This window comes from Leucopleurus acutus (genome assembly GCF_964270905.1).
Source record: "Leucopleurus acutus genome assembly, chromosome: X".
NCBI lineage: Eukaryota > Metazoa > Chordata > Mammalia > Artiodactyla > Delphinidae > Leucopleurus > Leucopleurus acutus.
The window spans coordinates 33651127-33939484 of NC_139148.1; the positions used below are offsets into that span (position 1 = coordinate 33651127).

Genomic DNA, 288358 nt, shown 5'->3' on the forward strand with positions numbered 1-288358 from the left:
CCTGACTTTTGTTTCATTTTGGATGTCCTATATTGACGGCTTGACCCTGGCTGAAGGCCTTCGATGATATACCCACTCACCATTCTGATGCTCCGTGGGCAGCCTCAGCATGTGTCACCTCCACCCTTGACTCCACTCTACCTTGCCTCACCCCTGTGACGGACCTAGGGCCAGGTCCAGAACCCTTCCCTTCTGCCCTTCCCTGTCAAATCTCAAAAGAAAAATCATTCTTAGAGGCAGAAGCAACAAAATTCAGGCAGCATGACTTGTCTTTGACAACCGGCCTTGCAGTTCTTTGGGGTTGCCATTACCTGGTATAATCACTCAGATAAGCCACAGCCCAGATTTGCCTGGGTGTGGTGGCCACTTTCATGCACTGTCCAGTTCCTCCTTCAAAGAAATCCTTGTTGTCCTAGCTGCTAGGGGTCCTGATGGTGACAACCCTCAGCTCTCAGCCTCTTCAGGGACTGCCTCAGCTGCAGAGAGCCAACTTGACCCAAAGGTGGTTTCCCTGGTACTTTCTGAGGTTGTCCATATCCAATGCTCAAGGCGGAAATATAAACTCCCAGCCATTTTGGCCCAACTGAGGACAACTCTGAAGGACCATTCTAGCTCCCGAGCTCCTTGTGGGTCTGCCGAAGCTATTGTTGGGCCTGCCTCACAGCTCGGCTTCTCCTTCTGCTCATTCCTTCTTCCTTCCCCTCCTTTCCCCAAGAAGGGGATCTCAAGGGTACACCCTAATAAGCATCCTACCCTCTATGCTCTATCTCAGAGTCAGCGTCCCAGAAAGCCCAGCCTACAATACAAGGTCTAGCCCAATTCACCCACGCTCACTGTCACGATCTCTGGATTCCTCCAGAAACTATTAAACCCAAGAGACAAAATGGCCTTCCAGAATTACAGCTCCCCGGACAATTTCCCAACTCATCCCCAATCCGTTTTTACTTTTTCTCAGAGGCACGACTAGTGTAGCTTACCTGCTTACACAAGCACATAAATGAAGTCAGAAAAATGATCTTTCCTGATGCCTATTAATCAATTTCTTGCCTACTATACATTGCCTCAGCTCCGAGCTTCTCTTTCCTCAAGGAAGTCAGACAGATGATCACGGGTTGCCACACAACACTGGTTCTTTACTTTGACCTACTGAGTCCTAGGAGGATTTATCAGCAAACAAGAAGCTAGTCTGACTATACATCAGAAGCAGACAAAGAGTCAGTCATTAAAGGAATATAAACAACTAGGTGCTTCATCCGTTTTCTAAAGCTGATATATTTATAAACATGCCCTTGGGCAAGGGTCAGCCTCAACGATACCTCCTTTGGGAATAACAGATCCCAAACTACTTATTTGTTATGACCATACATGACATTTTGATCTGAGTAATCATTAAAATATCTGTACTTTTAATGGTCCATAAAAATCTTAACGTGCTTCCTTACATGTCAGATTTTCTAAACTACAACTGGATAAACCTTCCATTTGGTCTTCAAGAATAGAAAAAGTAACTCCCCTATTTAAGGGTGTAGTACTGTGTGTCTGATAAGCTAATAAAATCATAAAGGATGAAAGTGCAGTAGAGTATCACTGCTTATTTTTTAAGATTTTCTGTGGGAAGATACTTTACCTTATTAAGCAGATCTTCCTAAGTAAATCCTTTGCTCTCATGGTGTGCGGCCTAATTCTTACAAAGGAATTAAAGGACTACTTGATAGTCTATTGGTTTCTCATATTAGCTTTTATTTTATTATGTCCCTTTGGAAATACTGTTTCATTTTGGATCTGAGAGTCTGTCTAGCTATCTAAAATGGAGCTGATATTGTTAGGCAGGCTTAGGTACTGATCAATATTCTGTCCTTTGTGTGAAAAATGCTATGATTGATGCTGACCCGAATCTATAGGGACAATTACAACTGTAAAAACAGATGCTCCTCTCCCAGGCCCACCCCAGCCATATGTTTTTGATTCCTGGTGCTGGGCACTTGGCAGAGACGGGCATTTTGTGTCATTCAGCCTCTGATACTCCTGGACTGTCTGAAGATTAATTTTTAAAGTCATGGTTCACCACTGATGAGGCTACTTGCCTTTATTGCCTTCGAGGATTCTGTAACTCCTACGGCTCATGCTCTGACATTTTGTTTTTGTGCCCCAGATACTTATAACCACTTTAGTTCAGGCTCCCATAAAGTGGTTACTTGGATCACTGGAACAGTGAGTGGAAAGGACTTTGAAAAAACATTCAGTATTAAAAAAAATATACGGTTGGTTGTGAACATCACTATAGGAAAAACGACTGAAGTTTAACATCTGCCCTTAGAAGCTTCAGATTTACTGGGGGAGACAAAATTAAGACAGAGTGATGTTTGCCATCATTGAAATAGGTTGGGTTGTACGATCACTCACATGATCTCAAGGTGAGTCACGGAGTTCCTCGGTAAAATGTAGTTCTTGCAGACCTACTGAATACAAATCGCAGCACTGGTGCTGGAAGCTGCATCTTTAACGAGCTCCCCAAGTGATTCTGATGCACACTAACTGTTGACACCCACTGCCCTGGAGGCTGATTATTTCAGCCTGAGCACGGTTCCTCAACGCCACCACTAGTTAGGGGTCCTCGGTGTCCTGGAAGGAAATGGGGCATTTAGCGACTATCACCACTGAAACGTAAGATTAATCACTGTAATGATGGTGCTGACGCCCCACCCAGAGCTCCTTTACCACTCTAGTGCACCCGCCCCCCAGCTCCTGACTCCACCTCACCCAGAACCAAGATCGGCTCTGTTTATTTTATATTTAGCAGCTGTGACTGTTGGCTGCTAACAGCTCACAGCTGTACTCTTCTCTGGAGAAGCGTTCTCTGCTGACAGAACCCACCTCACTCAGAGACGCCTAAGAGGTCATATACCCCTCAACATAGCCAATGACTGACTGGTATTAAGGAGCAAAAGACCAGCCCCTTTGCCTCAAGGGAGACAACTGTGTGGTACCATCTTTGCCCTAGAGTTCTCTGTGGAATCAAGGCTGATGGCTAGACCTCTGCTGAAACCACTTCTTTGCTTAGCTGCTTCTCCTGCTTCTTTCCTTTCCTTCCTTAGAGTTTTCTCCCAAGAACACTCCCTCAGTAAGAAGCCCTGTCTCCTTCTCTGCTTCTACATTACCTACGGCAAAATTGTTATTCAGCAGTTGAGGAGGATTTTCCAAAGAGAAAAAGTTGTAAAAATTACAAGAGAGATTCTGTGAATAAATAGAGACATATTTGTAGCAAGATATTAAAGAAAGAGGAGGTCCGATTTCAAGTAAAATGGGGTAACTATATCCTGTTTATCTCACTCAATGCAGCTATAAAACATGGATAGAGGGCTTCCCTGGTGGCGCACTGGTTGAGAGTCCGCCTGCCGATGCGGGGCACACGGGTTCGTGTCCCGGTCCGGGAAGATCCCACATGCCGCGGAGCGGCTGGGCCCGTGAGCCATGGCCGCTGAGCCTGCGCGTCCGGAGCCTGTGCTCCGCAACGGGAGAGGCCACAGCAGTGAGAGGCCCGCGTACCGCAAAAAACAAACAACCAAAAAAAAAAAAAAAACAAACAAACCTGGACAGAATGCATAGGGCAGCTATTTGAGGATTCTGAAAAGTAAACAACATGCAGATTGGGAAAGAAGACATACCTGAATCCAAAGTACGACCAAACTGGTGGTGAGTTTATCATTTACTTTTCCTCTGCTATCCCTGGCCTAGAATCAAGGCAGCCCCAAACCTAGAAGTAGATACTGGGCAGGGACAGAGAGAGAGCTCCAAGGGAAGCCCTCTAGTTCTGTCTGGAAGGGCAGGAAAGAGATCTCCTGATGCTCAAAGAGAATAGGGGAAATCGCCAGGGTTTTCCCCCCTTTTCTGTTTTCTTGCACTCCAGGAAATCCTGCAGTAGCAGCAGAGACAGCAAGCAGCAACAGGGGCCTATGGGTGCCTAGAACCGAAGAAGGGGAACCGTTATGTTTTGATCAGAAGAGCTGTGTCCCAAGAGGATGTGGTGAACCCCCATAGCTATTTTTCTCTCTCTTCCCTCCTGCTGCTTGGTCCCAGACATGGGTACAGCTGTGGGAAGTACACAGCACAGCACAATAGCTAAAGCCCCATCTTTCTGAGGTCAGAGACTAAAAGGTGAGCCCCAGGAAAGAACTGGTAATGGGGAAATTTGGGGAGAGAGTATAGCTTGGGAAAACCACCCCATAAGATTGTCTCTGAACTCCTTGGCTCACTCCCTAGCTGTACATATGTGGATCTGACCCTAAATAATATACCAAAGATTCCGAGAACTGAATTATGGGACAGAACGCTGTCCAGGTCCCAGACTGGCCACTGAGCGGCACACACATGAGACAGATCTGAATAGCACTGCAGGGGCTTTAAAACTGAACTGAGCCCGGAGCCAAAACCCACAGAAGGCTGGCTGCAATGTGCAGCCTGAACCCAAACAAGTTGATGGCCCGTTAAAAATAGCTACGTTCCCCACAGACTTTAAACAAGACCCAGAATCTCATAACTCGGAGTCTCCCAAAACATCCAAGATAGAATCTAAAATTAATCAGCATACAGAGAACCAGGAAAAACCTTCAACTCACATCGGAAAAGACAACCAACAGACACCAATGCCATGATGACAGGTGCTGGGATTATCGAAGACTTTAAAGTAACTATTATTAAAATGTTCCAAGAAGTAAAGAACACTTTGGAAATGAAGGGAAAGATAGAAAGTCTCTGCAGAGAAACAGAATATATAAAGAGGAATCAAGTTGGAAATTTTGAACGGAAAAATGCAATAACCAAAGTAAAAAACACACAAGATGGGCTCAAAAGGAAAATGAAAATAATAAATAGTGAATTTATTGGTAGATCAATAGAAATTATTCAATCCAAACAAAAGGGTGAAAAAATATTGAAAAATTAATGAACACGGTCCTGGAAGCTGTAGGAAAATACTAAAGGTTTAACATTTGTGTCATTGGAGGCCCAGAAGGAGATGAGAAAGGGTATGCTGTAGAAAAGATATTTGAGGACATAATGGCAAAAACCATCACAAATTTGGCGAAAGACATAAACTTACAGGTTTAAGAAGCTCAATGGACCTCAAATAGTATAGTATAAACCCAAAGAAATCCATGCCTAGACACATCACAATCAAACTGCTAAAAACTAAATACAAAGAAAAAATCTTGCGAGTAGCCAGAGAAAATATCACATTACTTATAGGAGAATTACAATTTGAATGTCAGCAAATTCTCCTCAGAAACTGTGGAAGCTCCTATGTTATCTTCTAGGCCAGTTACAGTTTTGTGTTTTACATGTAGGTCTGTGATCGACTGATTTCTGTGACAAGTGTAATATCTGTGTCTAGATTATTATCATTATTTTTGCAGGTGGATGTCCAGTTTTCCAGTACCATTTGTTAAATAGACTATCTTTGCTCCATTGTACTGCCTCTGTTCCTTTGTCAAAGATCAGTCGACTATATTTATGGGGTTCTATTTCTGAACTCCCTATTCTCTTCCATCGATCTATTTGCCTATTCTTTCACCAATACCACACTGTCTTGATTACTGTAGCTCTATAGCAAGTCTTGAAGTCAGATACCATGAGTCCTCCAACTTTGCTCTCCTTTAATATTATGTTGGCTATTCTGGGTCTTTTGCCTCTTCATATAAACTTTAGATTCATATTGTCAATATCCATGGAATATACTTGCTGGGATTTTGATTGGCATTGCATTGAATCTAGAGATCAAATTGGGAAGAACTGATATAGTGACAATTTTGTGTTTTCCTATCCATGAAGATGGACTAGCTGTCCATTTATTTAGTTTTCTTTGATTTTTGTTCATCAGAGTTTTGTAGTTTTCCTCATATAGATCTTATACATATTTTGTTAGATTTATACATACTTCATTTTGGGGATACTAATGTAAATGGTATTGTGTTTTTAATTTCAAATTCTACTTGTTCATTGCTGGTATATAGGAAAGTGACTGACTTTTTAAAATTAACCTTGTATCCTGCAACCTTGCTATGATTGCTTATTAGTTACAGGAGTTCTTTGGCTGATTCTTTTGGATTTTCTATATAGACAATCATGTCTTCTGTGAACAAAGACAGTTTTTTCTTTCTCAATCTGTATACCTTTTATTTCACTTTTTATTGCATTAGCTCAAACTTCCAGTATGATGTTGAAAACAAATGGTACAGTAGGGAGACATCCTTGCCTGGTACCTGATCTTAGTTGGAAAGCTTCAAGTTTCTCACCATTAAGTTTGATGTTAGCTGTAGAATTTTTTGTATATGGTCAATTACAATGCAGGTTTCTCTACCCTAGCACTGGTTTCCTGCAGTGGTTTCTGCTACTGAGTCTCTGCTCTGGTAAGCTACAAATCCCTTTATTTGCCTTTCTGTCTCTCCAGTATTGGGGGCAGTGGTTTGCCCTATGTTTTCTCTGTTATGGATCCAGGAAAAGTTGTTGATTTTTCAGTCTGCTCAGATTTTTACTTGTTAGGATGGAGTGGCAGCTTCCAGGCTCCTTATATGCAGAACTTGAAACTGAAAGTCCCTCACCAGCAAACCTTTTCTGAAAGAATCCTTAAAAGAAGTGCTTCAAATAAAAGGGAAATGTTACCAGAAAGAAACCTGGAACATTAGGAACGTAAGAAGAGCAAAAAAATGGTAAACATCTGGGTAAATAGAACAACCTCTCTTGTTGAGTTCTTTAAAATATGTTTGATGATTAAAAGTAAAATTTATCACATTTTCTGATGAAGCTTTTGATGTATGTAGATAGACTATATAAAAAGCAACTACAATATAAAGGAGGGAGGGTAAAGGGAACTATATGGTGGTAATATTTTTCCACTTAAAGTAGTAAAATATTGATTCTGAGTGGACTGTGAAAAACTGAATATGTATATTATAATCCCTAGAACCAACACTAAAAATACTATATAAAGAGACAGTAAAAAACACAAGAGAAAAATTTAAATGTAATATTAAAACATGTCTAAATAGTCCAAAAAGAGGCAGAAAAAGGGAAACAGAGAAATGAAAAATAGAAGGAACAACTAATAAAACAAATAATGAAATAGTAGGCTTAAATAAAAATATCAATAATTAAATGTAAAAGTCAGAGACTGTCAGAATAAATTAAAAAGAAATAAGACCCAACTATATGTTCTTCACAAGAGACTCACTTCAAATATAATGATATAGGTATATTAAAAGTAAAAAGATATATCTTTAGGCAACTACTATCAATAATAAAAGGAGGACTTCCCTGGTGGCGTAGTGGTTAAGAATCTGCCTGCCCATGCAGGGGACACGGGTTTGAGCCCTGGTCCGGGAAGATCCCACATGCCACGGAGCAACTAAGCCCGTGCGCCACAACTACTGAGCCTGTGTTCTAGAGCCTGCGAACCACAACTACTGAGCCCGCGTGCCACAACTACTGAACCCCATGTGCCTGAGCCCGTGCTCCGCAACAAGAGAAGCCACCACGGTGAGAAGCCTGCACACCGCAACAAAGAGTAGCCCCCGCTCGCCACAACTCGAGGAAGCCTGTGTGCAGCCAATGAAGACCCAATGCAGCCAAAAATTTAAAAATAAATAAAAATTTATGAAAAAATTAAAGAATAAAAGGAAAGCTGGAGTGACTATAGTTTAAAAAAAGAGAAGAAGACACTATGGCAAAGTGGCACAATGCTGAATCTAAGCTACTTGTCACCATTAATTCCTTAATAAACTATTTACATTCTTAGGAAAGTTTTACTGTCTTACCTTTCACGCATCCAGATACTAAAAAGCTGCTAGCACTAGCTGGACAGCTTTTGTGAATGTTCACGGGTTTGGAATTAGAACCTTACAGACCGCTGCACTCTAATGATTTACCGTAAGAACACAGGACATAACACCTTTATCCCTAACTTTCCCAGTTATTTTCATTTTACCCCTCCATAGTACAAAGCCTTATGCTTCAAAACTCCAAGAAAACAAGGTGGCCATATAACTAACATCACTTGCCTTGAGTCTCATTTGTCTGTTAAGAAAGTTATGTGTAGCCACCACAAGTAAGGGGATACTACTCTGAACACCTTCTTTATAAGAATAGTTCTTTAAGTACAGAAGTCCCTTAAAAAACTAAAAATAGAACTACCACATGAACCAGCGATCCTACTCCTGGGCATATATCCAGAGAAAACTACAATTTGAAAAGACACATGCACCCCAATGTTCATTGCAGCACTATTTACAATAGCCAGGACATGGAAGCAACCTAAATGTCCACTGAAATAGGAGTGGATAAAGAAGATGTGGTATATATATATACAATGGAATACTACTCAGCCACTAAAAAGAATGAACTAATGCCATCTGCAGCAACATGGATGGACCTAGAGATTATCATACTGAGTGAAGTAAGTCAGACAAAGAGAAATATTGTATGATATCCCTTATATGCAGCATCTAAAAAGAAACGATACAAGTGAACTTATTTATAAAACAGAAGTAGACCCACAGACTTAGAGAACGAACTTATGGTTACCAGGGGGAAGGATGGGGGGAAGGGATAGTCAGGGAGTTTGGGATCGACATGTACATACTGCTATATTTAAAATGGATAACCAACAAGGATCTACTGTATAACACAGGGAACTCTGCTCAATGTTGTGTGGTAGCCTGGATGGGAGGGGAGTTTGGGGGAGAACGGATACATGTATATGTATGGCTGAGTTCCTTTGCTGTAACCTGAAACTATTACAACATTGTTAATCGGCTATACTCCAATACAAAAAAAAAAGTTAAAGAAGTTTAAAGTAAAAGCGAACATTATATACAGGGGTTTCCTCACACATAAAAAATATCAGTACAAAGCTACGTATTCTAACTTCCCATGGGAATGATAGGCAGAGAAATGATAGGGATTTGGGACCTGGTTTCCTAAATTTTGGAAAGTTACAGATCCTTTATGACTTCAGTTTTCCATTATATAATGGAGATAATGACACCTATGTGATATGGTTGTTGTGAATATTAAGATACCTTATGAAGATGGAAACTAGTATATATAGGATGGATAAAAAACAAGGTCCTACTGTATAGCACAGGGAACTATATTCAATATCCTGTGACAAACCATAATGGAAAAGAATATGAAAAAGAATATATACGTACAACGGAGTCACTTTGCTGTACAACAGAAATTAACACAACATTGTAAATCAACTACACTTCTATTAAATTTTTAAAAAAGATACTTTATGAGATGTCTTAGCATAATGCCTGGCACACAGTGGGTACTCAATGAACATAGTTTGCTTCTTCTTCGTTTTCATTCCCTAGCGTTATTTTTGCTAAAGAAATGGAAAGTAAGGAGATATCATGTCAGCTTTGAAGTTCCAGAGTAGGCTTTATGGAGGGTATGTAATGATCTTGGCTTTGAGGGAAAGCTGAGATTTGATGGACAGTGAAAAAGAAGAAAGGCCTCCCAGGGCCTGGTAATAAGATGGGAAGAAGATAATCTTTGAAATCTCAGGCAGCCAAAGGTAGGATTAATGAATAAAGAACACTGGATAAGTAGGAGAGATATTGACTTGGAACCTAGCCTTAAGTAAACACAATGAGAAAGTCTTGCGTGGGTGTGAGAGTTGACTTAAGGTTAGCCCATGACTACATGGTGAAGTAGGCAGAATTTTCCTTTGGTGCTTTTCCAACATGACTTTTCTGCCTTTCCTTCCCTTTCAGCATCACTTCTTCCAAAGACTCCATTATACTACTTATGCTCAACTATCACCTATTTGGGAAGAAAGTGGGCTAAAAAAATATCCAATTCATACTAAAGGGGTTTTGACCTAATGGGTTAATCCTCCTAGGTCATCGGTATTTTAAAAGAGAATCTTGGATTGTCTTATGATTAATCAAGAGAAAAGCTCTCCAGTGACTGAATTTCCACCACTTCTCCTGAGTAGGGAAGACAGTTTTGATTATAGAGGCTACCCACTCAAATCATACCACAAAGATAACGTCCCACTCCATCTATGGGTGATAAGGACCTTAATTAATAGACCTGGGCAGGCACAGTCTAGACATAATCATGCTTTAATGTCAACATTCTAAACGAGGCTCTAGAAGAATTTGTCTGAATTACCCCTATGTGAATGTCAGGGTTGAATAATATATTATTATATATAGCCCTGGGGACAAAGAAATAGCCCTGGGGACAAAGAAATGGAGGAGAAAGCAAGGGAAAAAAGCCAAGCCTCAAAGTAACAGTATTAAATCCAAAGGGCCAGATGTATGATTGCCAATTATCCTCCAAGCTTTGGGAGTTAGGGAGGTGGGGTGCAAAACGGGAACTGGTCAGGAACAAACGTTAACTCCAAGGGGATTGTGGTGATCAGTCCATCCATAACATCCATGGCTCATGTTTCTTATTCAGTGGCTGCCAGCTGTGACTGCCCACTGGATTAGCTTAAAAGCTTCAAGGCAGGGTGAGTATAGAAGATGCAGCAACGGACTTGTGCGGAAATTTTAAATCAATATGAGAGAAGAATTGGTAGTTATTAAAATACAGAAGCTAAGAAGCTATCAGAATACAGAAGTTACGGCACACGCGTCCAGAGGAGGCAGTAAAATCACTATTTAAAGACTCATTAGACACCCATTTATTTTTAAGACAGGATTTAAGAAAAATAATGAGATCTATCTTCTGGTAGTGCTGAGATATGAGCTAAATGACCCACAAGAGGTCTCTTCAAACCCAAGAGATTCTGTTTAAGCGTTAGAATCCATCTGCCGGAATGGAAATTAACTCTGATAAGCATCCTTCTCGGAAAAACGTTGCTCTAGATGAGCAATGCTCTATTTGCTCTTCTCTTTCTTTCTTTTCATCCCTTCCAAATTAAAAACTGGCTCAAACCTATCTCAAAAGTAATTTTCTTGACATTAACCCCAAAGAACAGGATTCATAACTTAATATACCAAGAATGGCAAACAGACTTCACCTTGATAGAAGTTTCCTGAACTTTGTGTTGAGAAATATTCTGATGCTGCATTCAGAGGGCTATGTCTGATGAGCAATGCCTGCCCCGTGCAGGAAGCAGGGATTAGAGCATGCTCACCGGGTGTTTGCTACTCCTGCTATATAACAACCCAAGGAATATTTATAATTAAAAGCAATAAAAAGGTACTCTAATATTTTAATATTCTGAGGCATATATGATCTCACAGGTATCAATGAGATTTGGTGCATGACATAATGGACTCCTTCCAAGTATATGGAAATAAGGGGCTAGTTACTGTTCAAAAGAAAAAGATCCGGCAGAAGAGGAAAAGACATAATACTGGTGCACTAAGAATAGGTAGGTTTTTTTTCCCCAAATCCACTGGCCTAAAGTTAGAACCCTAAGGAAAATATTTAGGTGTTATTTAAAGGAGAGAGGAAACAGAACTGATACTGTTAGGACCATATACCACGTGGATTGGCCTAATGAAGGCACAGATAACATTCTTCTAATATTGATTACAAAACCGATTTTACAAGCAGAGAGCTGAACTGCAACTGTCATCCACTTCCAGAGCCCTCTTGTTAACCACAAAGCTATACTGCCTAAATCTTAGCTGGAACTCTGATCCCTCGCTGTGCTTAGTAACTTTTATTTCTTTCGATAGCCAAACTACTCAGCTGCCTAACAGCCTTTAGGGTCCAGCTCTTTCAAGGGATTCAACCCAGAATTTCACGAGCCTTGGAGTCAATCCCCCCTCTACCATCTAAAGTCGTGGCGATCTGTCACATGGTCTGGTTGCTGGGGTGATGTCGAAGACCCTAGCACAGTGCATACATTCCTCCAGCCCCTATCAGCTTTCCCTGAGATGAGCCAAAGGGGTACATGGGTGGTAGTTGGGGGTGATGTGGCAGGGGGATTTGAGGGGATATTGCCTGATATACTTTTGGAACTCAAAGATTTAACAAATGAATAAATAGTTCAACGAATGTGTGGAATTCTGGGGACTACCTTAAACAGTGGGAGGAAAAGTATCTTCTGGCCTTGGAAAAACAAATATAGCAAGCCATAAATATAGAAGCAGGCCACTGTATATAAGGCCGTTGCTTTCCTATCCTGCTATCACCAAACATCCTCCTCCTAAGACAGGAAAGCTAGGATAGCTTTGCACAGAAGGCTTGTCTGTCAGTGGGAGAATCCCAAGACAGGAGGTTAAACTTCCAGTTAGCAGGGGGAAGTTTATGTAGGCATGTTGACATCTGGCAGCACTTCATCTGGGAGTTCTCTAGCATGTACGGTATGAAGTAAAAGGGTCATGCACAGGATCATTAAAGTGTACGGTTTGTTCTAATTTCAAATCTGGGCATGAACAAATAGACTTTTTCCTCTTTAACAATATACTGGTATGTTGGGAGATAAACAACGTCTACAACTCTGCAGACTTTAAAAACTTTAATGGAGGAAACAGCTATGCTTAGTTTTAGTAACCAGAGATGAACTTGAAATAGTTTCTGAATAAAAAACTGATTTTTGTTTTCAATTTAATCTTTTCTGAATTGTTCATTTTGGATGTCAAGTTGTGCTGCTATCGTCACTTTTAAAGAGGGAGAGTTTCGTGATGTTTGATCATCAAAGAAAATTAGTGCATAAGGCTGTATGAAATTGGCTATGTTTGGACTTCATTTTAAAAGCACCTTTGCAGAGGATATACAGTCTTGGGAAACAGTGGTACCTAGAATCCAGTAGCAGAACAAGTTTTGCCTTGGCAAGAGCAAATTTTGCTTTACAGTAAATTACTTGGACAATGCTTCTGCCTTTTATGTTTCATCAATTTCAGTTATTTTATAAGCAAAATATTATTAATTATGGAATGAAATATGTAACTTAATCTCCATTTAGGTTTGGATATCATTCTAACTAAAATAACTATCTACTTGGTGAAGGTGTACAGAAGAAAACCACATTCTCAGCTCCAACTTACCCATTATCATGGATTGCTGTCGACGGAGAAAACTACTTCATACCACCAGCTCTGCTCCACAGAGGCAACATATTTTGAACGTAATGCTCGTCTATATAATTTCAACTATATAGATTGCTTAATTCAATTCATTATTGGAACATAGGTAGAAACATTTAATTTATCCTGTGCTCTTGGGCTCAAAATAGAACTGAGTTTTCTCAGGAATATAGAAAACTAGGAATTTATAAAATTAGGGAAGTATGAAATTATGGCATTTGGAGTTGAGAATGAACTTTCACAGAATTCAGAATACCTAGATATTCTGCAGGGCAGGCTATAAGTGCTGGGAAATGAAAGCCCTCCAGGACCAGCCCTTGCACACTGATAGCTGGGACTTGGTGGATAAGGATGCCAGGTCTCAAGCCTCTTGGATGGGATACCTCTGAGGTGCCCGTCTACATCATGGATAGCAAACCATTTCTGTAAAGGGCCGGAGAGTAAAGTTTTAGACTTTGACACCACATGGTTTCTACTGCAACTATTCAACTCTGCTGTTGTAGAGTGAAAGCAGCCATAAACAATTCGTAAATGAATGAGCATGGCTATGTTCCACTAAAACTGTATTTATGGACACAGAAATTTGAATTTCACATCATTTTTATGTGTCACGAAATATTCGTCTTCTTTTGATGCTTGTAACCATTAAAAAAACCCTGTAAAAACCATTCGTAGCTCATGGGCTATATAAAACCAGGCTGGATTTGGCCCACATAGGCTGTGTGTGCTAATCTGTGTTCTAACATTATCTCTTGAAGTTTCCCTTGGGGATTCCACAGTGGTATCTTACTGGAAAATTCACCCTTTATCGCTTTCCTCATCTTCCCTGTCTCATTTCCCCATTCACTTAACAGTGTTCCCAGGAATCACCTCCAAATAAGCTACTTGCACTTGGATACTGGTCTTGAGGTCTGCTTCTGGGGGGGAAGCAAAACTGAGACAACCAGCTTGGCTGATTAATCACTGAATTGAACATTCGTTGCTTTGACATCATGAAGATCCTGTTGAAAGACTCCTGGGATCCTAAGAGTAGATTCAATAAAAGGCTCTTTTCATTATATTCTCAGACTGACAGTGCAGTAGGTTAAATGTGTAAACTTTACCATTCCAGTCTTTTGATTTGCACCCAAGGTAAAACTGAGAGTGTTAACACCGGCAATGAGCCCAAGGCAGCCACTCTGTCTCAGATCCATCGCTCTCAAACCCTCATGCTGGTTGTATCCGCAGTGAGGACGTCAAGATGCTTTGCAGCAGTATGTGTGTGAGTCAGAGTCAACCGAGCCATATAACAGCCCACAGGAACCCAGAGGCACTGGGTGTGATGATAACCACTGCAGCAATCTCTGTAGCCATGTGGATTTATGAAATGGGTTTCCTTCCCAAAGCTGCCTGACAATAACCAAAGGACTGAACGATTTCTAGATCAAGAAGAGTCGGTGGGTAGATGGGGCGTTCATTTTTTCGGTCCCATCTTGTTCATTTTATGTAGTAATTTCTTTCTTTGCACATTGAAAAAGCTTTCCTCACCCTGTTCTATGCTGTTCCAGATGGCTGTACCCTCTCAACCTGGCAGGTGCCTGCCTATTGGCAGTAAGGCTGTGAACTTATTAAGTACAGCAATTTCTGATCTTAAGACACAAATGAAGCACAGTAGATTCTTTTATTAATGACAGGCTTTTCTAAAAAAAGGATAGGCCATGGCATGTGGACTACAAGGAAATTATGTAGCCGTATCTGGTTCTGAAGTGCTAGGGACTTGTGCATTGTCTAAAAGTTGATTAACAGACACTGGTTTCCCCTAGTCCTACTTGGTATGCAACATACAACAAAAATATAATTATAAACTTAAAAGGAAAAGAAGCTGACATTCCAGAACTAGCTCTGGAGTGTTTACAAGTTCTAACAAAATCCTTCAAAAAATGTGTTTTAATTTGGTTCCTATTAGCAAGTCTAATCCATTGGGACTCCCTAATTACTAAGGTAAGTCTTAACTCACTTTCATCATTATTTTCTCTCTTTCAGTCCAAAATAGAAAGGAAGAAGTTCTCTTTATTAACATGTGAATTTTAAACTGAACTTGAGTCCAGCAATGTTAGCTATCACTGGTTCTTTCTGAGCCTAACCCTCTGGAGGGCTTCATTTTAAAATTCAAATACAGGGGGATTATTTATCACTGTGGTTTTGGCAGTGACATAATTGCCCCTTGAAGAAAACAAATTGGCAGGCTTGCAAAAGAGGAAGTGATTTTTATTTATTTATTTATTTTGTATGGGAATTAAGTTCTGCAAACAAATACCTCTGACTACTGGGGCTTTAAAACATGCTGTATGGTGTTCAAATGAAAAAGCAACATGAAGCCAGTAAATGCCGATGGTCATAGGGTGTGGGAAGTGTAGCCATACTAATAATAACCAAAGTGCCGGGGAGTAGTAAACCAATGCCTTGGACCTATAAGCCGGCTGAAATTTCTACCCTAGGCTCCACATTCCTGCTTGAAAAACACCTTCTTCTTTTTTAAAAATCTTATCTCAAGTTTTAGGATTACATTAAAAGGACTCAAGTAATTATTCAGATATTTGAATATATCCAGACTTAGAAATATCCAAGAAGAATTAGCAGCATTTTTTCTGATATTCCTTCCCGTGTAAACATGTCCCGAGAGGTTACCTTTACAGTAAATTAATGAAACAAATTAAAGGAGCGCAGATATTCAAGGCATTACAATTTTAAATGGTGGTAGTAGCTAGATTTTAATGATTACTTTAAAGGTCCCCCATCAGAAATCTATCCTAAAAGATTTCAATTAAAATAAATTAATGTATCTAAAACACTGAGCATCACACCTTCTTGATGGGACACACATGAAGGCCTGTGTTTCTGTGGTGTAGCAGGATGCAGCCAGGGTAGAGTAGAGAGAGAATTGGCTTCTTCCTGCCCATAGCAGCCTCTGGGTACATATGCTGCAGGCTGAGGCGGAGGACAGAAAGGAGCTATTTCTTACCATCAACCAGCTTCCCAGCTCTGGCATTTTTTTCATCAATTTGCATAACCAGGAACAGCAGGTGTATTTCAGACACATATGGACCACTGTCCCACTTCCCCATCACACACATACCTTCTCCTAGGTCTCCCTCCAGGCCCACTCTATCATATACATTGCCATCTGTTTTTTAATGCTGAAAAGTTCACATCTAGGGATCTATTCCTTGGATGTAAGGCCTGGTTTCTTAGTAATATGCACATAATCCTGGGACGTATAACACGTTTATCCCTTAGCTTTTGAATTTAAACAAACCCACAATGTTCAGTGAAATTAATTACTTTAAAATAATCACAAAATTTAAATGAATAAGGTCTATTACTCACTTACATGTTACTGAATACAGGTAGGGGGAGGATTAGGCAAAGAAGGATACAAAAAGGGGAGACTGTGTGATCTCCATAATGATCAGGTCAATGGAAATGAAAACTGCCATTATTCTATTCAACACAACCTCTCACTGCCATAAGGAAAGAAGATTCTACACAGGTGTTCATTTTTTATACTTTCTAAGGTATACCCTTTTCTATGAATGAAATATCAATATATAATAAAATACATTTAAAAAAATAGATTCAGCTTAAATACCCTGTTTGGGACCTAGAAATGAAATTCATCAGAAAACTCTTCATGATTTTATCCCATTTGGCCAGTAGAGATATCATTATATGGCATTTCTCCAAGTCCCCAAGCTTATTTATATCTCCAAGCTTATTTATATATTTTGCTATCTTCATAACATCTGTGCTCTTAGGAGAGTAGGAATATACTTCATTGAATACTTTTCTATGTAGCCAGGAGAAGAAGCAATAAAAATGCGGAAACCTAAGAACTGTCATATTAATCAACTATGTTTCAATTAAAAAAATTAAATTAAAAAAAGAACTGTCGGGACTTCCCTGGTGGCGCAGTGGTTAAGAATACGCCTGCCAATGCAGGGGACACGGGTTCGAGCCCTGGCCCGGGAAGATCCCACATGCCGCGGAGCAACTAAGCCTGTGCGCCACAACTACTGAGCCTGCGCTCTAGAGCCCACGCACTGCTACTGAGTCCACACGCTGCAACTACTGAAGCCCACACGCCTAGAGCCCGTGCTCTGCAACAAGAGAAGCCACTGCAATGAGAGGCCCATGCACCACAACAAAGAGTAGCCCCCGCTCGCCGCAAGTAGAGAAAGCCCGCGCACAGCAAAGAAGACCCAACGCAACCAAAAAAAAAAAAAAAACAGAACTGTCATATTGTGATCATGTAGGGAATGTGGAACGCTCATAAACAGTTGGTTAGAGCATAACCTGAAGGACAAATTTGACCATTCTGTCAAACTATCATGTGATATAAAGTAGTGGTATTTTTTCCAGAAAGTTATTGTATAGAAGCACCCTAACAAACAAGTGAACCAAGGTATAAAATATATGTGAGAATAAAAAATATTCATTGTAACATTGTAAATGGGGCAAATGCTGGAAACATCCTAAATTTTGTTAGTAGGTTAAATAAACTATGGCTTATTCACACAATGGAATATTATGCAGCCACTAAAAAATTAAGTTTATATGTACTGATCGAGAAAGGTACCCAAGATATTTTATTAAGGAAACTGTATGTATACTATCACTTTATATATATATATACACACACATATATATATACACACACATATATATACATATATATGTGTGTGTGTGTGTGTGTGTGTATATATATATATATATATATATATATATATTACAAGGAGAAATGGACAGGCTTCCCTCTGAGGAGAAGGATGTTGGCAGGAGAAATTTTTACTTTACATTTCATAGTCTTCCGAACTGTTTGAATTTCCTTTTTGGAAGTGCCCATTCATTACTTCTCTAAAATAATAACAATAAAATAATGAAAAATAAAAAAGGGAAAAGTGAATTATCCTTCTGGAAGCATACCTAGGTGTCATTTGGGCCTACAGTCTCTCTTTGACAGTGGCTGTAGTACTGGGTTAGAAGAGGTCAGAAATGCCTTCCCGGATGTGGCCTGAGTATTAGTGTTCCTGCATAGGTTACAGATTTGTCACCGTGAAATAATATCTATCATATCTGAATCAGTATAAATTGCTCAGCACTGCTTGGGGGTAACAAGTTTCATAAACTCATCACTCCCACTTCATATTCCTATCAGGGATGCAGAGGGGAGAGCCTCTAAATTTAGTTCTTTCAATCTTCAAGAGCTGCTTATAAGGTTTGATGAATAATTCGGTGTTCATTGCTCCATGTCTTTCAGAAGTGTATAGTTTTTGACTCTATCTCCCACTCAAACTTGCCTTTCCAGGCAGAAGAATAAGAAATCTTTTCATCTGCCTTCAAATAGAGAGACCTCCTGTTTTCCCAGTCATTTTAGCTGCCCTTTTCTGGGTCCTTTCCAGCTCCAATATGAATTTTTGAGAGGTTTCAGAATCAGAATTGCAAATGGTTTCCTCAGCATGGCTGTGCAGGGATTCTATCCAGTGTTCCCTGTATTGTTCCCACTGCTTGGCCAGCCTTTTGGAACAAGCTATCCAACTCCCTTTAGCCATTCTTCTCCCTCTGCAAGACACCAGACCTCTAAGATGAAAATGGAAAACATTCAGATGTTTCTAAACCATGGAATCCCAGAGTAGAACTGAAACGGTCATTAGCTATAGTCTTGTCCAAACCTCCCATTCCATAAATGGGGGAAACTGAGGCCCAGAGAGGTTAAGCAAGGACTCCAACTTAAATCTCCCAACTTCCATGCCAGCCCCCTCTCCATTCCATCTGTGTGCAGGAGAAACATTAAAAAGATTTAATAGCTGTAAATACCTCAGGCACCAGACTGAAAACCCACCCAAGTGTTGGGGTACAGTCCTGAAGGCACCCTGCTGTGGTGGATGATAACTCTTTATTTGCTGGGTCAAGGAGTGGTGTGTGGGGTTCCAGGGGGTGGACAGAGGTGACAGGGGTGGCAGGCAGGGGGAGCTTGTGGAGCTCAGAGCGGCATCTCTTCAACCAATATGGCAGTGTTTTAACATGTTAACAACTGGGACAGTCATCCAAGTGTGTTCCACTTGTGTAGCACTGGCGTTTATATAGTTCTTTGGTCTAATTTAGATAAAACGTACGTATAGTTTCTTTCTTTATTGGAATGCTTTGATGTGTGAAGACTCAGAGTCGCTGGCAAAGTGATATGCTTTAAATCCTTTAAAATTTAGACATCATGAAATGACTTCCAGGTATTCTGAACATTACACATAATTAACCAAATTCTAGAGGTCTCACACCTCCAGTGGCATTACAGTACTGCAGCCTTTTCGTATCAGTCATAAAAATGAAATATTTAAATTGCAAAATAGATATATCTACACAGAAATGTGAGCTCTCTAAAAATGCATGAGCTGATGCTTGTCTGTCTTCAAGCAAAATGAGTCACAGTAATGTTTCCCTCTGTGCAACAGATTTTAAATTGTGATTTATGCAGTTTAAAAGCAGCTAAGTATACCTTGTCAGTAACACTCTCACGAGATTGTTTGATGGAGACCACTTTGTACAAATTACCTAATCAACTCAATTCCCCTTCCTCAGAGCAGAAGAGTAAGGAATACTCAACCCCAGAAATGGGTGGGGTCTGTGTGTGTGTGTGAAGAGGCTCTTCTCTTATTCTGGTTTTCTCCCTCCAGCTCCTCAGGAGGTACTGCATGAGACACAGCATACGTGAAAACTAAACAATACGATGTACAGAAATGTTCCTCCCCCACCCCCTAACACCAAAACATCTCTCCCACAGCTTGAAATCCCAACATTCCATTTTGTCTTTCAGAGTCCCCAAGTAAACAAAATTATTCCTGATGAGCCATAAATACTTCTATCTCCGGTAACCTTTTCCCTCACAAACAAATGGGATCTGGGTTCTCACAAGAATTTATTTTCTCATCTATTTATTTAACAGGTCTTTCCAAAATGTCAAAAGTTAAATTACACTTATGCATACTGTTAAAGAAATAATCTTTGTTGAATAGAAAAAGATGAGATGAATAGAGATATAGAAGAGGCTCAACAGAATATCTGTTGAATGTTGGATGAGTGAAAATTTAACCAATATGTTTGTCAATTACACCTCAATATACTGTTTAAAAGATCAATTCATAGGAACTTGCATATCTGAACTGGGAACTTCTGATGTCAAATCTGTATCACATAGGGTCCAACCAGAGAAGCAAAACCACTACACACATAAAAGGGATTTCTTACAGGGATCTGACCTTACACAATTGTGGAAGCTAGTTAAGCAGTCTCTGTAAGGTTGTTGTCTTTGCTTCTAATGCTGAAGTTTAAAGTCTGCAGAGCAGGCAGCGGGGGGGGGGGGGGGGGGGGCGGGGCGGGGGCGGTGACGGAAGGGAAGATGGATATGAAATGAGGAAAAGCAAGAATGAGCTGGAACCCAGAAGCACCAGCTGAAGACCACAAGGACACTGAAACCCGTGTCAGTTCCTGTTGCCTCTGACCTTAGTAGAATGGTTGTCCTGTAGAAGCTGGGGACCCTTCCTCCCAGAGCTAAACCCACACATCTAGCCCAGGAGTAGAAGCAGCTGAAGGGGGAGCCGGGGGAAGGTGGGGCTGTGGAAAACCCAGCTGCTGTCTCACTCCCACGAGGTACGTGAGCAGATCAGTGACGATGTGTGTGAGCTACAAAATGGCTGCTATTCTCTTCTCCCTCCAAATCTGAAATAAGAATCTCTCTTGTGGCCCACCATAATCAGAGACATATAGGAAAGGGATTCCTGGAATATGTAGCTCAGCCTAGTCAAGTTGACACATTGCAAAGCCACCATACTAGTCACTATACTCAGGGAGAAATGAGAAGTGTTAACAGATTTCTGAGAACAGATTTCTGAGTGTAAAAAAAATCGGACTGAAGGTCTTTGCCTAGTAGGGCAGAGAAGAGGGCAAGGATGCTGCAAGGAGAGATAAGAAGGTATATATTTGGTTAGTTGCCCTCCTTCATTTCATTCATTAAAAACATGTGTTGAGCATTTACCGTGTGTCAGGCCCTGTGTTCAATTTTATTTTTCAAAGATGGCCACGCCAATATAACCCTTCCAGTATGTTCATCTTACACCGTGATCTTGAAACTCCTATATCAAGAGATGTGGTCTATGTTCACTCACTTTAATTCTGGGCAGGACTGTGACTATGGCTGAAGTGACACTGCACGACTTCTGAGGCTAGGTCACAAAGGTTATTGAATTTCTGGAGACGCTCATCACTGACTTAGTCCCCATGTTACAAAGAAGCTCAGCCCTCATGGAGAGGTCATGTGTAGGTGTTCCAGTCGACATTTCCAGCTAAGATCTCAGCATCAGCCAGCTAGCATCAATCACTAAATATGTGAATGAGTTTTCCAATGATTCCTGCCCCCAGTCTTCAAGTATCACTCCCCCCAAATTGATGCCAAAATGGAGCAGAGACATGAGTCTCACTCAAATTACAGATTTGAGAGCAAAATAAATGCTGTCATTATTTCAAGTCACCCAAGTCAGGGGGTAATTTGTTACACAGCCATAGTAACTGAAATAGGCTCTGTGCCAGACTGATAGGGGATATAATGATTGTTATATGTTGTTATATCCTAAATCCTTCTGCTATTAATATTAGATCCATTGGCTTGAAGCTAAGTTTTAAATCAGTACTTTTGTATAAATAATGGTATGTTTTATAGTTTTTGTCCTGAAGTAACTGTAGATTTGCATGCAATTTAAAGAAATAATACAGAGAGATCACATATACTTTTCATCTAGTTTCTCCCCATGGTGTTAACTCTTGCCTAACTAGAGTACAATATCATAACCAGGAAAATGAGATTGATGCAACTGACTGATTTTATTCAGGTTTCACCAGTTATACGTAATCATTTGTGTGTGTATATATATTTAGTTCTGTGCAATATTATCACGTGTAGTTTCATGTGACAATGATTAGAGTCAAGATACAGAACAACTCCATCACAAGGATCTCTTATGCACCCTTTATAGCAACAGCCACCTCCCTCCCAATACCACCCCCCCCAATCCCTGGCAACCTTTAATCTGTTCTCCATTTCTATGATTTTGTCGTTTCAAGAATGTTATATAAATGAAATCATAGAGTATGTAAACTTTTGGGATTATCTTTTTTCACTCAGCATAATTCCCTGGAAATCCATCCAACTTGTTATGCATATCATTAGCTTGTTCCTTTTTGTAGCCGAATTGTATTTCATGGTATGGATGTCACATAGTTCTTTAAGCATTCACTCATTAAAGAACAACTGGGTTGTTTCCTGTTTGGGGATATCATGCATAAAGCTCTATGAACATTCGCATACAGTTTTTTTGTGTGAACATAAATTTTCATTTCTCTGGTATGAACGTACAAGAGTGAAACTGGTGGGTTGTATGGTAAGCATATGTTTAGTTTTGTAAGAGACTGTCATACTCTTTTCTAGAGTGGCTCTACCATACATTCCCATCGGCAATGTATGAGTGATCCAGTCTTTTGCATCCTCTCTAGAATTTGGTGTTATCACTATTTTGCATTTTAGCCATTCTGATAGGTGTGATATAGTGATATAATAACATATTTTGTAATATGACCCGGCCACATGTCCACGAACCCTTGTCCTTTCTTGTTTACACCCATGTTGGATGGTGGGGGGAGGCTCTTTTTTTTTTTTCACTACCACTTCTTCCCTCTTGATCAACCTCTTTGAAATGGAGAATACAATTAGCTACTTGGGGTCTGTAGCTAATGGCTGGTTTCATTTTCTTCGAAATCATCCCTAATACATATGCAGAGGCAGAATTCATTGCTTTATTCCCCAAAAAAGATTTAAATAAATTTTCTACAACAAAACATTTTAAGTAAATGAGCAGTTAAAGAAAGATAACCTTGGGAAAAGATTAAATCTGGAATAAGGTTAAATATATAAAGTGCATAAGGCCTCTTGCAATTGAGTCACAGATTTGTCTGTGCGTTTGTAGAGTTAAGAGGGAGATATAGGAAGTTATCTAGTTCATAACACTCATAAAGAACTAATAAACTGGTAACTCAGAAAAGGCCAGCCTGAGTCTGAGACCAGAATGAAAATGCCCCCATGTTTATAGAGGCCATGTAGGTAATGTAAATGAGTGAAACAAACTGGGACTAACATGACAAGGGAGGATGGTGCTAGGTCTGTGCTAAACTGAAAAGCACAGGCACAGTCTAGGAGGGCAGCCACTACTCAGTTTTAGCTGATATTGCCAAGAGGGTAAAGTAGGCCCAATGTATCCAGCTTTTCCAGTTTCTTAAGAGAGGCTATAAAGTCAGATTTGCAGGGGTTATCTTCTGATAATATATTAACAACTATATCTGTTAAAATACTAGCTGAACAAACACTTCTGCGGCCTACCACTGCCAGTTGAAAACCTCTGGCCTTGATAAGTAGGCAGGAACGTCTAATGCAAGACAATCCTTATAAATATGACCTTTCTCTTTATCAAAGCTCAGCTTTGGGTAAATCGTGAATGTCACTGAGTCGGTGGTTATGCTCTCTGACATGCAGACAGAAAGCAGATTGTCTGTGTGGTTGGTCAAGTATGGTGTCATAGATTTTCACAGTCAGCCAACGACAACAAAGTGAACAAAAGACTTGAATAGGCACTTCACAAAAGGTATCCAAATTGCCAACAAGCATATGAAAAGGTGCTCGACATCATTAATCACTGGGGAAATACGAACCAAAACCACAATGAGATAAAACTATACACCCACCAGAATGGGAAATATCAAATATACCAAGTGTGGGTGAAGATGTGGAACAACTGGAACTCTCAAACATTACTGACAGAATGTACAATTGTACGCCCTTGTTTCTAATAAAATTTAATATATTCCTTCCTCATGACCCAGCCATTCCACTTCCAAATATATATTAAACATAAGAAAGGAATGCGTACAAAGTCCATAGAAAGACTTGTACAAGAATGTTCAGAGCAGCTTCATTCAGACTAGCCTTTAACGAAGCATCCCAACAGGAAAATGAATAAGCAAAAAACTTTGTGGTACATTCATACAATTAATGAGCAATAAAAGAACTAATTAGGATGGATCCAATAACATGGATTAATCTCAAAGACATTAGGTTGAGTGAAAGGAGCCTTAAACAAATAGCATAGATTCAAATTCTGGCTCCCCCAGATACTACCTCGGTGACCTTAAATTCTTTTACTGTTCTAAGCCTTTCATTTCACATCTATAAAAGGGGCATAATAACACCTTCTTGGAGGTGTTGTCATGGGGATTGTTTATAAGGGGCTTACCTAGCACAATGACACATACATAGCGAAGTATTCAATAAACGGTAGCATTTCACTCTATAGACTTATGGAAACCAAATGCCTGAACATCTACCCTTCAAGGCTTGTCTACTGCCTTCTCCCTAAAGATCCTTTCACCATTCTAAGACGACCAGGAGGAGTAACACACTAAGTCCTTAACACCTTAGTGCAAATTACCTTTAGCAAGAAATGTCTTCCTCAGAGACAAGCAGGATGGGCAGGTTATAGAGTAATTTACTTGGGGTAGATACAAGGAAAAGCACTGCTAAAGGAGGATGTGTCAGTTAGGGTCCTCTGCTGACAAGTAACCCAAACAAGCTCTGCTTAACTGAAGACAGAAGGTTGGAAAGTCAGGTTTGAGAGTCTGTAGAAACCAGGGTCACTCTACAGACCTAGGCCACCCATTCCCTAGCCACCAACTCAAAGCAAAAAGTGACTAATTAGTGCATGACCTCCAATTGTTTTTGTGCATCATTTGCTCAAGATTCAGTCTTAAGAGACAGCATCATATTAGCCAAGCTCAGGTCAACTTCTCCATCCTGGCTCTTAAGGTAGGCAAGGCAAGAAAGGACCGAATGCCTTTGGCTTCCAAAGGGTGAGGCAGGAACCCAAAATTACGTTACACCAAGACCACCTTAATTAGGGAGAGATATTCTCCAAAAGAAAACTGGGGAACTCTTGGGAACTGGCAGTGGATGCTGGGCAGTTGAAAACAGCAAATGTCTACCAGAGAGAGTTCACAGGGCAGAGTAGCAGAGGGCCAGAAGAGGCCCCGTTTTCCATTCTTGGCAGGTTCTTAATTGACTGTATTTGGAGCTTAATGACCTTTTCAGCGATCCTGTTGTTAAATTCATCTTAACAACAGCTCTGAGCAGCAGAAAAGGACCATTAATTTATCTTCTTATTAGTGACCTGTTCAGTATCTCACTGTATTTCTTAAGAGTCCAAGTGCTTTCTGTGGAGGTTAGCAAGAAGCCTAGAACAAAGGTTGAAGACTGTCATTTTGTGGTACATATCTTACACATGTGAAAGTTAAAAAATTAGGGTGACTTCTTGCACAAATCATAGGCAAGCAATTGTACTAGTAAGATACACATTGTAGTCATCAGGAGACAGAAATACAGAGAAATTTAATTTTCAGTTCATGTACATGTCGCCAGAATGAATATTTTACTTTCACAGAAATATCACTTTGGTGTTGCCCACTATGGCCTTCTAGGGAAGGAGGTCAAAATATAAATTTGAAAACTGTAATATATCTAAAGTTTATTTTAATTCAAAAAAAATTCCCCAGCTTTCCTATACGAATTTTCCTCAGCTTGAGAGAAACCATGTACTGCCATGCTAAAATAATTTTGGTATCCAATATGAACTTGATTCCAATAGTTTTTTAGTTAAGTTAATGTGTGCCTGTATAAAGTCTTTGTGAATTTTGACAACTGACTTTTAAATATTGATTGTTATAATATCACAGCTTTTTAGACTCAATTTTGTATCATTTGTGCATGTCAACCAATTCCAAGTATACTTCTGCTCCCTAGGCATCTTCATTTTGTAAAAACCTTTTTATCATGACACTGAGCTTCACATAGTATTGTTTTCATATTGTATCACAAAAGAGAACTGTATCTTCAATGCTGAACTTTTTAACTGAATTTTCAATTGAATTAGTAATAATGCCATACTTTTCCCTTTGACAGAATGAATTTCTAAAAACTTCACTTTGATTCCATGAATTGGGTAAAAATAAAATTAAACCATCATCGAGATTAACAGATTTTCCATTTGAAACTTCCAATACTACTGATATTAAACTGACCTTACTTAATTCTTTTTTGCAGTTCTTCGAGTTAACACAATAGCATCTATCACTTCATTTTTAATATGTGCACATGAAAACTTGGAATAAGAATGAATGACATTAATTTAGTAAAGCGATTGTTTGATGTAAATGAAAAGTCCTGCTTTACAGCGTGATATATAAATACACCTTCTGACGATGCACATGTTAAACTGTTGATCTCAGGCTCAGGCTTCTTAAATAAATTTCCAAATTTCAAAATAGATGTTTATGTATTCCTCACAGATTTATGTCCCAGGATCTTATACAGTCAATTATATTATTTTGGCTCCCAGGATGGATGGTAAATGTCTCCAAAAATTTTGTGCAATTTACATGCCATGATCAACTTTCTTGAGAAGTGGAAATTCAGTGGTTCATTTGTCATTAATAATCACATACTTCATTTTCTTAGCTCATCGGAAATGAAAGGGTTTATTGCAAAATAAAAAGCATTGCTAAACAATAAAATAGTTGTTGATCAGCATCATAAAATAAATGACAGAACAACTGTAGTAATAATGTTCAAGCTATTCCTCTATATCTGTGGACCAAATCCAGCCCATGACCTGTTTGTGAAATAAAGCTGTATTGGAACACAGACTTTCTTTTTCATTTATGAATATTGTCTATGGTTGAAACAGAGATTTTGTGGTCCACAAAGCCTAAAATATTTACTACCTGGCCCATTAAAGAAAATGTTTGCCAATCTCTGCTCCATATGCAACACAGCAGGGCTGGTCAGTCTCTACTTCCTGTACATATTTTATGTATACCTAACCCAGAGTTTCTCAACCTTGGGACTATTGCTATTTGTGGCTGGATAATTCTTTGTTGGGGAAGTGGGGGTTGTCCTGTGCATTGTGGGATATTTAGCAGCATCCCTGATCTTTACTCCCTGGATGCCAGTAGCACCCTCCCATTTGCAGCAACCCAAAATGTCTACAGACATTGCCAAATATCCCCTAGTGGGCAAAATCACCTCCAAGTGAGAATCACTGACCTCGCCTATAATTTCCCACTGATCCCACTGATTGGGACCTGCCAGTTTCACGCATCTTGCAGGGTGCGGCTTAATACATTACCACAACTGGCTGGTACTCCAAGCGGCCAGTGGGGGCAAAGCAGTGTCAGATACTTTTCCCACCACCTTCCAAGACCAGTGGGCAATAGCCGTCTAGTCACTGATGAAGCACACTTCTTCAGAGTGCCCTGCAGTCTGTTCTTGGAAAGGGTGTGCTAGTTACTTTGTGTCTGGAAAGGGTCAGAAAATGAGCGCTGGGTTATTGCTAATCATTTTTCAGATTTAACTGAATGTGAAACTGAGAATATGGTTCACTTCCTATGTATCTCACACACTACTAGAGGAGAATATGGCAGAAGTTCTAAGTATAAAGTACCAAACCATGTGAGCTGAATGAGTGAATAGGTAATATACAATGAATCCACTACAAAATTTCTACCTTCCTGTCTTTGGATTCCTTCATCTGTGTCATACTTAGAAACTTTTAGCATCTCAACTTCCTTTACTCTGGGCCCCCTTATTGAGTCCAACTGAACAAACCACTGGATTACCTTCCAGCATCTTAAGCTGGCACAATGAAATCGGAATTTCCTCATAAGTGCTTCCTAAATAATGAATTCAGTTTTATCTAGTGTTTTGTTCTGCTTTCCTTGGTATAGCACTCAGTGACGCTATTCTGATTTTTGCCAATACACATTAGTAAATTCGCAATTTGCCAACTGGAGCCTGCCATGACTTCATTCTAGTTTAGGTGTGGCAATAGTTAGAAGTGGTGGGCTAAGAAGTCAGAAGAAATTTTCTCTCCTTTTCAAGGTAACACTCTCAGCAAGGTTGTTACAGAGTCTTCAAGGAATGAACAGCCTCATCAGCCAGGAGAGGAAGGAACGCTCTATGGGGTTTTGGGTACTAAGCCACCTGAGTCCTACATGTTTCCATTCCAATTCTTGGGATCCCATTCTCTCCCAATCCAAATATAACTTTTGTGTAGAATACCTGGGAAACCAATGTTTTTATACAACAGCCTAAGAATCAAAATTTGAGTTTTGTTTTAGCTATCTCAGCCCAGTGGCTGCAAGTGATAAGAGATTCTTTGAATAAAATCATAGAAATTCTATAAACTTCTGCTTTTGCTTTGATACAAGCGCTCATCTTTTTTTAAACTGTTAACTTCAGCTGGAAGCAACTAGCTTAAACAGCAAAAATTACATTTCTTAAGCTTTTCATATTATTCTATTAAAACCGCCCCTACATACCTTAGAACCTTTCCCAAAATGAGTATGTTATTCCTAGTGAGCACAGGTAATAATTAAATTAGCTATTCGATTGATGCATGTCTTAGACTGATTCAGTGCCAGTCAGGTTTTCAGACACATCAGCAACAATTAAAAGAGATAATCAACCTGAGATTTCGCCCCACTTTCCTGAGGATCCATTGCCTGCAACCATTTCTGGTACCATTTTCTTGATCAAGTTGATTATTAAGCAGAAAAGTCACTCATTCATAGTTCTCACAACTGCTCAGAGGACTGCAGAACTGGGCTGGAAACTAAACTTCCAGGAACAGAACTTGAAATCACACCTCAAAACAGACTTGATAAACCACTGCCATTGATCACTAGAAGAAGCCCTCATTGCTGCTATCCTGATGCCAGATGTGGGACAGGAACTCAATTTTGCAACTACCGAGAAACTACTGGCATTGCCACTGCTAGAGAATAGACACATCTCCAGAAGAAATGGAAGCATCACCGACTGCTCATTTCTAAACTGGTGTCTCACATGGGTGCATCTGATTGACAGGGTCTGGGTCCCATCTCTATACACTAGATGCAAAAAGGGCTGTAAATTTGAGTGTTTTGTTTTTAACGTTTTTACTGGAGTATAACTGCTTTACAAGGGTGTGTTAGTTTCTGCTTTATAACAAAGTGAATCAGTTATACATATACATATATCCCCATCTCTCTTCCCTCTTGCGTCTCCCACCCTCCCACCCTCCCTACCCCACCTCTCTAGGTGGTCACAAAGCACGGAGCTGATCTCCCTGTGCTCTGCGGCTGCTTCCCACTAGCTATCTATTTTACATTTGGTACTGTATATATGTCCATATATACACTACAACTCTCTCACTTTGTCCCAGCTAACCCTTCCCGCTCCCCATGTCCTCAAGTCCATTCTCTAGTGGTCTGTGTCTTTATTCCCGTCTTGCCCCTAGGTTCTTCATGACCTTTTTTTTTTTTAGATTCCATATATATGTGTTAGCATACGGCATTTGTTTTTCTCTTTCTGACTTACTTCATTCTGTATGACAGACTCCAGGTCCATCCACCTCACTACAAATAACTCAATTTCGTTTCTTTTCATGGCTGAGTAATATTCCATTGTATATATGTGCCACATCTTCTTTATCCATTCACCTGTCAATGGACATCTAGGTTGCTTCCATGTCCTAGCTATTGTAAACAGAGCTGCAATGAACATTGTGGTACATGACTCTTTTTGAATTATGGTTTTCTCAGGGTATATGTCCAGTAGTGGGATTGCTGGGTCGTATGGTAGTTCTATTTTTAGTTTTTTAAGGAACCTCCAAACTGTTTTCCATAGTGCCTGTATAAATTTCCATTCCCACCAACAGTGTAAGAGGGTTCCCTTTACTCCACACCCTCTCCAGCATTTATTGTTTCTAGATTTTTTGATGATGGCCGTTCTGAATGGTGTGAGGTGGTACCTCATTGTAGTTTTGATTTGCATTTCTCTAATGATTAATGATGTTGAGCATTCTTTCATGTGTTTTTCGGCAATCTGTATATCTGCTTTGGAGAAATGTCTATTTAGGTCTTCTGCCCATTTTTGGATTGGGTTGGTTGTTTATTTGATATTGCGCTGCATGAGCTGCTTGTATATTTTGGAGATTAATCCTTTGTCAGTTGCTTCATTTGCAAATATTTTCTCCCATTCTGAGGGTTGTCTTTTGGTATTGTTTATGTTTTCCTTTGCTGTGCAAAAGCTTTTAAGTTTCATTAGGTCCCATTTTCTTTTGTTTGTTTTTATTTCCATTTCTCTAGGAGGTAAGTCAAAAAGGATCTTGCTGTGATTTATGTCAGAGTGTTCTTCCTATGTTTTCCTCTAAGAGTTTTATAGTGTCTGGCCTTACATTTAGGTCTTTAATCCATCTTGAGCTTATTTTTGTGTATGGTGTTAGGGAGGGTTCTAATTTCATTCTTTTACATGTAGCTGTCCAGTTTTCCCAGCACCACTTATTAAAGAGGCTATATTTTCTCCATTGTATATTCTTGCCTCCTTTATCAAAGATAAGGTGACCATATGTGCGTGGGTTTACCTCTGGGCTTTGTATCCTGTTCCATTGATCTATATTTCTGTTTTTGTGCCAGTACCTTACTGTCTTGATTACTGTAGCTTTGTAGTACAGTCTGAAGTCAGGGTGCCTGATTCTTCCAGCTCCGTTTTTCTTTCTCAAGATAGCTTTGGCTATTTGGAGTCTTTTGTGTTTCCATACAAATTGTGAAATTTTTTGTTTTAGTTCTGTGAAAAATGCCAGTGGTAGTTTGATAGGGATTGCACTGAATCTGTAGATTGCTTTGGGTAGTATAGTCATTCTCACAACGTTGATCCTTCCAATCCAAGAACATGGTATATCTCTCCATCTATTTGTATCATCTTTAATTTCTTTCATCAGTGTCTTATAATTTCCTGCATACAGGTCTTTTGTCTGCTTAGGTAGGTTTATTCCTAGATATTTTATTCTTTTTGTTGCATGGTAAATGGGAGTATTTTCTTGATTTCACTTTCAGATTTTTCATTAGTGTATAGGAATGCCAGAGATTTCTGTGCATTCATTTTGTATCCTGCTACTTTACCAAATTCAATGATTAGCTCTAGTAGTTTTCTGGTAGCATCTTTAGGATTATCTATGTATAGTATCATGTCATCTGCAAACACTGACAGCTTTACTTCTTCATTTCCAATTTGGATTCTTTTTATTTCTTTTTCTTCTCTGAATGCTGTGGCTAAAACTTCCAGAACTATGTTGAATAATAGTGGTGAGAGTGGACATCCTTGTCTTGTTCCTGATCTTAGTGGAAATGGTTTCAGTTTTTCACCACTGAGGACGATGTTGGCTGTGGGTTTGTCATATATGCCCTTTATTATACTGAGGTAAGTTCCCTCTATGTCTACTTTCTGCAGGGTTTTTATCATAAATGGGTGTTGAATTTGTTCGAAAGATTTCTCTGCATCTATTGAGATGAACATATGGTTTTTCTCCTTCAATTTGTTAATATGGTGTATCACATTGATTGATTTGCGTATAGTGAAGAATCCTTGCATTCCTGGAATAAACCCCACTTGATCATGGTGTACGATCCTTTTAATGTGCTGTTGGATTCTGTTTGCTAGTATTTTGTTGAGCATTTTTGCATCTATGTTCATCAGTGATACTGGTCTGTAGTTTTCTTTTTTTGTGACATCTTTGTCTGATTTTGGTATCAGGGTGATGGTGGCCTCGTAGAATGAGTTTGGGAGTGTTCCTCCCTCTGCTATATTTTGGAAGAGTTTGAGAAGGATAGGTGTTAGCTCTTCTCTAAATGTTTGATAGAATTCGCCTGTGAAGCCATCTGGTCCTGGGCTTTTGTTTGTTGGAAGATTTTTAATCACAGTTTCAATTTCAGTGCTTGTGATTGGTCCGTTCATATTTTCTATTTCTTCCTGATTCAGTTTTGGCAGGTTCTGCATTTCTAAGAATTTGTCCATTTCTTCCAGGTTGTCCATTTTATTGGCATAGAGTTGCTTGTAGTAATCTCTCATGATCTTTTGTATTTCTGCAGTGTCCGTTGTTACCTCTTCTTTTTCATTTCTAATTCTATTGATTTGAGTCTTCTCCCTTTTCTTCTTGATGAGTCTGGCTAATGGTTTATCAATTTTGCTTAACTTCTCAAAGAACCAGCTTTTAGTTTTATTGGTCTTTGCTATCGTTTCCTTCATTTCTTTTTTATTTATTTCTGATCTGATCTTTATGATTTCTTTCCTTCTGCTAACTTTGGGTTTTTTTGTTCTTCTCTCCCTAATTGCTTTAGGTGTAAGCTTAGGTTGTTTATTTGAGATGTTTCTTGTTTCTTAAGGTAGGATTCTATTGCTATAAACTTGCCTCTTAGAAGTGCTTTTGCTGCATCGCATAGGTTTTGGGTCATCATGTTTTCATTGTCATTTGTTTCTCGGTATTTTTTGATTTCCTCTTTGATTTCTCCGGGGATCTCTCAGTTATTAAGTAGTATATTGTTTAGCCTCCATGTGTTTGATTTTTTTACAGATTTTCACCTGTAATTGATATCTAGTCTCATAGCGTTGTGGTCACAAAATGTACTTGATATGATTTTAATTCTCTTACATTTACCAAGGCTTGACTTGTGACCCAAGATATGATCTATCCTGGAGAATGTTCCATGAGCACTTGAGAAGAAAGTGTATTCTGTTGCTTTTGGATGGAATGTCCTATAAATTTCAATTAAGTCCATCTTGTTTAATGTATCATTTAAAGCTTGTGTTTGCTAATTTATTTTCATTTTGGATGATCTGTCCACTGGTGAAAGTGGGGTGTTAAAGTCCCCTACTGTGATTGTGTTACTGTCACTTTCCCCTTTTATGGCTGTTAGTATTTGCCTTATGTATTGAGGTGCTCCTACGTTGGGTGCATAAATATTTACAATTGTTATATCTTCTTCTTGGATTGATCCCTTGATCATTATGTAGTGTCCTTCTTTGTCTCTTGTAATAGTCTTTATTTTAAAGTCTATTTTGTCTGATATGAGAATTGCTACTCCAGCTTTCTTTTGATTTCCATTTGCATGGAATATCTTTTTCCATCCCCTCACTTTCAGTCTGTATGTGTCCCTAGGTCTGAAGTGGGTCTCTTGTAGACAGCATATATACGGGTCTTGTTTTGGGATCCATTCAGCCAGTCTATGTCTTTTGGTGGGAGCATTTAATCCATTTACATTTAAGGTAATTATTGATATGTATGTTCCTATTCCCATTTTCTCAATTGTTTTGGGTTTGTTATTGTAGGCCTTTTCCTTCTCTTGTGTTTCCTGTCTAGAGAAGTTCCTTTAGCATTTGTTGTAAAGCTGGTTTGGTTGTGCTGAATTCTCTGAGCTTTTGCTTGACTGTAAAGGTTTTAATTTCACCATCAAATCTGAATGAGATCCTTGCTGGATGGAGTAATCTTGGTTGTAGGTTTTTCCCTTTCATCACTTTATATATGTCCTGCCACTCCCTTCTGGCTTGCAGAGCTTGTGCTGAAAGATCAACTGTTAACCTTACGGGGATTCCCTTGTATGTTATTTGTTGTTTTTCCCTTGCTGCTTTTAATATTTGTTCCTTGTATTTAATTTTTGATAGTTTGATTAAAGGACTCACCTATAAATTTCACCTATAAATTTTCAGATGGGTTTTAAAACCATCACATTCTCCGACTACAGAAAGACTATCCAACATGCACCCCCATGTTCACAGCACCACTATTTACAATAGCCAAGACATGGAAACAACCTAAATGTCCACTGACAGATGAATGGCTAAAGAAGATATGGTACATATATACAATGGAATACTACTCAGCCATAAAAAGAACAAAATATGGCTTCCCTGGTGGCGCAGTGGTTAAGAATTTGCCTGCCAATGCAGGGGACATGGTTTTGAGCCCTGGTCCGGTAAGATCCCACATGCCCCGGAGCAACTAAGCCTGTGCACCACAACTACTGAGCCCGCACTCTACAGCCCGAGAGCCACAACTACTGAGCCTGCGTGCCACAGCTACTGAAGTCTGCGCACCTAGAGCCCGTGCTCCACAACATGAGAAGCCATGCCCACGCACCGCAACCAACACCCAACACAGCCAAAAAACCCATATAAATAAACACATTTATTTGAAAAAAAAGAATGAAATAATGCCAGTTGCAGCAACATGGACTGACCTAGAGATTATCATACTAAGTGAAGTCAGAAAGAGAAAGACAAATACCATATGATATCACTTATACATGGAATCCAAAATATGACACAAAAGAACTCATCTATGACAGAAACAGACCCACAGACATAGAAAACAAACTTTTGGTTACCAAAGGGTAAGGGGGTGTGGGAGAGGGATGGAGTGGGAGTTTGGGGTTAGTAGATGCAAACTCTTAAATATAGAATGGATAAACAACAAGGTCCTACTGTATAGCACAGGGAACTATATTCAATATCCTCTGATAAACCATAATGGAAGATAATATGAAAAAGAATGTATATGTGTGTATATATGCATATATATATGTATATGTATATATATATATATATATATATAACTAAATCACTTTGCCGTATAGCAGAAATTAACACATTGTAAATCAACTATATGTCAATTAAAAAAAAGAAAGACTATCCAAAAACTAATGGGCAATCATGAATAGGAGGACTATGATGGATGCCCTCTACAAACGGTATACACCCAAATATTGACAGTGTTTAGGTTAAGGTGTAGAATTATAGAAGGGTTTTTCTTGTATATAGTTTCTGAATTTTCTTCAATGAACACATATTCCTTAATTAAAAATAGATATGCAAACACATCCTCACATCTAAGTTTGATAATTAAGTAAGAAAAAAAATTCAGGATAAAATGTCAAACAGAATACCTTGTAAACCAAATTAAAAAAAAACTTTTAACAGTTTTATTGAGATGGAATTTTATATCATAAAATTTAATTGTTTTAACTGTACAATTAAATACTTTTTAGTAACTTTATAGTTTGTAACCATCACCAAAATCCACTTTTAGGACATTTCTATCACCCCAAAAAGATTCCTCCTACCCACTTTTAGTCAATCTCGATTCTCACTTCCAGCTCCAGGCAACCACTATCTAATTTCCATGTTTATAGATTTGCTAGTTCTCATACAACATGTAGTCTGTGTCTGTTTTCTTTCCCTTAGCAAAGAGTTCTTGAGGTTCATCCATGGTGTAGTATGTATCAGTCCTTTGTTCCTTTTTATTGCTGAATAAAATTCCATTGTATAGATATGCCACAATTTGTTTATTTACTCTTAAGTTGATGGGTATTTGGATTGTTTCAGTTTTTGACTACTATAAATAATGCTGCTATAAACATCCACATATAAGTCCTTTAGTGAACACTGCTTTCATTTTTCTTGGCTACATACCCAGGAGTAGAATTGCTGGGTCATGTGGTAAATGCATGTTTGCCTTTTCAAGAGACTGCCAAACTTTTTCCAAAGTTGCTGTACCATTTTACGTATCTGCCCGTTCCCATTTCTCCATATCTTCCCTAACACTTTGCAGTGTCTGTCTTTCTTTCTTTCTTTCTTTTTTTTTTTGCGGTACGTGGGCCTCTCACTGCTGTGGCCTCTCCCGCTGCGGAGCACAGGCTCCGGACGCGCAGGCTCAGCGGCCATGGCTCACGGGCCCAGCCGCTCCGCTGCACGTGGGATCTTCATGGACCGGGGCACGAACCCATGTCCCCTGCATCGGCAGACGGACTCCCAACCACTGCGCCACCAGGGAAGCCCGGGTGTCTGTCTTTCTGATTGTAGCCATTGCTGTGGATGTAAGGTGGCATTTCATTTTATTTTTTATTTGCATTTCCCTAATGACTAATGATATTGAGCATCTTTTCATGTACATCTTTGCCAGTTTTATGTCTTCTTTGGTGAAACATTTATTAAAATCTTTTCCTTGATTTTAAGTTTATTATTTGCCTGGCTATTGAGCTGTAAGACTTCTTTATATATTCTGTATATAAGACTTCTATCAGATATATAATTTGCAAATATTTTTTCTAGTCTATAACCTTTCTCCCAGTCTGGAATCTAGATTTTATGCATTCAATAGTATAATTATCACCAATTGTATGATTTTGTCCATGGAATGCACCAAATTTGAAGCAAACTGAATTAATGAGAAGGTGTGCTTTGGTAGAGCTCTGTTTCTAAGGTTTGAAATTGAAAAGGCAATTACAGTTGTCCAAGAGCTGGCAATAATTTAGTTACTTTAGAAACCCTGTAAATTAATCTTGACCACCAACTTGGACCAGGAGAAAAATTAAAGAAACAATATACAAGAGGACTAAATATATCCTGAAAAAACAAATCAGTACATTTAATACATGTCTCTACCACTGGTTTAAATTCCAGAAGCATTGAAAATCGTTTTGCCTCAATTATCTAGGGATTGGAAATCAAAGTATAAAACCATATTTTCCAAAATGATAAACTAAGGGTTTTCTGAGATAAGCATTTCTTATTTCAAAAGGAAAGCCACAGTTCTGGAGTTTAATTTCACAACTGAAATGTAAGTCATTTTATCTGCATCTGGATGATTTTATCAATGTAAAATAAAGCAGGTGGCTCAATTCAGCAAATATTTACTGAGCATCTATTAAATGAGACCCTGTGCTAGGTGAGGCAGGGAATATTAGGACAAGAATAACTGTTCAATTGTGGTTTACTAAACAAGGTAACAGATAACCTAAGTGGTGAGATGTGCAGAATAATTTTATGAGCTGCTACTGATAAGCTCAATTCTGTATTCTGCTAGTGAAGAGTAAAACTGTATAAGAGGATATAAAAATGAAACTCTTTCTGCCTCAGTTTTGTCTGAGTCCCCAAAGGAGGAGAAAAACCAGTACATTACAAATACATTCATGTGCCTGAAGACTTGCAAAAGTAATGTTTTTCAATCTTCAGCACATCATCTTTTTTGAAGACATATAAATGGTTTCAAGGGGCCCACTCAGCTTCACACCTGCCTCTGGGTTTGGGAGACTGATGCCTGACCCTCTCAGAGACAAGTTCAAATGCTGAGAACAATTTTTTTCAATTATTAGTACATTTTCTTATGCAGAGGGAAGGACTGAACATGTGCATTTTATTATTTTATCTCTACTTTTGAGAAAGTGGGTATTTTGTTTGCTTATCCAGTGTTTGAACATAAATATTAATATTTCCTCCCTTTTTACATAAAAGTTAGCATATGCACTGTATTACATCTTGACATTTTTACTTAATATATTTTAGAGTTTGTAGCACATCAGCACAGAAAAAGCAGCCTCAATCTTTTCATAATTGCATAGCATTTTATTGTGTGGATGTATCATAATTTCTTAAACCAATCCTAAGTTGATGGACATTGGGTGGCCTCCAAATTTTTATCTATTATCAAAGTTTTAAAAAAAACTACAATAAACAACCTCGCATATAAATTTTCTTATATATGTGTGTGTACACATTTGGTAGATAAATGTTCATTTTGATGCCTGTAAAAGTTTTCCAAGTCTCCTTAGGTCTTCTTAGAGACCCTGTATTATCTATATAATCTATTCAGCTACAAAAGAAACACTTGACAGAATAAGTGACATGTACGTGCACACATGTACATGTCCAGAAGAATTCCCGGGTCCAAACTGCATGTGTAATTTTGATGAATACTGCCAAATTGCCTTTCATAAGAGATATATTTACTATTTTCCACCAGAAATGTACACGGGTGCTTGTTTCTTTACAGAGAAGGCCGTAGTTTTCAATGAACTCAGTTGTTTTTTAACTAGAAAACAACAAACAAACAAAATTCCCAAAACCAAAAACTAGTTTTACAGACCCTCAGCCGGAATCAGGCTTTATTTTTTCCCTGTGTAGGCAAATTCATTCTTCTAATTTGCAGACAGGCAAACCCAAGTGCAAATAGGTTCTTTTCTAAATATAGGCCTCAAGTTATTACATTTTAAAACATCTTTTCTTCTGGTTTCTGCTAAAATTTCTGTTTATATGATCCATTTAACTGTTTCTCCTTAAAAGTTTGAAATATTTGATCCATCAGGACAGAGTTGTGGTAGCTCCAAATGGAGATATAAGCTCATGTTAATACACACTGTTAAATCACTCCACTTCTTTAGTCAAAGAAGAAGTGTCCCTGGAAGCTAAATATTATCAAATTCTCCCTTACTGTCAGAAATATTACCAGAGATACAAAGAATTAAAACACCTCACATATTTACAATTTATCTTTCGTATGCTTTTCCACATAACTAAAAATTACTTAAAATACAAAATCACTCATTTAGAAAAAGATTTTTCCGATAATTTTCCCATAAAGAAAAATTGATTTTTTTCCAGAGGAAAACAAGCTTGGTGATACTATTAACATAGTTTGTTTTAAAATAATGACATGAGGTTGATCAAAAATTTATAATGCTTTGATATATAACCCTATAAGAATAAGCAGAATTTGGGGTCCTATTAATGTGTAGTGTTATAACAATAACCATAGTGACTCACATATTTACGGTGCTTTACAGTTTACAAAGCACTTCCATGTACGTGATAATAATTGCAGCTGCCGTTGGTTATAAAAACCAGGTATTTTGATAAACTGTACACTATAAACTATTAGTCTCTTTTCATCCAAGATGAGGGGAATGAAAACGCATTGTTTGCTTAAGGACAAAAAGCCAGTGAGTGGTAAATCATAGAGACGGGAAGTAGAATGGTGGTTCCCAGGGGCTAGGGCGAGGGGGGATGGGGAATTATTGTTTAATGGGTATAGTTTTTAGTTTTGCAAGATGAAGAGTTATGTAGATGGATGGTGGTGATAGTTGCACAACAATATGAATGTGCCTAATACCACTGAATTGTACTTAAATGGTTAAGGTGGTACATTTTCTGTTATGTGTATTTTATCACAATAAAAAAAACTGGGGGGGGGGGCGGGGAAAGCCAGTGAGTGGTGAAGACTGAATTTGATTTCATTTTGATCCAACCTTTTCCTTCTACTCAGAGCAGTTATTATCCTCATGTTACAGATCAGGGGACTAAAGCCCAGAAGGACTGAATTGACTTTAGTCACACAATTATCAAGTGGCAGAGTTGAAGTTCAATCCAATGGAAGTGATTTTATAAGCAGAGGCTAAGCACAGGAAGTCAAAATAAAACCAAGGACTCATCAAACCACTAACGGTTGGGTAATAGTGCGTTAATCACTTTACCTGCCTGGGCTGCAGTTTACTAAGTTGTAAAATGAAGGAATGGATATAGATTAAACTATTTTTTTAAAAAATTCAACATTTTTAACCATGACTTACGATAAGAAATGTTTTATATTGACCCAGTACACACACATACACACCGCCTTGCCCTAGGTTGGGTTTCCCAGAAGCAGACCTTGAGGTAAGGATTTGACTGCAAATGATTTATCAAGGATGTTTTCGGGAGAAAGTGGTATGGGAATAGAGGTGGCAGAGCAGGAAAGGTGCAGAAATCAACCAGGGATCAAATTTCAGGTGAAGTCTCAGCCTCAACCTGATCCCGTGGGAAGCTCTGGAACATAAGATACACCAGAGACTGACTCGCTTTGAGACAAGAAAGCTGGGCTTTCATATTTCATCCCTAGTCAATCAATCACTGGTTACAGGCCACCCCAGCAGGATGTAACCTCCCAGGCATTTAAGTTCATGGTACCTGTGGTAGCCAGTCCCCAAAGGTGGCCTCCAATGATCCCGGCCTTGTAGGATTCACACCTTCCTGCCTACGCTGTTCCATGGTGGTTGGTCACTCTAACCAATGAAATACAGCAGAAGTAATGGTATGTCACTTCTGAGATTAAGATATGAAAGACTGTGGCTTCCATCTTGGATTCTCTCTTTCTTCACTGCCTCTGTGGGAAGCAAGGTCTCATTTTGTGAGCAGTCCTATGAAGAGGTCCATGACATGCACTCTCATAACAAGGACCTGAGGCCCCCAGCCAACAGCCAGCAAGGAACTGAGGCCCGCCAACAACTACAGGAGTGAGTCTGAAGGCAGATCCTCCAGCCCCAGTCAAACCTTGAGATGACTGCAGCCCCAGCTATTAGCTTTACTGAAATCTCGTGATACTCTCTAAGCTAGAACCACCCAGTTAAGTTACTTCTGGATTCCTGACCCTCAGAAATTGTGTAAGATAATAAATGTTGTCATTTTAAGTCACTAGGTTGTTGAAAAATTTATTATGCGACAACAGATAAATAATACAAATACATTGGGCTACCATGTCTCCAGTAGCTGAAAGGAAGTTTTCTGAAAAACTACAGAGAAGATTCTTTAGGAAAGAAGCACAAAGACACTGAGGGATGGGCAGAACCAGCAAAAGAGACCTGAGGTGATGTGAGCAGAGCATCAATCATGTCTGCTATCTCTCCAAAACAAATGTTTCATGAAACAACACTTACCCTTATTACATGCAATGCACTTTGATAATTCCTATTTGATTATACTCTTATTTGGTTTATTAAGTGCTGGGAGTGAGCCCTTAAATTGATTTCACCGTTCACTAACAAGTTGTGACCTGCAGTTGAAAAACAGTGAACTTAATCGTCTTTGAGGCTCCTTTTAGGTCTAAGCTTTTGTAATTAGGAGTTGGCACAGTGCTATTACATTAACGACTAATATTTATTGAACACCCACTATGCCATAACTATTCCAAGCACTTCACATATATTGCTTCATGTGAAGACAATAAGGTAGTAACTACTGATATCCCCATGTTACAGATGTGAAGACTGGTAAGTGGCAGAGGCCAGGAGGAAACCCAGTCAGTCTGCCTTCAAAACCCATTGTCAAGAGTGCAGGCACCTACATGTGACTGTTTGGGTTCAAATCCTGATGCAAACAGTCGATCAATAAATGTTTCTAATTATGATCATGATATAACCCAATTATTGGCAGTCATCAGCTCATTGACGGGAATAGTTCTAACAAAAGGAAGTTTAGGATCAGGGTCATGCATATGGACTGAATTTAGAGGTTAACTCATTGATAATCACCTCAATGTTCCACTCTGCTTCAGCATGCTGGCCCAGTCTTCACCTTAAATTTAGCCACTTATACATTTAAATAAGGGCTCTGGTCTCGGTTATTTAACATCTGCATGGTTGAATATCTAAAGTACATTTCACTGTAAATAGAAGGAATTTCAACATACTCATTTTTATGTATTGTTTTATTAAAGTACAAAGATACTTCTCTAATAAATGAATCTAACTAAAATACATTAGTCACTATTATGTAGAGAATATTCCTACTGAAGTCAGAGAACACTAATCAATCTTTGGGTTTGAAAAATAGGGTCAATAAACATTACGATATAAATGACTAAAATGGTTAAAAAACGGACTTCCCTGGTGGCACAGTGGTTAAGAACCCACCTGCCAATGCAGGGGACACGGGTTCGAGCCCTGGTCCGGGAAGATCCCACATGCTGCGGAGCAACTAAACCCGTGTGCCACAACTACTGAGCCTGTGCTCTAGAGCCCATGAGCCACAACTACTGAGCTCGAGTGCCCTAGAGCCCGTGCTCCACAACAAGAGAAGCCACTGCAATGAGAAGCCAGCACACCACAACGCGTAGCCCCTGCTCGCCACAACTAGAGAAAGCCCGTGCACAGCAAGGAAGACCCAACGCAGCCCCAAATAAACAAATTAATTAACTAATTAAAAAAAACTGCACAGAACCTGTATATCTGGAACTATTACCTTTTGGCTGAATGCTTCTGAGTCATGTTTCCATCAATTATATCTTTTATGTCACAGGATAAATACAGCATTTACACAGATAGTGAAGTCAGTATAAAAGCATAACATCCTTTTAATAGAAGATTATGAGTAATCAAAGATCTATACACCTGCTGAGTGAATTATCTAGAGTTGGACACATGTAGGGGATACATGTCAGGAAGATATTTCAGCAGCTTTGTTGTCAGGTGACTTGAAGGATTTAGAAAGTAGAAAGAAAAATATGGTTTATGTCCCACTTCATATGCTACTGTGTGATCATGGATTACAGGGCAACAAGGGTGACTGCAACCTAGCTTGGGACACTGTTAGCAGATATAAGACACTGTTCCCCTGTCACCTATTTTTTTAAAAAAAACACAAAATACAAAACCCACTCGTTTTGTATACATTGCTAAAGAGGGAGTTACAGAAAGCATCATGGCTCCCCCAAACCAAATATCAATCTAGATATCCTGAAAAATTAACAATTTAAAATAAAATTTTTTTCTGGGCAGAAGACCTAAATAGATATGTTTCCAAAGAAGACATACAGATGGCCAACAGGCACATGAAAAGATGCTCAACATTGCTAATTATTAGAGAAATGCAAATCAAAACTACAATGAGGTAGCACCTCACACCAGTCAGAATGGCCATCATTTAAAAAAATCTACAAATAACAAGTGCTGGAGAGGGTATGGAGAAAAGAGAACCCTCCTACACTGTTGGTGGGAATGTAAATTGGTGCAGACACTGTGGAAAACAGTATGGAGGTTCCTCAGAAAACTAAAAGTAGAGTTGCCATATGATCCAGCAATCCCACTCCTGGGCATATATCCAGACAAAACTATAATTCAAAAAGATATATGCACCCTTATGTTCATAGCAGCACTATTCACAATAGTCAAGACATGGAAACAACCTAAATATACATTGACAGATGAATGGATAAAGATGTGGTACATATATACAATGGAATACTACTCAGCCATAAAAAAGAATGAAATAATGCCATTTGCAGCAACATGGACTGACCTAGAGATTATCATACTAAATGAAGTGAAGTAAGTCAGAAAGAGAAGGACAAATACCATATGACATCACTTATATGTGGAATCTAAAACATGACACAAATGAACTTATCTACAAAACAGAAACAGACTCAGAGACATAGAGAACAGACTTGTGGTTGCCAAGGGGGAGGGGGGGTGGAGGAGGGATGGACTGGGATTTTGGGGTTAGCAGATGCAAACTATTATATACAGAGTGGATAAACAACAAGGGCCTACTGTACAGCACAGGTAACTATATTCAATATCCTGTGATGAACCATAATGGAAAAGAATATGAAAAAGAATGTGTGCATGTGTGTATATATATATATATATTTAACTGAATCGCTCTTCTGTACAGCAGAAATTAACACAACATTGTAAATCAACTATACTTCAATAAAATAAATTAAAATAAAATAAATAAAATTTTTTCTAATGATAAAGGAAATACATGCTTTCACAAAGCATTTAGTAAATGTAGAAAATGTAAAGAGTAAAGGAAAAAAATCACAAAGTGATCAGATATCAGATCATGAGGTAATAATTATCACTATTTATGTGTGTGTGTATATATATATCCAAATTGGCATCATACTACATGTACTTTTTATAATTTCATTTTTTCACTTAAAAACATACTATGGGAATTTCCCTATGTCAAAGTATTCTACTTGAACATTAATCTGATAGAATCCCATTCTATGGACATAGCATTTGTAACAGTCAGTATCCAGCAGGCAAACAGAAACCACTCTATACATTTAATGCAGGAACAGACTTAATGCTAGTAACTTGCTACAAAGTTATAAAACATGCTAAAAATAAAAGAGAGAAAGGTATATATTAGTTAGCTATCACTACGTAACAAACCACTTCAAACTGACTCGTGTAAAACCAGAATTTACTTAAGAAAACATTCTGTGGTTAACAATTTAGGCTGGATTCATCTAGGTATTTCTCTGGTCTCAGTTGAGGGCCCTCATGCATCTACAGTTGGTTGTGGGTTGGCTTTGCTGATCTTGGCTGGGCTCCTTTACATGTTTGGGGACCTCAGCTGGGACAAGAGGACTGGCTAGACTCAGACCCACATGGTTTCTCACTCTCTAGCAGGCCAGTGTGGGCTTATTCCATGGCAGTCACGTGGCTCCAAGAGAATGAGCAGAAGCCCGAGAGTCCTCTTGGGACCTAGGCTTGGGTCTGTCACAGTGCCATTTTGTCTACCTTCTATTGTTCAAAGTAAGGAAAAAGGTCAGCCCAGATTCCAAGAGGAGAGAAACAGATTCCACTTTTTATGTGAAAAACTGCAAAGTCACATTGCAAAGGGGCGTTGAAACAGGGAGAGAAAGAATTCTGGCCAGTTCTGCAAACAATTGATCACAGTGTGTCTTACCTAGAAACCTGAAAGCTGCCACCACTCCTGGGGCTGGAGCCCATATGTGGGCCATTGCACTTGTGACACTCGATACTGACCTGTGAGAGGTACTACTGCTGCCTCTACTACCACTGAGTAGAAACCCAGGAGTCCATAGCCTTACTAAGCTGTTAAAACTGCCACAGATGTTTTGGGAACAAATAGTTGCCTGTAGTCATTGCTGCTGCCTCTATTGCTATTGGAAGGACCCCTAGAGACAGACAAAAAGGCTACTCTCTTTTCCACCTTATAGTCTCCCCACCAGTGCCTCCCAGTAGCAAACATCATGTGATGCAAGCTGAAAGGGAATATGGAAAATGTAGTTTACTGGTTTCTAACCACCTGTGATACAGAGAAGAGCATCGAAAGTATAGCTGAGAGTCAATTGAAAAGTGACTGCACAATAACATCATTTATTTAACTAATCCCCTGATGCTGGATATTTAGATTATTTCCCTGGAAATACAACATAAATGTAGAAAGCAAAGCCATCAATGGGACACTTTCTGAACCCAATGGACAATGTTATTTAATTGCTAAGAAAGGCATTTAAAAAGGGATGCGTCCTTGAGCTCAGCAGTAAACAAATGATATGTAAAACAGAACAGCTCTAAATAGCTCTGCTCTGTCCCTCCAAAAGTAGATGTGTGTCATCATGACGGGAACAACACTGTTATATCCACGTGGAGCTTTAATGACATAGTTTACCTCAAAAATTATTTTCTTCACATTGCATTCCCACTTGGTTGAGGTCAAAAGGAATTATTCTGAAGTCATAATTATAATTTTTGTACCCCCATATATACAAAAGTTTTACCTGAATTTCCCTATGCTCAACAGCCACAGGATAAATATAAAATCCCAATAACAATTTTTCAAAAAGCATTTCTAGGGTTTAGCCTCTATAGTGTTTCTTTTTAATAACTTATTTTTACTATAAATGTAATAATACTGCTTGTAAAAAAAATCAAATGAGCATTTTCAGAGGTGAAATTCCATCATTCAAAGCTTGTCATGTATCTTTCATCCTGATGTTTTCCTAAGAATGATCTAATACATTTATTATTACACTCTCAGAAGAATATTATAATTCTCTTCTGTAACTTGTTTTTATAAGTAAAAATTATATATTATATACATATGTGTATATATATATATATATCTTGATAGACCTTTTGTGTTAATTCAGTATAAATATACCTAACATATACATAACATATAAATATACCTAACATATAACATATACCTACATCATAGCATTCTATAGTATGGATATGCTAAAATTTATTTTATTGTTTGTCTTCCCCAGAAGAGTGCAAGCTCCCTGAGGATAGGGACCTGGTTTGGTTTGGTCACAGCTGTATCTCCAATGCTTAGACAAGCACCTGGCAAACAGCAGGTGTTCAAAAATTTTGTAGAATGAATGACTAAATGGCAAGACACTTTTGATGAATATTTGTATTGTTTCCATCTTTCACTATTCCAATAATGAATTTTGCAATTAGTTATCTTATAAATACATGCTGTACATTTATTTATTTTTGTAAGGAAAAGTCATAGAGGAGGAATTGCCGGGTCAAAAAAAAAAAAAACCACCAAAATTGAAGAACTTGAATCCCTCTCAAATTCCTCCCAACATGTTCAGAAAGTCCCCAGTGGGAAGGGAGGTAGCACTTGTATTTATAAATCTGGTCGTCCTAGCTATCACTTAGACCTGCCACTATAGTCTCACAAGTGTAGTCCTGTTACAGAGTGGCATTGGCCTTTGCCTTCCTTTTAAGTTGTGCTGTCTGGGGAAGCTATCTGAGACGCTTATGTTACCGCTCCATGTTCTGAGACATTCAGCTGTCATTCTGTTGAAATGAGAACAGTATCCTTTGTCCCTGAAATTTTTTGTTAAGCAGGCTATATTGGCTGTAAAACTTTATGCTCCCAATATCTCTATGAAATTTTTTTTCTAATCTAGCTTTTTTTTTAAACATCAGCTTTCCCCCAAGGCTCAGGGATAAATCCCTAATGAGGAAACACTGCATCATTCATTCCATGTATAATATATATCAAGCTGTCCTCAGAACAACCCTAATTCTCTGATACTTACACCAAGCCTCCTTAGACCAAATCTGCAAACCTTAGTTCTCTCGTTTCTTTGGTTGAGTGCTTTCCTGAGTGGCTTTTGCAAACATACCTTTAGCGGGTCCGGTCTCAGTCCTGTAGACATTTCTGAATCCCAGGGTAAAAGTCACTTGCAGTGTTCAGGTAGGGATCCCTGGAAACACACAGATATATTAATAAATACAGAAATTTAGATGAATGGACATATGCTCAAAGTTCACTTAAGCAAATTCTCAAAACAGTTCAAGATTTTCCCCCCTTAAGCCCTAAAAACTTTAATATTTTAATCTTTTGTGTAGAGGGCTTCCTTTATAAAATATCCTCTTTTATTATAAATGTTATATATGATCATTTAGAAATTTGGGAAAATAGAGTATATATAAAAAACGGGAAATAAAATCACCTATAACCCCACCCCCACCCCTGAGCTACCAGTGTGAACATTTTATACACATTTTCTTCCAATTTCTTTTCTATATGTTCTTACATAGTTCAGGTCCTAGTGCATATAAAATTTTCTATTGTTTTATTTTTCCTTAATATTATAACAAAAATGTCCTTTTGTGACTAAAAAAGTTCTTCATATACATACCCGCTAATAACCGTAAACTAGTCCCTTGTTTAGATGTACCATATATTGAGATTATGCATTTTAAAAGCTGTCCTCCAAGTTTACTCAGACTAGAAGTAAGTCATATTCAATTCCTCCTTTGCCTTCATTACCCAAATCCACTTAGTCCTGAAGGCTGTCTATTCTATCTCTGAACAGTTTCTTTTATCTGCCCCAGGGATTTCAATCCCAGCTAGAGCATATAGGGAGCTTTTAAAAATACTGATTGCTGGGGGCCCACCAGAGACCGAGTTAACCGGAATCTCTGGGGGATGGAGCCCAGGCATGCACGAGTCTAAATGCTCCCCAGTAGATTTTAATGCAGCCAGAGTTGACATGCACTGCCTCGGCCCCTCCTCCAGCCCCACTTCCACTTCCCAAGGCCCAGCCCTCATCAACTCCCAATTAGGTTATTGCAGTTACCTCCTAACTCTTTTCCTGTTTCTAGTCTCTCTCTTCTGCAACATCTAATCCCGCATACTGCTTCCCAAATTACTTTGGTAAAAACATGGGTCAGATCACATCACTCCCCTACTAAACAAGAGAGTCAAACTTGGCCTGAGTAAGGCCCTCCTCCAACCTACATTTCTGCATCCTTTCCTACTCTGGGTCTTCTAGTGCACCTCACCACTCATCTGAGTTAGCTTCCTGCCTTTGTTCATGCTGTTCCGTAGCCCATAATGATCTCCTTCTCCATTGCTCAAAGACCGCCATTATCTTATACATATTTCAAAGTCTATTTCAAATACCACATCCTTCTTCAATCAGGCAACAATCATCTACTGAATGACTACTACGTACCATCCATCTGTTCAACATTTTAAAAAATTCATTTATTTATTTTATATTTATTTTTGGCTGTGTTGGGTCTTCGTTTCTGTGCGAGGGCTTTCTCCAGCTGCAGCGAGCGGGGGCCACTCTTCATCACGGTGCGCGGGCCTCTCACTGTTGCGGCCTCTCCCGCTGCGGAGCACAGGCTCCAGACGCGCAGGCTCAGTAGTTGTGGCTCACGGGCCTAGCCGCTCCGCGGCATGCGGGATCCTCCCGGACCAGGGCACGAACCCATGCCCCCTGCATCGGCAGGCGGACTCCCAACCACTGCGCCACCAGGGAAGCCCTGTTCAACATTTTTTGAGTTGCTATTGTATCTAGGTACTGGGGATACAACAGTGAACAAGACAGACAAAACTACCTGCCTGTTTGGAGAGGAGGACAACAAAACAAGCACACAAATAAGAAAATGTTAGATAAGTGTGATGCAGAGAATTAGAATATATAGTGACTGGGTGGCTATTTTCATCTGAAATGGCCTTTCCGAGGAGGTGACATCTATACTGAGATCTAAATGACAGGAAGTGAGGGACCAGCCATTCAGAGTTTAAGGGGCAAAGCATTCTAAAGATAGGACCAGCTAATATGAAGGCTTTCAGGCAAAATGAAGTCTGATTGAAGAGCTGAAAGAAGGCCAGAGCAGCGGAAGCACAGGGGTACAGGGGGAGTCATGGGAGAGGAAGCTGGAGTCAGCTCATGTATGCTTTCTAAGTCGGGGAAAGAGTCGAAATCTGATTCTTTGGGCAATGATGGGATGCCACTGGAGGGGTTTAAGTGAGAGGGTGACATGATATGGTTTGTGTTTGAACAAGATCACTCTGGTTGCTGTGGGAACAACAGATTGAGGGGGTGACAGGAGGAGCAGGGACCACGTAGGTGCTCTGGTGGCAGTCTGGTTCTCCTCCCAGTACTTGCTCCATTTAAGACAAATAAAAATCAAAAGCTCCTCGTTTATAAGCAAAATATTAAAATTCTTATCATCATCTAACAGCACCTGGATGGGCTGACCTCTCTCTGGCCTCCTGGACACCACCTTTGCTCCTGCCGTTGAGCCTTGCTGACCTTTTGTCAGCTCCTCAAATATATCATTCCTTCAGGCCACAGGGCCTTTGGACTTGCTGTGGTTATATGTTATTTGTGTATGTGATAAAATATACATAACATAAAATTTACTATTTTTAACCATTTAAAAGTGTACAATTCAGAGGCATTAAGTGCATTCACAATGTTGTACAACCATCATCACTCTCTAGCTGCAGAACTTTTTCATCAGCTCAATAGGAAACACTGGACCTATTAAGCAGTCACTTCCCATTCCCTCCTCCCCCAGCCCCAGGTGACCATTAATCTGCTTTCTGTCTCTGGATTTGCCTGTTCTGGATAGTTCACAAAAATGGAATAATACAATATGTGGTATTTGTATGGCTTCTTTCACTCAGTATAAAGTTTCCAAGATTCATCCATATGGCTTCCCCAGTGGCGCAGTGGTTAAGAATCCGCCTGCCAATGCGGGGAACACGGGTTTGAGCCCTGTTCTGGAAAGATCCCACATGCTGTGGAGCAACTAAGCCTGTGTGCCACAACTACTGAGCCTGCGCTCCAGAGCCTGGGAGCCACAACTCCTGAAGCCCGGGCACCTAGAGCCCATGCTCTGCAACAAGAGAAGCCACCGCAATGAGAAGCCTGCGCACTACAACAAAGAGTAGCCCCCACTCACCGCGACTGGAGAAAGCCCACGCACAGCAACAAAGACCCAACGCAGCCAAAAATAAATTTAAAAAAAGAAAAAAAAGATTCATCCATATGGTAGCATGTGTTAGTACTTCATTCCTTTTTATGCCTGAATAATATTCCATTGTATGGATTTATCATAGTTTGTTTACCCATTCCTTAGTTGATAGACATTTGTTTAAGTTGTTTCCACCCTTCAGCTGTTGTGATTAGTGCTACTGTGAACACTCATATACACGTTTTTGTTAGAACACCTGCTTTCAATTTTGTCACACCTAACAGTGCTAGGTGATATGGTAGCTGTGGTCATATTTTGAGGAACTGGAGATCAGTGAATCTTAGACATGTATTAGTTTCCTGTGGCTGCGGTAACAAAATACCCCCGAATGGGTGGCTTAAAATAACTTAAAAAATTTATTTTCTCGCAGTTCTGAAGGCCAGAAGTCTGAAATCAAATTGTCAGTAGGGCCATGCTTCCTCTGAGACTAAGTAGAATTCTTGCCTCTTCCTAACTTCTAGTGGTAACAGTCAATCCTTGGCGCTTTTGGTTTGCAGCTGCATCATTTCAATCAGTCACACAGCATTTACCCTGTTTGTCTTTGTGTCTTCACACGGCCCTCTTCCTGGGTCTCTTCTTCTTTCAAGGATACCAGCTATATTGGATTAAGGGCTTACCCTATTCCAGGATGACCTCCTCTTAATTTAAATAATTACACCTGCAACAACACTATTTCCAAATAAGGTCACATTCTGAGGCAATGGGGTTAGGACTTCAACATCTCATTTTGGAGGACACAATTCAATCCATGACCAACTGACAGACATTACTGTGCATCTGAATCCCCTGGGGACCTTGTTAACATGGGCTTGCGGTGAGGCCTGAGGTTCTGCATTTTCAGTAAACTCTCCCAGCTGATATCAGTGCTGCTAGTTCACTGATAGGGTGGCTGACTGGTTTTGCTTTTAGCAATAAAAATCCAGAGTTAAAGGAAACCCCTCAGTCCTGGGAAAACTGGCATGGTTTGTCACCCTATTATATCACAGACCACAATTTGAAGAGCAAGGATTCAGCTATGAACTATGGTAATTTACCCATTAATTACATTGCTGACTATTCATACTTATCTTTACATTTAAATAACTTATTTTTGCTAGAACAGTCCAAGTTTTCAAGAATCTGGACCCAAAAAGCTCCAAACTGTGAAATGGTGAGTTACTTGAGCTGATGGGCACCATCTGTGAATATCATATATTAACTCATGAAATTATCTATGATGCTCAGCAGTGCCCCTGTTGGGTTGAAAATGGAGATTTCTGACCCCTTTACAGAGTAATTATGCATGGGCAAGAACTTTTTTTTGGCTAAGAGTACTCACTGGGTTTGAAATCTTCAGTATCCTTCTTTTGCTGCTGCCCAGGGACTGTAAAAATGAAGGAGAAAGCTCCTTTCTGAAGTTGGGTCTGAGCTCACTGCAGTAGGGACAGCGTCCCTCCACTCTTGATTCCTATTAGGACCACCTGAAGAACTTTAAAAACTGCTGAGCCCTCACTCCGGACCAAATGACTCAGGCTACCTGGGATTGGGCACAGGCAGTCAGAGCTTTGTTCTTGTTGTTGTCGTTGTTTTAAGTTCTCCAGGTGATGCAAATGAGCAACCAGAGTAGAGAATCATTGTGCAAGGTCTTCCTTTATAAGAGAAACCTTGCCAATCAGTTCCCTAATCCTTTTTTCACCTGCACCCATATTCTTCTCTACTCCTCTCTATGTCCACATACTTCTTTGTTATGGTTGATCATTACCTTAAGCAAGTTCTCCTCTTCCTCATATTTGTGTCCTGTTTATACAATGACCTCACTGACCTGGGACCATGTACAACCCATTGGCGGTAATAATTACTCCTGCAACCGACCTTGGCAGGCTTTCCTCAAGTTTTATTGACTGTTTTTCACTCTTTCACAAAAGGTATCCTTAACATCATCCACAACTGAGTTAGCCTGTGACAGTGCTGCTGTTTTGACTGCAGACTCTCTCAGGAATCAAGTGAAATCTCCCACAGAATCTGTACTGTGTGTTCCTCCACAAACCATCCACAGGAAATCTGGGTGGAGAGTACATTACTTTTTTATTGGGATATAATTCACATGCCATAAAATTCACCCTTTTAAAGTGTCCAATTCAGTGGTTTTTAGTATATTCACAAAATTGTGCAACCGTCACCACAGTCTAATTCTAGAACACTTTTGTCACTCCCCAAAGAACCCCCCTACTCACTAACAGTCACTCATTCCTGCTGCCCCCTGCAACCACTAATCTATTTCTGTCTCTATGGATCTGTCCTGGACGTTGCCTATAAATGGACAGTTCAACATGTGGTCTTTTGTGTCTGGCTTCTTTCATTTAGTGTATTTTCAAAGTTCATACATGTTAAAGCATGTACCAGTACTGCATTCCTTTTTGCGGCCAAATAATTTTCCATTGTATGGATGTACTATATTATGTTCATCCATTCATAATTGATGGTCATTGGGGTTGTTTCTGGCTATGGTAAATGGTGCTATGAACATTCATGGACAGGCTTTTGTGTGGACAAGTTGTCATTGCTTTTGGTTCTATACCTAGGAGTGGAATCGCTGGGTTATATGGTAACTTTATGTTTAGTTTTTTGAGCAACTTCTGAATTGTTTCTGAACTGTATTTTTTGACCCTGAAACAGTTCTCTTTTAGTGTGAGGTGGTCTGTACTTGTTAGGGTGGGAAAAATGAGTCTCAGGGACTTTAAACATTTTTTTTCTGTTATCTGTTATACATTTTATGTGCAGGAACAATGGTACCTTCATACAGAAACTTCTTGTCATTCGGCTTCATCATTTCAAAATGTGAGGAAATCTAAAACATGGAGCTCCCGCGTTGGCAAGGACTGGGGGTGTCTGTCTGAGTTCCCGGGTTCCTGACTACCCCTCCAGCTGTATCTCCGGCCACCTGCCACAGTCTGTTACTGGCAGAGACAAGGCCTGCTTGTTGCAAGGACATGACTACTGGGCCACTTCCATCTGAGAAGGCCTGGTGGGGCGTCCAAATGCAGAAACCTGACTGCTTTCCGGGGATAGCAATAAACCAGATGCAGACAACCCTGCAAATGTAAAGCCCCATTGTGTACAAAGCAGAAACTCACGTACCACGGCGGCCACGAAAAGGCCCTGACCTTCGACCCGGCCTCCACCCAGGCTCTCCTACTCCCTCCTGGCTGCCCTGCCCCGCTCGTCGGCTCGGGGTCTGAGCCTGCGCGGGCTCGCGGAGGCGGACGGCCTTCTCCGCATGCGCAGTCTCTGCCGGCCTGTTCCTTCAGCTGGGGCTCTGCCGAGTGCGCGCTCACGCACACGCAACGTCTCGTCTGCGCGCTCACGGGGCCTCTCTCGGCACGCGCCTCCGCCCCGCCCGGCCCCGCCCCGCCTCCTTCCCCCTCCCGCGCGCCGGCCCGCCGCACGCCGCTGCCGCCGCCGCCGCCGCCGCCGCCGCCGCCGCCGCCGCCGCCGCCGCCGCTGCCGCCGGAGCTCTGTAGTATGGCATCGAGGAGAATGGAGACCAAACCTGTGATAACCTGTCTCAAAACCCTCCTCATCATCTACTCCTTCGTCTTCTGGGTGAGTGGCTACGCCTGACCGGCGGCTGGGCCGCCGTCCATCGGTCAGTGTAGTGATGCTCCGGGAAGGGAAGGGGGAGGAAAAAACCCAAAGCAAATATCAAATCTCGGTCCCCTCCTTCAGGAGACAGACGCAGGGCTGGGGCTGCAGGATGGCGGGGTGCAGGCTTGGGGCTGCTCAGACCCTGGACCCCGCCCGGTGCAGGGTGTAAGGGGCTGCGTGGTGGCGGTGACTGCAGGTTGCCGACCTTTCCAAAATATTTTAATGCATTGACTTATTTTTTTAACTCGCGGGTTAGGGTCAGCCTTTGGGGAAAGTTGTGGGTTTATTCGTCTGTTTTCCACTCTGGACACCCCTCCCCACCCTCCCTTAGCAGCCCGTTCGCGGTGTCTCTTGGAGCTAACCTGTGGCCGGCTGGGAGCAGGCGCGAGAGCGCAGGGTTTGATCCCAGATTCCCGGTTATTCCCGACCCCGCGGGGCTGCGAGAGGCAGGCGCTGGGAGCCCTGAGCTGCCTGGCTGGGCAAGGGCGACCAAAGGCCTCCAAACGCAGTGATGGGGGGCGGGCGCCGTTGCCGCGCGGAGACGCACAGAGGGGAAAGGGTCTTACATAACCCAGGGGCATCTTTGCGCTTTCTCGGCGACCCAGGAGATGGGTCTTAGGACCCTTTTCCCACGCCCTTGCACCCTTACACTTATCTTTCTGTCATTGCGTAAACCCAATCCGCAGAGCCCTGGGGAAGGACCCCAGCCACTTGGTGACAGCAGTAGCGCCTCAACTCTGCTCCCCATCTAACTGGTGCTGCTACCGGTCCTTGAAGCTCATTGCAGAAGGATGACGTCAGCCCCTCAGCCGAAGCCTTGGGGGGCTGCGTGGTGCACTTCGCGGAGCTCTGCGCGCTTTTGCGCGCAGAAGGAGGAGGAGCGGGGCGGGCGGTGGGGTGCGGGGGGTGCTCCAGGCTTGTGCCTTACCTCATCCTGTTTGGCAATTCGTGGAGTCAGTGCCGGGCTGACACTGCAGTGATTCATTTGAAGTAGGTGGTACCTAAAGATCATTCCCCATTATTTCTCTTTCCATGTTGACGACTCCCTTCTCCCCAAGTTCTCCTTTCCTACACCAAGCCACAGGCCACCCTGCAGGAGAATGAATGTCTGTCATCACCCCCCCAACACACACACACACACACACACACACACACACACACACACACACACAAATGATCTGGGTCATTTCAGCGTTCAAGGCAGTCATTTTGAAACCTGAGGCTCTGCAGAAAAAGCCAGTCCTGCCTTTGGTTGTTTTTCTCTTTGCCAGTTAGCCCTAATTGGTCCTAATTTTGGTTTGAAACTGGGGCACAGTGCTTTATGAGGTACCCAGACTCGGCTTGATGGTGAAACAAGCTGTTTGTAATGACCAAGACAGGAACTGAGATTTATTAAGGATTTTTAAAAAAATCCCTAATGTGCCCCCACCCCCGCGGACATTCCTTGTCACTGGCATTGGTGATTCTTCAGGTCGGGGAATTGTGGACTCTGGAGACCAGGCATACCAAGAACTCTGCAGTGAGATAAGATAGAATACCAGGTGTATCACACAAGGCAACCACAGAAATGGACTTTATTTGGACTGAAAACAACACAGGTTGAAAAATTTCAGCAGTGGAATTGTGAGCTCTGCACAGATCCTATATTATGTTCTTCTTGGAAAAAGCAATAATGCATGCTGGTTGCTGAAACTTCCCAGTAGCCATTCCTCGGAACTGGCTTAGCTATTTTTGTTTGTTTGTTTCATTAAATCTCTTTGTGTTTGGTCCTTTAGTATTTACTTGACTTCCTATTTGTTACTGGAGTAAATCATATGGGTGATTATTTTTAGCTTCCTGAAAAATCTTTCAGCATCCCTGCAGGCTGGTAAAGAAGGGAGTCTTCTAGACGAAGCCTTTTCATATGAGCTCTTTAACTCTTCTTGGCTTACCTTCCCCCCACCTCATGAATCTAATTACTTAATGCACCCTGATACATCTTAAGCACAGAATTTTATGTCCTCTGAAGTTCCTTGATGCCTGCATTTTAATGTTTTCCTACTTCCAAGATTTCCATAGTCTTAAAGTGTTTACCTAAAGCATTTTCAGTAGTTTAAATAGCCTTCAATAATCATTTCATACTTCACAACCAAAGAATGAGATCTCTCCAGATGCAAGGGTATTTTAAGCAAGACATTTTCATTAATAAACCATGGTCCAAATGCTGTGTTCTCCATTGTACCTTAAATGCTGTTTTTCTTTTTAAACAGCTTTATTGAGAAGTAATTCACATAACATATAATTCTCCCTTTTTAAAGTGTACAATTCAGTGGGTTTAGTATATTCACAGATTTGTGCAACCATCACCCCAGTCAATTTTAGAACATTTTATTACCTGAAAAAGAAACCCCATGCCCTTTAGCTGTCATTCCCCTTGTCCTCCCAATAAGCCCCACCACCCCAAGCAATCACTAATCTTTCTTCTTTTAAAAATATAAATGCATTTATTTATTTATTTTTGGCTGAGTTGGGTCTTTGTTGCTGCACGTGGGCATTCTCTAGTTGCGGCGAGCGGGGTCTACTCTTCGTTGCGGTGCGCGGGCTTCTCGTTGCGGAGCACCGGCTCTAGGCGTGCGGGCTTAAGTAGTTGTGGCTCGCGGGCTCTAGAGCGCAGGCTCAGTAGTTGTGGCGCACGGGCTTGGTTGCTCCATGGCATGTGGGATCTTCCCGGACCAGGGCTCGAACCCGTGTCCCATACATTGGCAGGCGGATTCTTAACCACTGCGCCACCAGGGAAGCCCTAATCTACTTTCTGTATCTATAGATTTCCCTTTTTTGGACATTTCATCTAAATGAAATCATATATTATGTGGTCTTTTGTGAATGGCTACTTTTGCTTAGCGTAACGTTCTCAAAATTCATCCATGTTTATTCCTTTTTATGGCCAAATAATACTCCACTGTATGCCTGTATCACATTTTGTTCATTCATTTGTCCACTGCTAGACATTTGGGTTGTTTCTGTCTTTTGACTATTATGAGTAACAGTGCTACAAACATTTATGCACAAGTTTTTGTGTGAACCTGTCTTCATTCCTCTTGAGTATATACCTAGGTGTGGAATTGCTGGGTCATATGGTAACTGTGATGAATCATTTGAAGAACTGCCAGACTGTTTTCCAAAGTGACTACCATTTTACATTCCTGCCAGCAGTGTATGAGTATGTTGATTTCTCCACATCCTTGCCAACATTTGTTATTATCTGACTTTTAAAATTCTAGCTATCCTAATGGGTATCTCATTGTGGTTTGGATTTGAATTTCCTTGATGAGTAATGATGTTGAGCATCTTTGTATGTGCTTATTGGTCATTTGTATATCTTCCTTGAAGAAATGTCTCTTCGTATCCTTTGATCAATTTTTATTTTGTTATTTTTTAATTATTGAGTTGTATATGTTCTTTATGTATTCTTGACTCAAGTCTCTTATCAGGTATATCATATGGAAATATTTTCTCCTATTCTGTGTGTTGGTTATTCACTTTCTTGGTGGTGTCCTTTGAAATACAAATGTTTTTTATTTTGATAAAGTCCAGTCTACCTATTTTTCTTTTGTTGCTTGTGCTTTTGGTGTCATATTTAAGAATCCTTCACCAAATGCAAGACTGTGAAGAAAACACTGTCTATAAGAGTGACAACAATTCAGTAAATGCAGTTGATAACTTTATCTTTCTCTGGCACCTAGAACTGTCTGGCACATAGTAGGTACTCAAATATTTGTCAAAACTTCTGGAGTTATGTTAGGTAATTAACAAAGAGGATGATCTTGGTATTCTTTTAAGTGAAAGATGGAGGAAAGATTAGGCAGAATTTTTTTCCTTCCTGTTCTCGGTGAATCATTTTAATGGGACTGCTTCTCTTCCCTTAGCTCAGTTTAGATTTAGGACTAGAAGACATTTGAGCTTAAAATGGTGGTAGACGAGTAGCATCAAGAGATTGATGTACCTACAGTTATGAAAGAGAGATCTTTGTTTTATCTGGCCTCCTCTTCTATCTATAATCACTCTCCCTCTCTGAGATGTTCCTCTAAAGCAGTGGTTCTCAACAGGGGACAATTTTGCCTCCCCCCCCCAATAGTTGGCAATGTCTGGAGACATTTTTTAGTTACTGCTGGGAGTGGGGTGCTATTGGCATCTAGTTGGTAGAGGCCACAGGTGCGGCTAAGCATACTACAAGGTACGGGACAGCCCCTCACAAGAAAGAGTTTTATGGCTCAAAATGTCAACAGTGCCTACAACCTCTGCACTAGTGAACTTTACATAGTATACTAGTAAGTCCTATGTAGAAAAAGAGAGTCTTATGCAAAACTCCCAATGTATACTGTTGTTTGGAACCACCATACCCGAGCATTCTCAACACAATCGCAAGTAAGAAGAAAAACATTCTCCATGGCGTACCATAGTTCTTTATTTGAAGACAAAGGTAGGTAGTTCTTTATATAATAGTGTTGAAATGGATGGGACGATCTGTCCTCCGGTTAGATAGCATCACCTGAATGTTAGGTAAATGGCTCCTTTATTCTCTTTGGTTTGTACGTTTCATTTTCAGGTTAATAGAAGAGGAGGAAAAAAAACACACCTAGGAGTAAGTTATCCTGTGCTTTAAGACTAGCAAACAGTGCCTGACACATAACAGGTTTACTCTGGAAGTATTTACTTAATGAATGAATGAATAAATGAAATTTTATTGACTACTCTTGGGCTCATGTATTTATTTCAACTCATCTCAATTGGGAGGCTTTTTAAAATGATATTTCCTGTCTACCTGTGGTGGTTTAAATGTGTTCCTGACAGTGATGTGTGGAAAGGTGGAGTAGAGGACTGTATAAGACTTACTTATCCTAATGTTAGTTCAATTATTATATTTTTATGATCAGCCAGTTTGCCGGACATTTTAGTTACCTAAAATTTTAATTGGAATTGAATTTGCTATGTTTGAATTACAAAGATAGCTATCTTACACTAATACAAAAGTATCTCTCCATGGCAAATACAGTTTTTTTCAACAACAAACAGGAAAACTATCAATATGATGCTTACAAGGTAAATTCCATTTCAAAAAAATTTTTTGTTGGAGTATAGTTGCTTTACAATGTTGTGTTAGTTTCAGGTGTACAGCAAAGTGAATCAGTTATACGTATACATATATTCACTCTTTTTTAGATTTTATTCCCACATAGGCCATTATAGAGTATTGAGTAGAGTTCCCTGTGCTATACAGTAGATAAGGTAAATTCTGTTTTGATTTAGAAATTTTTTAATGTATTTTAAACACTCATCTGTGTTCTGAGCTTAGATTTAAATCCACTACAGCTACATCCACTAAATAATACTGTGACGAGAAATATCCTTGCTTCATTCCAGTGTGTATTGGATTTGGTTTCTTTGATTATCCAGGGAGGCAGTTAACTTTATCAGTAGTGCTATCAGATTCTCTTATAGTGAAATATTAGTGATTTTTTTAAAATTTGGGAAGCATCACTAATCTTTCTTGGGGGAAGATTGAAAGAAATAATAGTCAAAATGTTTCTTCTCTTTTGTCATCCAAAAAGTTTAGGTACCTGGGTTAAATAGAGGGGGAAAAGTCTTAAAGAACAGCCCCTAATGTTTTACAGTGTTTGAATTTGGGCACATACCAAAGTTTATACGTATTCCTTTGCATATCAGTGAAATTCAACAAACATTCATTGAATGTCTTACATGCCAGGTATTTCAGTAGAATGTTTACCAACTTTTCCTAGCTGCTCCTCTTAGCATGTTACCTTCATTTCTAAGTAATGTAGTTAATCTGCTGGACTTTTCAGTATTAGATGTTATATATTGTCTTCCTACTATGGAAGATCAAGATCTAGCTCTCCTACCACCTTCTCCCTCACTCCCATCTTTCCTAAATTGGGTAGACCCCAATATATCTTTTATCAGTTTATCATTATCATATATCATCTTGGTTAGAGCAGTAGTCAGTGATCACGTTAATGCAATTAGGAAGCCTATTCACAGCTGAACCATGTAGTGTGTCTATTATGATTGCTTGCCCATCTTTTTGTTTTCCCTTCAGTTAAAAATTGCCTTGTTTTATCCTTCGCTTGTTAATTTTCTTTATTTATCACTAAATTATCCCCGTATTCTCCCCAAGAACTGCACATCTTCACTTAGTGTATTGAAACACTTTGTGTATCCTATCAGTTTCCTATTCTTAGAGACATTTGTCCCAGAGCATTCTGACCTTCGATCTGGGCTAGTGTTCTCCGGGCCTTTGAAGCAGCTGACATCATTATAATCTCTGTTTACCATAATCCTGGGGAATCCTGTCTCCTTTTATGTTGTATCCTTGGTTTTCTAGAGGTCCAGTCTTCCTCTTTCTTGGTCGTTCATCCATTTCGGTGGAGCAAATCTCCTAGTAACTTTCTGGAAAAGAGTGCATGGGAGGTTAATTTTTTGAGACCTTGCAGTTGTGCAGATCTTACCGTGCTCTTGCATTTAATTTGATAGTTTGGCTGAGTATAGAATTCTAGTTTGTAAATCATTTACCCTCAGAACTTTGCTGCCACTTCCTCTTTTCCCCAGGTCTCTTGGTATTGTTACTGTTGAGAAATCAAATGTTATTTTGATTCTTCTTAAATTCTGCTGTTCTTTGAAAGCTTCTGGAATCTCTGTCTTGTTCCTAGTGCTCTGAAATTTCACAATACTACCCCTTGGCGTATGTTTATTTTTATCTCTTTCCTCTGCACCCTTTCAATCTGCAAACTCATGTCCTTCCGTTTGGGGAAATTTTCTTGAATTGTTTTTTTGTTTTGTTTTATTTTAAATTTCCCTTCATTTTCTCTGTTCTCTCTGTTTCGATGCTGGACCTCTTAGATCCTCTGGCTCCCCTTCTGTTTTCTAATTCTCTTTGTCTTTTTGTTCTACTTTCTGGGAGATCCCTCCCAGCTTACCTTGCCTGTTATTGCATTTTTCATTTGTTTTATATGTTGATATCTAGGAGCTCTCTGTTGAGGCCTAAGCGTTTCTTTTTCTAGCATCCTGCTCTTGTTTCATAAATGTAATATTTTAAAATCCTTCTGACAATATTAATGATTTTTTTTAAAGTTTGCTTTTCTTTGCTGTTTCCTCCAAGCTTCTCTGTTATCTGGCATACTACAGACTTACCTCAAATTTCTGGTACCCATTTTCTCTTTGTTGTTTAAGAGTGGAGCACTAAAAATGCTGATTGGAAGCTCTTAGTGGGAGTTGTTGATTATAAGTTGGGTGATTTGGCTGGGCAGTTGAGTTTTGGAACCAAGGTCAATCTCTTTAGGTCTTCTCCTTTGATCTAATCAGATTTCCTGTAGAAGAATCTTCCAATCTTCTCTCTGGATGAAGAAGGTTAGGGATATGGATGTCTCCACATGCAATATAAATGCACCTTTGTTTAAGCTCCTGTTTCACGTGTAGAAGCCAATGTTCACCATGCTTTGGTTCCCCAGTTCACTTCACTCTCCCTGGAAAATAAATCTCTGAACCCATGCTGGAATGGGGGAGAAGGCAGAGACTGGAAGTTGGGGGGATCTAAGTGCTTTTCAAAAAGCTTTTCCCAGATTCTCCTTATTTTAGCCCCCTTTCATCCCTACTTCCAAGAGTGCATGGAGCTGCCTTCTGGGGGTGCTTGTGTGCAAATACTTTATTCTTGACTTTTCTCACAGCTGCTGTAGGATTTGGCTTTTTCTGAGCTCGCAAAATGTCATTGCGGTTGTCTCTCCTTCCATTCTCATTGTTACAGTGGGTTAAAAAAATCCTTTTAGTGTCATTTCAGTGGAGTTTTGGGAGATAGCCAAGGTAAATGGATGGGTTCAATTCATCATCTCTAACTGGAAGTCCTTTATATCTGTATCTCTACATTGCATGGTACTAATTAAATACGTAGTTGATTGCGAGTGATTAAATAGACTGTCTGAGATGGCAACAGGTGGGCTATTCTAATAGATATTGGTATCTACTTTACAGTTTTTAAAAAGCTTTTGGATGTCAAGGGGAATGTTCTAGGTTGGAACAGGCTTATGAAAGCACATCCTATTTAAGGTCATCTGGTCATCAGGGACTGGAGTTGGACAAATGGGAATGAAGCTCTGAAAGTTGCTGCTGTTTTTTTCTGCTCATCGAATTTCTTCCCACCAGGTGGAGGCCCATGTGTCTTCTGCCCTAATTCAGATCTTGGTGGATTAATTTAATGTGGAAGCAGCAGAGTTCAAAGTATGGTGGGGAGTGGGGTGCTTGATGTTAGACGAGTCATTGCTCTGCTATTTTTCTGTTACTACAATGATAACCCTTTGTGTTTATTACAGACTTGTGCATTGTAATTTGACAAGTTTTTTTTCCTTATTTAAGCAACTTCCTGCATGCAACATGCAGTTAGGATATGGGTACTACCTTTTACAGCATTTGTGGAACATTGTTGCTTAGAAACTAGCTGACTTTTTATCCAGATAGATTGAAATACTTTTCTCAATTTTAATTATAGCTAAAGTTCTTGATTTGACCCTATCGTGAGCTACATTACTTATGATTCATTGACTGTTCAGCATTATGTCCTGTTTTAAGTAAGCACTTCAGAAGGTGCTTTGAATGGAAAGTCATCTGTGACTGTGTTTCTCTGTTTAAGCATGTTAAACCTTTGACATAGGTGACTAATGCAGCACTAAACCAATTTGAAGTGCACTTTACAAATATATTCTTATGTCTTTTTCTCCTTTGGACCCATTACAGCAGCTTCCAGTTTGGGTTATCTCTTCATGACAGGCAGATTGTTGGATTACTGCTCTTAAATTTCCTTTTTTTTTGGCTGTTATCCCACTTGCCTTGACTGAATGCTTTTCATTCTTGGGTGAACATTTTTGTCCCCTTTTATATAGAGCCCCAATATTCATCAAGGAAAGGACATAGAGGGCGAAAGATAGGAGAGGGCTTTTCTTGCTTTCCCTTTGGCTATTTGATCACTTGAACATGTAAGCATGTGAAATAGTTTGGTGATAGAATTAAGGATCACAATTCTACCGTGGAAGGTTCTCGTTGTGCTTTCTGTAAGGCATGACAGGCTTTTTCATCATCATCTGTTTTAGGAGAAATTGCAGTTGCCTTGTACTGAAAGATGGGCTGGGTCAGGTGCAGGTACTAGGTGAGCAATCTAGATCTGTGGTTCTCAACCCTGTTTGCTCATCAGGATTGCCTAAGGAGCCCTAAAATACTATATGCTTAGACCTCACCCTAAGAGATTCTGATTCAATTGGCCTGGAGGAGGGTGCCAGCTTTCATAATTTTAAAATGATCTTCCAGGTGATTCAGCTGTGCAAGTAGGACTGAGAACCATTGATTCAGAGAGAACTCTGTATAATAGCAGGCCTGGTTCGTCTTGAGTCTCTTGGATCTGGAGATAGCTAGGGAATATCTAGCTATTGAATATCTAGCATGGGCCTGATTTGGTCTGCTTTGCCCAAAAGTCTTAGGCTAGGTCTCCAGTCTCTCTTAGTAAACCAAAATGGCCTTGTCACTCTTAGGAGACCTTGCTAGTCATTCCTAACTAGAGGAGTGCTCATCAGAATCATTAAGAGGCTTTTAAAAATCACAGCTGTTTGGTCCTATCTCATGAAGTTTCCACTTTAATTGATTTGGAGAGGGGCCTAGGTATGTATTTTTTTAAAAAAACATTCCCAAGGTGATTCTGATTCCTGGGATGTTACTCTGGTCTGTGATGCAGTTTGTCGTAAATAAATTCGTACCGTATGAATGCTTTCCTGTGATGATCTGTAGTACCGTAAAGCTAGTTTGAGGAGAAGCAAGATGTAGCCAATCTAGTATTTTTCTCACCCACCGAACTGGTCTCTGGCAAGTGTTTGCAATTGAACTCTTGGAGTTTGGAGTAGTTTCCGTTCCTTAGGGGGAATGTATTTGTTTACAGTTGCACTGAGAAGTTAGGAAGAGACTTGGTTTTCCCTCTTTCAAAATATTAGACTGTCATCCAATGTGTAAAACAAAAACCTGAATTCATCTCTTACTAAAGTAAGAGAGAGCAGTACTAGTCAAGCACCGTTTATGAGTGAAACAGCTTGCTGGTCTTTTTGGGAAGTGTGGTGGTGTTTGATGGTTGCTTTGGGTACAGAAGCAGATTGGTTGACCTTGGCCTTAGAACCATGGCTATTTGGGTGAGACTGTTGTTGATCGCCTCTGAGAAGCATAGTCACTGCAGTGCATCTGCTGCTGATTGGTTGCTCTTGAACTGTGTGAGGCTGTCACTGTAATTAGCTTCTAGAAGTATGTTCCCTGAAAGAAGTTGAGGTTTTTTTTGTGTGTGTGTGTGGTATGCGGGCCTCTCACTGCTGTGGCCTCTCCCGTTGCGGAGCACAGGCTCCGGACGCGCAGGCTCAGCGGCCATGGCTCACGGGCCCAGCCGCTCTGCGGCATGTGGGATCCTCCCGGACCGGGGCACGAACCCACGTCCCCTGCATCGGCAGGCGGACTCTCAACCACTGCGCCACCAGGGAAGCCCCAGAAGTTGAGTTTTTATTGATAATTAGGCTAAGGTGAGTTGCCACTGCTCAAATAGGTTTAGAAGTGGGTGCTGGTAGTTACTAGTTACCATGCCTACTGAATAATCAATCTTCTTCCCCCCAGGAGTATAGAGACTTTTATTCTTGCCTCAGATTACCAATTCTCATTTCTCAGTGAAATGAGTTTGTCTCGGCACCTCAATTCCCATTCTCCAAACATCATCATGGTGATGTATAGAATTCTTTGGTGAGTTCATTATTCTAATCATTCCACAAACAGTCATTAGGAGTTTATGATTTCCAGGGAGTATACTAGGACTTCTCTAGGGTAGACCCCTTTGGGTTGAAAAGGAACCCAGATCTTGATCATGAAGCTGGGTGGTAAATGTTCCTAAACATCCCTTCCACATCCACATCTCTATTTGTGTTCAATTTCTATTTCTGATGAAGCTTTTCAGGATTTTTCACCTCTTCCAATTTCTGTTTCATACTAAACTGTATCACTCTCTTGCTATTCTTTTAGCTATTGCCTTCTATTGCAGGGGATTTGAGATTAGTCCTATGTGAAGCCTTGGCTGAGACACTTGCTGTGTGACCTTAGGCAATTCACATGCTCTCTCTGAGCCTCGGTTTCCTCTTCAGAATTGAACATATCTGCCTCAGTCAAGTGGTGAAGGTTAAATAACATTCAAGTGCTTTGTAAAGTGTAACAGGTATGTTTTTGGCAACATTATTTCTTATGGTGTAGAGTGTTGCTTTTTTCTTAATTTCTTGCACATGGGAGGTACTATGTCAATATTTGTTAAATGAATAAATTGATCAGAACACTCCCTACCCTGGAAGTTAGGGATGATTAACTTTTCAGGCTTTATAGTTTGCTACCAAAGAGAGCTGGTATTCCAGGAGGGTTTGAATGGAAACCAAAAACATAGTGAGTTTAGGTCGCTGAGTTTAGCCCCATCATTGGGATAAGGGTATTCCTATTTAGGATAAATAAATATAAACCTGCCATTTAAAATGTATAAAATAAATAAGCTACAAGGGTATATTGTACAACACAGGGAATATAGCCAATATTTTATAATAACTATAAACGGAGTATAACCTTTAAAAATTGTGAATCACTATGCTGTACAGCTGTAACATATAACGTTAAGTATAACTAAATAAATCAAATGAGAAATTGATGGCTTATTCTTTTTTAAAATAAACTTTTTTTTTTTTTTTTTTTTTTTGCGGTACGCGGGCCTCTCACCATTGTGGCCTCTGCCGCCGCGGAGCACAGGCTCCAGACGTGCAGGCTCAGCGGCCATGGCTCACGGGCCCAGTCGCTCTGCGGCACGTGGGATCTTCCCGGACTGGGGCACGAACCCGTGTCCCCTGCATCGGCAGGGAGACTCTCAACCACTGCGCCACCAGGGAAGCCCTAAACTTTTAATTTTAGAACAGAAAAATTGTGGAGCTAGTACATAGAGTTCCCACATACCACACAACCAGTTTTTCCTGTTACTAACATCCTACTTTAGTATGGTACATTAGTATGTTACAGTTAATGAACCAAGATTGATGCATTATTAACTAAAGTCCATACTTAGTTCAGAATTTTTGGGTTTTTACCTAATATCTCATTAAGGCTACCACATTACATTTAGTAGTCATGTCTCCTTAGACTTCATTGGACTGTGACAGTTTCTCAGACTTTCCTTGTTTTTGATGACTTTGACAGTTTTGAAGAGTTCAGGTCATGTACTTTGTACAATGTCCCTCAATTGGGATTTGTCTGATGTTTTTCTCATGATTACACTAGAGTTATGTGTTTTGGGGAGGAAGATCTAAGAGGTTAAGTGCCGTTTTCATCACATCATATGAAGAGCACATACTGTCAATATGACTTATCACTGTTGATACTGACCTTGATTACCTGGCTGAGATACTTTGTCAGATTTCTCATTATAAAGTTACTCTTTTTCCCCCTTTCCATACTCTACCGTTTGGAAGAAAGTCACTGTGCCTAGCTCACACTTAACGAGTGGGGAGTTTTGCTCTACCTCATTGAGGGTGGAGTATCTACCATTATTTCTTTTATTAGCAGAGATGATTTCCAGTCAACAGTTGTTAAAACCAACTGTAGGGGTTTACCTGGTGGCACAGTGGTTAAGAATCCACTTGCCAATGCGGGGGACACGGGTTCAAGCCCTGGTCTGGGAAGATCCCACGTGCTACAGAGCAACTAAGCCCATGCGCCACAACTACTGAGCCTGTGCTCTAGAGCCCGTGAGTCACAACTACTGAAGCCCATGCGCCTAGAGCCTGTGCTCTGCAACAAGAGAAACCACCGCAATGAGAAGCCTGCACACTGCAACAAAGAGTTGCAGCAAAGCCCGCTCACCACAACTAGAGAAAGCCCCTGCGCAGCAACGAAGACCCAATGCAGCCAAAAATAAATAAATTTATTTTAAAAAAACTGTAAGTATTTTTCAAATAGTAAAATGCTAAAAACATTTGATTCAGTTGGGAACTAGACAGATTCTTGGTTACCAATATTATTTATGATTTTGGCTTATCTACAAATATAAAAAGACAAAGAATAACTCAATGTTGGAAAAAGTAGAGATAAAATTATCTCTTCACAGATGCAATTGTTGTATCCTGAGAAACCTAGTAGAGTCTAGTTTAAAGATAAACTAATACGAGAATTTGGTAAAGTGGTTAGATACGAGATAAAAATACAAAAATTAATTGCTTTTCATTATTTTAGCATAAGCCTTAGAAAAGGAGAGGGAGGAAAAAATTTCACTCTCAGTAGCAACAGAAATCATAACTATTTCAGAATAGTTAAGAACATGAAGGAAACTAAAATCTTACTGAGGGTCATAAGATCTGAAGAAATTAAAGGACATTGTGTTCTTGAGTGGGGAGATTTAATATTATAAAAGTCTATTTAAAAAATGTGCTTAATGTAATTCCAAATAAACCCCCAATAGGATTTTTTGAGGGGGATGGCACTCGATAAAATAATAATGTTTATATAGAAGAATAAATGCCTGAGAAGGCAGGAGAAAGATGAGAAATATGGGGCGGGGGGAAAGAAGTATGTGCCTTAACAGTGTTATCAGAATATACTATTGTATATAAGATGGCCACCATGATCCCCATTTCTGGTATCATGTTCTTGTGTAATCTCCTTCACTCGGGTTCAGGCAGGACCTCTGACTTGTTTCTAACTAATAGAATACAACAAAGGTGTTTCGATGTGTGTGAATACATGTACATGATCATATTAGGTAAGATTGTAATGTCTGTCTTCCTGAGAGACTCTGTCCCTGGCTGGCTTTGAAGAAGCCAGCTTCTATGTTGTGATCTACCCTATGGAGAGGACCACATGGCAAGGAACTGAGGGCAGTCTCCCACTGACAGTCAGAAACTGAGGCCCTCAGTTTGGTAGCCTGCAAGCAACAAAATGATGCCAACAATCAAGTGATCTTGGAAGCAGATCCTTCCCCATTTAGGCCTCAGATGAGACTGCAACCACCTGACACCTTGATTGAAGCTTTAGGAGATCCTGAAACAGAAGACAGAGTTAAGTTGTACCCAGACTCCTGACCCCACAGAAACTCTCAGATAATAACTGTGCTGTTTTAAGTCTCTACATTTATGGTAATATTGTTATGTAGCAATGCATAACTACTACAACGATAAAGTCACTAATTGATTCAATATGATGTTGACTTATAAAGAGATAAATAGGTCAGTGGAATAATAGAGAATCCAGAAATAAATTCTAGTATATATGAGTTAATATATGAAAAGGAACATTCGTTTTAGAGAAAGCTAGGTTTAAATGATTCTTGTACTACTGCATGTATGGAAAAACTAAAATTGGAGGCCTTACTTGAATTTTATTAAAACTTCTAGTTGTTTTAAATGCTTAGACATAAACACAAAACAAAATTCTGTAAAAGTATAGTGATCATATGAACAATACAGGAATGAGAGAAACTTCTTTATCCAAGCTGGAGACTCAGAAGCAATTAAATTAAAAAATCAATATATTTGCCTATAAAATTTTTAAAAATTATGTGGCATAACTACAATAAAGTCAGGTAAACAGTTATGCTGAGATTCAGAGCCAGTACCAGATTGTTAACTAATATACTGCTTTCTTAATTAAGAAAATCTTGTTACAAAAAAAAAATCTATTTACATTCTGATGGAAGCTCCTTCTTATTTTAGACTGATAATGGTTTGCTCACCAGCACTGGCCTACTGACCACACTTAGTGTATTACTGCTTTGGGAAAGGAGTCAGCAAACTGTTTCTGCAAAGGGCCAGATAGTGAATATTTTAGGCTTTGTGGGCCACATGGTCTCTGTTGCATCTACTCAACTCTGCCATTGTCCTGTGAAAGCAACACAGACAAATGAAAAATGAGTAAGCAAGGCTATATTAAAATAAAACTTTATTTACAAAAAAGAGGTGGCCAGCCAGATTTGACCCTTGGGCTGTAGTTTTTGCTCTAGGGGATACCAATATAAGGAAGGTATAATACTTAGCCTCAAAAACTAAAGTTTAGAAGACATCTAGATGGCCAACAGGCACATGAAAAGGTGCTCAACATCTCTAATTATTAGAGGAATGCAAATCAAAACTACGTTGAGGTATCACCTCGCACCAATCAGAATGGTCATCATCAAAAAATCTACAAGTAATAAATGCTGGAGAAGGTGTGGTGAAAAGGGAACCCTCCTGCACTGTTGGTGGGAATGTGAGTTGGTGCAGCCACTGTGGAGAACAGCATAGAAGTTCCTTAACTAAAATATTGCTACCATATGATCCAGCAATCCCACTCCTGGGCATATATCCAGAAAAGATGAAAACTTTAATTTGAAAAGATACATGCACTCCAACGTTCATAACAGCACTATTTACGATAGCCAAGACATGGAAGCAACCCTAAGTTTCCATCTACAGATGAATGGATAAAGATGTGGTGTGTGTTTATATATATATATATATATATATATATACACACACATACATGCACAATGGAGTACTACTCAGCCATAAAAAAGAATGAAATAATGCCATTTGCAGCAACATGGATGACCTAGAGATTATCATACTAAATGAAGTAAGTCAGACAGAGAAAGACAAATATGATATCACTTATGTGTGGAATCTAAAAAAATGATACAAATGAACTTATTTACAAAACAGAAACACACTCATAGACCTAGAAAACAAACTTATGGTTACCAAAGGGGAAAGAGGAGGAGGGATAAATTAGAAGCTTGGGATTAAAAAAAAATTAAAATTTAAAGTTTTACATGGGCTTATAGGAGAGGGAATGAAGGAAGCCTTACCATTTTTAGCTTGAAAGAGTTGGTCATGCACTATCCAATAAGGCAGCCACTTGGGCCTTCAAATATGGAGTATACAAATTGAGATGTGTTCTAAGAGTAAAATGCATATCAGATTTTAAAGATTTAATATGCAAAAATGTAAAGTATCTCAATTTTTATACTGATTGCATTACTACATGAAATGGTAGTATTTTCGACATGAAGAGTTCAATAAAACATTATTAAAATGAATTTCACCTGTTTCTTTCCAATTTGAATATGGCTTCTAGGAAATTTAGATATGTAGCTTGTCAATATATCTCTGTTGGACAGCACTGAACTAGAAGTGCTAGATGTTTAAATTAAGTGCTATGGGACCAAGGGAGAGAACTCATGTAGCTGGGGAGTTTGGAAAGGTCATGCAGACAGAACTGACCTTGGAGAATGACAGGATTTTGGCAAGTGGTGCCCTGGGAGGATAATGAAGTCTATCAGACGGAGGAAGTGGCATTAACAGAGGTTTGGAGACAACAGAATGGTTTCTGTGTTGGGACAGGAGTGAGTTTAGCTGTAATAAGGGACAAAGCACGTGGTGAGTCTAGGCAAGCAGGTATAGGCCTTATTGTGGGTTGTGTGCATGGGTTAGGGTTTGGACCTATTCTGGCTGGGAGTGGGGGAGGGGGGATAACTAGGCCATAGCTTTGAGCAGGGAGTGGTAACTTTGAAAGCTGTTTATACGTCTAATCTAGGAAAGAATAAGTTGATTGGGTTGGAATAAGAAAGGCAATAAACGGTGAAACCAGGTTAACTAGGAAAGACCAAAGGTCTAATATAGGGTGACAATGGGAATGGAGAATAGAAGACAGTGGAAAGCCACTTTATATTGTGGCAAGGGTATGTGTGAACGAGTGAGAACCCCAGTGTCGTGTGCGTGCCGAACCTGGATAATGGTGGAAATGCAGACCTTAGAAGTTGGTTTGAGACTAATATGATGTGTTTAGTTTTAGACACCAGTAGATTTAAAAGACAGGCCAGCTCTCAGAAGCTTGCTCACTTTAGTCTTTTGCTGGCAGAAGTGGCCCTGGGCAGTTCTTTACTTTTGGTTGTCTCTGTACTTCCTGACCCTGCCCACCAGCCACCATGGTCACAGTTAATTGATCAGCGGAAAGGATCTGACCCTTGGATATTTGCTTGTTGTGGTCAGTGGAACTTGATGATCAGGCTTGTAAGATCTGAATTGAGCAGTTCGTTTTTAGGCATTTGAACTTGATATACAAGAGAGAGAGCTGGCATAGGGACAGGAGAAAGAAACTCAGGGAGAAATCTCAGGGAAAGGGGAAAGCTAAGTCAGTGGGAGTGGTGGAGAGGTGAGTGGGACCAGTGAACTCCTGGCCACTAGACTATGTAGGTTCCTGGACAGATCTACAGCGGCCCGTGCTTTTCCCTTCTGGCTTGAAAGAGTGGCTTTTCTTGGTTCTGGTGAGGCATGATCAAGTGGCCATGATTCCTTTCCTCCTTATTCCGTCCTTTTTCCTAACAGTAAAGCCCCATGGCTAACCATGAAGGGTGACTAGGTGGATGTTCGAAGTTGTAAGAAAGGTAGGTTTGGAATTTAAAGAGGAAGTTGGTGTGGAGATGAAAAGTTGAGAAAAGCCCAATTTGTTCCTGCAAGAGGCATGAGATTGTAAACAGTATTCTTTCCAGCTGCCCGGGAAGCCCAGCGTTCTAAATGCAGTTGATGCTAAATCGCTTGCTGATAATAGGTGTAATAGGTGTAGCAAAGCATTCAGCCGGCAGCACCTAATGGAAGCCTGAGTTTCCAGTAAGACTTGTTTATAGGATGAAGGTTCTGCTATAGGGTAGGAGCAAGTTATTCAAGCAAGTTACTTATTAATCTCCTTAACAGCAGCTCCTCTGTTTGTGAAGTAAGGTTGGCAGTTGTTTTAGTTTATATCCTTCAGGGATGTTTTAAGGACAAACAAGTAACAGCTTTGTATGTTGTAGTTTTCATTAGATAGTCCTGGTCTACAGAGGTGGTAGCTAGCCTGACAATTTTTATAAACAGCTTAGAACAGGCAGCTCTGAGTGGTGACTCAGTGAGGGCTTTGGGGGAGCTTCGATTTGGTCTCAATGCCACTTTGGTGGCAACTCGGATCAAAGTCTTTTAAGCTAAGATGTCAGGAGTGAACTCTGTGTATATAGCATGCAGATTATTTTGAGATAAAAATAAAGGAAAAGGGAGGTGCATAAATGAGTATTCAAATAAAAAAGCTGTTTAAATAAGCTGTCTACAAAACAATATGTACATGTGGTATACCATTTTTGTAAGCTAAAAAATGCACGTAACAAATCCTATAGAGTGACCCACATCAGAATGTTAATAGTTATGGTTGGGTGATAGGATAATTCATGGGTTACATTTTTATTTTTGTTTGTCTTTATTTTCCAAGGTTTTTCTTCTCTCCTTACACATAGCCATGAATTACTTTGTAATTAAGAAAACAGTGAATGCTGTTTTAAAAACAATTTTCTCTAGGCATTTTATAATACATAGTTTTCTTTTGTTTCTCAAAGATCGAGTGCCTGTTTTTACCACCTTGTCTCATTTATAATATAGCAGTTCTTTAGCCCAGTCTATTTTAGCTACTAGATTAAATGAAAACATATTTAACTTGATTTTTAAGCCTTGTCTCCTCAAAATAAAGGGAAACGCATGTTTCTATTGAATACTTAAAAAGAAAATTTTGAGATGTGTTTCAAATATAATACTAAGACAGGGAATAATGTGCTAATTATCTGTGTATCTACCACCCAGCTTTATTAGATCTTGGCATTATGCCTTATTTGCTTTGGGTTTGGATATTTGGATTTTAAAGAAATGTAAAAAAATTACAGTTGATTCTCCTGCATCTGCTGTCTGTCATGAATTCAGAGTTTATCACTTGAGCCTATTTTTATACACTTACTAATATGTACATATCCACAATTATTATACAGTATTGCCTTCAGATTTTTAAACTTTGTGTTAATGAGGCATGCCGTGCATATTGGTTTTGAAACTTGCATTTTTGGCTCAACATTGCTTGACATGTTTCCACGTTGGTGGATGTGGATCAAGTTCAGGGGTTAACAGACTATGGCCTGTGGGCCAAATCTAGCCAGCCACCTCTTTTTGTAAATAAACTTTATGTATTTTCGATGGCCACTTTCACACCAGATAGCAGAGTTGAGTAGCTGTGACAGAGACTGTAGGGCCTGGAAAGCCTAAAATATTTACCATCTGCCTCTTTACAGAAAAAGTTTGCTGACCTCTGATCTAGTCCATTCTTTGTATGGATATATCATTATTTATCCATTTTCCTGTCCGTGGACACTTATTTCCTGATTACTTGTAAGAAATGGTGTTTTGGTGATCATTGGTATATATATCTCCTTAGCAGAATTGAGAGGGTTTCTAGTGTAGCAAATGGATCATGAAACAACAAAGCTTTTAATATATTTTGGTGTGTTTTTCATACTTAGCAAAAAAAAAAAAAAAAAATCTAAGGCAGACTTGGGCCCTGTTAGCTGATAGGTGTGTTATTTAGTAGTTTGAGATAGAGAAGATAGTTTTATTCTTGATTTAAATAGTTTTTCTCAAAGTGAATTTTTATTGCTGGAAGAGAGAAAAGCGCTGAGTGGTCCACATGGAGCAAAGCAAGAGTTACATATGGTCCTTCCAGCCATCACAGTAGCGTTGACCCGCTCCCATTTCACCCTCCCACCACCTCTCTTCCCCTCTGGTTTTCACTCATATGTGGAGTGTTAAAAAAATAAAACAAAATAAACAAACCAAACCAAACAAAATATACTGTTTTTAAAAGTGGTTGTAAGTTGGTGAGAAGAGGCAGCTGAGATGCAGAGCTTAGCCCAAGGTCATGTTTAAGTGAGGCTTCAGTTTGGACCTCTCCACCTGCTCTGGCCTGATATTCAATGTCCAGGAGCACAGTTCTAGGTGGTAGACCTTGGTAGATGGGTTAGAGCGTACTTTTTGAGACTCCTCACTGCCGTGAAGCAGAGTCCTCATTGGTTCCAGCCTTGGCTCCTATAAGCTGGTCACGGCTTCATACACAAAGGTTTTCCAGAAAGGTCAAAGTTTACAACTTCAGTGGGAGTAATTACCCCACATGGCACTTTTGTAGAAAACAGAAACCAGGGCCATCTTTTCACATTTTTTCCTGTCCTCCCACCTTAGAACTCCAGTTTCCCAAGCAAGAGTTATACTGCTTCAAAGACAGTGGTTGCTCAAGACTGTCTAAGAGATCCTAATGTCAGGCTCAGAGTTGGTCCTGAACGCCTGGGCAGCTGCCCATTCACTTCCAAAGGTTTGAATCTGTAAATGTCTTTTCTCCTTTTCAGTTTGTGGCTCGTGTGGGCAAGACATAAGAAATCCTGAGAGTCTTTCCACTCTCATTTAAAAAAATCATATGCCTGAAAGTCTCCAAATTACTGGCTCAAACTGCATGGGTATTATTTCTCCTGAAGCTGTTTAATGTGGTAAGGACATGAACTTGTCTCTTACAGCTATAAGCTCCCAACCACTTTGAACAAGATAGAAGCCAGGGCACTAAAAACTGTTGGAGACAAATGGGACCTAATGAAACTTAAAAGCTTTTGCACAGCAAAGGAAACCATAAACAAGACGAAAAGACAACCCTCAGAATGGGAGAAAATATCTGCAAATGAAGCAACTGACAAAGGATTAATCTCCAAGATTTACAAGCAGCTCATGCAGCTCAATAACAAAAAAACAAACAACCCAATCCAAAAATGGGCAGAAGACCTAAACAGACATTTCTCCAAAGAAGATATACAGACGGCCAACAAACACATGAAAAGATGCTCAACATCACTAATCATTAGAGAAATGCAAATCAAAACTACAATGAGATATCACCTCACACCAGTCAGAATGGCCGTCATCAAAAAATCTACAAACAATAAATGCTGGAGAGGGTGTGGAGAAAAGGGAGCCCTCTTGCACTCTTGGTGGGAATGTAAATTGGTACAGCCACTCTGGAGAACAGTATGGAGGTTCCTTAAAAAACTAAAAATAGAACTACCATACGACCCAGCAATCCCACTACTGGGCATATACCCTGAGAAAACCATAATTCAAAAAGAGTCATGTACCACAATGTTCATTGCAGCTCTATTTATAATAGCCAGGACATGGAAGCAATCTAAGTGTCCATCGACAGATGAATGGATAAAGAAGATGTGGCACATATATACAATGGAATATTACTCAGCCATAAAAAGAAAAGAAATTGAGTTACTTGTAGTGAGGTGGATGGACCTAGAGTCTGTCACACAGAGTGAAGTAAGTCAGAAAGAGAAAAACAAATACCATACGCTAACACGTATATATGGAATCTAAAAAAAAAAAATGGTTCTGATGAACCTAAGGGTAGGACAGGAATAAAGACACAGACATAGAGAATGGGCTTGAGGGGGAAGGGTAAGCTGAGATGAAGTAAGAGAGTAGCATTGACATATATACACTACCAGATGTAAAATAGATAGCTAGTGGGAAGCAGCCGCATGGCACAGGGAGATCAGCTTGGTGCTTTGTGACCCCCTAGAAGGGTGGGATAGGGAGGGTGGGAGGCAGATGCAAGAGGGAGGGGATATGGGGACATACGTATGCTTATAGCTGATTCACTTTGTTATACAGCAGAAACTAACACAACACTGTAAAGCAATTATACTCCAATAAAGATGTTAAAAAAAAAAAAACTGTTGGAGATGCAGTTTTTTCTTTGCTTTAAAGACACAAAGCTGAAAGCAGCGGGAATCATCAAGCATTTTCCTATGGAGCTGACACTAGCTTAAATACAGTTATCTAATCCACAAGTGGACACACAGATAAAGCTCACTGGCACAATTGCCAAGTAAAAGTTTGTCAGCTAGAGTGATCTTGCTTCCTCCCTGAACTTGCTTTCAGACAATAATCTGACCAGTCATTTATATTCCCTATGGATGGCAGAAGGAATTCTTGTCTATATCAGGGTAATTAGCTATCTTAGCTCTGATGAAAAGAATTTTTTTATAGATTTTTTCATTTTTATTTATTTATTTGTTTGTTTTTGGCTTTTTCTGTTGTGTCTATTTGTGTCTATTTTGGCTATTTGTCTATTTGTGTCTATTTGTGTCTATTTTGGCTATTTGTTTGTTGTGTCTTCGTTGCTGCGCGCGGGCTTTCTCTGGTTGCGGTGCGCGGGCTTCTCATTGCAGTGGCTTCTCTTGTTGCAGAGCGTGGGCTCTAGGCACGCGGGCTTCCTTAATTGTGGCCCATGGGCTCAGTAGTTGTGGCTCGCGGCTCTAGAGCTCAGGCTCAGTAGTTTTGGTGCATGGGCCTAGTAGCTCCGCGGCATGTGGGGTCTTTCCAGACCAGGTATCGAATCCGTGTCCCCTGCATTGGTAGGCGGATTCTTAACCACTGCACCACCAGGGAAGTCCCTGATGAAAAGAATTTAAGACGCTGGAGTGCATTGGAAAAGGTCTAGTTTTAAAATTGAAGTCCCTTCCAGGCTGCTAAAATCACATCCAATAGATGGGCCTCCTTTTCTTCTTGTACGATCAACCATACACAAACAATAATGATAATCATCATACGTTACAAAGATCATTAACATAAATTATTCCTTAAACTATATTAGTTAATGCCCATGTTTCCTACTTCTACCATCATCCAAACTGGGATACTGTTCTCCTGTCCCAGATCAATCAGGTGGCAGAAGGAAGTGATTTGAACCTTGCGGCCTGTTGACTTGGGGCATAGCTTCAAGGGACCTGTCTTAAATCTAGTGTTCCTGTGTATCCATGGCAACATTTTGTAACCCTGCTCTGGGGCCTCTGACTTCCCTCCACATCAGGTCCCTATAATTGTAAAGTTCATGAAAGATTTTAGAGAATTTTTAAAAATCTATTTGTAGATGAGGCCATTGGTCAGAGAGACAGAAAAAGTTGCATTCAGGTCGAGTCCAGGTTGAGCAGAATCTGCAAAGTTATGTTGTCTTTTGTATGTGAGCCTCCAGCACCCCCCTGCCCCAGCAATGAATTAATGGAGTTAGTCTCTTTTTTTCCCCATTCATTCCTGCTGCCCCCCACATCTCCTTTCCTCATATATGGATTTGTTATATCCAGTTTCCTAAGTTATAAATGCTGGAGTTTTGCTTGGCCTCACCTTCCCTCTTGTCCCATGAATCACCACGCTCTGTTGATTCTAATTCTCAGATAGCTTACACGTCACTTTCCTTTTCTCCGTTTCACTGCCACTGTCTTTTCTCTCACTTCTCTCACCATTACAGCATTTTCCTAACAGTTTTTCCTACCTCCTCATTTCATCCCATCTATTCCGTTGAAGCAATTGTTCTGAAACAAAGCAATCTGATAAAAACTGGTGGTTCTTTCATGTTACCTACAAAGCTAAGTTAGATTTGTGTCTGTGTGCTGATAGTACTCGTATGGTAATCATTTACCTGCTTACCTGTCAGCCTGCCCTATTTATTCGTTGCATTTGCTCAAGGAATTTTCTAGGAATACGAGTGCCTGTTCTATGTCAGTTTCTGGGATTTAACAGTGAAGAGAATGAACAAGATGCTCTGTTAGGAAGGGGGGAAAGCAGACAGTAAAAAGAAAACAAATATGACACTTTCAGTGATAAGTTCTGTGAAGAACAGAGTTCCTGGAACAGTGGCATGGGGCTTACCTGGTACAGTGATCGCAGAAAGCCTCCCTGAGCAGGTGACATTTGAGCTGAGACCCGAAGAAAAAGGAGAACCCAGGAGTTTGAATTTGAATGATGCAGAATTCAGTGTGCTATTTGCTGTTTGCTGACTATTGTTAACCTGATCATTCCAGTTATCTGTGCTGAAGTAGGTAACTTAGAAGCCAGTGGACAGCAGCACCAGATTTGCCTTCCTAATTATTCTTTTAGCATGAAAAAACACAAACCTGATTTTTAAAATTTATTTTTTAAGGGAGGTATATAAACCGTGGAGTAGAAATGGAAAAGGACTGTCTTGGTTAATTTGCCTAGGGGTGATTAAGAGATGGCCATGATATAAAGCACTCTGGCGTTAAATATAATTGTGACTGGAATGAGCAAATGAAATTAGGGTGGGCCATTCTGCCATTTCCTGAAACTTGCCTGATCCTTTCTTTCTCTCTCATTTTCCTTACATCTAACCTTGAAAATTTCTCCACTCATTTCCTTTATCCAAGCTGATGTGGCTTCATGGCTTATTCACACATATAATCACTCTCTTTACTTTTATGATTATATCACCACTAATTAAAAAAATACAGCACCCTGCTTTGTAGTGACAATAAAATTTTTTTTGCCATGAAATATAATTGTCAACCAAAAAATTTCCATTGTAGAATATCAGTTGTAGAATCAGCCAACATCTAGACTTGGGTACACAGTCCACCTTGTATGTTTGCCTTCTGAAAATGCCTCTTAAACGTCAATTCAGAGACTTGTGGTTATTCTAAACCCATTGTCAATTGGACCTCTTTTTGCATATTGATTTTTTTTGACACCACCAGCTCTAGATTTAATCTGTTGTGTGACATCAGTCAAATAGGTTTGAAATTATGAACCCAAGCACTCCTACCAGAAAAGCCCCAATGAGCATGACTTTATCTCATCACTTCCAACTAGCCTGTGGTCTTTGTTGTATCTTTATATCTATGCCAACGGTCCCCAACCTTTTTGGCACTGGGGACCAGTTTCATGGAAGACAGTTTTTCCACGGACGGTGGCGGGAGGATGATGGCTCAAGCGGTAATGTGAGCAATGGGGAGCAGCAGATGAAGCTTCGATGCTCACCCACCACTCACCTCCTGCTGTGCGGCCCGGGGCGGGGGGGGGGCTAGGGGGTGTGGGGGACCCCTGATCTATGCAATTGTAATCATCTTAAACACACTGAGTCCACTTTTTCCAGTTAATGTTATTCAGATGTGGACTTGCATATGTCAAAATTGTTGTGTGTATTGCTTTGTGTTTGAAAACTAAAGCCTTTACATTGTGAGAGAAACATAAAGGACTATGAAAATACTTACGTACAGTTTAGAGTCATTAAAAAGCAGATACTCATTGTAGTTAACCTCCCAGGTTAAGAAATAGAACATTGTCAGTATCCCCAGAAGCCTCTTGAGGGACCCTCTTTATTATTGATATGTCTTCCTCTGCCCCCCTCACCTCTGTAGGGAAACTCTATACAGACGTATTTACCACCACCTTGCTTTTCTTTCTTCCTTCCTTCCTCCCTCCCTCCCTCCCTCCCTCCCTCCCTCCCTTCCTTCCTCCCTTCCTTCTTCTCTCTCTCTCTCTCTCTGTCTGTGCCAGGTCTTAGTTGCGGCATGCAGGATCTTAGTTGCTGCGTGCGGGCTCTTAGTTGTGGCATGAGGGATCTAGTTCACTGAGCAGGGATTGAACCCAGGCCCCCTGCATTGGGAGTGCAGAGTCTTAACCACTGGACCACCAGGGAAGTCCCCTCTTGCTTTTCTCAATAGCTTTACCACCTGTCTTCTCTTTCTTTTGTTTTTGCCTGTCTTTAAACATTATGTAAATTGAATAATACCCTATATTCTGTGACTTCTTTCACTTAATGTTGTATGAGATCCATCCATGTTGCTGCTTTGGGGTTACGTTTGTTCTTTTTCATTGCTGTATAGTATTTCACTGTGTGACTATACCATATATACCACTGTATGACATTTGGGTGGTCCCCACTTTGCTTTTATGAATAATGCTGCTATGAATACTCTGTTTCCTGTTAAACATTTGTGAAGATGTAGGTGCATCTTTAGCTTAAAAGATACTGCTAACTTTAAAAAAAATTGAAGTAACATTGGTTTATAATATTTTATATAATTTTATGTGTATAAATTTGTATTTCAACTTTGGTATATACTTCAGTGTACTCACCACTAAAAGCTTAGCTTCCAGCCATCACAGTAGAGTTGACCCGCTCCCATTTCACCCTCCCGCCGCCCCTCTTCCCCTCTGGTTTTCACTCATATGTGGAGTGTAAAAAAATAAAATAAACCAAACCAAACAAAATAAACTGTTTTTAAAAGTGGTTGTAAGTTGGTGAGAATTCGAAGTATTTCGCCTCTTCTCCAGCACTTGATCTTATTAAACTTCTCAAAATTTTTCCAATCTGCTGGATATTTAATAATATCATGGTGCTTTAATTTGTGTTCCCTTGGTTAATAATGAGAAAGTGTATAGTTCAGTATGTTTGTTGCACATCCTTATATCAATTCTGGGGCCGTATTTCATTTCCCCATAAAAAGGCATCTTATTTTTTTCCCTAACTTCTGTGATCTGAAAGATTTTTTGACTAACAAATTATACTTTTAAGAATGTTTTTATAAGTGTAATTGCTCGCATTTATATACAATGTTTGTATATAGTATTTGCATACAAATAATAATTTGTATGCAATACAAAAATATGTAATGGTTAACCAGGTCATTTCTTCATCTGACTGTGCTTGTTTCTTTGTTTTTCTGAGCGTTGCAGCTTAGCAGCACTACCTGGAGCCTTGGCCTAGGCACTTTTTAAAAAAAGTTCTGAAAATGCCCAGTGAGCCCTCTTTACTACCTTCAGAGGACTCCCCTCAGTGCTTTGGAGAGCAGGCATTGGACTAGAAACTCAGGTTTCTTTCAACCATCATCTATGTGTCTGATAAAGCATTATGTCTATTTCTTTGCCTTAGTTTGCAGCATTGGGAGTTGTGCAATAACTGATATCAGCAATGCTTTGAATACTTGTGATCTAACTTCTTTTGGGAGTTATTTCCTTCCAATATATTTCCAAATGTGGAATTATTAAACAGTTTATTTCTTTTAAGCTGTTATCTCATGTGTTAGGAGGTGAACAGATCAAACTAGCTATTTACTCACAGTCTGTCTCACATATGGCCATTTAATATGCATATGTGACTAAGTGTTGAATTTAAGGACTTGAGTTTTAAAACGTCAATTTATTAAAAGTCTGGGGCTTATTTGCATTCTGTCCTCAGAGTGTATAATCAGTTCTTTTAATTCCTTCATGTTCCACTAGAACAAATGACCAATTTATGAAGTTATTGAGAGAGCTGGTCTATGGTGATGATTTATGGCTATGAAACCTAACATGTAAGTTTAACAACAACTCCTGGAAAAATGTACTTGAGATGTTTCCAGATTTACCTGAGTTCATTAGCTGTGGAGGAAGGCATTGATTGTATTGATTTCCTGTATTTGAAAGTGTCCTGTGTAACTCCTAAATCATCAACATTCTCCATTTTTTTTCTTTCTCTGGGATTGTTACTTTTCACCACTGGCTTTAGCTGAATTTACATAATAGATCTTGTTATAAGGACCTAATGCAGAGGTTCTCAACCAGGGGGTGGTTTTGCTCCTGGGGACATTTGGCAATGTCTGGAAACGTTTTCGGTTGTCACAATCAAAGGGGGAAGATGCAACTGGCATCCATTGGGTGGAGGCCAGTAATGATGTTAAACATCCTACAAAATGCCCAGGATTACTCCCCCATAACAAAGAAGCATCTGGCCCAAAATGTCAGTAGTGGTGAGGCTGAGAAATCCTGCTGTAGTATAAATAAGTTTTTTTCTTTCCCTCTGTTTCTTCCCCAGTCACTGTCATTTCCATGTTTTAGGAGTGAATTATCAGTTCACATTCATGTTCCATGGAGCTCTAATATGATTGATATTGCGATATTGTTGGAAAGATTATATATATATATGCAATAAAATTCGCCCATTTTAAGTGTAAGACTTGGTGAATTTTGACTAATGTGTACAGTTGTACAGTTGTGATTAATGTGTATAGTTGCAACTACCACTATAATCATGTTTAATATGTTTAAATTTTAATTCTGTAGCTTCAAATATACACTTATCAAATGATATTATGCTCCAGGGCAGAAGGAGACAAAGTAATTCAAGTACTAATGGGTAGCTTGTGACTGATAGGTAGAATGTATATGGTAATTCATGAAGGATAATGCCCGTGGGCTGAGTTCTGAATTTCACTCTATTTAATATGAATCTAGTGGATGCTTTATTTTTACTGGTGGCAGGGTGGGGGGGCGGGTCACTTTTAGACATCTGAAAGACTGGCTTAGAGGATAGTTGCTGCATCATAAAACAGAAAACCTGTGTTAGCCTCTAGCGTAAAGTACCGAGTTTTATTGTCTACAAATTTCTGGATTCCCTTTGCACTTTCTAGGGCATTTCTTTTGGTTCATGCAGGTTAAAATAAAACTGGGTATTTGAAAGCAGACCCAGAATATGTTCTTCTCTCCTGGAGGATAATTTCCAGGATGTTGGTTACTTTGGTGGTTGAATTTAACCTCGGTAAGCAGTAGCAGTTTTCTGTGGTCAAGTGAATGGAAAACCCTTGCTTATTTTGCTGAACCACATCCTTAGAGGGGGAGCTTTGCCTTGACCACTAATTGCTGTAATTGGAATTTGGGAAATGATTTGAGATGCGACTTGGAGTGATAAATGAGTGGGTGTGCTTGACTGGTGTTTTCTCTTTTCCCCTTTAGTTCCCTTTCTAGTAAAGGTGGTATTCATATTCCAGGTTTCATGGGGGAGTTTATCAATGTGTCTCAAAGAGAAACACGGAAAGTTAGGTGGAAAGGTGGTATGAGCAGTTACTCTTGATTTATGTTCCTATTTTTGTGCTATAATGAGAATGTAACAATTCTTGTATAATAACAAAAAATGAGGTAAGGATTGGAGCGTTGCAACATTTAACTATATTTAACTATATTTTAATACTATAGGCTATGGCTCAGAATGACCATGGGAATCTTGCTGGTTTTATGTGTGGGTTTGTTTTAGGCAAACTATCAACAGTACTGAAATGATACTCTGTGAAAAGGAAAAAAAATGTACCCACAAATTTAAAATGCTGTGTTTGCTGGTTTTCCTTTCTTGGTCTTATGCGCCAATCAAGAATTGCTGGAGAAAGAAGTCATGTTGAATAATTCTGCCAATTCCACCATGTAATCTTGGGATCATTTGTATCATCTCTTATGGTAACCTTAGTATTTCAGAACGCTAGGGATGAAAACAGTCTTCCAACTTGAGAAAATCAGGACTCTTTGGGAACAACATTTCAAATGCTAAGAAAAGAAGCTTTTTCTGTGGGGACGTTTGTCCTCAGTCCCTTCTTCCTTGGCCTCTTAGCCCAAGGTGCCATCTTACCCACTGGTAATTGAGTTCCAAGAGTGAGTGTCTTGTCCAAAAGAAGTGATATTTTGGAATGACCTTATCTTTGTTTGAAAGAAGGCATTAATAGAATGTTCCCAGATTATTCTTCTTTTTTTCCTTTTTAAAATAAATTTATTTATTTATTTGTTTTATTTTTGGCTGCGTTGGGTCTTCGTTGCTGCACGCGGGCTTTCTTTTAGTTGTGGCAAGCTGGGGCTGCCCTTCATTGCAGTGCATGGGCTTCTCATTGCGGTGGCTTCTCTTGCTGCGGAGCACGGGCTCTAGGCGCGCGGGCTTCAGTAGTTGTGGCTCGTGGGCTTAGTTACTGTGTGGCATTTGGGATCTTCCCGGACCAGGGATCAAACCTGTGTCCCCTGCATTGGCAGGCGGATTCTTAATCACTGCGCCACCAGGGAAGTCCCCCAGATTATTCTTTTGTTGTTGTTGTTGTTGTTGTTTTCTTTGCGGTACGCGGGCCTCTCCCTACTGTGGCCTCTCCCGCCATGGAGCACAGGCTCCGGATGCGCAGGCTTATCGGTGATGGCTCACGGGATCCTCCCGGAACGGGGCACGAACCCGCGTCCCCTGCATCGGCAGGCGGACCCTCAACCACTGCGCCACCAGGGAAGCCCACCCCCACCCCGAGATTCTTTTTTTTCTTTTTTTTTTTTTTTCCCTGTACGCGGGCCTCTCACTGTTGTGGCCTCTCCCGTTGCGGAGCCCAGGCTCCGGACGCGCAGGCCCAGCGGCCATGGCTCACGAGCCCAGCCGCTCCACGGCATGTGGGATCTTCCCGGGCCGGGGCACGAACCCGTGTCCCCTGCATTGTCAGGCGGACTCTCAACCACTGCGCCCCCCAGGTTATTCCTGATAATGGACTAGAGTATGGACAAAAATCTTGAGCATTTGAATTCCCCATTTGCCCCTACTTTTCTTCACTGCTTATTTACTCTTCTCTACCCTCAACGGATTTGTGGTTATTTAACCCCCAGGCTGACTCCAGGTTAGCATTAGAAGGATGGATTGGATTTTCTGAGTTCAGAAGTTTCGTTTGATGGTGCTCAGGCCTTTAGTTGGTTAGCCATATGATGGGCAATGAGCCACTAAGAGATCACAATTTGGTGAAAATACTTAAAGAGCAGTGCCAAACTTTCAAAATCTGGAGGCGTGAGACAGATTTGGAGTCATGCTGTTCTAAACAGATTTGTGTCCTAATATTTTTCGTTCAATCAGAATTTTCCCATGTTTTAAAAACTCCTTTAAAAATAGCTTTAAATGGCCATGAATTTTTCCATCCTGAGGTTCATTTATTTAGCAGTTCCCTGCTGTTGCATTTATAGGTTGTTTCTAGTTTTTCACTAATAGAAGATTGTGATTAGTAGCTTTGCATTTACATCCTTTGCTTTACATTTCATTACTTGCTTAAGCTAATTTACTTATGGTAGAATTAAGTATGAATGTTTTTAAATATTGAAAACTTTTGCTAGAAGAGCTTTCAGAAAGGGTGTTTGCCAATATCCCCCTGCTAATTGTATAAGAAAATGTCAATTACAGCACACTATTGCCATTGACAGAGATTTTTAAAAAGTTGGAATTCATAGATTTAAAAAATGGTAAATTATATATAGATTTAATTATAAGGTGGCACTTTAAAGATCTATTTGTATTTCATGAATTGTCCTTTTATCTGGCCTTTTTTCTGTTAGTGGTGTTTTATTGTTTTATAAGAGTGTTTATAGAGTAAAGCTATCCATCCATTTTGTTATTGTTGTTGCAGATTACCTAATTTGTCATTCCTTTCTAATTTATGAGGTAGGAGCCATATAAATTATGAATTTGATCAAATAAAAAGTAAATTCATATATGGCTATAATGCTATAGAGTATGTTGGCATAAATGTCCGTTTACTTCTCTGTGCCCCAACTGGTCATAGTCCTAAGGCATTATGGCTGAGAACTTCTGGTCTGGTCTGGATTCTCCTTTTCTCCAGCACTTTCATGACCCCCTCACCCATTTTTTCCTAATTGTCTCACACCTCCTGAGCTGGGTTAAAATGTTACTTTATTGTATTAAGGGCATCACTGTTAATTGCATAAAGTTGTTAGTCTTTGCTACTTGAGTCATTGATCAAAGTTTCCTAATAAATACTGTCTTTTAATTTCAAAGGAAATTTCTCCTTAGTTTTACAATGTCATGGGCATTGGGAATGGTTCGTGTCTGTTAGCCTGGACATGAATGTCTGACATACTCATTGCTCTTAAAGGAGTTTATATTCCATTGGTGGGTGGCATGACATAAACATGGAAATAAAAAGTAGGATTTTGTTTGCTTGATTGTTTTTAACAGTTTTATTGAGATATAATTGACATATAGTAAACTGAACAGATTTAAAGAGTACAATTTAAATATTGGCATATGCATAAAAAGGAACGAAAGTGGGTCATTTGTAGTGACGTGGATGGACCTAGAGACTGTCATACAGAGTGAAGTAAGACAGAAAGAGAAAAACAAGTATCCTATATTAACACGTATATGCGGAATCTAGAAAAATGGTACAGATGAACCTGTTTGCAAAGCAGGAATAGAGACACAGACGTAGAGAACAAACGTATGGACACCAAGGGGGGTTGGGGGGTGGGATGAATTGGGAGATAGGGATTGACATATATACACCAATATGTATAAAATAGGTAACTAATGAGAACCTGCTATATAGCACAGGGAACTCTACTCAGTGCTCTGTGGTGACCTAAATAGGAAGGCAATCCAAAAAAGAGGGGATATATGTATACATATAGCTGATTCACTTGTCTGTACAGTAGAAGCTAACACAGCATTGTGAAACAACTATACCCCAATTAAAAATATATAAAAATAAACAGATTTTGGCATAAGTATATACCTGGGAAACTATAACTGCAATTAAGAAAGTGAGCATGTTTATCATGCCACTTCCCATTCCCTATTCCCAGGCAACTACTGATCTGTTTTCCATTACTATAATTTGCATTTTCCAGAATTTTATATTCTTGGAACATACAGTATATACTTTTTTTGTCTGGCTTTTTTCACTCAGCAAAATTATTTTGAGATTTATCTATATTGTAATGTGCATTTATTTCCTTTCATTTCATTTCATATTTCATTTCAAATTTATTCATTTTTATTCCTGAGTAGTTTTTCGTTAAAAGGTTGTATCCCAGTTTGTTTACTCATTTGTTTGTTGATGGACAGATATTTGTGTTTTTTCCAATTTCTGGCAGTTAGCAGTAAAGCTGCTATGTATATTTATGTACAAGTGTTTCTGTGGACATATGCTTTCATTTCTCTCGGGTAAATACCTAGGAGTGGAATTGCTGGATCATATGGTAGGTATCTGTTTAACTTTTCTAGAAACTGCCAAACTGGTCTCCAAATTGGTTGTAGTGTTATACATTCACACCTATAGTTCCAGTTTCTCCATATCCTCACCAACACTTGGCATGGTAAGTTTTAAAATTTGTGTATATTTTAATAGATGTGTAGTGGTATCTCATTGCAGTTTTAATTTGTATTTCCCCAGTGATTAGTAATGTTGAGCATTTTTTCATGTGCTTATTTGCATCTACATATATTCTTTGGTGACGTGTCTATTCAAATATTTTCCCCATTATTTTTTGAAGCGTTATTTTCTTAAAATTGAATGTTGCGAGCTCTTTATATTTTTTGGATACAAGTCCTTTATTAGATAATGTGAATTACAAGTATTTTCTCCCAGTCTGTGGCTTATTTTTCATTCTCTTAACAGTGTCTTTGAAAGAGCTTAAGTTTTTGATCTTGATGAAGTCCTATTTATCAGTTTATTCCTCTAAGGATCATGTGTTTGGTTTCATATCTAAGAAATCTTTGCCTAACCCAAGGTCACAAAAGTTTTCTCCTGTGTTTTCTTCCAGATGATTTATACTTTCATGTTCTATATTCAGGTCTATAATCAACTTTGATTTTTTTGTATAATACAAAGTGTGGATCCAAGTTCATTTATATATATTTTTGCATATGGATATCCAACTGTTCCAACATCATTTATTGAAAAGACTCCTTTTTCTACTAAACTGACTTTGCACCCTTGTTGAAGATCAATTCTCTATATATGTATGGGTCTATGTCTATACTCTCTATTGTGATCCATCTGTTGGTCTATACTTACTCCAGCTGAAGCTTTATAATAATTCTTGAAATCACATGGTATTAGTCCTCCTAGTTGTTCTTCCTTTTATTCCATTTTCTGTAAGTGATTGTACAGAATTGGTATTAATTCCTCCTTAAATATTTGATAGATTTCACCAGTGAGGCCATCTGGGCCTGGAGTTTTCTTTATGGGAAGGTTTTAAACTATAAATTCGATTTCTTTAAAAGATATAAATCTATTCAGGTTATGTAGTTTTTCTTGAGTGAGCTGTGACGGTTTGTATCTTTCAAGGAATTAGTCCATTTCATCTCGGTTATCTGATTTATTAGCATAAAGCTTTTAATAATATTCCCTGATTATGCTTTCAATATTTGTAGAATATGTAGTGATGTTTCCTTTTCCAGTCTTCATGTTGTAATTTGTATCTACTCTCTCTTTTTCCAGATCAGTCTGCTAGAGGTTTATCAACTTTATTGATCTTCTCAAGGGCAAGTTTTTTGTTTTATAGATTTTTCTCTGTTGCGTTTTAAATTTTTCTTATTTTATTGATTTTGGCTCTGATCTTATTTCTTGTCTTCTACTGGCTTTGGGTTCAATTTTTTCCCAGTTTCTTAAGGTAGAAGATGAAGTCATGGATTTGAGGTCTTTCTTCCTTTCTAATATGGGCATTGAATGCTATAACTTTTCCCCTAAATACTGTTTTAGCTGCATTCCCAAAGTTTTAATATGTTCTTTTCATCTTCATTCAGTTCAAAATTCTTTCTAACTTCTCTTTTGATTTTTTTCTTTAACCCATGGGTGATTTAGAAGTGTGTTATTTTGTTTCCAAATAGTTGGAATTTTTCCAGAGATCTTTCTCTTATTGATTTCTAAATTAATTTCTTTGTGGGAAGAACATACTTGATATGACTTGAATCCATTTTAAATTTATTGAGAGTTGTTTATTATCCCAGAATGTGGTCTTGGCAAATGTTCCATGTGTGCTAGAAAATAATATGTATTTTTCTCTTGTGGGGAATGTTCTATGTACGTCAACATTGATAATGGTCAAATTTATCCTTAACTAGTTTGCTCAGTACTTGTTCTATCAATTGAAATATTCTTCTCGAAATCTCAATTCTGGATTTGTCTAATTCTTCTTGAAGGTCTATCAGTTTTGCTTCATGTATTTTGATGCTCTGTTCTTAAGTGTCCTCGTGATAAATTGAGCCCTTTTTCATTATGAGATGGACATTTTTTATCCCTAGTATTAGTCTTTGCTCTGAAATGTACTTTGTCTGATATTAATATAGCTACTCCAGTTCTCTCTTGACTAGTGTTTGTATGATATATATATTTCTATTCTTTTACTTTTAACCTATTTGTGCCTTTATATGTAAAGTGTGTATCTTGTATTCAGCATGTAGTTGGGTCTTGCTTTTTTATCCAAATGGACAATCTCTCCCTTTTTATTGGGGTGTTTAGACTACTTACATTTAGTATGATTATTCATATGATTAGGTTTAAATCTATTATATTGCAGCGTTTCCTATTTGTCCCACCTCTTCTTTGTTCCCCCATTTTGCCTTACTTTTGATTATTTCTTATGATTCTGTCCTATCTCATCTGTTGGCTTATTAGCTATAGTTCTTTGTTTTGTGATTTTATTGGCTGCTTTAGGGCTCATAGTATACATCTTTAACTTATCATGGTAGACCTTCAAGTGATAGTTTACCACGTCACTTATAAGAACTTTGCAGTAGTATACAGTACTTCCATTTCTCCATTTCTAGCCTTTCTTCCATTATTTTATACATTTTATTTTATGTATGTTTTAAACACCACACTACATTATTTTTGTTTAAACAATCATGTTTTAAAGAAATTTAAATAAGAAGAGAAATCTTATATTTACCCAAGCGTTTATTTCTGTTATGTTTCATTCCTTAATGTAGATCCATATTTCCTTCTGGTATCAGTTTCTTTCTTCCTGAAGTACTTATTCCAGCATTTTTCATGGTACAGATTTGCCGGTGATGAATTCTTCCAGCTTTTGTATGTCTGAAAAATTACTTATTTAACCTTTGTTTTTTGTTGTTGTTGTTGTTGTTGTTGTTTTTTGTTTTTGCGGTATGCGGGCCTCTCACCATTGCGGCCTCTCCCGCTGCGGAGCACAGGCTCCGGACGCTCAGGCCCAGCGGCCATGGCTCACGGGCCCAGCCGCTCCGCGGCATGTGGGATCTTCGCGGACCGGGGCACGAACCCGCGTCCCCTACATCGGCAGGTGGACTCTCAGCCACTGCGCCACCAGGGAAGCCCTAACCTTTGTTTTTGAAAGGTATCTTCACTGGTATAGAATTCTATGTTAATAGCTTTAAAATTTCTGTATTTTAAAGATGTTGCTCATCTGTTGTCCTGCTTGTATTATTTCTAATAAGAAATATGTCATTCTTATCTTTGTTCCTTTATATGTAATATTTCTGTTTTCTCTGGCAGTTTTTAAGATTTTTTTCTTTATTGTTAGTTTTGAGCAATTTGAGTTGGTGTACTTTTCTTCATGTTTTGCTTGGGGTTTGTTGAGCGTCTTGAATATGCAGGCATATTGTTTGCACAACACTTGGAAAGTTCTGGCCAATATTTCTGTAAATCTTTTTTCTGTCCCCACCCTTTCTTGTTTCCTTTTATTGCAGAATGGTATTTAGAAGTTAGGGCCTGGGTCCTAGGTGTACTCCTATGGTACTGGAATGTTATTGCTTCTAAGCCCTGCCAGGGGTTAGGACATATATGTAAATATACTAACCATGCAAACACATGTGTCTATGTCTGTCTCCTTTCATTCTTTTGTCTGTCTGTTCTCTCTCTCTCTCTCTCTATCTATTATCAAATCATGAGCTCATACTCATACCTCTGATTCTAATCCATGGTTCATTCTAGCCTTCTTTCTCTGATGATGAGAAACCTGGCTCTCATTATCTATAATATATGTAAATATATTTACTGACTTCCTTAATCCTAGTATAAACAAAAGTAGTTTGAGAATTTCTAACCCAAACCCTTGTGGGAAACACATTTACTAGCTAGAGTATAATTCTAGGTACCGTTCTTTTTTGTCTTAATTTACAGTTTCAAGTGAAGATACTCTTTTCCAGTTACTAAGGCTAATTATTTTTTTCCTCTTCCTCTTCAGTGTGGTTACATTATTCACTTGTGATATAATTGGGTTCTATTGTTAGTGTTTGTATTCCATTTTGCTCTCTTCCCCTAAAACACACACATTCTGCTTGATTTTAATTATCTATTTATATTTTTGGTATGTTAAACATTACCATGGTTCTCAAAATCGGGGCTACACAAAAGGGTGAACTCACAAGTGTTAGTCCGTCCTCATCCCTTCTCTCCCCTCCCATTGCCCCCTTTTCCATCCCTTCCCTTCCACCCCATTAGATAACCAATTTCTTTAATTTCTGGTTTACCCTTACTGCATTTCTTTTGCACAAATGAGAAGCTACACGAGTGTTTTCTTATATCCCTTTTTCTTACATGAAGGGTAGCATACCATAGATACATTTTTTTTTGCATTTTTGCTTAATAGTTTATCCTGAAAACCATTCCATATCAGTTCATAGAGATCTCCCTGGTTCTTTTCTATGGTAGCATAGTACTCTGCTGCATGGCTGTATCATAGTTTATTTAACTCCTCACCAGTATATTGATATTTAGGTTGTTTCCAATATGTTATAATTGCAGCAATTTGCAGTGAGTAATCCTGTGCATAATTATTTTTGTATTGGAGATGTCTCCTTAGTGTAGATTCCTAGAAGTGGGATTCATGGGACAAATAGACCTTTTTGTCCCTCTGTTTGCTTGAAGAATTTCTGGTTAATATCAGAAAATAGTAGCCTTTCCTTGCATTTCCTTCCTACCATGGTTTTGAGTGAAGCAAAAATAAATTTGTATGGGAATATAGATGAGGACTTTTTCTAACATGTCTGGTATTTCAAATACACTCCTCGTAATATCTACATCCCTCGCGCATTAGATTCCTATAGTCATTCCCCCCCCTTTCTTTCTTTTATTTTATTTTTGCGGGACGCGGGCCTCTCACTGTCGCGGCCTCTCCCGTTGCGGAGCACAGGCTCCGGACGCGCAGGCTCAGCGGTCATGGCTCACGGGCCCAGCTGCTCCGCGGCATGTGGGATCTTCCCGGACTGGGGCACGAACCCGTGTCCCCTGCATCAGCAGGTGGAATCTCAACCACTGCGCCACCAGGGAAGCCCCCCCCCCTTTCTTTAAATATCAACTTTCATAGAACTCTCTTATGTATGTTCTGAAATGTCCTTAATTCATAGCTTGAGCTGAGATTTGCTCATTGAAGTATAATTATCTGCATTTTGTCTTTGTCTTGTCAAGTTTAAAAATACAGCAAAACCGGGCTTCCCTGGTGGCGCAGTGGTTGAGAGTCCGCCTGCCGATGTAGGGGACGCGGGTTCGTGGCCCGGTCCGGGAAGATCCTACATGCCGCGGAGCGGCTGGGCCCGTGAGCCATGGCCGCTGAGCCTGCGCGTCCGGAGCCTGTGCTCCGCAACGGGAGAGGCCACAACAGTGAGAGGCCCCCGTACCGGAAAAAAAAAAACAAACAGCAAAACCGGTGTTATATTAGTGATACATAGTCAATTGAAGGCAGTAATTTTTTCTTCTTAGCTGCAAGTGTTGCCATGTGTGCTGAAAGAAACTTGTTTAAAGAAAAAAGACGACTGGATAGTTTTCAAGTGACATGGAAAATCAGACTTGCTTAATGGTGGAGAACCCTATGCTTGGTCTCAAATGGAACTTTGAATTTTTAACTTGTTAAACACAAACTATCAAGCCGGAATCAGTAGCCTGGAAGGATCAGTCTTGAGCCTCCCAAAGGCATTTCGTTTTTTTTGTTTTGTTTTGTTCTTTTTGGTACGCGGGCCTCTCACTGCTGTGGCCTCTCCCGTTGCGGAGCACAGGCTCCGGACGCGCAGGCTCAGCGGCCATGGCTCACGGGCCCAGCCGCTCCACGGCATGTGGGATCCTCCCGGACCGGGGCACAAGCCCGTGTCCCCTGCATCGGCAGGCGGACTCTCAACCACTGAGCCACCAGGGAAGCCCCCCAAAGGCATTTCTTGCTCTCTGCCTTCCACAAATGTCTGCCCCTCTGAAGCACCAGTGAACACACTCTTCTTTTTATCTGCTTTGTTGTTATTTTTGCAGCTCTGCAAATCTTTGTGGGAGACAAATGTTCCTCTGAATTCTATCTTGGAAGCCAAATTTCCACTGGGGTTTTTGCATCAAACTGCTCTCCTCACAGGCTCTTTGGTGCCAGATTTCCTTCCAGGATGACAGGTCACCGGATATGCACTTCTACTGCCCTTTATTTCACAAAGTCATCTTTGATTGATAGTGTGTATCTGGGGGTAAGAGCTCAAAGGCAAGGAGAAGCAAATGCCTTTATCTGCAGATAACAGCTTCCTAATAATCCTAGCCCTTATCTGCCTGTTAAAATGGTCGAGTGGTGCTTTGCCCACTTATGTCAGCTGACAGCAGATGAAGAATTCTGTACCTTTCAGATGATTGTTCCTTTACTTCCTTAATGCTGCTAATGGTCCATTGGAAGAAGAGAAAAATACTCCCAGATCTGAAGTCTTATTTGGAAAGCAATATTGAGATCGTAACATACTCTGTTTTAATTTCTCTACAACACTGATAGACTTAGGTAGGAAATTGAATGGCATTGTTTAGACCATTTTACATGTGGAACTGTTTATATTCTGAAAGCTTAGTTACTTTTTAGTATCTAATACATAATAAACTGAAGTGCTTGTTTCTTCTTTTTAATCTAAGTAATAATCATCTATTGGAGGTAGGTCCATGTTGGGGCTGATGAATCTGAGTAGAAAGGAATTTTGCTGCTCAAAGTATGTGCAGCCTTGGCATAGTCTGGGAGTTGTTAGAAATGAAGAATTCAGACCTCCTGAATCAAATTTTACATTAGCCACAAGAGTCCCAGGGGATTCATAAGCACAGTAAAGTTCAAGAAGCACTAACGTAGAAGACGAACAATTTGTTGAGGAATCAGGGCATCTAGAACTTATTCCTGGTTCTTCTCATTTTTCTTTTTCTGAAACAAGAACATCTTTCTTAATTCTCCAAAGCTTTGATTTTTTTCACATTTAAAAACTGATTTATGGGCTTCCCTGGTGGCGCAGTGGTTAAGAATCCGCCTGCCAATGCAGGGGACACGGGTTCAAGCCCTGGTCTGGGAAGATCCCACCTGCTGCGGAGCAGCTAAGCCCGTGCGCCACAACTACTGAGCCTGTGCTCTAGAGCCCGTGTGCCACAGCTACTGAAGCCCATGTGCCTAGAGTCCGTGCTCCGCAACAAGAGAAGCCATCGCAATGAGAAGCCCGTGCACTGCAACGAAGAGTAGCCCCCGCTCACCGCAACTAGAGAAAGCCCGTGCACAGCAACAAAAGACCCAACACAGCCTAAATAAATAAATAAATAATAAAATAAATAAATTTATTTTTAAAAAAACTGATTTATAACTGGGGTTTTCCAGGCTCACAGGAGATGAACAAAGGGGTCCTTTTGATATGATGTCTAAAGAGACACTTTTGAACTCACTGGGGGAAAGCACATAACTAAAGATTTGGCATTGTTACTGACTCCTTCTGCCTGCCTACTAAAGTACCTGTTGATGCCTTAAGGCAGAGAATGATCTCTTGGAGATACAGTCAACCCTCATTTTTCATGGATTCTGTATTTTCGAATCTTTGCTAAAATCCATTTGTAACCCCCAAATCAGTACTCGCAGTGCCTTTACAGTCATTCACAGACATGCAGAGTTGCAAAAAGTTTGAGTCACCAGACACACATATTCCCATTGGAGGCTGAAGGAACCAAAGCTCTGCCTTGTTTCAGCTCTCATAGTATAAACAAGTGTCCTGTCCACAGTCTACTAAGTGCCACTTTGTTCTCATTTTTGTGCTTTTTGTTGGTGACTTTACTGTTTAAAAGTGGCCCCCAAGTGTAGTGCTGAAGTGCTGACTAGAGTTGCCGAAGTGTAAAAAGGCTGTGATGTGCCTTGCAGAGAAAATATGTGTGTTAGATAAGCTTCCTTCAGGCATGAGCTGTAGTGATTTTGGCGATGAGTTAATGTTAGTGTACCAACAGTATATATTAAATAAGTGTCTTTGAATAGAAATACACATAAAACGAGGTTATGTGTTGATTGGTTATTAAAATTGTTATGACCCAAAGTTCTCAGGAACTGAACTCTGTATTTCCACTAGGAGCAGTAGGTCAGTATTTGTTAAATTCAGTGTTTGTGGAGACTTAACAGAACATAACTGCTGAAAATAACGAGCATCAACTGTATGTTGAAAAATCAGGCTAGGCTTCCAACTGGGCATCATTTTCTCTTTCATGGATGGTGGCAAGACTTACGTGTTATAAGAAATTTTCAGTTGTGTTCTGTGAGCATAACTTCAAATAAAGATACCTGGTAATTTACAAAAACCCACTTCACCAATATTTGGAGGCTTTCTTGGGACTGAAGCAATATGATAAGGAGGTTTTTAATGTCTTCCTGTGAGTGTGGTTGCATTCTTTTAGGCATGGCATGTGAAACAGTTGTACTACAGTTGCTTTTGGACCAGTAATTTGTATGTTAAGCTCATTTTCTTTTGTGTCTGTGTTTTTGTTTTTCTTTTCAAAATCCATGTCTTCCCTTCCTGCATCCATGATCTATGTGGCTGCCTCAGTCCAGATCCACATCATTTATTGCCTGGATCCTAGACTAATTTCCAAATGCGTTTACCTACAGCCCAGTCTCCAATGCAGCCTCCTTTCTGCTATAGTAAATCTGATCCTCTCCCTCCTCTGCGTGAAATCTCTCAGTGGCTCCCAGTTACCTTGGGATAAGGCTCAAGATTCTCTGAGATTTCACCTCTGACTTCCTTGCCACTGTGCTTAAAGGTCCCTGATCACGTGATACTCTCCCACCTCTGTGCCTTTGCGTGATCTGTCCCTCTACTTCCCTTTCTTCTTCATCTACCAGGAAGTCGCCTCTGGGTCTAAGATTCTGAAAAGTACTTCTTGTATTGGGATTGTAGAATTAAAAGAAAATTTCCCCCCCTCTGTTAGAGCCTTGATGGAAAGGAATGTTCAGCTTGGTGTCACTCTTCCTTTTATAGGAGTATCTGGCCATGAGGTCTCTCGAAGTATTGAATAAATGAGAATTTAGGAGTGAGTCTGATCTGATTAGTATCATAATAGACTAGTTTTGTATCAACAGCCCTGATCTGAACCAGTTCTCATATCACTAATCTTCAAGGAAACCCAGTGTAGAATAAATACACCATGAGCGTTCAATCCTGGAAGTTACACAAAAAAAAGAAAAAGAAAAAGCAACGAGGGTGAAGAGATTAGCTATGAAGCACAATTAAAACAGTAGCAACTTGTTCTATATGGTCAGTTGTTTTAAAACATCTGATGCTTAGAGTAGCATTTGTTCAAGGAGTAGAGAACATAGAGTAAATTAATGCAACAGAGCATTGATACTCTAGATTTAATTCCTTCTCTCCCTGATTCACACAATGAGTAACATATAGCAGTCAAAATGAATGAACTACTGCAATATAGAACACTGTGGATGAATCTTATAAATATAATAAATGAAAGTAAGTCCCTGAAGATTACATGATAGAAATATATCAACGTTCAACATGAGATTGCAGATAGTGGTTACCTTGTGGGGAGGGAGGCGCGGGGAGGGGGCAGGGATGGCCACGTAGAAAGATATGTTATTGTCCATGTTCTAGTTTCCGTGTTAAGTAGTGGGTTTGTGTGCGTGTGTGTGTGTGCACGCGCGCACGTGCATGTTAATATAATAAATACAAATAAACAAGAAGGCCATGATGAGTGGTCAGGAACCGAGGATTTTGATTAATGACTTATCCAATTCTCTTTACCTGAGCTCTACGCTGAAAAACAATCCCTGTTTGGAAATGTTAGGGGAGCCTCCACCTTTTTACCCTCTCTTGGAGGTGAATCAAGCACATATATAAGAATTCTAAGTATTCCATATGGGGAAGAAGGTGAATAAAGTGACCACATATAAAATGGAATATTAATGGTGAATTCAGAGACAGTAAGCATTATGAAAATGAGTAAGTAATGGGAACAAGGCACAGATAGCCTGTCTCGTTTGAGTCAATCAAGTACTGGAGATGTGGAGATGAATTGCAATCAGCTTTAATGGTGTCCCTCATTTTGTGGTGCTCGTTATTAGCTTGTCCTACATTTTCTTGGAAGCAGGAAGCAAGCAAAGGGCACTCTTCAAAGAAAAGCAACTGCGTGCGGCTTGTAAGAAAAACATGCATCGTATCTTTTCCACGTTGCATACCACAGAAAAAGAGCTTTGTCTTCCAATTTTCTGAGAAATGCCCTTCATTTGAAAATGATTTGGTTTTACATTTCTGCCACCAGCACTCGCTCTCATGCTCCATGTCTCATCAGTCCTACATTCCCTTTTCTGCTAGAATCCTTGAAATCTCTTTCTAGTAGCAGTTGGTGCAAGACAATGTGCATTTATTGTGGTGGCAGCCTTCTCTAGTTTTCATGCCAGAATGTCTGCCTTCACAACGAGCTCGTTTTAAGGCACTTTAGATTTCAGCTGATTCCCAGTATCAGATGCGAACAGGCAAATTTCTCTCTGAATTCTCTCTCTCTTTAGGCAAGAGCTTTCATTACCCTCTTGGCAGGGTCCAGAGAGAGGAACTGAGCGTTGCTTGGATTCCAAAATCATTTTAAAAACTATATCATGAGTGTCTTCCTGTCTCCTTGGTGACATGTGACCATTTTCCTCCTGGAAGAGCTATTCCATGCATTTTTAGTAACAGCAGGAGAGGATAGATATTTGGGTGAGCTGTGTACCCAGCTGGGAAGCCTAAGCGGACAAAGGGTCTTAAGTTTCCCTTGATCTTGTTTTTCTCCCCAACCCCCTACCTTCTCTTTTTGCAAAGCACAGAAATGGAAGGCCCACTTGTGAAAAGCACCTCACTTAAGGCTTACGGGCTTCCCTTCTCTTCTTTGGCCCTTTGTTCTGTTTCTTCCCTCTTGTAAGGGAAGCTCTTAAGGTCTGCCAGCTGTTTGTCACTTCCAGAGATATTATGCTCTTTCTGTCATGTCTGTCCAGCCCGGCTAAGAGTGGAGTCTTACTTTTTGCCGACCTGTAAATAGGAAGCTCAAGAAAGTATAATTTAGCGATGTTTTTGTGTTTTCCAAGCCTCATTTCTCTTGCCTGTGCAGCCAGCGTCATAGATTTATTGCCTGATTGAATTTGGCTAATTTCTAACTAAAAGGGATGTTCTTTTTTTCTAATTAGCACGAAAGCTGCTGTGTTCTTTCTAATAACAATAGGCCTTATCTCCATATTCTCTCCCATCCTCCAGGAGGTCAGCCCAAGCTTTTTCATATCTTAAGCCGTAGAGTTCCCAGCAATAACGCACCTGCACTCTTCACACCTCCATCTACATAACGTTTGCCAGAGTCGCACTAACCACAGCAAATCACATCGCCAAGCCCAGAGGCATTGTGGGAGGAGGGGACCCTACACAAGGGAGGTGTGACTTGTTGGGGGTATGAATGTAATCGTCTCCCACAGTAGAGTTTTGAAAGCATTTTGAGCCGAATGCTTTCAGTGAAATGAAAGCAGATCTTCTGGTTGCTGGGATGAAGGATGAGAGCTGAGGAGAGAGGAAAACCAAGTTTCTTGAGTGGTTGGTGTGATGAACATGCTTCCTGAATGAGAAATGATAGGAGGGTCTGGCAAAGGGATTTATATGAAAAGTAGCTGCAATATAAAACCTAATCACTTTTGCTTATTCTTGAGAAATAAGGCACCAAAAGCAATGAATAAATGGAAAGACTAGTAGACTGCCTACATAAAAATGAAGAACTCTTATATGGCAAACGCTGTGAACAAATAAGGAAAATACAGCTGGGAAAATTATAGACAGTAGACAAAGGGGTAATATTCCTAAAAATGAACAAGAAAGACAAATCTGTCCATAGAAAAATCAGCAAAAGTCATGAAGAGGATGTTTACAAAAGAAGAAATATAAATATACATATGGCTGGCAATAAACGTTTACGAAAACATTCGTGTTAACCAGTAATCAAAGAAAGGCAAACAAATACAAGGTTCTGACAAACAAATATCAATTCCTGATATATTTTCATAGCACTTATATAAAGGAGGGGTAAGGAAATAGAGAGGTAGGTGGGGGAGTGGCAATTTGGGGAAGGCCTCTCTGAGGTGGTCCCATTGGAGCAGAGGACTGAATGAAGTGAGGGCCCAGGCCATGTGTTCTAGAAGCATTTCAGGCTGAGGTGAGAGCATGGTAAGGTCCTGAGTTGAGACCAAGCAATGGGAAAGCCGGCTGCACTACTTGAGCTGGGGAGTAGTAGAGAATACAATGATATATGTATCTAATGATGCAATCAGACACAGTGTGATAAGTCAAAAAGCAGGTTGTCATAGCCCACGGAATGGGAGAAATTTTTGCAAATCATATATCTGAAAAGGGACTTGTACCAAGTATATATGAATAACTCTTACAAGTTAATAACAAAAAAGGCAAATAATACAATTTAAAAATGGGCAAGGCTCCCAAGCAGATATCGAAAAGGCCAATAAGTACATGAAAAGGGCTTGAGATCACTAATCATTAGGAAAATTCAAATCAAAATTACACTAAGATACCACTTCACACCCGCTAGAATGTCTGTAATTAAAAAAACAGAAATACGAAGTGTTGGCAAGTATGTGGAAAAATTGGAACCCTCATACATTGCTGGTGGGAATGTAAAATGGTGCAGTCGCTTTGGAAACCAGTCTGGCAGTTCCTTAAACACTAAACATAGAGTTACCGTGTGATCAGGCAATTCCACTCATATACATATACCCAGGAGAAAGGAAAACGTACTTCCACACAAAAGCTTGTACACAGGAGTTCATAGCAGCATTATTCATAATAGCCAAATAGTAGAGACAACCTAAATGTCCATCAACTGATGAACGGATAAATAAAATATTACACACACACACACACGGGAATATTATTTGGCAGTTAAAAGGAATCCAGTACCGATTCAAGCTACAACATGGACAAACCTTGAAAACATTATGCTAAGTGAAAGAAAAGCCAGTAATCAAAGACCATGCATTGTATTATTCTATAAAATGTCCAGAATAGGCAAATCTATAAAGACAGAAAGTAGATTCGTATTTGCTTAGAGTTGAGGGGGAACTTGGGGACTGGGGAGCAACAGCTAAGGGGTATGGGGTTTTGATAATGTTACTTAAAAATATCAGTATCTTATTATGTGTTTAAACTTTTTAAAAAGGAACTATAGGAATGTTTTAGAAAAATCAGTAATAAATGGAGAATTAATTACAAAGAAGCAGCACCTAGCCCAACTGAGGAGCAGAAGGGGTAGCAGGAAAATGGGCAAGATAAAGCATCATTTGACTTTGCTCCTGGTACCTACAAGAGCCAGAGCTACAACCTTCTTCAAGGTATTAATTCAAAGTTTTCAAGTGTAGTAGCTGATGTGTTAAAGTGAGGTCTTTGGGCCCTGGGATTCTGAATCAGAAGGTCATAATATTGGCAGTCTGCAACCTGGAAGTGATGAATGCAACAAAAGATATCTGCCCCCAACCTTTGTGCCACACCAGAAGCTACTGCTGTGACTCCACACTCAGGGGAGCCACTGTCACTAGAGAAGCTCCCTTTGTGAAGATGCACCTAAATTGGAGCTTGAAACTTTTTTTTTTTTTTTTGCTTTGTGGAAGCATTTTTAAATGATTAGGGTTTTTATAGTATCATTTTTATTGTAAATCTATTGTACTTAGACATCTAAGACCATTTATAACATTGTTTGTATGAGGAAATGTGTCCAGGTTTCAAATGACTTAGAAATGATCTTTTGGGAACCCAGCTTTTTTCGTGAGATAGAACCGCCTACCGTTCAGAACCCCTCTCTGAGTCTTGGTGTGGATACAGAGTAGGACAGCCTGAGAAAATAAGATAAGGAGATGCAGTTCTTCTCATAGATTTATGCACAGTCAAATTCCTATTCTACTGTTTGCTGCTCCGATGTTCTGGGAGCTAATGTAGAAGTCGGCTCTCTAGCTTGTTAAATGTGATTTGCATGCAGTCGACATCCCTGAACTCCTGCGTATGATGAATTTCATTAATGCAGTGATTTGTAAAAAGGGTTTGAATTAAATGCTTCTTCATGCTCCAGAGACTGCATTGGGCTGCTCTGTCTTGGTTGCTGCAGTTTCTCGAAGTATAGTGATGGAAAAAGGAAAAGATCGCTAGGAGTGAAAGATAATCCAGAGACCTGTGGGTACAATATTTGTAGATCTTGAAACGGGAAAATAATGTAGCTTTATTTGGACGTCTCACTTAGAACAACTGCCTTTCCCCCTCTAGTTTTGCGAAGAGAAACAATTATACCCTCACTGTGCTTCGGTTTCTTACTCTGTAATAATAGTTTTCCCCTAGGTTAGCCTTAAGAACATGGAGAGCTTGTAAGCGTGCAAATGCCCGGACTCCCACCCCAAAGCTTCTGGTTCAGAAGGTCCATAGTGGGGCCCAAGAATTTGTACCCAAGCAATGCTGCTGAGGTATCACACTTTCAGTAACATTTACCCGTAAAACTGAGAAGGCCACATTCAACTCTCCAATTCTGTAAGTTCATGTTGCGACACATGAGGCATGAACACTGATCATTGAACTGCTCAACAGTCTTTAGGGTTCGCTTGCTGACCCTGCAGAAGCCAAACCATGACCATGCTTAGTGTCTACAGACAGACTGGTTTCCGGTCTAATTTTAGCCTTGAGAGAAAAAGAGAAAGAGGAGAAGGAAAATCTGAATTGGAATTAAGATTACCATGTGTCCCTTGAATGGCTTCAAAGCTCTATCTTTTTGCTTCCCCGGCACCCCAAATTCTGGCATTACCTAAATCTTCCCTGACTTAGCCTCCTGGTCCCTGGTGAGGAAGGATCCCAGCCTGTAGGAAAATATGGGAGAACTGGAGAAATAAAGCAAAGGGGAAGAAGATGGAGAGGACAGAGAGTTGTAAGAAATAAGTCAAAGTGCGGGGGGGACAAATTGGGAGATTGGGACTGACATATACACGCTACTATGTATATAAAATAGATAACTAATAAGAACCTACCGAATAGCACAGGGAACTCTACTCAGTACTCTGTAATGGCCTATATGGGAAAAGAATCTAAAAAAGAGTGGATACGTGTATATGTGTAACTGAATCACTTTGCTGTACACCTGAATCTAACACAACACTGTAAATCAACTAGGCTCCAATAAAAATGAAAAAAAAAAAGAAATATGTCAAAGTAAGTTGAGGACACTAAGCTTTTAGTTCCTTTAAACATATGTTTCTTCTTTTACATCTTTATTGGAGTATAATTGCTTTACAGTGGTGTGTTAGTTTCTGCTTTATAACAAAGTGATCAGTTATACATACACATATGTTCCCATATCTCTTCCCTCTTGCATCTCCCTCCCTCCCACCCTCCCTATCCCCCGCCAGGAGAGTTCTTGAGATGCCATTTAAAGAGAACAAAGCGAGGGTAACTGAATTGTTAGCATTTATCACAGTTAGGGTCTTGAGAACCTAACATTCCAGAAAAACTTGACTGCTGAGCACCCCAACAGCAGAATCCAGTGTGAGGGCCCAGGCCATGTGTTCTAGAAGCATTTCAGGCTGAGGTGAGAGCATGGTAAGGTCCTGAGTTGAGACCAAGCAGTGGGAAAGCCAGCTGCACTTCTTGAGCTGGGGAGTAGTAGAGAATACAATGATATATGTATCTAATGATGCAATCAGACACAGTGTGATAAGTCAAAAAGCAGGTTGTCATAGCCCACGGAATGGGAGAAATTTTTGCAAATCATACATCTGAAAAGGGACTTGTTTCAAGTATATAATGTTAGAAGATAGCATTTGGTTTGAAATGTTCAGTCCAGCTGCCTTTCTTTTCTGGCCATTTCGTAGTGGATAAGAGCCATGTGATATTTTCCTTTCCTAGGTATTTTTCCTCAGGCTTGTCATATAGAGCTCTTGTGAAATGCGGGAAAAGTGGCCTGCTCTCTTCTCTATTATATGTATTTTATTTAATATGTCTTTATTACATTTTATTTTTATTTCTTCATAATCTATTCATTTATTTAATTGTAAAGCCATACCTAATGAAATGATTAGAAATTACTCCCCCAAAGAAAAATTCCCACAATCCCATTAATCAGAGATAACTTCCTTCAACATTTTGGTGTGCAGCCTTTCATACTGTTTTTTTTGAACTTGCAGAGAATTTCTTTTTTTTTTAATTTTACTGAAGTATAGTTGATTTACAATGTTGTATTAATTTCTGCTGTACAGCAAAGGGATTCAGTTGTTATACATATATATATTCTTTTTCATATTCTTTTCCATTATGGTTTATCCCAGGATATTGAATATAGTTCCCTGTGCTGTACAGTGGGACCTTGTTGTTTATCCATCCTGTATATGCTAGTTTGCATCTGCTAACCCCAAACTCCCAATCCTTCCCTCCCCCACCCACCTTAACCCTTGGCAACCGCAAGTCTGTTCTCTATGTGTGTGAGTCTGTTTCTATTTCATAGGTAAGTTCATTTGTGTCATATCTTAGATTCCACATATAAGTGATATCATATGGTATTTGTCTTTCTTTCTGACTTACTTCGCTTAGTATGATAATCTCTAGGCACATCCATGTTTTTTCCTATGATTTGTTTATTTTCTACAAAAATGCAGTCCTGCTACTCAAATAATTTAACCACCTCCTTTTGCTAACTTTATTGCAGATATTTTTCCGTTTAGCTCAATACATTTCTGTGCCCCAAGACTCCATTGTATGAGTAAACCATTCTGTAGATAACCAGTGCTCTATGATACTTTTGCACGCTTTCTTGCTATTGAACAATGTGATAACCTTCCTTGCAAGCGCATTTTTACATGTGTGTCCAGTTAATTCCCAAGGATAAATCCTTAGAAGCTGAATCCTGGGTCAGAGGATATACAGTCTGTCAATGCTTTTGATTCCCAGTGCCAAATTGCCCTGTAGAAATGTTGGTCCTGTTTACACACACTCTCAGCAGTGTCTCGTTAATAATCTGCATGTTTCAAAATGAGTTTTTATTATTTTTAAGAAGCTACTTCATGGCATTAGAGAATTTAAGTATTGGTTCTTGAATGAAAGCATTAGCGAATGTGTTTGAAGTGTTGCTGGTGAATGTTATTTGGAGCTTTATCTTCACACAACCTTTCTGCAGCATTTTGCACTGCCTCGATGAACCAGTTTTATTATTAGTGGAAGACAGTGGGCGAGACTCAAATGTTTACCATCGGGCTTCCTCTGTATTTAGGAGCTGCATGTATGAAAATATCTTTCCTCAAATACTATTTCGTATTTATTTGTGTAGTTGAAAAGCTGGTGCAGCCCAGTATCTGTTCACACATACATTTCAAGACTGTATTCAGTCTTAATCTCCTGTTTTAAATATCTTTTAGAAGTAATGGATTTCTATTCATGGTACTTGGCATACAGCTTTAAAAAAAATTAAAGTTAGTGGAATTCAGGGACCTCTGTTTCCTACAACAGTGCAGAGGACCCTTTGAAAAAATACTCCGTTATCTTCTGAGCGAGGCAGGGACGTATTCCTTTTGAAAAGAAAAACTTGGAATTCTAAAGCCGTTCTTGCCAGTTCCTGCAAATACAGTGCTCAGATTTCACACCAGTTTATTAACAAAGACATGGATGTCTGAAATGATGAAGAGAAGGGTGGACACGGCAAGAAAGAATGTTGCCATGTTATGTGAAAGTTCCCTCTCGGACCTCAAAAATGCCCCTTTTGCCAGAGCTGCATAAAGTTCCATTATAAAAAAGTAAGAGGTAGTACAGAAAACTTGAGGAATTTTTGTCCCCTAAATGTGCAGTTGGCATCCCGAGGAAAGTTTTATCTGATTCCAAATTATTTCAGTTAACAGACAGTTTCTTTTTTAGTTTCTCTTGGGGCCTTTTTTTTTAATTTTAAAATTTTTATTTATTTTTTTATACAGCAGGTTCTTATTAGTTATCCATTTTATACATATTAGTGTATATATGTCAGTCCCAATCTCCCAATTCATCACACCACCACCCCTACCCCACCACTTTCCCCCCTTGGCGTCCATACGTTTGTTCTCTACATCTGTGTCTCTGTTTCTGTCCTGCAAACTGGTTCATCTGTACCATTTTTCTAGGTTCCACATATGTGCATTAATATACGATATTTGTTTTTCTCTTTCTGACTTACTTCACTCTCTTGGGGCCTTGACAGAAACTGGCTGGATGTTTTATTTAACCAACATTTCTAAGGCATGTTCTGCGTCACAACTAGCATTGTAAGCATTCTGTAAACATCAACTAATTTAATACCCACCATCATGTGAGGTCTGGGTACTAATATCAGCCCATTTCACAAATGAGGAAACTGAGGCACAGGGCAGTTATATAAATTGCCCAAGAATACTCAGCCAGTAAGTGACACAGCCAGTAGTCAAACCCAGGTAGCCTGACGCCCGGTCCCTTAGCTGTGCTTCCTGGCAGGTAAAAGCATCCACACTTTGTTACAGCAGTGATGGGTTTTAGGAAATGTTAGCTTCTGTTTTTGACGGGAAGAAATTGGTCGCCGTTATATTCTCTAACAGACCCGTAGTTCTCACCCTTGACTGCACGTTACAATCACCTGTGGAGCTTTTCGACCGCAAGGCGCCCAGGCCACACCCCTGACCCGGTACATCAGTGGGACTCCAGGCCCAGTAGTTTTAAAGTTCCAGGTGATTCCAATGTGCAGCCACGGTTGGGAAGCTGGGTCTAGGAGAAGACACATTACTGATGGCCGTGACTTTATCTGAAACAGCTGATGAAAAGGAACACTGCTGGCCACATCTCGATTCACTCTGGAGGTGAGCTGATTCACAAAGGAGCAATCTTGTTTCAAGCGGAGGCGGTTTGAGCGTGGGAAAGGATGATTCCTTCTGAAGATTCTGGTTCTGACAATCTTTGAGACAAGTCGGAGGTGTGAATCCGTTTGTGGTCGTATAATTTAGCCAGCTGTTTCGCTTTATTACCTGGGAGAGTGGAATCGATGCCCTTACTTGAATCAGAGCCCGGTTGGTTTTGATCTTCTCCATCTGTACCTCCAGGTGAATCTCACAAGAAGGAACAAAATCAGTGGCAGTCGGGAAGGAAGGCCATGTCTCAGACAGATGGCTGAACAGCGAGAGGCTTGGGCTGCGGCCTCTTTTGTCCTCTGTGAAAGCTGGAGTACTCTGTTTCTTTCTTTGACTGGACAGAGAAGGGAAGGTGAGAATTTGGAAAGAGTTTTTCTGTTGGAGTAGCACTGTGAAATTGAATAGCCAAATGCCTTTCTAGAATAATGACTTCTAGTCATGGCGGGGTGAGCAGGGCATCTGTAGCGTTTAAGGAAATCTACCAAACCTGGGTCAGTAGCTAATGGTAAACCTCCCGGCCGTTTCATCTGAATCATGCTGGGAAAGTGAACCTGTTGGTGGGGGCATTTATTTTGGAATTGGCAGCCTGTTCAAACAAGACTGAAACGTGTCGGGGAAACGGGGAGCACAGTCGCTTCTGTTAGGCACTTGAGTTTGTCTCAGAAGCCCGTCGGGCGCGCGGGGATCCCACTGGTGTAGGAGCACTAGGGCATTTCTCATTATGGCTGTACATGAAAGCTAATTACAGAGGGTCCTGTTTCTGTTTGTTCCTGTTGGCAGAGTGTCTTCTAGAATTGCATTTCTGTGACTGCTGTCTCGGGGCACATGAAAGGGATGGTGATGACTGGAATAGACTCTGTCTACCGCTGTTTAGGGGGACAGCAGAGACAAATGGTACAGATTCAGTGGGATTTGTAATATAATCTGTGACCCAAATCATTTTTTAAATGGCAAGATGTATGCTAAATACAGAAGAAGGTTTAGTAGCTGGAATAGAGTACAGAGAAGAATAACCGCCCACATGCCCAGCCCCCAGTTTAAGAAATGGGACAATAGCAGCTCCGTAGGGACCTCTCCCCTCCGCCCTCCCCCAGCTGCCTGGTACTCCTTCCCTCTAGAGGTAACCACCGCCCTGCCTGTGTTGCTCGTTTTCCTACTTTTTGTTTGGTTTTGAAAACCAAGCGGCAAGCACAAAGTGGGCTGACGGCAGCCCTGCTCTGCCGCCTACATCAGCAGAGGACTCATTTCACTCCCCGGCAGCATTCTGCTTTGACCTATTCCTGCGCACTGGGGACAGGCCCCAGTGAGCTGAAAAGAAGGAAATGCAGAGGTGCCTGTGCCCCCCCCCCCAACTTTCCCGCTGGGCACCTAGTACGTGGCTGTACACCACAGCACCATCAGAGGTCCCGAGGGGGAGGACCCCCATTTCTCCTTGGATTCACTCGTGGCCTTGCCCATCAGCTTCCCCAGAAAAACCTCATGGAACCTAAAGCCAGACTTCTCCTGGAGACGTGGCTCAACTTACCTTCCCTCGGGACGTTCATTGACTAGAAGTGCTGTCTCCCTTTCGTTACACAGCTACGTTTGTGCTTCCTACTTGGTTTTCAAAACCAAACAATACAGTGTATAGGGACACATACATACATGAGGATACTAAAAAGTAGGAAAACAAGCAACACAAGGCAGGGCGGTGGTTATCTCGAGAGGGAAGGAGTACCACGCAGCTGGGGGAGGGTGGAAGGGAGAGGTCTCTACAGAGCCGTCAGCCCGTGGTCAGGAAAAGCAACACAGGAAGAATCTGGGCCCTGCTGACCCAGTCACTCTGTCCTCAGGTTTAATGGCAGCAAGTGTCTAGTGATGACAGCCCTCAGTGTGCCCCTCTCCGGAGTCACCTTGCTCCCGTCTGGACTGCTTGCCCTCTTCTTTCGGTGCCCAGCTATCCTCCTGGACTCATCCTTCACTCTCATCCCGGGTTCCCTTGACCTCCTCTGGGTTAGAGTTGCTTTTCCTTCCCTCTTGTCTTCCTCTTATTTTGGTGATGCACATCCTCCAGTAACTTTGTGAGGAAAGGTACGTGGGAAGTAAATCTTTTGGAAGCCTGGCTTGCCTAAAAATGTCTATTCTACCATCACACTTGATTGGCAGTTTGGGAATAGCATTCCAAGTTAGAAACCCAAGTTCCGAAGGGAAATGAACACATTGTTCCTTTGTCTTCTTTTTCTACCGTTGCCCTTACGAAGTGGGAAGCCATTCTGATTCCTGATAGGCTACTGGTGACCTGATTTTTTTTCCTCTGGAAGCTTATAATGTCCTTTTGTCCCCAAGGATCTGAAATGTCACACTAGTGGGCCAAGGCATGGGTTTCTTTTCATCCACTGTGCTAGATGGGCTGTGACATACTGTGTGCCATTTCATTCGGACACCTCAGTTCCTTCAGTTTTGGAAATTTTTCTTGAATATTCTTTTTTTTTTTAATTGAAGTATAGTTGATTTACAATGCTGTGTTGAATATTCTTTTTGTTCTCCATTTTTCTCTTCTCATCCTGCAGGTAAGCCTCCAGGGGCTGGACTCTCTGTAGCTGTTATTTGATTTTTCATTTTCTCCTACTTTTTTTTGTATTCGAATTTTTGGAAGATATCGTCTAACACTTCTATTTTTAAATTTCTCATAATATTTTTAAATTCTGAGAAGCTCTTCACTTCTTAATTATCTGCGTTTTGTTGTTTATCATCTTTTCATTTCATGGATACACGATCTTATCTCTCCAAGGATATCATTGATATACATTTGCTGCAAGCTCAGTCGTCTCTGTTCCCTCCAGCTTGCTCTGTTCCGTTTGCTTGTTTTGATCTCTGTCATCTTTGTAGGGGCTTTTCACAGGTGTCTGGTGATCCTTGGTTGCTTGGGACTAGAAAGCTCTTGTGGAGTTCTGCTCAGGTGGGTGGACCTTGTCAAATTTGTCTCCCCATAGGGTGATCCAGGGGTAATTGATGGAAAACCCCAATGTTGGTATCTTTAGGTCTTTCCCTTTGGGTTACATAGATGTCCTAGAGAAGCCTTCCAGTCTCCCACTGGGAGGGGTCGATCTGGAGTTCAGCCTGGCAGCTCCTGGGGGAAGAGGCCTGGGGTGGGGGCTGTCTCTGTATTCAGGGTTCAGTGTGCCATCTGTCTGGTCACTTAACGCCCCTGTTTTCACCAGAGTACCCATGGCCCAGTGATGCCTCCCAGGCCAGATGCCCTGTATTTTATCCTCTTCAGGAAATAAACATCTCTGGATGTTTGCCTGGGTGGGGAAGGGGCAGTCACTCAGTGGAATGGAACAAGAAGCTAGAAATAACAGCTTCTAAAACAGCTTTTTCTCCAGCCTTTTGCACTTTTGCTATCCTTTGTATCCCCAGTTCCGAAGGAGCCTGGCGCCCATTTTCAGCTTTTCTCCCTGATGGCTTGAGCTCATTTTCTCCCCTCGCCTCCTGAATTGGTTGCCCCTCATCTCTGCTTTTCACATTCCAAAACTTTTTTGCTGTTTACCCCTCTTTTCTCCTAGGCTTGTATTTTAAAAAACCAGTTCCTTTATGTGGTCTTAATGGGGTTACAAGAGAGTGAAATTAGATGTGTGTGTTTACCAACTTAACCTGGAGGCTGGAACTTCTTGTCTTTGTTTTTACATCATTGGATCTAGTACACATCTTACTATCTGAAGCCAAACGCCAAGTCCATTAACAAGGTTTCTGACCATTCATCCCACACCTTTGTGTCAGGTGCTGTCCAGCCCTTGGCATGTGTAGACATGCAAGTAGGAATGGATGTCATCCTTAGTTTACAAAAGACAAAATTGATACTCAGCTTCAGCCGTGCATCCAAGATCACTGCTAAAAAGTGGCAGTGTTGGGATCTGAATCCAGTCCAAGATCTGCGTTTTGAAACCCTGTGAAAGTTTTTAACAAGCCCAGTGCTTTCCTTATCCCAGGAGCTGATTTGAACGGATGCCTGTGAATTCTATGAGGATCTCTGAGTTAATTGGACTTTGAAGGAGCAAAAGATTCTGACATGTATGGGGTTGAGTAAGCTTGCCTGGGCTTTTGAAAAGTGAATGGGGTACCCACAAAGCGTGAGAAGCACCTGCCTTCCACAGCTGCAGCGCCCCGCGCCTCCCGGCTAGCTTGGTGTGTGACTGAAGGTCATTCGTCGGCACTGTTGTGCCGTCTGTCTGTAGAACAAAGCACGCATGGTTTTCTGGCCCACCCAGTAGAATGTGTGTCCTACTGGTGAGACTGTGCTGTGATGAAGGGCTTATTTGCTGTCTGGCCACAAGGCTGGGTAACTCATTGCCCATTCACTGTCCTGAGCACCAGCATCTCATTTCCCTATTGACAGTTTTGCTTCTGCTCTGCAACAGTTTGAAGGCATTGATTTGCAAAAGAAATGCAGCCAGAAATGGGAGCTTTAGAGTCTTTACAGATTTAATTATTTATTATGGTTTTTTGCAAACCTTTTTGCAACCAAAATTTTCAGACCAAATTATGTGTCCCCAAAAAGTGTATTTCAGAGCTAAAATGTTACCTTAGCTTTAAGGAGAGACTAGATAGGTTTGAATATTAGAGTATTAGAAATATTGGTAAACACCGAGACCTTTCTTTCCAAATGTTGAGAACGTTATTGTTCTTATAACAGGTTTCAGCTTCCGTGAGCTTTCTAAACATGGCTGCTTGCTTGTTAAGAATAAGATTCTGTTTGTATTCTTTCCCGTAACTATAGCTAGTCCTTTGCCTAGAAGAATGTAATATAAAACACTTAGAATAGTTGGAAATAGGTTTTCGAAAAAATACAAAGTACTATTAACCTGCCTCTGCCTATGAACCCTTGAAATTAGCCGGGGTTCCATTTGAATACAGCATTTCAAGCCAAATTATTTTTAGTCTCTGTGGAGAGAACCCTTTTCATTTAAAGGGATTAAAAGAGTGCTGGACCAATTTCAGCTGCTTTAAAATGCACATTTGGGGCCTTTTTATGTTCCCGCAAGTTCTAAAGAAAAGAACATTTAGGACACTCTGTAAACTGCTTCACAGTATTGGCTTTCAAATTTAAGTAGATCTTTACCTAGGAGAGAAATGATAGATAACATAGGCCTTGAGTATTTTCTTTGGGAGTAATAAAGTGTTTTACCTTTATATTTTAACTTATTTTTTAACATTTTTCATCATGAGGATATCATCTCCTCTGTTCTTATTACCCAAAGGAAAATATCTAGGTGTCTCATATCAGAAAAATCTGCTATACCAAAGCCAAATTTTGAATCAGAAGAGAAATGTAGAAGACCTTGTCAACACAGACCTGCAATCCTGAGGTCACTGTCCCTTTAGACCTTGCATGAGGGGACTTATACTGGAAAAAGCCTGGACTTTGGAATTGGATGTAGGTTTCAGTTCTGCCCACACCTTGCATTCTGGGAAATGTCATCTGACCTCTCTGGGCTTGTTTCTGCAGCAGTAAAGTACTTCGCAACTTTCATGGTTATTGTACGGTTTAGAGAGAATGCACGTGGGGGGTCCACTTATAGCAGCTGGTGTGTAATTGGGGGCTCTAATTATAACAGCACTAATTGACAGCGTTTACTGCCTATTAGCCTCTGTTCTAAGGGTTTTATGTGTAACTCACTGAAGCCTCCTGAGACTTTACAGTAGGTACTATATTAATATCCCCATTTTACAGATGAGAAAACCAAGGCACAGAGAGTTTAGTGTGCTCTGGGTTATACAGCTAGTAAGTGGTAGAGCCAGACTTTAAACCCAGTCAGTCTGACTCCAGAGATTTCATCTTAACCCCTATATGTCTTAACTGCTCCACAGTAGTGGCTGATGATGCCGTGTTGGGTTGTGGTCATCTGTAGGGCAGAGTTCCTGCTTTTCGCCTGCACAGCACATAGTGCATGCTGTTCCCAGTAGTAGGTGCTCCACAAGTGCTTGCTGAATGAGTATGTGAAGGAATTTCCATAACTTACCGAGATGGGAAGTTTTTGTGGAGGCCCACTCTTCCTCCACAAAATGTGTTTTTCTTCAGAGCCCCCCTAACTCAATTTCCCTGAGCCCCTATGCACCTCCTTTCACCTTAGAGCGCTGGTGCCAGACCCCGCGTCAGTACTTCTACTGAGCTTTGTGTAGCATGGCTGATCCCCGTAGCTGACCTGGCTCTAATTGCATCAAAGGGACTCTGAAAGAGTCGCCTGGTAAATACGATCTTTGAAAGCTATTCCCCTAGAGCGGGAGTTGGCACAGCATTTCTATAAAGGGCCAGACAGTAAAGATTTTAAACTTTGCAGACGATAGGGTCTCTGTCACAACTTCCCTATTGTAGCTTGAAAGCAGCCATAGACAATAAATAGATGGATGGGCGCGGATGTGTTCCAAGAAGACTTTATTTACAGAAAGACGCTGGCTGGCCATGTTTGGCGGGAGAGCTGTCTTTTGTCAACCCTGCCACACAGCGCTGCTTTTCCCACTTTGCAGTGCTGAAGAATCGCCTAGGGCATACCTTCTTACATAGAGGTGCCTGGGTGCTACCCCTGTTAAAGACTGATGTTCAGAAAAAGTAAGATTATTTCTTTCACGCAGATATAAAAATGAGCACGGGTTAACGATTCTATTTTACTCGGATTAGGGAACCTAGCGGATGCTATAAGCAGTTCAAAGGGAAAAAGTCAAAAAGCATACATTTATATTGAGTGAAGGGGTTGAATTGCATATGGCGGCACAACTAATTTTTTGCCTGCAGAGGGGGCGGGAGGTCAATCACAACTGAACAATGGCCATTGTAATGTCTACCAGTCACCTATAATTTAAAGAGTTGCAGAAGAGCTCAAGGGCAGTGAAAGCTTGGAACCTGATGACCTGGAGGGATGTGCCGTATGTAGACAATGCAGAACTTTCCTTTGAAACACGTATTTCATACACCCCCGAGGGACTGGTTCTGTAGGTCTGATGTTATGCTCAGAAATCTGCATTTGGAACAGATCTCCAAAGCTTTGGTCCAGCGGGAAGGCTTCATACCACGCTTTGAGGAACATCATATGAAGGTTAATTATTTGTCTGCCCTTCTTTTTCCTCCTTTCTGCTCCGCGCTCCTCTCCCCTGATTTAGGGAAATCAACCCCATCTTGTGAGGTTCACGCGTACATTTGACCAGACAGGTCACACATAGTTTCTTCGTTGTCGGGGGCAGTGGGGACAGGGGAAGTTTGGATATTGGGCAACAGTCGTCCTCATCTTCTCTCTTTACTATTTGTTTGCTCATGTCAGGGAGAAGGACCAAAAGGATGGAGGGGAGACTTAACCCGAATTAATGATAAAAATAGTTTAGAGGAACTAAGGAAAGGATGCTTGCAACAGAGGATGCGTGAACCTTGAAAGCTCTCGGTGCAGTTGTAGGAAGGTGGAGGGAGACTGGGAGAATTAGGCCAGTGCTGGGAGGGGCTGTAGGGTGGGCACAGACCGGGACAGCAGGAAGCATGAATTTTAATCAGGAGTACAAAGACTTCAATAAACACAATAGGGAACTCAGAACTCATTAAGTTGGCAATCCATTATACATTTACCTTCCTGCACATCTTTAACTGCCAGCCCGTGTCCTGGTCCATCAGACGCTGTTCCTCTTTGGACAGAACAGCAAACCTGTCTTGTGCGTTTCCAGAGGATGGGGAAGTTCAGAAAAACCCCAGACTGTCAGCAAGCTGACTTCCTTTTTGCTAAGTTTTCTCTCTGTCTGAAAAAGCAAAGGGATGGATGGGTGGGTGTCCTTGATACAGAGTATCTGGAAATTATCTTCAAGTCAGGGTGGCTGAGATGGAATTTCCCTCTGATTTGCTTTCCAGTGGGAGCAGTCCTTTGTATCTGAGACTGAGGGTGGGAGAGTGAAGAGAGTTCATTCCTCCATAAGTCTTTCATCCAAATAGTTCCAGCTTCTCAGACTGGACCCCTACTCGCAGAGCTACCTTGAAAATGGTACCATTTCATGCTAGCGGGAGAGCCTTCATGTGAATTCCCTAGCGCAGTGAGTTCAGCATTTAAAGGGCAGACGTGTTTCCATCACCTAATTCTCTGAAAGATGCTATGCAGGGGCTTTCAGGGAAAATGGATGCAGGGACACCAGGGGAAACAAGGGAAAATGACTGTGTGGAAATGGGAGTGGGTGGTGGGAGGTGGGAGGTATGCCTGATGGCAGAGACTGTGGACAAGAAATTGGTGATACTGAAAGCTGGATGGCTTTGCTTCCTGGCAGCGAAATGTTGGCTTTGAGCACCTTGTGCTCCTTGGACACCTGCATCTTACTAAGGATTCCATCCTTATCTTGTCTTTTCCTTGAGAGTATATCTCAGAACCTGCCTGTTTTGCTGCCAATGTCAAGTTACCACTCATTCTGAAGTCTTAGGCAGAAATGCTAGTGTCAAGAGCCTAAGTGATGAGAATGCCCCGGCAGTAGGCACTGCTGCCCCTGGGCTATCCCAGGCCTCCTGCTTGAGCAGGAGGCAGAGGTGGCAGCAGCCACGGCAGCCGTTTGGGCCCCACTTTCACTAGAAATGTAGCGCCAGTGCCTGCCCTGCTGGGATCGGGGATGCCCATGTGTGCACCTCAGGCTGCTGCCCAGCCCCTGCTGTGTTCACTCTGCTCAGAGTATTTGGTGCCTCCTGAAAGAACCCAGCAAGTGTGCTGTTCTCTTTTTGCAGGAGGTATTCTTCCTACCCTCACCTTGTTTATACTCCAGAGGGCCCCTGGGATGGGGAAGGTGATCAGTGTTAATCAGCTAAGTAAGGCATGCCCTCAGCCTTGAGTCCCTCTCGGGAAGCTACCCAAAAGGTCTTTGGGTTGTTTCTGAAATGATCCTTTGCTGCTTAATTTTAGAGTTAACCACAAAAGCCTTGAGGGGGCTGATAGCTGTGTGAAAGGCAGGAGCCTGTTTCCAGGCAGGACAGGTTGTCCTTTGAGACTCATAACCCTTAGTTCCCAGTTTGGACTGGAAATCCGAGCAGCTCTGTAACTTCTGCCATGTTGACCTTGTCTGTTTTGTATTCAGGGATTGCCAGCTCAGCGTACTGACACTCAACTGCAAAGTGTATACGGTTGAAGAATGGAGTTTTAGGATTGTTTGGGGTTCTCCTGCATTATATACGTCATCTTTTTATTGCAGCGTTGTAGATATCAATAGATACAGAGGCTTGAAAAAACCTACAGTGGGAGACGTAACGAAAAAGAAAAATAACTAGAGCAGTGAGCCACCCAACCCCAAAATGAAGCTAGTCAGATTTTCCTAATTTAAAGATAGTGTATCTTCCCGTCCTTTCCTCTAAGACGGTGGTATCTTCTGTGTGAGGGAAATGAGTGTGATGTATTTATTGTTATGCAGATCCACTTGGAGGTTTCTGGGGGACGTGGTAAGGGTAGGCGCACTTGTCTGCCTGCGTGCAAAGCAGAGGCTGTGTTTTAGGACAGAAATGATGAGACGTGGAGGAGAAGCAGGTAGGGGAGCCGTGAGAGGGGTAGGCTCACTTCTGCAAAAACACAATTCTGACATTCTCCTTGCCGTTCAGTTGCAGCTGTAACCCATCAGTGATGACAGGCCACCCGAAAATCCCCTTCCTGGGTTTCAGTACCCTGACCACCACCAAGTAAAGAATTCCCCTTCTTATGGAAGCAGATGGGACGGCAGACCTAACTCCTGTCTCTTGTTGTCAAGCAAGGCCCTGCCTTGGCCTTTGCCTCCTTTCCTGGGCGACAGGCCCTGAATCTGCCACACAGGAGAACACTTGGCATTTGAAAGCCCCTCTCTTAGAGTCCTTGGTTTGGAAATCGCTTGCCTTTTCTGTTTGCGATCGACAGCCAGATTTTTAAAAATTCTGTGTCCCAGTTGAAGCAAGGACATTGTCACCATGGACCTACAGTGTCTGTCTAGAGAAAAGTTATGAAAGCAGTCAGAGGCCTCCCTGCCCAGCTCTGGCAGTGGCCTGGCCTGTGGGGACTTGGCTGTGAGGTGCAGACAGTTCCTCTTGCTGTTCACCGTCAGCCTTCCCGGGGACAACCCCAGCTCGGAAATCCACAATCTCTCAGGGCAGTGAAGAGACCTACCATCAGGCAGAGCGCTGGACCTAGGGCAGGTGTGGGCTGAGTATGTCTTGGCATGCCATTTGGTAAGGAATAAAGAGTGTGGGAAAACTTGTGACTGGCCTCTGCCCCTCGGTGTCCTGAAATTGCTGACTCATGGAGGGGGACAAGATCTAGGTTTTTATTGCTCTATTCCTGACATTTAGCAGGATGCCTGGCACCCGGAAGCCCAGTCGATGTGTACTCAGAGCCTGCCGTTATGAGGGATGCTTTCCCTTCTGGATAGATTGGGACAGCCTATGGGATCCGGGAGGCATGACATGGACAACTAAGGGTGTTGAACTCTGTGGCAGTGAAGTACCCAAAAGTTACTGCCTATATTCCAAGAAACAGGTCTGATGTGAGAAGGGTTAAGATTAGGAGGACTGGATATCAGCAAGGATAGCGTCGGTTGAGAAAGACATTTAGACATTTTAATTTACCCTTAGAACAGACTACTTTGCTGGTTTTAAAGCAAGATCAGCCCATCATATAGAATTTTATTTTTTTTTCAAGACAATAATTTTTTTAACCTTCATTTCTGTCATTAGTAGTCTTTTTAACTTTTAGGAAATAATCCTAGTAAACCACACCAGAGCCTCTGAATAGGATATTGTCTGCCATTGTAGCTATAGGAGAGGAGTTGGTAGGACCTAGCTTTTCACGGTGTTTTTTTGAAGAGCTTTTATCTCTTAAATGAACAACACAACAAGACCCCAGCCAGCCAAAGGACAAAGGCTAAAGTAATAAGGTCTAAACTATAAGGAGAAGAGTGGGAGATCAGAGGAATTTTCATCAAGATATTTTATACAGGGCTTCCCTGGTGGCGCAGTGGTTGAGAGTCCGCCTGCCGATGCAGGGGACGCGGGTTCGTGCCCCGGTCTGGGAGGATCCCACATGCCGCGGAGCGGCTGGGCCCGTGGGCCATGGCTGCTGGGTCTGCGCGTTCGGAGCCTGCGCTCCGCGGCGGGAGAGGCCACAACAGTGAGAGGCCCATGTACCGCAAAAAAAAAAGATATTTTATACAGTCCCCTGAACACACAACTGGTGGCTGGCTCCAGGAAAGGGAACTGGGAGGTTAGGGTTTCTGGGTGGAAGGCAGATTCTCTTCACCATCCAATTCCTTTGTGTCTTTTAAATTTTGTATTACATTCATTTATGGTCTTTCAGAAATTAATTAGTTAAAAACGAAACCACAGCTTCCTGATGGGACAGAGGGAATAATTGTTTTGTCACTCATCTCTCAGGCACGTAGCATCCAAACTCTGATGGTGATTGTTTTGACCCATACTGCTTGGTTTTGCTGATGTAATTTCCAACAAGGCTTATTTCACAAACAAATGCGGATGCAGAATTTTAATGCAGGGTATGCTGTATAGATAAGTAACTTCTGCATTTACAATCAACCACTTGGCTTTTTATAGCCAATAGTCCATAAACATCTCATCTTTATAAAGCCAAAAAGAACCGATTTAATGTAGTACTCTGCTTCTGGATCCCTGAAGCAAGTCCAAAACTTTTCAGGCTGCCAGACCTTGGCCAGACCACAGTATATTGATTATCGGTCTTGAAATTAGTTCTTTAAAAAGAATTTGAACTTTTTCATGCTTAGTTCTAGGATCTAAGCTTTCTTTGATTTGCCTGGGATTGAAAGGCTCCAAGTAACTGAATTTCCTTGGCACTAAATAAAAAGCTATAACTTCGGTTCAGACTCTGACTGGTACGTGCTATCTTGCATTAGATCAGGATTAAGTTCTACTTGGAAATACAGAGGAATTGATTAATCATGTTGGCAGTTCACCTTCAGTAGAGTGTAATGGAAGACGGTGGTGAGGCAAAGAAAAAGATGCCTATTTCTTACGCCTGTGTTTAATTTTGGCTTCAATAACTCATTTAGTTCAAACTTGGTTCTTTTCTTTCTTTCCCTTGTGATGAGCATGTGATAGCATGATATTAGTTGTGCACTTATTTCTCTGTGTTTGGGAGAGCCTTGCCAACTGAGGATTAGAAGAAGCTCGTTTTTTCCTCATTTACATAACAAGCAATATGGTGTCAGAGACAGAATCAAAGATCTGAGGTCAGAAGAGCCAAATTCTCATCTAGCTTTTCTACAACCTTAGATGGCTGGCTTTGAACGAGTCTCAGCTGAGCTGAAATTTTTTTTTTAAATTTCAATCTGCACATTTGGGGACCACCCCTCCTCATGTCACAGGGAGGTTGTAGAGTTCTATGGAGAGCCCTGTGAGGCAATGCTTTTGTGAACACTGAAGTGTGATCGTGGTCAGTTTTGTTTTGGTTTGGTTTTTTGACTTTACTTCTTGAAATTAATTTTCAATTGCAGTATGGTACAAGTTTCAGGTGTCCAACACAGTGTTTCACAATCTCTAAAGGTTACATTCCATTTATCATCATTATAAAATATTGGCTGAATTCCCTGTGTTGTACAAACTCATGGTCATTTTTATTTATTCCCCTTCATAAGTGTGACTGGCAGAGCCTATGATTTCTGAGAAGCTTGGCTTTCGTTGGAATGACGAGATAAGCTACTGAAGCTAAGGCCATGTGGTAAGATCAAAGGGCTCCCGGGAGCTCAGCTTCCATTCCTCCAATTAAGCAAGAAGAGGATTGAACTTGAATCGCTGAGAATTTTAAAGCTCACCATACATTCTAAGAATTTCTCTCGACTTGGCTTCCAAAGCACCCCGTTCTCTTGGTTTTCCTGATAACTCACTGGTTTGCTCTGCTTCCTGTACTAGGTCTTCTCCTCAATCTCTTAATATAGGCGGGCCCCAGGTCTCAGTCTGTGCCTCTTTTCTCCAAAGTACCTCGCTCGATGACCTCATTCCATCTCACGACCTTTTAAATACCAACTAAATCCTGAAAACTCCCAGACTTTCTCCTGAAATCCAAACTCATATCCCGCTGCCTTCTCTACTTTGATATCTCCAACTGAACGTGTCCCCAGTCTGAATTGATCCTCTCCTTAAAAAAAAAAAAAAAATCGGGCTTCCCTGGTGGCGCAGTGGTTGAGAGTCCGCCTACCGATGCAGGGGACACGGGTTCGTGCCCCGGTCCGGGAAGATCCCACATGCCGCAGAGCGGCTGGGCCCGTGAGCCGTGGCCGCTGAGCCTGCGCTTCCGGAGCCTGTGGTCTGCAATGGGAGAGGCCACAGCAGTGAGAGGCCCGTGTACCGCAAAAAAAAAAAAAAAAAAAAAAAAAATCCCACCAAGAAACAGTTCCACCTGAAGCTGTACCCTTCCTTAAGCTCCCACTTCTTTCTCTCCCAAATTATGTTCTAGGTATTTCTCCAGGCTCTTGCCCCTCCTCACCAAGTGCCCATGGTAGGGTCCCATGAAGGAGAAATAAGTATCCCAGTGTTAGGACTGAAACACGTTGTCATCCACTTATTTGAAGGCTGAGGCCACAGGTCCACGGCCTCCCAGCCAGGTGTCATGGATTCTCGTTTTCTTGGCAAACAGCTGTGTGAACTTTCGGGTGGTACTTTTCAGAGCCATCCCGGTGGAATCATTTATAAAGTCGGAATAGCCCAGGCTGGCTCCAGGCAAGAGGTACAAACAAATCATATATTAGCCATACTTTTCCATTCAGCGTTTCCATTTTCTACCCAGCCAGCCACAATCCTCAGCCCTCAAGAGTGCTGTTATTTCAACCTGGGAATCATAAAGCTGTATCAAGCCTACCAGCTAGAGGAAATGTTGCTGCCGGATTGTTTCTGACTGCGCACATCTCTTGAGACCCTTAAAACCAGATGCATGATGAAAGGTGCTTTGGAAATGCAAATTATTGTATTTATTTTCAGGCTATTAAATTATTTATGTATGCTAGCCGTGGAGGAACTTCTCTGCCTTTCGACTAACAAATATTGACTGCTGTTCGTAGGGTCTTAAATAGGGCTGAGTCAGCTCACAGGCCCTTAGAAATAGGTTTCAGTATTAATGGCCTCTAAACTAAGAAACATCACCTAGAAATATTTTCTAGAGCCTAAAAGATTAAGGCGGGAAGAAACAAACGATCAAGGCAGAATCTGGCCTGATTATAAGTGGTATATTTAATCTTTCTATAGCTTGCTCACTGGAATTTAAAAGTAAAAAAAGGGCTTCCCTGGTGGCGCAGTGATTGAGAGTCCGCCTGCCGATGCAGGGGACATGGGTTCGTGCCCCGGTCCGGGAAGATCCCACGTGCCGCGGAGCGGCTGGGCCCGTGAGCCATGGCCGCTGAGCCTGCGCGTCCGGAGCCTGTGCTCCGCAACGGGAGAGGCCACAACAGTTAGAGGCCCATGTACCGCAAAATAAAAAACAAAAAAAAAAGTAAAAAAAAATATAATATTGAGCATCCGGTCATCGAAGGTGCTGGTTCTCAACCTTGGCTGCACACTGGCGTCACCTGGGTGCCTAAGGAACCCTGCTGCCTAGGTTCCACCCCACAGAGTCTGATTTACTTGGTTTTAGGTGGGGCCCGGGCGTCAGGAATTTTGAAAGCTCCCCCATGTGATTCTAATGTGCAACAAAGGGTTGAGGATTCTCATAACAGGGACTTGAAAATACTTCGCGGGCTTCTGTCCTAATTTTTTGTTTTCTGGAAGAGACCTTGGAATTTTCCATATCTTTTACTTATTTGTGGGAGATATGAAAATGAAAACCAGTTCCCCTTCGCCTTTAAACATTATACTTTTGTAGAATCCGGAGCACTAGGCTACATGTACACAGCCAGTTCCCAGGGAACGGAGCAGATACACTTCACGCCCTGTTCAATGTAGGAGATTCTTATTAGCGTCTCCCTTAAAGCGTGTAAGCCCCGAGACTAGCTCAACATCGCGTAGCCAGTAAGTTGCAGGACTGACATTTGAACCCGGATCCCAGATCATCTTCCATTCTTTTCCCATCCGCTGGCTACAAGGGAGGACCGTCTTTGGATGACTACCTGCCAAATACCCACAGTGTAATTCTACAAGAACGAGAAAAATAATGTTAAAGGGAGTTTTGGGGGAGTGGGTTAACTGAGCAGCTAGGCCTACGTGAAGATAACTGCTGTGCGTGAATGACTCAGTGGAGGGTGAAAGGCTGAAGATTAAGTGGAGAGGGGGAAAGAATGGAGTAGAGATCCTGGGACCGGGGGGGGGGGGGTGGATCCAGAGCACAGGTGGAAGTGTTAGTCTTGAACAGGTGGAAGGACACATCTTTGATTGGGAGGGAGGACGGAGCAGTGTGGATACAGGTACATTTGGAGGTCTGGCAGGAAGTTAAGGTGAGCTTTTTTCCCGATGGCTTTTCTTTGAGATGTATTAAGAAATAAGTCTTAATTTTCTTTGTGATGTATTAAGAAATAAGTCATCTGTGGGAACTTCATGAGGCAGGGTAGGTGGTCTGAGGGGATAATGTTTGAAAAAGCCCTTGTGGAGAGTGGGAAAGAGATACCAGGGAGATAATAGCACTCAGTGTCAAGAATTCATGAAGGATGGGAATCATGTGAATTTGTCACTGCAAAGACTATGTTTCTTGTTCGTTGCCATTTTTTTTTTCAGTGCTCAGCATTGTGCCTGAGACACGGCAGGTTTTGAATAAATGGTTGACTTATCGAAGAATAAATATAGTAACACTAAGGAAGTGAGCGCTGGAAAAATGGAAGGGGATGGGCACAGAGTGGGATATATATATATTTTTTGGCGGAGCCATGCGGCTTGCAAGATCGTAGTTCCCCAACCAGGGATTGAACCGGGCGCTGGCAGTGAAGGCGCCGAGTCCTAACCACTGGACTGCCAGGGAATTCTCCACAAAGTGGGATTTTAATTTACTATTCTGGAGGTAGAGTGTTAGGTGCTGACAAATTTTGGGTTGTGGCCCCGGGAGTAGATGGCAGCAGTGGAATGGAGGTGAAGACCATTGCCATTGGGGAATACCTCAGGACTGTGATGCTAAAGGCAAGAGGTCACCATGGATGATAGAACATGGAGTAGAGGATAAAACTATCAACCACCTGTCAATCTTTAAAAACATAAATGGATTGGTACTTTAGTAGGAAGAAGTAGAGTGTGGTATATGCTATAGCCAGATGGTCTGAACATCAGGGGAGAAGGGATAGCTGTTTAAGAGTGGAAGGACAATGACCTGGAAGTGGCATTGGATCATAAGAAAAATTCTAGCATGCTTCGTGGCCCTGAGTGTGTTGAGCATAGGAGAAAAGGCCACAGAAGACATGGTATCCTCAGAGGAGAGCTGGGTTCTGCAGAGGGCCAGGAGTTGAAAGGGACATTCCAAGGAGAGGAGCTTATTCCTCAACAAAGGAACTGAGTTTCAATGGGAAGACTTTGGAGGGAGTTTGCAGTGTGTTTCAGTTATCTCTGCCATATTAATGCTGCTTAACAATCAACCACAAAACCTCAGGGGGCATACAACGGTAAGTATTTATTGCACATGTTTCTAGACTCAGATGGGAATCACCTCGGTGGCTGTCATGATCTTGGTTGGGTTTATGTCTGGGGGTTAGCTAGCTGTCAGCTGATCTAGACTGGGGTAACTTGGCTCTGTTCCGTGTATCTCTCATCTTCCTCCTGGGACCAGTAGATTAGCCTGGGCATAGCCTTATCATAGTGATAACAGTGGCTAAGAACGCAAGCAAGCACAATTGCTCACGTGCTTTCCAAGTCTCTGCTTGGGTCATATTTGCTAACATCCTATTGGTCCAAGCAAGTCACATAGCTAAGCTCAGAATAAGTCATAAAAGCGTATGGCAAGGGGTATGGATGTAAGGAGGGATTAAAAACTGGAGCCAGTTTTGTAATCTGCCACACTTTGGGAAAATGGATAAGGAGAGGGATTGAAGAGGCTGTGACTGGAAGGGTGTACATCTAGGGGTGAGCAAGGATGACTTGTAGGTAAAGCACATATGGTGTGTGACTGGTAGAAGCATTAGAAGTAGAAGTAGAAGAAGTTCCAGCAGACCTCTGATGGATTGGGGGTGGGCAATCTGAGCCCTCTCAGGAAAAGTATGACCCACTTACCCTCTTGGCCTTAGTTTCCCCAACTATAAATGTGAATATTAACATTTTTCAGATTGTTAAAATCACAATGAGGTAATACGGTTGAAGACAATCTTGTGAATGATGAACTTACGACGTGGGGATAGGGACACGTAGGTCAGCTGACAGCCAGCTAACCCCTTGCATGTGAGTAAACCCAGCCAAGATCATCAGAGCCTTATCGAGGAATGTCAGGGCCAGACTATCATGTAAAGCCTGTACAGACATCTCAAACCCCTACCAGTGCTTCAGTGACTCCAACTGCAGGTCTCCTGGGGAAAAAAAGTATTCTTCCTTTGTCATTAGGAGAATATCAAACTGAGTAACTTTTGCCCCTGGTGGATGGCATGGATGACTCTCCAATATCAGATAGCACAGAGGAATACAGACCCTGAATCAGGAATAATGCATGGCTCCTCTAGAGGGCAGTGTCCTCTACCCGGGCCCTGCTAAGTCCTCTGGTGGCCGCAGTAGGACTTCACAGCTCTTAGACAGAACCTGCTCAGAGTCCTCCGCACTGGAATCCGGGAAACAAACTTGCTTGACTCCAAGAGTGGCTTCCTCTGACCTCCCCTTGGCTAAAGGTTAACTTCCCTACTGGTTAGGGGAGGCTTCTCAGATGCAGGGGTCTAGACCCTGTTGCCCCCTCCTGGGCTGTGTCCAGAAAGAGGGGTCTGTTGGCATTAATCCCAAGGACTCTTCCCATGCCCTGCCTCAGTGCCCACCATGGGGCAAGGGGGCCTGTATTGGTAAATGGACTCTCAAGAGTGACCTGTGGGTCCCAAGCCAGGTATGCAAATGACTCCTGGAGTGATTCTGATCACATCTATGAGGACCCGTTTGTGACTCTGAGCATGGCTTCAGAGGGATCGCACCAAACATGGCCTTTTCATCCTGGGGGCACGTGCAGTGGAAATTCTGTTTTGTTTGTTTGTTTCTAATCTGCAGTCCTCTTTTACTGAACAAGGGAACAGCCCTTATCTGTATGTGGTGTGGCCGGGTGCATAGTGCCTGTCCGTGGAGGCTTCCAAAGATGGACGTCACGAATCTTAAGTTGCACAGGAAAAATCTCTGCGTGCAACGTTTCATAATCGGTCTTATTCCTCTTTGCTTTATCTCAAGTCAGCGTTAGAGCTGAATGTCAAAGCTTCTTGTTTTATATTCAGCTGTCAGCTAACTGTTCTCATCGTTTGTAACACCTCTGCTCTCTTGACCATTCCTTGGTGAATTTGGAAAGCTGGGCTCTTCTAAGCACTTACATTTATCCATTTATTGACTTGATTCTCATCTCACATGTAATGAATATTTGTTTTTTGTTTTGTTTCTGTATTTGATGGCATCATCATCAAAAGTGACTCCTTCACAAGGGTATATTTAGGTTCGTTTTCTAAAACCGACACAGGGGATATGTCTAAAAACTGAGATCGGTATTGAGAAATTACTGCCCATTTATTTTAGGAATCATTGATGGAGCCTTGGATTGGCCCAGCATTGACAACGTGGATTCCTACCATGAGGTTTTAAATCTTGCCCGGAGGCCAACTTGTTTACAAATTTACTTGAACACAGATATATTACAGAAACTTGGCACACAGTTGCAGAAGCTCAAAAATTATAACCAGCTTGTTCTCTGCCCACTTAAGGAAAATGCCTCTGCCGCCAAGCACTGGCGCCTGGTGCAGGATTTATCAGAATCCAGGCGAGGACTGTCATTTTAGCGCTCTGAGGGGTTGCGAACAATGATCACAGCTCTGGGGAGACACTGAAACCTTGTCCCCGGCTCCTCTGGTTGGGGCTTTTATAGCTCAGAATAGGGAGTCAGTCCTCTTGTCTCCTGCCACCATCCTCTGCTGAGATTGATAACTCTGACCTAGCTTGACTTGGACCCAGGGTGGTTTCTTCTCCTAAATTGTGCACCCCATCGCTTGCCCCTGCCTGCTTTTCTAGACCACCTGCCTAAGGGGCTTTCTTGGGAGGCAGGGCTTGCAGCAGGGAGAGGGGAGTTATAATAGTCATAAAGAGAGAGATCCAGAGCACCTGTTGCATGTTGCCTGATAAAAATGAGAACCTCTGATGTTTTGCATTTTTATAGCTATTTTTAATGGCCATTACGTTTTAGGAATTAGATACTCTTTGGCTCGGGCTAAGTAGCACAAATATAGACAAGAACTATCCCGTGTATTTCAAATGCTTTTTCTCCTTTAATATTCTTGTCTTATTAAAGTTTACAACAGTTTTGTTCAATAGAAATATAACGTGAAAATAGATAACCAACAAGGGCCTACTGTATAGCCCATGGAACTATACTCAATATTTTCTAATAACCTATAAGGGAAAAGGATCTGGAAAAGATATAGATAGATAGATACAGATATATCTGAATCACTGTGCTGTATACCTGAAACTAACACAACATTGTAAATCAACTATACTTCAATTTTAAAGAAGTCAAAAAAAAAAAAAAAGGAATATAGCGTGAGCCTCACATGTAAGTTAAAATTTTCTGGTGCCCACATTGAAAAGTAAAAAGAAAGAGGTAAAATGCATGAAATATTTTTCATTCTTATTTTGCAGGCTAAGTCTTTGAAACTCAGTGTGTAGCTTACACTTGTGGCACATCTCAGTTTGCACTAGCTACGTTTCAATGGCCACTGTGGCTGGTGGTTCCTATGATGGATAGCACAGACCTGACAGCATTAAGAGGCTTGGTGTGATGTGGTGTGGAGAACTTTTCGCCACAATTCTCACATTTTGTTGTTGTTAGCTGCATCATTTTGATTAAATTTGGGGCGATACATTTGCAGGGTCTAAATTGCATCCATAATCATCACACTGTTCACTTGATTATCCTTCAGCACCTTGTTGCTTTTTGAATAGGCCTGGAGGAGACCTTGTGGAGAGCCACTGCTGTTTCTGAGAGAGCCTGGGGATTGGCAAAGCTAAGCAGAAATAATTCAGCCTGACTGTGATGTAAGACCCAGTTCATGTGGGCACGTATACATGATTAAAGACTCAAGGCTGGGCTTCCCTGGTGGCGCAGTGGTTGAGAGTCCGCCTGCCGATGCAGGGGACGCGGGTTCGTGCCCCGGTCTGGGAGGATCCCACATGCCGCAGAGCGGCTGGGCCCGTGAGCCATGGCCGCTGAGCCTGCGCGTCCGGAGCCTGTGCTCCGCAACGGGAGAGGCCACAACAGTGAGAGGCCCGCATACCGCAAAAAAAAAAAAAAAAAGACTCAAGGCTACAGTCACTCCTCTTAGGAAACTGGATGGGAGGTGTGATACTCAGCATGAAAATATCTAAGAGCGTTAGAGCTTGTTGCAGCTTAATGCCGCTCTGACCTGAGGGCCTGCAATGCCCTGAAGCTAGCACTACATGTGCAGGTAGGACTTTCAGAAATCTGGCCCTTCTCATGATCATTTTTTCCCCAGACTTGTTTCATCCTTTGGTCTCTGCTCAATTTAGTATTTGTTGTTCTACAGTGATAGAGTGCCTTTATAGCTGGAAACCAGGTCATTCTCATCTAAATGGCATTGGCGGGGAATAAATTAGGAGTTTGGGATTAACATATACACACTATTACATATAAAATAAACAACAGAGACCTGTTGGATAGCACAGGGAACTATAAACAAAAAATAAATGGCATGGGCTTTTTTCTTTTGCACAGGAAGCGGGGGCAGAGGGACTGAAGAATTGGCCTAATCATATAGTTATGGCCAAATGAGTCTGGCTTCCAGCTTTTACAATATTGTACTGTGGTAGGTTTAGGATTCTTGTGGTGGTGCTTGAGAAGGAGAATGCGGCATTTTCAAACTTTGGAATGTTACAAAGGAGAAAAGAACAAAACATCATTTTAATTTAGTTATTTTATGCTTAGTTACAATCCAAAGTGTCCAAGTCAATTTAGAAAATGGTCGTCCTTCATGTAGTTTCAGAAGTGTTGCCATGCCTTGTTACATTTATGATTTTGATTTATTGCCAAACGCGTACTTGTTTCTACGAGAAAATAGGTAACGGATATACCTCTCTGGTCTACAGCTGTCTTTATATTAATGATTTTTGAAAATCAATAAGCCTTGGGTTTAAAGGGTGGTAAATACACAGGCCTCCCCTAACAAATATTATAATAAATGGGTTTGGATCTTTTAATTTTTTTAGTTTATGTTTCCATTTCCCACAGTGGGACTGGATTTGCTCTCATTTAGACTCAAAGTTGGGCCCAATGATGAGAATTATGCCACAGTGGTATGCCCACGTACAGACTGTTTCTGAATATAGCAATATCCTTAATAGAACATGATTTAAAATCCAAACATGTCTACAAATGGTGGCCCAATATCTGTAGGGCAGTTTTTGTGCATAGCTCCACTATTCTGATTTAATGATTATCTTATGTTTATCATATACCTTTAGACCATTTAGGGGGCCAGCATTTCTTCCTTAATTGATTCATTCATCCCCTTTATTTTTTCTTCTACTTTTACAGCTTTCTTTTTGGTGTTGTCTAGGATAGATGCAGATGATCTCTTTTCATTCCCGAGTCATCTGGAGAAGACCCCTACGGTACAGCACCACAGTCGTGCAGAAATGCCCCATCTGTGACAAGTGAGCACTGCTCCTGTCCACATCTGCACAGTGCAAGAGCAGGAGAACCGAGAACTGGATACATCTTTAATACTAGCCTTTTAGTCTGTGCTGCGGCCCATTTACACGTTTCTTCGGGGCAAAGTAAGATGGGTAGATCCCCCCCTTTTTTTTGCTTCTGAATTTTAAGATTTTTTTCCATTTAAATTAGACGATAAGTGATCAGTTTGCTGGAATTCTTCATTATTCATAGGTGTAAGAACTTTTTGAACATGAACTGCTTTAAATTGTCTTATTTTTTAATCTACCGACCTTGAAAGTAACTATCTTCCATCGGAATCTTTAAACATTATTTATGAGTTTATTTTTTATTCTGGCCTCCTAATGGTGGTAGTCTCAGTGCATTTTATGGCAGGAGGTTTGGGGACAGCTTAAAGGAGAACTGGTGAGGATCAGCAGGGATGTGTCTTTGTCAGTCCTTTTGGGAATTTCAGTTCCCCACCTATTTGCATAGAGACCGTTTGAATACACATTGTCTCACTCTTTGTATTGAAGCTTCTCCAGAATCCCAAGTTTGAAATGGAGAAATTGCTATAGTTTCAAGATATCTCCTCTATTGCTCCCCTAACTTGGGAGGTGTGGATTGAAGAAAGAACAGTTACTTCTTGGCTGTGTGATCTACTATACCTTAGTGTAAAGTTGAATGTACTTACCTAAGCTCTCAGCTTTCAATGGTGTTGTGTGACATTACTTCTCCAGGACAAGGCTTTCAACAAGTGTTAAGCTTCCACAGGTTTATTCAGCTCTGGTAAATCTTTGCTATACCTTAAGCAATGATATCTGTAGGTCTTAGGACTGTAGAGAAGACACATCATTTAGAGAAGATTCTCTAGTAAATGGGTTCTAAGATTACACCTGCCTTAATTGGAGTAAACTGCTTGCCTTCTAATTGTGCTAATGCCGTTAAGGTTTCAACAGTCTGGCATTGTGAAGTCACCCCAGACAATTGATCTTCATTTTGTACCTGTAGCAATGATGATGCTAATTGGTAGAATTCCACTGCACAGAGTTGTAGGATTCCAGGTTAGTATTTCTTTGGTCGGTTTGTGTAAAACTTTCCTTTTGCACCCAACTGCTCCCAAATCAGTGGCTATTAACCCTTTTTAGATCATTTTATTTCTGAGCAACCCCGTTATAAGATAATCTAAAGAGTAGAATCATTAAAATATTAAGTTTGAGATGGGGGCAAAGGAAATTGTGTTAACGAGCAGAGCCAAAGTTAATTTCAGCTACTAATTCTGTTGAGCTACTGTAGTTTGAAGAGTTCACTTCCATTTGCCCGCTGGCAGCCAGAAGGAAGGTTTGAAATGGTTGGCCTTCTGGCATGTAACTAATCTTGGAAAAGGTTGAAGTCTAGTTTGATTTCATGACTTAATGCCATAATATTCATTGCCTGTCATTTGTCAGCATTACACCGTCAGGAAGGTATCTCTACCAAGTGTGACACGTGAATATCTACAAAATGGTTCTTATCAGAGAGGGAACACTTTAAAAACGTGAATATTGAGTGATGATTTCATTATTGTTATCACTAGTAATAAGAAAACAATTTGCTCTACTATTCAAGAATATAAACCAGATCACTAACTGATAAAGAGGAAGAAAGATAATCTGTAGGAGGGCAAACCTTAGGGGGATATGCAGCCTCGTAGGGAAAGAAGACTAGAGGTCACTGGGTCTAGATTTTCTTTTAACTGCAGAAGTCTCTTCCGCTGTTTCCTGGATCAAAGAACATCCAGCCTCCAGAGATCGGGCACATACAACCCCACCAAACAGTCTAAGGCAATGTGGTTTATGTACATATGGTTTATGTACAAAAACATTTTCTTTTTTTTTAATTTTATTGAAGTATATAGTTGATTTACAGTGTTGTGTTAATTTCTGCTGTGTGGCAAAGTGATTCAGTTATACACATATATATTCTTTTTTTAATTTTTTAACTTTTTAAAATTAATTTATTTATTTATTGGGCTGCGTTGGGTTTTCGTTGTGCACAGGCTTTCTCTAGTTGTGGTGGCGAGCAGGGGCTACTCTTTGTTGCGGTGCGCAGGCTTCTTATTGCGGTGGCTTCTCTTGTTGCAGAGCATGGGCTCTAGGCATGCGGGCTTCCAGTACTTATGGCATGTGGGCTCAGTAGTTGTGGCCATGGGCTCAGTAGTTGTGGCTCATAGGCTCTAGAGTGCAGGCTCAGTAGTTGTGGTGCACGGGCTTAGTTGCTCCACGGCATGTGGGGTCTTCCCGGACCAGGGCTCGAACCCATGTCCCCTGCATTGGCAGGCGGATTCTTAACCACTGTGCCACCAGGGAAGTCCTATATATTCTTTTTCATATTCTTTTCCATTATGGATTATCATAGGATATTGTATGTAGTTCCCTGTGCTATACAGTAGGACCTTGTTGTTTATCCATCCTATATATAATAGCATGCATCTGCTAATCCCAAACTCCCAATCCTTCCTCCCCCATCTCCTTGGCAACCACAAGTCTGTTCTCTGTATCTGTGAGTCTGTTTCTGTTTCATAGATATGTTCATTTGTGTCGTATTTTAGATTCTACATATAAGTGATATCATATGGTATCTGTCTTTCTCTTTCTGACTTAGTATAATAATCTGTAGGTCCATCCATGTTGTTGCAAATGGCATCATTTCATTCTTCTTTATGGCTGAGTAATATTCCATTGTATATATGTATCACATCTTCTATATCCATTCCTCTGTTGATGGACATTTAGGTTGTTTCCATGTCTTGGCTATTGTAAATAGTGCTGCTATGAACATAGGGGTGCGTGTATCTTTTCGAATTAGAGTTTTGCAAAGACTTTTTAAAAATATGCCTTTTTTTTTTTTTTTTTTTTTTTTTTGCGGTACGCGGGCCTCTCACTGTTGTGGCCTCTCCCGTTGCGGAGCACAGGCTCCGGACGTGCAGGCTCAGTGGCCATGGCTCACGGGCCCAGCCGCTCCGCGGCATGTGGGCTCTTCCCGGACCGGGGCAGGAACCCACGTCCCCTGCATCGGCAGGCGGACTGTCAACCACTGCGCCACCAGGGAAGCCCTAAATATGCCTTCTTGAAACATTTATCCTTTTGGTCTTGGTTTTGCTTTGGGGAGCAAAGCAGAATAAGTCCACTTGTACTTGCAGGTGATAAACCTTAAAATTTAAAAATAGATCCTTAATGCTTTCCTGATGCTAAAGCCAACTCAGTTTAAACTGTTTGTCAGGGAGAAGATTTACTTTAGTTTTTCTAAGAAGCCAGTCATCCTCATTCATTCAACCATCAGATCGTTATTGAGTACATACTTTGTAGGCCTTACTACGAAGTTAGGTAATGCCTGAATTTGGCCTTAAGGGCAGTAGTGCAATAATAGAAGCTGTGTGTGCAAATGATAGTTACAAAGTTGAGCAGCACTACTTATAGATGGTAATAAATTTAAATTTTAAACGTACTTCTAATTTTTTTCAGCAAAATAATTGTTACATCAGAAAACTTTTTTTTGTTAACTGGTTAGTATAGAATTTACAGTGTTGGCTGAGGTAGAGATATAGCTACTTCTCCAGGTAAATCTAGCTGGTCAATTTCATCATGAGAAATTTCTTCAACATATGCATTCACGAAGAAAGTACTTTCTCTGACTTTTAAAAAAATTTTTCTCTTTTTATCCATTTGTTATGGGATTTGAAGTTTTGATATTTTGTTCATGTCGGTGTGAACTAATTATTGGGTCATATAGCTAATTGAGCATTTCTTATTTATGGGTTAGTGCCATTTGGTTTCTTAGTTTTTAATTTCCTTTTACATTTCCAGATCCTTTCTCAATTTGCATAAAGTAGACCCTAGAAAGCCTAATATTTGTAATACCTATAGATTGTATTGCTGTTTTGTTTTTAAAATGCTTATCATTTTAATGATCTTTTATACTGGGTTTTTAGATGATATCCACCACTTTGCTAATTTACTTTTCTTTAAAATTTTGTTACCTAACTCCTGCCCTCAAATTTTGTTTTATTTGAGATGACTTCTAGATGCCTATGTCAGAACTAGTTCATTCATATTAGGAAAAGATTGATGTCAGAGAGAACTATTATCCTAGTTCATGGTGGTTAATACTTGAAAGTATGCAAATCAAAATGTTTAGAAGCAGTCATTCTCACTTTTAATTAAAATTGATTTGCATATTAAATATGTATGCAGATGTTCTTCATGCAAAGAAGTAACTGGCAGAAAGGTCCTTGAATTGAGTAGCTGATAGCAAAGGCTACTGGGGTATCCGAAGATTTGGGAGCGAGGAAAAGGCAAATTGGCACACACTCTTAGCACCTAAAAGCTCAGCGAGACCTGTGTAAGCCTTTATAAAATAAACACCATCCAGCACTCCTCTGTCATTCCACAACTCGTGTCCGTATGTGAATAATTGTAGGATCTGGTAAAAGGTTTGTCCATATCATTTTAAAGATGATTTAAAACAGAACCAGTGTTTCTGGGACTTGGTGTTTGCCTTGTTCCGACGTTTGGGCTGTGACTCTCCTAGTCTGTGTTTTACCCGGCAAGTTTCCATCCAGTGGATCTGATCTAGCCCCTGGCTCTATCCCATCTCTCTCTCAGATTGGCTGTGTTATAGAAGTGGGCAGGAGAGAGTCGCCATGGTAGCAGCATCCCTGATTCCTCCGTCTACTTAGGGACTTTATTCTCAGCATCCAGACTTTTTTCCTTCTTGCCCCCTTCCCTTCGTGGGAGGACTCACATATATTGACACAGCTCTTGGCCGCACCCAGAGGGTCCTCGTAAAATTTCTTTCCAGGCTCTTGGTGTCTTGTGAAATAGGCCAGGGACATGACAAAATTGAGACCCAGAGCTTTAAGAACTAGCGCTTGAACCTCAGCTGCCTGATACCGCTAAACCTCGGCTGCCTGTGTGCACAGGCTGATAAGAAGCCATGGTCAGGAGGGGTCTGGGAAGTTAGCCCTTCCGCCGTGAACAAATGCGAGGACACTTATCTAGGACAAAGGCCCCAAGAGAAGCAGGATGTGGTCCAACAGGCAGGGCTATAGCCCTGGTTCTGACTCCACCGTGAACTTCCAGGCAGTGAACCCTGCCGGGTCCTGGAACTTCGCTATCTGCTGACTAGATTCCATGCAGACTTTAGTACTGCCCTCTCAGATTCTCCTTGTTTGATGGCAGCCTTCCACAGACGTCTATTTGGGGTACTTCTATGATTTATGACTTCCACCGCAAAAATAAATGACAAAATCTTTACCCTGAACTCTGAAGGTTGGAATAGAAAAGAGCTAATTAGTCGAGTCAATGAAATCACTTAAATTAATTTTAAAGGAAACGTGCCCCAAGACCTAGTTTGAATTTTGCACTTTACCTTGGGTGGGGTTTTCTAGCAGAGGCTGAGATGCCTTTGAAGGAAGAAAACTGTTATGGAATGTCTCTTCTGTTACCTTTTGGCAAAACTTTTGGGGGCAGAGGCAATGTCATAAAAGGATCTTGCTTCTGAACTATTTCCGTTTCCTGAGGAAGATGGTGTAGGTCTCTGGTTAAATCACTTATGAAATAGACACTATTTCCCATCCTTTGTTGACGAGGATTAATGATATTTCACTTTTAGAAATGTCCTTGCCAGAAAGAGAAGAAAAATAAAGCAAGCTTTGGAAAAATCAAAAAAAGTGATGCTGATACTTAATGTTTGTTGAACACTTACTATATACTCCACACTGTGTTACCTCATTTAGTCCTTAGTAAAACCTTGCGTTGTATTGCCTTTTTAGATAGTAATATTGTCTTCATTTAACAGATAAGGAAACTGAGGGAGAGAGTAAGTAACTTGCCCAAAGTCCCACAGCAGTAAATTGTAGAGTGAGACTCTAACCTATTTTCCAAAACACTGTTAACACTACCTGTGTGATCCCTTCCAGGTGAGTGGGGCTGTGGGTCTGTGTGGCTACCCCACTGCAAACTCCAGACGAGGGCCATGCAGGCCTTAGATGGTGACTAGTACCCCACAAAGTTCACAGCAAGCTTCCTATTTCTGGCAAAGGATTCAATTACTCATTTCCAGACAAAACTTTTAAAATTCCTTACTGGCAGCCCCACTAATTTATATCTACTTGCTAATTAGGGAGGTTCTTTTGCAAAACTTACATGGGTTGTATTCCAGCCTCAGACCACATTTGAGCCAAATAGTGCAAAAACGCCTCTTGCTGTTGATGATTAGAATAGCTAAGAATATCTGCCGTCTCCACTCTTGAATAAGTCAAACCACTTAGCCGTAAGACAGAAGCTCTTGTCTTTTATTATTTTCTTTTCCTCTTGCTCAAATCGTTTCATAACCATTACTCTGACTTTGAGTGAATAACTATTATTCACCCTTTCCTCCTAGAGAAATGTTTAAAATTGCAGATTACACTCTGTTCCAAAGAGTTGTCGCCGTTCACAATCAAATGTCTTAACGCTCAGGATCAGTGAGGCCACCAAGCAAATCTCCAAGGTAATTCTTGGATGAGAATTAACACAAAGAGTAGAACATCATGGAAAAGTTGGAACTCTAGCCCCAAGGCCATTGTGTCGAGCAGAAGTGAAAGATGACACCAACAGTAAATACGGCGCTGAGGCACCTGCTGGGATGGGCCAGGCTGGGGAACCGTACGTAGGCCTGTGCTCCTTGTGACTTACAGGATGAGGGCCAGGCAGGGGCTTTTTCCCCCCGTGCCTTCTCTCGTAAGACTACTGTCTTATTGAAGAAACATCACAGGGCAAATTGCCAAGCTGTCACAAAGCATGTTGCTGTAAGAAATTACCCCTTTATAATTCAGGTTCGTTGTTGCCTCCTGACTTTCCGAGAGGTTTTTCCTTAGCTGGCCACACTGGAAGTTCCTGTGTCCTGGTTAGGATCTCAGCTTACTGCTGCTTTTGGTATCTGGCAAATTGGCCTTTGGGTATTCTAACGGGCAGAATTCCTTCCTGTCAAATTCCAAAAGTGCTTATAAGTCTATTATGCTTCAACTAAAAACAAATATCAAAAGTGCAGTTTTCAATTCCTATGACCCATGAGTTCCCATGAAAACTGTTCTTCTGATGTTGCTTTAACCTTGTACACTACGGCACATATTTGCTTCCTCTAAGACTTCCCCAGTTGGCTTCCGTTTTACATGCTCAAGGCCATGTCTGTATCTAAGAGATATGTAACCTTGCGTCCTTGGTCCTAGACTTAGAAGTGTCATGGCGGTCATTGCTTTGGTTCCCTACCGGGTCCCTAGGGTGGCCCAGTTCAGTAGAGCTTGTTTTCCTTCCCGCACTGCTTAGTTATGGTTGGGGAGGCTGAACTCAGTTTTTCCTTCCCGGTTGACTCTTGAAACACAGCCATCTTTCCCCGCAGGAGAGCAAGCCCCTGCTGACAGGAAATCTCTCCGTGTGCACAGGGCAGTTTGCCAGCATGGATGGCTGCCAATGGTTTGCTCTAGTTGCAAGGAGTTGATTTTCCATGGACGGCGGCACAGTAGGTTCTTCGTTGATAGACGCTTCTTTGTGGAGAAGCGCCTCTGGTGTGCTTGGGGTTCCCACAGATATTTGTGACAGTTGCGTGATGAAAAAAAAAAGTTTTCACATTGCTATGATTTGGGGCTTATTGAGAGGCAGAGGACATGTCAAGATTAGGGTATGCTGCAGGCCCCTCAAGAGGTAATGGGTTGCCCCAGCCCCAGGTGGGCCAGCTGGCTGTTACGTCAGACCTGGAGCCCCTCAGGAAACCCCCTCACTCTCTGTTGGCCTGTTGAAGGAAAGTATTAAGGATTCCCCACTATGTGACCCGACTTGGTAGGACATGGCATGGGGCCCTGGCTAATAACTTTGTGAAGAAAGGCCAGCTCCCTGGAGCTGCACCTTCGCGAGATGGACCTCCCTCCCATCTAACTCCCCAATTCTGGCAAAATGCTGCAGCCTCTGATCTTCTGTTTTTTAAATTGAAATCGTATTGACTTATCGCCTTAACTCTATGTGGCACTTTCTCCAAAAACACAGGGCAGGAGGCCCTCTAGGGTACAATCTGAGGGCTACCTATAAAAAGGTTTTTCAGTAGGGTAGAAAACACTAGAATGCATGCTCGGAGTGAGGGTAAGTATTGCTTCAAGAAACCCTCATTTAAATTGTGTATACGAGGCTTCAGTATAAATCTTATTTCTTACGTAGATTGATGGTGGTCAAGTCTGAAGCCCTTGACTTTGAGGCTAGTCTCAAATTGTGTCCCACTCCCATCAACATGCTTTTCCAATTGGCCCAGCTTCTGCCCTGCAAAGGCTCCGTTGTGCGGAACCATCCTTAAGTATATGGACCTGAGGCACTGCTAGGTCTTAAATCATCAAAGACAGATTAAATTATGGCCACACTGCACTCTCTGAGGCAAAGGATATACTCATGGACTTAAGATTTTTTTTATGAGTTAAAACAAATCGCTTTTCTATTAATTCTCAGTTAATAAGAAAACTCACTGAGCCCCAGCACGACACTGTAAGCACTTTGGTTAATTGGCGCTTCTCCCTTGAATCCAGGAGGAGGGTAAAGCGGACAGCAGGCAGGGACCTTTTCTGGGGAAAGAGCAGGCTTTGGTGCCTTTTTTTTTTTTTTAACATCTTTATTGGAGTATAATTGCTTTACAATGGTGTGTTAGTTTCTGCTTTATAACAAAGTGAATCAGTTACACATATACATATGTTCCCACGTCTCTTCCCTCTTGCGTCTCCCTCCCTCCCACCCTCCCTATCCCACCCCTCTAGGTGGTCCCAAAGCACCGAGCTGATCTCCCTGTGCCATGTGGCTGCTTCCCACTAGCTATCTATTTTATGTTTAGTAGTGTATATATGTCCATGCCACTCTCTCACTTTGTCACAGCTTACCCTTCCCCCTCCCCATATACTCAAGTCCATTCTGTAGTAGGTCTGTGTCTTTATTCCTGTCTCACCCCTAGGTTCTTCATGACATTTTTTTTTTCTTAGATTCCATGTATATGTGTGAGCATACAGTATTTGCTTTTCTCTTTCTGACTTACTTCACTCTGTGTGACAGACTCTAGGTCTATCCACCTCATTACAAAGAGCTCAATTTCGTTTCTTTTTATGGCTGAGTAATATTCCATTGTATATATGTGCCACATCTTCTTTATCCATTCATCTGATGATGGACACTTAGGTTGTTTCCATCTCCGGGCTATTGTAAATAGAGCTGCAATGAACATTTTGGTACATGAATCTTATTGAATTATGGTTTTCTCAGGGTATATGCCCAGGTGCCTTTGTTTTTCATGCTGTAATAGGTGGGCCTGACTAGTGGGTGTGGAGAATGCATTTAGCTATCTGTACAATACACTTGGCCTCTGACCCACAGCATGGGTAAGGAATTGTTCTAGCAAGCTCCTCCGAGCCATGCCTAGAAAGTATCCTCTAAGATGTATTTATTTAGTCTTTAGAAGGAGAATGAAATGAGAACAGTGGCAGCTTGGGCATTGATTGTTAGGCATGGGCCTAAGTGATTTAGTTTACATCATCTTATCTGATCCGCTTAACAATCCTCCCAGGTGGCTATCATCATCCCCATTTGAGGAAGAAGAAAACTGGGTCTTATGGAAATTAAGTAATTTATCCAAGGTTGCCCGTCTGAGTGGCAGAGAAGGGATACCTGTGAGCCCAGCACTCACATGCCATGGGGGGTGGGGGGTGGCCTCTTTACACTGATTGTCTAGTCCCTCCTGCCTGGAATGTTCTCTCCTGCCCATCCCCAGCCATCAGAATCTATTACATTTGGCAGGGCCCTAGTCTGAATGTTAATGTTAGTCTGATTTCCTGTTCTCTGTACCCACATGGCACGTGGTGTCCCTCTTGTGGCATGTCACATTCTGCTGTGTATTGGCTTATAGTTGTCAGATGTGAGTATTACCTGCTCTTAGGGTGCAGTTCTCAGTGGATGGTTCTATTGCTTCTTCTTTGGTTTCAATAAGGAAGTACCCACTGTCTTCATCAGTGGGGTCTGCTTTGGCAGTTTCAAGTTCAGGCTCCACCTTTCCTTCTTCTGTGCACAGTGATTCTTGTTCTTGAGGGATGAGAATATTTCCCTTCACAGGAATCACTATGAAGTAATTTTACATGACAGTCATTGATTTTCTGATTGTGACTGTATTTGTCAGAGCGATTCTTTTAGGAACTTCAGCCGTAATGGGATAGGCTTTTTGAAAATATATACACAAGCAAAAATGGACAGCTTTTATTCTACAACAGATCTGTTCCATTTTTTGCTGTTACACACCTTCATGAGTCCTGAAAGGGGATGGGGAGGAAGCCAGGAAAAACAGAAGTAGGTTTAAAATATGCCAGCATCTTCAAAAGCTGGAGAAAACCAAAATTTCCATTAACAGATGAATGGATGAACAAATTGTGGTATATCCATACAATGGAGTTCTATTCAGCAGTAAATAATAACAAACTAAAATAAAATATGCTAGTATCAAAATTGGATTTTCTTTGCATTTCGAAAGTCTGAAGGTAATTGAAACTCCGTTTATGAGGATTGGATGTCTAGAGAGCTTTCCTTGTAGGGGAAGGAAAGCTATCATTTCTTGAGCCCCTGCTCTGTGCTGGGCTCCACATTCAATGTGTTTCTGCTCCCCCTGGCTTCCTCCCTGCTCCCTTTGAAAACTCGTAAGTAGCATAACAGCACAATATGGGAACAAATGGGCAATTCCCTAGATTGCTTCTTATCACTGTCTTTTTTTTAGAGATGGAAGCAGGCCCAGTGGGGTGGTGCTCAAGGATACAACAGTCCTGATCTGATAAAGCCGGAATTGACCCCAGGCCCAGCTTACCCCAAAGCTTTTTGTCCACAGCATTTACTGTTCAAGGAGAAGCCCTGGAATTTCTGCCGTGCCATAAGAGAGAGACTCTTTCAGTGAGTGTCTCCTGAACGAGTTCTCCCCACCCCCTTGCCAAGGCCGACTTGATCAAATCACTTACACTTTGAGATGAATTGCTATTTTATTGCCTGTTAAGGGTAGTTTTTTTCTCTCTTAATGCCAAAATTTAACTATGAAATATGCGTTTTAAAGTGACATTTCAGGGACTCTGACATTTATATGGGAAGGAAAGACTAGAGCAAGATCCCACCTCATGCTTCTCAAATAGGAGACATTTGCCCAGGAGTCGAGGCTGACTCTGCTTTGGAGGTTAAGTCACAACAGCGAGCAATACATTTCTTGAGCACTTTCTAGGTTTTAGGCAGGGTCCTAAGCATGTGAGCTGTATTTCACATAATCCTCACTATCCCTCCATGAAGGAAGTCTGTGATCCCCATTTGACACGTGAGAGAAAGGGGGCTTTGCCCAAGGCCACACATTAGGGAGTCACAGGAGCTGGGCTTTATGTCTGGTCAGATGCAAGGCAAAGCCCGTGCTCAGTCTTCATGTTCCAGGATTTGTGTGTCAGTTCCCGGCCTTGGAGAGTAGTGCACAAGCTCCCAGGGAGAGGGCCCAGATTTGTTGGCAGCACAGTTGCTACTCAGAGCACAGCCCCGGTCTGTGAGCACTTTCTCTGCCTGCAGTTCTGAAGACAGGCTTTGAACTTTCTCAGGTGAAGGTTTGTTCCTTCCAGACATTTGTTTGGAGTTGAAGAACAAAGAAAATTGGAAGAACCTAGTGAGGCAAGTGCCCTTGTGAAGGCCTGTACTTCATTGTTAACTTGCTTTATCCAGGTTCTGGCTTATTTTTACCTTCAGGGTGACATTGACAGAGTTAACTATGAGGAAAGGAGTCCAAAAACCCTCTCTGAAGGAGGCAGCAGCCCTCTGGCCAGCTCAACCCAACAGCAGAGCTCTCTCTGTGATGCCATCTCCTTGGTGGACTTTTCCATTTTGTTTCAGAGCGTTTCCCCATGGGGCAGATATTATCTCCATTTTATAGACCCCAAATGGCAGAGATAGGATGTGAAAGGAGAGGTTAAAAAGGGAATGGAAAAGCAAAGAAGAAATGCCTTTCCCCTGGATCCTCTCCTGTAGACTTTGGGAAAGTCCTCTTACCATTTTATCTTGGGATTTGTGAGGTCCATCTCCATGAGCTGCCACCTCATGGGCTACTGCCCCTTAATTTTCATTACAAAGTATAAGATACTGATTTCCACTGGGTATGAAGAGTCCTCCTCCTATTACGGTAGAGATTTGTCCTATTTTGTTTCCTGAAAGCCATTAGCAGTTTCTTTTGTTCTCTCTCTGGCATGCTCTGGTGTGTGCATTTGTTTTGCAAGAGTGAATTTGTAACTTGTCTTCAACCGTGTCTGCAGTGATGCCTGGGGATTAAAGGGAACACATCTCAAGGTTGTATAGGACCATTAAATTGGGCAGCTGTGGCAAGGACAGCTCAAGACTAGATTTAGGATTCATGGCAACTGAATGGGGGGGAAAAGCCACCCAATTTCTCTGTGAATATTTACAGGACAATCAAGCTTTGCTCATCACTGTGCTGAGTACTGTGGTGGGAGGTTGTCTGTATTTTCTATCATCTATTTGGAGAGCTAAGACCTAAAACACACTCACTGTAAGTGCAACCAGAGTGGTCTTTGTGATCTAGGGTGTTGGCTTCAGTGCAGCAAACATTGAGAGCATAAAAGGTTCCATAAGATACCACCTCTAAGCTAAGGAAGCCTTCCTCTACTGAGAAAGTGTACCTGTAAATGATTAAGTTGTAGTGTAATCATGTAATGGAAACAGATACAAGAGTAGGCAGCTGGAGGGAAGCCATGAAAGCTTAAACTGGAATGATGCTGCTTGGGCTCAAATCTTGACTCTGCCACTTACTGATCAGGCGATCTTGGGAAGCGTATTTAACCTCGCTGTGCCTCCATTTCCTCATCTGTAACACGAGTAGTAGTAAGAGTATCTACCTCATGGGAGGTGGGATTGTTACCAGGATTAACCAGGCTGATGCACACACACACACAAATAAGAGTTCCTGGTACATGGCAGTGCTATGTGATGATGCTGAAGAGCAGTACAGAAGGGGAAGAGAACCTCTTCTAGAAAAGGGTAGAGTGCAGGTCGGGGAAAGTTGTACGATGTGGTCCTTACCACAGGGTCTTTAAAATGTCCAGGGGATGTCTAGACAGAAAATGAGCAAAGACACAAAATGGCATGATGGTTTGTAGGGAGCTGCAGTTGGTTGGGTATTTTTGAAAGGTCAGATTTTTTTTTTTTTTTGGTACGCGGGCCTCTCACTGTTGTGGCCTCTCCCGTTGCGGAGCACAGGCTCCGGACGCGCGGGCCCAACGGCCATGGCTCACGGACCCAGCCGCTCCGCGGCATGTGGGATCTTCCCGGACTGGGGCACGAACCCGTGTCCCCTGCATCGGCAGGTGGACTCTCAACCACTGCGCCACCAGGGAAGCCCGAAAGGTCAGATTTAAATGTAGGGGATTTAGATCCTAGGAGAAAACATGACCCAAGTTGGGCTTCAAAGGATGGGTAGAATATTGATAGGTGGGAAGGAGTGCTTTTCAGGTTGGAGAGAATCTACGAGCAAAGGTATAGAGTTGAGGCTGTTTGCTCAAACAATTACAAAAGAACATGCAAAAAAGATCACGGGGGGGGGGGGCATTTTCAGCAATGTGGTTGATTGCTAAGACTCAGGAGAAAGGACTTCATACTAAAATGTGGGGTTGAGATTTAGCCCATACTAAACTAGAGTTTTCCCGGTTTTACTAAGGAAAGAAAATTGTCAGGATGGAAGCCGTGTGTGAGAGCAAAGACAGGGGGACAAAGCGTAGGTTAAGGAGGGAAAATTGGGAATTTAAACCAGCTTTGCTTTTGTGGTAATGAATGAAAGATTAGAAGTAAGGGCAGAAAGGCTGGTATCTTTGCTGTAAGAGACCAGTGAGGTAACTCGCCAGAGTTCACAGCACCCCAGGAATGCTCTGTGCTTCTCTCGCTCCAGTGGTATGAGTTTTGCTCTCAGTGTAGGATGGATGGCTCCAGTGAGTGTGCTGACCTCAGTAAGCTATGCGCAGGAGAGAGATTTTGATTCAGTAGGGTGATGTATAGGTTAAAATTATTCTGAGTCACCTGTTTGGGGGATCATTTTGCTGAGAAGTGCTAATGCTTCTGACCTTGAGTTTAAGAAACAGCGGCACTGTTATTCTGGTGGTGTTCTGTGATGTATGATCTCTTTTTGCAACCTTCTGTGACTGCTCGACAGTGATTGGGAATGGGGAAGAGTCACACTAACATCGAAAGACATCTTCATACGGTAGGCCGTAGCTTGGTTTTTCAGTAATTTGACAAGTGGCCTTTTAAATTATGTCTTTTGCAATTTCTTAATGATTTTTGAGTTTCAGAGTAAATTAATTATTATCACTAGAAACAGTCCTGATCAATCTACCCATGTTCTCCAGAAACTCCTTTACGCCTCCCCACCCCCTGTAAAGGAAATTGTTTAGACGCCATTAAAGGGGTCACTTTGAAGGTGTCCATGGATGAATGAATGACTTGCATTCTAGTCCTGGCTCTGTCTCTCAACTAGCTGTGTGATCTTGGGCAAATATTTTGCTTCTCTGGGCCTCATTCTCGTCTGTAAAATTGTGGGAGTTGCAGGAGGTGATGATGTTGATGAAGATAATGGCTAACGTCGATCGAATGCTTCTGATGCCCCAGGTAGTATGCCAAGTGCTTTACACATCTTAACTCACTTAATCCTCCCATCAGCCCTGCCAAGGAGGTACTGTCATCCCTGATCCCACAGGTAACTTGCCACCCACTTGGGTAACTTGCGAAAGATCTCTCAGATGGTGAGTGGTGTAGATACGATTATTCTAACCTGGGAAGGCTGCCCCTGAGCCTGTTCTCGTGGCCACTGCTTCCTCCTGCCTCTCACTCTTTCCCTGCTGACAGTAGGTGACTTCTTTTTTTTTTTTTTTTTAATATTTATTTATTTGGCCGCTTTGTGTCTTAGCTGCGGCACGCGGGATCTTTAGTTGTAGCATGTGGGATCTAGTTCCCCGACCAGGGCTCGAACCTGGGCCCCCTGCATTGGGGAGCATGGAGTCTTACCCACTGGACCGCCAGGGAAGTCACAGTAGGTGACTTCTAATGTGGTACCCAGTGGGGGTTTAGGAAACGTCACGACCTCAGTACTGTGCAGTGAACTCACCCCACTCATCTGCACTCATCCTCTGACAGTCCCAGGTTGAACCCAGTCAGGCAGCTCATTGCTCCTGTGATGTGTGGAATCTCCTGAGGTGGCTGGGGGTGAGGAGGAGACAACCTTGGAGCCCTTGCTGGTTCCCAGGAGCTTTTAGTCCTGCTGCCCTAGAAGCCCCCTGCCGCCTGGCTGGGCCTCACCCCCTTGACCAGGGTCCCCACAGACGAATCCCAAGGCAGACTTGCAGGTGAAGGAGCTGCCAGGCTTCATGCCTCTTCCAAGAGTGCAGGTTAGAACAACTTGTCAGCACAGACTTGAAAATGAATGAAAACAAGCCTTTTGCACAGAAATGGCTGTGCAGAAAGTGAGGAGATGGGTATTCTCCAGCTGCAAAACCATATGGTTTATTTTTCCTAAAAGCCAGAGCAGGCTTCTGGGTTCATAACTGTCTAGATGCTTAACAGAATGAAAGACTCTTCCAAGAGGCAATTCAGAACATAAAAGGATTCTAGGCAGTACAGGTTCTTGGTAGCGTTCATGGCTGCAGAAATATTTGGAAGAGCTTAATAATATCAATATTAATGATAGAATAACAGTGGGATAACCATGATTTTTGTCTAACATTTCCTGCTTATCAGGCCTGAATGGCTGCTGAGTACATTAGACATATTATCTATTTCAACCACTCATCAACCTTACAAAATAGTAGAGTAGAACCATTGTACACATGAAGAACTTGTAAGCATAGGGTTGTATTTTTTGGTGTCTGCCCAATTTTTGTTCAAGTTAGAGTACTGTGTGTCAGTCACCTGGCAGCGAGTTACTGGCCTGACAAGTTCCAGACTTTTATTGGTCAGACAGACTTAAAGCTATGGTCTTTTAAAAAATTTTTGTTTTGTTTTATTTTATTTTAACTTTTTATTTTATACCAGAGTATAGTTGATTAACAATGTTGTATTAGTCTCAGGTGTACGGTAAAGTGATTCAGTTATACATATACATGTATCTATTCTTTTTCAAATTCTTTTCTCATTTAGGTTGTTACGTAACATTGAGCAGAGTTCCCTGTGCTGTGGAGTAGGTCCTTGTTGGTTATCTATTTTAAATGTAGCAGTGTGTACATGTCAATCCCAAACTCCCTAACTATCCCTTCCCGCCATCCTTCCCCCTCCCTGTAACCATAAGTTCCTTTTCTAAGTCTGTGAGTCTGTTTCTGTTTTGTAAATAAGTTCATTTGATTATTTATTTTAGATTCCACATATAAGCGATATCATACGATATTTCTCTTTGTCTGTCTGACTTCACTCAGTATGACAATCTCTAGGTCCAGCCATGCTGGTGCACATGGCAGTATTTCCTTCTTTTTTATGGCTGAGTAATATTCCAGTGTGTACATGTACCACATGTTGGCAGAACACTCCCTGACATAAATCGCAGCGATATCTTTTACGATCGCCTCCCAGAGCAATGGAAATAAAACCAAAAATAAACAAATGGGACATAATTAAACTCAAAAGCTTTTGCACAGCAAAGGAAACCATAAACAAAACAAAATGACAGCCCACAGAATAGGAAAAAGTATTTGCAAATGATGTGACCAACAAGGGATTAGTCTCCAAAATTTACAAACAGCTCACGCGGCTTAAAACTATGATCTTTAATCTAGCCATAGATGGTGCATTTCGAATGAGGCCTGTAAGGGTATTAAAACTTTGGGGAAAGTCTTCTGGCAAAAAATATAGATACAGAACCGCAGAGCTTTTGCTATAATATCATTTGGATTGCATGTTCGCTGAGCAAAGGAGAAGTTGCAGGATTTGCGGCCAGTGGGATGTGGCTCTGGATTTCACTAGTAAATTGTTTGGCATTTGTTTTTACTCTTTCCCTGAGGTGGCAGTGGATTAGAGTGGAAGGTTTGGGAGGGATAGGTGTGTGAAAAATGGGAGTCCTCAACAGGAGATGTCTGAAACCGGATGAGAGAGACGGGTGGAGCTGGAGCAAAGGAGTTCACACTTACCATTGCTTGGAAGAGTTTTTGAAATTCCAGATCGTCTTAAAGGAGGGCATGAGCTTTTCTGTGCCTGCCAAAAGGCGTATAAGTTTAAAAGGTAAGAAGCTCCAGTGGCTTCACAGTTCGAGCTCATAATGATGTGATTTATATGCTGTAATTGTATACATTTCTGTGGAGTGAAATGTCCCTAAATTTTAAAAATTGCATGGAAGCGATTTGGGGTGTTACTTGATTTTTAAAATTCCACCTTTCAGAGAGAGAGCAGGCACACACATTGCTTTCATCTTTACGTCTGGGATATTTGTATCTTCAGGTTGCTAGAGATGGGTACCCATGGGAGAGCAGGTTGTCGCAGCTTAGAGTCCTTCACTGAGGTCACTGACATTCCCCTGCGCCCCAGTTAGAAAGAACAGCACTGATGTGTATCTTAAAAATAACTCAGCCTGAGAGCCATCTGACCTTCGGAGAGAGTTAAGGGTGCTCCAGGGGACAAGATAGGCATCGAAGTTTGGAAAGGGCTGTCCTGACTAGAGATTTTCTTCTAATGACACTCAGTTGGAAATGCAAACATTTGAAAAATTATCCTCACTGCTGTTCTTAACATAAGAGTTTCGACACGTTGGTTTTGCTAGCTAGGGACCTTTGGTGACGCTGTATAAATTATTCCCCCACTTGGATGAAAGGGATAGAACACATGCAGTCAATCCACAAACCATCATAGTAAATTTGTCCTGAGTTTTACTGAAGTACATTTCTGTGATACAGAATTTTGCGTCACAGGATTCTGTTTTTAACACTATTAAATCCCAGAAGGTACCAAATCTATTGAGAAAACAAGCATTGCTTCAATGGGCGCTGTAAGTAGGGCACCATACTGGGGGCTACTGGAAATGTAAAACACAGTGGTTCAGTTCCTGACCTCCACTGCTTTCATGCTATTAAGATGACAAGACGTTGGGATTGACATATACACACTACTATATATAAAATAGATAACCGACAGGGACCTACTGTGTAGCACAGGGAACTACACTCGATATTTTGTAATGACCTACAAGGGAAAAGAATCTGAAAAGGAATGTATATATATATATATATATATATATATATATATATATATATATATATATGTATAAAAAATACATATACATACATACACACACACGTATAACTGAATCACTGTACTGTACACCTGAAACTAACATGATATTGTAAATGGACTACACTTCAATATAAAAAAAGGAGAAAAAAAATTATGAGGAATGACGAAAAATGACAAATGAAACATAACGTTTCAAGGCAGATCAAAACCACAGTCTGTGAAGTGACATAACTGTAGCAGTGTTCACTGAATAGGTTTTCTTTTAACCCTTTAATTTGGGGTCTTTATTCTCAGGGTTTGATTACTGAAGAGCCCGAGACACTGGATTTCAGGCTCAGATGGAGTCCTGAGGTTTGCGGCAGATTGTCAACCTTGATCCTGTACATTTGGGTGATGTTAATAAACTCACTTTTCAGGGGCACTTAAAGTTTGGAGAAGCGGGTCAGGCACAAGTCGGATACACAAAATAAAATGAATTAAACTAAGTATCAGGCAAGCTAGTTTGTCAAAGTTCCTAACGTGGTATAATCCAAAGGACTCGGCCCGTGAGCCAGGGCATTAGCTTTTAGTTCTGTCTTGGTCACTTACAGAACGCGGGCCTTCGGTTAACATTTAATATTCTCTGAACCTGCTTCTTCATCTTGCAAACGCGCATGTGGATTGTGTGGACTTCACGGGGTTATTGTGAGTATTAACTGGAATTTTCTGAATGAAAATACTTTATAAACTATAAAGCACATTACAGATGTGAGATGATATTTTAATGTTACTTGTTATATAAAATCCAAGAGCCATTTTCTTCCTCCTGCTGTCTGTAATGATTATATAATAACATTTCTTCACTCATTCTTTTTCTGCTTGTGTTTTCCGGTTCTCTCTCAAAACACACCTCAATCCAGATAAAGATCATCTCCATCACCCCCTTGTGCCTCCTCCTGTCAGCCTGTCATCCATTACCCCCTCCATGGGTAACCACTCTTATGATAACTATCACTGTAGGTTATTATAGGCTCCTGAAATTTTTTTTTTTTTTGTCCTCATCATTGTCATTTTTTTTAACATCTTTATTGGAGTATAATTGCTTTACAATGGTGTGTTAGTTTCTGCTTTACAACAAAATGAATCAGTTATATATATACATATGTTCCCATATCTCTTCCCGCTTGCGTCTCCCTCCCTCCCACCCTCCCTATCCCACCCCTCCAGGCGGTCACAAAGCACCGAGCTGATCTCCCTGTGCTATGTGGCTGCTTCCCACTAGCTATCTACCTTACGTTTCGTAGTGTATATATGTCCATGCCTCTCTCTCGCTTTGTCACAGCTTACCCTTCCCCCTCCCCATATCCTCAAGTCCATTCTCCAGTAGGTCTGTGTCTTTATTCCTGTCTTACCCCTAGGTTCCTCATGACATTTTTTTTTCTTAAATTCCATATATATGTGTTAGCATACGGTACTTGTCTCTCTCTTTCTGACTTACTTCACTCTGTATGACAGACTCTAGGTCTATCCACCTCATTACAAATAGCTCAGTTTCGTTTCTTTTTATGGCTGAGTAATATTCCATTGTATATATGTGCCACACCTTCTTTATCCATTCATCCGATGATGGACATTTAGGTTGTTTCCATCTCCTGGCTATTGTAAATAGAGCTGCAATGAACATTGTGGTACATGACTCTTTTTGGATTATGGTTTTCTCAGGGTATATGCCCAGTAGTGGGATTGCTGGGTCGTATGGTAGTTCTATTTGTAGTTTTTTAAGGAACCTCCATACTGTTCTCCACAGTGGCTGTACCAATTCACATTCCCACCAACAGTGCAAGAGGGTTCCCTTTTCTCCACACCCTCTCCAGCATTTATTGTTTCTAGATTTTTTGATGATGGCCATTCTGACTGGTGTGAGATGATATCTTATTGTAGTTTTGATTTGCATTTCTCTAATGATTAATGATGTTGAGCATTCTTTCATGTGTTTGTTGGCAATCTATATATCTTCTTTGGAGAAATGTCTGCTTAGGTCTTCTGCCCATTTTTGGATTGGGTTGTTTGTTTTTTTGTTATTGAGCTGCATGAGCTGCTTGTAAATCTTGGAGATTAATCCTTTGTCAGTTGCTTCGTTTGCAAATATTTTCTCCCATTCTGAGGGTTGTCTTTTGGTCTTGTTTATGGTTTCCTTTGCTGTGCAAAAGCTTTGAAGTTTCATTAGGTCCCATTTGTTTTTTTTGTTTTTATTTCCATTTCTCTAGGAGGTGGGTCAAAAAGGATCTTGCTGTGATTTATGTCATAGAGTGTTCTGCCTATGTTTTCCTCTAAGAGTTTGATAGTGTCTGGCCTTACATTTAGGTCTTTAATCCATTTTGTAGGCTCCTGAAATTTAAATGACTGAAGAATCAACAGATGCCAATATTATGTTATCCCTGTGGTGTAACGAGGGCCCCTGGTGCAATCCCAGACCTGTTTGCCTTTTTTTTTTTAAACTATATTATCCCCCGCTTCTTAGACCCCTGGAGCAGCGGAAGCCAACCCTTCCAGAACAGCGCCCAGACTGCATCACGGGCAGAACCCAGGGGCCCCCTGAGTCCTTGCCCTGACCCTCCCGGGACACTCAGGCAGCAGCCACAGAGGGCACGAGACCCCTGTCCCTGTGGGCTCTTGTGGCCTACACCCCCGTCACCCCCAAAATGGCCACAAGGGCCGGAATAAACAAGTGCCGAACTACCTATAAAGGAAAAAAGAGACTATATCATTAAATTTTTTTACTGTATCATTAAATTTTAAAAAATTAATACCCTCTACATTTTGGAAGGTGTTTGTTTCATATGTACGTGGTCCTCAGGCTCTTGCCCCTCCACAAATGGTTAACAGATTGTGACACAGTGGGACACCTCTTCCTGTACTGTCTTATCCATAGTTTACCCATTTCTCTCCCAAGCCCTCATCCTCGTGTCGGTGGCATCCCTGCTGCGGTAGTAGAAGCCACTGTCCGCTGAGCTGGCAAGTCAGAAGGGGGCTGGTGTTCAACCCGATGTGGCCAAAGGCACAGTGTGGAGCGTGTTCATTTATTTGAGGTTGCTTGGTGCAGGGCCTCAGATGTGTTCAAGGGCCTGAGCCGCATTTTGGGGGAGGAGCTGAGGGAAGGATCTGACCTCCTGGGAGTTGCCAGTGCCTCACCCTGCCCCCCAGGCGCCCCAGTTAGGGGGCCAGGACTTCCGCTCCTGTAAGCTGGGTCTGGCCGCCCACCTGGGGTTCCCCCAGGGCCTCTTCTGGACAGAGGCTTGTATTGGCGACGGTGCTCTCAAGAGGCGGGGACTTGGTCTTCCCCCAGAATGTTCTGGTGCTGCACAGACTGTAGAGTGGTTGAAGTGAGGCTGAGCAGGTAGCCCGCTTCACAGCCCCTCTCCTTTGTTCCAGGAGGAAAGGGAGGGCCGAGCCGATCAGCGCGTGGCCCTGCTTACAGCTTTTTCTGAGCTGTTCTCCTAGCTCTTGTGGATAAGATGAGGCATAGGGACTTGGTACTTCCCCCATCACAGCCGATTGTATCAGAGAGGTCACCTGACCTGACATGGGCCCCCCCTCGGATCCTCTCCTCCGTGAATTTGAAGTCAGCGTCCAAGGCTGTCCGTCAGCCTCTGTTGGATGTTTGAATTGGCAGGTGCTCTCATGGGGGGGCTTTTGTCACTGTGTAGAGAGATCCAGACTGCGGCAAGTGTGCAAGGGAGGCACATCCCAGAGCCCTTGCTTCTAGGGGAGGGAAAGGGTGCCCCCCCGGCACCTGTCCCTGGAGCTGCCGGCTACTTGTGCTGCCCCCTGCCAGGTGCCCAGGACCCTCAGGAAACCCCCCTTTGGCTCCAGGTGGCTGATACGGCTCTTCCCTGCAGCCACGCAGTCCAGGGTCGCAATACTTTCTGGTTGAACAACCCAAGACCAAATGAGCTGGAAGAAGAGTTTAGCGAGAATAACGATAGCCGTTGATTTCAGAGATCAGAGTGTACCCGTGGTGCCTGCTGGGTCCACCCTGGCAGCAAGCCAGTCACTCACAGTGTGTGCCGGGACTTCGATGGCTCTTGCCGTGGAGTGCCAACATATGAGAAGGTCTGGCGGCTTCCCCCGTGCCCAGGAAAGCATGTTCTTGGTCATTAGCTTGTGTGGAATACAGGGGGGCTCGGCTCGTCTGGCCCCTTCACGTTCCTTGCAGTCACTTTCCGCCAATGCTGTCGTCAGTGGGGAAGAATTTCTGCTTTTTGCTGGGAAGACTATTTTTAAAAATAAGTAGATGGTGACTGTCAGGGAAGGAGGGGACTTACATTAGTGGCCCCTGAGTTGGAGGTGCCTGGTGACCAAGTTGTACTTTTCTGAACTTCTAATTTGCCAGAGCCCACAGCAGTCGTATTTGTTTCTAAGCACAACATGGAAGCAATGCAACAGCCTTTAATGCAGGTGCCACACCTGATTGTTGGTGTGTCTCCAGTCTGTCAAGCTCCCCCATGTCACCCATCCCAGGCCCGTTCAGCAACCTCAGGGGCCAAGGTCGGGTGCCTGTTGATGTGTCTGTCCTCCATGAGGCACATGCTGTCAAAGCACTCTCTCTGATCGTGTTTAGTCATCAAAAGCAAGCGCTAGATGCCATGGGATTCATATAGCTAATAACAGAGTCCCACGAGGGACTCATCTATGGTTGAGCTAGAAACGGGGCTCCCTCAAGAGCCAGTGGCTCGGTCGCCAGCAGAATAGCCGGTGCTGCACAGCCCATAGTGTTTACAGTGAGGCTGACCAGCTGGCCTGCTCACAGCCCCTCCCCTTCAGCGGGAGGGGTCCCCGGGGATGCAGTAAGGTGTTCACAAGGCTTAGGGTGCGAGCTAAAATGCCATTCATAAGACATAGGTGGCAAATCCTAAGCACGTTAAGGAAATGATTACTGTCTTGGAGCGCCAGGGAAGGCCTCTTGGTGGAAAGGGCAATTCAGTTGTGTTTGAAGGGCACGTAGGACCTGGCTGGACAGCAATGGGGCAGGGGGGCCGAGCAGATAGAAGCAGCGTGCGCCATGCAGGGGCGAGCTCAGCTGTGACAGCTGTGTCACCCTGGGGGTAAAAAGTGGAGCTGTATTTGTCTCCATAACCAAGTCCTAATCGCACAGTTCTTCTGAGGAGCTATGTACTTGTTTTAGAACTGATTTCTGGTGTAGTATACCGTTACTAATAGCACCTTATTAGACTCTTTTTTTAGTTTCAATGTATGTCAGGTTTTCAAAAGAATCTTTGTCTCTATGTGAAGAATATGAAGGTTGCCTTTGTAGCTTTTATACATTTATCTTTTTTACAGTTTTTTTTTAAGATTCTTTTTTTTTTTTTTTTTTTTTTTTTGCGGTACGCGGGCCTCTCACTGTCGTGGCCTCTCCCGTTGCGGAGCACAGGCTCCGGCCGCGCAGGCTCAGCGGCCATGGCTCACGGGCCCAGCCGCTCCGCGGCACGTGGGATCTTCCCGGACCGGGGCACGAACCCGCGTCCCCTGCATCGGCAGGCGGACTCTCAACCACTGCGCCACCAGGGAAGCCCCTTTTAAGCATTTTTTAAAAATTAATTAATTTACTTCTTTTGGCTGCATTGGGTCTTCGTTGCTGCACGCGGGCTTTCTCTAGTTGCGGCGAGCGGGGTCTACTCTTTGTTGCGGTGCACGGGCTTCTCATTGCAGTGGCTTCTCTTGTTGCGCAGCACGGGCTCTAGGCGCACGGGCTTCGGTAGTTGTGGCACGTGGGCTCAGTAGTTGTGGCTCGCGGGCTCTAGAGCGCAGGCTCAGTAGTTGTGGCGCACGGGCTTCGTGGCTCTGCGGCATGTGCAATCTTCCCGGACCAGGGCTCGAACCTGTGTCCCCTGCATTGGCAGGTGGATTCTTAACCACTGCGCCACCAGGGAAGCCCTGTACGTTTATCTTTAACCACGTTCACTGATGCTGAAAGCCAGCCCACCTTTCTGAGTCTAGCTGAGAAATGGTGGAGAGTGTACGCATTTGCCTGGGGAAAATGGAGGGATTAGAACGATAGAGCAAACATTCCTTCAAGTGCCATTTCCTCCTTTTAAAGAACACAGCTCCGGCTTCCCTGGTGGCGCAGTGGTCGAGAGTCCGCCTGCCGATGCAGGGGACGCGGGTTCGTGCCCCGGTCCGGGAGGATCCCACGTGCCGCGGAGCGGCTGGGCCCGTGAGCCATGGCCGCTGAGCCTGCGCGTCCGGAGCCTGTGCTCCGCGGCGGCAGAGGCCACAACGGTGAGAGGCCCGCGTACCGCAAAACAAAAGAACACAGCTCATTTTAATTGTGACGTCATTTCACTGAGCAAGTATCTCTCTTGCTCTTCGTGTGACAAAATTATGTGACGTAGCATTTCCTTTTGGAGATCAAAGGAAATGTTGCTTGGGGTCTGGGAAAATGGTTGCCCTGGTTTCTGCATTGCTGAAGGTCCTATTCATTCATGTATGAAAATCCAGGGAAATAATTGGCCGGGAAAAGCACGTGGCTTCCAGGGTACTAGTCAGGCTCAGAATGACTTTTCAGGCAATTCTGCCTTTCCTGCTGGCTTCCCATCCGTAGGACTTCTGCCTCATGCTTGCCTCCAGAGACCCTGCGGGAATGCCCAGAAAGCTGCTTACCCTCTGTTGTCACACGTTCATTTTAGGCAACGCCTACTATTGGAAAGTTCTTCCTTGTATCGAGACAACAGTCTGTTTCCCTATAACTTTCCCCATCACTGGCTTAAATATAGACCTTTGAGGACTGGCCTAGAAACACAGGCACCACGTCTAACACTGTTTCCAAAAGAAAATGCATTCTGAGTTCCACACCAGTGGTGTATCAATAATCTTCTGGAGTGCGACCCCATTCACCCACTGGAGCGTGCCCAGTAGGGGACACGGGGGAGAGGGGGGAGGGCCAGGGACTGGGTAATATTGGGCAAAGAAGACCCCAGCTCCAAGAGCTGCCCCACCTTGCTCACACTGCCACAGGAAGCAGAGATCATGATGGTGGGGAAACGGCCTTGGGGTAGGACAGAGATGAATTTATCTCCGGGCTGTACCATTTATTAGCTTTGTGGCTTTGAGCACGTTGCTGAACCTTTCAAAGCCTCAGTTTGCAAAGCCTGTTTTTCATCTGCAAAACAGATGAAGAATAAATGTGACAAAGCATATAGAGAGCCCAGTACTGCTCAGCAAATGCCGTTTATCACAGGCCCGTACGCACACAGTTAACTGTGTTTCCGGACTGTGCCCTTAGTTGGCGAAGGACTGATCGCATCCCCCTTCTGAGCTGTGGGGCAGGCAGATACGATGCCACTGCCTCAGCTGGTGACTCAGCCCCTTGCTTTGGGTCAGACCTACTTTAAAAGTCAGATGACTCCACAGCTTCAGAGTGGGTTCTCCTCATATATATCAGCCATGGCCTCTCATCCCTCTTCTCAGGTCCAAACCCAGAGTTCCTTAGTTGCCTAAACTTTCCCCAGAACATGCTACAGTTTTCTGTTTGCACGTCAGGCTTTACTGATTCTTCAGATTGGTCCTCTTGTAGACTTGTGTCGGACGTTTGTGATAGTTAACACTTCTGGCCCATCCCAATATATACATCAGAATATTTATTCTCATTCCTGGTTCTTAAAGTATCAAGCTGTTGCCTGGAGCAGAACATGTGTCCATTTCTATAGATTTTCCTGCTGGAATCGGGAGAAATAATGGATAGCATTTTTAGATAAATAAATTAGAGAGCATGCCTGCAGATTTTAGTTTTTAATTGTGGCAGCCCGCTTCTCAGGGTTGAGAAATCCAGCTTGCGTCCATGCCAGAAACCAAGGCGGTGGTGGTTGAGGGCTAGGGCCTTGAGTACCTCTTCTGCCGCTTAGTGGTGATGACCTCAGGCAAGTTTCGTAGGCTGATTAGGATAGAGCTAGTAAAGCACTTAGCATCGTGCCTAGCACATAGTAAGTGCCCCCTGCCCCCGCCCCCTGCCGTAGTACATTTTTTAAAAGAGAGAAAAATCTTGCTGGTATAAGCACTGCTCATTCTCTCAACTCCTAACCATCAATTATAGACCTCATGGAGTTACAGGATGTTAGAGCTTCGAATTACGTTTCCATTAGCGGTGATGGATTAGACGGAACTATTCCATCCTTTCGCATTTAGTCCCCCTTGTGGTCAGAAGCAGACACTTTATGAAGCAATGTGCTGGGTAAGAAGCGAATTGGCCAAAGACTAGGTTTTTATCTCAGTGCAACTGCCTGGGCCTTGTAAGAGTCAGGTCCACCATTTGGCTTCCTTAGTGCAGCGCTGGTGCTGATGGATCTCATGGCCTCTGAAGCTCACCCTTGCTCACCTGCCTGTCATCTGGTCCTCAGTCACTTAACAACTATTTACTGAGCACCTACTATGAGTGGGCATTTGTCTTGGCTCTGGGGCTACATCAGTAAAACAGGCCAAATTCTCCACCTCGCAGAGTTCACATTCATTCTGGGGAGACAGACTAAGAAAGTAAATTAAGGGACTTCCCTGGAGGTCCAACAGTTAAGACTCCGTGCTTCCACTGCAGGGGGACATGGGTTTGATCCCTGGTCAGGGAACTAAGATCCCGCATGCCACGTGTTGCAGCCAAAAAAAAAAAGGAAAGTAAATTAAATAGTGTTCGAAGGTGATAAGTGCAGTGGAGGAAAATAAAGCAGGGAAGGGAGGGAGTAAGGAATGCTGGAGGGGCAGGGTTCAAGTTTTAAAGAGGGTCGTCAGGGAAGGGCCCATGGAGGAGCAGAGACTTGAAGAAATGAGAGATCTTTGAAGTCCGGGCAGAGGGAAGAGCAAGTGCAAAGTCCCTGAGGCAGAAACCAGGCCAAGAGTGGTTGCGGGGCTGCAAAGAGGCCTGTGAAGCTGGAGCCTGGTAAGCACGAGGGGAGCCAGTGGAGGGCCCATGAGAGGAACTAGCAAGGGATGCAGGTCAAGTAGGGCCTTGCAGGCCAGCGCGAGAACATTGGCTTTGGTCTGAAAGAGGGAATGTGTGGAAGAGTTTTGAGCAAAGGAGTACTATTATTGGACATATGTTTGAACAGATCGCCCTGACTGCTGGGTTGAGAAGAGAGCGTGGGGTCAAAGGTGGAGGCAGAGAGAGATGACAAAGATGGCGGCTTAGCCGGAGTAATAGTGGTAGAGATGGCAGAGTGTCTTCTTTGTGCTTTTCTGAAATGACTTTTGTTTTTGTTTATTTGGCCAAGAACATGTGTTACCTAAAGTTAATTTTTTCCCCCACAATACCCTGCCAATATTAGACTTCCGAAGTTTCCCTGTGTTTCTTATTTGGTGGCAGTATCACATATGTGTGCAGTGTAGATATTTGAATGTTGAAAGTTAATTGAATCGCTAATAGAAGTGGGTTTTTTTCCCCCCATAAATCGTCTCAGGAGAAAGTTAGGACCACTGAAAGGACAACACCATCTCACTGTTCATGTAAGAATCTTGTTATCGAGTACCGCATGCACGTTTCTTCCACAGATTATTTTTTTACTCATTTAATAATAGGTCCTCTGGCATGATGTCTTATCGGCTCCAATTTCACCTGCAAAGAGGCATGAGTTCCTCCAAACACCCCACCCCCTCATCCCCCATCAACACGTAGCCAGACAGAGCACCGGCTTTCAGGGATTTCTTCACCGTCTGAGTTCCAGCTTCTGTTTCCTTTACACATGTATGTATAAGGTATATGTATATATGTAGGTGTTTTGAAGATGATGATCCCATATAGAAATTATGCAAAGAACGTTTTCCCTTTTGAAAATAATGGAACTCCCAGAGCTAAATCTGTTCAACAACATAATCCTGAGAGACATGTGCTGCTCTGTCAGATTGGCATTCCAGGTCATGTTTATGGAGTCATTGTTAGGACTGGTTTATCCAGGTTCATTCCCATGCAGTAACTCCCAAGGCCACGGCCACTGTAAGGGAGCTGGCTTTAAAGAAGCGATCACCACTCAGGTCCATCGTGCGTCTACTGAGCTCCCACTGCGTGCTCACCCTAGGCACAGTGACTGGCCTTCAAATTAAAAATTGGGGCTCACAGTCAGACAAGCGCTGATTCTACTTAAACGGGCGTCAGGACAGAATGTCTGAATGACATGTTGCCTGGGAAAATCAGGCACAGGATGTGGGTGAGGCTTTGGTGGAGACAAAGGAAGTAAAGGACCTTATTTCCTCCCACAAGACCCTTCAAATCTTGATGGACACACAGTTAACAATACAGGGCAAGATAAACGCGTGGTCAGCACAGACTGTCTGTCAACATGCATCAGTTTATATGCATTGTTTATAAGCTTACCCTGACTTGAACTTCTCTTAAAATATCTTTTCTTATTAACGTGGAATTTTTTGTGTGTGTGTGGTACGCGGGCCTCTCACTGTTGTGGCCTCTCCCGTTGAGGAGCACAGGCTCCGGACGCGCAGGCTCAGCGGCCATGGCTCACGGGCCCAGCCGCTCCGCGGCATGTGGGATCTTCCCGGACCGGGGCACGAACCCGTGTCCCCTGCATCGGCAGGCGGACTCTCAACCACTGCGCCACCAGGGAAGCCCATTAGCGTGGAATTTGATCCATCTTTTCAGAGCGCTGATCCAGTCTCAGGTCATCTGAGGAATGGAAGTAAGGGAAGTGGTTTCTCCCCACAGCTCTTCCTTCAGTTAGTCAGCCCCTGTTAGGGAGGCTAAGGCTTGGGGCTCCGGCCACTCATCCGCCTTTGTGTGTGTGAACTGGTCCAGTGGCTTTTAACTATGAGTGAGCTCAACTTGGGGCTTCCACAGAAGAGGCGTGCCATAGAGGGAATCCCCCAAACATTGAGCTTCTCTCACTTTAGCCGCTACAGCCGATCCTGATTTCTAAGTACATAAATCTCCTTGTAAGTGGCTTTGCTGGCCCCAGTTCCTAATAGGCGTTCACCTTTATGCCGTCTATTTAAATATCTGGGTCATCAGTGAAACCAGAGGTGTGAACTACATCCAGACAGTCTTAACCTCTGGTTTGCTCACTTCTTCGTTTTACACACTCCTGGGGACCAGGAGTCAGAGTAAGACGCTTTCTACCAGTGTAAATCAAAACCTAAGTCCTGTTTCAAACATTTTCAAGGAGAACTCAACAATACTTACAAATGAAAAGCAATGCCAAGAGGCTCAGGAAAAGCTGCCCTTAAAATTTCTCCCTGATATTATATAGAATGTTTCTCAATGTGCTAATAAACATGGTGGGATTTTTTTTTTAAATTCTGGGGCCTTTCTTTAGGGATTTGTTTAAGAGGGAGGAGACCTAAAGTCCAGAATCTTTTAGAATAATATCCAGGAAATGTGAAACGAATTCAGGGCTGCCCATTCTCTCTCATTTCCTAGTGGGATAGTCAGAGGCCCTGATAACATGTTTGGAAGTTTCCTGTGACCCTTTGTTGAATAATGGAAGTAAGTATAAGGTGGAGCCGCTTAGGCTGCATTTGAAGGGGTTGAGTTTTTCAAGTGGTCTGTCGCTTTGATAAAGTGGTCTGTATTATGATTTTAGCAGCTGCGCAGCCCTGATTTTCTGTGATAGGCCTATTTCAGATGTCTCTACAGTGTTCAGACCCAGTTTTTAACTCAGAAAGTACTGTCACCATATTGATCCATTTCCATCACTTCCTGGGCCTCTAGGACGTTAGAGGTGATTTGGTCTCCAGCCAGCCACCTGCGCGAGCCACTGCCCAGCTCGACTCCCCCAGGCTGGGCACAAAGCCCGGCCAGCACTGGCCGCTGGTAAAAGCTATTGGCCAGTGTGGTCTGCACCCTAGCTAACAGCTGGGCTTGATCTTGGCCCCTCTGAGCACCTCTGGGCAGCTCAAAGAAACATGTAAAACTTTAGCTGGGAAGGACTCCTGTAGACATCACTGGGGTCAGTCCAGTCATTTCACAGATGAAGAACTAAGGCAACATGACTGGTTCAAGATGGTGGAGGCATATTTAAGACATCTGGGAGAAGGAAGCATTGTTTGCTGGACTGACAACATTCCTGCAGCCATTTCCTATGAAATGATCAGCGGCTTCACTACACAAGTGAGGGAAGAGCCTTTGATGAGTCCACAGCCAGAGCTGGAATTCCTGACTTTTCATGTTGCTGTTCAAATCCCTTTTCATATTTCACAAGCATCTCTGATCTGTAAGACAATCTGCACTTCAGACCCTGGCTATACGGTCACTGATAAAATCCAAATAGAACCTAGCATTTGTGACACATCACTCCAGGCTCATGACCTAGCTCCTGGAACTTGAGTTCTATGAATTGGCTATAGGATGAAATGATATTTAAACACAAAATCTCAGCAGGCTTTACTGGGTACATAAATAAAGAGTGCCATGTCTGCTCATGGGCGCACCTGGGGTCAGGGAACTGTGCTGGTGTTTTGTTTCCCTTTGTTTCCTCTTTAGAGGAGAAAAAAGTATCTTTCTTCCATGTCTTCCACTTCTTCTATTAGCTGCTACCTTCACAGATGTGTCCACTCTGTTCTGTGTCTCTTCACTGTTCCCGTCTTCCAGCATTGTCCTCCCGCGTTGTAGTGCCCACCTGCCTCAAGCTATAGCCCTCATCCTTCCCACTGTTCTCTGCTTCCGCTTCCTGAGACACGGTCCTCCCTTGCTGTCACTTCTGGCCTCAGCCCTCGCCTGCAGCTCAGACTTGCTCCCGAACTCCAGTCCCACATCCACAACTGCCTTCTGAACCTGTTACCTCTGTGGCTTTTTCTTGCCTCAAACACAACAGAAAACAGAACCTGGACCAGATGGTCTTTGGGTTTCCTGTTGGTTCTCAAACTCAGTTTTAAGAAGTCAGCATTTAAGAGCATCTCAGTACTCTCTCTTCCTCTTCTCAACTTCCCTAAATCTTTTTAATGATACCGCTAACCTCCCCACCATGGAATGTGTGTCCTCTTCTGCACATATACACATGCACCCACGCACATACAGACATAAAAATGACAGAGCAAAGGGGTTGAACTGGCTAACATACTTGCCTAGAAAGAAACAGCGCAAAGCATATGTCTTACTGCTCTTAAGATGACAGTGTCATCTTCATATAAAAAGTAAAGCTTGTTGATATGCCAGTGAACTTATGTATTTTTAGATGTCTGGGTACAAGTACAATGCATGACCCCCTTTCTCTTTCCCAGCAACCACTTGTCACCTTGGAAAGCTGGCAGAACAGTGGTCTCGAGTCCAGAAATGAGCTGACTTTCCTATTCCCACTGCTGACAGTTTGTCAGTCACAGGGAGGACCTAATAAACTTCCCGGAGCTTATTTGCCCAATGGCACATGTATAAATATATTTCAGAGGGAATAAGCATGTCAAGTTTGAAATTCAGATTTGTTCTATCAGAATGTCATTGCTGGAGGAAGCACTGGAAATCAGGTTTTTCCACCTCCTGATCTTACTGAAGGGGGAACTGACGCCCAGAAAGGTTAGGTGATCTGCCCAAAGTCACACAGCTTATTAATGACAAAACTACAACTGAAACGCTGGTATTCTAGCCCCCAGCCCAGAGCTCTTCCATTCACCTGCCTTTTAAATATGCTGAATCCCTTTCTGCCACTCATCTGGAGTGAGTTCTCAAGCCCACTGAAAAACCCCAATAAATCCTGGTTCTTAGTCTATTTTAAAACATTAAGCATTTACACAAACAATTCATAATAAAATCGTAAGTTGTAACCATGACAGATTCACACTGTTACTTCTTCAAGTCTAAAGAGAAGACCATGAGATTATGGAAGCTGCCGATTTCTCTACCTTCTGGTTGCTTTATCCATCCCTCTAAAATCAGGTCAGAACACTGCAAAGACTGGCTCTCCCCTGCCGTCGCCTCAGCACACACGCTCCTGTAAGAACGAGCTGAAAGCATAGTCTGTCGGCTACTTTTCCTCTTAAAATCTAACTTCCAAGGGCCTGTATTTTAATTATTGATGATGTGTATAGAGTTTCTGTGTCAGGCATTTTTTTCCTGAGTTATAGAATCATCTGGAATGGGGGAAGAACATTTCTCAGTATCTCGGTGTAGTTGCCGAGAGTGAATTAACCTGTAAACCTCTAGGATAATTGAATTGTAGCTTTCACCTGAAATGGCTGTCTAGCTGAGATTCCTGCCTACACTTTTTTCTGCATGTTCCTTTCAGCTGGTTTTAGATCCTGTGTTTTCTATCCCATATAACTTCTTAGGGAAGAGTGCCTCTTCTAGATAGCTTGTGCTTCTATAATTCGATTTTCTGTAATCTTTGTTTTCCCTTAGTTTCACAATACATGGCTCATGAGCCCCACTTTCTACATGAACGTCTGCACATTATCCTAACGATGCCACAGATTCCTATTCAGTATATTATGTAGTTAAAGAAAAAAAATATATGTGGGCTTTATTCTGTCAGACCCAAACCTGGCACAGCATTTCATGGGCACAAGAGGAGCGGCTACAGTTTAATCAGAAGGTCTGTGGTCTGAGTGCAGAAGGTCTGTGGTCTGAGTGCACTCCCACATTTTCTTGTGGGCTCAAGAAAAATGCCTCTGGGGAATGGATAAAGAAGATGTGGTACATATATACAATGGAATATTACTGAGCTATAAAAAGGAATGAAATAATGCCATTTGCAGCAACATGGATGCACCTAGAGATTGTCATACTGAGTGAAGTCAGAGAGAGAAAGACAAATACCATATGATATCACTTACATGTGGAATCTTAAAAAAGGCTACAGAGTCAGTGGTTTATCCTACAATCAGATAAGCTGCTGTTTATTAACACATTTTCAAGTCTTTAGACTAAGAGATTGGTTCAAGATGGAGTAGAAGGACGTGGTCTCACTGCCTCTTGCGAGAGCACCGGAACCACAACCAACTGCTGAACAGTCATCGAAAGGAAGACACTGGAACTCACCAAAAAAGATACCCCACATCCAAAGACAAAGGAGAAGCCACAATGAGATGGTAGGAGGGGCGCAATCACAATAAAATCAAATCCCATAACCTCTGGGTGGGTGACTCACGAACTGGAGAACACTTATACCACAGAAGTGCACCCACTGGAGTGAAGGTTCTGAGACTCCCATCAGGCTTCCCAACCTGGGGGTCTGGCAATGGGAGGAGGAATTCCCAGAGAATCAGACTTTGAAGGCTAGCGGGATTTGATGCAGGACTTCGACAGGACTTGGGGAAACAGAGACTCCACTCTTGCAGGGCGCACACAAAGTAGTGTGTGCATCAGGACCCAGGGGAAGGAGCAGTGACCCCATATATTTCGAGCTGTGTTGCAAGCATGCAGAAAATGTCAAGCCACCATGAGATGCTGGGAGTTAACAGAGACCAAGAGACTTAGCCTGGCTGCTGCTGGTGGGCGCCAGGCCTGCCCTCCTGGCTTGTGGCTGAGGCGGGAGCCTGTAAGGTGGCAGGGCCTTCACCAGGCCGCTTGCGTGGTTTACCTACGGGCTCTGATCTGTCCCTTCCTTGGCCACACTATTGGCTGCTTGCTAATTGGTTCTTCTGAGAAGGAAGCAAAACTTCCATGAGAAAGCCAAAATCGGTGACACACTGCTTGATTTCGGAATTTGAGGTCTCTGAAGATCTGAGACGCAAAATTGCTTTGGCGAGCTCTGAACCCACTCATTCATTGCACCCCAGAGCAGAAGAGAGAGGTGAAGAGAACCTGTCCTTTACTTTGCACTCTGTGGGTGCTCATCGAGGCACGTGTAGGGGTGAGTGTTGCCGTGTGTGTTAACAGGAACCAAGAGAAAAAATCCTTTTGTCTTTGGCTTGTCTTTGTATGTTTCTTACCCTTGGTAAGAAGCATTATTATAGCGGGAAAATGTGAATAAGTACTTGGTTATTGTGTTTTGTGGCTCTTCAGCCCTTTGCTTGTAGTTCTTTTCCTCCAACTGCCTGGCAGTTTCTTCCAAGAGTCACCCCGAGTCCACCACCAGTACCACCACGAAATATGGCTTTCCTCACTTCAGGGTGCACTGCGGCCCAACCTTTTCCTCCATTGTCTGTTTATTTTCTTCTCCTTTCTCCTTAGCACTGTTATTTCCCCCAGATTATGATGCCTGCTCAGATGGGCATTCTACCATTTCCTCAGAGATGTCCAGAGGGTATATAGCAGGTGGATGGCTAACATGAAACTTCTCCCCCTTTAACTCTACAATCAGATGCTGGTTCATGCATGTGGCAGACACGTACTGGGCATTGACTGTACACAGAGCCCAGAGCTCCTGCTTTTGAGGGGCTCACAGTCCTGGACGTGCATGGGAGGGGGATGGGGTGCAGCATGATGATGGCATATTTCCAAGTAAGTTCTGTTTAAGGAGGCTGGGAGGAGGGCGTCCAGGGTACCCTAAGAGTTTAGGACGCAGACAGGTAGTGATAGGAAGGGTAAGGGTTCTAGGTCAGAGGATCATCACGAGCAAAGGTTGAGAAGCAGTCAAGTACAGGAAGCGCACAGAGGACGACTCCGTTTTCCTGGAAGTACATAGAGTTGACAAAGACTAGTGAGGAAGATGAGGCTAAAGACGTGGGTCTGGGCTGTGCAGAAGGACTTGCCTCTGGAGTTCAGGCTTCCAAACACAGAGCTGGCCCATCAGGAATGTTTGAGTAGAAGAAGAGCAACATTGGAGAAGGACTTTCCTCTCTGGCTGGTTTTTAGATTCCTGGCACACAGGTGCTGGAAGAGGCTGGTCTATCCCAGTCTCTACCTCATTCAGAGGAGGAGTTCCTTAGAGGATGTCTGAGTTGGTCAAGGTCAAAACATTGGGTGGCTTTTTCCCCAAGCAATATGGTGCCCACAATGTTGTGTTTGTTTGCACCCACTGGCAATCTTTAAGAGGCACCCTTGGAGGTCTGCAAGAATAGTCTTTTTGCAAAAAAAAAAAAAAAAAAAAAAAAGAATATTTGTGTAACTTACATTATATGAACGTTCCAACAAGTTGATATCATAGGTTTTGTACTTTCCATGAGGAGAGGTTTAATACACAAAGCAATGACTGCATTTGCAGAAATTATTTTTTGAAAGGAAAGGAATAAAAACGTTAATATTGTTTGCCTTAAAAGCAGGATTTGTGTTAACTTTGACATACTGCATATAATCTTTGTTAGGGTAGTAAGCGAACTTCATGAAATCACTTGTGACAGAAATATAATATCGGACTCTTATACTTGGTGAGTAATAGACACTTTCATTAAAGCCATTGTGTTCCCAGGGAGATCAGCTCGGTGCTTTGTAACCACCTAGAGGGGTGGGATAGGGAGGGTGGGAGGGAGGGAGACGCAAGAGGGAAGAGATATGGGAACATATGTATGTGTACAACTGATTCACTTTGTTATAAAGCAGAAACGAACACACCATTGTAAAGCAATTATACTCCAATAAAGATGAAAAAAAAAAAAGCCATTGTGTTCCAATAATGACTGACACTAGTAGAGTATAGAATGCAGCTACTCAGTGTATGTCTGAAAGGTTACTGAATCTTTGGGGGCAATCATATGAAATTGCAAGTGTCTGGATGAGACATATTCGGCCTAAACAATGAGTAGTTTAACGGAACTTTTTGGTTTTGTTCAGTACACTGACATTGTAATATTTACACCTTTAGGCAGTTAATGCCAGAGGGGGAAGTAGGGGAGAAAGATTCTCTTTGGTTTCATGTTAAGTTACCTCTCAGTATTTACCTGATGGAGAAGTTTTGTAAGTATCTGGCATGCGAAAGACCCTGTTTTATAAAATAGAGGTCTAAGACCCAGAGGAATGAAATGTATTTGTCAATGAATGTTAAGCCTTTACTCTGTGCCCGGCACTGTGCTAAGCGTTGAGTACTAAAAGATAGCTCAAGCGCTGTCCTTTCCACCTAATGTCCACTGCATTCTTGCCCCTAATGAGTAGAGAGCTGAATCTTAAATTTTGATTTTAGTGGAGGAAAAGCATTTTGTTTCCATTTGGAGGAGTATGGCAGAGGTGTTCAAGGAAGGTACTTTCTTTAGCAACCACCAGGTGTCAGTACAGGACTTGGAACTCTTGGCAACAAATGCATTCTTGGTTTTCCTAACTCGCTAAGGCCGTGCCCATTTTGACTTTTCAAAGGCGGCAGACCGCCACTGGGCCACTTTCTCCCCAATATTAGTGTCAAACACTTTCTCCTCAAGACTGCATCACATTCCTTCACCTTTGCCTTATAAAAGTAGCACAAGTTCCTCGACCTTTTTCTACTTTAAAGCTTTTAATTCTGTCTTTCATGGTGATGGTTCTACAAAGTAGGGAGGCTATCGGGATGGGGGTAGGGGAGTTTCACGAAGCTCTTGTTGCCTCCACTGATCCCATCCCCCAAACCGGTGGAGCCCACTCTCGGCTGATACGGGGAAAGGTGGAGGGTCTGTTCTTTTTCCTGCACAGAGAAACAATCTGATGGTGGAGCCTGATGGCTCCGAACTGCAGAAGGAAGTGTACAGAGAGAAGCTCCTAGGCATCTCCACTGGCCCAGCCATTTGCTCCCTCTTGCAGTGGTATGTGTTCACTTACGGACATTAAGGAACAGTGTGTTTGTTGACTGACAGGGGAAACCTTGGAGAGGCGGGTCTTGATTTGTGTCATACAGGTTTTCACCAGTTTCTCATCCTGCCTCCTCACTTTTTTTTTGTTTACATATATGTAAATAATCATTTTCTTACATTCTCTTCCATTATTGGTTATTACAAGATAATTGAATATAGTTCCCTGTGTTATACAGTAGGTCCTTGTTGTTTATTTTATATATAGTGGTATGGATCTGTCAATCCCAAACTCCTAATTTATCCCCCATTTTCCCCTTTGGTATCATAAGTTTGCTTTCTATATCTGTCAGTCTGTTTCTGTTTTGTAAATAAGTTCATTTGTATCATCTTTAGACTCCACATATAAGTGATATCATATGATATTTGTCTTCCTCTGTCTGACTTACTTCACTCAGTGTGATCATCTCTAGGTCCATCCATGTGGCTGCAAACGGCATTATTGCATTCTTTTTATGGCTGAGTGATATTCCATTGTGTACATATAACCACATCTTTATCCTTTCTTCTGTCAGTCTTTTTTATTTGCCTCCTCACTCGAATGGGCAGGCTGCACGGGGAGCTGAGGCATTTGGTGTGGGGCATCGGGGGATAGGGTGGGAGAAACTGGGGAAGGGCTTCCTTGGACATCCAAGCGTTTTTCGAGCCTCATAAGATGTCAGAAGTGGTGGCAGCTGGAGGGATGTCAGTTCGAATGAGCTGCTCAGCTGTTGGTAAACTGAGGGAGAGACGGGCTGGGGAGCTAGAGACACAAAGTCAGCCACTGGCTTCAGCAGCTAAGGCTCCTGGGGTGTGTGGCCTGCAGGGGATGGAGAGTCAGGCATGGCACGCAGCCCCAAGTCTATGCCCTGAAGTAAGGGCCCGAGTGATGCAAGGCTCTATGGGGCAGACACACTGGGGGGATTTCCTTCGGGCCAATCAGCGCGACTTGACAAATTGTAGTACAGCTAATTCCAGGCACTATTCAGATTCTGTTGTTTTATAGTGAATAAAATATTGTAAATAAGGCAGCACATCAATAGGGATTCAAAAATAGTTTCAGTATTTTGCTTTTGTAGAGATTTTCGTCATGAGAGTTAAAGAAGATCACCTTTTTCTTGAAAACATCACGTAGGATGTCTTTAAAATATTCCGTATACACACATTACGTTGAAGAGGGCGGCTGACATTCTTACCGGAGTCATGCCCAGCTCTGCGTTGAGCAGCAGCTCCCAGACCAGATCCGGGAAGGCTCTCAGACCTGTATTAGGATTGAATGATTGATTGATTAATTGAATTTATTTATTTATTTATTTATGGCTGCGTTGGGTCTTTGTTGCTGCGTGCGGGCTTTCTCTAGTTGCCGCAAGCCGGGGATAATCTTCGTTGCGGTGCACGGGCTTCTCATTGCTGTGGCTTCTCTTGTTGTGGCGCACGGGCTCTAGGCGTGCGGGCTTCAGTAGTTGTGGCACTCGGGCTCAGTAGTTGTGGCGCACGGGCTTAGTTGCTTTGCGGCATGTGGGATCTTCCCGGACCAGGGCTCGAACCCGTGTCCCGTGCACTGGTAGGAGGATTCTTAACCACTGCGCCACCAGGGAAGTCCCTAGGATGTACTTTTTAAGCAGCTTTTTTTTTTTTTTTTTAGAAGTTATTTAGTGTTGGCTTGACTTACAGTTGATATGGTCCCTGCATATGGGATTGTGTAAGGGACAGATATAGTTGTCCAAAATCAAAGTGTCTTTACTGTGTGGTGGCTTTAGTTCATGGGCTCTGGCCTCTCCCACTGCTTCAGGAAATCCTACAGCAAGTGCCTGCTTGCTCCCGGAAACTGGAGTCTTCAGATTCCAGCCACATTGCTGTGTGTTAATTCTCACCTCTCAGCAGCAGTCTCACACTCCCCGCTCCTGCTTTTTTTTCAGATCACTGGGGTGATCCTGCTGGCCGTCGGAGTCTGGGGCAAACTCACTCTGGGCACCTATATTTCCCTGATTGCCGAGAACTCCACAAATGCTCCCTATGTGCTCATCGGAACTGGCACCACTATCGTCGTGTTTGGCCTGTTTGGATGCTTTGCCACATGCCGTGGTAGCCCATGGATGCTGAAACTGGTGAGTAGGTCACAATGTAATACTGCTTTCTGATTCTGTTTTGTAAAAATATAAATCACGTGAAAGCAAAGTGGCCCTTCTTGAAGCCACAGATGAGTCCTTAATAGTCATTGACTCTAATTTTAGTGCAGGCTTTTACCTAACCCACCCTTCAATCCCCTAGAGGGAGAAACAACCCCACATACAGCCTGACACACACAAAAATCCCGTCCTGGTCCCTCAAGGTAGATGATGACAAAGCAGTGGCCAGCGGTTCTAATAAGCCATTTATAGCCTCGTGGCAAGATGCCCTGTTCCAGTTTTGAATTCTGTCTTAGAAATCTCTTCAAGCGTGTGATGTGCAGCCGTGGTGGGTGAGGCAGCACCCCGAACATGAGCAGCCTTTCATTTCCAAGTTCCCAGTGGAGAAATACTTTTCTGCCTCCTTGAGCTGGGCTGTGCTGGGATGCGCGGGCACGCTCTCCTCTACGCCTGCACAGCCTGGCTCCGTGCAGTGGGAGTTGAGCTAAGCCAGGGCTTCCCCACTCAGCAGACACAGCAGTGATGTTTCCCAAAGGGTAAGGATAGGCTGTTGAGAGGCTGCTGCTGCAAGTCTTAACTTTCTGGTAGACCAGTTGCCTAATTCTCTAGTCTCTTGCCTGTGCTTTTCATCAATAAGAGTTTATGTGGAAGGCTTTCCCAGATAAAAGGCAGCAAGAGCCTCTCCTCAAAAGAAAATTTTGTTTAAAAGGATTTCTTTCTCTGAAAGGGGAGAGTAGAGATTCCCTCGGTGCTGGGTGGCCCGTCCTTTCTTGTTTAGCCCTAGGTTGCAGTAACCCATGACACCGTCTAGTGACAGATACGGGTGTGAGGGTGATTCACTCCAAAGGAAGCACCTTCCAAATGGGCACTGGTCAGTCTCTTTGTTGGCAACCTGATGGAGGTCGTGCTTGATTTGGCCATTTTCTGTCCTGAAGACCGTGTGGGAAGCTGATAGCCTGGCCACAGCTAATCCTTCCAGGTTGGTGGAAAAGCCGTAGTGAGACCACATAGCGGCACTTCTGCTGCTGTCACCTCCATTAGCACTGAGTCTACCTTCCAGTACCTCTTATAGGCGCCAGTGTTTCCTTTTGGTCTAGTGTTGTAGTTTTCAACTTTGATCTGTGCCTGAGTCACCTGGGCTTTTTAAAAACACCTCTGCCAGAGGCCAACCCCCAGCCAGTGGAACCAGACGCTGTGACGGCCAGGATCTGGCTCCACATTTTCTGAAAGCTCTCCAGGCGTGCTATTGCACAGCTGGTGCTGAGACCCTCTTCTTCAGTACAGTGAGTAGCAAGGGAAGAATTAACTCCAGAGGCATGGAAAACAAACTGCTAAAAAGCCATCTGTCCAAACAAGAAGGGAAGAGACCTGGAGACCTGACTGACCCTGATGCTAAGTGGCTTAAGTCTTGAGGGGCAAGGATGTAACCTCTTTGGGCCTTTGTCCCCATTTATGAAAGAACAGTTTTGGATTAACCCACCAAGGTTTCTTCCGGCCCAAAGACTATGACTGAAGCAGGCAGAAGTGGGCATGCAACAATGGAGCCGTCATCTCTGGCTTCTTCTGAGTTTCATACCATGCTGCCATTTTCTCCTGACGCTTGTGAGCTTACTAGCAAGTGACCCTTTTGGCGAGTAGAGAAGTTTGGGGGGCTTGGTGTTGGTTTTGGTCTTCTAAAAGCTATCATTTAGTTCCTTTCACCCGCTCGATGTTGTCCTGTGTGCATACTCCATTTTATTTATTCCTCACCACCGCCATAAAGTTCAGGTTGTGTTTTCATGTTACGCGATAGACTCGGAGGTGAAATACCTTGTCCAAGTTCACACAACTAATGTGCAGAGAGCTGGGACGGGAAACCAGATAGGTGTCTTTCGAAAGCCAGGACTATTTCTACTCCAGTATTTTCATTTGGAGAACACTCGAGCCCTGCCACCTGGATTTAATACAGGCTCTCCCCAGCGGGCCTTCTGAAGGAGCAGCAGCTCTCCTCTGGAAGCTTCCAGAAGCAGAGAACCTCCTAGGGACGTGAAACTGCTGATCTAGCTGAACAGAGCAGAAGTCACTTGATTAGCTGTCCATCTAAAGTTTTACAGTCCTCATTTAACCTCATTAATTGCAAAACAATTGAAAATAACTCTTTTCACTTTATGGAGGCCCAGAACCGCGGCCCCCTTCCTAAGAGCTACACCGCAGAGTCAAAAGTTCTTTCTCCCACCTGCGTCCTGATGATGACTTTCTCACAGGACTTTCTGGTGGAGTCTAGGCCTGGGGTGAGAGTCTCCCTAGAGTACGTTGTGCTTCTAATTGCATTTTGTACCAAGTTGAGAGAGAGAAGTCGTGTACACGGAGCCTTCTATTCAGAACTGTGTGTTTGATACTTTAGTTGTCTGTGCTTTCAGTGCGCGGAGACACTTTTATTAATATTTTGAACGAAACCAGCATTTTAAGGCAGTATTTCCTCCTTTGAATATATGTGCCCCTGGCTGAGAAAAATAATTTATGATCCCATGCACACATATACACTTTACAAGTAAGCAGTATGGCCACGTGCAGTGTACTCAAATTCTAGGGCATCACCAAAGGCCATTCCCAACATTCGGGAGCGTTGTATTTCATTCTGAGATGAGAAGAAGCAGATTCTAAGACATATGCCTCGTAGGAGAGGAATCAATTCTCCTTCCTTTTATCTGCTTTTCAGTCACAAAAATGGAAACCCTTAATGTGTCAGAAGTACCATGTAACATCCCTGAACTTAGGCACTTGCACGCACGCGCACACACCCCCACACACTTGGAAAGTACAGGAAGCATGAAATGTGTAAGAAGCACTGGGGGTTTTAGATGCTTGCGAACATTGTGGGTCAGCAGCGGAGCCGATCTGCTTTTCAAAAGGCTATCAACTCCGCAGGCAGAACAAGAGAGGTAAGCGACCCACTGCTGTGGGTGCCGCATTCAGGCCGTAGTGAGGAAGGGTATCACGTGGGCCTGTGCACATCTGGGCCGCTCTGTCAGAATGGGAGGGATACAACTCCAAAGGAAGGGGGTTTGAAGCCACTTCATAGGAGATGTGCTTAAGGAAACAGGAGGGCTTGCCCGAACTGAGAGAAGCAGCCGGTCCCTCCATGGCTGTATTCACACAGACGAAGGGCCGTGGCATGGAAGAGAGGTCACACTGGTTCTGGCGTCTCCTGAAAGCAGACCCAACACCAGTAAGTGGAATTTACAAGTAGGCAGACTGTGGCCAAGCGGAAGGAGCCTTTCTGGCCATCGGAACAGTTGAAAACGTGAATGAGCTGCAAGGGATGGGCGGGAGGGAGTGGTCTCAGCTTGCAGACGCCAGGTGACCCTGGTGAGGAAAGTGGTCTAAAGGACTCACAGAAAGGGTGGAACTGTGTCCTGTGCCCTCCAGAGTACTTTCTACCTCGAGGAGCCTAACATTAAGAATAGTGGATACTTAGTTGTAAAAAGCCCTTCCAGATTTCTCCTGGTTGAGCTGACAGGCATGATGCCGGTCCCTGGATGCACTGTCCTCAGCCCGTGTGCCCCCAAATGCTTATGCACGTCAAACAGACACGTGCTTATATGGAGGCTCGCATGGGAACATCTGGAGAAGAGGCTTTTTCTACTTTGCCTTCTAGGGAATATGACAACTTGTCTAATTCCCCCTGACAAGAAGGGACCTAGCCCAAAGCAGCACTGTTCTCCCCCCGCCATATCTGACTGTGTCCTTGTCCACTTGCTTTGCAGTATGCCATGTTTCTGTCTCTGGTGTTCCTGGCTGAACTCGTGGCTGGCATTTCTGGGTTTGTGTTTCGTCACGAGGTGAGTATACACCAAGTGGAGAACTCAGTTCAAGGGTCTTTGGGAGGAGGATTTGTGAAACGTCTTGGAATGTGTAAAGGATGCAGAGAAGCTAGCTGGCATCTCCAGTGGTATTTGCTAGTTTCCAAATGCCATGCACTATGAACTGAAATGCCCAGAAAATTCTACAGGTGGGGATTTCGCCAAACTTGAAACCTTAGTTGTTGACCCTCACTCTATTTCTTTATATAGCTGTCGCATGAAAGGATTCTCCGTTGTTGGATTTTTTTTTTTAATTTATTTTTGGCTGCGTTGGGTCTTCATTGCTACGCACGGGCTTTCTCTAGTTGCGGCGAGCGGGGGCTACTCTTCGTTGCGGTGCGCGGGCTTCTCACGGCGGTGGCTTCTCTTGTTGCGGAGCATGGGCTCTAGGCGCGCGGGCTTCAGTAGTTGTGGCACGTGGGCTCGGTAGTTGTGGCTCGCGGGCTCTAGAGCGCAGGCTCAGTAGCTGTGGCACACGGGCTTAGTTGCTCCATGGCATGTGGGATCTTCCCGGATCAGGGTTTGAACCCGTGTCCCCAGCACTGGCAGGCGGATTCTTAACCACTGTGCCGCCAGGGAAGTCCTTCCTCCTCCTTTTAAAAAAGTGACCTTCCATATAAATACTTTAAAAGTAGCCACTTCAGCAAGGCACAAGTGTATATCCGTATATCAGAGGCCAGAGGCAAGCCAGACAAGTCGTTGGCCAAAGGCGAAGTGCTACATTTCCCCTAAGCAGCCTATGCTCTACTGTCTGCTCCCTAGAGCCCCTGTGGGGTGCCCCCTGCCGCCCGGGGGTGAAATCCACACCCCAGTGGCGAGGAGCCCTGTGGCTTCGCTTGGTGGTGTGGGAAAAGGAGAGAAGACAGTCACGATCAAAAACCCCTACAAAGCTGCGCTTTTTTATTTACATGTAAAATTTGAGATTTCTACAGCTGGGGAGAATGATTTTGAATCCGGTTTTGCGATCAGAACTGCTAGTTTCAAGGACACTCCCAGCTGTCCTTTGTCACATGTGGCCATCCTTCCATGTCCTGTCACTGAGGCTGCTCTATTTGGACAACGTGTAGATGCTAATGCAGGGACGAGCTGCTCTCACGCTGTCTGTAGCTGCCGTGGTATCACTTTTCAGATGTGTATGCTGATGATAGGTCAGAAAGTGTATACGCTACGATACAGTTCTGGTTCTAACTCCCCACTCCCCAAATTCATTATTGTTCCCTGTAAATAACAGTAAAGATAGAAGCAGCTACACGTGTTAGAATGGAAAGAAATAGCAAGACGGAGGTAGGAAAGTCAGTGAGGTCGAGTGTGATAACTGTGCGTCTTGAAGTCTGGCATGACCTGTTCCCAGGCCCTGCCTTTGTGCTTGGCCAGGTCAAGTTCCCAGTGAGCCTGCCTTAGGCGCTTTCTCCCCGCTCTTCCCCTTTACCAGATGTGGCCTCTCAGATGCCAAGACGGACTTCTAGAACCATTTCATGTGGGCACTGCATCCAGAGCTAGATCCCCCATTCTTATTCTCAGCTGAGGTAAAACCTGATACCTAGGACCTGAACATCCTCACCTGCCTAACCGCTTGTCACTGAAAAACCATTTAGGGAAGTGGTGGCTGGGGGTTGCAGTGCCACTCTTCGGCCACCAGGAGTGGTCTTGAGTTTGGCTAAAGAGTCAATCGCACATGATGAGAATAGGTCACAACCTAGCAGCATTGACCGAGAAGGATACGGTAAAGGAAACGTAGCTTGCAGGCAGGGCAGCAGTGGGCTTGTTTCTTCAGTGGGAGTCCTCAAAGTGGTCCAGGCTCTAGTCTCTGTAGACCTGCGCACGCCTAAGAGACGATGCACGTGCAATGAAACGAGAGACACAGCTGGGTGTGGCAACCACCCTGGCTTAGAAGCTCCATGTAAATAGTGTCTCTTTATCTCTTGTAACTGTCCAATGGGCATAGCGTCCAGTATCTCAGCAAGGAATGTGCCTAGTTAGAAGCAGCTTAGCCCTAAGCTTCCCACCAGGCTTCCCACCAGGTAATTATTGTCATTTTCTGAAGTCCAAGGCCAGAGTCATTTCACCAATCGGGGCACTTTTTACCATAAGCGGGGTTGCCTGGTAACACACCTGATGCTCCGCCTTCAGTAGGTTTCCAGGAAAACAGAACTTGAAAGCTAACCCAAGGTCAAATGTGTTCACAGAGAAGGAGAAAGGGTTTTGCTAACCATTTATTAACAAGTAAAGTCCATGTCCTTTAGTCTCTTTTTCTCATCTCAATGAAGACAGGTAAGTGAAAGCTGGTTTTGCCCCACTCCTGTATGGTACACTAGGGATCTGATTCTGGTCAAAACATCGGTCTTCCTGCCCACCCCACACACAATGGCCTGTCCTTTGTCATTCTTCCGAGTAAGGGCAGAAAAAGTTATAGAAAGCAAGGCAGTAACCAATTCCAAGAAAATAACTAGAAAACCATCACAGCCCTTTCCGAATCTGACGAAGCCACCTGAGTGGCTCATTGAACTAGGCAGGGTTCCTCCGGATTGGGGGTAAGGGAACATTTTTTTTAAACTCCTGAGCTAACAACCCCCTTGGCCGATCTTCTGAGCTCTTTTGTCTCAGAAAACAGGGCATCCCCTCCCTGGCCTACATTTATTCGGAGACTTTCAGAAGAGGCTGTTTTGGGGTGGAAGTTGGTACGAATCTGTGTCCATCTGGGCTGCAGTGGACCAGAACCACATCACCCCTTGTCTCCCCTAGATCAAGGACACCTTCCTGAGGACTTACACTGATGCCATGCAGAATTACAATGGCAACGACGAGAGGAGCCGGGCAGTGGACCACGTGCAGCGCAGCGTAAGTTCCAGGAAGGAGATGGGGCTGGCAGTGGCCTGCGAGGTCGGGCCGTGGACTTGTGGGCTGCCGGTGACGCCGGACCGGCAGTGTTTGCTCTTGAGCCCCACTCTCCGCCTCTTGGCCCAGTTCCCTTTCCAACAGTGGACATCCAGTACTTTTTCAGGGTCCGGGGATCCAGGTAATTGGTGCCAAGAAGGACCACTCCCTCCGGTTTGCTTTTCATCCGTTAAGGATGTGAGCATCCCAAGGAGAGCTAGTTTGCCCTTAAAATCTGAAGCCTTGGAACAGTGAGTGTAGGACCGCCTGACTTCGAGTTGGCTCCCTAAGACCAGCCTTCTGGAAATGGTGTCTTGAGGCTGGGCGGTGAGCTCAGGTGAGCTGTGTTCACCGGCTTGGGCGGTGCAGTGGGGTTGGAGAGCCGATCTCAGAGCAACTGAGGATCCTGCAGGCGTGTGAATGGCCTAGGCTGCCTGGTGCTTCTCGGAGGATATGAGGAAAGTAGCTGTTTCCTGCCTGGAGGTGCTCAAGCCTGACTGCCCAGCAGGATCATCTGGAGAGGTTATTTTGTTTTTTTCTTTTCGCGGTACACGGGCCTCTCACTATTGTGGCCTCTCCGTCGCGGAGCACGGGCTCCGGACGCGCAGGCTCAGCGGCCATGGCTCACGGGCCCAGCCGCTCCGCGGCATGTGGGTGGGATCCTCCCGGACCGGGGCACGAACCCATGTCCCCTGCATCGGCAGGCGGACTCTCAACCACTGCGCCACCAGGGAAGCCCCTGGAGAGGTTTTTGATTGAGCGGTGTCTTTTATTGTTGTGTTGTTTTGTTTTGACTTCAGAAGCAGTATTTTTATGTTTTTGGTAATTTATTTTGGTAGAATCTCAAAGTTACCCAGAAAAGCTGCAGGAATAGTACAAGGAGCTTACCCTTTTTACCCAGATTCACCAATGATATATTTTGCCCCGTCTGCTTCAGCATCCTCTATGTCAGCAGTTGGCACATCTTTGCTGTAAAGGGTCAAGTAGTAACTATTTGAGGCTTTGACGGCCATGCAGTCTCTGTCACAACTACTCAGCTCTGCCTTCGTAGCACAAAATCTGCCCTAGACAACACGTAACAGAGGCACAGCTGTGTCCCAGTAAAACTTGATTTACAAAACCAGGTAGCTGGTGGGCTGTAGTTTACCAACACCAACTCTCTCTTCCTCCATGTGCATCTTTTTTCCCCCCCAAACCAAACCATTTATGTACGTATTAGTACAGATCTTGGGGAGAGCTTTCTAAAACCATTTTGGCCTGAGCCCCCCCATCGACAGTCCCGACTCAGTAGACCTCTACGTCTGTCTCTTTAGCAGCACCTATTCACGCAGGTGATTTTGATGCTTAGCCAGGCCAGAGAGCAGCTGCTGGCTTTGGGAGGTGGAAACCAACGCAATGTGGCGCCTAGGACTCACTTCGTCCGCTGAGTTCGCGTGGGTATGCCAGTGAGTAGAATCGTTAGCGGAGCTTCAGCTCATCTTGGCTCACCAAAGCTGTGCCTGTCGACTTAGGGCCTGGGCCCATGTTTTTCTTTTAAAAGCTGCAAGGCGCTGGGTGCAGAGACCACAGTGCCTTTGATCTGCCACACTTAATTCTTTTCCTTTTCCCGTTAACAGCTGAGCTGCTGTGGGGTGCAGAACTACACCAACTGGAGCACCAGCCCCTACTTTCTGGAGCACGGCATCCCCCCAAGTTGCTGCATGAACGACACCGATTGTAATCCCCAGGATCTGCACAACCTGACCGTGGCCGCCACTAAAGTGAACCAGAAGGTACTCACTCCCTCTTGGTCCTGATGGGACTCAGTGGTGAATGTTTGGGGAGGGCTTTTTGGTCTCTGTGAAATTATGACAAATAGGTTAGAAATGATAGTCTTGGACAGAGTCAGGAATCTTCCTTTGTGGTTCTTTCTGGCCAGGGAGAGGCACTGGGCTGCCCACTTCTGAAGGAGAAAGGCTTGCCTCAGCCAGACTCTACGAGGCATAGTTAGGAAGGGTTAGCAAGTGGTTCCTGTTAACCCTGATGCTGATGTCAGGGAATGTGGCCTTCTTTCTGGGTGTCTGTCTTCTGCTTCATGTACCTTCGAAACATGAAATTATTCCCAGCTGGGTGCCGGTCCTCAGCGGAAAGAGGGAGTTGAGTTGATAGACAGCATCTGCTTCTGCGAGGAGGGTGGCCTTGATTTTAGGGACTTCACTGCATTGGGAAAAGAAATCAACAACTTCAACTCACTCTCAACATCCTGACTCCCAAAGAAATTAGAGAAAAAAAAAAAAACTGGCCAAGAGAAATTTGAAAGTTAGTACATAGTAGAAATGAGGGAAATGAAACTTAGGTAGAGAAAAGGAAAATCAATTCTGTATTCCACTCTGCAGAGAATCTGATGAAGACATGATACAGCTGTGTGTGAGGGCTATCTATTCTTAAACATTTAGGGAAATGCCAGATAGAAACTATGTCTTGCTGAAACAAAAGGGAGGAAAAAAACCCTACTGTTGAGTTTACCTGTGGTTATGCCACCATCAGGTAAATTTTCTTTTCTTACTAAGGTAAAGTTCCAGTTTTCTTTTTTTTTTTTTTTTTTTTGGCCATGCTGCACGGCACGTGGGATCTTAGTTCCCTGACCAGGGATCGAACCCGTGCCCCCTGCAGTGGAAGCTTGGAGTCTTAACTATTGGACTTCCCTGGAGTCTTAACCAGGGAAATCCCAAAGTTCTAGTTTTCTAAGGTCTTCAAAATTCTATGGGATCTGGGCCAACTACTGAATAATTCACAGAAGATAGCCATCCTTTCAAGATAAGAATGTTAAGAGATGGTTTCTATATTTTACCCATGTAATGTTGGTATTTGTAGCAGAACTGCTGGCAAGGCATTGTTGCCATATTCTGGAAGCTCCTTTTGTCATTCTGGGTTTATTACTTGGCTGTTGGTGTGGTGAGATAAGATGTTCAGTACAGACAGCTTCTTGTGTGAGCTAAGAGAACATCTGTTCCAACTGGAATTTTTTATGAACCCCACGTTTGAGGCCTCCTTCACCTCTCGTCAGCAAGGTGACTTCTGGTTTCTTCATGGACACCTCCACTTAGCATCCGTATATGTCATTATGCTGCCACTGTATGAAGTGCTGAGCAGGCCTGGCACTCAGTGGATGCTCCGATGTATAGAAGGCAAGACGTGCTTTATGGAGTGAGATATTGGCACAGCAGAGCCTCAGGAGGTCCTTTGTAGAGGCGGCAATCATCAACCTTGATAAAAGCCTTGTTTCTGAAAAAAAATTTCACCCAAACTACTTCTTTTGTGAAAGTTGAGGGCTTCGAAGTCAGGACCACAGGGTCTGGAGTCAGGCTGCAGTTTAAATCCTGGCTCAGCCACTTGCTGGTTGTGTGATCTTGATCAAGTGACTTAACCTTTCTCAGCCTTGTTTTTCTCATCTGTAAAATAGAGAGAATAACAGTTCTTGCCCCTTGGGACTGATAGGAGAATTGAATGAGATAAAGCATAAAGCACAGTGCATGGCAGAGAGTAAAGGACAAGATGAACGTTAACTGTAATGTTAAATGGTAGCTGTGGTGTAAATGTCACAACAATAACGGTGACGTTTGTCTTCCACCCTACCACACTGTGCCTTTTATTAGAAATGATGCAGCAGGTCCTTGTAGGGAGGGTCTTTTGTTTGTATTCAAAAGCAGGCTTAGAGGCAGATCCTACAGTGCATCTCTAGAATCCTTACAATGATTTCCAGAAAGATAGGGGAGCATTTTTTCACTTCACTGATAACCTACAAATTGGCCTCGCTCCCAGCCTCCCCCCCCCCCCCGACAATCCTACTTTACATTTTCCTGGGTGCCTCAGATACCTGGAAGAGATACTTCCCTTTTACCCTCCAACCTGGCTCCCTCTGTGGAGAGAAAGTGAATGAAAACTGAAATTTGCCTAGGAAGTTTCATTAGATATTCTCATTTAATGCCCACATGAACTTCTCAGACCAATTACTTCCCAGGCCTGAGTCTGTGACACCTCATCTATGAAAGGTAAGGAGTGCGGATGGGGTGGAGATGTGGAGTGATAGTCGATGCTCATAAACGTTAGCCTCCCCAAACTGACTCCCCCCCGCCCCCAGGAAGATTAACTCCCACCATGTCCTAGTTCTGTGGAATCCTGTTATATAAAATACATGTATTCTCAATCCCCATAGATCTTTCAGTGTCTTGAACCCTGTGCCCTGATAGCACAGAAAGGTGGCTCTGGGCTCTTACCTGGCAGCCTGAGAAACCTACCTTGTACCAATCACTGGCAGAGAGCAGGAAGGTGAGAGCGGTTAAGCAGGATATCTATCGTTTTGTTTTGAGGACAGCTTTGATTTTGGTTTTGCTAAGCATGATGATCAAACGTCCACAGGTTCAGTTAGCTAACAGCATTGACTGACCCCTACCCCCTAGGCATTCCTTGCCTTTTTTTTAAAGAGCCAGGGCAAGAGGAAGAGAGTTATTCTGGTTGGCAGCTCCAGAGGTACCTCCTCCCAGTACCTGCCTGGAAGCAGCCGTGCTACTCCTGCTACTGAAAAGCCTGCCACTTGCAGGTGTTTCCCATCGGAGGCCCTGTTGATTTAGACTTGCTGAGAGGGTGAGCAAATTACCTGTTCTGTTTCTGGGTGTTTCCTAGGACATTTAGCAGGTCTCTGTAGATTGTTCTCACACCTGACAATCAGGCTTTCATTTTCAGAAATTAAGAGAGATCGTCGTGGTTAGATAAGAGAATTTTCGGGGAGAACTTGAGGTGGAAGGCAAACGTGCACTGGGGTTGTAGGATCGAAGCAGTTCGGGCAGTCTGCAGAGCTAGGCCAAGACCTGGAAAATGGGCTTGTGGGTCCATAGAGTGAACAACAGAGGAAAAGCTGGAGAAGGAAAGCATTTATTGCAACCTGGGTCTTGTATCGTTTAAACAACAATGAAGAAGCTAAATCACTTTCATCTTTTCACCTTAAGTAACTCTCTTATTGCTATAATTTATTAGTTTGCTCTTTGTTTAGAGTGAAAAAGGGTGGAGGAACTTTTCTTAGCGAAGAGTGCTTCTCAAACTTTAATGGACACGTGAAACATCTGGAGGTATTAACATTCATTAAAACTCATTAAAAATGAGTAACCCCGGGATCTGGCAGATTCTGGTTCAGTAGGTCTGGAGTGAGGTCTCAGATCCTGCATTTCTAACAAAATCCCCAGTAATGCTGCTTCTGCTGCTTGTAGCAACACCCCGCTGCGAGGAGCAAGGTTTAGAGAGAACGATTTTGCCACAGTGGTACTAATGCCAGGCCCTTACTTCATTTTTCTGTTTTCTCTTAACTGGTTGGAGTGGGCTTTTCAAAAATGTGACTGACTCTGATTTCTACTCCATTGTAGGAGATTTCATACTTTAGAAAAACATATTCACCTTATGTGTAGAATTAAAGTTCACAGCAAAAAAAAAAAAAAAAATAGAAAAAATAACCCTATTCCCCGCCCCCCCCCCCCGCCCAAAAAAAACCAAAAACACCTATCCCAAACTATTTTGCAGAGTAAGAAAATAGCTCACCTCACTTCTCTCTGGTTTTTATTACCGGGTTTGTGTTTCCATATTTTGAGCTGATGTAACACTGGCAGTGGTCTGAACTTCATTCCCTGGCCCAAGCATCGCTGTGGGGAGGAGATACAGCAATGAACAATGACCAGCACAGAAAAACTCTCTCTTAGCTGCTGCCATTTGGGAAAGTGCTAGAATATCCACCTCTCTTCTGGCTTTGACTTCTTCCTAACCCGAACCGACTTTCTTTCCACTACCTTTTGGAAAATAGTGTGATATATAGTTTCACTAGTAGAAATGAAATCAGGGAGCAAGCTTCTCCTATAAAGAGAAGCAAATTGCAAAACTTTCCATGAGCAATAATGCATTTCCTTTGCCACCCCTGCCCCGGCCTTCAAATTTGCATCAGGTAACTAAGGAGCATAGTTTGTCCATTGCATTGAAAACATGTGTCAAAGCACTGCTGCTAAATTAATGCATCTTTGTCTTTGCAAACAGACTGTGAATGCATAGAATATCATTTATTAGAAGATACAGCATTGGCAGACTTTTCACAAGCTCTATGAGAAATGTTAAATCATTAAACTTTGAATTTAAAAATGGGAGACATGTTTTTGGTTGGTCTTGTTCCTCAGATGTTATTACAATTTAGTGGGCCTTTCTTGATTAACAATCATTCTCTTTACCCTGTTTATGAAATTGTCTTGATTTTTCACAGACTTCATACATTCAAGTTGAGGCCCTTTTTCAGAAAACTGAAAAATGACCATGTCTTCCAAAGCTGAACACGTCAGTTCAGAAGTCTAGGTTGATTTGGCCCAGTTCCAAACTACAGAAATACACTCACACACTGACACACATATATATGTTCACTAATTCCTGCTGTTTGAGCTGTCAGGCGTTTTAACAAGAAGTCAGCTTTTGCCTTTGCCTTACGAGTGATGCACAAAATTTGGTGTCCTGGACTGGGTTGATAAAATGTAATCCAGAATAACAACAAAACTAGTTTAGCAACATTGTCGAACTCCAACCAGACCATTTCTTTTAAAGAAATTAAACTTTATCAATATTAAACTAACATTGAAATTGGTAAAATTGGTGTTGGTTTTAACCACAACATGTGGAGATTTCACAGGATGTTAAAGGGAAACTCACTTCATTTTACGAATGAGGTTATTGACATCATAATAGAGAGAGGGTAAGTGACTTCTTCAAGGTCCCATAGTACATCTGTGGAAAATATGACTCTAGAACATGGGATTTTCCCTACTAAAAAAAAGCTTAATGGTCTCCATAGGAAGAACCCTAAAATACCATAAGGTTGGCAGGTATTCAAACACCACCTTCTAACCAGAGGATTTCACTTTATTTATCTAAGATTCTGTCATTTGTTGTCAAAATGCTAGTAACTATGTTTATGATGCTGAGTTTTGCTGATCAGGGATGCAGAATGCCTTTGCACGTGTTTAAGTCTGCTTCTGTATCCACAGCATTCGCCTCATGGATCTTACAGACTTCTTGCTAAATTTCATCATACAACAGAAACGTTTGTGGATGAAAGTGTATATCTGGGATTTACTTTAAAATAATCCAGCCAGGGGATGCGTGTTGAAGAAATTTAAATGAAACAAGATCGGCCCTATGTTCACTGTGATTTTAGAGGAAGGGTCACTTGGGGGTTCTGTACCGTTTGTATGTTTGAGATTTTTCATTCTGTTTGCGGAATGAAGGTTGGGGTGTATGTGGGAGTGTCGCGAGGTAACCCAGCCGGTCTGGCCTGGGTGAAACATGTCTCTGAGACCGTGTCTCTGTTTTCAGGGTTGTTATGATCTGGTGACCAGTTTCATGGAGACCAACATGGGAATCATCGCTGGAGTGGCTTTTGGGATCGCATTCTCCCAGGTAATCTTGCGGTCGGACCTAGCCTTTCCTCTGTCTCCTGCTCTCCTTTCCCTCCCTGGTCTCCAGATCCTGTGGCGGCCTCCCCGTGCCTGGGGAAAGGCTGATGGATGGGGTCAGAACTCCTTGCTCGTTAGTCCTCAGGTCATCTGTTTATTTATTTTCCTTTTTCAACTTAAATGAAGTTTTGCCATCAAGGGAATATTGGTTACAGTTCAACTAATGACTAGCTCCAGAAAAACAACTCCCTTCTTCTGTAGGTCAAATGGAGGTTAGCTGAACAAGGTGCCGCCTTAATTGGAGCCTAAACAACTCCAAACATCAAATGGCTGATTTGGATTCGGGGAGGAGGGTAGGGCTGTTTTCCTGGTTGACCTGTCCCTTTTTGGTTCTTAGTTCCCGGGGATTGTGCATGAGATCGCTTGCTCCCTTTTAAAGAAAGCCGAAATGTAGCAAATTTCATCCTGTCCTCATTATTGGATCTCAAGGTTTGATTATTGTTTCTTAAGAGGAAACTGAATTTGTGTATATGAAATGTTATATGCCTTTATCTCCACCCAGCCTCTAAAAAAGCATGGGAGAAGCCATTATGCAAACTAAGCAAGCCACACATACTCAAGGATGGAACATGATTAAGCGAAATCTAAAATTTTGCCCACCTGCACCAGGCGGTGTGTTGCCCCACAGGCTTCTGATCTCCCGGCCAGTTGCTATAATGTTGCTGTGGGTGGAAGGATCGGCATATATACCTAACAACCAAAAAAAAAATTGATTTATCTTTAACACAGAATTTTTTTCAGACCAACAGATCATTTTTCCAACAAAGCCCAATTAGTGTTACCTCAGTAATGTTGCCATGGCTCTGGTTTTATCTGCCTGAATTCTATATCAGGTCTCCCAGACTATAATTACCCCTCCCTCCACGGCCCCTATACCACTTCCCTTCTTGCTGAGCAATGCAGATGCACTTTAATCTTATTTAAGTTTGTTCCTAAAACATCTTTACTGAAATATGGCCTATAAAGAGAAGCGCACACATTGTAAGTATACAGCTTAATAAGTTATCAAAAAATGAGCTTACCTGTGTACTGACCACCACTTAGATCAAGGCATAGCATGTTAGCCTGGTAGTTTTTGCACATGGAGGGCTTGGCCTCAGTTAAGTCTAATAAGCTTTTCTTCCCAAGAAGTTACCAAACCGTGTGTGACATTTCCTCTCACAAGGGCATGTGGGCCCAGCCAGCACGAGTGTGTATTTCTTGTGGCAGTTTTAAAAATCTTCTACCACGTTTTGTTTTTTTGCGGCTCGGGAAGGGCTTAAACCCTCAACACGCCAACACACACAGACCAGACTGGTGCCACAGACAGTACTGATTAACTCGGTCTCGAGAGACACATCAAAAGAAGTTGCAGCCCTGAACTTTCTTCTGGTTGCTATCCTGTTTCAGTAATAACACTTCAGCGACATATCAGTAATGGCCAGGGGACATTTTAGAGGATTCTGGACCATGTGTCCGATGCAGTGTGCAGGAGGCACCTGGCAGGTGCACATATGGTCTGCTTTACACATGTATGTGCAGTGTTGGGTTAACCACCTACAGGACAGGCTTGTGCTTGCGTTTGAGGAGGACCGTCCCCTTGGAGGAAGGAATATGGCTGCAGTCGGCCCTCATGGCTACCCTAGACCCATGAAGGGACACGAAGCCGGTACTCTCCCTGGGGAAGAGCCAGGACTCTCGTGGATGAAACATCTTTTCATCCAAGAACCTTTCCATGTGGCCACGAGGGGTTGGGAAAACAGTCCTACTTTCATGAGTGAGGTGAACCAGGTCATAAAGAATCTGATTAATACCTCTTGCACTTCTCACATCCCCGTGCAGGGATTTAGGGTGTAGACCAGTGGTTATCTGGCCCGATGAGCACTCATCTCTGTGTGCTACGTGGAAGAAACCCCTGCCGTGGGGCTCGCTGAGTTTGCTCTGTGGCCCTCTGGGGCAACGAGAAAGGGGCTTTGGCCCCAAGGAAGCCCCAGACAGACTCTCTTCACAGAGTTTAGGTTTCTTCAAGGTACCACAGAGTTGTTGGGATAAGAAAACAAAACCCAAAGCCCAGGAGCATCGCAGAGGCAGTACTATTCACCCACGTGGCCGGTCAACCACAGTGGGGCAGAGACTTGAGATCTGCTGTGCTCAGCTTGGGGCAGGGAAAGGGATGGCCACGGCCAGCTGTTATTAGCCAGACGCACTAGGAACTGCAGCTTTTAACGGTGCCAGCAGCCTCAGGGTACCTGGAAGCTGAAGCTGGCTTCCAGTTGTCAGTAGATCCAGGGCCTCTCTGGGACCACGGTGGCCACTTACCAGATGCCCATTCAAGAACCAGCCTTACTCACCTGCCACCAAAGCTTTAGCCACAGGTGTTCAAAAATTCTAGAACAAGCGTTACAGTAAAACTTAGCAGATGTTGGCTGATAACCGATAAATCAGTCACAGTGGCCTATGTGGTGGCCTGCGTATAAGACAGCAAGCTCTGCTGAGTACAGGCCAAAGTGGGTAGGAAAGAAGAGAGCACCTGCCCCACTCCTTACCTGCTCTCCACCTTCTCCTTGCCCTCTTCCTCACCCGCTCTCATGACGTCCACGCTATCCTCTGTTGGAACAAACCGGCCTTGCGCATCTGTTGTCTTAGAAATCAAAGGTAGTATAAAGTACAAGGGAAACTAAGCCGAGTCTAGCCTTTTAATAGACCGTGCGAGAACTCTGTCCTGTTACCTAACTTAGCTAGCTTAAAGCTCTTGAGTGCTGTTTTTGGATAGCAGGGTTTGGGCAGGTGTTTAATATTTCTCTGCACAAAGTCCCAGTGCCTTTGCCCTCGCAAGGAAAAGGCCATTTGTCTGGACTTGATGGGCAGGTCCTGCTGCCCTGAATCTATAGCAGATGGCTGAGTGTGTTTTTATAGGGTACCTCCTCCCTGCATCTTCGGCAGCTACTCTCTTATTCGAGGGGTCTTGGGAACACACACACAGAGAAATAGCCTCACCTCCCTCGTCCCTAACATGACCTGGAAACCAAGCGTCCGAGTCTGGACACTCGTATTGCTCAGTTTGTGACACTGCCTCCCGCCTTGGTTGGCCTTCTGCTATGGGTCTCTGTATTTAGCACTTGTGTATCCAACGTAAATAGCTTCGCTAGACTTGGAGACTATTAGGCTGGATTAATCCCCCAAAGCACAGAATGTTACAGTCCTGAGTAGGACGGTAGAGCTGTTTTCCAGAAGGGAGAGTTGAGTGCTTTGCTTGAGGCTGGGTGGCTACTGGAGATCCAGGATTACAATTCTGAGGGTCTCATCTGGTCTGCTGTATTCAACATTCAGGCCAGAGACAACCCTTGTTCTTGCTTCACGTAGCACCTAAATGGAGCTCAGTTTGTGCCTTTATAATGAAAGGATTTGAGTCTGTGGAATTGCAAAGACAAAGGTACTCATTAAAAAAATGCAGATCCTGGCTTCCCAGGTGGCGCAGTGGTTAAGAATCTGCCTGCCAATGCAGGGGGACACGGGTTCGAGCCCTGGTCCGGGAAGATCCCACATGCCGCAGAGCAACTAAGCCCGTGTGCCACAACTACTGAGCCTGTGCTCTAGAGCTCGCAAGCCACAACTACTGAGCCCGTGAGCCACAGCTACTGAAGCCCGGGCCCCTAGAGCCCGTGCTCCGCAGCAATAGAAACCACTGCAATGAGAAGCCCACGCACCGCAATGAAGAGTAGCCCCGCTCACCGCAACTAGAGAAAGCCCGCACGCAGCAACAAAGACCGAACACAGCCAAAAATACATGAAAAAAATACAGATCCTCTTCCTACCTCTCCATCCCCTGACCCTCACCCCTGCAGGGCCTCCTCCGGGGCCCACAGGCTACTGAGATGATTCCTTACGGACCAAGGATTCTTTTCTGGGACTTGTTTACCTTTTCTGTATAGAGGGCAGGGAACAAAGGTGTCAATAGCCTTGATGAGACATGACTGAAGAAGGCTAACGGAAGTTTTTACTTATTCCCCTAGTGTTTTCAGGCCCTGAAACGGTCCCTAAAAGCATTTATACAGTTTTATTTCAAACCAGATACCTTGGCACTTACGCAGTTCAGTCATGAACATAAAATCTCCACAGACATTCTAAGGATCGAAATTTTCGACCTATTGCTTTTGCCACTTTCTTGTTAAGAAAGTTGCCTTTTACACTTTGTTTGCTGGCCTCTCTCTGCCCCTCAGGAATCGGGGACCGGGCCACGCTTACCTCCCATGGTGATCGCAGGGGAAGACAGCCTTGCCCTGTCGCCTTTGCTGACCTGGACCCCACCCCTCTCTCAGCCCCTCTGCCGCCTCTTGAGGTCCATCCTGTTCCTGGTAATTAGCAGAGCCCCAGCGACGTGATCGCTGTTACTGGCGGTCTCTTTGTGGGAATGCTTCGAGAAGGTTAGAGTAGACCTCTTGTAAGTCTGTCCTTCCCTCTCTGGCTTCTCAGTTCTCAAAGGGGCTCCCGGAGGTTTTCATGACCCAAAAGAAAGCAGAATATATAGTACAGACAAGGCCGAGAGCAGTAAAAAGAAAACGTTACTTCCAACGATTAGATGAAGGCTAATTACAAAGTCTTAGACGACCCAATATAAATAATCTGACCTCAGACTCCCTAGGCTGTACGGCACTTGACACTTCGCCAGTCACCGGGAGAGGGAGAGGTGACTCTGGGGTCTCCGTCCTGAGGGCTGTTTAGCGTAAGAGGCAAGCTCTCCTTTTCCTGTCTTCCTCCGGGGTTTAAAGCAGAAGTTTGTTCCGGTGCCCACAGTCTCCAGCCTTAAGACACATCAGCAGTGTGCTTCTGAGGGGCAGCCTGGAATCCCACAGAGCATACTTCTGTTCTTTGTAGGCGCTATTTACATATATTTAACCTAAAACAAAATAAAGATGGATTTTTCTGTGTACAGATTAATCGGGTCTAGGGGCAAGCGAGCGTTTGGTCCTGACTCTGAGAAAGAGGCTATGTCTTTACCAGGCTTTCAGTTATGTACCTAGAAATAATCTGGTAGTAAATAGTATTAAGTATAGGATGTTTCCCCCCCCTCCCCACTTTCCCTTAACTTGGTGCTTAGGGAAAGGAGAGATCAAAGTTTTCTCTCAAATATGATGAGACACTGTAGCAAATTTGACGTCAGTAATCCTGCAAACAATTCAAAACACCCACCATATCCCAAATCCTAGTTTTTCTTGCACTAGAATTAACTAAAATAAAAGCCAATATATGTAAACTGCTGTATTCACAAAGCTTGTGTGTGCCTCAGCTCAGGACTTTTTTCGGAACAATTTCTGAGTAGATGTTAACATTATTGCCCGGGGGATTTTTGCAGAAACTAACGCCTGTGGCCCGCGATTTGTTCTGTAAGTGACTATTGAAACACCCGCGTCTGAGTAAATATCAACAACTTTTTTTCCACTTAATGTATTTACCTGAAACTTTGTTCACGTCTTACTAAAGCATTCTAATATTTCGTTAGAACGGGATAGGCGGTATAGCACGCACCTCTGTGCAGGGGAACAGAACATCTATTACAAATATGCCGTGATTCACTGTGCTTTCCCCTGGAAGAGCAGACTCTATACTTTCTGGCGGCATTTTTTATTTTAGTCCTGTGGGTATCATTTCCTCTAGAAGATGTTCGTTTATTTTACCTGGTGGTCGACAGGGTGGGTCTTTGCAGGGGGCTCTTTCAGAAACACCACAAGAAGGACCAGGTGCGGGACTACCACTACGTTCACCAGGATGGTCAGTTAACCATCCTCTAGCTACTGCTAACAAAAATTACTTGTAAGACTTTTTATTCTGTGCACTAAGGCTACAATAAATTTTTTTTTTTTGGCGGTACGCGGGCCTCTCACTGTTGTGGCCTCTCCCGTTGCAGAGCACAGGCTCCGGACGTGCAGGCTCAGCGGCCATGGCTCACGGGCCCAGCCGCTCCGCGGCATGTGGGATCCTCCCGGACCGGGGCACGAACCCGCGTTCCCTGCAACGGCAGGCGGACTCTCAACCACTGCGCCACCAGGGAAGCCCAGGCTACAATAAATTTTAAACGCATTGAATACACCACAATTAATCAAATAGAAACCCACTTTCTTATACCATTTTCGAGTTTTCCAGAGGATATTGAAGTTTGCCAGATATTGATCAGATCGATCAGCTCCTTTCATATATTTGCCGTACTCTAATATACAAGTGGGCTTAGTTATCTGATGGCCAGTCCTCCTGTCTAACTTTCCTGTAGATGCTGTGGAGGAGTCATGAATAATGTCGCCATGCGGACTAACCTCTTGTCTTTCCATATAAGAAGAATCACTTCTCCCTTCTGTAAGAATGTCATTTCTCCCCTCTGTAGATTTTTAGATTTCTCCTGTAATTGGTTTGGTAGACCACGACTCTCTCTTATAGTCCCACAAACTCTGGTTTTATTTTTCAACAATATTTCAGATGTGGACACACTGTTGTAATGATTGTCTTGGTAAATATGGTGCCATGAACCAAGATAAGGTTGTAGGACCGATAATATTGTTTCTTGCAGTTTCTTTCCTTCACCCGTGTAAATCTCAAGGTTGCGTATATATCCAGTTTCACTTTCGCTAAGCACCCTGACCAAAATTCCATATCTTGTAAGTTTTCCGGGATTATAGGTTTTGAATCTGAGTCGTCCTCTCCACTTTATCTTTGCCTCCTCAAGTGATAGCTCTTGTTTAGGAATATAGATCAGTTGAAATTTGGGTAGAAAATAATCCAGAAGAGGTTTAACTTTTGAAATTCTGTCTGCAGGAAGTGGAGTTTCTGTTATCGTTAAAGTGAAGAAATGTCATTATTTGTTTGAACCTTCTTCTCGTCATAATCTTTGGAAAGATAGATAGGTGTTTCAAGTAAGGGATCAGTTGACCAGTATTCTTTCCAGTGTGACTTTATTTGTCCCATCAAAATTACTAATCCAAGAAACTTCTTCATGTCACTATTGTTTACATCAGTTCATTTTAAAGCCTTATACTTTTTATACGATTTTTCATTCTGTTGGTGGTACAGGTTCGTTTGAGAAGCGATCAACTCGAAAAAGTTACCAAAGATTGTTATTTCACTAACACTTTGTGCGTTATTAGTCAATAGTTACACCTGACACTCCTATAAAGTCTAATTTCCATGAAATGTTGTCTTCAATCCACTCTTCTGTAGAAGCAAAGAAGCATTCTGCAGCACCATGAGTTTCATTTTCACTTTCCATATCAGAATCAATCACTAAGGTTTTTTTGTCTTTTTGTTAGTCTAATATTCACATCGTCTGAATCAGAACTATATTCTGAAGAACTGTCATCTTCTGAGACACTAGTATATATATATATCGCTTAGACAATCAGAGAAAGTATCTGCCTAAAATTCACCGAAAAATTCTTCAAACTTTCATGATGTGTCATTTTTAAAAATTTTACGGTAATAAATTGTGTTCATAGTATACATAAGGTTGGAACAAAAACCTAACGGATCAAAATGTGAGTGATAACGACAATCATAAGTTGTATAATGAACCCTTGATCAATTTTAAGCTCTAACAACTTCACACAGTGATGTTAAAAAATAATTTTAAAAAAGTCTTCTCCCATGGGCAAACAGAAGGTATATTGTTGCCCTAGAAATACAAAACGTAGTTAGTTTGAAAGCAAATAGCCTTTATTTTTACTTGTATTTTTAAAAGTTATTATTTCTGTGAGAAAGTTTGGTGCCCTTAAGGATGATGCTGTTTCTGTTTGAGGAAAAAAAGATGGAGGGACATGCTATATTTCCTTGAAAGCAGACATCTCAGATGCAAGAAATATTGAAGTGTACTGCAGAATTTTCTGGCTGTGTGGCTCGTGAATTGCCATGGGGGCCAGGAGCATTGCAAACTGTGAAATGGAATGCTGGCTACTGTTAAGTGCTGAAATACACATGAGGTCAACGAGAAAAACCTAAAGCGCTAAGCTTTACAAAGAAAGGAGGGTCTAGGAACTTGAGATCAAATAAAGAGATGCCCACCGACAGTCCTCTCCCTGAAGTCTGCAGTGTAAGGCAGGAAGGAACCCTTGGTGGCGTGAGGCAGAGGAGTTATTCTGGAGAGGAAAGGGGTCTAGGCCCCAGGGTGGGAAAAGGGGCTATCCTTGGCTAGAAGAGGGTGGAGCCTTCAACTCTGTGTGGGGTACCTGTATGGTTTGGGGGAGATTCTTTAACCTCTCCTGAACCCATTTTCTTCTGTGGACAGTTGGGATGGTAATACTGCCCAGGCATGTAGTAAGGATTAAATAACTCGATATTCCTGATTGTGCTATGTGCCTCTAATACTTGGGTTTTGGCTGGCATCTGAATTTTGAGCGTATCAAGTGTGATCTGGTGTATGTTGGTCCTAAAAAATGATAGTTCTAATGAAAAGAGACAAGCTATAAGGTTCAAAGTCCTTGCACTCACGGAGGGGATTTTAGTTTCTCATTTGGCACAGTATTCTGGAGGTGACAGCCATGGTTCCTCTGGCCACTTGGTGGTACGTGCACGATACTACATATTTTGTGGCACAAAATGATGGTGGCCAGAGCCTTGGTAGGAGACAGGGTAAGTCCAGTCGGGTGATTTTCCTTACCTGATAGAAGTTATAGTTTGCAGATTTCACAGCACGATTTCCATTTGAAAAAGGAAGATAAGACTCTGGTATTTCACCAAGAAAGGGAGGCCGGTTGGAACCTGCAGGATTGAGCGGAGAGCTAGAACAGAGTTGAGGTGTTGCCTTGACCAACGGTGGGACCCAACGTGTCACCTGTAAGATAAGGGTGAGCAGATGGACTGGATGAGTGGTTCTCTCACCTGGAAGGCTTGTTAAAACACCAATTGCTGGACCCCATCCCCAAGAGAGTCTGATTCAGCAGGTTTGGGGTGGGGCCTGAGAATGTGTTTCCAACAAGGTCCCAGATGATGCCGATTCTGCTGGTCCCGGGGCCACATTTGACACTGTACTAGATTATCTCTAAAGGTCATTGCCACCTCTGAACCAATTAAGCATGGCCAATTGCTTAAGGAGAAGGGACCCCACATGGCCATGAGAAGCTGCAGCCCTCTACACTCCAGTGCACAATCAGGGTCCTGTCCAAAGAGTGATCCTCCAGCAGGAATGGGAATTTTCATTTCCTATGAGCAGATCCTTAAGCATCTGCACTTAAGGAGGTCTTGCTAGTGTTACAACAGCTTTTTATCAGATCCACCTGTGTTACAGGTTAAGTCAAGGCACAAAGTGGGCAGAAGACTGAGGTCTTCTGAGGAGGTGGAGGTACCCAGATATTGGTTGTGCCGGGGCCCCTGAAAAACCAAGGGGTAGACCTTGGGTGTAGATGGGCCCATTTGGGCCTAAAATATCTACATGGTTTAGAGACAAAGAGAAATTAAAGCCCCCGCTCCGCCCCACTTCTCACAAGCCATGACTGACTTCACTGGCAAACTCACCCAGTCAAGGATTAGCGTCCCATTGTCTCAAGGAAAAGAACTATTATCCTGTCAGCCGGGTATGGCTGGGGTGTCATCCTATGAGATAGCTTCCCAACGCATGCGCTTATGGTTTTGAATTCTGGCATTCTGCGGTACTTAATTTTTTTCATCACTCTCAGAACACATGAACACATTTTACTACTACTTACATGTCAAAAGTTGTTTTTAACAGCCAGAGCGAGCTAGACTTGGAAGCTTATGTTCAGTTGGAGAACCTCCAGCTGACCTCCACTAGCACTGAGACTCCCTAAGTCTTAGTTAGATCCCACTACTGAAATCGGGTTTGACCGTTTTCCCAAGTGCCCTTGCCCCATTCATGTACAAAAGCCGTCAGTTGTGAAACATTACCTCGGAGGGGGGTGTGTTAGCTCAGTGACTTCACAGCCTCGTTCTCTCTTTCCTTCTGCCAACAGCTGATTGGCATGCTGCTGGCCTGCTGTCTGTCTCGGTTCATCACGGCCAACCAGTATGAGATGGTGTAATAAGGTGAGTGACGGTGGGGGGAGGTTACATCTAGGATTCTCCCTTTGGGGCACATACTCCCCTTCGAAGGGACACGAGTGCTGCCTGGCCACTCCACTCTCTGATCTCGGTGGCACTTGGCCACATGCCGAAGCCTCATTTCTGTGGTGCTGGGGAGGAGATGTGAGCACTGCTCTGGAAAACGTCGAAATGCTCTCTTCACCTTGTTACCTTATTTTAAGGCCTTATTAACGGTGAGTCACTCACATGTTTTAATTTCTCTTAGTCTTTCAAGAATGACGGAAGGAGAGACCCGTTTTCGAAAGGAACTGCAGCAATCTTTGAAAGACTTCCAAAGAATGTTAGAGCACAGTACATAATACACCTGTCCTAACTCCCTCACCCCGTGCAACTGACACTCCCACACAGTCTCTGCTCCACCTTTGAGCCTGCATCATGCGTAGCATCCCATCTTGTGAAGCCCTGTTGTGCCACAGTGTAGCCAGGTTCCCTGCATCTAGTCCTAGGGGACCCCACCCAAGGCTCTGTGTGTGCCACCTCCTCCATCTGTACTTGGTCCAGCTGCAGCTCATTGTAGGTGACTGGTTCTCCATACCATCACTGGCCCTGCAGGGCCCTGCATGTAGTGTGGGAGGCTCCTGTTAGCCCTTGATCATGATCGATAAATGCCGCACCCCCTAGATGTAGATAAGCAGATAGCTACCTGTTCTTTTGGCTTAATCTCCTTTGGTTGGGTTTTCCCTTTTACTAAGGCTCTTGCCTGCCTTCTTCAGGCTGCCTAGGACATGTAAAGAGATGCATTGGTAATTGTCCATGAGGAGAAAACGGCACGTGTCATGCACGAAGGAAATTGTCGAGCTTTGGGTGGCATCCTTGCTCCTTACTGTTACATGCCTGGGAACTTATAGACAGTTTAGTGCACCTGTATAATCCTTTTACAAAGCTGTATTGTTGCTTCCTGTGAAGGAAATAATATTACTTCTGTTTTTCCCCAATTAACTGCTATTGTTACTTTACTTCTTTCTATATTTTTTCTTTGCATTGACATTACAGACATTGAGGACCTCATCAAATGAATTTAAAAATGAGTGTGAAGGGGGAACAATAGTCAAAATATTTTTAAAAGATCCTAAAAAACAATTCCTCTGTCTCGCATGCCAATAAGAATGCATTGATATTGTGAACGTTTGTGATACATGTGTTAATAAATAGTCATTACAGATTGCTGTGCTCTGGTTTTGTTCTTTGGTTAAGTTTTTAAACACATTTCTATATTCCATCTTGTTCCACAGGGGATTGGAGGTGGACCACCTTACACAATGACACATCCCCCCATACAAGCTCCCACTCCACTGAAATAGCATGGGGCAGTGTAAAAATTGAAGGGTTAGATTTTTTTTAATGGACATTCCAGGAACTTGAATCACTTATCATAAACAGGATGTACTGCTGGATGCAAACATAGACCCTTCATATTTCAGGCTAGAGGAAGATTTCAGAGGTTTTTTTTTTTTAAGTCTGGATGTCAATTTTAAAAAAAGGAAATGAGCATGTATTCTTCCTTTTATTGTTCCTAACGAGCATGTATTCTACCCTTCCTTCCTTCTTTGGATTGAATAAACTGTCTAGAGAAGAGATGACATCATACCATTCAGTTGTCCCAATGCCCTGGCTTGTACTGAAGTATGAAATCCTTACGCTTGATTTAAAGAGCATTTTAGCAATAGGTGCAGTATATATTATCTGCAATCTATTTTTTCCTTCTTAATGAACCATCCTTAAAAACTAGTAAAAGCATTTATTGATCTGTCCCCAAATAAGTGGATTAAAAAGCTCCCTCTTCTCTGTAATTAGGATGGAGATGGTGTTTTAACTATATGCATTTATTAGCCTGAACTCTGCCTGAGGTAAACCCTAAAAGGCTTATGAAGGCTACTGACCCACACCTTCAGATACTGCCTCGTCAAAAGGTCAGCATTTTTAGAGAGTTAAGTAGATCTCTTCTATGGAAACATATGTAGCCCAACACTTTTCAAAGTTTCATTTAAATTTCTATTCTATAATAAAATGAGGCTCTTCTGTAAAATCCTACATAGAGTCCCACCCAGGGTTCACCTTTTTGCAAACTATGCATTCAGTAGTATACTGATACAAATATTGTTATACTTTGGTAAACAAGAAATCTATACACTTTCTAAATTGAATTCAGATCTCACCATTATATAATTTCAATGTGAAACATTTTGACTAAGGTTGATTTGACTTTAAAACTATAAAATATTGATATTTCTGACCTTGCTCAGAAATAAGGTATATTTAGCTTTAGATGGTACTGCTGAACATTATTCCAAAGTCGTATACTAATTCATACTCCCACCACAGTGTAGAAAAGTTCTAGTTGTTCCACATCCTCACCAACACTTGTTATTATCAGACTTACGTTTTAGCCATTCGGTGTGCATGGTGGTATCTCAGTTTGCCTTCACATTACGATTAGTGATACCGAACACTCTGTCGTTGACCACCTTGATGTCCTCCTCCATTTTTTTGTTTTGGCTGCACCACGAGGAATGGGGGATCTTAGTTCCCCGACCCGCTGGATCAAACCTGTGCCCCCTGCAATGGAAGCATGGAGTCTTAACTATTGGACTGCCAGGGAAGTCCCAATAGCCTCTTTTATGAGGTGTTCAAGTCTTGTGTGTTTTTAAAAATTCAGTTATCTTAATTGATTTGTAGGAATTCTTTATGTATTTGTGACGCATAATCCTTACTTGGATGTATTTATTACAAATATTTTCTCTCAGCCTGTCATTTGACTTTTCACATACAGTCAATTCTTTTTTTTCCAGCTTTACCAAGATATATTTGATATAATATTGTGTAGGCTTGAGGTGTACAAGGTGATGACTTGATCCACTGCAAAATGATTACCATAGTAGGATTAGTTAACACCTCCATCACCTCACTCAATGACCATTTCTTTTTTGTGGCAAGAACATTTAAGATCTACTCTCTTAGCAACTTTCAAGTATATAATACAGTATGGTTAACTATAGTCATCATGCTGAACTATAGTTCTGATCCCCAGAACTTGTGCATCTCATAACTGGATGTTGGTAACCCTTTGATATCTCCCCATCTCCCCCACCTCCCAGCCACTGGTAACCACCATTCTACTCTGTTTCTCTGAGTTTGTTTTTTTTATATTCTACATATATGGGGGATCATACAGTATATCTTTCTCTGACTTATTTTACATAGCATAGTGCACTCAGGTCTATCCATGTTGTTACAAATGGCAGGATTTCTTTTTTCTCATGGGTGAATAATATTCCATTGTATATATGGATCACATCTTCTTTAATCATTCATCTGTTGATGGACACTTAGGTTGCTTCCATACCTTAGCAATTAAGTAACGCTGCTATGAACATTGGGGTGCATGTATCTTTTTGAATTAGTGTTTATGTTTCCTTCAGATATATACTGAGGAGTGGGATTGCTGGATCATATGGTAACTCTATTTTTAGTTTTTTGAGGAACCTTCATACTGTTTTCCATACTGGCTGCACCAATTTACATTCCCACCAACAGTGCACAAGGGTTCCCTCTTCTCCACATCCTTGTGTGTGTTCTCTCGTTTCTTTGATAATAGCTGTTCTAACAGGTGTGAGGTGATATGCATTTCCCTGATAACTAGTGATGGTGGGCACTCTCTCAAGTACCTGTTGGCCATTTGTACGTCTTTGGAAAAATGCCTATTCAGATCCTCTGCCCATTTTTTAATTGGATTTTATTTGCTATAGAGTTGTAGGAGTTCCTTATATATCAATATTTTGGACATTAATGCCTTATATATAGTTTGCAAATATTTTCTCCCACTCTGTAGGTTGCCTTCTCATTTTGGTGACTGTATCTGTTGCTGTGCAGAAGCTTTTTATCTTAATGTGTAGTCCCACTTGTTTATTTTTGCTTTTTTTGTGTGCTTTTGGTTTCATATCCAAACATTCGTTGCTAAGACCAATGTAAAGGATTCTTTTTCTTTATGTTTTTTCTGGACTCTATTTTTTAAATTCCCATATGTTACATTCTCCATGGTTCCCAAGTTGCTTTAACAGAACAAGTGGAGCTGAGTTAGCTGAAGGTGTGTGTGAAGTTCTACTTCCTTGCTCAAGAAGTAGGCTACAACTGAGCTTTTGGTTACAGGACAAGCATGCCTGCTCATAATAACGAGCAAGAAATCTAAGCCAGTACCTTGAGAGGGTAGGGATTGTTTTCATTTAATAGATGAAGGTACTAAGACTTCTAAGAGTCGTGATCTTCCAAACCCAGTGTCCACGACAGCTGAAATACCAGAATGTGCTTACATCGCAAAGCTAGAATTTCTACTCCATATATGAGTACCATTTCACACAAATTAATCATGGAAATACCCATTGCTTGTCTACCAGTGCACAGGTGATCAACGGGTAAACGTAGAGTAGCCAATCCACTTGGAGATAATTACAAGGGATTCTATAACTACCCACTTCCTTTAACATAATAGCATTTCATTTCAAAAGATTATATAAATAGTAAAATTTCAAGCTGCCTTAAGTTTTTTTTTACACTTTACTGTATGTATTTTAAATCTCAATAGAACTTATGAAATAAAAGGTGAAAAGAAAACGTATCATGAGAACTTCTAGTTCCCAAATTAAATTCCTGTGAAATATTCCAAACTCACTTTTCACCAGTTACTACTTGGTGAAAGTAGTTTTCTAGACTACTCCACCTTGGTATCAGGAAGTGCCTCATTCTTCTACTTTCAGACTGGACATACCCATCCCAGTCCCTGCAGTTTAAATTGCTAATAAGCAAGAGTAGGGTGACATTAAGAAGTAGGGTAAATGAGAGAAATGCAAATCAAAACTACAATGAGGTATCACCTCACACCAGTCAGAATGGCCATCATCAAAATATCTACAAACAATAAATGCTGGAGAGGGTGTAGAGAAAAGGAAACCCTCCTACACTGTTGGTGGGAATGTAAATTGTTACAGCCACTCTGGAGAACAGTATGGCGGTTCCTTATACTAAAAATAGAACTACCGTATGACCCAGCAATCCTACTCCTGGGCATATATCCGGAGAAAACCATACTTCAAAAAGATACATGCACCCCAGCGTTCATTGCAGCAGTACTTACAATAGCTAAGACATGGAAGCAACCTAAATGTTCTTCAATGGATGAATGGATAAAGAAGATGTGGTACATACATACAATGGAATATTACTCAGCCATAAAAAAGAACGAAATAATGCCATTTGCAACAACATGGATGACCTAGAGATTGTCATACTGAGTGAAGTCAAATATATGATATCGCTTATATGTGGAATCTAAAAAAAAATGGTACAAATGAACTTATTTACAAAATAGAGATGTAGAAAACAAACTTATGGTTACCAAAGGGGAAGGGGGGAGGAGGGATAAATTGGGAGATTGGGATTGACATACACACACTACAATGTATAAAATAGATAACTAATAAGGACCTACTGTATAGCACAGGGAACTCTTCTCAATACTCTGTGATGACCTATATGGGAAAAGAATCTAAAAGAAAAACAAACTGTCATGAAGAACCTAGGGGTAAGATGGGAATAAAGACACAGACCTACTAGAGAATGGACTTGAGGATATGGGGAGGGGGAAGGGTAAGCTGTGACAAAGTGAGGAAGTGGCATGGACATATATACACTACCAAACATAAAATGATAGCTAGTGGGAAGCAGCCGCATGGCACAGAGAGATCACCTCGGTGCTTTGTGACCACCTAGAGGGGTGGGATAGGGAGGGTGGGAGGGAGGGAGACGCAAGAGGGAAGAGATATGGGAACATATGTATAACTGATTCACTTTGTTATAAAGCAGAAACTAACACACCATTGTAAAGCAATTATACTCCAATAAAGATGTTTAAAAACAAACAAAAACACTTGCCCAAATTAATGAAGTTCTCCACTGTCCACCCTAGCAGGTGCATGGAATTAAACAATTACAGTGGATATATGTGTATGTACAACTGATTCACTTTGCTGTACAGCAGAAACTAACAACATTGTAAAGCAACTGTAGTCCAATAAAAATTAATTTAAAAAAAGGGTAAATTAAGTGCCAGTCAACAATAACGGTGTCTCAGAAAAGGCCTGATAAATGCTAATATTACCACTGCACTAACATGGACATATTTAGTGAGAAGAGCCATGTGGAAGCATTGCCAGGATGGGAGTCCAGAGACTAAGTCTCAGCTTAGACCTCAGAATTTCCTAGGAGACTTGTGTAAGCCTCTTAAATGCTTAACAATTCTTTTCCCTCATCTACAAAATGATAAGGATGGCGAGATGTTTCTGAAGACTCTCAAAATTACTTGGCTATCTTATAGCTCAATGATTGGTCAGTCCAATGACCACCCTAGTACTTTGAGGTTTCGCTGGAACTAAGACGGTTCGGAGTCAAGTCAGACCTCACCAAGCAGAGGGCGATCCCACCAACATCCACACAGCGTCTATGGGATGCCACACATACACACCATTGTCGGCAAAATTTATGGAAGATCACATTTCTAAGTGAACGTCATCTCTTAGATTTAAGTATTTTTACCTTTTTACATGAGTTACTGCCTGAGGAAGAAATTCATACAATTTTGAAAGCATGAACCAAAATGCAGACTACACGAATTATAAATTTGTAGAATTAGGAATAACGGAAACGATAAATAAAATACAACAAAGTAATATTGAAACATGTCCTCTACCAGGGAAGGATTAACAGGGAAGAAATTATTTAACAGGTACAGAAAATGAACTATCAATTTTAGCAAAATTGGAGTGCAATGGGCCAGATTTACCCTCCTGCCTAAAATAACCAAACACCAGGCAAAATACATGAAACAACAGTTTTGAAGACACTGAAATCAGACACAGAAGAATAGTAATCCCTGAGAGACAGGAAACAAAGAAGGTAAGCACTGTGGTTCCCTCAGCTTACCGACTTGAGAGCATTTCCAGGTTGTGATATAGGGAGAGGAAACATCCTGAGGCAGAATCCCTGAGTTGAGGAGACAAACCTCAGTGTCCAGGGAGACCAAAGCAGCTAGAGTTTACAGGACAGAGTACTGGAGAGGAGAGCTGCACAGAGAACTCCAGAGATCACAGAGGAACTCCCTTAAATATTCAGTAGAATAGGGATTGGTGCATGTATGTGGGAAAGCTACCAGAGACTGGTGGAAGAGACACCCTAAATGTTACAGTGAAACAGTACTTGGGGCTCACATAGGTACAGGGATAGTGCCTGTACACATCAGCAAGTCTAGAAAAACTCACAATTTCACAGGGCATTGGGCAGAGTACTCAAAAGGGTCTGAGACATAGTTCAGTTACTTCAAAACCATTTAATAACCTTAAGTCTTTTATTTAAGATTTGTCGGGGGGATCAGAGCCTTGTTTATCCTAAGGCTAATTATTCCCCACTACTGAGGCAAGTACTGGATATTTTTGTATTCCTGTAAGTACACAATTGCCCAAGTTGGTTGAAAACTATAAACTGACAGATCCAAGAAGCTTAACAAACCCCAAGTACAAAAAACATGAAGAAAACTACGTTAAGGAACATATCATAAGCAAATTGTATAAAATCAGTGATAAAAAGAAAAATTTTTAATTCACCAGAGGAAAAAGAGGTGATGCACAGATAACAAAGATAAGGATGACTTCTGTTTGGAAAGAAAAACGTAAAGTAAGAAGACAGCTGCAAGTGACCAAATGTTTATGTCCCTCCAAAATTCTTATGTTGAAATCCTACCCCCAAGGTGATGGTATTAGGAGGTGATTAGGTCATAAGGGTGAAGCCCTCATGAATGGGATTGTGCCCTTATAAAAGAAGCCTCAGAGAGCTCCCTAGCCCTTTCAACCATGTGAGGTTGCAGTGAAAACATGGCTGTCCATGAAGCAGAAAGTGGGCCAGATACTCACCAGACAATGAATCAGCTGGTACCTTTATCCTGGACATCCCAGCCTCCAGAACTGTGAGAAATAAGTGTTTGTATTTAAGCCGCACAGTGTATGGTATTTTTGTTATAGCAGCTGGAGCAGACTAAGCCAACAATGGAACAGTAGCTTTAAAGTACTGAAAGGAAGAAAACAAACAAATAACCCAGAATCCTTTACTCAGCAAAAATATCTTTCAAGGCACAGGGAAATGAAGACATTTTCAGATATAAAAAAATCTGAAAGAATTCACCACCAGTAGACCCACACTGTAAGAAATGTTAAGGGAGGTCCTTTAGGCAAAAGAAAAATAATACTAGATGGAAATATGTATCTATTCAAAATAATAAAGAGCACCAGAAGTGATAACTACCTGGGTAAATATAAGACTTTTTCTGGGACTTCATCGATGGTCCAGTGGTTAAGACTCCACACTTCCACTTCACGGGGCACGGGTTCAATCCCTGGTCAGGGAAGTTCCACATGCTGTGTGGTGTGGCCAAAAAGAACCAAACAAACAAAAATCCAAACTGAATAGAGACTATTTAAATATAAACAATAGAGAGAATGCTAGATATCAAAACTTATATGACCCAGTTGTAGTCAAATAAAAATTAATATCATTACAAAACATTGTAAATCAACTATACTTCAATAAAAAATAAAATATCATTAAATGTAAAAAAAGACTTATTTAATAAATTTAAAAGATAATTGACTATTTAAACAAAAATAATAGCAATGTAGCATGGGTTGTATAATATATGTAAAACAAAACGTATAACAATAGCAAAAAGATTAGGAGAGGAAATATGGAAGAACACTATAGTAAGGCTCCTTCAATATATGTGAAGTGGCACAATATCACTTGTAGGTTAGACTGTGATTAATTAAAGATATATATTGTAACTCCAAAAGCAACCAATAAAATTTTAAAGGTTATAATTAGTAAGTCATTAGGTGGGATAAAATAGGATTTTAAAAGTATTCAATTTAGAGACGAGGGGAAGATGGTGGAAAGTAAGAGGCGGAGATCACCTTCCTCCCCACAGATACACCAGAAATACATCTACACGTGGAACAACTGCTACAGAACACCTACTGAAGGCTGGCAGAAGACGTCAGACCTCCCAAAAGGCAAGAAACTCCCCCACGTACCTGGGTAGGGCAAAAGAAAAAAGAGTAAACAGAGACAAAAGGATAGGGACGGGACCTGCACCAGTGGGAGGGAGGTGGGAAGGAGGAAAGGATTCCACACACTAGGAAGCCCCTTCGCGGTCAGAGACGGTGGGTGGCGGAGGGGGGAAGCTTCGGAGCCACGGAGGAGAGCACAGCAACAGGAGTGCGTAGGGCAAAGCGGAGAGGTTCCCACACAGAGGATCGGTGCCGACCGGCACTCACCAGCCCGAGAGGCTTGTCTGCTCACCCGCCGGGGCGGGCGGGGCTGGGAGCTGAGGCTCGGGCTTCGGTCAGAGCGCAGGGAGAGGTCTGGGGTTGGCGGCGTGAACACAGCCTGCAGGGGGTTATTGCACCACAGCTAGCCGGGAGGGAGTCCGGGGAAAAGTCTGGACCTGCCGAAGAGGCAAGAGACTTTTTCTTCCCTCTTTCTTATCTGGTGCGTGAGGAGAGGGGATTAAGAGCACTGCTTAAAGGAGCTCCAGAGACGGGCGCAAGCCGCGGCTAAAAGCACGGACCCCAGAGACGGGCAGGAGACGCTAAGGCTGCTGCTGCTGCTGCCGCCGCAAAGAAGCCTGTGTGCCAGCACAGCTCACTATCCACACTTCCTTTCTGGGGAGCCTGTGCAACCCGTCACTGCCGGGTTCCCGGGATCCAGGGACAACTTCCCCGGGAGAACGCACGGCGCGCCTCAGGCTGGTGCAACATTATGCTGGCCTCTGCCGCCGCAGGCTCGCCCCGCACTCCGTGCCCCTCCCTCCCCCCGGCCTGGCATGAGTGAGCCAGAGCCCCCGAATCAGCCGCTCCTTTAACCCCGTCCTGTCTGAGCGAAAAACAGACGCCCTCCGGCGACCTACACGCAGAGGCGGGGCCAAATCCAAAGCTGAGCCCCCGGGAGCTGTGAGAACAAAGAAGAGAAAGGGAAATCTCTCCCAGCAGCCTCAGAAGCAGCGGATTAAAGCTCCACAATCAACTTGATGTACCCTGCATCTGAGGAATACATGAATAGACAACGAATCATCCCAAATTGAGGAGGTGGACTTTGAGAGCAAGATTTATTATTTTTTCCCCTTTCCTCTTTTTGTGACTGTGTATGTGTATGCTTCTGTGTGAGATTTTGTCTGTATAGCTTTGCTTCCACCATTTGTCCTAGGGTTCTGTCAGTTTTTTTTCTTAATAATTATTTTTTAATTTAATAACTTTATTATATTTTACTCTATTTTATCTTCTTTCTTTCTTTTTTCCTTCCTCCCACCGTCCCTCCCTCCTTCCTTTCTTTCTTTCCTTATTTCCTTCTTCTCTTCTTTCTTCCTTCCTTCCTTTCTTTCTTACTACTTCTACTAATTCTTCCTCTCTACTTTTTCTCCCTTTTATTCTGAGGCGTGTGGATGAAAGGCTCCTGGTGCTACAGCCAGGAGTCAGTGCTGTGCCTCTCAGGTAGGAGAGCCAACTTCAGGACACTGGTCCACAAGAGACCTCCCAGCTCCACATAATATCAAAAGGCAAAAATCTCCCAGAGATCTCCATCTCAACGCCAGCACCCAGCTTCACTCAACGACCAGCAAGCTACAGTGCTGGACACCCTATGCCAAAAAACTACCAAAACAGGAACACAACCCCACCCATTAGCAGAGAGGCTGTCTAAAATCATAATAAGTCCACAGACACACCAAAACACACCACCAGACATGGACCTGCCCACCAGAGAGACAAGATCCAGCCTCATCCACCAGAACACAGGCACTAGTCCCCTCCACGAGGAAGCCTACACAGCCCACTGAACCAACCTTAGCCACTGGGGACAGACACCAAAAACAAGGGAAACTACAAACCTGCAGCCTGCAAAAAAGAGACCCCAAACACAGTAAGATAACCAAAATGAGAAGACAGAAAAACACTGCAGATGAAGGAGCAAGATAAAAACCCACCAGACCTAACAAATGAAGAGGAAATAAAAAGTCTACCTGAAAAAGAATTCAGAATAATGATAGTAAAGATGATCCAAAATCTTGGAAATAGAATAGACAAAATGCAAGAAACATTTAACAAGGACCTAGAAGAACTAAAGATGAAACAAATAATGATGAACAACACAATAAATGAAATGAAAAACACTCCAGATGGGATCAATAGCAGAATAACTGAGGCAGAAGAACGGATAAGTGACCTGGAAGATAAAATAGTGGAAATAACTACTTCAGAGCAGAATAAAGAAAAAAAAATGAAAAGAACTGAGGACAGTCTCAGAGACCTCTGGGACAACATTAAACACACCAACATTCGAATTATAGGGGTTCCAGAAGAAGAAGATAAAAAGAAAGGGACTGAGAAAATATTTGAAGAGATTATAGTTGAAAATTTCCCTAATATGGAAAAGGAAATAGTTAATCAAGTCCAGGAAGCACAGAAATTCCCATACAGGATAAATCCAAGGAGAAATATGGTGAGACACATATTAATCAAACTATCAAAAATTAAATACAAAGAAAGCATATTAAAAGCAGCAATGGAAAAACAACAAACAACACAGAAGGGAATCCCCATAAGGTTAACAGATGATCTTTCAGCAGAAACTTTGCAAGCCATGAGGGAGTGGCAGGACATATTTAAAGTGATTAAGGAGAAAAACCTGCAACCAAGATTACTCTACCCAGCAAGGATCTCATTCAGATTTGATGGAGAAATTAAAAACTTTACAGACAAGCAAAAGCTGAGAGAATTCAGCACCACCAAACCAGCTTTACAACAAATGCTAAGGGAACTTCTCTAAGCAAGAAACACAAGAGAAGGAAAAGATCTACAATAACTAACCCAAAACAATTTAGAAAATGGGAATAGGAACATACATATCGATAATTACCTTAAATGTAAATGGACTAAATGCTCCCACCAAAAGACACAGATTGGCTGAATGGATACAAAAACAATACCCATATATATGCTGTCTACGAGAGACCCACTTCAGACCTAGAGACACATACAGACTGAAAGTAAGGGGATGGCAAAAGATATTCCATGCAAATGGAAACCAAAAGAAAGCTGGAGTAGCAATTCTCATATCAGACAAAATAGACTTTAAAATAAACACGATTAGAAGAGACAAAGAAGGACACTACATAATGATCAAGGGATCGATCCAAGAAAAAGATATAACAATTGTAAATATTTATGCACGCAACATAGGAGCACCTCAATACATAAGGCAAATACTAACAGCCATAAGAGGAGAAATTGACAGTAACACATTCATAGTAGGCGACTTTAACACCCCACTTTCACCAATGGACAGATCATCCAAAATGAAAATAAATAAGGAAACACAAGCTTTAAATGATACATTAAACAAGATGGACTTAACTGATATTTATAGGACACTCCATCCAAAAACAACAGAATAGACACTCTTTTCAAGTGCTCATGGAACATTCTCCAGGATATATCATACCTTGGGTCACAAATCAAGTCTTGGTAAATTTAAGAAAATTGAAATTGTATCAAGTATCTTTTCCGACCACAACGCTATGAGACTAGGTATCAATTACAGGAAAAGATCTGTAAGAAATACAAACACATGGAGGCTAAAAAATACAGTACTTAATAACGAAGTGAGCACTGAAGAAATCAAAGAGGAAATCAAAAAATACATAGAAACAAAGGAAAATGGAGACACGACGATCCAAAACCTATGGGATGCAGCAAAAGCAGTTCTAAGAGGGAAGATTATAGCAATACAAACACACCTTAAGAAAGAGGAAACACCTGAAATAAACAACCTAACCTTGCACTTAAAGCAATTAGAGAAAGAAGAACAAAAAAACCCGAAGTTAGCAGAAGGAAAGAAATCATAAAGATCAGATCAGAAATAAATGAAAAAGAAATGAAGGAAACGATAGCAAAGATAAATAAAACCAAAAGCTGGTTCTTTGAGAAGATAAACAAAATAGATAAACCATTAGCCAGACTCATCAAGAAAAAAAGGGAGAAGACTCAAATCAATAGAATTAGAAATGAAAAAGGAGAAGTAACAACTGACACTGCAGAAATACAAAAGATCATGAGAGATTACTATAAGTAACTGTATGCCAATAAAATGGACAATCTGGAAGAAATGGACAAATTCTTAGAAATACACAACCTGCCAAGACTGAATCAGGAAGAAATAGAAAATATGAACAGACCAATCACAAGCACTGCAATTGAAACTGTGATTCAAAATCTTCCAACAAACAAAAGACCAGGACCAGATGTCTTCACAGGCGAATTCTATCAAACATTTAGAGAAGACCTAACACCTATCCGTCTCAAACTCTACCAAAATATAGCAGAGGGAGGAACACTCCCAAATTCATTCAACAAGGCCACCATCACCTTGATACCAAAACCAAACAAGGATGTCACAAAGAAAGAAAACTACAGCCCAATATCATTGATGAACATAGATGTAAAAATCCTCAACAAAATACTATCAAACAGAATCCAACAGCACATTAAAAGGATCATACACCACGACCAAGTGGGGTTTACTCCAGAAATGCAAGGATACTACAATATATGCAAATCAATGTGATAAACCATATTAACAAATTGAAGGAGAAAAACAATATGATCATCTCAATAGATGCAGAGAAATCTTTTGACAAAATTCAACACCCATTTTTGATAAAAAACCCTGCAGGAAGTATGCACAGAGGGAACGTTCCTCAATATAATAAAAACCATATATAACAAACCCACAGCCAACATCATCTTCAATGGTGAAAAACTGAAAGCATTTCAACTAAGATCAGCAACAAGACAAGGCTGCCCACTCTCACCACTCTTATTCAACATAGTATTGGAAGTTTTAGCCACAGCAATCAGAGAAGGAAAGGAATTAAAAGGAATCCAAATCAGAAAAGCAGAAGTAAAGCTGTCACTGTTTGCAGATGACATGATATTATACACAGAGAATCCTAAAGATGCTACCAGAAAAATACTAGAGCTAATCAATGAATTTGGTAAATTTGCAGGATGAAAAATTAATGCACAGAAATCTCTGGCATTCCTATACACTAATGATGAAAAATCTGAAAGTGAAATCAACAAAACACTCCCATTTACCACTGCAAGAAAAAGAATAAAATATCTAGGAATAATCCTACCTAAGGACACAAAGGACCTGTATGCAGAAAACTATAAGACAATGATGAAAGAAATTAAAAATGATACAAAAAGATGGAGAGATATACCATGTTCTTGGATTGGAAGAATCAACATTGTGAAAATGACTCTACTACCCAAAGCAATCTACAGACACAATGCAGTCCATATCAAAGTACCACAGGCATTTTTCACAGAACTAGAACAAAAAATTTCACAATTTGTATGGAAACACAAAGGACCCCGAATAGCCAAAGCAATCTTGAGAACGAAAAACGGAGCTGGAGGAATCAGGTTCCCTGACTTCAGACCATACTACAAAGCTACAGTAATCAGGACAGTATGGTACTGGCACAAAAACAGAAAGATAGGTCAATGCAACAGGATACAAAGCCCAGAGATAAACCCACGAACATATGGTCACCTTACCTTTGATAAAGGAGGCAGGAATGTACAGTGGAGAAAGGACAGCGTCTTCAATAAATGGTGCTGCGAAAACTGGACAGGTACATGAAAAAGTATGAGATTAGATCACTCCCTAACACCATACACAAAAGTAAGCTGAAAATGGATTAAAGACCTAAACGTAAGGCCAGAAACTATCAAACTCTTAGAGGAAAACATAGGCAGAACACTCTATGACATAAATCACAGCAAGATCCTTTTTGACCCACCTCCTAGAGAAATGGAAATAAAAACAAAAATTAACAAATGGGACCTAGTGAATCTTCAAAGCTTTTGCACAGCAAAGGAAACCATAAACAAGACCAAAAGACAACCCTCAGAATGGGAGAAAATATTTGCAAATGAAGCAACTGACAAAGGATTAATTTCCAAAATTTACAAGCAGCTCATGCAGCTCAATAACAAAAAAACAAAGAACCCAGTCCAAAAATGGGCAGAAGACCTAAACAGACATTTCTCCAAAGAAGATATACAGACTGCCAACAAACACGTAAAAGAATACTCGACATCATTAGTCATTAGAGAAATGCAAATCAAAACTACAATGAGATATCATCTCACACCAGTCAGAATGGCCATCATCCAAAAATCTAGAAACAATAAATGCTGGAGAGGGTGTGGAGAAAAGGGAACACTCTTGCACTGTTGGTGGGAATGTGAATTGGTCCGGCCACTATGGAGAACAATATGGAGATTCCTTAAAAAACTACAAATAGAACTACCATATGACCCAGCAATCCCACTACTGGGCATATACCCTGAGAGAACCATAATTCAAAAACAGTCATGTACCAAAATGTTCACTGCAGCTCTATTTACAATAGCCCGGAGACGGAAACAACCTAAGTGCCCATCGTCGGATGAATGGACAAAGGAGATGTGGCACATATATACAGTGGAATATTACTCAACCGTAACAAGAACCGAAATTGAGCTATTTGTAATGAGGCGGAGAGACCTAGAGTCTGTCATACAGAGTGAAGTAAGTCAGAAAGAGAAAGACACATACCGTATGCTAACACATATATATGGAATCTAAGGGGGAAAATGTCATGAAGAACCTAGGAGTAAGACAGGAATAAAGACACAGACCTACTGGAGAACGGACTTGAGGATATGGGGAGGGGGAAGGGTGAGCTGTGACAGGGCGAGAGAGAGGCATGGACATATATACACTACCAAACGTAAGGTAGATAGCTAGTGGGAAGCAGCCACACAGCACAGGGAGATCAGCTCGGTGCTTTGGGACCGCCTGGAGGGGTGGGATAGGGAGGGTGGGAGGGAGGGAGACGCAAGAGAGAGGAGATATGGGAACATATGTATATGTGTAACTGACTCACTCTGTGATAAAGCAGAAACTAACACACCACTTTAAAGCAATTATACTCCAATAAATGTTAAAAAAAGGAAAACAAAGTATTTAATTTAAAAGGAAGTAGAAAAAAGGAAAAAAAGAACAAATGACAGATATGACAAAAATAAAATATGTAGCAAGATGAAATTTTTAAACCTTACTATATCAATAATCACGTTAAATTTTAATGGCTTACATGCCCGAATTAGAAGGTAGAGATTTTCAGATTGTACTGAAAAACCAAGACCCAACTATATGGTCCCTAGAAGAACACACTTTAACTATAAACGCACAAATAAAAGTAAAAGGATGGAAAAAGATATAGTATGCTAACACTGACAAAAAGCTGGAGTGACTATATCACTGTTAGGCAAATTAGATCGCAGAGTAAAGAATATTTCCAGTGTCAGGGAATGTAATTTCATAATAATAAAGGGATCATCAGGAAGAATAACAATCTTGAAAGTTTATGCACCTAATAAATTATGCAAACATGATAGAACTACAGCGAGAAATAAACAACTCTAATCTACAATTAGTAGTTGGAGATTTCTATGTCCCTCTCTGAACAATCGATTTTTTAAAGAGAAAAAAAAATCAGCAAAGATATAGTAGACTTGAAGCACAAAATCAACTAACTTTACCAAGATAGAACATATGGGCCGTAAAATAAGTCTCAATAAATTTAAAAAGATTCAAACCTATACAAAGTATTATCTGACCATAGTGGAATTTAAGTAGGGATCAATAACAGGAAGACCTATGGAAATTCCTCAAATATTTCAAAACTAAACATACTTCTAAATAACCTGTGGCTCAAAGAAGAAATAAAAAAAAGTATTATAGGGCTTCCCTGGTGGCGCAGTAGTTGAGAGTCCAGCTGCCGATGCAGGGGACACGGGTTTGCACCCCAGTCTGGGAAGATCCCACATGCCGCGGAGCGTTTGGGCCCGTGAGCCATGGACGCTAAGCCTGCGCATCTGGAGCCTGTGCTCTGCAACAGGACAGGCCACAACAGTGAGAGGCCCGTGTACCGCAAAAGAAAAAAAAATTTATGAAATATTGCAAAAGCAATACTTAGGAGTATATTTAAAGCACTAAATGCCTATATTAAAAAACAATCAAATTTCAACGTTATCTTAAATGTAAATGGACTAAATGCTCCAACCAAAAGAAACAGGCTGAATAGATACAAAAACAGGACCTGTATATTTGCTGCCTACAAGAGATTCACTTCAGATCTAGACACATACAGACTGAAAGTGAAAGGATGGAAAAACGTATTCCATGCAAATGGAAATCAAAAGAAAGCTGTAGTGGCAATACTCGTATCTGACAAAATTGACTTTAAAATAAGACTGTTACAGGAGACAAAGAAGAACACTACATAGTGATCAAAGGATCAATCCAGTAAGATATAACAATTGTAAATATATATGACCTAACGTAGGAGCACCTTAATATATAATGCAAAGGTTGACAGAGAGAAAAGGAGAAATTGACAGTAACAGAATAATAGGGGACTTTAGCCCACGACTTACATCAATGGACAGATCATCCAGACGGAAAATCAATAAGGAAAACAGGCTTCAAACGACACCTTAGACTAGATGGACTTAACTGATATTTATAGAGCATTCCATCCAAAGGCAGCAGAATACACATTCTTTTCAAGTGCACATGGAACATTCTCCAGGATAGATCCCGTGCTGGGTCACAAAGCAAGTTTCAGTACATTTAAGAAAACTGGGGGGGACCTTGAAGATGGCGGAAGAGTAAGAGGCGGAGATCACCTTCCTCCCCACAGATACACCAGAAATACATCTACACGTGGAACAACTCCTACAGAACACCTACTGAAGGCTGGCAGAAAACCTCAGACCTCCCAAAAGGCAAGAAACTCCCCACGTACCTAGGTAGGGCAAAAGAAAAAAAAGAAAAAACAGAGACAAAAGAATAGGGACGGCACCTGCACCAGTGAGAGGGAGCTGCGAAGAAGGAAAAGTTTCCACACACTAGGAAGCCCCTTCGCGGGCGGAGACTGCGGGAGGCGGAGGGGGGAGCTTCGAAGCCGCGGAGGAGAGCACAGCAACGGGTGCGGAGGGCAAAGCGGGGAGATTCCCGCACAGAGGATCGGTGCCGACCGGCACTCACCAGCCGGAGAGGCTTGTCTGCTCACCCGCCGGGGCGGGCGGGGCTGCGAGCTGAGGCTCTGAGGCTCGGGTTTCGGTTTCGGAGGGAGCGCAGGGAGAGAACTGGGGTTGGCGGCTTGAACATAGCCTGAAGGGGTTAGTGCACCACAGCTAGCCGGGAGGGAGTCCCGGGAAAAGTATGCACCTGCCTAAGAGGCAAGAGACTTTTTCTTCCCTCTTTGTTTCCTGGTGCGTGAGGAGAGGGGATTAAGAACACTGCTTAAAGGAGCTCCAGAGACGGGCGCGAGCCGCGGCTGACAGCGCGGACCCCAGGGACGGGCGGGAGACGCTAAGGCTGCTGCTGCCGCCGCCACCAAGGGGCCTGTGTGCGAGCACAAGTCACTCTCCACACCCCTCTTCCGCGGAGCCTGTGCAGCCCGCCACTGCCAGGTTCCCGGGATCCAGGGACAACTTCCCCGGGAGAACGCACGGCCCGCCTCAGGCTGGTGCAAAGTCACGCCGGACATTGCCGCCGCAGGCCCGCCCCGCACTCCGTGCCCCTCCCTCCCCGCCGGCCTGAGTGCGCCAGAGCCCCCGAATCAGCGGCTCTTTTAACCCCGTCCTGTCTCAGCAAAAAACAGACGCCCTCCGGCGACCTACACGCACAGGCGGGGCCAAATCCAAAGCTGAGCCCCTGGGAGCTGGGAGAACAAAGAAGAGAAAGGGAAATCTCTCCCAGCAGCCTCAGAAGCAGAGGATTAAAGCTCCACAATCAACTTGATATACCTGCATCTGTGGAATACCTGAATAGACAACCATCATCCCAAATTAAGGAAGTGGACTTTAGAAGCAAGATCTATGATTTTTTCCCCTTTCCTCTTTTTGTGACTGTGTATGTGTATGCTTCTGTGTGAGATCTTGTCTGTATAGTCTTGCTTCCACCATTTGTCCTAGGGTTCTATCCGTCCATGGTTTTTTCTTAAAATCTTTTTCTTAATAATCAATTTTAATTATAATAACGTTATTATACTTTACCTTCGTTCTTTCTTTCTTTCCGTCCTTCCTTCCCTCCTTTAGACAACGAATCATCCCAAATTGAGGAGGTGGTCTCTGACAGCAAGATTTAGGATTTTTCCCCTTTACCTCTTTTTGTGAGTGTGTATGTGTATGCTTCTGTGTAAGATTTTGTCTGTATAGCTTTGCTTCCAACATTTCTCCTAAGGTTCTATCCGTCCCATTTTTTTTCCAAATAAGTATTTTTTAATTCAATAACTTTATTATACTTTATTTTATTTTTACTGTATCTTCTTCCTTTCTGTCTTTTTCCTTCTTTCCCTCCTTCCTTCCTTCCTCCCTCCCTCTCTTTCCTTCTTTGCTTCTTTCTTCCTTCCTTCCTCCCTTCCTTCCCTCCTTTCTTTCTTTCTTTCCTCATACTTCTACTAATTCCCTCTACTTTTTCTCACTTTTATTCTGAGCTGTGTGGATGAAAGGCTCTTGGTGCTCCAGCCAGAAGTCAGGGCTCTACCTCTGAGGTAGGAGAGCCAACTTCAGGACACTGGTCCACAAGAGACCTCCCAGCTCCACATAATATCAAATGGCAAAAATCTCCCAGAGACCTCCATCGTAACACCAGCACCCAGCTTCACTCAACGACCAGCAAGCCACAGTACTGGACACCCTATGCCAAACAACTAGCAAAACAGGAACACAACCCCAGCCATTAGCAGAGAGGCTGCCTAAAATCATAATAAGGCCACAGACACCCCAAAACACACCACCAGACGTGAACCTGCCCACTAGAGAGACAAGATCCAGCCTCATCCACCACAACACAGGCACTAGTCCCCTCCACCAGGAAGCCTACACAACCCACTGAACCAACCTTAGCCACTGGAGACAGACGTCAAAAACAGCGCGAACTATGAACCTGCAGTCTGCAAAAAGGAGACCCCAAACACAGTAAGATTAGCAAAATGAGAAGACAGAAAAACACAGCAGATAAAGGAGCAAGATAAAAATGCACCAGACCTAACAAATGAAGAGGAAATAGGCAGTCTACCTGAAAGAGAATTCAGAATAATGATAGTAAGGTTGATCCGAAATCTTGGAGATAGAATGGACAATAGATTGGACAAAATGCAAGAATCAGTTAACAAGGACCTAGAAGAAATAAAGATGAAACACGCAACGATGAACAACACAATAAATGAAATTAAAAGTACTCCAGATGGGATCAATAGCAGAATAACTGAGGCAGAAGAACGGGTAAGTGACCCGGAAGATAAAATAGTGGAAATAACTACTGCAGAGCAGAATAAAGAAAAAAGAATGAAAAGAACTGAGGACAGTCTCAGAGACCTCTAGGACAACATTAAACACACCAACATTCGAATTATAGGGGATCCAGAAGAAGAAGAGAAAAAGAAAGGGACGGAGAAAATATTTGAAGAGATTATAGTTGAAAATTTCCCTAATATGGGAAAGGAAATAGTTAATCAAGTCCAGGGAGCACAGAGAGTCCCATACAGGATAAATCCAAGGAGAAATACGCCAAGACACATATTAATCAAACTGTCAAAAATTAAATACAAAGAAAGCATATTAAAAGCAGCAATGGAAAAACAACAAATAACACGTAAGGGAATCCCCATAAGGTTAACAGCTGATCTCTCAGCAGAAACCCTACAAGCCAGAAGGGAGTGGCAGGACATACTGAAAGTGATGAAGGAGAAAAACCTGCAGCCAAGACTACTCTACCCAGCAAGGATCTCATTCAGATTTGATGGAGAAATTAAAACCTTTACAGACAAGCAAAAGCTGAGAGAGTTCAGCACCACCAAACCAGCTTTACAACAAATGCTAAAGGAACTTCTCTAGGCAAGAAACACAAGAGAAGGAAAAGACCTATAATAACGAACCCAAAACAATTTAGAAAATGGGAATAGGAACATACATATCAATAATTACCTTAAATGTAAATGGATTAAATGCTCCCACCAAAAGACACAGATTGGCTGAATGGATACAAAAACAAGACCCTTATATATGCTGTCTACGAGAGACCCACTTCAGACCTAGAGACACATACAGACTGAAAGGGGATGGAAAAAGATATTCCATGCAAATGGGAAACCAAAAGAAAGCTGGAGTAGCAATTCTCATATCAGACAAAATAGACTTTAAAATAAACACGATTAGAAGAGACAAAGAAGGACACTACATAATGATCAAGGGATCGATCCAAGAAGAAGATATAATAATTGTAAATATTTACGCACCCAACATAGGAGCACCTCAATACATAAGGCAAATACTAACAGCCATAAAAGGGGAAATCGACAGTAACACATTCATAGTAGGGGACTTTAACACCCCACTTTCACCAATGGACAGATCATCCAAAATGAAAATAAATAAGGAAACACAAGCTTTAAATGATACATTAAACAAGATGGACATAACTGATATTTATAGGATACTCCATCCAAAAACAACAGAATACACATTTTTCTCAAGTGCTCATGGAACATTCTCCAGGATAGATCATATCTTAGGTCACAAATCAAGCCTTGGTAAATTTAAGAAAATTGAAATTGTATCAAGTATCTTTTCTGACCACAACGCCATGAGACTAGATATCAATTACAGGAAAAGATCTGTAAAAAGTACAAACACATGGAGGCTAAACAATACACTACTTAATAATGAAGTGATCACTGAAGAAATCAAAGAGGAAATCAAAAAATACCTAGAAACAAATGACAATGGAGACACAACGACCCAAAACCTGTGGGATGCAGCAAAAGCAGTTCTAAGGGGGAAGTTTATAGCAATACAAGCCCACCTTAAGAATAAACAACCTAACCTCTGGAATAAACAACCTAACCTTGCACCTCAAGCAATTAGAGAAAGAAGAACCAAAAAACCCCAAAGCTAGCAGAAGGAAAGAAATCATAAAAATCAGATCAGAAATAAATGAAAAAGAAATGAAGGAAACAATAGCAAAGATCAATAAAACTAAAAGCTGGTTCTTTGAGAAGATAAACAAAATAGATAAACCACTAGCCAGACTCATCAAGAAAAAAAGGGAGAAGACTCAAATCAGTAGAATTAGAAATGAAAAAGAAAAGGTAACAACTGACACTGCAGAGATAAAAGAGATCATGGGAGATTACTACAAGCAACTCTATGCCAATAAAATGGACAATCTGGAAGAAATGGACAAATTCTTAGAAATGCACAACGTGCCAAGACTGAATCAGGAAGAAATAGAAAATATGAACAGACCAATCACAAGCACTGAAATTGAAACTGTGATTCAAAATCTCCCAACAAAGAAAAGCCCAGGACCAGATGGCTTCACAGGCGAATTCTATCAAACATTTAGAGAAGACCTAACACCTATCCTTCTCAAACTCTTCCAAAATATAGCAGAGGAGGAACACTCCCAAACTCCTTCTACGAGGCCACCATCACCTTGATACCAAAACCAGACAAGGATGTCACAAAGAAAGAAAACTACAGGCCAATATCACTGATGAACATAGATGCAAAAATCCTCAACAAAATACTAGCAAACAGAATCCAACAGCACATTAAAAGGATCATACACCATGATCAAGTGGGGTTTATTCCAGGAATGCAAGGATTCTTCAATGTATGCAAATCTATCAATGTGATAAACCATATTAACAAATTGAAGGAGAAAAACCATATGATCATCTCAATAGATGCAGAAAAAGCTTTTGACAAAATTCAACACCCATTTATGATAAAAACCCTGCAGAAAGTAGGCATAGAGGGAACTTTCCTCAACATAATAAAGGCCATATATGACAAGCCCGCAGCAAACATCATCCTCAATGGTAAAAAACTGAAAGCATTTCCACTAAGATCAGGAACAAGACAAGGTTGCCCACTCTCACCACTCTTATTCAACATAGTTTTTGGAAGTTTTAGCCACAGCAATCAGAGAAGAAAAGGAAATAAAAGGAATCCAAATCAGAAAAGCAGAAGTAAAGCTGTCACTGTTTGCAGATGACATGATCCTATACATAGAGAATCCTAAAGATGCTACCAGAAAACTACTAGGGCTAATCAATGAATTTGGTAAAGTTGCAGGATGAAAAATTAATGCACAGAAATCTCTGGCATTCCTATATACTAATGATGAAAAATCTGAAAGTGAAATCAACAAAACACTCCCATTTACCATTGCAACAAAAAGAATAAAATATCTAGGAATAAACCTACCTAAGGAGACAAAAGACCTGTATGCAGAAAATTATAAGACACTGATGAAAGAAATTAAAGATGATACAAATAGATGGAGAGATATACCATGTTCTTGGATTGGAAGGATCAACGTTGTGAAAACGACTCTACTACCCAAAGCAATCTATAGATTCAATGCAATCCCTATCAAACTACCACTGGCATTTTTCACAGAACTAGAACAAAAAATTTTGCAATTTGTATGGAAACACAAAAGACCCCGAATAGCCAAAGCAATCTTGAGAACGAAAGAAGGAACTGGAGGTCTCAGGCTCCCTGACTTCAGACTATACTACAAAGCTACAGTTATCAAGACGGTATGGTACTGGCACAAAAACAGAAAGATAGATCAATGGAACAGGATAGAAAGCCCAGAGATAAACCCATGCACATATGGACACCTTATCTTTGATAAAGGTGGCAGGAATGTACAGTGGAGAAAGGACAGCCTCTTCAATAAGTGGTGCTGGGAAAACTGGACAGTTACATGTAAAAGTATGAGATTAGATCACTCCCTAGCACCATACACAAAAGTAAGCTGAAAATAGATTAAAGAACTAAATGTAAGGCCAGAAACTATCAAACTCTTAGAGGAAAACATAGGCAGAACACTCTATGACATAAATCACAGCAAGATCCTTTCTGACCCACCTCCTAGAGTAATGGAAATAAAAACAAAAATAAACAAATGGGACCTAATGAAACTTCAAAGCGTTTGCCAGCAAAGGAAACCATAAACAAGACCAAAAGACAACCCTCAGAATGGGAGAAAATATTTGCAAATGAAGCAACTGACAAAGGATTCATCTCCAAAATTTACAAGCAACTCATGCAGCTCAATAACAAAAAAAACAAACAACCCAATCCAAAAATGGGCAGAAGACCTAAATAGACATTTCTCCAAAGAAGACATACAGACTGCCAACAAACACATGAAAGAATGCTCAACATCATTAATCATTAGAGAAATGCAAATCAAAACTACAATGAGATATCATCTCACACCAGTCAGAATGGCCATCATCAAAAAATCTAGAAACAATAAATGCTGGAGAGGGTGTGGAGAAAAGGGAACACTCTTGCACTGTTGGTGGGAATGTGAATTGGTTCAGCCACTATGGAGAACAGTATGGAGGTTCCTTAAAAAACTACAAATAGAACTACCATATGAGCCAGCAATCCCACTACTGGGCATATACCCTGAGAAAACCGAAATTCAAAAAGAGTCATGTACCAAAATGTTCATTGCAGCTCTATTTACAATAGCCCGGAGATGGAAACAACCTAAGTGCCCATCATTGGATGAATGGATAAAGAAGATGTGGCACATACATACAATGGAATATTACTCAGGCATAAAAAGAAACGAAATTGAGTATTACTCAGGCATAAAAAGAAACGAAATTGAGCTATTTGTAATGAGGTGGATAGACCTAGAGTCTGCCATACAGAGTGAAGTAAGTCAGAAAGAAAAAGACAAATACCGTATGCTAACACATATATATGGAATTTAAGAAAAAAAATGTCATGAAGAACCTAGGGGTAAGGCAGGAATAAAGACGCAGACCTCCTAGAGAACAGACTTGAGGTTATGGGGAGGGGGAAGGGTGAGCTGTGACAGGGCGAGAGAGAGTCATGGGCATATACACACTAACAAACGTAGTAAGGTAGATAGCTAGTGGGAAGCAGCCGCATGGCACGGGGATATTGGCTCGGTGCTTTGTGACAGCCTGGAGGGGTGGGATAGGGAGGGTGGGAGGGAGGGAGACGCAAGAGGGAAGACACATGGGAACATATGTTTATGTATGACTGATTCACTTTGTTATAAAGCAGAAACTAACACACCATTGTAAAGCAATTATACCCCAATAAAGATGTTAAAAAAAAAAGAAAAGAAAACTGAAATCATATCAAGCATCTTTTCCAACCACAATGCTGTGAGGCTAGAAATCAACTGCAAGAAAAAAAACTCCAAAAAACACGAACATGTGGAGGCTAAACAATATGCTACTAAACAACTAATGGATCACTGAAGAAATCAAAAAATACCTAGAGACAAATAAAAACAAAAGCACAATGATCCAAAATTTACGGGATGCAGCAAAGCTGTTCTAAGAGGGAAGTTTATAGCAATACAAGCTTACCTCAGGAAACAAAAAAAATCTCAAATAAACAACCTAAGCTTATGCCTAACGCAACTAGAGAAAGAAAAACAAAACCCAAAGTTAGTAGAAGGAAAGAAATAGTAAAGATCAGAGCAGAAATAAATGAAACAGAGATTTAAAAAAAAATAGAAAAGATCGATGAAACTAAAAGCTGGTTCTTTGAAAAGATAAACAAAATTGATAAACCTTTAGCCAAACTCATCAAGAAAAAAATGGAGAGGGCCCAAACTGATAAAATCAGAAATGAAAAAGGAGAAGTTACCACCAACACCACAGAAATACAAAGGATCTTAAGATTACCACTAACAACTATATACCAATAAAATGGACAACCTGGAGAAATGGACAAATTCTTAGAAAGGTACACTCTCCCAAGACTGAACCAGGAAAAAATAGAAAATATGAACAGACCAATTACCAGTACTGAAATTGAAAATTTGATTAAAAAACTCCCAACCCACAAAAGTCCAGGACCAGATGGCTTCACAGGCAAATTCTACCAAACATTTAGAGAAGAGTTAACACCTATCCTTCTGAAACTATTCCAAAACACTGCAGAGGAAGGAATACTCCCAAACTCATTTTATGAGGACACCGTCACCATGATACCAAAACCAGACAAAGATACCACAAATCAAGAAAACTACAGGCCAATATCACTGATGAACAGAGATGCAAAATTCCTCAACAAAAGACTAGCAAACCGAATCCAATAATACATTAAAAGGATCATTCACTGTGATCAAGTGGGATTTATCCCAGTGATGCAAGGATTTTTCAATATCTGCAAATCAATCAGTGTGATACATCACATCAACAAATTGAAGAATAAAAACCATATGATCATCTCAATAGATGCAGAAAAAGCTTTTGACAAAATTCAACACCCATTTATGATACAAATGCTCCAGAAAGTGGACATAGAGGGAACATACCTCAACATTATAAAGGCCATATATGGCAAACCTACAGCCAACATCATACTCAATGGTGCAAAGCTGAAAGCATTTCCTCGAAGATCAAGAACTAGACAAGGATGTCCACTCTCACCACTTTTATTCAACATAGTTTTGGAAGTCCTAGGCACGGCAATCAGAGAAGAAAAAGAAAGAAAAGGAATCCAAATTGGAAAAGAAGAAAAACTGTCACTGTTTGCAGATGATATGATACTATACATAGAAAATCCTCAAGATGCTACCAGAAAACTACAAGAGTTCATCAATGAATTCAGTAAAGTTACAAGATACAAAATTAATACACAGAAGTCTGTTGCATTTCTATACAGTAACAATGAAATATCAGAAAGAGAAATTTAAAGCAATAATCCCATTTACCATAGCATCAAGAAGAATAAAATACCTAGGAATAAACCTACCTAAGGAGGCAAAAGACCTGTGCTCTGAAAACTATAAGATGCTGATGAAAGAAACTGAAGATGACACAAACAGATGGAAAGATGTACCACGTTCTTGGATTGGAAGAAATAATATTGTCAAAATTACTATACTAACCAAGACCGCGACGAAGATCCCATATGCCACAACTAAGACCCGGCACAGCCAAAATAAATAAAATAACAAATAAATAAATAAATATTAAACAAACAAAACAGAAACAGTCTCACAAACTTAGAGAACGAACTTATGGTTACCAGGGGGGGACAGGGAAGGTGGGAGGGGCAAGACAGGGGCAGGGGATTAAGAGGTACAAACTACTATGTATAAAATACATAAGCTACAAGGATATATTGTACAACACAGGGAATATATCCAATATTTTATAATAACTATAAATGAAGTATAGCCTTTAAAACTCTGAATCACTATGTTGTGTACTTGAACCTTATATAATATTGTACAACAGCTATGCCTCAATGAAGAATATATATACTATATATATCCATATTATATATATATATACACACACACACACACACACGTGTGCAGAAGCTACAGTAATCAAAATAGTGTGGAACTGACATAAAAAAATACACACACAGACGAATGGAACAGAATAGAGAGGCAATAAATAAACTCACACACTTACGGTCAACTAATATTTGACAAAGGTGCCAAGTATATACAATGGGGAAAGGATAGTCTCTTCAATAAATGGTGTTGAGCAAACTGGATATCCACATGCAAAAGAATGAAATTGGACTCTTATAGTTTACTCAAAAGTCACATTTTAAAAATGGGTTAAAGACTTACATAAAAGACCTGAAACAGTAAAACTCCTAGAAGAAAACACAGGGAAAAAAGCTTCTTGACATTGGCTTTGGCAATAATTTCTTGGATATGATACCAATAGCACAGGCAACAAAAGCAAAAATAGACAAGTGAGAGTACATCAAAACAATCAACAAAATGAAAAGGCCATCTATGAAATGGGAGAAAATGTCTGCAAACCATAAATCTGATAAAGGGTTAATACCCAAAATATATAAGGAACACCTACAGCTCAGTAGCAAAAAAAAAAACCAATGTGATTTAAAAATTGACAGAGGAACTGAATAGACATTTTTCCAATGAAGACATACTCACAGCCAACAGGCATATGAGAAGGTGCTCAATATCACTGACCGCCAGAGAAATGCAAATCTAAACTAGCTGTTAGGACGGCTGGTATTTTTTGAAAAGTAATTTTTGCCAGGGGTGTGGAGAAAAATGAACCGTTGCACACTATTGGTAGCAATGCAGCCACTATGGAAAAAAGTACAAACGTTCCTAAAAAATTTAAAAATAGAACTACCATGACCCAGCAGTCCTACTTCTAGGTATAGCAAAAAGAATTGAAATCAGGATCTCAGAGAGATACCTGCACTCGCATGTTCATTGCAGCTTTACTCACCATAGCCAATTCATGGAAACAGCCTAAATGTCGACCATTGGATGACTGGATTTAAAAGCGTAGTATACACAAACAGTGTAATATTATTTAGCTTTAGAACAGAAGGAAATCCTGCCATTTGCAACAACATGGGTGAACCTGGAGGACACTATGTTAAGTGACATAAGCCAGACACAGAAGGACGAAGGCTACATGCTACCGCTGACATTATGAATTTAAAATAGTCAAACTCATGGAAGTAGAATAGAATGGTGTTTGCCAGGAGCTGGGGGTGGGGTGGGGGGTGGGGAGGAAACAGGGAGGGATTAGTCAAAGGATTAAAAGTTTCAGTTATAAGAGATGAACAACTCCTAGAATAACAGCATAGAGCCTACAGTTGACAATACTGCATTGCCTACTTAAAAATTTGCTAAGGGTAGATCTTACATTAAATGTTCTTATCACAAAAATTAAGTAAGTAGGTAAACAAGTCAGTAAATATCAATCAATCAATATAGGGCAGGAGGGAAAAAATATCTTCCCACAAAGAAAACTCCAGGTCTGGATGGCTTTACTGGTGAATTTTACCAAACTTTTAAGAAAGAGATAATACCAGTTCTACACAAAGTATTCCAGAAAACTGAGAGAAAAACAAAAAAGGTGAGGGAGGCATAATTCCCAAATCATTCTGCCAGGAGAGCATTACTCTTATACCAAAACCTAAAAAAGATATTAAAGGAAACTGCAGACCAATATCCCAATGAACATGTATAGAAAAATTCTAAACAAAATTGTAGCACATTGAATCCCACAATATATAAAAACGATAGGGCTTCCCTGGTGGCGCAGTGGTTGGGAGTCTGCCTGCCGATGCAGGGGACGCGGGTTCGCGCCCCGGTCCGGGAGGATCCCACATGTCGCGGAGCGGCTGGGCCCGTGAGCCATGGCCGCTGAGCCTGCGCGTCCGGAGCCTGTGCTCCGCAACGGGAGAGGCCCGCATACCGCAAAAAAAAAAAAAAAAAAAGATAATATGTTTTAATTTGTAGGGTTTATCCCAGGAATTAGCACTTCTCTTCTACCTTGTACTGAAAGTTCTAGCCAGAACAATCACACCAGAAAAAGAGAGAAAATGCGTCTACAACATGGCTGAATCTGATGATCACTACGCTACGTAAAACAAACCAGTCAGAAATGATCATATATTGTACGATTCTCTTTACATGAATATAAATAGGCATATTTATAGAGACACAATGTAGATGAGTGGTTGCCTATGGGTGGACGGGCGGGGGCGTGGATGTTGGGGAGAAATGGAGAGTGTTAAAGGATACAGGGTTTCTTTCTGAGGTGATGAAAATGTTCTACGATTGATTGTGGCAATGGTTGCACAACTCTGAATATGCTAAAATCACTGAATTGTACACTTTAAATGGGCAAATTTTACGGTAAGTGCGTTATATCTCGATGAAGTTGTTATAAAAATATTTATGTCAATTATTATTTTTTAAAAGGTATATTTTGTGTCACTTAGTTCTTCTGGGTCTTCCCCTAAGTATGGTTGATTATAAAAGTAAATAAAATCCTTGTGCAGGGTAGCAAGAATTCTTTCGCCATTGCCTGTGTCACATTTTTTAAGTCAAGTTTCTTCAGGTTGTAACATTATACAAAGATTGTTTCAATTCCTTGAATTCTTAGGTCACTTGCTTGCCAGATAATCATTTCTATTTGACAGAATAGTCATTTCTGTATATGTTAATATTTTAAAAATCTGTTTCCATAAGCAATTGTGTGCTTTACCTGGCTATGAGATTGCAAGCTCAAGTCACTGAAGGGAGTATCCTCATTTTTAAACTTTTCATTGAAGTGTAAGAGGCGAACAGAAAGTGCTCGTATCACAAACGTGTTTTTGAAGATTTTTCACGAAGTAAACACATTCATTTCACTAGCACCAAGATCAAGATATAGAACATTCCCAGCTTCTCGGAAACTCATGTTAAGAGAATGCTTTTTATTAACTATAGTAGAAAACCACATAAACACAAAAATTATCATCTTAACTATTAAGCGCACATTTCAGTAGTACTAAGTATATTCACATTGTACTGCAACCAATCTGCAGAAATTTTTATCTTGCAAATTTGAAACGCTATACCCGTTAAACATCTCTGCATTTTTTTCTTCCCCCACCATTCTACTTTCTGTTTCTATAAATTTGATTATTTTAGATACTTTGTAAGTGGAATCATACAGTACTTGTCTTTTTGTGACTGGCCTACTTCACTTAGCATCATGTCCTCGAGGTTCATCCATGTTGTAGCATGTGACGGGATTTCCATCCTTTTTAAGGATGAATAGTATTCTACTGTATGGATAGACCACATTTTGTTTATCCATTCATCCAGTGATGGACATTTGGGTTGTGTCCACCTCCTGGCTATCGTGAATAGTGCTGCAATGAACATGGGAGTGCAGATAGGAGAATGTCTTTTAGTACCAGAAGTATCTAACGTTGACTGATGACAGTCATGTCAGGAACGTTCTAAAGGCTTTATCCCATTTAATCTTCACAGTGATAATATGAATTAGGAAGCATTCTCATTATCCCCATTTCACAGATTAATAAACTGAGCAACAAGGAGGTTAAGCAACTTTCCCAAGGTCACACCAGTGGAGTTGGGACCCGCAATGAATCAGTCTGGCACCAGTACCACACACTTAACCACCATGTTATATTGCCTCTTCTTTATTGTCTGTAATGATGCTATAAAGTATCTCCTATGGAGTTTTGCTCATATGTGTGCTCATAAAATGTTCTGGTCTCCCAACTACACGCCCCTTTAATTAAAAAGATGAGCATTCCCTCTTGGAGCCCCAAATTTCTTTCAATTTGATTCATTTACAAACTGCAATATCATAAAGCATATTTATTAAGCACTCGACCTTCTAAAGCTTCTTTTCTTGTTCTGGGCAAGCATTTCAGATATGGTGTATGTTGAAAAGAAATAATCAAAATTAGCTTCATGTACTCAATTCTATTAAAAGTTATTAGCAATTAATACAGAATTAAGGGGGAGGGGAGTAATTAGCCCTCTTGCCCTGAAAATTAATAGGTCCTTTTCATTATACTCCTAAAGGGTATTTTACCCAATAACATTCCATTTCAGACTAACGTAAAATGAAAACTACGTTGTTTGAGAATGCTGGCTACAAAACGATTACAAACCACAAATCTCACAAAGATTAACGGGGAAGGAAGATCAAGCGGAACAACAAACTATTAATAATTCTAGACAGGATGAAGGTAATCAAGTCAATGTGTCAATCATTCTACCAGAATCAAGACACAGTATTTTTTGAGGGCATGGCCAGGCTTTTGTAAAGTAAGAGTTGATATTTGTTTTTGTTTTTTGCGGTACGCGGGCCTCTCACTGTTGTGGCCTCTCCCGTTGCGGAGCACAGGCTCCGGACATGCAGGCTCAGCGGCCATGGCTCACGGGCCCAGCCGCTCCGCGGCATGTGGGATCTTCCCGGACCGGGGCACGAACCAACGTCCCCTCCATCGGCAGGCGGACTCTCAACCACTGCGCCGCCAGAGAAGCCCTGATATTGTTTTCTATAGGTTAAACTAGGCTTTCAGGAGTGGGTGATTTCTGGATAGTTACAAAAGAAATGAAATATGCTCCATAAATCCTAAGTTTAAAAATGTAAGAGCCTATATACAAGGATACTCTCTTCTTCATTTCTAGGCAAAACTGTCTTCCTGCACAGGGAGCCCAAAACTGCTCAAGGTTGAGAGTGTCAACAACTCCAAATGAACCACTAGGGGGCAGAAGCAGACAGAAGCTGACCAACAGGTTCCTCTCAGACCCCATTCACACTTGGAGTGACTTGAAAGACTACTGATAATTGCCTCCTATATATAAGTCGAATTTGAAAATTCATGTTTTCTTACTAAGAACCAGAAACCAAGATAAAATTGCCTAATTCCCTCTTTCCTGTTCTGATGCTTGAGTTACCATTTGGTAAGAAATACTGACCCAGGAGCCGTGAGAGCAGCCACATGAATACAAGGCACTACTGTTTTGTTTTCTGCTCCTCTTCCACTCCAGTTTTACAGTCCTTTTTATCCTGACAGCCACTTGGTTTACTCTGGCTTATACGTGTGGTTACCCCTCAATACTTGGCAACTTGTGCTCTCATCCCAGAAGCAACATCCACACAAGTCTGATTATATAAGCAGCCCATTACCATACACGTTTAACCTATACAGTCATTTCCTAACAGGCATAGAGTCCATGCCTCCCACTCCCACTGTCACAGTGTGTTGAAATTTAGCCAGGAAAAGTTGCAAAGGAACAAATAAACAAGTACCCAATATATGTAGTAAAACATGGCATTGATGCCAATTCTGAAAACTTCACCCCACATAAACCCACAGAAATATGTTTTATAAGGCAGCGTAAGCTGGATTACAAAGCACCCTGAACTGCACCCACATATCCCTGTAATTGTCTATACGCTGAGGAGAAGTAAACACTGTTGATTTTCCGTTCGGCAAACTGGGCCCTTAAAATGTGTTAGACTAAAGATACATAAAATATGAACCCTGTCCTCACAGAGCTCAGTCGAGTTCGAAGACAGATACAGAAAAGGAAAGATAGCATAAATAGAATATTGCATTCTACGTGAAATCCCAGGGATTTGGATGGGGTACTGCTTAGCTAGGAGTGGGGGACTGAAATGCGAGGGATCTGATATAAGTAAACGCTTCGGTTCCTGGGGAAGGACACCCAGAGTCCAGTGCTAAAGGATGAATAGAGCTGGCCAGGTCAAGAGGAAGTAGAAGTTGGAGCCAAGGCAGGCGTTTGGAGCAAGAGACGAGGTAAGAATAGGATGGGTGTGGTGGTCCGTGGGAGGGCAGGTACCATCATCAGTTCTGTGCTCACTGGGAGTTGGAGACACAGCAGCAAGAGTACCCAAGAACAGAGCTCTCTGGGCCCATAACAGGTTGAGAACTGGGGGTTTCACCGTGTAGGCAACAAAGCCCTGGGGAACTGTTTTGAACGGGGGAAACTGATCATTCTGGAAGAAATGGAGAAGCACGAGGTTAAGGTCAGAGAGACTAGTTAAGAGGAGGCTACAATTATTCAGAGATGATGCCAACCTTAGGTAAGGCACTGAGAGTTGGGGTGGAAAGGGGTTACATTGGGGGGTTCAAATGGATAGGTTTTGGTATTTGAGGAGGACTCAAGGATACTCTTGGATTTCTAGCCTGGATGACTAAGAGGGCAGCGGGACCACCAGTGGAAACGGGAAACACAGGAACAGGGTTGGGGGACAGCAAGGGGTCTAGTTTTAGATAGGCTGAGTTTGAGGTGCCTCAGGGCTGTCCATGTGCAGATGTCTGACAGACACATGCCTATCAGCCAGGCGAGTCTGAGTTGAGCTGCAGAGGTTGGTTAGGCCTCTTGTCACTGGTGGCAGAAAAGATGGAGTGGATGAGATTTATGCCATAGGATGAGTAGAGCAGAAGGGCCAGGACTGAACGGTCAGAGAACCCCAAGGTTGACGGGATAGGCGGAGGACGTGGGTCATCAGGCTGGGGTAGAGAAGGAACGGTCAGAAGCAAGCACCTTGTGGAAGAAAGTGCTGACAAGGACCTCAGATTACAGGTTAGGAGCACCCAAGGTCCTACCCATAATATTCAGTTAGTAATTACCTGAATGCTCAGCAGTGTGATAGGTCCCACACAGGAGGGGGCCACTAAGAAACCTACCACAGGACTCTTGACCTCAAGAGCCTTATAATCTAGGTGGGAAAACAAAACTCACTTCATATAAGAGGTTAAATGAAAGCCTAAGGAAGAGCCAAACAGATGGGGAGGGCCAAGGTCCAGAGGACCTTGTGGGAGTGAGGGAACCAAGACTTCCACGAGAAACAGGACTTGGCTAACCTTGGGGGCCAGATGGGCCATAGGTAGAGATCCTCCTAAGAATGACAACTTGACAACAGAGGCCAAGAAGAGCACAATGTAATGTCTACTGTAGACGGAGCAGCCACTTCACATTTGACAACAGAGACAGGTGCTACTGGAAACGTAGCTCAAAGCTAGGACTGAAAGGGCCTGAATGCCCACCTGGGCGGTGCAGATTGTGTTTAAGGGGAAATGCAAAGTTCAGTGCAGGAAAAGGATTGCCTTCGTTAACAACAGCTGCGAAGTATGCATTCGCCACAGAGGGAGTAAGAAGAACTCTTTCCGACCTTCAGAGACAAATGAAAACAGTGTTTTTAAGAAATTAATACAATGCTGGTGTCTCTCTTATTTTCTACTTTTGAAATAGTCTGACAAATCAAATTTTTATTTTCAGAAAGCATAATTCCTGTGCTATTTTTAGTTGTCAAGTTTCCTGGTTACTGTTATTTTCTGCCTAACTCTCAAACTTGAGGAAAAATAAAATTGTACTTCAGTGAGCTTTAGCCTGTGAGATTCTATACACTTCATACTTTTATAGTAGTTTCTCCTCCTTCAGAGAGCCTCAGAGAAATCTATGCCCAGAATCTTCAGAAATCACTAAATATGGGTACTTTAGTCAAGTGAATGATAAACTGATATCAATGTGGGGCTGTATAGCAAAAGAACTTTCTAAAATATGATTGTATTTCACCCTTATTTAAAATCCTTAAGTTTTACAATTCAATAAAAGAAAGGCTAACAAGTTAATGGAAAAGTGGGTGAGGGGCATGAAAAGGCAGTTCCAAGAAAACAATTGCAAATAGCCATAAGCACACGAAAAATGCTTCTCATTCACTCTTATACTTCACTAACATTTAAAGACATGCATATAAAAACAGACGAATCACCGCTTTCACATCTGAAAGTATTTGCTATCATCCTCCACAGGTGAGGGTGTAGGGACTCTTGTCCGATGTTAAAGGCAGAGTGTAAAATTGGTACATCTTCTGGGAAGGACAATTTGACATTGGCTTTCACATTGTAAATCTGTGCCCTCCTTGACCCAGCAATTCTACTCCCAAATGTCTCCCACTGATATTGTTGCTCAAGGGTTTCAAGATGTGTGTAAAAGAATCTCCCCTGCAGCATTTCTGGTGAGTTTTTTTTCCTTTTCTTTTTTCAACATAAAATCTCGGTCATCTAGTAAGAGGGGGGTGGTTAGACTGTGGTATCTGCAGACACTGTTGTGGCCTTGGCCGTCGTCTACACCCTTTCAGACCCACTACATCCTCCCTCATAGACTCCCATTTGTTCCTGAAAGCCTGGCCACTAAGTGAAGAGCTGTTTCATGAAAGAACACCTACATGAATCTTACTGGGTAAATTGTGTTGGGCTCTAAATCCAACTTCAAATACCCCAAAACGTTTCGCAGATAGAATGAGAAATGACTTGAACTATGCACACAAGTTTGTGTAAGTAATACGCATCAGTTTGCGAGCGTGCACATAATCGTTTCATTGTTCTTACCCACAGTGGATGATGGGTGGTGGGGTGGGAGCAAGGGAGCTGTTCCTTTAAGAATTCTGCTTTCTGTGCCATCTTCTCCACTTTCCTGTGGCTCACAGTTACCTTGCCCTGAGACTGTTCTTAAAAATAAAGTCATAGCACAGAAAAACATTGGGGAGGAGAGGTGAAGGCTACAACGCAGGGTGTTTGGATCCCGTGGAAGCAGCACACCTGAACTCCAGGCTGAAGATGTGTGGGAGGTGCCACTGCTTCACCCCTCTTCCTGGGTCTCCATATACAAAACCAGACGCTTTGGGCTTCCAACACGGTGCAGTTTAAATTAGTTCTATTCGATAATCTCTGACTAGAAACCACTGTTACTTGAGCAAATTGGGGAGGTGTGACTTTGTCTGAAACCGTAATATCAAAATTCTCATTATAGTGCATTTATTTAGGATGTTTCGTGGAGGAAAAGTCATTATACCAATTGGAAGAAGGTACTGTCCCCCAAAATGGTGCGACTTTAACAGCACTTATAGAAAAGATTAGTAATTAAGTGAAGAAGAAGAAAAAGCAAGTTGCAGGACAACATAGTACAATCTCCTTTTTAAAAGGACTTATATCCATAATACATGTTTCTGGAGAGAAAACTGAAAATATGTACAAGGAACTGTAGCAGTGGTCTTTTTGGAGGAGAGGAGTAGGGACAAGAAAGACTTAGGTGCACTATTTTTAGTATGTGAAAGTACAATTTTTTTTTTTTTTACAGTAAAAAATGAGCAAAATAAAGAATCCTCCAGTGATTTCCCACATACTGGAGAAAGGAGTTAGAGTTAGGGTTCAGGCACTGAACGCAGAGGACCCTGCAGGGTCTATCTGGCCACACAGGTCTCACACGTGCCCCTGTGTGCCTCATTAGAGCCCCACCAAACCACTTGCCGCTCCCAGAATGCACTATGCAGCCCTGAATTTCTGTGCTATTTGTTTCCTCTCTCTCAGGAATGCCCTTTCCAAACTCATCTGTCAGAAAACTTCCTCTTTTCCTTCAAGATCTAGTTCAAATGCACCTTCCTATTGGATGTCTTTCTTGACCGCCCCAAACCCCAATCCCTGCCCAGGCAGGTATGCGCTCAGAAGTGCTTTCCCTGGGATGTGAATGCTTGTGATTCAGCTGATGTGCTAAGAAGGGCTCCTCCCGGGTCTGCCAGCTGCTTGGGTCACCATTTTCCAAATGGAAGAAGGAATGGCTTAAAGTAGGGTATGGGATGCATGTGACAACTGCCCCAATCTGGGTGCAGTGTTCACTCACATATGTCAAGGCATCTCTCCCAGCTTTCACTCAGAGCCAGACAACTGCTACCTGAACCCTTTCCCTTAAGGCTGTTAGACCTGCAGCCAGGGGCTTACGTCTTATTGGCTTAGCCCGTCCTAGGGCCAGGGAAGATTGGGCTCTGACTACCACGGGTTCACCTATTTTATTTTACTTGGTGAGGTAAGTTCATTCTTCAGAGCAAGCTTCCATTGGGTTATGTTGGCCAATGCAAACTTAACCTTGGATTCACAAGAAAATTCTCCATCAAAACATTCCGCCTCATTTTTAACAAGGAGAGAAAAATAATCTATAGAAAGAAGTTCCTACGATGTATGCAGAACTCTGCTTCATCCTTCATGTCCTCACACCCAAGGTTAAACAATAACAAAACTATAAGAAACACTCACTACAAAATAAGCAAGAGTAGCCAGTGGAATTCTGAAAGAGAAAGACAACACAGGGACACTGACCCTACCGGACATTAAAATATACTGGGATGTCTTAGCAATTGAGAAAGTGCTTGAATAAAGAAAGAGACCAATGGAAGAGAATTAGGAAGTCCAGAAATTAAATGAGGTACATGACATTAGCATATGATAAAGATGTCATCTCTAGTTGGTAGACTCATAAGGACTTTATACTACTGGGTTGTGAGCTAAAAAAAAAAATACAAAGTTGTTTCTATACCTCGAACTGTACAAGTGTACACTGGAACAAGTTCCAAGTGAATTGGAGATTTAAATGTAAAAGAAACAAGAAATCCATAAAAGCATTCCAAGAAACATGGGTAAACAATATACAGTTAACACACACCAAAAAAAACCCCAACATAAATGGCCCCTAAAACAGGTAAAAATATACCCAACCTCAGTCATTGTTAGAGAAATGCAAATTAAAGTTACACTGAGGTATTATTTTTCATCTCTCAGATTGGCAGAAGTCTAAACACTCGACAACACATCCTACTGGTAAAGTTGTGGGGCAGCAGGCATGCTCACACATTACATGTGGAAATGCAAATGTCATAGCCCATATCGAGGGCAAATGGACACTATCACAATTACAAATGTGTTTACCTTTTGAACCTATTCCACAGATGCACTTGCCCATGTAAGAAATGACATATGTTCATGATTATTCATTGCAGCACTGTTTGTAATTGCAAAAGATTGGACACAACCCAATTGCCCATTAATAGGGTATTGGTCAAATAAACTTTGCCACATCCATACAATGGAATACTATGCAGTTGTTCAAATCGAATGAAAGTTATTATTCTCTATGTACCAATACGGAAAAAAATCTCTAGGTTATAGTGTGAAAAAAGAGGCAGACCAACATATATAGTATGCTTCCTTTTGTATAAGAAATGAAGACTAAGAATAATTACTCATATTTGCTTGTGATTGCATAAGGAGGCACTGGGACACAATTAAGTAGGATGACTGATTGCCTAAAAGGGACAGGAGAGAAAGGAGTAGATGGAGACAGCAGAAGGGATATGCTTTAATATATGCCTTTCCATATTTAACTTTTGACTAATGTGAATGCATTTCCTTTTCAAAAACTAGAAATAACATTTAAAAGCATACTCTGGGGCTTCGCCAGTGGTGCAGTGGTTGAGAATCTGCCTGCCGATGCAGGGGACACGGGTTCGAGCCCTGGTCTGGGAAGATCCCACATGCCACGGAGCAACTAAGCCCATGAGCCACAACTACTGAGCCTGCGGTCTAGAGCCCGTGAGCCACAACTACTGAGCCCACGTGCCACAACTACTGAAGCCTGCATGCCTAGAGCCCATGCTCCACAACAAGAAAAGACACTGCAATGAGAAGCCCACGCACCGCAACGAAGAGTAGTCCCCGCTCGCCACAACTACAGAAAGCCCGTGCATAGCAACAAAGACCCAATGCAGCCAAAAATAAATTAAAAAAAAATACATACTCTGCAGAAAACTTTTGCCAAAGTCAGAGCTAAACAACACAAGAGTGGAGTAGATTTATTCTAAAGCGTAAGCTCCAAGTTAAATGTGTTTTATTGTATTATTAACTTTGCCTCCTTATTAGAATCTACTGTGATCCTTTGCTTGGTGTGATGGCTCTGTCATATGTAAAACTAGGATGCCAATATTGGCTGGATAAGTCTGGAGAATACTATAATACATTCTTAGGTCCACAGATTAGAAAAAGCTATCCATAAAAAGTATAACATATTTCCATCAATTATTCATTGAGAATCCATATGGTAGAGGATAGTTGAGTACTCTGGGTAAATAAAAATGTGATTCATGGGGCTTCCCTGGTGGCGCAGTGGTTGAGAGTCCGCCTGCTGATGCAGGGGACACGGGTTCGTGCCCCGGTCTGGGAAGATCCCACATGCCGCGGAGCAGCTGGGCCCGTGAGCCATGGCCGCTGAGCCTGCGCGTCAGGAACCTGTGCTCCGCAGTGGGAGAGGCCACAACAGTGAGAGGCCTGCGTACCTCAAAAAAAAAAAAAAAAGTGATTCTTGGCTTCAAGAAAGTGACATTTGATGGCCAAGAAGTGATTAATCATTTCCAGGTGCAAACTTACAACCAAGATTTCCTCACTAAGATTAAGCCATCAAACATCATGATTGCTGGGGAAACATACCTTGAAATCTTGTTCAGGCTATGCGGCCTTGAGGCTGATTTTATCCTCCACTGTACCAACCCAGGTTTCTCAATGGCGTTCTGGATCAGAGGAGTATCATAGTTCAAGCTTCCCCTTACCACGTCTCTATTAACATCTTTTTCTTCATCTTAAGCATTGGGGCTTTGCTCCGTCCTCACTCTTTTTGCCAGCATGTCTCTCTCCCATCTCTTTGATGCTGTTCAGTCACCTAGAAACATGTGCAGTGGCATTCACAGGCAATGATTGGCATCAGATTTCCCTCATTCTTCTGCCATAGAGTCAGCATTGAAATCAATGGGAAACCAAGTGCAATCACATAAAATTGATTGCCATTTGGATCCTATTGATTATCCTGCCAAATCTATGACAAGAAGAATAGCTTTGCTGGATGGCAAAAAGGCAGTGACTACACATGCTTCAGCTGCCATTTGAGGTTGTCTGAAATAGCATCTGCCCATTGATCTAGATCAGAAAGTAAGAAAGAGATGCCCTTACAGAAAAGCAGACCAGCAGAGGGAAAACATTTATTCTTGTCCACTAATGATGACTTCTTAAACTTACCTTCAAGGACAGTCATTCAACAATACTCTGTTTTTTAACCGCAAAATTTGAGGACTGGGCTTCCCTGGTGGCGCAGTGGTTGAGAGTCTGCCTGCCGATGCAGGGGACACGGGTTCGTGCCCCAGTCCGGGAGGATCCCACATGCCGCGGAACGGCTGGGCCCGTGAGTCATGGCCGCTGAGCCTGCGCGTCCAGAGCCTGTGCTCTGCAACGGGAGAGGCCACAACAGTGAGAGGCCCGCGTACTGCAAAAAAAAAAAAAAAAAAAAAAAAAAAAAATTTGAGGATTGAGGACCTCTGGGACCATCTTGGACTGAGTTACTATAGGTAACTCTCTTACTACAAACACACAGAGGCGCTGGATAGAATAAATTAACAATAATGTGTCAATATATAGCTTAGTTCAAAATAAAGGAAAGCAAATCCTTACAAGTACAAAACTAAAAGGGAATCAAAAGCAAGGCTCCATGGGTTTGGAGTGGGGATAGGGTGCAGCATCAGATTCCAGCTACAGGTCCTCGTGGTCAAGTATTGGGATTTAATGGTCATATCGGGACAGAAGATATGGCCTTGGGTCAATGCAAGACAATGAGTTGGAATGTATTTGTTTTGTAAAACCAGATTTCCAAAAGAGCTGTCCCCTCATTGAAGGTAGATTAGAAGAACTCTGGCTCAAGGATTTAACAAGGAGGTGGTCTCCACCCACAACTTTAGATGGATTTAAAGTTTCTAAGAATATAAAGCCACAGGTTTATGCTACAAGAAGATGTGTAGTATGAATTTTTACTACCTGTATGATATGAGAATCCCTAAGCTGAGAAATCAATATAAAAACTGGTTCCAGACCAATAAAATCTGAGCCACCTGGCTGGAAGAAATGGAAACACCCTGTAGGGACCCTTTTACAATCCAAGACACACACAACTTCAGAAATGTGGTGGTTTTAAAATGTCCAAAATATTCCTGATATTCCACTGCTATGTCACTTAATTCCAGGCAGGCTTGTGACTGCTTTGACCAGAGTACAGCTGAAGTGATGCTACATGATTTCTGAGGCTAGACTTTAAGAGGACTTGAACCTAGAGATCTTGAACCTATCACCTTGTTTGCTAAATCATTCATGCTGGAGCCCTAAACCTCCATGTAAAGAAGTATCACCACTCTGAGGCTGCCATGCTGGAGAGTTCACATGTCGTTGTTTCCACCTACATGTAGTTGTTTCCACCTACAACTACATGAGCTAAGCTGTTGGCTGATAGCCAGAATCAACTACATGAGCTAAGCTGTTGGCTGATAGCCAGAATCAACGACCAACCCTGTATGTGAGCCATCATGGATGTCTAACCCAGTAAAGCCTTCAGATGATTCTAGGCCCAGTTGGCATCTGACTGCAAAAACCATGAGAGAACTCAAGCAAGAACTACCCAGTCAGGCCCTTCCTGAATTTCTGACCTACAAAATCGTGAGCAACATAAAACAGTCATTTTAAACCAATACGCTTTGGAGTAATTTGTTTGTAGCAACAGACAACCAGAAAAGGGGGGGGAGAAAATCTCTGGGGAAGAGATGCTCACCAACACAAATTATGAAAATGAGAAGAAAGGATCCTCAATGAGGGAGAAGTCCAAGGACATTATGCAGGAAGATACCAAGAACTAGAGACAATGTAATCATCTGAAAGAGACTATATGAGGTATGTTAACCATGATCAAAGACAAGATCAGGCACTATCAGGGTGGTAAAGGATCGATATATGTGTAACTGAATCACTTTGCTGTGCACCTCAAACTAACAACATTGTAAATCAACTATACTCTAATATAAAATAGAATTTTTTAAATGATTAAAGAAATTTCACACACACTCTGTTAGTGATATTGTGGAGAATCATGCACTTTCACGATTGTTGGTGGGGCACAAAATGTTCTAACTGCTATGAAGAACGATTGGGTTATATCTATCAAAATTACAAGTATAGTTACCCTTTCACCCAGCAATCCCACTCTGTGACTCTATCCCATAAATATAGTCGAGTGCTTGTAAAATGATATATTCACTACAGTATTATCTTTAGGAGTAAAAAACTGGAAACAACCCAAGTGTAGGATACTGGTTAAACTAACCATGATATACCCACACAATGGAATGCTATGTAACGGCAAAAAGGAATGAGGTCCTGTTTTCATGTGCAAAAAGTAAAACAGGCCACTGTTAATATAGTATATGGTGCTGCCTATGGTAAACAAGGGAGAAAAAAATCAGAATATATATTCAAAAATCCTTATATTTGTATAAAGAAACATTGGGAGAATACATAGGAAACTATTAAATGAAGCTACTTATTGAGGAATGTGTTGTTTTGAATCCTAAGTTATACAAATAAAATGAGGCTTTGAGACATTTTAAAATAGGAGTTAAAGAAAAAGACATGAGGACTTCCCTGGTGGCGCAGTGGTTAAGAATCCGCCTGCCAATGCAGAGGACACAGGTTCGAGCCCTGGGTGCGGAAGATCCCACATGCCGCAGAGCAACTAAGCCCATGTGCCACAACTACTGAAGCCCGTGCGCCTAGAGCCCGTGCTCCGCAATAAGAGAAGCCACCGCAGTGAGAAGCCCACGCTCCGCAAAAAGAGTAGCCCCTACTCGCCAAAACTAGAGGAAGCCTGCATGCAGCAACAAAGACCCAACACAGCCAAAAATAAAAACAAACCATTAAAAAAAACATGAAAAAAGTATTTAAAGAAGGAAAATGAAAAATAGTTATTAGAATTAAAATCCAATGTCTATGTTAGACACAGCTGAAAACCTGTGAAAATTACTTATAACTCAGCAAAGGGAAATGAAGAGGTGGAAAATATAGCCAAAAATCTAAGAAACATAGAAGCAAGAATGTGCAACATATATCTAATAAGAGTTCCAGAAGGAAAGATTACAGAGAATGGGGTAGAGAGAGTATGGGGTAGAGATCGACATAGTGAAACTGCAAAATACCAAAAAATTGTAAAGTAATCAGGGAAAAGACCAAAGAACAAAAATTAGACTGGGACTTAACAACAATAATGTCAGAAGATAATTGAATACTATCTTCAATTGTTAACCTCGATTCTATTCTCAGCTAGATTGTTTTGACTCGATCTCGATGGAACTCGAAGACATTTTTAGAAAAACAAAGAAAGAGAGTTGACATGCATAGAACGTTGCTGGAAAAACTCTAAAGGATATACTTCAATAAGAAGGAAACAATCCAGAATGAAGAAGTGGGATGTGAGAGGCAATGTGAGTTGTCACTGTTCAACACGGAGTTCAAAATCTAAATAAATATTAACTATAAAAACAGTGACAATGAAAATGAGTGATGGGAGGTTAAAAACAAGAAGCGACTAAATATTAGACGAGAAAAACATGGAAGATGGGAGGACGATGCTTGGAGTTTGTGTTCCCAGGTCTTCTCCTGTTCAGGTGGAGGGTAAAGATAGTAACTTTTTAGGTCAAGTATGTATGTTAAGCAATTAAGGGTTCCCCCTAAAAGGACAGAAATGGAATGATAACTTCCAAGTGAGAAAATGAAAACAGAGGAAAAAAAATTAAGTAGAAACCGTGAGAAGGTACGGTACAAAGAAAATGCAAAAGATAGATATATTAGTAACCACAAAAACATGGAGGAATTCAACTCACCTATAGTTCCTCACCTCAGTTTGTTTAATCCAGAAAAATTCCTTAAATATTATGACAGAAAGGAGGCAAAGAACAGAGAAATCAGACAAAGCAATACGTATGTCAAATGGGATAATCTTCAAGTCAAAAAGGCATTATTTGAGATTAAGTAACTCATTATATTTACACAGTAATGAAAGGAAAAATATAACAGGAATATACAACAGTCATGATTTGGAATGCATCCAACAGATCTTCCAAATATACAAAGCCAAAAAAACCAAAACACAATACTGCATAGAGAATTTTAAAACTATTCAATTAGTGAGGAATTTTAACACATCTCATTGAGATACAGATCAAGAAGAGGAAAACTTAAGTGTACAGAAGAGCCAAACAACACAATTAACAAGCTTGAGCTAATGGAACGTGGAGAACTGAATCCAACAACTTGCGAATAGATACTTTTCTCAAACACCAGAGAATGCTTACAAAAATTGACTATGTACTTTATTATAAAAATGTCTCTAAAATTTCAAATACTATCTCACTACCACGCAAAAATTTTCATAGAGAAATCATTACACTACCTTACATCATCTACCATTTGCCTTATTTAGTGTTTGCTCACACGTGCATGTGTATGCACACCAAATGCACATATCTTCGGAGAACGGAGAGTGAAAGTTTTCTAAGAAATAAAGGGTTTTTTCCTGTTTGCTCGAGATACCGTCTCATATGATTCACTGCCCATGTGTTGCTATTTTCATTGTGTTTTTGAGCTGTTCATCAGAAGGGTGGTGTTGGCAACATTTGTTATTCATTATCTATGAATGAAATTTGTGAGCTCTCAGTTGGACCTCAACTGAAAGCTTTGGTAGCAAGGATGAAATGGAGGACAGTAGACAAAAATATGAGTTCTTAAAAATATTTTTTCTTTCTTTTCAACATATTTAAACAGTCTCTTTAGCTCCGTAGTCTGAGAAAAAAATAGCTGGAATAGAGAAACTCATTGCTTTATTAAACACTCCCCTGATCTTACTGTTAACCCGACAGCCTAAGAGAACCTGTATTGGCAGAATGACGACACACAAATAATGAATTGAGTCTGATCTCTTTCTCTATCGAAGGATGAGTTGCCGTATTGATATGGTAAAAGATATTTGTTCTTTTTTACATCAAACTCAGTACAAAATTCTATAGTTCTGAAGCCTATAATTACTGTCTTGCATATATGACAAGTTTAAGAATTAGGACTGTCTTTTTAAAAAGGTTCAGATGTTACAATTTCCCAACAATATTCTAATGGTACATGACTGGGGCTTGGGGTGAAAGATCTTGTCTATGTGACAGGAAGCTAAAGACCTATTCTCTAAATCTGTCCCATAACTATAGAAACTTTGGGGGCACTGACACAATTTTAGAACATCAATGCAAAGCTTATAGTATCAATTGATACATAATGTTGAGACTCGTAAACCTATTATATTGGGCTGAGAGTGTATGAAGAATGCAGACCTGTAATTGTACACAAAATACACATAAAGACGTGAGGCAGATTGGGTGATGCTCGTTAATTTCTCCAAGGCCACCTAGCTGGTGAACGACATCTCAGCATTTGACTCTAGGTGTCCCTTCTTCCAAGGCTTATGTTCTTCCCACCACACGATTTTGCCATATGCTCCACAAGCTACATATTTTGAGCTAAGAGTTTAATTCACTTGAAGGTACATTTTCTATCAGTATCAGAATCTTTACCTTGCACAAGAATGGACCAATATGGCTGTATCATTTAAGTCTCAGAAGCAGCTCCATTCTCCTACATTTGGAAATATGACCAATTTAATCAAATTTCATGTAGCAAACCAAACAAATCTTATATTTTAGTTTGCAGCAATTGAGCTCTATAACTTCGTTTACTTATTTGTTCCCTTTTTAAACAAGCATTTATTAGATGTCTATTGTGTACCCAGTATCACTTTCGACGTTAGAGAAAAGTTATATCTTCAGTTGCCTTTTCTCATGGAAATGCTTATAATTCAGCTGGAGAAAAGCAATATACAAATAGACACTTAAAAAACAACACAACTAGGCTTCCCTGGTGGCGCAGTGGTTAAGAATCCGCCTGCCAATGCAGGAGACACGGGTTTGAGCCCTGGTCCGGGGAAGATCCCACATGCTGTGGAGCAACTAAGCCCGTGCGCCACAAGTACTGAGCCTGTGTGCCACAACTACTGAAGCCCACGCACTCTAGACCCCATGCTCTGCAACGAGACGCCACCACAATGAGAAGCCTGCACATGGCAATGAAGAGTAGCCTCCACTCACCGCAACTAGAGAAAACCTGTGCACAGCAACCAAGACCCAACGCAGCCAAAAAAAAAAAAAAAAAAGACTGTAGACTGGTTCTACAATCATAGACAAATGAAATGGTGTGTTAAGGACTTTAGAATTCAAAGAAAGGGCAATGTCACTATAAAATGGCATTGAAGAGGTAAGGCTTAACTGATAAGTAGAATCATTAAGACTTGAAGAAGAGTGTGATTTAGTTCAGCTTGGAGGGCAGCTTGGCTTTAGAAAATAGGAGGAACCAAAGTCAGAGTGTGGACCCGAGCCCTCTCTGACCTCCTAAACTAACACAGGTTTCCCTCTTTTGGTCCCTGCCTGAGCATCCATCACATTTCCTGAGAACTTACCAGGCTGCCTGCCTAGTTTCTAATAAGCAGGGACTCTGTCTTCTCATCTAAGTATCTCTGGCACATGGTACATTTCACATTTATCTAGTGAATGAATGAATGGCAGGTGAATTTTGGTTTAAGAAGGACTTCATTGTGATATCATATATTATGATTTTAAATACTTTTGACAGGTACCTATTCTGCAATCCTATTCTGCCAAAATACTGTTGCATATACTGAGCGAAAATTATATATTACTGCATTTTATTTGTGATATAAATGATTTTTTAAAAACAATGGTGTGTCCTCCTGGGCATATATCTGGAGAAAACCATAATTCAAAAAGACACATGCACCCCAATGTTCACTGCAGCACTATTTACAATAGCCAAGACATGGAAGCAACCTAAATGTCCATTGACAGATGAATGCATAAAGATGTGGTGTATATACATATATATATGTACACACATATATGTATACATACACACACACAATGGAATATTACTCAGCCATTAAAAAGAATGAAACAATGCCACTTGCAGCAACATGGATGGACCTCGAGATTATCATACTAAATCAAATAAGCCAGACAGAAAAGACAAACATATGATATAGCTTATACGTGGAATCTAAAAGACAAATGAATTTATTTCCAAAACAAAAAGAGACTCACAGACACAGAAAACAAACTTACAGTTACCAAGGGGGATAGGGGGGTGGGGAGAGGGATAAATTAGGAGGCTGGGATTAACATATACACACTATTATGATAACCAATAAGGACCCACAGTATAGCACAGGGAACTATACTCAATATTATATAATAACCTATAAAGGAAAAGAATCTGAAAGTATATATATATACACACACACATATATAACTGAATCACCGTGCTCTATACCTGAAACTTACATGATACTGTAAATCAAATATACTTCAATAAAAAAAATTAAAACACTGGTGTGTCTTTTTCTAGGTATTGATTGGGTACCTCTCAGATGCTTTCGTTATCCCAGGGTTTACTACTTTGCCAGATTTGGAGACCGTAATGGACGTATTTATGTTCTCAGCTAACAAGACTTGTAAATAGAAGTTTTTATGAAGGTTTTTACTTTTTTTTTTTTTTTTTTTGCGCTGTGCGGGCCTCTCACCGTTGTGGCCTCTCCCGCTGTGGAGCACAGGCTCCGGACGCGCAGGCTCAGCGGCCATGGCTCACGGGCCCAGCCGCTCCACGGCATGTGGGGTCTTCCCGGACCGGGGCACGAGCCCGTGTCCCCTGCATCGGCAGGCGGACTCTCAACCACTGCGCCACCAGGGAAGCCCCGAAGGTTTTTACTTTTTAAACCAAATTTAAAATTTGTAATGTTCAGTACTTAAATGAGAGCACATGTGCCCTACCAATTAATTATATTTACACTACTTTTCCTATTGTATACTTCAGCCTCTTAGATAATATACACCTGGATGAAGATGGTTATAGAAAGCAGTCTTTGGAAATTTGGTGTAGTACTTGTCTAACGGTTAATAATTCTATAATAAATACATCAAACCTGAACATTCTTATAATGGCTTCTAGTTGGGGGCAAGATCATGATGGCAATGTAGTTTTTTTAATCTCTCCAAATCGCCTCAAAACAACTAGGATAGCAAAATAAACAGTCCACAGGCACCATCTTCAACCAAAGCAAGTGACTGTACACCCATGAGCTCCAGAACGCAGGTGAGTGGATCCAAACCCTGACATCAGCAGGACCCCTATGGGTTTAATAGCTGTGGGAGGTTAATAGAGGGGGGATAAAGCGGCGTTCTGACCATCTTAGGAGACCCAGGACACAGAAATTGCCAGATACTTCCAAAAGAAGTATTCTATTTTGAGTGGAACGTTCAGTAGGCAAGTCTGAGAACCTAACAGACATCTTCATAGCTTCCATTTGCAAGTAAGCCTAGAGAGGACCACGAGAACCCACTAAGGGGCTGTCACGGGGTACTAAGGTGAATTAAGCCCATAACAACTTCACAAATACACAACACCTGCCATCCCGAGGAACTGAGAGCCTCCCTGAAAGAGTCTTGTTGGGAGTGGAATCTGAATCGAGCAAGCCAGAAACACTGGTGGGAGACAGAAGTTTCACACTGGCCAAGAGAGTTCCAAACTGAGTAGGGGGCTACAGAGAGGCTGTGTTTTTTAGTACTCCCCAGCAGAACCAGTTACATAACTCGCAGAGCACAGCGTAAAGTGAAAATCCAGAGCTCCTATGTTCACAAATGATTAAAAATTTCAAGACGATAACAGGAGAGCATGAAACCCGGAGGTAGACCCTGTGTGGCTATACAGGCCACATACCCATGAAGCCAGCCCTGCTTCTGAGCCAAAGCAGAAAGGGAACCCCTAAACAGGGAAGCCAGGAAAGCAGCTCTGGTTTGCCCTCTCCCTATTCAGGATCCTCCTAAAAGCACAGAAAACCCCACATCACTTAAACATGAACAATAAGAAACAGAGGGCGATCAAGCCCTTTACAATGATGTTATAAGGCAAAAGAGGAATAAATCAACATACCAACAGGTCACGAAGGCGCAGCAAAAAATTGTAATACAAAACCTATTATGCAACAGTACAAAATAAGGTTAAAAGAAACTATGAAAATTATAAAACTATGAAAAAGTGTTTCCGAATGCAAGTTCTTGTGCCGGACGCGCAGCGAGGCCAATCAAACCAAAACGCCAGAGTTTGGAACAGAGGGAGGTCGATTGTAGAGCAGAGCGAGGAGACTGAGCGCCTAGCGTTCAAAAAACCTCGAACTTCCCGAAGGGTTTCAGCAGAACATTTTTAAAGGCTAGGTGAGGGAGGGGCGCCCCAAGGTACGTGATCAGCCCGTGCACAATTCTCTGATTGGTTGATGGTGATCATTTAGGCGCCAGAAGGTGCGTGGGGGGGCGGGGCACGGGCTCAGGATCATCAACTAGTTAATTTCTTCCATTTGGTGGTGGTTTTAGCCTCTGACAAACTCAGGGAATATGCATCAGGTACTATTATCCATCCAGGTACTTCAGAGAGGAGCTAAGCAGAGGATATGGGGGATGGGTTTGTCCCGGGAAGGCCCCGTAGGGTCCTGCTCGGTTACAATTCCCCCCTTTTCTTTGGTACCTCTCAATCTTGAAAACAGGTGTTGGACAAGAAAGGGAATAATGTTTTGGATAGAGGTTCATCATAAACTCGGCAGAGGAACTCGGTTTCAATCTCCAATCCCGTTTCATCCTTCCCCAAATCTTTCAGGGAATGGGGTGACAACACCTGGCTACTTCCTGCTCAAATGGGGCATAGTCCTGCCTCAATTTGGGTAATGGATGGAACCGAGCAGGACCCTATGGGGCCTTCCCAGGGCAGACCCCTCCCCCATATCCTCTGCTTTAGCTCCTCTCTGAAGTACCTGGATAATAGTACCTGATGCATATTCCCTGAGTTTTACAGATGCTAAAACCACCACCAAATGGAAGAAATTAACTGCTTGACGATCTGAGCAGTGGCACCCAGACCTTCTGGCACCTAAGGAATGATCACCATCAACTAATCAGAGAATTGAGAATGAGCTGATCCCATACCCTGGGACACCCCTCCTCACCTGGCCTTTAAAAATGTTTTGCTGAAACCCTTCATGGAGTTCGGGAGTTCAGAGCACCAGCCATCCGTCCTCCTAGTATTGGCACCTTTACAATAAAAGCTGCATTTTCCTTCACCACAACCCGGTGTCAACAGATTGGCTTCACTGCATGCAGGTGTGCAGACCCAAGTTTGGTTCGGTAACATGGACACAGAATTGGAAATATTCCCGAGTTTCAAGTCCCGATCCGAGTCTTGTATGATCTCAGTCCCTTAGTCCACCCTTTTGGTGCCAGCCGACCCAATTAGAAGTAGTTGGAGGAGTGACAACTGGAAGTTTAACGGACGAGTATTGGGCTGCGACCCGCAGGCCTACAAGGCCTGTGCTTGCTGTTTTAAGACCTAAGAAAGAGCCTGGAGTCAGCAACAGAGACATCAGTGGTCTAGTAGATGGGGGAGCTTACACATCTGAAGCAAGGTCCTGGAGCAACACCCCACCATGTGCAGCAGGTGGTGGGCAGGACACGGTGGCAGGCTTTGCTCCCAGGGGGAAGGGGAGATTACCAGTTACAGGGGAATTGACATCAGGTGGACTCATCGGTTACCAGGGAAACCAGTAGAGGGGCACGCCCCTCACTACTCCTTTGGTAAGAACAATCACTAGCTGGGCCCTGGGGCAAGTAAGTAGGAAGGTCAGTTCTGTGAGCAGGGTGTGGGTGAAGCAGGCACTGGCCGAGCAGGGGAGGTACAGAGAGCAAGAGAGCAGCCATCTTGAGTGGCCTGACCATATACCAAGAGACATGTCATTTCCTGAGGAATTCAGAGAATAAGTCTGAAAACCAGTCTGGACCTGCCAGTTTGGGGGAGACTTGTAGGCAGGTAGCCAGTTGTCTATTATTATCTAAGCCAATTTTAACTTCTGACGTGGTATTAACATATACATAACAGGAGCTATTGGCCACTACACATGTCTCCTTTTTTCTGCTAACATCTGATCTAAAGCAATTTTATTGTCTAAAAATCTAATAGTTACAAGAGGAGACCTTGAGGTTATAAGGTTGCAGCTGCCATCTGCCAGCAGACACTGCTTTGAGAATGGCTGGTGGCGTCCTGAGTATGACACAGCTCAGAAAATTCGAGTTCCCAACAATACAGGAACATGCCTGAAATCACGTCCACAATGGCAACCTAGTTTTACCTTGGATGTCTGAACCACAGCTACTCCATTTTGATATTCAAAAGCATTCCCCTCCCCAAGGCCAAAGCAGATGTACAATGCATGTTCAAAAGGTCATAAAACAGGCTGCTTTGGTCAGTAAAGTATAAGTTAAATCAGGTATAAGCCAGAATGACTTCCCCATACCTCAAAAATGTGGAGATTTTTCCATTATTTCCCCTTTTGATTGCAAATCCCTGAAGGGTTTCAGCAAAACAGTTTTAAAGGCAAGGTGCTCATGATCATCAAGTAGTTAATTCCTTCCATTTGGTGGTGGTTTTAGCATCTGAAAAACTCAGGGAATATGTATCAGATGCTATTATCTGGGTACTTCAGAGAGGAGCTACAGCAGAGGGTATGGGGGAGGGGTCTGTCTTGGGAAGGCCCCGTAGGGTCCTGCTCATTTACAAAAGCAGCGATCAGAAACAGGCAAAAAAAAAATATCTGAAAAAAGCTGTCATGACTTAGGAGCGAATGAGCAAATAAAGAAAAAAACCATTTCGGAAACAGAAACTCAGAGTAACACAAGAGTGAAGAGACTCCATGTCGAAGTACAGTAAGAAATAGGGGATAGGAAAAGAAAATGAAACCAACAGAAATAAAATCCTTCTGTGAAAAGCAAATTTCATAATCTCTAACCACTTGAATCCTACTTGACAAAAAACACTGTTTATTTTTCTCCTTTATTTGTTGAAGTTTGATTAATCTTACCTAAAGAGGTTAGAGTTAATTAATTTTGTAAAAATCCAGTTTCAAGGAGATATTCTGGCAACCAATTCTGCATCCGTATTCTTCACAATTCATTTGATAATTTGAAACATTAACAAAAACATTTTTAATCTGCTTTTCAAAGGGAACATCTGTGTGTTATTGTTTGTGACAGTAGCTTTGTTATAGCAAGTGAAACATCTGGAGAGACTTGATTACTTGTTGACAGAAACTCCAATGCAAAACACAGGTGAACAGCAATGTATTCTCCCTGGGCTCAAATAAATAAGCCCAGCCAATGGGGTTGGCCTAAGCTAATAAATTGGAACAAAGCAGTACTTGGGATCCTTATTTCTGAGCCATTCCTTGTAGTGGGTCTAGATCTGTGGCCAATTTTGGTTCTTCTCCAACTTAAAAGAACTAGAATTAAGAACTTTTAGCTTGTGACTTTGACTCTGGATGTTACGAGTGGCCTGTTCAGTCTCCTTAGGTTAACTCCCTGCTAGAAACAAAGAAAATCCAAGTCTCAACAATCCAGATTGTTTGAACCCACGCTGATGGAACTTTTCAGTCTCTCTAATACTGCTTTTCAGTTCACTTGGTTATTAGAATCAGTTGGGTAGTATTCTTATTTGCCAATGAACAGCTCAGGGCTTCAGAGATAAATAGATGAACAAGTGGTTTCTATGACCCCAACAGGTAATTTACTGACCGTCCTAACTTTCTTACAGCTTAATTAGGGAAATAATGTAATGCAGGTGAAGCTGCCTAACAGCGTGCTAAGCCCGTGCTACGCACTCAATGAAAATGAATCTAAGTGTAGAAGGCACTGCTGATTATAAGCACAAAGGCCATCTCCTCCTCCTTTCTTGATGGCAGAGAACCTCCCAACCCAGAGACTGAAAACGCCAGCTTCTCACTTTCCAGCCTCCTTTGTAGCTAAGGCACAGACGTGTGACCCAATTCTGGCCAATGATAAGTGAGGAAGGGGACCGCTGGGGAGGACTTCCTCCCTAATAAGAAATACTTCATGAGTAGAAACATCTCTTTTCTTCAGTTGGACATTGCTGTGTTTGCACTCAATGCTTGGGACCATGACAGCCACTTTGCAACCCTGAGGGGATGAGCCTAGGTACCTAGCTAACACCCCAAGGAAGGCAGAGCAGAAGATGGAGGGAGTCAGGGTCCTTGGTGCCACTGTGGAGCCACTGAACTGACCCTGATCCCACCCACCTCTGGATTTTTTTTTTTTGTATATTAAATAAGAAGCATCCTTGTGTTGAAGCAATGTTAGTTGCAGCCAAAAGCATAACTAATACATTGAAGGAGCTCTCTCCTTCTCAAATACCTCAATAGAACCTAAACCCAGTTTCCCTTTAATGTGCCGGACAAAATGCGTAAGTTGCCACTGAGGGGAACAGGTCCTTCCCAAACCCGCATCCGTTTCCACATTCAGTACTGTGTGTCCTCAAGTCTTCTTCATCCACAAAATGGAGATGGTTCCTGTTTCTCAACTCATTAAGTGTTTATGATGACTGGTAACCTAATTGATTTGTGGCCCCCAAATTAAAGGCACTAGAAAAGATTTTTTTTTAAATGGTAGTTTGCCATCTGAGCTCTGCCCAGGCTGTGCTGTAATTTATGGATGTGCTAACAGGCGAAAGGACAAAGTGACCTGTAATTCACTGACAGAGCCCTGAGAGGCTGCATAATGTCCGTTCCTCCCCATCATCACACGAGTAATAACCATCAAACACACTGGTGGGTACTGAGGGACTCCCTTGTTTCTGAGCTTGTATCCTGCATTGGATCCAAGCCCCATGCCCAACAGCCTGTGGTGATGACATCCCGAAGAAATCAGCACAGTGCCTCACAGAATCCAGCCCAGATTGAAAAGTAATAAACAATTCCAGGGTACCAAATTAATACTGAACGAAGGTGTAAATGATTAGAGTCAATACTGAATTGCTCGGTGAATCTATTCCAGCAAGAGAAAGCAGCAGTGGTCGGTAGAGGCGGGGAGCTGGCTTTCTTACAAGCCATTGTTCTTTGTAACTTCTCACCGGCTCTAGCCGAGGCCTTGGTTCAGATTCCCCCAACAGCTGACGGTTGCAGCTAGAGCGAAATCAATCTTATAATCCTTCTAGCCATTGTATTCCTAATTTCCCTGTTTGTCCACCCTTTCTGTTCAGACCGTGCACTCTGAAACAAATTCCACATAGGGTTTCTGACATTAGACTTGCCTATTGCCAACACTCTGTCCCTCTGTCAGCTGGGTGTGTGCACCACTGAGAGGGACATGATGAGTCCAAGGCAATTCTTCACCTCTGCGGAGTGGGGAGAGTGGCCGAGCTCACTGTGTCAGAAGAACCTGCCAATTCCTCAGTCAGAGCTGCAGGGTGGGTCTGAAGGTGCTGGCCCGTGAAACTACACGGGAGAAAGGGGAAAGCCTCCAGAAGCAGGGGAGAGCGAATCCTGGGCTGCAGGGTGTGATGGAGAATAACAGCTGGTTGTGTAGGACACTGAGCCCCTGAGAGGCCAAAAGATGCCAGGGGCTGCATCTGTTGCTCTCTTTACTCTTGGGCTCCCACCCAGAAGAGGCAGTAACGGTGCTAGGGGCTGGAAGCAAAAAGAATTTCCCAGGAAAATAGTTCCCCAGCCAAGATCCCCTGCTCTCGAACAAGCTAGGGATTGAAAGACGAGGAAGCAAGCCCAAAGGTTTCTTTTCTGTTTTCCCAGGTCAGTCTAGGAAAGAGCGGATCCTTTGTCCACCAGGGGTAGAGGAAACAGCACCTTTGCTGTGCCCCAGCCCGCCAGCAGTCTGCAGAGACTGCTTCACCACGCTGCGGGCTGAACTCCATCCCCAGAGCAGCCAGAACATGACGTAAGAAGTATGGAGCCCTCAGTGAAGCCGTCCGAGCCCCAGAGAGGTGGGCTCAGCCCTCTATGATCACAATCGTGTCCACAGCCCTTAGACCTCCCCTTGCCCTGCTGTAGCCTCAGGGAGACCCTGCAAAGGGGAATCCCCAGGATGGCCGCTGCCACTGGGGAATACACACTCTGGCTCACACACCCTCCCTCCGTACCCGAGAATGCTCACTGTGGACTGGAACGGTGAGAAGGGCTGCTCTGTCACTCTGTCATCTTACAGAGCTGTTGCTGTGCTATCTGGTAGCTCAGCGGGTGGCTTTCTGTCTTAACCTATTTTATTCATGAAGACTGATTCCAGGACCTACAGGACTCTCCGTCCCACGCTAATTTCTTTCTCTCTCTAAGACTTGTGAAGGCTCGACTGAGCCTACACGTCATAGGAGATGAAATGTTTTCCCCTGCAATGCTAGAAACCACCCTAGGTATTTCAAACAGAGGGGGGTTAATACCAGCAGCTGGTTACATGGGTCAGAGAAGAGTGAGAAGCCAAAGAGGGGTCCATAAGGCAACACAGAGATCAGCCACAGCAGAAAGGTGCTAGTACCCTTAGGACGGGGGGCACATGGGAAGAGCTGTCCTCAGAGACGAGAAGCTAGGGTCACATGTCAGGAACTAGAGACATGCTGAAGGCTGCCAGGAAAGAGGGGCTACCAGGTGGGGGCTTGTATCTGTCTACTGGTGTGTAATAAATGATCCCCCAACTTAGCAGCTGTAAACAATAAATTTATTGCCTTACAGTTGCTGCACGTCAGGAACCACCAGCTGAGCTGGGTCGTTCCGGTTCAGGTCTCTCACAAGGCTATGATCAAGGTGTCGGCTGTGGCTGCCGTTAGCTCGAGGCTCAACTGGGAAGGGTCTGTTTCCCATATGGATGTTGACGGGCCTCAGGTCTTCACTAGTTGCTTGAAGACATCAGTTCTTAGTCATGTGGGCCTCTCCCTAGGGCTAATCACAAGATGGTGGCTTTCTTCCTATAAAGCAAGGGCTCTGGGCTTCCCTGGTGGCGCAGTGGTTGAGAGTCCGCCTGCCGATGCAGGGGACACGGGTTCGTGCCCCGGTCCGGGAAGATCCCACGTGCCGCGGAGCGGCTGGGCCCGTGAGCCATGGCCGCTGAGTCTGCGCATCCGGAGCCTGTGCTTCCGCAACAGGAGAGGCCACAGCAGTGACAGGCCTGCGTACCGCAAAAAAAAAAAAAAAAAAAAGCAAGGGCTCTGAGAGAGAGAGAGAGCATGTGAAAAAGGGAGGGCAAGATGGAAGTCACAGTCTTCTTGTGACCCAATCTTGGAAGTGACTTCCCAACACTTTAGTCATATTCTCTTTGTTAGAACAGTCATTAGGTACAGACCACACTCAAGAAGAAGGGATCACAAAGGGCATGAATAGCAAGAATCAAGATCTTAGAGGCTGCCTGCCACAGGACTGTAGCCACCCGCAGAGGCAGAAGCAACTCTTAGTCTGGGGGCCCAAAGCTTATGCAATCTGGGGAGCCCTTTTAAGACAAAGCATGTAAAATTACAAATATAAAAATCACAGTCAGGTCCAGTAACTGGTGAAAGTATAAGCAAAATGGGGAATAGCCATACAACGGAATACTATTTGGCAATGAAAAGGAATGAAGTACTGCTTCATGCTACACCATGGATGAATCTCAAAAACATGCTGCTCGGTGAAAGAAACCAGCCACCAAAGACCACATACTATTTGATTCCATTTACATGAAAATGTCCAGAAGAGGCAAATCCGTAGAGACAAGAGGCAGATTAGTGGTTATCAGGGCCTGGGCTTGGGAGCCAGGATTGACTGAAAAGACACGAGGGAAATTTGGGGTGATGGAGATTTTATAAAACTGGATTGTAGTGATGGTTGTACAACTCAATAAATTTACTAAAAACCAACGAACCATACACTTACAATGGGTGATTTTCATGGTTTGTAAATGATATTTCAATAAAGCTGTTAAAAAAATTATACACACAGGACATTGGAAGGGACCCGTGAAAGTGAGAGGCCCTGGAGCTTAGGCTTCATTAACCTTTCAGAAAATTTGTCTCCGTGGAAAAGATAGAGCTATTGCAGAGACACTGCCTGAGGCGGTGAGGGGAGAAGGCAATCACCAGGCTTCTCCTCCCCCTTCTCCGTCCAGTCTTCTGCCTGGGCCTCCAATTGCCCTAACCTGCCCGGAAGCCAGGGACATGGAGTGCTTTGTGATACAGGGTGGAGATACGAAGGTCTGGGAGGAGATATGAGAACAAAGAGGCAAATGACAGGCTCGTGGGCCCCAGCCTGCAGGGCTGCCTCCACACCCTAATGCCAAGGCAACTTGGACCAGCTCTACCTTTTGGCGCTGAGAGATGTCTTGAGAGGAAATCCATAGAAGGCCCACGTTTCCAAATGAAGACCTAAGCTATGGATTATTTATCATCAAACAGTATAGAACACTGGACTGGTTGGTTCGCTTGAGCTGAACGTTCAAAATCATTTATTCATGCATATATATGTATGGGAGGATGGAGAGCAGGCTTTGGGTGGGTAGGAGGAAGGGAACAAGGAGATAACTCATGGAAGAAAAATACTGGATGTGTTAAATATTCAATATCGGATGTATTGTCCTGGCAGCTTTCCTCATTTAACTCTTGCAGGCAAGGAGTACCAAGGGCAGGGCCGTGGGAGCAGTCAGCCCCAGGTGCAGGCATGAAAAGGATGCATTGTTTGTGGAGAACTTAAAAACTATAATAAAACCTACTAAAAGTCGGTATCTTTTATTATCAACATGTCCAAATAATTCTAAACAATGTCAGTGATAATACTGCTCCCCTCAAACTCCAAATATTATATTGGTTTAAGTTCTAAAACTGCCAAGTTTATAGCTGAGTTTTAAATAATATATATGTAAGCTTCAAATGAGCACATTTTCATTACTTACCCTGTAAGAAACACTGTTTTCTGCACGGGAGGTGATACAAAGAACCCCAGTTATACAGTAGACCACACACACAGTGGACTCAGCTACACACATTCCATTCTAGAGTAAGTTCACGTTGGTTCAGAATCATCTGGGCTCACCTTGGCTGAAGTTTGCGTCTCCAGTCCTGGCGGTACTACAGATTCCTGCATTCAAGTGGTGGATTCGGAAACACAGCGATGGCACAGTGATCGTGAAAACGAAGAAACAGAACTTGAGATGCTTCCATCTGTCATTCTAGGTGCAGTGACTTTGAACCATGAGGTGCTCACTCTATTGGACATGTTTTTTTCATGTGGTTCCCCCTCCTTCAAAAATATATTAACATATGATAACCTATATGAGAAAAGAATCTGAAAAAGAATGAATATATGTATAACTGAATCACTTTGCTGTACACCTGAAACTAACACAATGTTGTAGATCGACTACACTACAATGAAATTTTTAAAAATACATTAACATAAATAAAACTATTAATCCAATTTCTTTTTCCTTTTTGGCACTATTTATTTTTATTTTATATTATATTTATTTTTACTTTATTTATATATTTGTTTATTTTAAGTATTTATTTTTTATTTGTACTTGATTTTCTATTTCTACTAGAAGGAGGGTTCAACAAAAGAAAGATTTTCACTCTCTGTGTTTCTTAGTTGGCCGTTAAAATCATTTGTTTTATTTCATAATTATTACTGAAAAAGATTTTGTCATATAGAGGAAGGGAGCTTTACAAATAATCTGCTCTGGGTGTCAAATATTAATAGATAAGCTACTGCATATAACCAAAAAGTATCATCTCCATAAATAAGGAAACTGAGGCTCAAAGAGGTGAAGAAATTTGCTGAAATTCACAAAAGTAGCAAGTCAGAGACCAAGGATTCAAACAATATTGTACGGTCAGCAGAAAACATGTATCCTTTACATTTATGAACTCATCTGATACTAACCACAACCAGTATCATTGTCCCCACTTGACAGATGAGGGTCAAATGACTTCCCCAAAGCTCCATAGCTAGTATATGGCAGAACAAGGATTTGAACCCTGGTAGCACTGCATGGAAGCAACCTGAGTAAACCTTTACTCTGGGCTTCCTCGTCAACTGAGGTTCACTTCCAAAGCCATGCTCAGCTCCCATGGCTGCCGCAGCTGAGTAACTTAGACCCGCTTCCGTTTGTGCTGTCCTCTCCACCATCCACCGCCACCAAGAAGGAAATCTGGCAGACGCACGTGGGTGATTTCTAAGGACACAACTGCAATCTGGTCTGAAGTTAGCTCAGCCTGGTTGTTTACCTGGTTTACTTTGAGAAAGTAAGGATGAGAAAGAAGACTGACTTTCTGGAGGTCAGAATCCTTGGGGGTTCTAACATATATTTACCCCCCACCCACCCGCAGACTCAGACTTCTTGGCGAGCTTTCATAAAGGCTGAAGAAAACTGCATGGTGCTTCCTTCACAGGTAATACTGACCTGCAACACTAGATGGCAAAATGGTGCTATGTTACTGTGTTGTTATCCGAAAAAGCCTGGTATAAAAGTCTTCCCCCCAAATCCAAATCTGCTGAACTGTCCTTTTTTTAAAAAAATGTTTATTTTTGGAAAATAAAGTTCTATGTGGAGTTAATATCTTAACTTTTAAAAATCATTGTTTAGAAATGAACTATTTTGGATGGTCTCAGTCTCCTAGGCTCTATCAAGTAGGTAAATATATGTCTCTGCCTAATGGCCAGCTGGTCAAAAGCTACCTCCTAATTGATCAGATAAAAACGGGAGGATAACAGAAGATAATGGAGATAGTATGAAATGTACTTTCAAAAGCTGCATGTTAACAGAAATGTGACAGAAATGTGACAAATGTATACGGCACAGATGTCATCTGTCATGGCCTCTTTTGTTTAAATAAACATAGAAGCCAATAACAAATTGGACACACTGCTTTTGCTCATTTCATTCATTCAAGAATAAGCACCTCTTATGTACAGGGCAGTTGTAGGCAGCACAGAATACAAAGAGAATTCTATTCTGGCCTTTAAGAAATCGGTGTTCTAGAGGGGGACAAAAGACAAATGTGGCACTACTGTCAACCATCAGCCCCTGAATCATTCTTTCTCCGGAGCCTCACAGTTAAAGCTGCTGGTCCCCCCTTCCTCCCCCACCCCCTGCAAGCCTTGGGACCACCCAGGGTCCTGACCCGGGCAGGCAGCACATCAGCGTATCAAGAGCGGCCCCATCCAGGGGCTCAGGGCTGAGTTTGTACTGCTCTCTGATTTGCCTGCCCAAATCAAATTTAGCAGAGTCCCTGCCTTATCAGAAGTGCAGAATAGCTATTAGCAGGAGAGAGGGACGCATCATGGTGTACAGACATTGAGGAGAATTGATCCAGGAAGTTTTCTAGAACACTGCCATGAGCAATGAAGAGAAGGTGGAATTACAGGCCCAGAATATTATCCACACCGAGGCAGAGAACTCTGTCCGGGTCAGGGGAGCCTGCAGGGTTGCTTTGTGACCACCTAGAGGGGTGGGATAGGGAGAGTGGGAGGGAGACGCAGGAGGGAGGAGATATGGGGTTATATGTACACGTAGAGCTGATTCACTTTGTTATAAAGCAGAAACTAACACACCAATGTAAAGCAATTATACTCCAATAAAGATGTTAAAAAAAAAAAGTGTGGTCTGGTCAGCAGCCTTAGCATCCCTAGGAAATTGTCAGAAATGTAAATTCTCAGGCTCCACCCCAGATCTACTGACTGAGAAACTTTGGCGCTGGGGCCTAGCTATCTGTGTGTTAACAAGTCCCCCACGTGATTCTAATGCACACTTAAGGTCCAGAACCACAGGGTTAGAGTATGGTCCCTGCCAGGGAGGGTTGATAGACAAGGGAAGCTACACAGGGGTTAGACCTTGAAGGGCTTTGTGCTGAGGAGATCGGTGTTTTTCTGTTTGCTTTACCTTGTAGGCAATGTGGGAGCCACTGAGGGTTTCTAAGGAAGGAAGTGGTCAGAACAAATCTGTGCTTCCAATCCATCACTCTCAGGACGGTGTGGAGGAGGATGTGGAAGGAGGGGAGACACCCCCTCTTCGGAGCACCTCTAGCTTCTCTTCTGCCTTCACCACAAAGCTCCCCCCCGAACCCCGCCCCAGCTCTCTTTGCTAGCCTTGTCTCCAGGTGATCTCACCTACCTTCCTGGTGTCAGCCACCCCCTTGGCAGGTGACTACCAAACCTACCTCTTTAGTCTGTATCTTGCACCCGGCGGACCGGCTTGACTTCCTGGATGTCCAGCTGCCATCTCACACTCAGTACAGCTGACTCTGAACTCACCATCCACAGCTACAGCTTCCTCTCCTGCCTTCTCGACTTCTGTTAATGGCAAGACTGTCTATACAGCCGTTTAGGCAACAGCTGCCCTGGGGGTCATCCCCTAAGCTTTTTCAACCCCAGACTTACTTAATCACAGCCTATTCAGTGTTCCAGGAGTCCTCGGCACATACTTTTATTCCAACACATTGGCGTGAGTGTCGGGGTCTGAGGGTGAGCATCTTAAGGGGAAAACAAGCTCATTGGCATATGTATCAAGCTGGCACAGAAGCAGAGAAGCTGGCTAGGGTAGACCTAGGATTTTCACTGAACAAAGGAGTGAATTCCGCCCCTTAAAGCTGAGGGTCGAGACAGACCAGAGAACGGCAGAGAGATGCGAGTAATGCCAATCGGTATGGGGAGTGCAAACCCATAGAGGGTCCTTGGTAAGCCCTGGAAGCATGTGCAGCTGTGGGGTATGAGGGAAAGATCGGTTATGAGGAAATGGGATGAAGTTATAAGAAATTACAGAGGGAGTGGGTATGGAAGCAGAGGCAGCAGGTATAGATGAAGCTTTCTAGAAGTCTAGGGAAGAAAGAAAGGGAGATGGGCTAGCATTTCATAGGAGAAGGAAGGAAAAGGGAAGGGTGTTTGGGGGGTCTTGTTTTAAAAGGTAGGGGAAAACTTTGAATATGCAATTCAAGAAAAAGCAAAAAAGAAGAAATCGGTGGAATAGGAAAGACTTAAGACATCAGAGAGGGTTGAGGGAGCGCTCAAAAATCACAAAGACCAGGGTAGGTGACATCATGGACACAGAGGAAGGGGCTGGTCTAGGAGCAGAGGATTCAGCTCCATGGTGTCGGCAGGTGAGCTGAATTGTCATCTCTGAGGCTGGTGAGAAGGTGGAGAAAGATCCAGAGATGTTGAAGTGGCGAGAAAGAAAAGTCAGCACGCTCACAGAGATGTCTGTGATGTTGAGGAGAGGAAAATGGAGGCAGGAAGAGGTGGGTGGTCTTTGGGAGAATGGAAAATGTTTGGAACATGAAGAATTTGATTGGCAGTCAGCAAGAGGCCCCAAACACAAGCTTCCCAGCATCGTCCACACTGGGCCCACTGCCTATATTACCTCAGCTTCTCCCCTGCCTGTTGGAAGCCTTCTCCTCTTCAAGCCCCAGGACCAAAGCCACTGTCTCTCTGAAATCTTTCTTGGGAGCCCGTCCCAGGCACAGCCGTTCTCATTAATAATAACGTTTATGTAGTGCTTTACAGCTTAAAAGCAATCACGCATACCTTTTCTTACATACGTTATCTTAATTAACTACTCTCTCCTCTGTAGTTATATAGCACTCTGTTCCTTACAGGAATGTAACACTTTATCAGTTCATATGCCCCCAAAACTAGATGTTCATTCTGTCTACTAGACTGTGAGTTTATTAAAAGGCAGCGTTGCACCTGACTCACCTTTGGAACCCTGTCTAACATAGCACCTGGCCCCAATTAGCAGCACAAAGGCATAGGTTGAAGCAAATGAATGAATCTCTGTTGAAAGTATATGCTTAAAACAATCCTATTGATCTTTCAAGACCCAGTTCCACGGCAATTTATTCTCATGCCCCATCAGTAGTATCTTCTTCAGATTAAATAAACATAATTCCTTCTTTTTTCCTCAGAAAATGTATTTTCATTCTTTAGTTTCAAAGTGATTTTGTTCAGACGTCTGGAAATTATTCTTAAACATTTAGTGTTATGGAGTCAGAAAAGGCCTCAGTGAGTTCTGAACCATCGATGCTTCTCTACTCCTGGTTTGGCACAGGCTTGGGGTTGGCTTTGGATAGCTTTTCCTTCTGGTTACTAAAAGATATTAACAGGTACAATGAGGTTCTTTCCCCTAACTTCAATTAGCATCACTCTTCATTGTTAAGTAGTAAGGGCTTTTGTCTTGAAAGGCAGAGCAGAAGCCCACCTTTTTGTTGAGAACAGCCAGCGTCAATTCTAAATATGCTATGTGGTTTGGTTTTAAATACATCCCAGTGATTTTGGTCCTTAGGCAACTGAGAACCTTCTGCTTAACCTATGGCATCCAAGCGGGAAATAAAACAGAAAGATCTCCTGAAAGTCTAAAAATACGAGGGCAGGTTGCCCCAATCCAAACTTCACCTACAGTTCCCTAGAGTTTGTGGGATTCCTAGCAGGAAGAAGGTGGTGAAAGCCATATTTTAACACCGTGAGTACCACTCCACTGATGGCTACCATGTTCTGGAACACATTCCTAGCTCCCTTTCTGACTGTTGAGATCTGCTGGGAGACAGGGATTGTGAAAGGATGTAGTGTTTCCCAAACTGGGCTACACATAAGGATCACTATATGTGTTAAAAATATGGATTTCCTGCGACTGACTTCCCTGAGATACTGATTCAGTTGATCTGAGGTTGAGCCAGAGAACATATATTTTTTAAAAAAATTGTCTAAGGTTGGATTCTCCCAGAATCAGACCTTGAGAAAAATGTGAGAGCAAGGAGTTTATCTGAGAGGTAATTCCAGGGGGTAATGATAGGGAAGTGAGGAAGGGGAGAAGTCCAATAAGACATGTTATTGAGCAGGTTACCACTGTGGGAAATCACATCTTGGAAATACGCCACCCAAGGTAGGTATTAGCTGGGGTATTAGTCAATTTCCATCATTGATTCCCTGGCCCTGCCAGCCTGACTGACAGGGGAACCAAGGGCGCTCTGGCCCCCGTGCCCAAAGGCAAAGGCAAGGAGTTGCAGATGGGATCAGCTGGAGGCCATCTGATTGGCTTGCACAGGGATGGTGAATGTCCAGGGGACACAGGTAGGCCCTAACAGTGTTAGCTGCGACAAGCATCCTGGGTGTTTGGGATATAGCCAAGGCTCACAAGAAGCCAGATTTGGGAAATCTCACTAGGATTTTATGTAAAAACTCAATAGTTTCTATTTACCTTTTTTTTCTCCATGATCTTGCTGACCACACTCCATCCTTTGACAACAACCACCAACAAAGATGACAACTCCAACCTTTTACATTGAAATGGATTTCAATCCACTCTGAAATTTTAACGAAAACACTTATTACCAAACAACTCAGGTGAACAATGCACAACAGACAAGAAATGGCTTGGATTAGAAGGAAAGATGAAAGCACAGTGTCTCATCTACTACTGAAGAGGAAGGAGAGAAGGGTCCTAGTCTACATCAAGGTGTCTCAATTGTCTCAGCAGCTATGAAGCCAAGGACATTGACATTTCCTATGCATCAGCACTGCCTGGGATGCCTTCCAGCTGCAGCACTGGGACTTTAATAAACGAGCCATATTATGTTTATACTTTACTGTTTAAGTAATGGTATTTCACTCTGTGTAAAGCCACTTAAAACACCAGTGGAAACACATGCATGGACCATGAAACAACTTTAAATGGATAATCAATTTTTATCACATATTGAGGGTTAGGCTGGTATATCTGAGTGAATTATGAAAGTCTGTATGTGCTCTGGCTAGGAGTGTTTGCATACCAAATCTTCTTTGTTACAGAACCAATCTATTGTAAGCATGTTGGGAGTTTCGAAAATCTAACACTGAAAAACTTCCATTCTGAAAGAATTTTTCTGAACTTTAAAAACATGGATGTATTTTATTTGGGCTTAGCTGTGAAAGATTGTATTAGAACATCTTAATTCCCCTGTACAATGATTCTCCCCTAAAATAGAGGGAATAGGATCAACATGTCAGACACCAAGAAAGTATGGCCAGCACGAAGATGAACTTACTGATGAAAGTCTAGAATGTACAATGTACCCTAAAACTTATGGGATATGGTTTTGGAAAAAACATGAAGAATTTGTTTTTGCAGTGACATGTAAACACATGGAACTCATTATATCTGCAAAGCTGGGCAAGATGAGAAGGTAAATGTGGTCAAGGAGAATTTGGATCAATTCATGGATAACAGAACCTTAACAGTTCACTAAGGGGAAATTAGGGAAGTTCAAGTTACATCCTTAGCCTCTGAGATTGATGTCATGGATGCAAACTACCACATTCTTACAAAGGAGTGGTATCACCTTCAGATAGAGAACACAAGATTGGTGGACCACTGATCTCACATATTATGACGTTTCTTATGTTAACGAGAGGATGTTGAAAATGTCATAAAATCTGAGCACCCTGAACCACCAAGAAGCTATCAGCTCTTTGATCTCCCAAGTTCCTTGAAGCGCTTGTTGTTCCTTTTCCGGTTCCGAAAGAGAACGGAGTAGAGAAGGTACCCGGTCATAATTACCCTTCCTTCCCACACACCTGACACAGTACACACCAATTGTGAACTTCCTAAAGCACTTCGAAAATTGATACTCTCCTCTATTTGTAAATGAGGATGCAGAATTGGGAAGGGCAATAGGCCAAACTTAATTCTTTTTTTTTTTTTTTTTTGCGGTACGTGGGCCTCCCACTGTTGTGGCCTCTCCCGTTGCGGAGCACAGGCTCCGGATGCGCAGGCCCAGCGACCATGGCTCACGGGCCCAGCCACTCCGCGGCATGTGGGACCCTCCCGGGCCGGGGCACGAATCCGTGTCCCCTGCATCGCCAGGCGGACTCTCTCAACCACTGCGCCACCGGGGAGGCCCCAATCTTAATTCTTTAAAAAATGATCCACACCTCGGCCAAACAGTTCATTCATTTAGCATGTCTGACCATGTTTTAAGCACTAAAATAGAATCAGGATCAGTACTCCTGCCAACATAGCCTAATCACCAGTTGGTTTCACTTTTTAAAAAACTTTTATTGAAGTATAGTTGATTTACAATGTTGTGTTAATTTCTACTGTACAGCAAAGTGACTCGGTTATACATATATATATTCTTTTTCATAGTCTTTTCCATTATGGATTATCACAGGATATTGAATATAGTTTCCTGTGCTATACAGTAGGACCTTGTTGTTTATCCATCCTGTATATAATAGTTTGCATCTGCTAACCCCAAACTCGCAATCCATCCGTCCTCCACCCCACCCCCTTGGCTGGTTTCACTTTTAAATCCAGTGTTACATGAAGTTTGACTATGTGACAAGTCAAGTGAGACTATTTATTTCAACCAAGTCCCCATTTGATATTTGACCATGTGACATGTTCACACACTTAAGGGACAAGCACAGGGACTACACATGTTCCTCAGATCTGAACTGTCACCCAATGACAGGTTTACATCAAAAACTCTGATGCTGGAAGATATAATTTTGTGCATGTGATAATTTTAACTTGTATTAATTGACTGTATTAAAGCATGGAATATTTTTTTAACCATAGTCTGACCTGTGTGCTGAGATGAATAAACATGTGTCTTAATGTAAAACATTCTTACACCAGAAAGAACATTCTGGTTTTGTTTTAGGTCATTGTTCACACAGCTCTTTTCTAACTCATATTATTTTTCAAAATGTTCATAACCCTCTGATAATTTATTTTTATTACCTCTGTCCCCTTTAGGATTTGCAGGTCAAAAAGGAGGAAGAGGAGGGGGGAGGAGGAGAGGGAGGAAGAGGGTGAAATTTAAAGAGATGGAATTTACTATCAAAGAAGAAACGATTTGTGAATAACAAATGACATAGGTCAAATCTCCGTTTTGAGTGATAAATACATAAGTCCATTAAAAAGGTAAATGATGGTAGCATTCATTTAATCAACATTAAATTCATCAAAATAACTTATAGATTTGGGTTTAAGAGAAAAATAACTAAAAAATTCCCATTTTAAAAAAGTTGTTATCAGATGCTGGACTTTGTGATACACAATAATGACTCTGGTTAAATCAAGGAATATTTTGAGTACAAAAATAATGCATGAAAAATATTTTAAAAATTAAAATTGAAATGACTCCTTCCTGCTTAGTAAATGTCATAGAAAAGGAGCAAAATTACATTTTCATTTACTTTCAGTAAAGTCTGAAACATCTAGCTTTTGTGTAAAATTGGCATAAAAATATAAGTAAAACACAATTGAAGAAAATATTAAAATATGAAAATGATTGCTATAACTAAAGCCAAGAAATTATAGCGTTCTAAAGTTTTTTTTTTAAATATTCCTGCATCAATTCCTTGAACTCGATATAATCTACTAAGATAACTCGATAGTAAATAATACCAAAAAAAAAAAATTAATTCCCTTGTTTAAAAGCAGTTGTAAGTACCTGCGTGTCTTGCGTATTAAGCACTTTATGGGAATAGCTGAAGGAGGGTTACAAGAGAAGTTTCAAATCATTTCTAAGTTGTAACTAAATTGGGAAGTAATACACATAAAACAATCAGAAAATTATAAAATAATACATTAATAAGGAAACATAAAATAATATAGCATAATCTGTCTAGACAAATGCAGAAAGAACGTAGATGGAAATGTCTGATTTCAGGTTAGAAAAAGAATTCACAACCCCTCGTAATTAGCGAAATATAAAAAGATGTATTGTATACACATATACTCTAAATATACACACGCACATACATATAATTAGACATTCCTGTTGCTTCCAGATTACACTGATAATCAGGTATTTTTCTAGCTAACACTGTATCCACTGCAGTTTCTATTTTTGAATTCCCTAGTTGGTGTTTGATGGTAATTCGGCAGTATTCAACAAATCGTAAATTAAGAAGAAATAACAGATAATCTTCCTAATGAGGAAATTCCTGTATACCCCTGAAATGAACTTCAGCTCTGCCAAATTCTTGTAAAATTCCCCACGTATTTGTTTCTGATTATTCCACATTAGGCAAAAATATGCAATATTGCTATGTTTTACCCTAATATTCTTCTTCCTATGTCTCTAAATCCTAACACATCTATAACATTCATTTGATGAATAATAACATTTCGGTGCACTAGGTAATACATATGTTTTTTATTTGCCACAAAGAACTGTATTTCCTCAACTGATTTATATACCACCTGGACAAAATTATTTTTATTACGGTTTATTTCATTTTCTCCAGCATCCACAACTGAGAAACACTTGTAAACAGCCAATGACAATGGTAAAGAGGAAAGAAAGAAAGAGAGAGAGAAAGAATGAACAAACATGAAATTCAAAATCAAAACTCTACATTTCTTCAGAGAACCCCAATGAAAAATGCAGCTGCAATACTTTGTTTTTGTTTATAACATTATTTTTAACGTCTTTATTGGAGTATAATTGCTTTACAATGCTGTGTTAGTTTCTGCTGTATAACAAAGTGAATCAGCTATACGTATACATATATCCCCATATCCCCTCCCTCTTTCATCTCCCTCCCACCCTCCCTATCCCACCCCTCTCAGTGGTCACAAAGCACCGCAGCTGTAATACTTTTAAACTAACAAATTCAAGATAAAATCAAACAGCCACCCATTTTTTTTCTGTGTTTCCTTATGGACAACTAGATAAAATTCACTGACAGTTCCAAATTTTTCCAAAACAGAAATAATTATTTGGTTTATAGTCTGCATAAGGGACTTGTAAAGAAATTATACAAACCACAAAAAATTATCATGACATAATAACAAAGAAAGTTAATGGTATTTTTTTAATCGCATGACTTCATTTCCTGAATTACATTTCATCTAGGACCTGAGAAAAAGTTCAGGGAGTATTCTACCACTTCTAAGTTAAAAGTACTCCTTCACAGATTATTGTGTCCTGTCGATGACTTCTATTGAATTTCCTTGATAATTTTTTAACCAACAAAATTGCAACATGTTAAAGGCAAGCAATTCAGAGAATGTTTGGGAAACATACCAGTGTTTGAGGCTATTTGCCTAATGAATATAACATGGACTCATTTCATTCCTCCTTTCCTGGAAGAGCTTTGAATTTCAAACATTTGTTAGCCATTAACTACATTTTGCCTCTAATACTTCATATGTGCATTTTGGAGTCCACATGCAAAACTAACTTATTTGTGATCCTATAACTCTAGTAATGGCCCTGCCCAGAACCACTAAGGTTGACCCTCCCTCCCACCCAAATCTGAACAATTGGTTCTGACTGGAACTAAACAGATTAACAGGATTTATCATCCAAAGATACTTTCTGTGCCTTTCAAAGTCACCCAAGGAAAGTCCTCCAGAATCTTCTCTAAATGGTTCATCGTTTTGGTTTTTTCTGTTTAGCTTTAAGTTCTACCAAAGTCAACATTTGTATTACTACAAGGCCACCTTCAAAATCTGGTGACACTCGAGTTATTTTTGCATGATTCTCTGAAGCAACCAAACTAGAGATGCTGATTTGCTAGTGAACAGTTTCTCAAATATAGGCCACAACACATACACATAAACATACATACTCATAATGTAGGTATTTCTTGACTCAGAAATGCCTAGCTTATGAATTTCCTATACATACAAACAGCTATCCAGGGATGGCATCAACTGCTTTGTTAGTAGCCTTAAGAGTCTCCTCTGTTGCCCACTTTCATTTTCTCCTCAGACTGATCCACAGACTTTGGGGAGAGGAGGAAGGGGTGAGGTATGCTGAATTCCACCAAAGTGATTACACACGCCCACCCCAGGACACACGCTTATACACGTGCTCACAAAGTCGAGGCTCTATGTGTGATCTCCCTAAATGTTCACTCACGTGCAGACAGGGTGTCTTGATATATGCATTAGGAATTATCCAGGGGCTTCTCAAGCCTTCCAGATATGTTCCACAAAACTGATTCGGGTCACTTACCCCAGGGCCAACAGCACAGAATGACCTGTGTAACCTAGTTGGGGGCTGCAGGCCAGTTCCCAGGGTGGTGCAACCCAACTCTCATAAACTCTACTGTAGGGCTTGAGTTATTCTTCAGGGCGCCCATAACAAACAATGACCCCTTTTCCTTAGACAAGCTTCTGCAAAGGTATTTTAGGCTCCAAGTGGCTAAACAGATAATCATTCTCATTCATCTATTGAAGAATGAATTTATTTTACATTTATTGAGCACCGACTGTCCTCAAAACTGTTTTGCTTATGAACAAAGAGGACACAGACACAGACACACAGACACACACACACACACCCTAACAAGCCAAGAAGAATATAGTAGTTGCTGTAAGAGAGGCTCAAATGGAAATGAGGATTCAGAGGCAGAAGATACTACTTTGACCAAGGAGTTCAGGGATTCTTTCCTAAAGGAAGTCTTGGTTTGGCTATGCCTTGAAAGATGGGTGTGAATTCAATGGGTGGGAATGGGGTTGGGAAAAGAGGTGCATTTAGGCATAGAGGTGGAAAAAGTACAAAGTCACTGAAGAGCATAATATGGTCAGAACATGGGCTTCCCTGGTGGCGCAGTGGTTGAGAATCCGCCTGCCAATGCAGGGGACATGGGTTCGAGCCCTAGTCCGCGAAGATCCCACCTGCCGTGGAGCAACTAAGCCCATGCACCACAACTACTGAGCCTGCACTCTAGAGCCCGCAAGCCACAACTACTGAGCCCACGTGCCACAACTACTGAAGCCCGCGTGCCTATAGCCCGTGCTCCGCAACAAGAGAAGCCACCGCAGTGAGAAGCCTGCGCACCACAACGAAGGGTAGCCCCCGCTCGCCGCAACTAGAGAAAAGCCCGCGTGCAGCAATGATGACCCAACACAACCAAAAATAAATAAATAAATTTATTAAAAAAAAATATGGTCAGAACATGAATTACACGATGAGGAAAAGAGGGGACCAGACAAGGCCAGGAGCTGGGAGCAGATATGAGGAGCTCTCATTAATAAGATGAGGAATTGGGTGGGCCATGGAGATACACAGCAGGATTTTCATTATTTGTCTTTAAACTCTTTTTGTAACTGTGAAATACAACAAATTCAGAGAAGTGTATAAATCATAAGTATAGCTAAGGGAATTATTATAAGGCAAACACCTAACAAACCAGCACCCAGGAAGCAGAATGTTACCAGTGCCTCAGAGGCCTCTCCTCATGTGTCCTCCTAGTCACTCTATCACTCCCTTAAGGGTAACCACTAACCTGACTGTTATGATAATGACACCATTGCTTTTTAAAATAATTTTACTACCTAGGCATGCACTCCTTAAACATAGTTTAATTTTGCTTGTTTTGAGAACTTTATATAAATGCTATAATTTCGTATATATTCTTTCGTGTGTCTGGCTTCTTACATTGTGTTGTATTTGTGAGACTCGCCCACGTTGCTGTGTTCATTCATTTTCATTGCTCTAGAGTATGTCTGCGTGTGAATATATCACATTTATCCATCCTGTTGTTGATGGCTATCTGGATTGTTTCTAGTTGGGGACCATCATGAATAGCACTGCTAGGAACCTTCTTGTACCTGTGTCTTGATGCACACACCATCTCCTAATGTTGGCAGCATCACAACAACACCTAAAGAAGGAGTGGACTACACAGAGACTAGTGACAAGGAAACTCCTTTAAAGATCAAGAAACTAGTTAGGAAAATCCTAACTAGTCTTGAGGATCTGACTCGGGATATTGCCTCACTTGTCAAAAACTCACTAGGCAGAAGGTCTTTGGTTTCTAATATTCAAACCAAAGTAGGAATATTTTCCTTTCACTTTGGATTGTGGGAGCAAGAAATTGGATTTATCATAATCCTTAGTCCACAATGGACTCTATTACTGGTCCATTCCTGGTCTATTTCAATTAGTTTTTTTTTTTTTTTACTGTTTATTTGGTTAGTTTGAAAAATGTAATGATCACCTGCAAATCCACAGCCCCACACGAAAGCCAGGACCTTGGTAATAAATACAGCTCACTCTACATTTTCTCCCATCGTTCCATCCTCCAGCCTTTCCCTACCTGGAGTAGAGGTATTTTTGAACATTATGTAAAACTCTCAAAAAGGACTATTGACCCCAAGTAAGTATCCACTTGTGCTAGGTAAGTAGAAAAGAATATTGATTTCATTCTCTTTATGTCCTGCTATTTCCAGGGAGGTAGATAAATGATAAAACAGTAAGTTGTGTGAATCATGTGAACACATTCTCCCAGGACAAAGCAATTGCCAGGGCTCCACAGTTTCTTTCATAGATAACTACTCACTCCTTTTAGAAATTTCTAGTGGAAATATAGCTTATGGCGCAACAGACTTAAAGATAACCCAGATCTGAGAAACCTATTCCTTGATGATAAAACTGAACAGTGCCATGAAATTTAAATTCCTTGCTATAAAAAATTTATGATTATACAATATTGACTTTCCTTGATAATAAAAGGCAATTGGATGATTAAAACTCATTTTAATGGCAAAACATTCCTTATTATATGTTTTGCCACCAAATTGCTTGGTTTTCAGTTTAACTATGAACATACAACTTTGGTGGACTGTGTATTGCCAGGACAGAGTAAAGGAATCTGAACATCACGGTTTTGAGAACAGAACGGTAAGTCCAATATTACAAAGTTACAGTAGATGGTGCTAGACGGGTGCAAAAGATCCAACAGCCATTTGGGCCACCTTCAAGATTTCTCCTGAGCTTAGCAGTTTAGAAAATGTGCAATTTAGATTTATCAATTCAGGAGAGGCAGTCAGATAAAACAGTTGAATTAGTGAGATCAATGAATGCAGAACCCTATAATTAGACAAATGTTAAGGTTTTTATGGAAATTAACAATGAAGACAACTTTAAAGCTAAGGTCAAATCGTCTGTCTTTCTGGGGTATTGGTGCCAATGTTAAACTGCTAAAAGAATGATTTGCTATTCATTTAAAATAATGTCGGCTATCGAGTTAATTTTTAAGCTACTCTGCTCTTGATATTAGTTATTTATTACTTATAAAGTATTGTACACTATGTAGGTTGGCTTGGAGATTTTAACGTCCTGTGTAATGTATACAAAGTGATTTACAAAGCATGACCTAGTATATACATTTTTCTGTAGATGTAAATGATTATTTTTATGATTATTTACTTAAAAGTATTTTTTTTAATATTTGTGTTCATTACTTTTTTACAGCCACTTTGGGCGAAGTATTCTTCCTCTGATTCTTTTAGCTTTTTAGGTGAAACGGCTGAGACACAGGATAATGAAGTGAATAACTTCGAACATGTCTATTTTCCCCTTGCAGCCACAGTACAAAATGACTCTCAAATCGATGAGCCGGAGATCAGGCAAGCACCAGCCCTTAATGAGAGGGTGATCTAGGGTTAAGAAGAGAGGCTCCAAACCATCTCACTGGGCGCATCTCTGTAACAGATGCTTCCTTCCCATGATCTGCTGAGTGCTCAGTGGATGCACTGGTCCTCGCCTTCCCTGGAGAAAGCAGCGACACAACAGCGCTAACCATATTCAGGATGTGACTTATCTCAGAACCTGTCAGTGACTGAGGGAAAATGTCGGATGGAGTGAAACTCACCCCTTGTCTCTCCCCAAAGCCACGTTCAGTCTAGGTTCATTTATCGGACAGGGCGTGGTGGAAATTCCTTTTCTGAAAGGTAACCCACATTTTCTAGCATTCAGTCGTGTGTCCAGTCCAAAATACTCTCTTAGATGCATACTTGCAAATCCTTGGAACTCCAAAGGCGTTTTCAGAGGCTGGGAGGTCCTAATTTTCAGTGAACTCTCTATTTATGAATCATTATGGCCTATTGATTGAATGTGTGAGATACAGTTCTAATACATCCGTCTGCCTTATCTAAACAGAATAGAAGATGTCCTATGGGCAGGGATACTATCTATAGTGATAGGGTGTTGATAGTGTTTTGCTTTTTATAGAACTTAGAACCTAAATGGTTAAATAAATATTAGTATTAGTATTAAATAATGATAGTAATATGAATATTTCTTTCATTTATTTTCCAAAACGTGTTTAGTGTTTATTGTCTCTAGAAGAACGGGCCTCGTCCTGGCTGTGATCAGTAGTGACAGACGTCACGGTGGCTTTGGCTTCCTCAGCCACACCGACAGTATATCCAGAGACTAATATGCGATAGGCCTGTCCAGGAAGAAGGAGGAGAAAAATCCATATTTTTAAATGTCATAAAAGCAATTCGTGCAGTCGCCCAACAGCCGACTTTCAGATGTTAATAATTAGGCTGCGGGCCAGGCCCACGGCTCAGCGGCTAACGCACTGTGCGTGCCGCCCTCGGGAGGCCCCAATCTGACGCTCCCCGGAAGCTCTCGGATCTTTCAGGGGAGCAGGAACACGGTGGAGGTGACACTGCGCGCCTTTGGAGGAGCGATTGGCGTGATGTATCACCACTCACCAGCCCTCACCGGAGACCTGTTTAGAGCGAGATTACGGTCTCCGCAGAACCTCTCATTTCTCCTGGTCACGGGGTGACGGAGCACTTTACAACTTGCGCTCCAGTTAGGCGGGGAGGGATTTAAATGCAAGGCTGGAAGGGCCCCTCCATAAACCTCAGCCAGATCAGCCCCGATTCACATGAAGTTTCTGCTTCCTCTGCCTTCGAGCCGGCCAGATCAACGTTTATGGAAAAATGTAAACTTGAAACGTGGAATGGAATACGAGTCTCCCATATTTCATCTGATCACAAATTTAACAGACAACTGGGGAAGCCTCTGAAATTCTGGCAGGAAAATGGTTCTTTCTCAGAATTGAGGTATCTTTACTGCCCATCTCTATGGAGCCCCTACTGCCACTAATGGGAGAACAACCCCTATAAGGTCAACACAAATGTTCCTGTAATAGTGTTCATTAACAGCGCTGCTCAGTGACTGTTTAAAATCGCTCCTGCTACGATCTCTCCCATGGATGAAATCATTTGTTTCATTTTTAACCATTGCTGGTAATTCTAGGATTTCCAAATCTTCCCCTATGCTCCTTATCTTGAAGGCATGATCTAACATTATTATTTTTATTATTTGAAACTTAAAATTTCTGGGGATGGTCTCTCAGTGGTTTTTGAAAGTTAATCCACCACAATGATTAATGAGATAATATTCCTTTCTTGAGATTGCTATCAGTATTACCATCAAAGGGCCCATCAACTTCCCAAATTCAGAACTGCATCTCTTTGTTTCCCTCTTCCCCTTTGCTTCCCACATACAATTTACTACAAAGCCCAGCTGTTTATTTTTTCCCTCCACAATATCTCTAATTTCTATTTGTTAATTCACTAAATATGTATTAAGTGACAGGAACAACGCTACAAATGGGGGTCCTGTGCTCGAGCTAGGCCTGAGATCTTCTTATTTTCATAGTCATTATCCTGGACCAAGTCTGTGCTGGATTAAAGATGGCCACACATTCCTTGACAGTTCTCCCATTGAGAGGTTTTATATATCTAATGAGAGCGTAAGCCTTTTAAGGTATAGACTTTATATTCTATACATGGACTAAATAGGTGACACACCACAACTAACATTTAACCCACCAGAAATATTCATGTCAATTAGAACTTGACAGAATCCCATCAGTGTTGATGTAATCTTCAAGGTCTTCCAAAAAGTCTGAAAAGACTTTGATCTCTAGAATCAGAAACTCTGTACAGCATTGTCTTAATTTTGATAAAATTCCCTTGAAAGAGCTCATTATAACTCTTTCTTATGATGCTTAATAAAATTTGCGGGTTCTTTTCTTAAAACAGAAAAGAAGTAAATCAAATATTTCCAAGGATTTTCTAATGGATTCCAAGAGATTAGACCTGTATACCTTTTTTTTTTTTTTTTTTTTTCTTTTTTGGCAGGCTCAGCGGCCATGGCTCACGGGCCCAGCCGCTCCGTGGCATGTGGGATCTTCCCGGACGGGGGCACAAACCCGTGTCCCCTGCATCGGCAAGCGGACTCTCAACCACTGCGCCACCAGGGAAGCCCTCTCTCTGTTTTTAATGTCCTGTTTTTTGTTCCTTTTTGGATTGAGGAGAGGAAGGAAGCAGGGTGGAAGAGACAATAATTGAAGTGAAACTTTTTGAACACAGCTTGTCAAATTATTTTGACTTTGGAAATAGAGATATATTTTAGATAATTAAAAACAATTTAAAAAGGAAACAAATTGGTGGCAAATATAGCCGAGAGACTGGAAACAAGAATGCTGCTTAAGAGGTTATTGCAAGAATTCAGCTCATATATAAGGGCGGCAGGAGGTGGAGAAGAGGCGCAGACACTGGTGGTGGCAAAGTCATCACCTTTGAATGCTGCTTTCCCATGTCTACTGGAGGTGCCTGTCTGATTGAAGACAATTCACGCAATTTTAGAGTTTACCCCCAGGCGTACAATAGAGAGCAATGGGAGAGCCACCATAGTTGAAGGAAGGAAGTAGTTTGGGAAGTGAAACTTGCATTTTATGAAATATTGATTAATCCTTACTTGCTCAGCCCACACTAGCCAGGAGGGTGGACAGATGCGGGTGTGGGTAAAATGGCTGTGGTGACAAAAATACCTTTGGCGCTGAGCCCCCTGAACTTCATAGGGTTCCTAAAACCTCAATGTCCTTTCGCCTCTCCTAGAATGATTCAGAGTCACTCAATTAGGTGGCAATGAAAGTTACCCCCTCACCTTAGCTGCTCAACTTTTCCCACTGCCATCACAGGGGCTGTCACTGGTTATGTTGGGGCTTTGCTTTGTCTATCCGCAGCACTCATCACAAGCTGATCCTGCCACCAGCACTGACTCTGCTTGTCCCCTAGTCACTTCCCACATTGATGCCACTGCTCCCAAGCCTATTCAGTCAACCCCATCGAGGTGGCCTCATTCTGAGTTCTCCAGCCTCTCTCAGTGCAAAAGTTTCCTGAGGCTGGGGAAGGGAACACCTGAGAAGCAGCTACCAGAACTGGGCTCACAGCAACCAATTGATTTGACTGTCTGGAGAGACAAAGGGCCTGCTGTACTCTGAGGGATTGGGGGAGCCACTGCCTACTTTTTTTTTTTTAATTTTTTGGCCATGCTGCGCGTTATGCAAGATCCTAGTTCCCCGACCAGGGATCAAACCTGCGCCCCCCTGCATTGGAAGCATGGACTCTTAACCACTGAACTGCCAGGGAAGTCTGCCACTGTCTTCTTTACACTGAGGAATTTTAATCCTAGGGCCCAAATGTTAGTTAATTCCAACTGTGATCATTTCAATGAAGGCCACTTTGAAGAACTGTCAAAAGCAAGTGTATTTGCCTTAAACTGGGCGGTGGGTAATATTTTTGTTCATTGCATCATGATCCTTTATACCTTACATATAGTTTATAATTATTCCTTTCTATCTATTCAATATTCAATCAATGTTTAAAAGACTGTTCTATTCACACCTCAGGAGAATTTTGAGATTTTCTTTACCAGGGTTCAGATCCCAGCTCCAATACTTACCAGCTGTGTGACTTTGAGCAAGTTACTTAACCTCTCTAAGGCTTGATTTCCTTCTCTGTGAAATGGGAACATCCCAGTACCTCACAGATGGTTGCAAGGATTAAAGGAGAAAATACATGTAAAGTGCTTAGCCAAGTAGTACTGGGTGCATAGTAAATGCTTATTAATATTCACTAGGACTTAAAATATAATGATGATGGGAAATGATAGCACAGGAACATGCTTATAATAAAATGTGGAGTAGAAGAAGAAGTCCAAATGACTCTAATTACCTTAAAATTATATGTGTATATATATATATGTACATATATATATACGTATACACACACACACATACACATGTATATATAACATAAAAATAATATCTGGATGTTATGCATAGAAATAATGCTGGAATAGGGACTTCCCTGGTGGCCCAGTGGGTAAGATTCTGCTCTCCCAGGGCAGGGGGCCGGGGTTTGATCCCTGGTCAGGGAACTAGATCCCGCATGCATGCTGCAACTAAGAGTTCGCATGCCTCAACTAGGAGGTCCGCATGCTGCAACTAAGACCTGGCGCAACCAAAATAAATAAAAATAAATAAATAAATAAATATTCTTTAAAAAAGAAGAAATACTGGAATAAAATAAGACAAAATGTTATCAGTGATATCTTTCAGGAAGCATGATTACAGGTGATTTTCTTTTCTTTTTTATACTTCTCTGTATTTTCCAATTCTCTACCACTGAATACAGTTACTTTAATAATCTGAAAAAGAACAATAAATGTTATCTTAAAAGGATAAAAGAAGGTGAGAATGACTGGGGCATCCTAGATTTGGGGAACCAGAAGTGAGATGACACTGGAGAGCTAAGTAGAAGGCAGGCCATGTAGAGCCTTGTAAGCTACCTCGGGGCTTTGAGACTTGTTATCTTTGAATGGCAATGGAAGGCCAGTCAAAGGTTTTAACCATGGGTTAGGCCTCACACTAGATTCAGGGTTTCCAACAAAAGATGGTGAAGTAAAGGTATATTTGTTACACTCTTTTGTTCCAAGCCCACAGATTTGAATGAAGGAAATCAAAGGAAAATTCCATCCATACTGAAACTAAGAAATGCCTACTATGCCCCAAAGAGCGAAGGATATTTGCTAAGCAAAGTGAACCCTGGGCCAAGTTATGGGCCAATGTCGGGCGGGGAGTTGGGGGCGCAGAGAGCTAACAAATAACTCTCCAGATCCCAAGCAGGGTGTAAATATCTCTGCACATAAGTGAGAGGGTTTTGAGGCATCTACAGGCAATGGGTTCTTTGAGAATGGGCTGGGGAGGGGGGTGTGTGTGAGTGGGCCATGGTGGAATAGAGACCATCGCTGTATAGACTTATTTCCACCCTGTAAAGCTACAGGGAAAGCAATGGTGAAGAAATGGATATGCCATTGGATATGCCACTTTTGTTTTCCCCAGCCCAGATAAATGTTCTCTAGAAAGTAAGGCAACTGGTAGTCAGAGTCGGAGAGCAAAGGGAAGTCAAACCATGCCAAACCAAACCAGACAGAAAACATAGGCTCCATAAAAGAAAAAATTCCAATGAGCTGAAAAGTTAAACTAACCCATCCCCCCAGTAAACAATACCTTCCCCTTACGCAGAGGAAGAGATACAGATTTGGGTACAGTTTTCTAAGCCATCATACCTGATTTAAAGCTTCAGGCTACCGCAGCATACTTCCTTTCATATTCATCACAGTGTTCCTTTTGTTTGTTTGTTTGCGGCAAAATTTACCTACAATAAAAGGCGAAAATCTTAAGTTTACAATTCAATGAGTTCCGGCAAATGTATACACCTCTGTAATTACCATCCTAATCAAGAATAAAATAGAACATTTCCATCACCCAATAAAGCTCTTTTGTGCCCCCTTGCAGTCAAACTCTAACTTCCCCTTCTCCCCTCCCTCTAACACAATCCCTGTTCTGATTTCTGTCACCATTGATTAGTTTTGCCTATTCTTGAACTTCATATCAACGTAATCACAGAGTACGTACTCCACTGTATTGGGCTCCTTTTGCTCAACATAATGTCTTTAAGATTCATCCACGTTGTTCCATGTATAAGCAATTCATTCACTTTTATTGCTGACTAGTATTCCATTGTGCGACTATAGCACATTTATTTATCCAGTCATCTGTTAACAGACATTTGTATGATTTCCAGTTTTTGGTTATTATGAATAAAAGGGCTGTAAACATTCTTGTACAAATCTTTTTGTGGACATAAGTTTTTATTTCTTTGAATGAACTGGAGTAGAATTAATGGTCATAGTAAAGGTGTGTGTTTCACATTACAAGAAACGGACAGTTTTCCAGAGTGGTTGTACTATTTTATACCCCAGCTGCAATGCTGGATTTCAGTTACTCCACATCTTCAGCAAAATTTAGTGTTATCAGACTTGTAAATTTGAGCCATTTTAGTGGGTGTGAAGAAGTATCACATTGTGGTTTTAACCTGCATTTCTCTGATGACTGGTAATGTCGAATACCTTTTCATATGCTTATTGGCCTTCATATATTTTCTTTTGCAAAGTGTCTTTTCAAAAGTATTTTATGCATTTTAAAATCGGGCTGCTTCTTATTTTATTACTGAAGGCATTCTTTACGAATTCTGGATACAAACCCCTTGTGAGACATATGCATTATGAATATTTTCAACTAGACCATAGATAGCTTGCCTTTTCATTTGCTTAACTGACTTTGGATGAGCAGAAGTTTTTACTTTTGATGTAGCCCAATTTACAATTTTTAATGATTCGTTTCTTTTGTGTCCTGATTAGGAAATCTTTGCCTTCTTAAATTCATAAAGATAGCTTCCTACATTTAATTCTAGAAGTTTATCATTTTCGCTTGTTTGCTTAGGTCTGTGGTTCATCTAGAAGTAATTTTTGTGTATGAGGTAAGTTTTTCTCTTAATGTGTGGATGATTAGTTGTTCTAGTAAAACTTTTTGAAAAGACTTTCCTTTTTCCCATTGTCTTGGCCTCTATATCATAAATAAATTGACTGTGTGTCTATATCTATTTATTATATTTTGTTTCACTAATCTATTTGTCTTTATGCCTTGATTTGATAGCTTTATAATAATCCTTGAAATTGAACAGGTGTTGAGTCCTACAACTTTTTTTTTTTAATCCCAAGACCATATTGGCTATTCTAGGTCCTGTTCTGCTCTGATCCCTCCTCTTTAATACACTGTCAGAAAATTCCATATGCTCCAGCTGCCCCAAACTCTGACCTCCTCAGCTCAGTAAGACTGGCATCCTCTGCTTGGTCTGCACCATGATCCAAAAAGTACCCTAAGTCAGAAAGGTGATGTGAATTTGAGGCTTCCCTCCTGTGTTTCCATCCTCTCAAGGATCACACTCCTGTACTGCCTGTTGTTCAAAGCCTGCAAACACTTGTCTCCTATATTTTTCCAGTTTTTTAGTGTTTTATGATGGGAGGGTAAGTCCATTTCCAGTTACTCTGTCATGGGGGAAGCTGAAAGCTTCCTCACGCTATTATGAAGTAGTGGCCTCTTTCTGAACTGCCACCATATAAGCAAAAGGGAGGAAGGACCTTGCATGGCCTATATAGATATTAGTATCATCTCTACTCCCCCACCTGCAAAACTAGAAAAAGAGGAGAAAATAAACATATAACACAAGTTAGAGGAAGAATTTACATCAGAAGAAACATCAGAAGAAACCAAAAAAATGTTAGATACTCTAGAGCAGCACTTTCCAATAGAACTTTCTGCAATGATGGAAATGTACTTCTGAGCTGTTCGGTATGGTAACCACCAGCCACATGTGGCTGTGGAGAACGTGAAATGTGACAGTGCAACTGAGGGACTGAATTATTATTATTATTTTTTATTTTTTTTGCGGTACGCGGGCCTCTCACTGTTGTGGCCTCTCCCGTTGCGGAGCACAGGCTCCGGACGCGCAGGCTCAGCGGCCATGGCTCACGGGCCCAGCCGCTCCACGGCATGTGGGCTCTTCCCGGACCGGGGCATGAACCCGTGTCCCCTGCATCGGCAGGCGGACTCTCAACCACTGCGCCACCAGGGAAGCCCGGGACTGAATTTTTAATGATACTTAATTTAAATTTCATTTAATTTTAATTAATCTTATATTAATTAATTTTGGCTAGTGGTTACCAAATGGTTAGTATCACTCTATACTCTCATACGAACTTTTAAGGGGATAAAAAGGGAGACTTTCAGAAAATCAAGTCAGTGAGAGACTTGTTTTAACAGTTATCAGAATATACTGAAAAGTCACTTTTAGCCAATCAATATGATATTGACATAAGAAGAAACATAGTAATCAGTATAAAAGTATAGAGAATCAAGAATTATAGCCCGTGTATATGAGAAATTAACAGATGACCAAGTCATAGTTCAAACCACTTTTTTGGAAAAGTATGAATTTATTCAAATAAGTGGTATATTACAATTGGATATCCATATGGAAAAAATTAAAATGGACTCCATCTTCCATGATATAAAAAATAAATTTCAGAAGAGTTAAAGATGTAAATATAAAATTAAGCAACTAGAATCTTCAGAGAAAATTAGGCGACTACATGTACAATATAGGGTCAGAGGAAACATTTTTAACCAAGATTAAAAACACAGAAGTTATAAAGAAAAAGACAGATGTATTTGGCTTTACATATAAAAAAAAGTATCTAATTTGCAAGGACAGTTGTTGCTGGTAGGGGCTGATTGCATCACTCTATATGGGACAGAAAGCTAGGGGAGGGGGGCGGGCTACAGAATCAGGCTCTCCACTGAGGGACTACTAGATTCCATGACCACTTCTCTCTTTTGGAATGGGAATGTCTATCCAATGCCCATCTCATTATTGCATTTTGGGAAGCAGATAACTTATTTTCTAGTTTCCCAGGTCCACAGATGTAGAGGAAGTTAGACCCAAGGTGGATCATATCCAAATCCTCACCTATACCTGATTTAGATGATTTACAGGACGAGATTTTGAACTTTTTGAGATTTTGAACTTTGTGAGTTGATGATATTTATATGAGATTTTGGATTCAGAGTCAATGCTGAAATGAGTCAAGACTTTGGGGGATGTATTTTGCACACGAGATTGATGTGGTTGTTTTTGGGGTGGGATGCAGGCAGAGGGCAGACTGTACTGGGTTGAATAGTGTCCCTAAAAAATTCATCTCCACTTCAGAATGTGACTTTATTGAGAAATATGGTCTTTGCAGATGTACTTCGTTAGGTTAATATGCAATCATAAGGGATTATAGCGGGCTCTAAATCCAATGACCGGTGTCTTTATAAGAAGGCCATGTGAAGACACACAGGGAAGAAGGCCAGGTGATGATGGAGGCAGAGACTGAAGTCATGTGTCTACACGCTGAGGAAAGCCAAGGATGGCCAGCCGCCACCAGAAGCCAGGAGAGAGGCAGGAGACAGGTTCTCCCTCAGAGCCTCCAAAAAACAAACAGCCTTGGGCTTCCCTGGTGGCGCAGTGGTTAAGAATCTGCCTGCCAATGCAGGGGACACGGGTTCCAGCCCTGGTCAGGGAAGATCCCACATGCCGCGGAGCAACTAAGCCCGTGCGCCACAACTACCGAGCCTGAGCTCTAGAGCCCGCGTGCCACAACTACTGCAGCCCACGTGCCACAACTACTGAAGCCCACGTGCCACAACTACTGAAGCCCGCGTCCCTAGAGCCCGTGCTCCGCAACAAGAGAAGCCACCGCAATGAGAAGCCCGCGCACCGCAGCGAAGAGCAGCCCCCGCTCACCGCAACTAGAGAAAGTCCACGCACAGCAACCAAAACCCAACACAGCCAAAAATAAATAAATAAATTTATAAAAAACAAAAAACATACTTGTTAACACCTTGGTTTCAGATGGTTAGAATTGTGAGACAATAAATTTCTGTTGCTTGAAAGCATCAAGATTGTGGTGCTTCGTTACAGCAGCCCTAGGAAACGAATACAGTGCCCTAGCTGAGCCTCTCCTTCAGTGCTAGTTAACCCAAGTGGGCTTTCTTCTATTAAATAACAGTTGCTGGGGCTTCGTCACATGTCCTTTGCCTGTGACTTCTCATTTATCTCTCTCCTTTTTCAATTTTGTAGAGGTATAATTGAAATGCCCTATTTCATTTCTCTTTTGCATGCACTGAGAATTTGGGGGAAGCTCTGGGCAGTGTCAAGAGATGATCCACCTCCCCCGCTCAGCCTCCTAATGATTACAGTGGCTTAGTGAGCACAGCAGTGTTTCTAAAACCCTTTAATTCAATAAGTATTTAAACAGTAAAAACAGCCTCAAACAAAACTTTTGCACGACAAAGGATACCATAAACAAAATGAATAAACAAAGAGCTGGAAAGATATCGCATAAGACAATCAAAGGCATACTTTCTGCAATATACAAAGAGCTCTTATAAATTGACAAGAAAATGAAAAACAACTCAATAGAAAATGGAGGAAAGGGTATAAACAGACTAGTAACAGAAGTGCAAATTTAAATGGCAAAATCATATGAAAAGATGCTCAAATTCATAAGCAGTTAGAGAAATGAAAAATGAAGAAGCAATAGTCACTTTATATACAACAAAGTGGCAAAGATTAATAAAGAACAGCACCACCACTTCTTAGCGGTAATGTAGGGAAGAATGACATAAATTGTTGATTAAACTGAAGCACTGCAGCCTTATTTAAAAAGTAACCTGGAAATTCCTATTAAAATTAACAATACAAATATCTTTTGACCCAGGAGAGATTTTTTTTCTGTACTGTTCAAAATAAATGACCAAAAGAAAAGAAACAAGAAACAAATTGAATACCCATCAGGAGAAAAACAGTTAAATAATTATAGTAGATTTACAAGATGGAATAAACTATGCAGCATTTAAAAATTGAATCAGAGAGGGACTTCCCTAGAGGTCAAGTGGTTAGGACTCCTCACTTCCACTGCAGGGACACAGGTTTGATCCCTGGTCGGGGAACAAAGATCCAGCAAGCCATGTGTGTGGCGTGCCCCCCCCCCCCCGCAAAAAAAATGGAATCAGAGATAAATAAGATGACTTAGAGATATTTCCATGAGGTGTCACTGAGAAAAGGAAGATGCAAACAAATTACGTAGTATGAACCTATGTTTTTAAACACTCACCAGATGAAGGCATATATGTTTGTTTATCATATCTGTTTGTAAGATAGATTGCATTACGGTTGCAATTTTGTGCTCCTCTCTGTTCTCATGCCTTTGCCATGTAACTTCACAGTTTCTTCCGTCAAGAGATGAAATAGATTTCCCTGCCCATTGATTATGATGTGAGCCAATGAGATGTTAGCTGATGTGACACGAGCAGACTCTTGAAAAAGTGCTTGGGTGATTGGACTTGCCTGCCTATATTTCTCCTATCTCCATGGGAAGGATATTCCTGGGCTAGCTCACTGATCCCAGGAGGAGGATGAGGGATCCTTGAATCAGAGCAACTCTAGCAAAGATAAAAGCTATTCCAGACAAACCCAATCTACAGCAGAGCCCCTAGCTGATCCTGAGATGTATGAGCAAACCCAACCAAGAGTGACCAAACCCCAATCTCATTATTTATGAACTACAATATTATGTAACTGCCATACTAAATTACTGAGTTTTGGGTAGTTCATTATGCAGAATAACTAACCAATACTGTGTGTGTGTGCATGTGTATGCGTTTATCTGTGTATATACATTCTGTCTGCATGGGATTAAATGTCTGTGGATAAAATAAAAGTATCCGTGGGACTTCCCTCAGAGTGCAGTGGTTAAGAATCCACCTGCCAATGCAGGGGACACGGGTTCGAGCCCTGGTCCGGGAAGATCCCACACGCTGCGGAGCAACTAAGCATGTGCACCACAACTACTGAGCCTGCGCTCTAGAGCCTGTGAGCCACAACTACTGAAGCCCAAGCACCTAGAGAAGCGCTCCACAACAAGAGAAGCCCCTGCTCACCGCAACTAGAGAAAGCCTGCGTGCAGCAAAGAAGACCCAGCACAGCCAAAAATAAATTTTAAAAAAATAAAAATAAAATAAAAGTATTCACAATAGGTTAACCAGGATTATGTATTATTAGTATCATGTAGTTTGATGTGGGAAGAGAGGGAGAAGAATCAAGCAAAAATTAAAATATAAAGAAATAAATACATAAATAAAAGGATTGCTCTAAAACAAAAATACATGTATATTATCCCATGTATCTACACACACACACACACACACACACACACACACACACACGCAGTGGATTAGATAGTGCCCCTCACCAAAGACATGCCCACTCCGTATCTCAGAATATGGCCTTATTTGGAATAAAGGTCTTTGCAGATGTAATTAAGGTAAGGATCTGTAGATGATATCATCCTGGATTATGGTGGACCCTAAATCCAAAGACTGGTGTCCACATAAGAGACAACAAAAGACAATATACAGAAACAGAGAGGAAGGCCATGTGAAGACAGAAGCAGAGATCAGAGTAATGCATACACAAGCCAAGGATTGCCGGCAGCTGGTAGACACCACGAGAGAAGCCTGGAACAGATTCTCCCTCAGAGCCTACAGAAGGAAGCGAACTGGCTGACACCTTGATTTTGGACTTCTGGCCTCTAAGACCGTGAAAGAATAAATTTCTGTTTTAAAACACCAAGTCTGTGGTACTTTGTTGTGGCAGCCAGAGGAAACTAATACATACTCTATCTATGGTGTTCATCAGTCAAGATGGTGTTCAGCTGCACATACCATAAAACTGACCACACCCACTTTCTTATAGATTCATGCTTTATTATAGGTATATATGGTTATCTTCCTTATGGTGACAAATGCATGCTGCATCTGAGGCACCAAGCTGCTTTTCCAATGGTAGGAAGGGAGGAAGGGCAAATAGAAAAAGGTGAAAGGCAGATGCCAGTGTGGTCTGTCCTCTTTTAAAAAGTTTTTCCTGAGAGCCGCTGAGAAATTTCATCTTTCAAGTCACTGGCCAGACCTGACCTCTCCTAGCTGCAAGAGGGCATAAAATGCAATCATATCCTAGAGATATTTTGAAGATTGAGCCAGTGTGATTTATTGATGGGTTCAATGTGAAGTTAGGAGAGATGTAAAGAAGTAAAAAATACACAACTGGAAAAATGAAACTGCTCTCAATTAAGAAGAAATGTACAATTATAAATAAGTTACATGTTTAACTACAATGAAGTATCACCTCACACCGGTCAGAATGGCCATCATCAAAAAATCTACAGACAATAAATGCTGGAGAGGGTGTGGAGAAAAGGGAATCCTCCTACACTATTGGTGGGAATGTAAATTGATATAGCCACTATGCAGAACAGCATGGAGATTCCTTAAGAAACTAAAAATAGAACTACCATATGATCTAAGCAATCCCACTCCTAGGCATATACCCAGAGAAAACCATAATTCGAAAAGATACATGCACCACAATGTTAATTGCAGCACTATTTACAATAGCCAGGACATGGAAGCAACCTAAATGTCCATCAACAGAGGAATGGATAAAGAAGATGTGGTACATATATACAATGGAATATTACTCAGCCATTAAAAAAGACAAAATAATGCCATTTGCAGCAACATGGATGGACCTAGAGATTGTCATACTGAGTGAGGTAAGCCAGACAAAGACAAATATCATATGATATTGCTTATATGTGGAATCTAAAAAGAGGGTACAAATGAACTTATTTACAAAACAGAAGTAGAGTCACAGATGTAGAAAACAAACTTATGGTTACCAGGGGGGTAAGGGGGGAGGGATAAATTGGGAGACTGGGATTGACATATACACACTACTATATATAAAATAGATAACTAATAAGGACCTACTGTATAGCACAGTGAACTCTACTCAACACTGTAATGGCCTATATGGGAAAAGAATCTTAAAAAAGAGGGGGTATATGTATATGTATAACTGAATCACTTTTCTGTACACCTGAAACTCACACAACATTGTAAATCAACTCTACTCCAATAAAAAGTTTAAAAAAGTAAGTTATATGTTTTTGAAGAGGAAAAGGAAAGGGGCTCAAGGAAGAGATAGTAAGGGATGATAAGATGCTGAGTAAGAGATATAAAATGTACTGACAGGACTCAGGAAATATGGATAATAACAAAACAATTATAGAAATAACAACTACATTTATAATGTAAACTATGGACTTTGGGTGATAATGATGGGTCAATGTAGGTTCATTGACTGTAACAAAGGTATCACTCTGGTGGGGGATGCTGAGCGTGGAGGAGGCTGTGGGTGTGTGTCTATTTCGGGGACTTCCCTGGTGGTCCAGTGGCTAAGACTCCGTGCTCCCCATGCAGGGAGCCTGGGTCTGATCCCTGGTCAGGGAACTAGATCCCACATGTATGCTGCAACTAAGAATTCACACGCCGCAACTGAAGATCCCACACACTGCAACAAAGATCCTGCATGCCGCAACTAAGACCCGGCACAGCCAAATAAATAAATAAATTTAAAAATAAATAAATAAATAAAAATTAAAAAGTCTATTTTTAAAAAACCAAGCATACAGAAAAATATAGATGTTAATAAACAACCCAGGTACCCCCAACCCAATTTTATCAGATGTTGACCTATTCACCATGATTTTTAAAAATGCTTCTTTAAATGAAGTATTTCAGATTGCTGGAAAGAAACCACCACATTTGAAAGGCAAAAAGTAGAATAGGTATTACTGCTATCAGAAGAAAGTAATATGGAGACAGGTCTTGAAAAAATTGTCCAATATGAAACGGAAAAGGGGAAATAAATGAAACTAAATAGGAAAAAAGTAACAGCTACGAAAGGGAGACAAAAGAATACCGATAAGCTCCAGAAGAAAAGGGTAGAAAACCTAGAAGAGAAAAAATATTCAATGATAAAATTAAAGGAAACTTGCTTGAAATTAAGGAAGCCACGAATCTGTGGATTGAATGTATACTAAATTCAAGGGAAAAAATGATTTAGAATAGTAAATAGTGAGACATATACAAGTAATGTTACCGAACCTCAATGAATACATAGAATCTTATGGGCATCCATAAAAAAAGCTAGAATAAATCAGGGAGACTTCAGACTTCTCCACAGCAACACTCAGCCATGGAAGATAGTAGGGTATATTCAGAGTTCTGGGGCAGAGAGTGTGATCCAATAATGTTATAGTCAGGCTAACTGTTGTCCAGATTAAAAAAAGAAAAGAAATATATTTTAAAACCTACAAAAACTCACAGAATATTGCACCCACAAACTCTTCTTGGGGAAAAAAAAATCACCTGATGACAAAATCAAGCCAACCAAGAGATGAATTGAAATTAAAAAACCAAGGAATGAGGAAGCTGGTAAAATCCAATTACCATAAAAACAGTTTGATATACAGAGATTGAAATTAAAACAATGGGCAAAACAGCAGGCAAATGGAACGGAAGTGAAAAATTAGTCAGCAAAATTAATATCCTGTAAGGTTAAATTTTAAAAAACACATTAAAATGGCAAAGAGAATCAATTTTTAATGATAAAAGGTATAATTCAAATAACGAACTAACATTTGTGCAACAAGTAATATATATTCAACATGCATACATTAAAAGCCTGAAGGAACTACGATGAGAAATCAATAACATGTCCAAAATTGGAGACTTTGACTTACTCTGCAGTAACACAGACCAAGTATACCAACTCCCCACCTCCCACCATCATCAAAATCTAAGTAAGGTTTTATTGAGGATTTAAATAACATAATTAAGATAACTGATTGAATAGATATATATTAAACTTTATACCCTGAAAACAGGTAATATTTCTTTTTCATGTATCCATAGAACTATAAGAAAGACTTTGTCTTTAGTTCTAAGATTTCATCAACAATAAGATACACCAATGATTCAATAATAGAAGTAGAGGGCTTCTCTGGTGGCACAGTGGTTAAGAATGTGCCTGCCAACTCAAGGGACATGGGTTCAAGCCCTGGTCCTGGAAGATCCCACATGCTGCGGAGCAACTAAGCCCATGCACCACAACTACTGAGCCTGCGTGCCACAACGAGCCACAACTACTGAGCCTGCGTGCCACAACTACTGAAGCCCGCACGCCTAGAGCCCGTGCTCCGCAACAAGAGAAGCCGCCGCAATGAGAAGCCCCGCACAACGTGACAAAGCGTAGTCCCCGCTCGCTGCAACTACAGAAAGCCCGCGTGCAGCAACGAAAACCCAACGCAGCCAAAAAAAAAAAAATAGCTGTAGGGAAAAAACCTTAACAGTTGTCAATTTTCTTTTAGTAGACATGTTGAGGTACGTTACAATTTTAGAGTGATTTAAACAAAACACATTCATCAAATTTAAGATGTCATCAGATTGTAAAATCAAACATTATTTTATGTTCCACTAAGAAAGTAAAAACGCTGCCAGTTATGTAACTGCAAGATACCATTAATTGTTGATAAGATGTCCCATTTCATAAACATTAAAATGTGTCTTAGAATCAATAAAAAGGGCAGTAAAATTAAAATTTATATTAGAATTGAAGGAATAAGGCATAATCAAAGAAAACTTTAATAAATTCCCAGAGTAGAAATCATGCAGATTATATTTGTTGACCCCAAATAATGAAACTTAATAACAAGCATAGAAACTAAAATAACTTATATTATATAGAAATTTTAAAAATCTCAAGTAACTTTTGGGCCAAAGAAGATATCAAAGCCACAAATAGAGTCTATCTAAAGAAGAATAAAAGAACTAAAGCAGTAATCAAAGAAAAATCCATACCCTTAAGCAGTTTCATTACTAAATAGGATAGATGAAAACAAATGAATTAAATAGTCAACTTAATAAGTTTTAAAAAACTGGCAAAACAACAAAGGAAAGCAGAAAGAAGAAACTCATAAGATAAAAAATATAATAAAACCAAATTTAAAATAGATAGCTAGTGGGAAGCAGCACATAGCACAGGGAGATCAGCTCGGTGCTTTGTGACCACCTAGAGGGGTGGGATAGGGAGGGTGGGAGGGAGGGAGACGCAAGAGGGAGAGGATATGGGGATATGTGTATACGTATAGCTGATTCACTTTGTTATACAGCAGAAACTAACACAACATTGTAAAGCAATTATACTCCAATAAAGATGTTAAAAAAAAAAGATGTGGCACATATATACAATGGACTATTACTTAGCCATAAAAAGAAACGAAATTGAGTTACTTGTAGTGAGGTGGATGGACCTAAAGACTGTCATACAGAGTGAAGTAAGTCAGAAAGAGAAAAACAAATATCGTATGCTAACACATGTATATGGAATCTAAAAACAAAAATGGTTCTGAAGAACCTAGGGGCAGGACAGGAATAAAGATGCAAGTGTAGAGAATGGACTTGAGGACATGGGGAGGGGGACGGGTAAGCTGGGACGAAGTGAGAGAGTGGCATGGACATACATATACTACCAAATGTAAAATAGATGGCTAGTGGGAAGCAGCCGCATAGCACAGGGAGATCAGCTCGGTGCTTTGTGACCACCTAGAGAGGTGGGATAGGGAGGGTGGGAGGGAGGGAGATGCAAGAGGGAGGGGATATGGGGATATCAGTATACATATAGCTGATTCACTTTGCTATAAAGCAGAAACTAACACACCATTGTAAAGCAATTATATGCCAATGAAGATGTTAAAAAATATATATATAGTAAATTAGAAAAAATGACAGAATTCATAAATCAATTCAAAAGCAGTTGTTTCTTCAGAAAAGGGACAAAAAGCTAAATGGCCTAAATGAGAAAAAAGGATGACTATGAGAATGAATACAAAAATCTACAAATGAGATTAGGTTTATTATCATAGAAACAGAGGATCTTGATAGAACTAGAAGAAAATACTTTACACAACTCTGTTGATAAAATGTATAATTTTCCAGGCAGATAAAAAGTATTAAAAATGACTTAAGAAAAGATTAAGAAAAACCAAATGGACTCATAACCAAAGTTATTGTGCCAGTAAGGCCCATCCGAGAAAACAGAGACTGCCCTAGGTATTTTAACAGAGAGGTTTTAACATTGGAATTTACTTACACAGGTGGTGGAGGGCTGAAAGAACAAAACGGCAAAATTGAGGAAGTGCAGAGATAATAGCTGTAAGAGGCAGCTGCCACTCATAAGGTTGGGGGAGCAAGAAAGGAGAGGTTGGCATTACTCAAACCTAAGAGGCCAGACAAGAGGCTCCAAGAAGTTGCTGCTCAGACCTTTGTAGAGGGGTCCTGCCAGCTGCTGCTAGCGTCCCAGTGCTCAGAGGAGCAGCTCCACAGGGCTGGGATATGGAGCAGCTGAGAGAGATTTGTCTTAGGTAGGGTGGTTAGAGAAGACCCTTGAGTCTAGATCGTAAGACAAGAATGAGCCAGCCAAACACAAAGCCAGGGAGCTGAAGGTGACAGATCGGAGATATGTTTAGGAGTTTGTGACTAACTGGATGTGAAGGATGAAGAGTAGAGAGATGCCCAGGGTAACTTCCGAGTTTCTGGCATATATAACTAACTGGCTGGATAATGGTACCATTTCATGAGAAACGTGATACTTAAGGGAAGCAGGCTTGGTAGCGGTGAAAGTATGGTTTTGGACATGTTGAGTTTGAGATGCCTGGGAGGCATGACTGTGGAGAAATGGGGTGAATATATGGGTCAGAGGCTAAGAAGAGGGGTCTCGGCTAGAGACGTATCTTTTTTCAATTTATTTATTTAATTTATTTATTTCTGGCTGAGTTGGCTCTTCGTTGCTGCATGCGAGCTTTCTCTAGTTGTGGCAAGCGGGGGCTACCCTTCATTGTGGTGCGCGGGCCTCTCACTGTGGTGGCCTCTCTCTTTGAGAAGCACGGGCTCTAGAACGCAGGCTCAGTAGCTGCGGCGCACAGGCTCAGTTGCTCCGCGGCATGAGGGATCCTCCCCGACCAGGGCTCGAACCTGTGTCCCCTGCACTGGCAGGCAGATTCTTAACCACTGTGCCACCAGGGAAGCCCCGAGACACATAATTTTGAGTCAACCACATATGGATGACATTTGACACCATGGCAATGCCCAGGGCAAAAGAACAAGGGGAGAAGAGAACAGGGTCTAAGAGGGAGTCCTTATGAACTCCAACATTTAAAGACTGGGTAGAGAAGGATAAACTAGCAATGGAGACTAAGCAAGAGACAAAGGAGGAAAGCAAAGAAGCTGAGGAGAGAGCACAGTCCAATGAGGATGTGGTCGGCAGTGTCAAGTGCTGACAACATCAAGTAGCAGGAGAACTGAAAACTTGCTTTGCACCATATAGACAGTGACTAGTAGCACCAGCAAAAGCAATTTCTGTGGAGTGATGGCTCTGGAAGCCAGAGTGGAGTGGGTTGAGGAGTGAAAAGGAGGTGACAGAGATGCTTAGGCAACTCTGGGGAAGGTAGCCCGTGAAGGGAACAAGAAAGATGGTGTGGCTGTTGGTGCTGGATTTTTTATAATCAAAACCTTTTTGATCCATTGCACTCTTATGAAAACTAGAATTTGGGGCAGCACTTAAAAAACACTGTGATCCAACGCTGATATCTGACCACCAATGCAGTGTCTCTGCTTGATGTATAATATGTATCTTGAAATTAACATGTTTAAAATTGGATTCTTTTTTTTTTTTTTGCGGTACGTGGGCCTCTCACTGTTGTGGCCTCTCCCGTTGCGGAGCACAGGCTCCGGACGCGCAGGCTCAGCGGCCATGGCTCACGGCCCCAGCCGCTCCGCAGCATGTGGGATCTTCCCGGACCGGGGCACGAACCCGTGTCCCCCGCATCGGCAGGCGGACTCTCAACCACTGCGCCACCAGGGAAGCCCCTAAAATTGGATTCTTGATCCTCTCATTCAAACATGCTCTGCCAGGACTCTTTCCCATTTCAGTGTTAGCTCTTTTTGGTTGCTTGGATCAAAAACTTGTCTTCCTTGATTATCTTTTTTTCTGACACCTAAATGCAATCCATCAGCAGATTTTATGGGCTCAACTTTTTAAATATACCTAGAACACAACCACATCTCACCACTGCCATCTTTGTCTAAGCCACTTTCATCTCTCTCCTGGATGATTTCAGTGGTCTTCTAACTGCCCATCTAGCTTCCACCCTTGCTCCTCTGGAGACTATTCTCAACCCAGAGAATAATACAGGGTTCTTTTCATATGTAAATCAAAGCATGTCATGCTTTTGCTCAAAACACTCCAATGACACCTCTTCCTCCACTAAGAGCTAGAGTCTTTAAAACAGCTTACAAATCCCTCTGTGATCTGATCCCATTGCCTTTCGGATCTCATCACCTAACACTCTCCCCTTTACTCTACCTGCTACTGCTACACTGGCCTCTTTGTCATTCCGTGAATATTTCAAGCACGCCTCTGCCTCAAGGCCTTTGCACTGGCTGTTTCCCCGTTTGCCCTGCTTTCCCCCCAGCTATCTGCATGGCTAACTTCCTCTCCTCCTTTCATTTATGATTTCTCTTTAAATTCTTTGTTCTTCAAATACTACCTTTCTTGGCTAAATAAGTTTGAGAGATTTAAACCATGAATGTTGTAAATGTTCACGTTATGTATGATGAGGAATTTGTGAACTGTTTTAAGAATGTGTGCTGAGGGCTTCCGTGGTGGCACAGTGGTTAAGAATCCGCCTGCCAATGCAGGGGACACGGGTTCGAGCCCTGGCCCGGGAAGATCCCACATGCCGCAGAGCAACTAAGCCCATGCGCCACAACTACTGAAGCCCACGTCCCTAGAGCCCGTGCTCTGCAACAAGAGAAGCCACGACAATGAGAAGTCCGCGTACTGCAAAGAAGAGTAGCCCCCCTTGCCACAACTAGAGAGAGCACATGCACAGCAACAAAGACCCAACGCAGCCAAAAATAAAAACAAATAAATAAATAACTTTCTTTTAAAAAAAAAGCAAAAAAAGAATGTGTGCTGAGAGAAAGCATAGTGACAGAACTGACAAGAAAGGAAGGAAGGAAGGAAGGAAGAAAGGAAGGAAAGAAAAGAAAGAAAAGAAAAGAAAGAAGGAAAGAAAAAGAAAGAAAGGGGTGGGGGGAGAAAAGAAAGACATCATATATCCCAAAAACTTGCAAGCAGAAGAGGTCCAAGGCCCCAAACAATGCTTCACATTACAAAAGATAGATGAGCTACAAGAAAATACAGGCATTTCTTGTCATTCACAATTCTCATATACAGCCTCATGATACAGACCAATACAATATACAGTGAAAATACATCATAGCCAGGTGACATATTAACAGCCTACCACATGCTTGATACTCTATAAGGTGCATACTTCATCTTTAATGCTTCCATTAACTCTGCAAGGTGAGGAAAGTGAGGCTTACAGAGGGTATGTGTCTCCTCTGAGCCCACAGGCTAGGAAGTGGCAGAGGAGTGACTTACACCTGGGGGTTGTGGGGTGGGAGATGGAGATGGGTCTGACTCCAGAAGCTTTGCTCTTTCCATTACACTATGTGATCTGACACCTCCACCCTCTCAAGTAGATAGAATGTTTGTTAGAGAAAACTTATTTCTACCTAATTTTGGTATTAAAACACAAATTTACTTGGATGTTTCTATGGCCTTAATAAGAATGCAGTCATAATTTTGGAATTAATCACTTACTTTGCAATGTGTGGTGGGTTTAATTTTTTCTGTGGTTGACTTATTGATATTACACCATCATATACAGTATCTTGTAGGTGAACTTGGCCACCTTGCACACCTCATTGTTTGGAATGGATCATAGAAGGATTCCAAAATAGTTCGAGACTTGGGGGTACATCATACTCCTATTAAGCATTCCTCCCATTTCAATTTCTGGCCCTGTGGTGGGGAGAGAAAGAGGAGGGGGGTAGGAGCAGGGAGGGAGGGGAGGGGAGAGGAGACTGTTTCTGTCTGGAAGATAGGTTAAGAATTGTGTTCTAGAAGGAAGGCAAATTAATACCTTATGCTTGAATAAATAAAAAATAGAATTTTGAGTAAACATGACATTAGATAGTAATAACCCAAGCACTCTATTTTCCAGCTTTGGAGGAATTACACAAATGGTACAAAGAAATGCAAAGTACTTGAACCAACTGGTTGAATGCACAGAGGTCTGGTCCCTAGAATAGGTCAAGAGTGACATTTATAAAAGCAGCTGAAATGGTCATTCTTAGCGGCATCAGTTTGCTTCAGTCTGGAGCTAACGAAGCTGAATGTGGTGTCTGAAACTAAATGAAAAAACAGGAGGGAATGAACAAACCCTAAACCCACATTAGAATTTCTTAATTTAATACTTCATAGATTCCTAAGAATCTTCAATTTGTAATATTCTGGATTCTGAATCCAAAGCCCCAGTGATTTAGATAATATGCTAGTGAAGGAGACTAAATGAGAGAGAGAAGTTTTCATACACAGCAACGTTGTTCATTTTTTCTCTTATAGACTTTTTGTTAAGTAAATAAAGATTGTTCTTTCTAAAACCAAAATCTAATTACTATGTGAATCACCTCAGCATTTCCACTTACAGTTTTTTTTTAAATTTATTTTATTTATTTATTTATTTTTGGCTGTGTTGGGTCTTCATTGCTGTGTGTGGGCATTCTCTAGTTGCTGTGCGCGGGCTTCTCATTGTGGTGGCTTCTCTTGTTGCGGAGCATGGGCTCTAGGCGCACGGGCTTCAGTAGACATGGCGCACAGGCTTCAGTAGCCATGGCACACGGGCTCAGTAGTTGTGGCTCACAGGCTCTAGAGTGTAGGCTCAGTAGTTGTGGTGCACGGGCTTAGTTGCTCTGCGGCATGTGGGATCTTCCCCCACCAGGGATGGAACCTGTGTGCCCTGCATTGGCAGGCGGATTCTTAACCACTGCGCCACCAGGGAAGTCTCTCATCTATAGTTTAAATCAGGATTGTAATGATATTTGAGCCCCTCCAATAGAAACCAAGTAAGTCGTTTCTAAAGATACTGTGTAGCCCCAAATAAACATTTTTGATAAATATTGCTGACTGAATGCTGTGCCACAAACACTTTCTACTTCCAGCCAAGCAATCACCCATTTGGCACAAAATGAAATTACACGAGACGTTCTGTGTCTTAAAGATGGAAAACGTTTCCCTGTCTAATATTCTTCCAGGAACAAAACGACAATTATAACCATGATAATTATGACAAAGTCGCTTATTAATGGTGTACACATGAATTTGTTTCCAAATTTCTACTAATTGTAAAACAAAGAGAAATATCGTATGATATCGCTTATATGCAGAATCTAAAAAGAAATGATACAAATGAACGTATTTACAAGACAGAAACGGTCTCACAGACTTAGAGAATGATCTTATGGTTACGGTGGATGGGGGGGAGGGGGGAGGGAAGGGATAGTTAGGGAGCTTGGGATTGACATGTACACACTGCTATATTTAAAAAGGATAACCAACAAGGACCTACTGTATTTTACAGGGAACTCTGCTCAATGTTATGTGGCAGCCTGGATGGGAGGGGAGTCTGGGGGAGAATGGATACATGTATATGTATGGCTGAGTCGCTATGCTGTGCACCTGAAACTATCACAACATTGTTAATGGGCTATACTCCAATATAAAATAAAAAGTCAAAAAAATAATAAAGAGGCTTTTTAAAAATAAGATTGGGACAAAATGCTAACCACAACATATTCAGACATGCCAGAACCTGAAAGCTTAAGGCTGGAGGCCAGCAGACTCACTACTGCCATGTTCCCAGGTTTTAGCATCTTCCTATCTTCTCCCAACTAAATCTTCATGAGGGTGTTTCCTATAATGACGATTACATTGAGATTAAAAACCACCCCCTACAATTTTAACTTGGAATATTATGGTGCGATTTCTGCATTTTTGTATCATGTGACAGTGGCTCCTCCATGGCAGATGACAAAAATGCCTTTCTCCCCGATTCCATAAAAGAAAAACTGGCCATTAACCTGGGACTCTAGCAAGGCATTTAGCAAGGCCTCTCATAATATTCTGTGGTCAAGAAGAAAAATATAGGCTAGATGATTATACAATTAACATGATTCATAGCTGGCTGAAACAACATACGCCAAAAGGTGCTAATTAATTAATTAATAAAAGATGCTAATTAATGGGCTGATATCAAGCTGAAGAAGCTTTCCAAATGTTCCAAAGTACTTTGCCCTTTGCCCAGCCAGTGCTGCCTGTAAATTATCAATAACTTGGATGAATATGTAGGATAGTTATCAAATGTATGGGTAAGACTCAAACACATTAGAGCACCGAGTTAGGACCTAAAATATTGAAACAGGCTGAAGTAATGGGCTAAATCTAATGAGATAAAGTTTAAGTAAGATAAATTAAAAGTTCTGTACTTTGGTCCAAAAAGATCTGCCCTGCTCAAGAAATGGGATACAGAGAACTGGACAACTACATGTAAAAGAATGAAATTAGAACATTCTCTAACACCATATACAAAAACTCAAAAGGGGTTAAAGACCTAAAAGTAAGACCAGATACTACAAAACTCCTAGAGGAAATCATAGGCAGAACACTCTGACATAAATTGCAGCAATATCTTTTTGGATCCGTCTCCTAGAGTAATGGAAATAAAAACAAAAATAAACAAATGGGACCTAATGAAACTTAAAAGCTTTTGCACAGCAAAGGAAAC

At 41.8% G+C, this 288358-nt stretch overlaps 1 protein-coding gene across 1 annotated transcript; it reads left to right on the top strand.

Annotated features, from left to right (window-relative positions):
- Positions 1 to 53204: 53204 nt before the first annotated feature.
- On the top strand, positions 53205 to 191013 carry TSPAN7 (tetraspanin 7; the record flags this gene model as incomplete). Its single annotated transcript, XM_082864766.1, has 8 exons — positions 53205 to 53285; positions 165368 to 165556; positions 169324 to 169398; positions 172162 to 172257; positions 173910 to 174065; positions 179668 to 179751; positions 189734 to 189806; positions 190069 to 191013. The coding sequence occupies 7 exons, from the start codon at positions 53205 to 53207 to the stop codon at positions 189800 to 189802; spliced, it is 750 nt and encodes a 249-aa protein (XP_082720892.1). The 3' UTR covers positions 189803 to 189806; positions 190069 to 191013.
- Positions 191014 to 288358: the final 97345 nt, after the last annotated feature.